At 44.8% G+C, this 252382-nt stretch overlaps 3 protein-coding genes and 1 pseudogene across 13 annotated transcripts; 3 read left to right on the top strand and 1 right to left on the bottom strand.

Annotated features, from left to right (window-relative positions):
- Positions 1–16739: 16739 nt before the first annotated feature.
- Positions 16740–135817, bottom strand: LOC129811448 (band 4.1-like protein 4). 3 transcript variants are annotated; one of them, XM_055862755.1, is made up of 24 exons: positions 135425–135817; positions 134959–135242; positions 98650–98754; positions 75240–75291; positions 74816–74894; positions 74262–74359; positions 73531–73651; positions 59453–59540; positions 58955–59043; positions 54274–54337; positions 46199–46290; positions 42246–42323; positions 40869–40984; positions 35807–35897; positions 35459–35545; positions 33783–33893; positions 28764–28820; positions 28306–28383; positions 25451–25570; positions 25164–25211; positions 21931–22002; positions 18616–18726; positions 18088–18166; positions 16740–17842 (listed from the first exon to the last, which is right to left on the bottom strand). In XM_055862755.1, exons 2-24 carry the CDS (start codon positions 135055–135057, stop codon positions 17729–17731), a joined length of 2049 nt encoding a protein of 682 aa, XP_055718730.1. In that variant the 5' UTR covers positions 135058–135242; positions 135425–135817; the 3' UTR covers positions 16740–17728. The 3 variants fall into 3 exon arrangements, with proteins under 3 accessions (XP_055718730.1, XP_055718739.1, XP_055718747.1); XM_055862764.1 differs by having other exon boundaries at positions 16740–17839; XM_055862772.1 differs by lacking the exon at positions 42246–42323.
- An 8592-nt stretch (positions 135818–144409) lies between these two features.
- On the top strand, positions 144410–189670 carry LOC129811394 (adenomatous polyposis coli protein-like). Of its 9 annotated transcripts, none has more exons than XM_055862683.1 (17): positions 152593–152781; positions 153836–153910; positions 159212–159364; positions 166690–166774; positions 166856–167051; positions 168055–168163; positions 168335–168451; positions 169225–169308; positions 174195–174275; positions 174915–175043; positions 175271–175432; positions 179193–179409; positions 179744–179839; positions 180174–180313; positions 180638–180832; positions 180981–181195; positions 182149–189670. In XM_055862683.1, the coding sequence occupies exons 3-17, from the start codon at positions 159230–159232 to the stop codon at positions 188591–188593; spliced, it is 8406 nt and encodes a 2801-aa protein (XP_055718658.1). In that variant the 5' UTR covers positions 152593–152781; positions 153836–153910; positions 159212–159229; the 3' UTR covers positions 188594–189670. The 9 variants fall into 9 exon arrangements, with proteins under 9 accessions (XP_055718674.1, XP_055718658.1, XP_055718705.1 ...); XM_055862692.1 differs by lacking the exon at positions 152593–152781 and adding an exon at positions 153324–153411; XM_055862677.1 differs by lacking the exon at positions 152593–152781 and adding an exon at positions 153371–153632.
- Positions 189671–189766: 96 nt separating this feature from the next.
- LOC129811443 (C3a anaphylatoxin chemotactic receptor) lies at positions 189767–219764 on the top strand. Its single transcript, XM_055862743.1, has 5 exons — positions 189767–190884; positions 207070–207145; positions 207362–207433; positions 209993–212664; positions 217520–219764. Exons 4-5 carry the CDS (start codon positions 212660–212662, stop codon positions 218586–218588), a joined length of 1074 nt encoding a protein of 357 aa, XP_055718718.1. The 5' UTR covers positions 189767–190884; positions 207070–207145; positions 207362–207433; positions 209993–212659; the 3' UTR covers positions 218589–219764.
- Positions 219765–224487: 4723 nt separating this feature from the next.
- LOC129833563 (C3a anaphylatoxin chemotactic receptor-like) lies at positions 224488–225539 on the top strand (annotated as a pseudogene).
- The last annotated feature ends 26843 nt before the right edge of the window (positions 225540–252382 follow it).

Genomic DNA, 252382 nt, shown 5'->3' with positions numbered 1-252382 from the left:
ACGACAATACGAAACAGAAATGACGTCTGAACTGCTAAGCCATCTCGGAATAACTGAATAAGGCCAAATTCAATATTTTATTTTTGTGTATATATATTTTTAATACCTGTAAGGGTCCTAAAATTCAAAATGTAATTGTTAAATGATCCATAGTATGACCATTTTAAAACAATTCCGTATGTCTGACTGCAGAGAAATGCTTGGGGAAATGTTCAGGAGGACCAGCGTGTGTGTGTTTTCAGGGGAAGGGGCTGGATCTGATCTTCATCACCTAAGACTTGACATTGGTTAATCAATTCTCACATTTTTGCTCAATCTTGCATGGTTTCTCAAACAGCTGTAGCTGTATATGCATTCATAAATCAGGTCCTTTCTTGAGTTGGGCTCTGGGATGTAACAACTGTTGAGCATCTGAGCTTATGGTTGATTGTGGGGGAAGGGGGTAGAGTATGTGTTTGTGTGTATGTATCCCACATCTATTGCTTGGGGGCAAGGATGTTAAGGACAATACAGGACGAATCACAATAATTGTTTGCTAAAATAATAATTGCTTAACAAAAATGTAATGTAATGCAATGGCAATCCTGGTTATAGGTAACAATCATTTGTATGAACTGCCAACATTATTACGCATATTAATTGTTAATGATGGAAATTAAGATACGCACGATTTTTGAATATATATTTTGAAAAGTTATATATAAAGCAAATTGAGATAAGAGCATTGGAAATACTTTTAAAGATTGATCTGCTTCTGTTCTGTGGGTGGAACTTTGTTCTCTTTTTTCGAAGGATAGGTCCTGGCCTCTCGGGGGCCTAGGGATCCGGGAGGACGGGGGTGGTCTGCCGGTCACTGGGATGACAACCCAACTTGGGATGGGGAGGGGATTTAGCGGGTGGAATAGTCGAGAACAATTGGAGGGTTACTTTGTAGCAATGCAAATATCATGGTACAGCTATATGGACACTCAAATACAATGGTTCATTTTAATGAAAAATTTACAAGCATACAGTACCAATAAAAAGTTTGGACACACCTACTCATTCCAATGTTTTTCTTTATTTGTACTATTTTCTACATTGTAGAATAATAGTGAAGACATCAGAACTATGAAATAACACATATGGAATCATGTAGTAACAAAAAAAAGTGTTAAACAAATATTTGAGATTCTTCAAAATAGCCACCTTTTGCCTTGATGACAACTTTGCACACTTTTGACATTCTCAACCAGCTCCATGTGGTAGTCACCTGGAATGCATTTCAAATAACAGGTGTGCCTTGTTATAAGTTAATTTGTGGAATTTCTTCCCTTAATGCGTTTGAGACAATCAGTTCTGTTGTGACAAGGCAGGGGTGGTATACAGAAGATAGCCCTCTTTGGTAAAAGACCCAGTCCATATTATGGCAAGAACAGCTCAAATAATCAAAGAGAAACCACAGTCCATCATTGCTTTAAGACATGAAGGTCAGTCAATGCGGAAAATGTCAAGAACTTTGAAAGTTTCTTCAAGTGCAGTCGCAAAAACCATCAAGAGCTATGATGAAACTGGCTCTCATGAGGACCGCCACAGGAAAGGAAGACCCAGAGTTACCTCTGCTGCAGAGGATAAGTTCAATAGAGTTACCAGCCTCAGAAATTGCAGCCCAAATAAATGCTTCACAGAGTTCAAGTAACAGACACAGCTCAACATCAACTGTTCAGAGGAGACTGTGAACCTGGCCTTCATGGTCGAATTACTGCAAAGAAACCACTACTAAAGGACACCAATAAGAAGAAGATACTTTCTTGGGCCAAGAAACATGGGCAATGGACATTAGACCGGTGGAAATCTGTCCTTTGGTCTGATGAGTCCAAATCTGAGATTGTTGGTTCCAACCGCTGTGTGTTTGTGAGACACAGAGTAGGTGAACAGATGACCTCTTGTAACGTCCTGACCAGAGTTCTTATGTGTTTTGCTTGTTTAGTGTTGGTCAGGACGTGAGCTGGGTGGGAATTCTATGTTGTGTGCCTAGTTCGTCTGTTTCTGTGTCCAGCCTAATATGGTTCTCAATCAGAGGCAGCTGTCAATCGTTGTCCCTGATTGAGAATCATATATAGGTGGCTTGTTTTGTGTTGGGGATTGTGGGTGGTTGTTTCCTGTCTTTGTGTTTTGTCTGCACCAGCTAGGACTGTGACGATTAGTTTGTTTTGTCATTTTGTATAGTGTCTTGTTTTGTGTTAATTAAATCATGGAAAATTTCCACGCTGCACATTGGTCCTCAGATCCTTCTCGCCTCTCCTCGTCTGAGGAGGACGACTTAGACTGCCGTTACAGAACCACCCACCTCACTCGGACCAAGCAGCGTGAGTACGAGCAGAAGTGGCCCACTACACAGGAATCCTGGACATTGGAGGAAATTCTGGAGGGTAAAGGACACTGGGCTCAAATTGGAGAATATCGCCGCTCTCGGGAAGAGATGGAGGCAGATAAAGCCCAGGAGCGGTGGTATGAGGAGGCAGCACAGAGGCGTGGCTGGAAGCCCGTGAAGAAACCCCAAAAATGTATTGGGGGGGGGGGCTAAAGGGTAGTGTGGCGAAGGTAGGTAGGAAACCTGCGCCCACTTCCCATGCTTACCGTGGAGAGCGGGAGTACGGGCAGACACCGTGTTATGCGGAAGAGCGCACGGTGTCTCCTGTACGTGTGCATAGCCCGGTGCGGGTTATTCCACCTTCCCGCACTGGCCGGGCTAGATTGAGCATTGAGCCAAGTGCCATGAAGCCGGCTCTACATATCTGGCCTCCAGTACGTCTCCTCGGGCCGGTGTACATGGCACCAACCTTACGCATGGTGTCCCCGGTTCGCCAACACAGCCCAGTGCGGGTTATTCCACCTCCCCGCACTGGACGGGCTACGGGGAGCATTCAACCAGGTAAGGTTGGGCAGGCTCGGTGCTCAAGGGAGCCAGTACGCCTGCACGGTCCGGTATATCCGGCGCCACCTTCCCGCCCCAGCCCAGTACCGCCAGTGCCTACACCACGCACCAGGCTTCTAGTGCGTCTCCAGAGCCCTGTTCCTCCTCCACGCACTCTCCCTGTGGTGCGTGTCTCCAGCCCAGTGCCTCCAGTTCCGGCACCACGCATCAAGCCTCGTGTGCGTCTCCAGAGCCCTGTATGCACTGTTCCTTCTCCCCGCACTCGCCCTGAGGTGCGTGCCCTCAGCCCGGTACCACCAGTGCCGGTACCACGCACCAGGCCTATAGTGCGCTTTCAGAGTCCAGTGTGCCCTGTTCCTGCGCCCCGCACTAGCCTTGAGGTGCGTGTCTCCAGTCCGGTACCACCAGTTCCGGCACCACGCACAAGGCCTACTGTGCGCCTCAGCAGGTCAGAGTCGGCCGTCTGCCCAACGCCGCCTGCACTGCTCATCTGCCGAGCGCCGTCTGAGCTGCCTGCACTGCTTGTCTGCCCAGCACCATCTGAGCCATCCGTCTGCCCAGCGCCATCTGAGCCATCCGTCTGGCCATCGCCATCTGAGCCATCCGTCTGCCCAGCGCCATCTGAGCCATCCGTCTGCCCAGCGCCATCTGAGCCATCCGTCTGCCCAGCGCCATCCGTCTGCCCAGCGCCATCTGAGCCATCCGTCTGACATGAGCCTTCAGAGCCGCCCGTCTGTCCCGAGCCATTAGAGCCGTCCGTCAGTCAGGAGCCGCTAGAGCCGTCCGTCAGTCAGGAGCCGCCAGAGCCGTCCGCCAGTCAGGAGCCGCCAGAGCCGCCAGCCAGTCAGGAGCCGCCAGAGCCGCCAGCCAGTCAGGAGCCGCCAGAGCCGCCAGCCAGTCAGGAGCCGCCAGCCAGTCAGGAGCTGCCAGAGCCGCCAGCCAGTCAGGAGCTGCCAGAGCCGCCAGCCAGTCAGGAGCTGCCAGAGCCGCCAGCCAGTCAGGAGCTGCCAGAGCCGCCAGCCAGTCAGGAGCTGCCAGAGCCGCCAGCCAGTCAGTAGCTGCCAGCCAGTCATGAGCTGCCCTCCAGTCATGAGCTGCCTTCCAGTCATGAGCTGCCCTCCAGTCATGATCTGCCCTCCAGTCATGAGCTGCCTTCCAGTCATGAGCTGCCCTACAGTCATGAGCTGCCCTACAGTCATGAGCTGCCTTACAGTCATGAGCTGCCTTACAGTCATGAGCTGCCCTACAGTCATGAGCTGCCCTACAGTCATGAGCTGCCCTACAGTCATGAGCTGCCACTCAGTCCGGAGCTGCCTCTCTGTCCTGAGCTACCTCTCTGTCCTGAGCTACCTCCTAAATCATGTGGGGGCCTTGGGGAGGATTCTTAGGCCAAGGTCGTGGGCGAGGGTCGCCACTCAAAGGACGCTAAGGAGGGGGACAAAGACAGTGGTGGAGTGGTGTCCTCGTCCTGCGCCGGAGCCGCCACCGCGGACAGATGCCCACCCAGACCCTCCTCTTGAGTTTTAGGGGTGCGTTCAGAGTCCGCACCTCAGGAGGGGGGTACTGTAACGTCCTGACCAGAGTTCTTATGTGTTTTGCTTGTTTAGTGTTGGTCAGGACGTGAGCTGGGTGGGAATTCTATGTTGTGTGTCTAGTTCATCTGTTTCTGTGTCCAGCCTAATATGGTTCTCAATCAGAGGCAGCTGTCAATCGTTGTCCCTCATTGAGAATCATATATAGGTGGCTTGTTTTGTGTTGGGGATCGTGGGTGGTTGTTTCCTGTCTTTGTGTTTTGTCTGCACCAGCTAGGACTGTGACGGTTAGTTTGTTTTGTCATTTTGTATAGTGTCTTGTTTTGTGTTAATTAAATCATGGAAAATTACCATGCTGCACATTGGTCCTCAGATCCTTCTCGCCTCTCCTCGTCTGAGGAGGAGGACGACTTAGACTGCCGTTACACCTCTGCCATGCTGGTTAAGTGTGCCTTGAATTCTAAATAATTATATAATAGTTCCCACCATGAAGCATGGAGGAGGTGGTGTGATTGTGTGGGGGTGCTTTGCTAGTGACACTGTCTGTGATTTATTTAGAATTCAAGGCACACTTAACCAGCATGGCTACCACAGCATTCTGCAGCAATACGCCATCCCATCTGGTTTGCGCTTGGGACTATCATTTGTTTTTCAACAGGACAATGACCCAACACACCTCCAGGCTGTGTAAGGGCTATTTGACCAAGAAGGAGAGTGATGGACTTGGCCTCCACAATCACCCAACCTCAACCAAATTGAGATGGTTTGGGATGAGTTGGACAGCAGAGTGAAGGAAAAGCAGCCAACAAGTCCTCAGCTTATGTGGGAACTCCTTCAAGACAGTTGGAAATGCAATCCAGTTGAAGCTGGTTGAGAGAATGCCAAGCGTGTGCAAAGCTGTTGTCAGGGGTTCACCTTGGGGTCATGATAGGGGCTGTACCAAATGTTTGATGTATTATAATAATTGATTATGCTTATGTTGTATTAATAGAAGGGGAGGGGTTATAAGACCTCTCCCTCCTTACATTTATAGGGTCCTAGACTACAGATTAACAATATATATATTGATTATAAAGGTTTAATATTGTTCCACAGTCTTTTATAATCTCTGCCTCTTATAAAGAAACTGTCTGAGAAATGTGTGACTGTGAGACAGAACTCTGCAGGGAGTGTAAGAGATAAGAGATTAGTCAGACATTCCACTATAAATCAACTTGGGGAGTGGACATTTACTGCTAAGCTTTTAGATAACACAAAAACTCTCTCTCACTAAGATATATGACTGTAGGAATAATAAAACAACTCGGACCCTTTTCTATTTTGCGGAACTTACTGGGAAACATGCGTGCTATGTTCCTGTTGTCAACTTCTGTCGGCAATTGCATTAATAAATAAATGAATGATTGATTTACTTAAAGATATTGTCTGAATGCTAATTTCACCAATGATTGACAAGGAACAAGGAACAACCCCCAACACTGTCATCAAGGCAAAGGGTGGCTACTTTGAAGAATCTCAAATATAAAATGTATTTTGATTTGTTTAACACTTTTTTGGTTACTACGTGATTCCATGTGTTATTTCATGGTTTTGATGTCTTCACTATTATTCTACAATGTAGAAAATAGTAAATAAAGATAAAACCTTGAGTGGGCGTGTCCAAATGAGTAGGTGTGTCCAAATGTTTGACTGGTACTGTATATACATATTTGCAAAATAGTATATGTGTAACAGTACTCTTCTTGCGTTGTGTACAATCAATCCTCGACACGAACTCCAACGTGTAGCACCAGTCATGGAGATTTATTCTGGTAGGAACAGCACAAAATTGCACGTCATGCAATGCACGGCTCACCATCCAACTCTGCACTCACGCACTGTACAAAATATATGAACCCCCCCCACCAGACACAGTAAGTTGCTAGCTAGTACTGGCGGGAATTCTTTACAACCAAAATGCACAACCAATATTCTCCAAAAAACACTGCATCTTATGTGTGATGTTCGAATAACATTTACAAACCGGTTGATATAAATTGTACATTTAAATCATCACTTGGGAGTATAAAAATCACTTTTGACGTACAGTGCTTTGCAACCAACAACTTACCGCTGGTTTGGTGCTTGTTCACTGGGACGATTCTAACTGAAACATCCTCCCTCGTAAGCAAGCTACGCAAACCAGCCAATAAGATGCCATGTTGAGTAGGTGAAGGCAAGACAAAACTAAAACCAAAAACCCATTGGCTTAACAATAAAGTGGCAAGGGGAATCACCAATAAAACCCTGTTACACTCCCCCCTACTGAATTCCACTTGCAAAGAAAAATAATAAAAAATACAAAACGGCACTGTGCAAACATACCAGATACAGAGACACTCAACATATGTACAGAATAACTCAGAAAAAAATTGATATATTTTTATACTACCTAATAGAGAAACTAAAAGGTAAAGCTGTGTATATCAAGGATGCAGACCCTGCTTTAAATCAGTCACTAAATATTCCAGTCATTAGACTATTCTCCTTGAGAATTAGAGTGAAAAGCGGTTGATCAATCCCCTTAGCCCTCATAGGTAAACATGCCTGTTACATGTTAAGTACACTCAGTGACTTTAAAACATCCAAGTAATAAAATAAACTACCATAAGAGAGTTGATCATATCCGTCACATTACCATCTTGTAACCTCTAATCATGGTCACAATGATGTAAAAGCAAAACAAATAAAAGATGCCAATACCATTGACCCTCTATTCACATATTAAACCTTCAAGAGCTAACTGTCTGCTGATTCATAATCTCAATCAGTCTTGACACTGGTTTAAATAGTCTTCCTGCCCTTGACCTAATACGACCCCGACTACCTTCAACTGCATAAGGGGTAACAGTGTTTTGTACTGTTGCAATAGTGGGTCTGTCAACACAGCCTGTCTGTAACTGATCAGGTAAGGAATGGTCCGAGTTTGGTAGGTCAGTACGGATATCGTAAGTGGACTGGTCAATTAGCTCACTCACTACACTGTTACGGTCTCGGTCAGATTCTTGAAGACTCTCTGACCGAGGCAGACCTTCCAGCTGCAGTATATCTCCCACCGAATCCAAAGGTGGAATATCCTGAGCATCCAAGGATCGCACATCACCCTCCAGGCTTGTGTCACCTGTTCCTTCAGAAGGCAATTCTGACACCAACACTCTTGTTCTGTACTCAGCATCATCATCCACTGCAGTGTCCATGGCAGCTGAGACCATAAGGCTGTCATTCATGCCCTCAGACTTTGTTAATCCAGACATGCCAGCAGCATACCACCCTGCATACCACTGCTGGCTTGCTTCTGAAGCTAAGCAGGGTTGGTCCTGGTCAGTCCCTGGATGGGAGACCAGATGCTGCTGGAAGTGGTGTTGGAGGGCCAGTAGGAGGCACTCTTTCCTCTGGTCTAAAAAATATCCCAATGCCCCAGGGCAGTGATTGGGGACATTGCCCTGTGTAGGGTGCCGTCTTTCGGATGGGACGTTAAACGGGTGTCCTGACTCTCTGAGGTCATTAAAGATCCCATGGCACTTATCGTAAGAGTAGGGGTGTTAACCCCGGTGTCCTGGCTAAATTCCCAATCTGACCCTCAAACCATCATGGTCCCCTAATAATCCCCAGTTTACAATTGGCGCATTCATCCCCCTCCTCTCCCCTGTAACTATTCCCCAGGTCGTTGCTGCAAATGAGAATGTGTTCTCAGTCAACTTACCTGGTAAAATAACGGTAAATAAATAAATAAATAAAAATGTCTGTTCCCTCATCAATGGCAGCATGGGGAAGAGGAAGGAAGTTGACTGGCATTATCAGGTTGCGATGTACCGTCTTCTCCCGTCCAGTGGAGCTGTTCTGAATCTTAAAAGTGTGGCTGTCAGCATTCAACCCAGTGACAAGGTAGACAGTATCCTCCCAACGGTCAGCGAGCTTCCGCTTTCCCCGCTCCCCCTTGTTAGCCAGCAACACTCGATCACCAATCTCCACTGGTGCTCCTTTGACTCTTCTGTCATAAAGGTCAGCATGCCTCTTCAACTGCTTCGCTGCAGATGCCTGTGCTGTATTCATGGCTTCTTTCAGATCTCTCCTCAAAGACTGAACAAACTGGTCATAGTCGACAACTTCTGGGTTCTCTATGACTGAGCCAAAGATTATGTCAACAGGCAGTCTTGGCGTCCTCCCAAACATTAGCAGGAAAGGGGCAAAGCCTGTGGTCTCGTGGATTGTACAATTGTATGCAAACGTGAGGGACTTCAGCGCCTGAGGCCATCTGTGCTTTGCTCTCTTTGGCAGGGCCCGGATCATGTTTCCCAACGTCCTATTCATCCTTTCGCAGGACCCGTTCCCCATCGGATGGTACGGCGTGGTGTGAGACTTCTGAACACCTGCAACACTCAACAGTTCGGCTATTAAAGCGCTCTCGAAGTTGGCTCCCTGGTCTGAATGTATACGGCGAGGCATCCCGTAGACACAGAAATAGTTGTTCCACAACTGATGAGCTACTGACTTAGCAGACTGGTTCGGACACAAAAAAGGCATGAGCCAATTTGGTAAAGTGGTCAGTAACAACGAGCACATCCAAGGACTTGTTTGAAGAATCTTCTGCAGACCAGAAGTCTATGCACACTAGTTCAAGAGGCTCAGTTGTTATTATGCTCTCAAGAGGAGCTCTTGCTTCCGGTTCAGGAGTCTTGCTCACGGCGCATCTCCTGCAGCACTTCACATATGCTTTTACCTCCCTCTCCAGGCCATGCCAGAAGAACCTCTGTCTTCTCAGGTAGACTGTTCTCTGTTGGCCCTGGTGACCAGCTTCATCATGGACACCCTTCAACACCATTGCTTTCATGGAGGCTGGAACCACATACAGATAAGTTTTCCTCTTTGTAACCACATTCCTTGAAACACGATACAGTACACCCATCTTCATGGTCAACTTGTCCCAACTTCTGAGAAGACACAAAACCTCAACAGTCTCATGGGAACGCTCTCTCCGGGATGGCCTTCTCCCCCTCTCCACAAAGAAGATCACTCTGCTGATCACGTTGTCATCACGCTGCTTACTCATCAGTCGGTCGTGTGGCAGAACATCGACATCGGTCTGCTCTGATGGCATAACAGCCTGTGGAAGCTGTGGCAACAGCAGTGCATGTGAGCCCACTTCATCCCCCCAGCACCTGTGTGAATGAAGAACAGCTGCAACTTCATGTCTTGATAAAGCACTCAATATGATGGCTAATGTGGACAATCAAACTACGTACCCAACGAGCCTCGAGGACTTGTCAGCAGTGCATCTGGAATATAAAAAAATAGACAGTATTAAAGTTTAGCCATAAGGATGCTGCAGCAAGCCCTCAAAGTGTTCGGTCGCAGTGCGTCCCCGCTGATCAAGTGGATGGAGAAGTGGGCTGAGAGCACAGCTGGCCTGAAGAAGACCGAGGCGGCGCACGGGATGAAAACCCTAAAGGAGATGCCGGGTCCCACCGTCGCCAAATTTGCCTGGGACCTCTTCGCCAAACGGGGACTGTCCCGCCTCCACGAGCTGCAGCTTGAGGGTGTGAAGCGCTACGGGCCAATGTGGAAGGCCAGCTTCGGTCCCATCCTGACAGTGCACGTGGCCGAACCAGCCCTGATAGAGCAGGTGCTGAGGCAGGAGGGCCAGACCCCCATCCGCTCTGACCTCTCCTCTTGGAAGGACTATAGGAAACAACGAGGCCACGGCTATGGACTGCTCACAGCTGAGGGGGAGGAGTGGCAGGCGGTGCGGAGTCTCCTGGGGAAGCACATGCTACGTCCGAAGGCGGTGGAGGCCTACGATGCGACTCTAAACGGCGTGGTAGATGACCTCATCACTAACATCATTCACACACGAACAGTCAAAGTCCTCTAGAGCCATGCAAGGAAAGACATCGGCTAGAGTGGCATTTCGTCTCAATGTCACGGTCTTCTGAGAAGGGTTTATCACTCTAACAGGGAGCCACCCATCCCCCCGCAATAGAGCTACTGTCCTCCCTACTAGTATTGACCTTGGTGTTGACCTTGAACGGCTGGGCTCAATGAGAACAGCACTGCCCGCTGATAGATTCTGAGTGTTTCGTAGTCTGCCCCAGACTAAGTGCTCCTGCATAGGCTCTAGAGTCACCCCCCCTTTTAGTCTCACAGTTCCAACTTTGTCAGGTACTTCACTGTCTCTCCATCTCTCCACATTAGCCATCATATTGATTAGCTTGCTCTCCTCACCCCCGTCACACCCAGGAGTATAAACCCTCTTCCAGAGATCTCCATCCGTCTTCAGGTGGCGAATCAAGTGCTTTAGGAGATTGCTGCCCAAGATGAGGTCATCACTCTGGCCTTCAACCACCAGTGTTGGCACGGCAACTCTACATCCGTACACCTCCATCTCCAGCTCACATACTCCCAAAGGCCTCGTCTTCAACCCACCACAACCAACCAAGACTACCTCTGTAGGACTCAATGATGGACTTTTCAACACTCCTGCACGCAACAGTTCAGGTAAGACCCTAGAGCTCAAGGTACAAGCCATGGATCCACTGTCAAGCATAGCTCTCATTTCCACTTCTCCTATTAACACCTTGGCATAAAATAAATCATCATGTGCGGAAAGCCTCTGTGTGTTCTGCATTATGATACTCTTCTCAGTCTCCATTTCGTCACAAACACTTTTATATACAGACTCCAAATCAACAGCTCTCACCGGTGGGGACTCTACAAAAGGCCCAACACTCTCCCCTTCTACATGCAGGCCTACTAGTTTTCCGGGAGCTGAGCAGTGGTTACTGTAGGGACTCCACCAGCTGTGCGCAGAGCTGCGGCCTTGGGGCACTGAGAGCGTGCGTGGCCAGCTACATGACAATGAAAGCAGAGGTGACTGGCCCTGCAGTGAAAGTAAGTATCATGTCCAGCATCCCCGCACACGTTACATGGCCCATTAGACTTCACTTTGCTCCTATTCCCTTTCTGGAATTTATGGTCAGACTGTTGTGGCCTCTGCTCCAGCACACGCTCCAGCATTGCAAGGATACGTTCCATCGGCTCAGCTGAGCCCTGAATAGTCTGGGCTGGGTAAGGCAACGTATTGGGTACTTCCATGTGGGGCCTCACAGCAGGCATGGTGATCGGCATGACAGCGCCAACTTCCTGCTTCATTGTTGTGATGGCTGGGGTCACCTTAGATAAGTGAGAGTACCTCTGCTCCCTCCTGTATTCATCCAACCTCTCATGAACATCTGCAGCAGTCCACTGCTGTAATGGCTTGCACTTAAAGATAAGGGACAGTTCAGCGTTAGGGCAGTGTCTGATGAACATGACTGTGAGCTCACGAGATGGGTCTTCAACCCTTTTTTTTCTGTCTCTTTAGACAATCTTCAGCAACCTCCATAGCCCTGTTCAGTCTGAGCCAATATTCAAATGGTTGTTCAGTCAGAGGTAATGTGGCATAAAAGTCAGCGAGGGGCTTGAAAAAGCAGTGTCACTAAAGTGTTGTTTCAGTATGTCAAAGATGGGACTCGGGCCTTTAGATAAATCAACGGAGGGATTGCTGCGTATGCCCACTTTAACAACATCGCAGGCCCTTCCCATAAGCCTACCCATAACCTCAACAGCTTGGTCCATCACAGATACATCCCTCTTATGCATGTAAACCATGACCATATCCTCCCACTCATGCACTGTGCACTTTTCAGAGCCATCCCCCCGAAAGTACACCGGTTCCCTGATATCAGACTTCAATACCAGGTTCAGGCCTGACACATCCAAACCCCTAGAGCTGCATGCATTCCCCATAACATTGTCCCCAACATGTCCAACAATTGCCTTTGACTCCAAACAGGAGGCAATGTTCTCCCCAATGGAATGACCAATCTGCTGTACTATGTCTGCTATGAAATCCATGGAGACCTCCCCACTCCCTGTATTTGGCAAAACTCTGTCATACACATCCTTGGGCGTTTCCATGGGTACACTATCATCAAAACTCCCAAAACCCTCCAGTTTAGGCATAGGTGTAGAAGCAACTGGAATTTTGCCTGAACCCCTACCAACAGATGGTGACAGATTAAATGTCAGGAAACCCCTACCCCTCCCAACACCTTCCATTTTAACAATGGGAAATCAACACACTAATAAAAATGTAACTAGCAAAAAAAAATGCATATATATTTCTTTCTTTAACCTCACGTCAAAATCTAACCTATATCTAGTACACTGGTAAAACTCACCCTACTTATATCAGATATACTTTAGAATTGCAAATAAACAAGTAACACAAAAGTTATATCGTTTATCTGTGAAGTGTCTCAGCCAGAGAAATCATCAATTTCGATAATAAAACGTTGGTGGCGCCCTCTTGTGGCGAAATGCGATATCGCCATAAACTGCACCAGCAACGTCTTATCTGATTCTTCAACGGCAACCACGGCGAAGTTCTGAGATGGAAATCCAGCGAAGGATGATCCGATCCAGAAGAACGGTCACGGCACCACTGTAACAGTACTCTTCTTGCGTTGTGTACAATCAATCCTCGACACGAACTCCAACGTGTAGCACCAGTCATGGAGATTTATTCTGGTAGGAACAGCACAAAATTGCACGTCATGCAATGCACGGCTCACCATCCAACTCTGCACTCACGCACGCTGGTTTGGTGCTTGTTCACTGGGCATGTAGTTACCAAAATAATACAATTACAATATAATATCTTTAACAATGTACCTGGTAGGAACAGCACAAAATTGCACGTCATGCAATGCACGGCTCACCATCCAACTCTGCACTCACGCACGCTGGTTTGGTGCTTGTTCACTGGGCATGTAGTTACCAAAATAATACAATTACAATATAATATCTTTAACAATGTACCTGGTAGGAACAGCACAAAATTGCACGTCATGCAATGCACGGCTCACCATCCAACTCTGCACTCACGCACTGTACAAAATATATGAACCCCCCCCCACCAGACACAGTAAGTTGCTAGCTAGTACTGGCGGGAATTCTTTACAACCAAAATGCACAACCAATATTCTCCAAAAAACACTGCATCTTATGTGTGATGTTCGAATAACATTTACAAACAAATGTATATAAATTGTACATTTAAATAATCACTTGGGAGTATAAAAATCACTTTTGATGTACAGTGCTTTGCAACCAACAACTTACCGCTGGTTTGGTGCTTGTTCACTGGGACGATTCTAACTGAAACATCCTCCCTCGTAAGCAAGCTACGCAAACCAGCCAATAAGATGCCATGTTGAGTAGGTGAAGGCAAGACAAAACTAACACCAAAAACCCATTGGCTTAACAATAAAGTGTCAAGGGGAATCACCAATAAAACCCTGTTACATATGGGTGATTGGAAGTGATGCAGACAATTACATTGATGGAAGCTACAATCTATCTGCAATATTAAAGCTGATCTACCCCTCCCCCCAAAATAAGCCCAAAACTAAATAACAATTCCATATGTCAGCTTAGAAGCCCCCTCCCCCCAACAGCTTAGACTTTTAATAATTAAATCCCTCTTTCAATTTCACAGAGAACAAGTTGAGAGATGGAGCATTTAAGAGTGTGGAGCATTTGGCTCGGATGGTTGACTGTATTACACTCTTGAGGAGTGGCATAAGATGACGTCAAAAGTTACCTCTTTGTTAGGCAAATTGCGTCTGGCTGTCCATCAGTCTTATTTACTGGATTAATTTCCATTGGCCTGCAGCAGACATGCCCCAGTAGGAACAGATGTCTGTGCACTGACTACACAACAACCTCGGTACTAGAGGTTTGTCTGTAGCAGAAGATTTCCACAAAGAGGACACTGTCCTCCCATGACAGTCTCTGGATCTGTTTAGGCATCAGACATGGAACAGGCCCTGAGGTCATGCAGATTTTATTGATGTAATGTAGCAATATCCCACTAGCAAGTACAGCTACTGTACTATATATCCCATCAAAATCTGGTATTTAAACTTGATGGGTAGTTTGCATTTACTACGGTAATATGTTTTAAGCCATAGCTATTTAGTACTGGTACTGTACTTCATTCAAATCTGATATTTATATGGGGACTTTCCATAGAAATGGCCTTAATACTGATACATCCTTGAGTCCCAGCTGTTTAATCTGGATAACACAGATGTCTTCACATTCACTGGATAAATAGGTTTGTCGTAAACCAGGAAGGAGGATGTTACAGTTTCCTGTTTACATCAAGTTGAGTGCTTCTGGCTGCTGGCTCTTGTCCTCTAGGAAAACAGGATGTTTAGAGGGCATAAGACATGGATAGGCCCATTATTATAATGTAGTCCCTTCAGGATTCAATTGGTTGGTTGAAGAACTTCAGTCTGCTACAACGGAGTGCTTCAGTATGCTAAGAAGAAGATGAAATTATTACACTATTTCTCTGTGTTTACATCATTGAAAAGGCTAAACAATTAAATATGTCTCTTGCAAATGAACATAAACCCTCTCACCTAATCCATGAAACATTCCAAAGTACAGGCGCACTCCGTTCATGCTTAGCACGGTATAATCTTCTAACACTGGGCCCTGCTCATATCCTTTCTTTGAAAGAGGTGAATGAGTGCATTTGGCACAGCCTGCTGGTATGCTGCCATAACACATTAAAATCGTGACTAGCTCCAGTGCAGATATGAGGAGATAAAGTGAGTCAGAGGAATGGGGAGGCAGGCTATATCAGATCAGTGGAAATGTATGTAAACAGTGAGAGAAAGTCATACCAAAAGGCTACATCTCAGACCATAGAAGGAGGAAAGACAGGAAATGTATGGATGGAAGAATGCTGGCAAAATAGTTGTATTGTTTCTACACTGAGTGTACAAAACACTAGGAACACCTGCTCTTTCCATGACAGACTGACCAGGTGAATCCAGGTGAAAGCTGTGATCACTTATTGATGTCACTTGTTAAATCCACTTCAATCAGTGTAAATGAAGGGGAGGAGACAGGTGAAAGAAGGATTTTTAAGCCTTGATAGTAGGTGCCAGGCACACCGGTTTGAGTGTGTCAAGAAGTGCAAAAAGGCTGGGTTTTTCACACAACGGTTTTCCGTATGTTTCAAGAATGGTCCACCACCCAAAGAATATCCAGCCAACTTGACACAACTGTGGGATGTTTTGGTGTCAGCATGGGCCAGAATCCCTGTGGAACGCTTTCGACACCTTGTAGTGTCCATGCCTTGACAGATTTAGGCTGTTCTGAGGGCTAAAGGGGTTGCAACTCAATAGTAGGAGGGTGTTCCCAATGTTTTTAATACTCAGTGTATATCATGTTTTACATTTGTGTGACTGTTCTTGTCTATCAGTGTTTTGTTACTTGTTGTGGTTTATGTTTTTGTGTGGACCCCAGAAAGAATAGTTGCTGCTTCTGCTAAAGTTAATGGGGATCCGAATAAACCAATAATCATATCAGGCTTTCTAGGACAAAGTCTGAGTCATTCAGTTGAGTTGAAGTCAGGACACAATCTGAGATCAACTGCCTTGCCATTCATCATGCAGTAGTCAACACACACTCAGTGCCAACTCAAATGGCTGAGCAGTTTGCTTGCTATAACAGTGAGTCATCGTTGTTGCTGTTGGCATATTTCACATGGGTGTATATAGAATAATTGTCAGCATTCGTTATTAATTGGCCATCCTAAAATATGTTCCTAATAGTTATCACTTTAATTTCTCCATTTGTCTCATTAACCCACTAAAAAGTTGCATACATGGATTTTACAAGGATTTTAGATTAGATTAGGGACTGTTGTGTTTCTACATCCAACGTTAGTAGTTTAGTTGGTGTCCCTGTATGAATATATTGTAGCAGCTGCTGAACTATTTCTTCCATTTCTGACTTTCTTGTCTTATCATTCCAGCAAGGCAGAGTGAGTCATCCCAGACACCATCACCATTACATAGACATTACATTTTGTTTTGGCTTTGTCTATCAGTGTTTCCACACTGATTCTCCAAAAAGAACAGGATCAAATAAGTAAGAATTTAATGATTTTAGACCAAATAAAAACCCAGAATAAATTAAATCCATTGGTATGTTATTACACATAGTCATCTTGTCCTTGAGTTTTACACCCTTCAGGTTACTGGTGTACAGTGCAGCCACCCAGTGTCCTCTTCTCTTACAACAAGCAACCATTAGAGAGCAAACCCTGGCCATCTGACTCCACTTGGTGGTGACAAGTGTTACTACAGAAACAATCAATATCAATATCATGAAACACACTAACACTAACATTTTAGACATATTGAATGTATTTATTGACAAGGATGAATTTCCAGTTCAACTACTGTACAGTGTGGGCTACTCATTATTCATTATTCTAATTGATGACAACTCCCCCCCGAAATATTCAGTTGTAATGTGCAACAAAAAAAAGGGGGTCCAGCAGCAAAGGTTCCTACAGTACAGAAGTGCTTACAGTAAACACACTTGACCTGACAATACAGTAACATAATAACCCAGGCTGCGTCACAAATGACACACTATCCCCAGTGTAATACTTTTGAACAGGGCCCATAAGGGTCTGTTTAAAAGTAGTGCACTATGCAGGGAAGTGTGCCATTTCAGATTTCAGACTCACATGTATGAGTGAAACACTATGTTTTAATACTGCATATTGTATAAAAATAACGCAAATCAATTTGGAGGCAAATGCATAGTAAAACATGATTGATCTAAGACCTCACTGTGCAGTGATCGCTACACAATCCGCTCTCATCCGGATTACAACAATTGAGTACAATTGTACTCAGTAGCTACAGTATATCTCGCCCACTCAGGAGTAGTGGGCCCAGATCTGTTTGTGCTGAATAGCCTATGGTCGTTGTGGAGTTGGCTATATAGAACAAATATATCTGGGACCAGGCTTACTCAAGCCTTAAAGCTTAAATGCTCTTGTTAAAATGAAGATACTGTACAGGATTACTGGTGTCGGTGTGGTCCAAAAGACAGCAGAGTACACTGGCACAAAAACTTTGAAAAGTGTCCTTTTTGTCCTCTTAAAGGGGTTTCCATGCATTATCTAACACATACGGTACATACACAACTCCAAGGTGGGGTTGGTTACTGGTGTAGAGCACAACCAGTGTACTCTACACAGCCCCTGCTGTTGTATTTCACAAGCACATTTTTTTTCTTTCCAGAAATCAGGTTTTTCTTTACATGTTTTCTGTTGGTGAGATTGTGGCATTGTTTCTGCGGTGGTGGTTGCGTTTCTGTCAGGTCACGTCTCGACCTTGGTCCGGGGAGTATGGACCGTCTTCACCACCTTGGCGCTGCTCCTTACGTCATGCTCTTCGATCTCTGACAGCAGCGTGTCTTTAGATCCGGGCTTCTTCTGGAAAACAATGCATAATTTCAATATCAATGCTGGGAGATTAATTAACCAGAGTTTGTGGTAATAAAAGCTGGTATTGTATTTAATACGTGTAGCACTGCCATTCAAATGAAATAATCACCCTACTATGCGCTCGCAAAGTATCACTTTTATTAATGGTGAACATTTCTGCCTCACAGCCTTTGTTTACAGCTTGTACGTGTGGCATTGACCAATAAGCGGCAGGAAAAAGGTTTGTGACTGACCTGAGAGGAGGTGGAGCTGGAACCTGGGATGTCTGCTGTGCGTGTCACAGGTAAGGGGGGAACAAGGTCTGTCCGGGTGCTGGGGAGAGGGTAGAGATGTGTTAGATGTTGGAAGACAAACGCAGGGTTATACTTTAATCATACTATACTATTTATGAAGCACACAGTCGCTTCCATTATCATGTCTCAAGGTGCTGAACAATACAGGAACGAACCATCAGCATCAAGCAACCGTACAATAACTAGACTAGAGCCGGGATTTAATTTGACAGACATTGCAGCGCCCTTGGCATTTAAAGGTAATATTCGATTGGGCAGACATTTGCTGAGTTTACCGTGAATGTGATCTCTGCGAACGTCAGGATCATTGCCTTTACACATCTACAACGCGCCTCAGATTGTATCCCGGTCTAGAGACATTAATAAGAGCTCCACCACACTACTGTCACCATTTAAATGTGACGTTTCAGGTGAGACTCTGAAGAGTGAAAAACCATAAGATCTGGCCTGAGACCAGTTTAGACTCACTTGACCTCAGAGAGCACGAACCTCTCCCCTTCGGAACACTGGGAGCGTCGGTACTGATGGAAACTCCGGGGGGAATGAGAGTGCCGGATTTTGATTGGGTCTCCTTGGGTTCTGGAAAGAAGGATGAACTTTATCTCATGTGTAGGAGAGTAGGCCTACCTCTCGTTTAGTCCAGTGGGATATAAGCCCACGCCACACTGAATCCATCAGCTTCAGAGGCGGTGAGATAGAATTAAATAGAGCATAATGTATCTCTACAGGGAGCAGTATGAAAAGACCAGACTCAATCTTTCAAGTTATGTGGGGGAAACACTTCAGTCTGGTGGGGAATCTGTTATCTTCTTATCCAAGTGCAGATCAACAGACCCTGGGTATCATATTATCATACCTACAGTTGAAGTCAGAAGTTTACATACACATTAAAACTCGTTTTTCCACCACTCCACAAATTTCTTGTTAACAAACTATAGTTTTGGCAAGTCCGTTAGGACATCTACTTTGTGCATGGCACAAGTAATTTTTCCAACAATTGTTTACAGACAGATTATTTCACTTAATTCACTGTATCACAATTCCAGTGGGTTAGAAGTTTGCATACACTAAGTTGACTGTGCCTTTAAACAGCTTGGAAAATTCCAGAAAATTATGCCATGGCTTTAGAAGCTTCTGATAGGCTAATTGACACCATTTGAGTCAATTGGAGGTGTACCTGTGGATGTATTTCAAGGCCTACCTTCAAACTCAGTGCCTCTTTGCTTGAGGCATGGAAAAATCTAAAGAAATCAGCCAAGACCAAGAAATAATTGTAGACCTCCACAAGTCTGGTTCATCCTTGGGAGCAATTTCCAAACGCCTGAAGGTACCTAGTTCATCTCTACAAACAATAATACCCAAGTTTAAACACCATGGGACTACGCAGCCGTCATATCGCTCAGGAAGGAGACGCGTTCTGTCTCCTAGAGATGAACGTACTTTGGTGCGAAAAGTGCAAATAAATCACAGAACAACAGCAAAGGACCTTGTGAAGATGCTGGAGGAAACAGGTACAAAAGTATCTATATCCACAGTAAAACGAGTCCTATATCGACATAACCTGAAAGGCCGCTCAGCAAGGAAGAAGCCACTGCTCCAAAACCACCATAAAAAGCCAGACTACGGTTTGCAACTGCACATGGGGACAAAGATCATACTTTTTTGAGAAATGTCCTCTGGTCTGATGAAACAAAAATATAACTGTTTGGCCCTAATGGCCATTGGCCTAATGGCCATCCTCATGTTTGGAGGAAAAAGGGGGATGCTTGCAAGCTGAAGAACACCATCCCAACCGGGAAGCACAGGGGTGGCAGCATCATGTTGTGGGGGTGGATTGCTGCAGGAGGGAGTGGTGCACTTCACAAAATAGATGGCATCATGAGGCAGGAAAATGATGTGTATATATTGAAGCAAAAGCTCAAGACATCAGTCAGGAAGTTAAAGCTTGGTCGCAAATGGGTCTTCCAAATGAACAATGACACCAAGCATACTTCCAAAGTTGTGGCAAAATGGCTTAAGGACAACAAAGTCAAGGTATTGGAGTGACCATCACAAAGCCCTGACCTCAATCCTATGAAAAATCTGTGGGCAGAACTGAAAAAGCACATGCGAGCAAGGAGGCCTACAAACCTGACTCATTTACACCAGCTCTGTCAGGAGAAATGGGCCAAAATTCACCCAATTTATTGTGGGAAGCTTGTGGAACGCTACCCAAAACGTTTGACCCAAGTTAAACAATTTAAAGGCAATGCTACCAAAAACTAATGTAAACCCACTGACCCACTGGGAATGTGATGAAAGAAATAAAAGCTGAAATAAATCATTCTCTCTACTATTATTCTGGCATTTCACATTCTTAAAATAAAGTGTTGATCCTACCTGACCTAAGACAGGGAAGTTTTACTATGATTAAATGGTGAAAAACTGAGTTTAAATGTATTTGGCTAAGGTGTATGTAAACTTCCGACTTCAACTGTCTCTGATTATCACATTATCATACCTGTCTGAGTGTCATATAGACCTGTCTGATTATTATATTGACCTGCCTGATTATCATAACTGTCTGATTATCATATTGACCTGTCTGATTGTCATATAGTCCTGTCTGATTATCATATTGACCAGTGTGAATATCATATAGACCGGTCTGATTATGATATAGACATGTCCGATTAGCATATTGACCGGTGTGATTATCATATAGACCTGTCTAATTAGCACATAGACCTGTCTGATTATCATATTGACCGGTGTGATTAGCATATATACCTGTCTGATTAGCATATAGACCTGTCTAATTATCATATTGACCTGCCTATTTATCTGTCTGATTATCGTATAGACCTGTCTGATTAGCATATAGACCTGTCTGATAATCATATATACCTGTCTGATTATCATAATATCATAACTGTCTGATTATGGGGCCCGCGGTTCGATCCCAGGCTGTGTTGCTGTCGACCCATGAGGTAGTGCACAATTGGCCCAGCGTTGTCCGGGTTAGGGGAGGGTTTGGTCGGCTGGCATGTCCTTGTCCCATCGCGTTCTAGCGACTCTTTGTGGCGGGCCAAGCGCATGCACGCTGACTTTGGTCGCCAGCTGGACGGTGTTTCCTCCGACACTTTGGTGCGGCTGGCTCCGGGTTATGCAAGCAGTGCGGCTTCGTAGGGTCATGTTTCGGAGGACACATGGCTCTCAACCTTCGCCTATCCTGAGTCCGTACGGGAGTTGCAGCAATGGCACAAGACTGTAACTACCAATTGGATATCACAAGATTGTGAAGAAAAAGGGGTAAAAATACAACAAAAACCTGTCTGGTTATCATATTATCATAACCGTCTGATTATCATATATACCTGTCTGATTATCATATAGATCTGTCTGATTATCATATATACCTGTCTGATTATCATATAGACCAGTCTGATTATCATATTGATCTGTCTGATTATCATATAGACCAGTCTGATTATCATATAGACCAGTCTGATTATCATATAGATCTGTCTGATTATCATATATACCTGTCTGATTATCATATAGACCAGTCTGCTTATCATATAGACCAGTCTGATTATCATATAGACCAGTCTGATTATCATATAGATCTGTCTGATTATCATATAGACCTGTCTGATTATGATATTATCTTAACTGTCAGATTATCATATTGACCTGTATGATTATCATATTGACCTGTCTGATTATCATATCGACAAGTTTTCATCCTAAAAAATGTACAGACTATCCAATCTAATGAGGAAGGGAGTAGCAGTCACTCACTCCACTTTCTTGTAGGGGATCTCCTTCAGCTGATCCTCTGTTAGATCAGGAGCAGGGTCCACCAGCTCCTTCCTGTAGGAACACAACCACCAGGGTATGTTACCATTCATGTTACCATTCATTGGAGAAAAGGCTGTGCACACTGGTTTCAATAACCTCTGAAGGTTGTGTTAGTACATACTGTTCAATAGTATATACTCTTTATGAATAGTTATCAACTATTAGTAATGGTTAGTCAAGTCATTATAGTGCTACACCTTTAACTTTTCATAACACAGGAAAAAAGGCCTATTGGTCATACTTTATTTGGATAGTCCATCTGTAGGTCACACTATCAACTACCTATCTGTTGATAAGCAACTGCTTGCTAGGGTTAGGGTAAAGTTTAGAATAAGGTTAAGTTAGGGTAAGGGTTAGGGCTAGGTTCAGGGTTAAGTTTAGGGTTAGGATTAACCATATTACATCTACATAAAAGACCTGGAAGTCTGGAACATACAGTCCAACCATGGAGCGGGTTGAGAACCTCAAGTTCCTCGGTGTCCACAACACTAAGGATTTAAAATGGTCCACAGACACATGCACAATCATGAAGGCCCGACAGCACCTCTTCCCCTTCAGGAGGTTGAAAAGGTTTGGCATGTGCCCTCAAATCCTCAAAAAGTTCAACAGCTGTACCAGCTGCATCACTGCTTGGCATGGCAATAGCACCGCCCTCAATCGCATGGCGCTACAGAGGATGGTGCGGACAGCCCAGTACATCACTGGGGCCGAGCTCCCTGCCATCCAGGACATCTATATCAGGCGGTTTGAAAGGAAGGCCTGAAAACAAATCACCCAAGCCATAGACTACTCTCTCCTCTTCCGCACGTCAGCCGGTACCAGTGCATAAAGTCTGACACCAACAGGCTCCTGAACAGCTTTTATCTCCAAACCATAAGACTGATAAATAGCTAACTAAATGGCTACACGGATTATCTGATTATTGTTTCTATGCGGATTATTGTCGCTATGCACACTCACAGGGCCATACACACTCACGCCAACACACACACACAAACACTCACTCCATGATTTGCTCACACACACATAATATGCACATACAGTGCACTTGGAAAGTATTTTGACCCCCTTTGACCTTTTCCACATTTTGTTAGGTTACAGCCTTATTCTAAAATGGATTAAAAAAGTGTTTTTTTTCTCATCAATCTACACACAATACCTCATAATGACAAAGCAAAAACTGTTTTTTAGAAATTTTAGAAAAAAATGAAATATCAAATTTACATAAGTATTCAGACCCTTTACTCAGTACTTTGTTGAAGCACCTTTGGCAGAGATTACACCCTTGAGTCTTCTTGGGTATGACGCTACAAGCTTGGCACACCTGTATTTGGGGAGTTTCTCCCATTCTTCTCTGAAAAGCCTCTCAAGCTCTGTCAGGTTTGGATGGTGAGCGTCGCTGCACAGCTATTTTCAGGTCTCTCCAGATGTTTGATCAAGTTCGAGCTCTGGCTGGACCACTCAAGGACATTAAGAGTCTTGTCCCGAAGCCACTCCTGCGTTGTCTTGGCTGTGTGCTTAAAGTCGTTGTCCTGTTGGAAGGTGAACCTTCGCCCCAGTCTGAGGTCCTGAGCGCTCTGGTTTTCATTAAGGATCTCTCTGTACTTTGCTCTGTTCATCTTTCCCTCGATGCTGACTAGTCTCCCAGTCTCTACCGCTGAAAAACATCCTCACAGCATTATGCTGCCACCACCATGCTTCACCGTAGGGATGGTGCCAGGTTTCCTCCAGACGTGACGCTTGGCAAAGATTTCAATCTTTGTTTCATCAGACCAGAGAATCTTGTTTCTCATGGTCTGAGAGTCCTTTAGGTGCCTTTTGGCAAACTCTAAGCGGGCTGTCATGTGCCTTTTACTGAGAAGTGGCTTCCATCTGGCCACTCTACCATAAAGGACTGATTGGTGGAGTGCTGCAGAGATGGTTGTCCTTCTGGAAGGTTCTCCCATCTCCACAGAGGAACTTTGGAGTTCTGTCATCGGGTTCTTGGTCACCTCCCTGACCAAGGCCCTTCTCCTCCGATTACTCAGTATGTCCGGGTGGCCAGCTCTAAGAAGAGTCTTGGTGGTTCCAAACTTCTTCCATTTAAGAATGATGGAGGCCACTGTGTTCTTGGGGACCTTCAAAGCTGCAGACATTTTTTGGTACCCTTCCCCAGATATGTGCCTCGACACAATCCTGTCTCAGAGCTCTACGGACAATTCCTTCGACCTCATGGCTTGGTTTTTGCTCTGACATGCACTGTCAACTGTGGGACTGTCACGCCCTGACCGTAGAGCCTTTTTATGTCTCTATTTGGTTTGGACAGGGGGTGATTTGGGTGGGCATTCTATGTTCTTTATTTCTATGATTTGTGCTTCTATGTTTTGGCCGGGTATGGTTCTCAATCAAGGACAGCTGTCTATCGTTGTCTCTGAATGGGAATCATACTTAGGCAGCCCTTTTTCCCACCTGTGGGTGTGGGTAGTTATCTTTGTTAGTGTCACTATCGCCCTGTAAGCTTCACGGTTGTTTCTTCGTTTCTTGTTTTGTTGGCGACATTTACTAAAAGAAAAGAAAATGTACGCTAACCACGCTGCACTTTGGTCCACTTCTTTCGACGGCCGTGACAGGGACCTTATATATACAGGTGTGTGCCTTTCCAAATCATGTCCAATCAATTGAATTTACCACAGGTGGACTCCAATCAAGTTGTAAAAATATCTCAAGGATGATCAATGGAAACAGGAGCTCAATTTGAAGTCTCATAGCAAAGAGTCTGAATACTTATGTAAAAAAGGTATTTCTGTTATTTATTTTTAATACATTTGCAAACATTTCTAAAACCTGTTTTCACTTTGTCATTATAGGTTATTGTGTGTAGACTGATGAGGAAAACATGTGATTGAAACCATTTTAGAATAAGGCTGTAATGTCACAAAATTATGAAAAAGTCAAGGGGTCTAAAAAACTTTCTGAATGCAGTTTACATTTATACTGACTCTTCACACCCACGCACCCACTCACCCACACACCCACGCACCCACTCACCCACGCACCCACGCACATACAATTATCATATATGCTGCTGCTACTCTGTTTATCATATATCCTGATGCCTAGTTACCCAAATAAAGTGGTACCAGCTTATTTCTAAAAGAGCACTGTTGAACCTCATAAATGGAGTCATTACTTACTGAATGTGCTTCCACAGCTGCTCTTTAGCCTGCACATCTGGACTCCGCCTGGAACACATCACAGAATTACAGGGGTTAATAGTTGAAGGGTTATTTATAAGACGGACCATCTGATAAGGAGAGTTATTGTAATGAATGGAAATTCTTCCCTCTGTGCATCTGGAAATTGAGGAGATGAAATTGACCGTAGTTTAAGGCATGGTTCCAGGTCAGGTCAGGGGTGGGGGACTTTAGCGCAGGGAGGAGAGGGAAGGAGGGTGTGTGTGACGTGTGTGTGGTTGTCTTACGATCGTGAACGGTGTCGTGAGCGACGATGGTTTGGGTCGTTCTGAGACCTCTCTTTTTGACGGCAGAGTACAGCTTCCCACTGAGGACCAGAGTCCACCATCTCATTCTCCTGACGGGACCTGGAATATAATATTATTTTAGTATTGTAATATCATATAGAAGTATTATATGCCAGTATATTATAAATATACAGCATAAACATATTACTTCTCCATAAAAGACCTGGAAGGCTGGAACATACAATCCAACCATGTTACATCTACACAGACATGTACAGAGATGACAGTATGGTTGCAACTGGCAACTAACTGACACATGATACATCCACATTCAAAGGACCTTGCGTTCTCAGAGCATGCGCAGAACACCTGTCAGGCATATTCACTGTCATTTTCAACCTCTCCTTGTCCCAGTCTGTAATCTCCACATGTTTTAAGCTGACCACCATCATTCGTGTTCCCAAGAACTCTAAGGCTTCATGCCACAATGACTACGGCCCTGTAGCACTCACATCTGTAATCATGAGGTGCTTTGAAAGGCTGGTAATGGCACACATCAACTCCATCATCCCAGACACCCTAGACCCACTCCGATTTACATACCGCCCCAACAGATCCATAGACGACACAATTTGAATTGCACTCCACACTGCTAGATAAGAGGAACACCTATGTGAGAATGCTTTTAATTGACTGCAGATCAGCGTTCAACAGCATGTTGCCTTCCAAGCTCATCACTAAGCTTTGGACCTTGGGACTGAACACCTCCCTCTGCAACTGGATCCTGGACTTCCTGACAGGCTGGCCCCAGGTGATGAGGGTCGGCAACATCCCTTCTGCCACGTTGACCCTCAACACGGGGGACCCACAGGGGTGCGTGCTTAGTCCCTTCCTGTAATCCCTGTTCACCCACAAGTGCGTGGCCACGTACGACTCCAACACCAAGTTTGCTGACGACAACAGTTTTAGACCTGATCACCAGTGACGATGAAACACTTCTCAAAAAGTTCTACAGCTGTACCATTAAGAGCATCTTGACTGGCTGCATCACTGCTTGGTATGACAGTAGCACCAGTACATCACTGGGGCCGAGCTCCCTGCCATCCAGGACCTCTATATTAGGCGGTGTGAAAGGAAGGCCTGAAAAATCGCTAAGACTATTCTCTCCTCTTCTGCACGGCAAGTGGTGTCGGTGCATCAAGTCTGACACCAACAGTCTCCTGAACAGCTTCTTTCCCCAAGCCATAGGACTGATAAATAGCTAACTAAATGGCTACACAGATCATCTGATTATTATTATCTGATTATTGTCTCTTAGCAGATTATTGTCTCTATGCACACTCACAGGGCCATACGCAAACTGTCACTCCATCATTTGCTCACACACACATAATATCCACATACAATTATACTGACTCTGCACACCCACTCACATACAATCATCATATACTGTACACTGCTGCTACTCTGTTTATCATATACCCTGATGCCTAGTCACCTTACCCCTATACATATCTACCTCTATGACTCCAGTATCCCTGTCACCTTACCCCTATACATATCTACCTCTATGACTCCAGTATCCCTGTCACCTTACCCCTATACATATCTACCTCTATGACTCCAGTATCCCTGCACATTGTAAATATGGTACTAGAACTGACTGACCCTGTACACTGAGTATACAAAACATTAAGACACCTGCTCTTTCCATGACAGACTGACCAGGTGAATCCAGGGGAAAGCTATGATCCCTTATTGATGTCACCTGTTAAATCCACTTCAATCGGTATAGATGAAGGGGAGGAGACAGGTTAAAGAAGGCTTTTTAAGCCTTGAAACAAGTGAGACATGGATTGTGTATGTGTACCACTGAGGGTGAATGGGCAAGACAAAAACTGTAAGTGCCTTTGAACGAGGTATGGTAATATGTGCCAGGCGCACTGGTTTATGTCAAGAACTGCAACGTTGCTGGGGTTTTCACACTTAACAGTTTCCCATGTGTATCAAGAATGGTCCACCACACATAGGACATCCAGCCAACTTGACACAACTGTGGGAAGCCTTGGAGTCCTTGTGGAACACTTTCAAAACCTTGTACAGTCCATGCCCTGATTAATTGAGGCTGTTCTGAAGGCAAAAGGGGTTCCTAATGTTTGGTATACTCAGTGTATATAGTATGCTTACTAACTTTCTTGTGTTCTTCTTATTTCTATTTATAATTTTTTTTTCTACCTTATGTTATTTTTATTATTAAATTGTTATTGATTACTGCAGTGTTGGGTTAAGAGCTGTCAAGAAAGGCATGTCACTGTACTTGTGCATGTCATATTAAAACTAGAAACTTGAAAAAACGATATTTTACATACAGTACATCACTATTTTTACTGTCACAACAGATAGGAACACAATTTCCATGAAATATACTCTCTCGTTTCCTTCCTAATTACTTTCGCTCCATCATGAGATATTCAGACACTTGAGGCTGTCTATAGTGTATCAAATATCGTATGACACAGCGAAGGAACCATTGTGGGTCTCAATAACATATAGTATCATTCAGATGACAATAGCAGCCTGATGATATGCTGTATTTCTTCAATACATACTTCCCTTACAGACACTGGCTTAGGGAAATAGTAGTCTTGGGAGCTATACCCCCATATGATACAGTTGTATTTTACTGTGGAATGGCTGTCACCTTTGAGAAATATTACTATATACTTTTAGTGGTACTACTATGTACAAAATAGGAGGTAGTAGTAGTGGTTTACTATATATCTTTATTCTGTATATTTAATGGCTATATGTACAGATATGTCTCCTTGTAGGGAAAGCAAAGTGGCATCACTCACCGGTTCCTCTTTTTACGATGCTCCCGGGTGGAGTTCTCGGACTCGCTGCCACTACTGGTGTTGCCACGGGAGCGTGACCTGCGGGTGGGCAGCGGTGAATAAAACGAGGTTAAAAGTTGACGAGGGGAAAATAAATGAGATGGAATGTTGTTTGTGTATGACCTGTCAGAGAGAGAGGACAAATGTTAACTTTTACTTTTAGAGAAATGACTCCAGAACTTGGCTAATGTAAAACACAACCACACGCTGACTAGACCGTTATCCCTGTAGAGCTCCAACGGTGGATTTGTGGTGCTGCCACATTACAACACAGCACATCAATGACAATCTTGGCAAGTCACTGGGTTGTCTAAGTCTGTGTGGAACGTAGGGACGTAAAGATGTGACCCTTTAGTTGCAGAGAGGACAAAGGTTCAGAATTGAAGAATTTAGCATGCGGTACTGTAAGCTAACTGTACCTCCTTTGCTGATCGTTCTGGTTCGGGGGATCTGTTGGATCACTGGCCTGGCCTTTCCTGAGGGATCATATCACAGAAGTTATTACTGTCATGTTATTATCAGAGAGTCACTGTCATGTTGTTACTATTAGACATCAGAGGAATGTCACTGTCATGTTACAACTACTATTAAACAGAGAGGGTTGATGAGTTTGACATGTTTTAATCATCAACATAAACATTCATGACTCTGACTTAAAAGTGAGAGCATCTGTCCCACTATGATGTATGATAATTGCTATCTATTCAAAGAGAATGCTTCATTGGCCACAAACCCTAGGGGTAATCTGATTTACGGTTTCTACCCAGAAATTCTGCATCTCTGCCCCACAACAGACACAGCCCAGACTAACCTTTATGACTCATTCATATTAAAATAACATGAAGTACAAATCTTGTATTTGATTACTAGAATGGTCTACTTCATACAAACATACTACTATGTGACCTTTGCAGTAGCTTCAGTACAGTATAGACACATTTATAAACAGGGGTGTCTTCACAATACATTTTTGGTAATTAACTGCTTGTATAGGAACAATTATCAGCTATTATAAGGCAAACATGTTTTGTTATACATGTACCCACAATATTGTGCGTAATGCTAATGAAGGAGCAAGAACTGTACAGGCTCTACAGTTAGTTCCACATTACACCACTAGAAGGCAACATTATCCCATATATGTACTTTTCAAAGGGGAAATTACTGAAGGAGCAACAGCAGTAGATGTATTATCCTGTCCCCTCCTCTCCTCTGCTCTGTCTCTTCTACCACTACCTGAGTCCTGTCCCCTCCTCTCCTATTCTGCCATTACCTGAGTCCTGTCCCCTCCTCTCCTCTTCTGCCACTACCTGAGTCCTGTCCCCTCCTCTCCTATTCTGCCATTACCTGAGTCCTGTCCCCTCCTCTGCTCTTCTGCCGCCTCCTGAGTCCAGTCCCCTTCTCTCCTCTTCTGCCACTACCTGAGTCCTGTCCCCTCCTCTCCTATTCTACCACTACCTGAGTCCTGTTCCCTCCTCTCCTCTTCTGCCACTACCTGAGTCCTGTTCCCTCCTCTCCTCTTCTGCCACTACCTGAGTCCTGTCCCCTCCTCTCCTATTCTACCACTACCTGAGTCCTGTCCCCTCCTCTGCTCTTCTGCCGCCTCCTGAGTCCAGTCCCCTTCTCTCCTCTTCTGCCACTACCTGAGTCCTGTCCCCTCCTCTCCTATTCTGCCACTACCCGAGTCCTGTCCCCTCTTCTCATATTCTGCCGCCTCCTGAGTCCAGTCCCCTTCTCTCCTCTTCTGCCACTACCTGAGTCCTGTCCCCTCCTCTCCTCTTCTGCCATTACCCGAGTCCTGTCCCCTCCTCTCCTCTTCTGCCACTATTTGAGTTCTTTCCCCTCCTCTCCTCTTCTGCCACTACCTGAGTCCTGTCCCCTCCTCTCCTCTCCTCTTCTGCCACTACCCGAGTCCTGTCCCCTCCTCTCCTATTCTGCCGCCTCCTGAGTCCAGTCCCCTTCTCTCCTCTTCTGCCACTACCTGAGTCCTGTCCCCTCCTCTCCTATTCTGCCACTACCTGAGTCCTGTCCCCTCCTCTCCTATTCTGCCACTACCCGAGTCCTGTCCCCTCCTCTCCTCTTCTGCCACTACTTGAGTTCTTTCCCCTCCTCTCCTCTTCTGCCACTACCCGAGTCCTGTCCCCTCCTCTCCTCTTCTGCCACTACCTGAGTCCTGTCCCCTCCTCTCCTCTTCTGCCACTACCTGAGTCCTGTCCCCTCCTATTCTGCCACTACCCGAGTCCTGTCCCCTCCTCTCCTCTTCTGCCACTACTTGAGTTCTTTCCCCTCCTCTCCTCTTCTGCCACTACCTGAGTCCTGTCCCCTGCTCTGTCTCTTCTACCACTACCTGAGTCCTGTCCCCTCCTCTGCTATTCTGCCACTACCTGAGTCCTGTCCCCTCCTCTCCTATTCTGCCGTCTCCTGAGTCCAGTCCCCTTCTCTCATCTTCTGCCACTACCTGAGTCCTGTCCCCTCCTCTCCTATTCTGCCACTACCTGAGTCCTGTCCCCTCCTCTCCTATTCTGCCACTACCCGAGTCCTGTCCCCTCCTCTCCTCTTCTGCCACTACTTGAGTTCTTTCCCCTCCTCTCCTCTTCTGCCACTACCTGAGTCCTGTCCCCTCCTCTCCTCTTCTGCCACTACCTGAGTCCTGTCCCCTCCTCTCCTATTCTGCCACTACCCGAGTCCTGTCCCCTCCTCTCCTCTTCTGCCACTATTTGAGTTCTTTCCCCTCCTCTCCTCTTCTGCCACTACCCGAGTCCTGTCCCCTCCTCTGCTCTTCTGCCGCCTCCTGAGTCCAGTCCCCTTCTCTCCTCTTCTGCCACTACCTGAGTCCTGTCCCCTCCTCTCCTATTCTGCCACTACCCGAGTCCTGTCCCCTCCTCTCCTATTCTGCCGCCTCCTGAGTCCAGTCCCCTTCTCTCCTCTTCTGCCACTACCTGAGTCCTGTCCCCTCCTCTCCTATTCTGCCACTACCTGAGTTCTTTCCCCTCCTCTCCTCTTCTGCCACTACCTGAGTCCTGTCCCCTCCTCTCCTCTTCTGCCACTACCTGAGTCCTGTCCCCTCCTATTCTGCCACTACCCGAGTCCTGTCCCCTCCTCTCCTCTTCTGCCACTACTTGAGTTCTTTCCCCTCCTCTCCTATTCTGCCACTACCCGAGTCCTGTCCCCTCTTCTCCTCTTCTGCCACTACTTGAGTTCTTTCCCCTCCTCTCCTCTTCTGCCACTACCTGAGTCCTGTCCTCTCCTCTCCTCTTCTGCCACTACCTGAGTCCTGTCCCCTCCTATTCTGCCACTACCCGAGTCCTGTCCCCTCCTCTCCTCTTCTGCCACTACTTGAGTTCTTTCCCCTCCTCTCCTCTTCTGCCACTACCTGAGTCCTGTCCCCTGCTCTGTCTCTTCTACCACTACCTGAGTCCTGTCCCCTCCTCTGCTATTCTGCCACTACCTGAGTCCTGTCCCCTCCTCTCCTATTCTGCCACTACCTGAGTCCTGTCCCCTCCTCTCCTATTCTGCCACTACCCGGGTCCTGTCCCCTCCTCTCCTCTTCTGCCACTACTTGAGTTCTTTCCCCTCCTCTCCTCTTCTGCCACTACCTGAGTCCTGTCCCCTCCTCTCCTCTTCTGCCACTGCCTGAGTCCTGTCCCCTCCTCTCCTATTCTGCCACTACCCGAGTCCTGTCCCCTCCTCTCCTCTTCTGCCACTATTTGAGTTCTTTCCCCTCTTCTCCTCTTCTGCCACTACCTGAGTCCTGTCCCCTCCTCTCCTCTTCTGCCACTGCCTGAGTCCTGTCCGCTTCTCGCCTATTCTGCCACTACCCGAGTCCTGTCCCCTCCTCTCCTCTTCTGCCACTACCCGAGTCCTGTCCCCTTCTCTCATCTTCTGCCACTACCCGAGTCCTGTCCCCTCCTCTGTCTCTTTAGCCACTACGTTAGTCCTGTCCCCTCCTCTCCTCTTCTGCCACTACCTGAGTTCTGTCCCCTCCTCTCCTCGTCTGCCACTACCTGAGTCCTGTCTCCTCCTCTCCTCTTCTGCCACTACCCGAGTCCTGTCCTGTCCTGTCCCCTCCTCTCCTCTTCTGCCACTACCCGAGTTCTGTCCCCTCCTTCCCACTTCTGCCACTACTTGAGTCTTGTCCCCCCCCTCTCCTCTTCTGCCACGAGTCCTGTCCCCTCTTCTCCTTTTCTGCCACTACCCAAGTCCTGTCCCCTGCTCTCCTCTTCTGCCACTACCTGAGTCCTGTCCTCTCCTTTTCTGCCACTACCCAAGTCCTGTCCCTTCCTCTCCTCTTCTGCCACTATCCGAGTCCTGTCCCCTCCTCTGTCTCTTTTGCCACTACCTGAGTCCTGTCCCCTCCTCTCCTCTTCTGCCACCACCCGAGTTCTGTCCCCTCCTCTCCTCTTCTGCCACTACTTAAGTCCTGTCCTGTCCTCTCCTCTTCTGCCACTACCCGAGTCCTATCCCCTTCTCTCCTCTTCTGCCACTAAACAAGTCCTGTCCCCTCCTCTCTTCTTCTGCCACCACCCGAGTTCTGTCCCCTCCTCTCCTCTTCTGCCACTACCTGAGCCCTATCCCCTTCTATCCTAATCTGCCACTACCTGAGTCCAGTCCCCTTCTCTCCTCTTCTGCCACTACTTGAGTCCTGTCCCCTCCTCTCCTATTCTGCCACTACCTGCGTCCCTGTCCCCTCCTCTGTCTCTTTAGCCACGACCCGAGTCCTGTCCCCTCCTCTCCTCTTCTGCCACGACCTGAGATTTGTCCTGTTGGTGTTTCTCTGTAATACTACTATCCACCTATCAATTTTATGAAGTTGGCTTTAGTTAACCTAGATAGGTTACCAATCTCCCAACCTGATAACTAGCTACCAAGAAGCCATTTCAGGCTATCAATCAAGTTAGAGTAGCTAGCTTGTCTAACTATCTAACTAGCTGGCATGCCTGCTGGCAAGGTTGGTAGACATTAGAAAAGCAAGTAATTACTAAATGTGCTGAATAAGACTCACATTCCTTTCAATATTTTATCCAGATTTTAGCAGAGATGCAGAGAAGCATATTTAGTTTCTTTAAAAGAATGACCACCAGTCAGGAGGCTACAGGCAGCTCAAGAGGTATGCTTAGATATGCAGGAAAATAAACATATTTTTTACATAGAAATAAGCATAATGATTATGGCTCTAGATTCTAGGAAAAAGCTGTTTCGGGTGTTTTGAAAATGCAAAAATCTCCAACTTCCGAAAGGGGGGGGCTACCCTCCGGACCAGCCCCCCAGGCATCCTCACATACTTTGGGCTCACTCTGATTTTTGAGATGCATGACGTCCCTGAGCATAGGGTACACCTGGACAGTTGATGGACAGTACATACTAGTGTCAGCTGAGCTATTGGGAGGAGAGGTGAGGTGGGTTGACATGTCATAGGTGAAAGATCATAGGCTACACACCAGCGTGGGTTCTGGGACGTTTCCTTCCCGCTGCCTCCTGAAGGGGTGCGACCACGTGCCTTGGGGAACTTGGGCGACTTGGTTCGCTGGTTTGCCGTGTTGTACAGCCCACTGGGGAGGAAAACAAGGAAACTTGATCAGAATTACCATCAGGACAGGCAGCTAGCTGGCAATAATACATACATTGATCTATATAGTGAATGGTCTGTTGGCAAAAACAAACTCCTAAGTATAGTCCTTAGTCATCATGCTGATACAAATGACAACATTCCTCTTCACCTAGCCATAACCACATTGACACAGATACGTCAGTAAATGGCAGGATGATGATGTCATAGTCTCAGAGGATACATCTAAATGCCAAGGCAACAGGTTACACCAATGGCTGCTGGTTAGTGACCCCCAGGCCTCACACACATCCTGTCTGTCTGCATTCATTAGCTTCAGATAAGGCCCCTCTGACACACAAACACGCACACACGTACACACACACACAAACACACGTACACACACTCACAGCCCCCTGAGAGGGAAAGAGGGAGCACATCGCAGCCCCAAGATAACACAAATCAATATGGAGAGGAAATAATGTTGAAACCAGCTTATTGATATGCAAATAGCCTTGGATAATACTAAATTATCATCAGAAGACAGTGGCTATGTCTGAAATGGCAACCTATTCCCTATGTAGTGCACTACTTTCCACCGGGGCTTTGGTCAAAAGTACTGCACTATGTAGGGAGTAGGGTGCAATTTCGTACGAAGACCGGCTCAACAAGATGAATATGAATGGGCAGTTCTGTTACATTTTTGTCATTTAGCAGAAGCTCTTATCCAGAGCGACTTCCAGTCGTATTTCTATATTTCTTAGTAGTGGTCGCCCGTGAGAATCAAACCCACAACCCTGGCGTTGGAAATGCCATGCTCTACCAACTGAGCCACACAGTCCCATCTCTAGATAGCTTGTGTGTATGCATTGATATGTAGGCTACGTGTGCTTTTTCATTTTTTTAATGTAGTTCTGTCCTTGAGTTGTTCTTGTCTATTGATGTTCTGTATTATGTCATTCTGTATTATGTTTCATGTTTTGTGTGGACCGCAGGAAGAGTGTTTTGCAACAGCTAATGGGGATCCTAATAAAATACCAAATACCAATACCAATCTCTTTGTGTCTGTCTCCATGCTACTGTACTAACACTATGAACTTAACCTGGTCTCAGATCTGTTTGTAATGTGTTGCCAACTCCTATGGTCATTGTTTGGCATGACAGTATTAACAGATCTGGGACCAGGCTACTGTGAACGAGGGAGACGTATAGACACAAACTGGCTGTCACTGTGCTCTCACACATACAGCTTCCAGCAGTGTATTTGATGAAGCCGCTGGGAGGGTGTTCTATGTTCAGCCTCCTACATTGATGAAATGTGTGCTTTGCTCTGTTCCTCAGTTGTTGTCGTGAGTGAGGCCAACAAGGAAATCTGCTTAACCCTAGCTGCAATCCCTCTCCTGCCTGTCTCACTATTTTCTCCAGATGTGCTTGTGTGTGTGCTGACGTTTAATCCACCAAATATTAATGACGTAACCAATGCAAACACATACCAGGAATAACTATTGTAATACGTACATGTCAGACATGACCAATACAATCCATCCTAGAGCAAAGACAGTACTGTACCATTGTGGGGCGTTCTCATCCCATGGTGCACTGGGCTTCCCTCGCTGTTCCTCTGGATCATCATTCTCTGTCTTGGTTACTATGGAGCTAAAGGTCAACAAACAAATAAACAACAGGTAAACAAATACAACCATGACTGTATTTGGTCTGGGCTAAGCAGTTGTAAGAGCTGTCAAGGATATTATCTGATATTTGAAAAGCTTTCTCTCGATCCATCTCAATTTATCCTTCTTTTATTCTTTCCTTCTGTCTTTGTCCCCTTTTCAATTTGTTTCAAACTGAACACCTCTCTAATTCATACACTATTTTCTACATTTTCCTCTGACATCACTTGCCCATGTCTGATACCTCTTCACAGCTGACTGTGCTGTAATCTTAGTCGTTCCCTCTTTTTCTGCATTCTCCGTCTTTGTGTTGGACCGATTCACATTGTTCAGTCCTATAAGGAAAAAATATGTTCTGTAAGGTTGAATGCTGAACCAACCTCCCTCTTTCTTTCCATCGTTTCAAATCCAATTTATTTGTCACATGCGCCGAATAAAACAAGTGTAGACTTTACTGTGAAATGCCTACTTAACCATTATAACCAACAGTGCAGTTCAAGAAGAAGATAATATTTACCAAGAAGACTAAACTAAAAAGTAATACAATAAGAATAAGAATAACGAGGCTTTATACAGGGGGCACCAGTATCGAGTCAGTGTGGAGGCTTTATACAGGGGGCACCGGTACTGAGTCAGTGTGGAGGCTTTATAAAGGGGGCACTGGTACTGAGCCAGTGTGGAGGCTATATACAGGGGACACCGGTACTGAGTCAGTGTGGAGGCTTTATACAGGGGGCACCGGTACTGAGTCAGTGTGGAGGCTTTATACAGGGGGCACTGGTACTGAGTCAGTGTGGAGGCTATATACAGGGGGCACCGGTACTGAGTCAGTGTGGAGGCTTTATACAGGGGGCACCGGTACTGAGTCAGTGTGGAGGTAATATACAAGGGGCACCGGTACCGAGTCAGTGTGGAGGCTATATACAGGGGGCACTGGTACTGAGTCAGTGTGGAAGCTATATACAGTGGGCACCGGTACCGAGTCAGTGTGGAGGCTATATACAGGGGGCACTGGTACTGAGTCAGTGTGGAAGCTATATACAGTGGGCACCGGTACCGAGTCAGTGTGGAGGCTATATACAGGGGGCACCGGTACCGAGTCAGTGTGGAAGCTATATACAGTGGGCACCGGTACCGAGTCAGTGTGGAGGCTATATACAGGGGGCACCGGTACCGAGTCAGTGTGGAGGCTATATACAGGGGCACCGGTACCGAGTCAGTGTGGAGGCTATATACAGGGGGCACCGGTACCGAGTCAGTGTGGAGGCTATATACAGGGGGCACCGGTACTGAGTCAGTGTGGAGGCTTTATACAGGGGGCACCGGTACCGAGTCAGTGTGGAGGCTATATACAGGGGGCACCGGTACCGAGTCAGTGTGGAGGCTATATACAGGGGGCACCGGTACTGAGTCAGTGTGGAGGCTTTATACAGGGGGCACCGGTACCAAGTTAGTGTGGAGGCTATATACAGGGGGCACCGGTACTGAGTCAGTGTGGAGGCTATATACAGGGGGCACCGGTACCAAGTCAGTGTGGAGGCTATATACAGGGGGCACCGGTACCGAGTCAGTGTGCCGGGGTACAGGCTAGTTGAGGTAATCTGTACATGTAGGTGGGGGCGAAGTGACTACGCATAGGTAACAAACAAACAGCGAGTGTACAAAAGGGAGGTGGTCAATGTAAATTGTCCGGTGGCGATTTTATGAATTGTTCAGCAGTCTTATGGCTTGGGGTAGAAGCTGTTGAGGAACCTTTTGGTCCTAGACTTGGCGCTCCGGTACCGCTTGCCGTGTGGTAGCAGAGAAAACAGTCTATAACTTGGGTGACTGGAGTCTCTGACAATTTTATGGGCCTTCCTCTGACACCGCCTATTATTTAGGTCCTGGATGGCAGGAAGCTTGGCCCTAGTGATGTATTGGGCTGTTCACACAACCCTCTGTAGCGCCTTACAGTCAGATGCCGAGCAGTTGCCATGCCAGGCGGTGATGCAACCGGTGAGGATGCTCTCAATAGTGCAGCTGTAGAACCTTTTGAGGATCTGGGGAACCATGCCAAATCTTTTCAGTCTCCTGAAGGGGGAAAAGGTTTTGTTGTGCCCTCTTCACGACTGTCTTGGTATGTTTGGACCATGATAGTTCGTTGGTGATGTGGATGCCAAGGAACTTGAAACTCTCGACCCGCTCCACTACAGCCCCGTCGATGTTAATGGGGGCCTGTTCGGTCTGCCTTTTCCTGTAGCCCACGATCAGCTCCTTAGTCTTGCTCACATTGAGGGAAAGGTTGTTGTCCTGGCACCACACTGCCAGTTCTCTGGCCTCCTCCCTATAGGCCGTGTCATCGCTGTCGGTGATCAGGCCTTCCACTGTTGTGTCGTCAGCAAACTTAATGATGATGTTGGAGTCGTGCCTGGCCATGCAGTCATGAGTGAACAGGGAGTACAGGAGGGGACTAAGTACACACCCTGGATCAGCGTGGCAGACGTGTTGTTGCCTACTCTTACCACCTGGGGGGCGGCCCGTCAGGAAGTCCAGGATCCAGTTGCAGAGGGAGGTGTTTAGTCCCAGAGTCCTTAGCTTAGTGATGAGCTTCGTGGGAACTATGATGTTGAATGCTGAGCTGTAGTCAATGAACAGCATTTTTACATTGGAATTCCTTTTATCTAGGTGGGTGAGGGCAGTGTGGAGTGCAATAGAAATTGCGTCATCTGTGGATCTGTTGGGGTGGTATGCGAATTGGAGTGAGTCTAGGGTGTCCGGGAGGATGCTGTTGATGTGAGCCATGACAAGCCTGTCAAAGCACTTCATGTCTACCGACGTGAGTGCCACGGGGCGGTAATCATTTAGGCAGGTTACCTTCGCTTCCTTGAGCACAGGGACTATGTTGGTCTGCTTGAAACATGAAGGTATTACAGACTTTGTCAGGGAAAGGTTGAAAATGTCAGCGAAGACACTTGACAGTTGGCACGCGCATGCTTTGAGTACACGTCCTGGCAATCCATCTGGCCCAGCAGCTTTGTGAATGTTGACCTGTTTAAAGGTTTTGTTCACATCGGCTACCGAGAGTGTTATCACACAGTCATCCAGAACAGCTGGTGCTCTCGTGCATGCTTCAGTGTTCCTTGCCTCGAAGCGAGCATAAAAGGCATTTAGCTCGTCTGGTAAGCTCGCGTCACTGGACAGCTCGCGTCTGGGTTTCCCTTTGTAGTCTGTAATAGTTTTCAAGCCCTGCCACATCCGACGAGCGTCATCGATGCACTTATTGATGAAGCCGATGACTGAGGTGGTGTATTCCTCAATGCCATTGGATGAATCCCGGAACATATTCCAATCTGTGCTAGGAAAACAGTCCTGTAGTGTAGCATCCGCGTCATCTGACCACTTCCATATTGAGCGAGTCCCTGGTACTTCCTGTTTTAGTTTTTGCTTGTAAGCAGGAATCAGGAGGATAGAATTATGGTCAGATTTGCCAAATGGAGGGCGGGGGAGAGCTTTGTGTGCATCTCTGTGTGTGGAGTAAAGGTGATCTAGGATTTTCTCCCCCCTGGTTGCACATGTGACATGCTGGTAAAAATTGGGTAAAAATGATTTAAGTTTGCCTGCATTAAAGTCCCCGGCCACTAGGAGCGCCGCTTCTGGGTGAGCGTTTTCTTCTTTGCTTATGGCCTTATGGAGTTGGTTGAGAGCGGTCTTAGTACAAGCTTTGTTTTGTGGTGGTAAATAAACGGCTATGAATAATACAGATGAGAACTCTCTTGGTAGATAGAGGACCTTATAATAAAATGTAGACCGCACTATCTCAGGCGAGCAATACCTTGAGACTTCTTTAAAATTAGACATCCAGCTGTTATTGACAAATAGACACACACCCCACCCCTCGTCTTACTAGAGGTAGCGTCTCTGTTCTTCGGTGCATGGAAAATCCCACCAGCTCTATGCTGTCTGTATCTTCGTTCAGCCACGTCTCGGTGAAATAGTTTTTAATGTCCCGTTGGTAGGATAATCTTAATCGTAGGTCATCCATTTTATTGTCCAATGATTGCAGGTTAGCGAAAAGAATGGGAGGCAGTGGGAGTTTACTCGCTCGCCTCTGGATTTTCAGAAGGATGCCCGATCTGCGGCCCCTTTTCCGGTGTCTTTTTCTCACACGAAAGGCGTGGATCTGGGCCTGTTCCAGTGAAGCAGGATATCCTTCTCGTCGGACTTGCCGGACTCGTTAAAGGAAAAAGTTTCTTCCAGTCCGCGGTGAGTAATCGCTTTTCTGATGTACAGATGTTATTTTTGGTCATAAGAGATGTTAGCAGCAACATTATGGACACAATAAGTTCAAAAATATGTTACACAAAACACAAAAAAAATAACAAAATAGCACAATTGGTTGGGAGATTGTAAAACGTCAGCCATGTTCTTCGGCACCATCTTCAAATAATCAGTTGACAGTTTCAATGGTAGAACAGTCTCTGCCAGTAACTAGGTGAGGAAATGTTAAGTATAATGGTGGCATTTAGAACCTAAAAGGGTTCTTCAGCTGACCATAGGAGAAACCTTTGAAAAAACATTCTTGGCTCCAGGTAGAAATGTCCCGGATTGTGTGGGACAGTCCCGCATTTTGGCCCTGTGTCCCACATCCCGCAATTGAACAATCATGCCCTGCATTTTATCAACAATTTCAAACATCACATTATTTTCAAAGGAAGGTTTATCTCCTATTTCAGTCAGGCATTTTGTACTTTTGACCAGATATTTCTCAGAACCATTTTGGTTTCAGGTAAAACCCTTTTGGGTTCCATGTAGAACCCTTTCCACAGAGGGTTCTACATGGAATCTAGAACCCTTTCCACAGAGGGTTCTACATGGAATCCAAAAGGGTTACCTGAAACCAAAAAGGGTTCTACATGGAACCAAAAAGGGTTCTCCTATGGGAACAGCCGAAGAACCCTTTCGGAACCCTTTAAAAAAAAGAGTGTACTGTATGTCTGTCAGTGTGAACTGTCGAAGTGAATATAATATGATTAGCTAATTGAAGCCCTGTGTTGTTCCTGATGGGGGTACAGGAGGAGGAAGTGAATACTAAACTTACTGAGACTCAACTAAGGTGCTTTACACCTGACAGTGTTGTCAATAGCAACCTGAGAGGTTCTACTGGGAAACAGTAGAGGTGAAAGGTGAGAATATGTTTTTGGATATGCATTAGTTACCATTGATACGTTACCCTTAGTGACATTGTGTTTGTCAGGTGTTGTGTAGTGTGTCTGTGGATGTTATGTAGGTCTTAGGTAGGCTTTAAGTATGCTGTATGTCCATCTGACCTGTGATCTGTGATGGTCTCTTGGGGTAGGTCTTGCTGCGGGTCCTGACCACCTGCAGGTCTGGTCGAGGCAGAGTGACAGACAGATCCCTGCCCATCTGCATAGCAGTCTTTCCACTGTAGGGAAAGAGAGACACATTCATGCACACACACTGTTTAATCATCTATCTTTTCAGGGTGTCCTGTCTGTCTAGAACAGGTACATTTCTAAGTATGCAACAGATCAAACATGTAATATAAGTGTAAGATACTATAAGCAGAAAGAGACAGTAAAATTCCACTAGAAGGGTTTCAGGGTCAGATGTTTCTGGTCTGTCAGTTTCTTATGAGATACAGAGATGATCTGATCTTGACCTTTCATATGTCAAAACCTTTTGTCACGCACACAGTGACAGTGATACACAGTGATAGTGACATGCATTGACAATGACATACATATGAAATACAGTACACATACATTGCTGTGCATCAGCGGGAAGCTAGTCTGATGCATCAACGAGGTGTTGAAGAGCAACATGAACATGGAAAACACAGCCACAGTTGTGACTGCAGTGACCCTACAAATAGCAGAGGTCACTAATGTATAAATTACGACAAAGGAGAGACGGATGTTGTGTGAACCCTGAATTATTCAGGTCTTCCTCTTCTCTGTGGTGCTGCACGCACGTACACTCGCTCTCACACACACACACGGTGTGTTTGTCTAACACTGAACCCCCTTTTAGCTCCTTTGTAAAACAGACTGCATTATTCACAAGGTTGTGGATTTCAGCATGAATACATGCTGGGAGACTTCCTCATGGATTGACCTTCTTTATCTCAGGACATGTGATAGTGTTAAGTTTCTACCTGAGGGGATGACAGAGAAGGGGATAAGATAATAGGCAGAGAATAATGCTATACTATTTCTATGTATTATGTATGGGGACTTCCATCTTACACACGATAGAAATGCATTATATTGTAAATATTCAACACAGTTTCTACAATATTGTTTTATACACATAACGACATTTAAAGCAAGAATCCTTAGTTGCTACATTTTTGGAGTTATAAATATACTATATATACACATTGATTCTTTAAGAATATAACTTATAAATGCCTCATGAGCTTAGTTTAACTCTTGTACCCCATCAGTACCTTAAAGTATTTTACTCCAATGTTTGTAAACAATGTAAATGTAAACAAACGCTGTATAGCCTCAAAATGTATATCATGGATGGTTATTCTTTGCATCCACGGCTCTCTATATGAATTTGAGACTGGTTAAATTTCTCCAGGCTTTTTACCAAAGTAGAGGCGGGCTGATTGTTTTGTTATTGTTTCAATTAAGGATGCTAGCTTTGAAGCGGATATAGAATGGAGGTTTACTCACCTGTACCGATGCTTAGATCCCAGGGAACCAAATGTGGATAGTTTTCTTGTCAGTGTGTTGCCATCATTTTCTGGCATTCTAAGAAATAGCAACAACCATGGAGAAAAGGCCTAGATGAAGATGTGAAAATACTGTACTTCCAATAAAGTCTCCTAGAATATTGTGGGGAAGTTTCTACAGTACATTATTGCACAAGTAGTAAATGCATTATTTTTCTCTTCATGAATTTCCAAAGTGACTAACTTATGTTAAGGAGGATTAAACGCTTAGGCTGAAATGAAAATATTGCATCTTTCACAAAGGTAACCGGCGATGCGTGTTTGAATGCTGAATCCACTTTGTAGTTTTTATTCTTTTATAAGGTGAGAAGAGAACTAAATTGCTTCCTTATTTCACTTCCTCTCCTGGCTACAGAGCAGCAGGTATCTTATTCTGATCTCTGCTTTAATGACAGAATTACTGCAGGAACACCACTAGGAGCTTCATTAAAATTCAAAGCTCTGAGTCTGAGAGAGTGCGAGACTGGCGTGTGTGTCAGTGTGTGTGAACAATAGAGAGAGAGTTATTATTTATTTCACTTTGAATTTAACTGAGAGAGAGAGACAGAGAGAGCAAATGTAAGTGTGTGAGTGTGAATGATAGAGCAAGAGACAGATAATTATTATTTGTAATTTTATTTAACCTTTATTTAACTAGGCAAGTCAGTTAAATTTTTATTTACAATGACGGCCTACCCCGGACAACGCTGGGCCAATTGTGCGCCGCCCTATGGGACTCCCAAACACGGCCGGATGTGATACAGCCTGGATTCAAACCAGGGACTGTAGTGATGCCTCTTGTACTGAGATGCAGTGCCTTAGACCGCTGCGCCACTCGGGAGCGAGAGAAAAAGAGAAAGAGAGAGAGTGTGAGTGTGTGTACTGAGTGTGTGTACTGATGGTACTAGCGGTACATTAGTCCATTACTGTAGAGAAGTGAAGTAGAAGCTCTGGCTGTTGCTCATTATTAAAGCCTCTAGCAGTCTCTCACCCAGCCATGTTTTATTAACACAACCAACACCACTAACACCACTACAGCGTTGAGCTAAGGCCTCTCTCAAAACCAACACCACTACTGCTAGGGCCTATCCCACAGGGCTCAGACACTGCAGAGAACTCAAATCACTGTTGAAAAACACCCGGATGGAAAGATAGATGGGGAAAAGGTAGTGTTGGTAAATGGATGTAGTTAGTACACACTACGAGGCTAAAACTGCCTCTTCTCGTTCTTTCTCCCGTTGTCTATAAGGACTTGTATAGTAGATCCACTCACCTAATATTTCCTAATTCCATTATTTACTCTTAGATTGTGTGTTGTTGTGAATTGTTAGATATTACTGCGCTGTTGGAGCTAGGAACACAAGCATTTCGCTACACCCGCAATAACATCTGATAAATATGTGAATGTGACCAATAACATTTGATTAGATTAAAGCTGCAGCATATACCTGCCTATTTCATCCAATGGATTATGCCCTCTTCACCCACCTCCATTCCATAGTCTCGTCACAGTATAAGTCTCTCCCATTCTCTCACCCAAACCACCGCCACACCCCACCCTTCCACCCCTCTCCCTCCCAGAGGCCTATAAGCCTGGGGTAGGTATAACCTGTCATGCCCCTCCTTTCTGCCTGCCTGCCAGCTCCAGGTCTGTCTGTGGTACAGGGACTGTCCACACTAAAGGGCTCACATGCTGATGAAACAGTGTAAATACAGCGTCACACGCATCACGCTGCCGCCCAGGCTCTTTAGACTGCTCTCATTAGGCCAACACACGGATGTACGCACAAATCAAATCAATTCAAGCTTTATTTCTACAGCACATGTCAGACATGAAATGCAACACAATGTGCTTTACAGGAAAACAAACTAATAAAAACAATGAAAATAAAAACTGAAATATTTACTACACAACAAACATAAGAGGGTGAAAAACAAGAATAACAATAAAAACCGAACGATTATAAAAGCACACTAAGGAAAAGCAAAGCTAAACATGTGTGTTTTAAGATCCCTTTTAAAAATGTCCAATGTTTCTGCCTTCCTCAGGCCTTCTGGCAGGCTATTCCAGAGACATGGGGCATAGTAACCAAAGGCTGTCTCTCCATGCCTCTTGGTCCTAGGCTTTGGGATAGTTAAAAGGCCCGTGCCAGGGGACCTGAGGGACCTACTGGGTACATAACTTAAAAGCATGTCTGACATGTATTGGGGTGCACAATCGTGGATTGATTTAAAAACAAATAGATGAAATGTATTCTAAAACTCACAGGCAGCCAGTGCAGAGACCTTAAAACCAGTGTAATGTGCTCTCTGTCTGGTCTTGGTCAGTACCCGTGCTGCAGCATTCTGTATGTTTTGCAGTTGACCAATGTCTTTCTTGGGTAGACCAGACAGGAGAGCATTACAGTAGTTAGACTGCTTGTAATAAAAGCATGGATGAGTCTCTCTGTACCAGCCTGAGAAAGAAACAGCAGCACCATGGCAATGGTCCTCAGGTGCTAAAAAGCTATTTTTGTCACCTTCCTAATGTATGATTTGAAATTGTGTTCAGAATGGAAAATAACACCAAGGTTTTTTACCTGCCGTTTTATCTTTATTGCATGTGAGTTAAAATGTGCGGCTAGATTCTCTCTCTGGGCATTAGCTCCAACAATAAGTCTTGATTTAGCTTGTTCACTTTGATTAAGGACTGAGGGACTCTGGAGGATTTGACTTGTAAGGAATTGAGCTTTTCTGTGATATTTATGTTAAGAGGTATGTGATAGTGTTACTACCTGAGGGGATGACAGAGTAGGGGATTGACAGAGTAGGGGATTGACAGAGTAGGGGATTGACAGAGTAGGGGATTGACAGAGTAGGGGATTGACAGAGTAGGGGACTGACAGAGTAGGGGATTGACAGAGTAGGGGATTGACAGAGTAGGGGATTGACAGAGTAGTGGATTGACAGAGGAGGGGATGACAGAGGAGGGGATGACAGAGGAGGGGTTGACAGAGGGGGGTTTACATAGGGGGGTTGACAGAGGGGGGTTTACATAGGGGGGTTGACAGAGGGGGGATGACAGAGGAGGGGATGACAGAGGGGGGGGTGACAGAGGATGGGATGACAGAGGGGGGTTGACAGAGGATGGGATGACAGAGGGGGATGACAGGGGGGGGGGGTGACAGAGAAGGGGATTGACAGAGTAGGGGATGACAGAGTAAAGGATGACAGAGTACAGGATGACACAGGAGAGGGTTGACAAAGGGGGGTTTACATAGGGGGGTTGACAGAGAAGGGGATGACAGAGGGGGGATGACAGAGGGGGGGTGACAGAGGGGGGGTGACAGAGGGGAGGGGGGGTGACAGAGGGGAGGGGGGGTGACAGAGGAAGGGATGACAGAGGAGGGGTTGACAGAGGAGGGGATGACAGAGGAGGGGATGACAGAGGGGAGGGGGGTGACAGAGGAGGGTTTACATAGGGGGGTTTACATAGGGGGGTGACAGAGGAGGGTTTACATAGGGGGGTTTACATAGGGGGGTGGACAGAGGAGGGGATGACAGAGTAAATGATGACACAGGAGAGGGTTGACAGAGGGGGGTTTACATAGGGGGTGGACAGAGGAGGGGATGACAGAGAAGGGCTTTGGTTGGAATAGTGTGGGTGATGGTGTTGTAGATAGGAGGGAGGATAATTTTCACTGAAAGTGAGATAGTTTGGGTTCTTACCTGTAGAAGATGGTAGAGATTCTAACTGAGAAGTTATAATAGTGTTGGTATAGTAGTATTTGCCAATGACAGTGTGTGGGTGTGGGTGTGGGTGTGGGTGTGGGTGTGTGTGTGAGTGTGAGTGTGGGTGTGGGTGGGGGTGTGGGTGTGGGTGTGGGTGTGGGTGTGGGTGTGGGTGTGTGTGTGTGTAAGTATGTCGTTTTTTACCTGAAGAAAGTGTGATGTTCTATGCAGCACTTCCACAGATGTTTACAGGCTGTCTTATTGGCTGCCTTGAAGAAGAACGACGTCTCTGTGGACTGTAAATAAACAACAACAATATCTTATACCAAAAACAAACACACAAACAAACAAATAATGCAAATCACATTCAGCAGCTAAATCAATAAGATACAGTGGCAAGAAAAAGTATGTGAACCCTTTGGAAATACCTGAATTCCTGCATAAATTGGTCATAAAATCTGATCTGATCTTCATCTTGGTCACAACAACAGACAAACAGAGTCTGCTTATACTAATAACACACAAACAATTATACGTTTTCATGTCTTTATTGAACACACCGTGTAAACATTCACAGTGCAGGGTGGGAAAAGTATGTGAACCCTTGGATTTAATAACTGGTTGACCCTCCTTTGGCTGCAATAACCTCAACCAAACGTTTTCTGTAGTTGCGGATCAGACCTGTACAACAGTCAGGAGGAATTTTGGACCATTCCTCTTTACAAAACTGTTTCAGTTCAGCAATGTTCTTGGGATGTCTAGTGTGAACTGCTCTCGTTGTCATGCCACAGCATCTCAATCGGGTTGAGGTCAGGACTAGGACTGGGCCACTCCAGAAGGCATATTTTCTTCTGTTGAAGCCATTCCGTTGTTGATTTACTTCTGTGTTTTGGGTCGTTGTCCTGATGCATCACCCAACTTCTGTTGAGCTTCAATTGGCGGACAGATAGCCTAACACTCTCCTGCAAAATGTCCTGATAAACTTGGGAATTCATTTTTCCATCGATGATATCAAGCTGTCCAGGCCCTGAGATAGCAAAGCAGACGCAAATCATGATGCTCCCTCCACCATACTTTATAGTTGGGATGAGGTTTTTATGTTGGTGTGTTGTGCCTTTTTTTCACCAACATAGTGTTGTGTGTTGGAATATTTTTTTTTAAAGCAATAAGGCCGAGGGGGTGTGGTATATGGCCAATATACCACAGCTAAGGGGTGTTCTTATGCACAACGCAACACGGAGTGCCTGGATACAGCCCTTAGCCGTGGTATATTGGCGATATACCACAAACCCCTGAGATGCCTTACTGCTATTATAAACCGGTTAGCAACATAAATATATAAAATATATACATAATTATAAACTGGTGGTTTGAGCCCTGAATTATGATTGGCTGAACGCCATGGTACAGTGCCATCGTAAAAGTATTCAGACCCCTTTACCTTTTCCACATTTTGTTGTTACAGGCTTATTCTAAAATGTATTAACTAACTGTTTTCCCTCATCAATCTACACACAATGCCCATAATGACAAAGTCAAAACAGGTTTTTGAAATTTTGACAAATTAGTGAAAAATAAAAAACAAATACTTTATTTACGTAAGTATTTAGACCCTTTGCTATGAGACTCGAAATTGAGCTCAGGTGCATCCTGTTTCCATTGATCATCCTTGAGATGTTTCTACAACTTGACTGGAGTCCACTTGTGGTAAATTCAATTGATTGCACATGATTTGGAAAGGCACACGCCATGAGGTCAAAGGAATTGTCCGTAGACCTCCGGGACAGGATTGTCAAGGCACAGATCCGGGGAAGGGTACCAAAATATTTCTGCCCAATTGAAGGTCCTCAAGAACACAGTGGCCTCCATCATTCTTAAATGGAAGAAGTTTGGAACCACCAAGACTCTTCCTAGAGCTGGCCGTCCGCCCAAACTGAGCAATCGAGGGAGAAGGGCCTTGGTCAGGGAGGTGACCAAGAACCCAATGGTCACTCTGATAGAGCTCCAGAGTTCATATGTGGAGATGGGAGAACCTTCCAGAAGGACAACCATCTCTGCAGCACTCCACCAATCAGGCCTTTATAGGAGAGTAGCCAAACAGAAGCCGCTCCTCAGTAAAAGGCACATGACAGCCCGCTTGGAGTTTGCCAAAAGGCACCTAAAGACTCTCAGACCATGAGAAACAAGATTCTCTGGTCTGATGAAACCAAGATTGAACTCTTTGGTCTGAATGCCAAGCATCACGTTTGGTGGAAACCTGGCACCATCCCTACGGTGAAGCATGGTGGTGGCAGCATCATGCTGTGGGGATGTTGTTCAGCGGCAGGGACTGGGAGACTAGTCAGGATCGAGGGAAAGATGATCGGAGAAAAGTACAGCAATATACTTGATGAAAACCTGCTCCAGAGCGCTCAGTACCTTAGACTGGGGCGAAGGTTCACCTTCCAACAGGACAACAACCCTAAGCACACAGCCAAGACAACGCAAGAGTGGCTTCCGGACAAGTCTCTGAATGTCCTTAAGTGGCCCAGCCAGACTTGAACCCGATCAAACATCTCTGGAGAGACCTGAAAATAGCTGTGCAGCAACGCTCCCCATCCAACCTGACAGAGCTTGAGAGGATCTGAAGAGAAGAATGTTAGGAACTCCCCAAATACAGTTGTGCCAAGCTTGTAGCGCCATACCCAAGAAGACTCCAGGCTGTAATCGCTGCCAAAGGTGCTTCAACAAAGTACTGATTTAAGGTTCTGAATAGTTATGTAAATGGGATATTTCAGGTTTTTTTGGTATACATTTGCAAACATTTCTAAAAACCTGTTTTTGCTTTGTCATGATAGGGTATTGTATGTAGATTGATGTTTTTAAAAAAAATCAATTTTAGAATAAGGCTGTAACCTAAAAAAATGTGGAAAAAGTCAAGGGGTCTGAATACTTTCCGAAGGCACTGTATATCAGACTGTACACCCCGGGTATGACCGAACATACATTTTTACTGCTCTAATTATGTTGGTAACCAGTTTATAATAGCGATATGGCACCTCTGGGGTTTGCGATACATGGCCAATATACCACAGCTAAGGGCTGTTCTTATGTATGTCGCAACGCGGAGGACCTTGATACACCCCTTAGCCGTGGTATATTGGCCATATATCACAAACCCCACAGGTATACATTTGATTTATTTATTTATTTATAGGGGACAATGCACATTAATCAACATCAACATTACAATAACGCAAAATCCATGTAAATGTGCTGGGGTTAGCCAAAAGCTAATTTGCACTCGTTGTGCCAGGGCAGCTAAGGACAATTACACAGTCACAATACACATACTCACTAAAACAATGCAAAATACAAATACATTACATCCAATAATATATCATTCTAACAACAACACCACCATCATCAACTGTCGTCTTACATATTAGGAACCACAGACAACTCATGTGTACAGGTTTGGATAGACTTGAGCCATGTTTCAATTCAAATGTAAAAGTACAATAATCAGTGCAGTTTCTCTAGTCCGTGGGCATTGCATTCTGTAACGGTGGTCCTCCTCCTCTTCAACCGAAAAGGAGGAGTATTGAGGGAACCAAAGCGCAGCGGGTTGTGAACACATAATATTTATTAAAGACAAGACGAAAACACGAACTTCACTATAAACTAACAAAACAACAAACGGAGTAGACAGACCTGAACGACGAACTTACATTAAACACGAGAACGCACGAACAGGGAAAATAGCCTACACATAAAATGACGATGTACAACACAAACCGAACAGTCCCGTATGGTGCGACAAACACTGACACAGGAGACAACCACCCACAACGAACACTGTGAAACAACCTACCTAAATATGACTCTTAATTAGAGGAACGCAAAACACCTGCCTCTAATTAAGAGCCATACCAGGCAACCCTAAACCAACATAGAAACACACAACATAGAATGCCCACCCAAACTCACGTCCTGACCAACTAACACATACAACAAACTAACAGAAATAGGTCAGGAACGTGACATAACCCCCCCCATAAGGTGCGAACTCCGGGCGCACCAGCACAAAGCCTAGGGGAAGGTCTGGGTGGGCATCTGACCACGGTGGTGGCTCAGGATCAGGGCGAGGTCCCCACCTCACCATAGTCAATCCCAGCTTCCCTCTCCCCCTACAAATGACCACCCTCATACTACACCCACTTAATCCTTTGGGTAACATCAATACAAGGGCCAGCCCCGGGATAGAGGGATAGCTCAGGACAGAGGGATAGCTCAGGACAGAGGGATAGCTCAGGACAGAGAGGTAGCTCAGGACAGAGAGGTAGCTCAGGACAGAGAGGTAGCTCAGGATAGAGAGGTAGCTCAGGATAGAGAGGTAGCTCAGGATAGAGGGGCAACTCAGGATAGAGGGGCAACTCCGGACTGAAAGGCAGCTCCGGACAGAGAGACAGCTCTGGACTGAGGGGCAGTTCTGGGTAAATAGCCGCTCTGGGCTAAGGGACAGCTCATGACTGGCTGACGACTCTGGACGCTCATGGCTGGCTGACGGCTCTGGACGCTCATGGCTGGCTGACGGCTCTGGACGCTCATGGCTGGCTGACGGCTCTGGACGCTCATGGCTGGCTGACGGCTCTGGACGCTCATGGCTCGCTGACGGCTCTGGACGCTCATGCCTCACTGACGGCTCTGGACGCTCATGGCTCACTGACAGCTCTGGACGCTCATGGCTCACTGACGGCTCTGGACGCTCATGGCTGGCTGACGGCTCTGGACGCTCATGGCTGGCTGACGGCTCTGGACGCTCATGGCTCACTGACGGCTCTGGCAGATCCTGTCTGGTTGGCGGCTCTGGCAGATCCTGTCTGGTTGGCGGCTCTGGCAGATCCTGTCTGGTTGGCGGCTCTGGCAGATCCTGTCTGGTTGGCGGCTCTGGCAGATCCTGTCTGGTTGGCGGCTCTGGCAGATCCTGTCTGGTTGGCGGCTCTGGCAGATCCTGACTGACGACTGGCTCTAGCGGCTCCTGACTGACTATCGGCTCTGACGGCTCGGGACAGACGGGCGGCTCTAATGGCTCGGGACAGACGGATGGCTCAGACGGCGCTGGGGAGACGGATGGCTCAGACGGCGCTGGGGAGACGGATGGCTCAGACGGCGCTGGGGAGACGGATGGCTCAGATGGCGCTGCGGAGACGGATGGCTCAGATGGCGCTGCGGAGACGGATGGCTCAGACTGCTCCTGTCTGGCGGAAGGCTCTGTAGGCTCATGGCAGACGGGCAGCTTTGCAGGCTCATGGCAGACAGGCAGTTCATGCGCCGTTGGGCAGACGGCAGACTCTGGCCGGCTGAGACGCACTGTAGGCCTGGTGCGTGGTGCCGGAACTGGAGGCACCGGACTGGGGACACGCACTTCAAGCCTAGTGCGGGGAGCAGGGACAGGGCACACTGGACTCTCAAAGCGTGCTATATTCCTGGTGCGTGGTACCGGCACTGGTGGCACCGGGCTGAGTGCACGCACATCAGGACGAGTACGGGGAGAAGGAACAGTGTGTACAGGGCTCTGGAGACGCACAGGTGGCTTAGTGCGTGGTGCCGGAACTGGAGGCACCGGGCTGGAGACACGCACCATAGAGAGAGTGCGTGGAGGAGGAACAGGGCTCTGGAAACGCACTGGAAGCCTGGTGCGTAGTGTAGGCACTGGGGTTACTGGGCTGGGGCGGGGAGGTAGTGCCGGAAATACCGGACCGTGCAGGCGTACTGACTCTCTTGAGCACCGAGCCTGCCCAACCTTACCTGGTTGAATGCTCCCCGTCGCCGACCAGTGCTGGGAGGTGGAATAACCCGCACCGGGCTATGTAGGCAAACCGGGGACACCATGCGTAAGGCTGGTGCCATGTAAGCCGGCCCAAGGAGACGTACTGGTGGCCAGATATGTAGGGCCGGCTTCATGACATTTGGCTCAATGCCCAATCTAGCCCTACCAGTGCGGGGAGGTGGAATAACCCGCACTGGGCTATGCACCCGTACAGGAGACACCGTGCGCTCTACTGCGTAACACGGCGTCTGCCCGTACTCCCGCTCTCCACGGTTAGCCTGGGAAGTGGGCGCAGGTCTCCTACCTGCCCTTGGCCCACTACCTCTTAGCCCCCCCCAAGAAATTTTGGGTGGTACTCACGGGCTTTTCGGGCTTCTGTGCTAGAGGAGTCCCCTCATAACTCCGGTTCCCTTCTCCGGTTGCCTCTGCTCTCCTCAGTGCCTCCAGCTGTTCCCATGGGAGGCGATCCCTTCCAGCCAGGATCTCCTCCCATGTGTAGCAACCTTTACCGTCCAATACATCTTCCCAAGTCCATTCCTCCTTCTTGCGCTGTCCCTTACTCCGTTTACACCGCTGCTTGATTCTGGATTGGTGGGTGGTTCTGTAATGGTGGTCCTCCTCCTCTTCAACCGAAAAGGAGGAGTATTGAGGGAACCAAAGCGCAGCGGGTTGTGAACACATAATATTTATTAAAGACAAGACGAAAACACGAACTTCACTATAAACTAACAAAACAACAAACAGAGTAGACAGACCTGAACGACGAACTTACATTAAACACGAGAACGCACGAACAGGGAAAATAGCCTACACATAAAATGACGATGTACAACACAAACCGAACAGTCCTGTATGGTGCGACAAACACTGACACAGGAGACAACCACCCACAACGAACACTGTGAAACAACCTACCTAAATATGACTCTTAATTAGAGGAACGCAAAACACCTGCCTCTAATTAAGAGCCATACCAGGCAACCCTAAACCAACATAGAAACACACAACATAGAATGCCCACCCAAACTCACGTCCTGACCAACTAACACATGCAACAAACTAACAGAAATAGGTCAGGAACGTGACACATTCCAGTGTATTGTAGCTCTAACAGAGAAGGCCAATAGACCGATTTTACTGTGTTGAAAAGGAATGCAATCGGGCCTTATTGCTTAAATATACTGTCTGATAGACACACGACTGGCCAATCAGCATCCAGAACCCAAACTACACGGTTTATAATTCTAACTTATACCATAACAAAGGACATTTGCTTCATCATTCATTGTGAAAACAACCGGCTACATAATTAGGTGGTGTTCTGTGGTGGTGGATAGGCCACTGCATCGCCCTCCTGACAAATGTACCATTACATGTACAGCAAATGAACAGGTAGTGTGTAATCTTTCACCCATATGGGATGTCTGTGTTTGGTCATTAAGATAATAGATATCAGACTTTAGAGAGAGGACGACTCACACTCTAACCTCTACAGCTAGTCTCAAAAGAGGAGGTAGCTACTGTTGATCCATGGCTCTCTATTTTATTTCAATTAAGCTCTGGTCTTCTGAGCTGCTCGGATAGTGTATTGTCAATAATGGGTCTCTGGCTGCTTGACTGCCTCGGCTTAATGAGACTCTCAGGTCGCTAGCTGGAGCACGCACGCACGCACACACATGCACGCACGCACGCACACACGCACATGCACACCAGTGAAAATGAATCGACTGAATAAACCAAATTCAATATTTCATTCAGCAAGACACACAGGTCTCAATGAGTCACACTATCTCAACAGAGAGAGGATAAAAGTTGTTCTGCTTCAGTGATATCTGAAGGTGTGGGCCCAGACACTTTTTCCATCACTTCCAAAATGATCAAGAAATCCTCCCCAAAAGCGTACGTTTGAAAATTCCCAGAAAACCCAAAGGTTCATCATTAAGCTGAAATGTTTTGAGGAAGTGACGTTTGTGGGAAGTGTCTCTCTTCCCATTTGCACCTGTGAAGTGAACATCAGTGAAAATGGGAGAGAGCTTCCAAGGCTGCACCCATGTCCCATAGTCCTGCTCTGTCATGTTCCTTTAATTTCTCTCATTAAACATTAGGCGGATCTCAAAATCTTTCAAGATCAAACACACGATTGACCTTTCAAGGTTTCACATGGGAGTACTGCAACTACTCCTTGGAACATTCAGTCAGTTTTATTTTATGCCTTGTTATGAAGTCTGAAATGGGGGGAAATTATAATGAGGTTTTCTACATCTGTGATATCCAAACAAATTGATTCTGATTCAGTTATACCAAGTTTGCTAGTGTGAATGATCTCAAATTATTGAGTTTAAGAAACATGTTCAAATAAACAGAATAATCACAAACAAACAAAGCCAAGGTTTAAAATTCAGTCCATAACTTCACAAAACATTCCTTATGTAGTTATAATACTGAAACATAATAACTGACAACTTACATCTTTTCCAACGACTTGAAGCTCAAACTGTGTTTCCTTAAAATGCACTTTTGTTATCCTTGGCCTAAAATGATTAAAAAAAAAAAAGATAATGAGATGTTTATTAACAGGTATGATAGCTTATCAGTAATACTGCATACATCTCATAAATACTGCAGCAAGTTATCTAACTAATATGAAGGGCTCTATTTTTGGCCGGTGTTAGTTTGCAATTTCGTCATGTAAAAACTGGCGCACAGGCATTTTTCCAGCCGTAACGCCAAGTTCGGCAACTTACCTGTCTTATATCAGCTTGTTTACGCTCAGATAGGCGCTACACAGGGTAGTGCGTATGGCCCAGTACATCACTGTGGCCAAGCTTGCTGCCATCCAGGATCTCTATACCAGGCCGTGACAGAGGAAGACCCTAAAAATGGTCAAAGACTCCAGCCACCCTAGTCATAGAGTGTTCTCTCCGCTCCTGCACTGCAAGCGGTACCGGAGCGCCAATTCTAGGTCCAAAAGGCTTCTTAACAGCTTATACCCCCAAGCCATAAGACTGCTGAACAGTTAATCACATGGCTACCCAGACTATTAGCATTGACCCCGTTTTCTATGCTGCTGCTACTCACTGTTTATAATCTATGCATAGTCACTTTACCTCTACCTACTTGTACATATTACCTCAATTATCTCGACTAACCTGTACCCCCACACCGGTACTCCATGTATATAGCCTTGTTATTGTTATTTTATTGTGTAACTTCTTTTAAATTCAGTTTATTTAGTAAATATATTCTTATTTTTCTTTACTGCTGGTTAATTAGGGATAGTCCCCTTTTTTCCAATTTTCACCTAAAATGACATACCCAAATTTAACTGCCTGTAGCTCAGGCTCTTAAGCAAGGATATGCATATTTTTGGTACCATTTGAAAGGAAACACTTTGAAGTCTGTGGAAATGTGAAATGAATGTAGGAGAATATTACACAATAGATCTGTTAGAAGAAAATACAAAGAAAAAAAGAACTTTTCCCCCCCTACCACTATCTTTGAAATGCAACAGAAAGGTCCCACATCTAGCCATCACTGTGGTTGTAATTCCGATGGTGTCCACAAGATGGCAGCAGTGTATGTGCAAAGTTTCAGACGGATAACTTGAAGTATGAGCAAACTACATGACATTTAGTGTAAAGTCACCCAGGTACATTTGGACAAATCGTGAAGGAGACATTTACATTCACATTACATTTTTCTGCAAGAATAATGTCAAATCTGTATACTGGGACTTTGATTTAGCTTTTCCAGTATTGTTTGCCATATTGTAAGTTCAACATTTGCAAAACAACCAGTTTTCATAACTTCCTAACTCTCCATATTCTTATCATTTTTGCCCAAAAGGAAAAGGCTTGCTGTCGCACAAGGTTAGCAGCTACATTTTGCGACAGATACGGGGTTACCGGATACTCCCGTAAAGCCCAGCTCATTGGCTATCTATCTAGCTTTGTTTGACCCCGATTGGTGCTTATTTGACAAAGTTACAGTCGATCAAGTGAAGACCGCCCGCATCATCGGCGTGCCATGAAGGCATCGCTCTCTGACCACAATTTGGTGTCCTATAGGATATACTACACCCCTAATGATATAGTGAAGTCTGGTTATGTTCTAGGATCTCTGAGGAATAAATATGAATGTGATTTGACTGGTTGAAACAACGTTTAGGGTTACATTTTCACAGATTCCTTTCTTTGCAAATTGAACGAGTGGAAATACAAAATCGATCGTGCATGCTATATGGAACTTTTTAGGATATGAAAAATGATTTTATCTAACAAAATGACACTTCTTGTTATCTCTGGGACCCTTTGGATGATAAATCAGAGCAAGATTTGAGAATAAAGTACACATGTCACCTTCAGAGGTGAATTTATCAAACCTATCGCGGTGAAAAAAGTGTTTTGTTGTTAGGAGCTCTCCTCAAACAATAGCATGGCATTTTTTCACAGTAATAGCTACTGTAAATTGGACACTGCAGTTATATTAATTGAATACAATATTACAATATGGCAAACAATACTGGAAAAGCTAAATCAAAGTCCAAGTATACAGATTTGACATTATTCTTGCAGAAAAATGTAATGTGAATGTAAATGTCTCCTTCACGATTTGTCCAAATGTCCCTGGGTGACTTTACACTAAATGTCATGTAGTTTGCTCATACTTCAAGTTATCCGTCTGAAACTTTGCACATACACTTCTGCCATCTTGTGGACACCATCGGAATTACAACCACAGTGATGGCTAGATGTGGGACCTTTCTGTTGCATTTCAAAGATGGTGGATAGAAGATAGAAACAAGAATTTACGCTTTCAGACGATATAAGACACTTATATGCACCGACATCTGTTGTTTCTCTAAAATCTGCGATCGTGACACAAGGAGCTGCATGATTTACAACTGTCCCGTTGACGGGACGCCTATCCCTAATTAAGGCGTAGTAACTTGTTGGTTAAGGGCTCGTAAGTAAGCATTTCACTGTAAGTTCTACACCTGTTGTATTCAGCGCATGTGACAAATAAAACTTGATTTGCTTTGATTTGGGTGGAAATATTTGAGGTGTGTCCTTAAAAAGATGATCCAAACTGCTAATTTCAGGCAGCGATGTTAGAGATATTTAAGACCAACCAAAAGCTATTTTTAGCGGTAATGCAGGTTGGTCATGCCATGAATTTAGACAGTGGAAACAGCCTATCGAGCTGTGACGCACAATACCCATATGTGCATGGAACAAGAGTAGCCTAATGTGCTTTGGTGCCTGTATACTTTGTATTTCGAAACATAAACATCCCTAATTAATTAAAAACCAAGCATAGCCTCCACTCCTCTCAATTAAGGTTTGTTTTCTGCTCAATGCAATCGCGAAGTAGTTAAGACTGGCTCCTGAGACCACTTGTAAATAAATCTTAATCACCAAAGATGTATTAAAATATAACGTTTGAGAGGATTAAAACAGTGACATTCCCTTTTTATCTATGCATTGTAGGCAGGCCCACATTATTTTAGCCATGCAGGTCCCGTTTTGGACGTGCGTAAAAACCCCTCCATGATGTAGGCTACATGTCCATGTCCATCCTGAAACGAGAGATGAGAACCTCTGAATACCAGGGCCATCCCAGCCAGCACCGGTGAACCTCGTATTTTGAAGTGATCTGTAACTTGTAAAAATGGCTTGTTTTCAGTTTCATTTGTTCAAAACTCAAGCAATCCTTTAGGCCTACTATAACAAAGGCTGGGCTGGTTCAACAGCAATGCCTTTCTTTTTTATCCTGGCGATTTCATGATATCATTACATTTCACATATATTTATTGTTATTGTTGTTTAAAAAAAAACTGATTGGTTGTTTTTCGTTACATTTTATTACAACCAAAGTTATTAGAATGATTTACCTTTCCTGGTTTAATGGTGGCAACGTCCGTGGCGCGCTTGCAATGTAGATGCTGGAGATGGGTGAATGTGATCTGATCTGTAAGATGGTTCCACATATATTCATATTTGGGAGCAGTATAACGGTGAGTGGACGTTCTCCCTTTCTCTTTATATTGGATTTTTGTCCAGCTACTGTGAAAAATTGGGATGTGAGTAAAACCCTCTATAGTCTGCGTTGTTTTAATATTATATGCCCACGGGGAGAAATTATGGTGCCTGTATGTGTATTTAGACATAGCCTATTTAAAACAAGTTGTCGCTTCATTTAGAATTTGAATCAAATTATTTGCTTTCTTTTTAGGCCTTATCAATCATTTATTGACAATGTTTGGCATGTCGATGCTCAGCCATAATACAATTTACAGTAGACCTAGCCCCTATATCAGTGTGAATGCTATTGAAGCCATGCAATTACTTAGAACAATGTGGACTGCAAATGGGTTCAAGGTAACGTATTTAGCAAAGATAGTCTACATTGTGTTATTTTGTTTCTGTAAGCCATTTAACAAACTATAAAGGACAAACATTGGAAATTGAGTTGATTGCAAGGCAATACATAAAAGACTGTAAATACACAACTTAAAGCAACCACTTATTTAGCCATGGAGCACATTCTGATTGGCCAAGCCTCGACACACCCACAACTTGTTAATTCATCAAAACCCAGCCCTTTCGCACCAACGCCAGCAAGTCCGTTGATAATTGTGATAGTGAAAATAGCACAAATATTTCTGACACACCCCTGAACCTATAGCACTAACGCTCCTGCGTTAGGTTTGTGTCACGCACTGACCTCAGAGAGCCTTTTTATTTCTCTATTTGGTTAGGTCAGGGTGTGATTAGGGTGGGCATTCTAGTTTTTGGTTTTCTATGTTGGCCTGGTATGGTTCCCAATCAGAGGCAGATGTCTATCGTTGTCTCTGATTGGGGATCATATTTAGGCAGCCTTTTCCCATCTGTTGTTTGTGGGATCTTGTTTTTGTGTAGCTGCCTGTGAGCAGCCCAGAACGTCACGGTTCGTTTCTTCTGTTTTGTTTGGTGAGTTTCATATTTATTAAACATGTGGAATTCTACGCACGCTGCGCCTTGGTCCAATCATTCAAACGAATGTGACAGTTTGTTAAAATAGAGTCCGAAGTGGGAGTTATAGGTCAAACTATCATATTCCTTATTTACTCCTACAATGTATACAAATCATCCAAAAACAATACCTACCAGAAATACTTCCCAACTTGTGTTTTGTTCTTGTAAACAACAACTCCAATAGGTGTTAACCCCAGGAAGTATTCAGATTGATTCTCGCCCTGAAACACACCACAATAATAGGTATTTTTACAAGCACAATTTACATACTATGTCCCAACCAGAAATAACACACAGTAAAGATATTAACGTATGTGTCAAAGGATAAGAAAATAGGAAAATAGTAATCTCTCCATATACAAAGAAACTAGGACAATAAGAAAGAACATTATCAAGGCAATGTGTTCGTGATAAACCACAGAATACAGCTCTAACAAGCATCTCATTGACTCTGTACCGGTACCCCCCTGTATATAGTCTCGCTATTGTCATTTACATTTTTTGTTACTTTTATTTCTTATTCTTATCTGTATTTTTTTTAAACGGCATTGTTGGTTAGGGGCTCGTAAGTAAGCATTTCACTGTAAGGTCTACCTACACCTGTTGTATTTGGCGCATGTGACTACTTACAAACACAGGGTGAAGATCGACTCCGTACATATCCAGTGTTTTGGCGATTCCTAAATAATTGAGTTCAGCCTTGGAGGGAACCTGGCCCCTGAAACACAAAGAGGTTATCTTGTTGGTGAAGCATCAGGAAAGGCTTTCAAGCCCATATACAAACACATAGAAGGAAATCTTATCTAGTGTGTATCTACAAGTATACATAGTGTGACATTATCGAGTACACATCTGCAATTACTGTATACAAGGTATAACATGAGCAAGTATACACCTACAAGTATACATACCATAGTGAAACATTATCAAGTATACATCTTACTGTATACAGTTGAAGTCGAATGTTTACATACACCTTAGCCAAAAACATTTAAACTCAGTTTTTCACAATTCCTGACATTTAATCCTAGTAAAAATTCCCTGTCTTGGGTCAGTTAGGATCACCACTTTATTTTAAGAATGTGAAATGTCAGAGAGAATGATTATTTCAGATTTGATTTATTTCATCACATTCCCAGTGGGTCGGAAGTTTACATACACTCAATTAGTATTTGGTAGCATTGCCTTTAAATTGTTTAACTTGGGTCAAACATTTCGGATAGCCTTCCACAAGCTTCCCACAATAAGTTGGGTGAATTTTGGCCCACTCCTCCTGACAGAGCTGGTGTAACTGAGTCAGGTTTGTAGGCCTCCTTGCTCGCACACACTTTTTCAGTTCTGCCCACAAATGTTTTATAGGATTGAGTTCAGGCCTTTGTGATGGCCACTCCAATACCTTGACTTTGTTGTCCTTAAGCCATTTTGCCACAACTTTGGAAGTATGCTTGGGGTCATTGTCCATTTGGAAGACCCATTTGCGACCAAGCTTTAACTTCCTGACTGATGTCTTGAGATGTTGCTTCAATATATCCACATAATTTTCCTACCTTATGAGGCCATCTATTTTGTTAAGTGCACCAGTCCCTCCTGCAGCAAAGCACCCCCACAACATGATGCTGCCACCCCCGTGCTTCACGGTTGGGATGGTGTTCTTCAGCTTGCAAGCCTCCCCCGTTTTCCTCCAAACATAACTATGGTCATTAGGGCCAAACAGTTCTATTTTTGTTTCATCAGACCAGAGGACATTTCTCCAAAAAGTACAATCTTTGTTTCCATGTGCAGTTGCAAACCGTAGTTTGGCTTTTTATAGCGGTTTTGGTGCAGGTTATGTCGATATAGGACTTGTTTTACTGTGGATATAGATAATTTTGTACCTGTTTCCTCCAGCATCTTCACAAGGTCCTTTGCTGTTGTTCTGGGATTGATTTGCACTTTTCGCACCAAAGTACGTTCATCTCTTGGAGACAGAACGCGTCTCCTTCCTGAGCGGTATGCCGGCTGCGTGGTCCCATGGTGTTTATACTTGCGTACTATTGTTTGTACAGATGAACTAGGTACCTGCAAGTGTTTGGAAATTGCTCCCAAGGATGAATCAGACTTGTCGAGGTCTACAATTATTTTTCTGAGTTTTTGGTTGATTTCTTTTGATTTTCCCACGATGTCAAGCAAAGAGGCACTGAGTTTGAAGGAAGGCCTTGCAATACATCCACAGGTACACCTCCAATTGACTCAAATAATGTCAATTAGCCTATCAGAAGGTCCTGAAGCCGTGACATCATTTTCTGGAATTTTCCAAGCTGTTTAAAGGCACAGTGAACTTAGTGTATGTAAACTTCTGACCCACTGGAATTGTGATACAGTGAATTATAATGAAATAATCTGTCTGTAAACAATTGTTGGAAAAATTACTTGTGTCATGCACAAAGTAGATGTCCTAACCGACATGCCAAAACTATAGTTGTTAACAAGAATTTTGTGGAGGTGTTGAAAAATGAGTTTTAATGACTCCAACCTCAGTGTATGTAAACTTCCGACTTCAACTGTACGTGGTGTAACATGAGCTCGTATACACCTACAAGTATACATACCGTAGTGTAACATTGTATTGTACAGACTACTTAGTACATCTAGATATCTTTATCTATTCTGAAGCTAAGAGTTTAGAAACATATAAAGCTAAGAGTTTATAAACATCTGAAGCTAAGAGTTTATAAACATATAAAGCTAAGAGTTTAGAAACATATAAAGCTAAGAGTTTATAAACATATAAAGCTAAGAGTTTAGAAACATATAAAGCTAAGAGTTTATAAACATATAAAGCTAAGAGTTTATAAACATATAAAGCTAAGAGTTTATAAACATCTAAAGCTAAGAGTTTAGAAACATATAAAGCTAAGAGTTTATAAACATATAAAGCTAAGAGTTTATAAACATCTAAAGCTAAGAGTTTATAAACATATAAAGCTAAGAGTTTAGAAACAGCCATGTAACAAATCACTAAGTGACTGTTGGGGGAATGCAGTGCAACAAGAGAACACCCCAAATACATGGAAAGTTGATATTTATTGTGTCGTACTTCCCCCCTGATGACAGTATTACAGCAGTGATGGAGAGTTGTTTAACTGTCATGAATCCCTGTAACGACGTTCCTCCTCCTCTCCATTTTCGGAGAAGGAGGAGTATTGAGGGAACCAAGGCGCAGCGGATTGTGAAGACATAATGATTTATTGAAGACACGACAAAATAACAAACACGACGTAGACAGAAAACGAACTATACTTGAATAAACTACAAAACAAATAAACGATGAAAACAGACCTGGACACGAACTTACATATAACTTGAAGAACGCACGAACAGGTACACGACTACAAACAAAACGCTACAGTCCCATGTGGCGTAACATCACACAGACACAAACACAGGAGACAACCACCCACAAACAAACAGTGTGAATGCCCTACCTAAATATGACTCTTGATTAGAGGAAAATGCAAACCACCTGCCTCTAATCAAGAGCCATACCAGGCAAACCAAAACCAACATAGAAACGAATAACATAGACTGCCCACCCAAAACACATGCCCTGACCATAAACACATAAAAACAACATAAAACAGGTCAGGACTGTTACAGTACCCCCCCCTCAAGATGCGCACGCCGGGCGCACAAGCACAAAGTCCAGGGGAGGGTCCGGGTGGGCAGTTGACCACGGTGGTGGTTCCGGCTCAGGACGCTGTCCCCTTACCACCTTAGTCACTCCCCTCTTCTGTCTACCCCTTCTAATGACCACCCTAAAACCACTTTCCCCTAAATAAACGGCCAACACCGGAACAAGGGGCAGCACCGGGACAAGGGGCAGCACCGGGACAAGGGGCAGCACCGGGACAAGGGGCAGCACCGGGACAAGGGGCAGCACCGGGACAAGGGGCAGCACCGGGACAAGGGGCAGCACCGGGACAAGGGGCAACACCGGGACAAGGGGCAGATCCCGGCTGAAGGACTCTGGCAGGTCCTGTTTGGACGGCTCTGGCAGGTCCATGCAGGCTGACGGCTCTCGACGCTCATGGCAGACTGACGGCTCTCGACGCTCATGGCAGGCTGACGGCTCTCGACGCTCATGGCAGGCTGACGGCTCTCGACGCTCATGGCGCTCTGACGGCTCTGGCTGCTCATGGCTCACTGACGGCTCTGGCTGCTCATGGCTCACTGACGGCTCTGGCTGCTCATGGCTCGCTGGCGGCTCTGGCAGATCCTGTCTGGTTGGCGGCTCTGGCAGATCCTGTCTGGTTGGCGGCTCTGGCAGATCCCGTCTGGTTGGCGGCTCTGGCAGATCCTGTCTGGTTGGCGGCTCTGGCAGATCCTGTCTGGCGGGCGGCTCTAGCGGCTCCTGTCTGGCTGACGGCTCTAGCGGCTCCTGTCTGGCCGACGGCTCTGTAGGCTCATGGCAGACGGGCGGCTTTGCAGGCTCATGGCAGACGGGCGGCTTTGCAGGCTCCTGGCAGACGGATGGCTCAGATGGCGCTGGGGAGACGGATGGCTCAGATGGCGCTGGGGAGACGGATGGCTCAGATGGCGCTGGGGAGACGGATGGCTCTGGCCGGATATGGCGCACTGTAGACCTGGTGCGTGGTGCCGGAACTGGAGGCACCGTGCTAATGACAAGCACCTTCCTACTAGTGCGGGGAGCAGGGACAGGGCACACTGTATTCTCAAAGCCTACTCTATCCCTGATGCGTGGTACCGGCACTGGTGACGCCGGGCTGAGGACAAGCACATCAGGATTAGTAGGGGGAGAATATACAGTGTGTACAGGGCTCTGGAGACGCACTGGTAGCTTAGTGCGTGGGCCCGGAACTGGAGGCACCGGGCTAAATACACGCACCACAGGGAGAGTGCGTGGAGGAGGAACAGGGCTCAGGATACGCACTGGTAGCCTAGTGCATAGTGTAGACACTGTAGGTACTAGGCTGGGGCGGGGAGGTGGTGCCGGAAATACCGGACCGTGGAGGCGTACTGGCACTCTTGAGCATTGAACCTGCCCAACCTTACCTGGTTGAATGCTCCCGGTTGCCCGACCAGTGCGGGGAGGTGGAATAACCCGCACCGGCCTATGTAGGCGAACCTGGGAAACCATGCGTAAGGCAGGTGCCATGTATGCCGGCCCGAGGAGACGCACTGGAGACCAGACGTGTTGAGCCGGCCTCATGACACCTGGCTCAATGCCCAATCTAGCCCTCCCAGTGCGGGGAGGTGGAATAACCCGCACTGGGCTATGCACTCGTACAGGAGACACCGTGCGCTCTACTGCGTAACACGGCGCCTGCCCGTACTCCCGCTCTCCACGGTAAGCCTGGGAAGTGGGCGCAGGTCTCCTACCTGCCCTTGGCCCACTACCCTTTAGCCCCCCCCCAAGAAATTTTTTGGGAGTTACTCACGGGCTTTTTCGGCTTCCGTGCCAGACGCGTTCCCTCATAGCTCCGGTTCCTCTCTCCGGTAGCCTCCGCTCTCCTCAGTGCCTCCAGCTGTTCCCATGGGAGGCGATCTCTACCAGCTAGGATCTCCTCCCATGTGTAGACACCCTTTCCATCCAGAACATCGTCCCATGTCCATTGCTCCTTCTTTTCCTGTCCCTTTCTCCTTTGACTCCGCTGCTTGGCTCTGGAGAGGTGGGTGGTTCTGTAACGACGTTCCTCCTCCTCTCCATTTTCGGAGAAGGAGGAGTATTGAGGGAACCAAGGCGCAGCGGATTGTGAAGACATAATGATTTATTGAAGACACGACAAAATAACAAACACGACGTAGACAGAAAACGAACTATACTTGAATAAACTACAAAACAAATAAACGATGAAAACAGACCTGGACACGAACTTACATATAACTTGAAGAACGCACGAACAGGTACACGACTACAAACAAAACGCTACAGTCCCATGTGGCGTAACATCACACAGACACAAACACAGGAGACAACCACCCACAAACAAACAGTGTGAATGCCCTACCTAAATATGACTCTTGATTAGAGGAAAATGCAAACCACCTGCCTCTAATCAAGAGCCATACCAGGCAAACCAAAACCAACATAGAAACGAATAACATAGACTGCCCACCCAAAACACATGCCCTGACCATAAACACATAAAAACAACATAAAACAGGTCAGGACTGTTACAATCCCCCAGTCTAATAAACAGTAAATCTAACATGATGATCTACCTGGTCAACAACAGAGGTAATATAGGTAGTGAGATTATAGCTAGAGTGTTTTAGAGTACTGTATGCAGTCTGGACAGATACAAGACAATGGATTCACTCTGAAGTGGCAACACTGAGATAAATATGCTACATATAATAATAATAATAATAATAATAATAATAATAATAATAATAAGGAGCTACAATACAAGTCATCTTACATGCCAGACTTAATATTCAGCGACAGACTTGTCTGGTCCCACGAGACTACAATAAAATATACTCAAATGAAACCAATACACTTTTCAAAAATGTACATAACATACTTTCACCCCTCCTCATCTAGTCAGTAATGCTTTTTCTACGTTCCTATTTCTTAATTAACATTCCATGTGAGATAATGTTCAACTAGGTTGTGGACTGGGTTATGTATCTCCTATTACTCATTAACTACAATATCATACAGAGAGAATCATGTTTAAAAACCAAACGCATGCAGTCTACGAGACCACAGGTATGGAGCAACTCCCTGTGCTTTGCTGAGTACATACAATATGTTTATCGAGAGTGAACCGTGTACCAACTGCCAACTGAGTCTACAATATGGTGAAAATATCTATGAATGTGGATAAAGGGTGATGGTATTACTGTATGTATCGTGCAGCCCATACTGTAATCTCTGGACTATAAGCAGTGTGTCTGCAGTGTAAACTCTGGCTTTGGTAAGCTTCATATACTGTGCCAACATCTCCCTCCTACTGTTAGAGGTGGACCCTCTCTCCCTCCTCCTCCTCCTCTCCCCTCTCCACTCTCGAGCCGTATCATTGATCTCCTGATCACACACATTAGTAACACAGAGACTCATTCAGCCTGCTCAAGTGTGACCCCTAGATCTCCTCACACCTCTCCTTCTCCTCCTCTTCTTCCACTCTTCCTCCTCCATCCATACCCTGAAGACAATCTGATCCTTCGCTCCCTCTTCTTTCCGAGTACATTTTGGATTCTGTTCACATGTTCTTTATAAGCGGCCGGGCCAGGGCTGAGATGATTGTTGGTATAAATGCGGTTAGGTGGTGAGTGGCTTGGAACGGGGAGTTATTAACGGACACTTCGGGGTGGGCAGGCTGAGGCAGGAGCTCCATGGAGCTGTGACAAAATGGGCGGGGAAAGGGACAGGGACACTCATCCCTCCGTTTGGCCCCCTGTCTGCCTGCCAGGCTGTGTGTGTGTGTGTGTGTCGTTAGTGTGTTTGGTTGGCCTCATGTCTTCCCGCTGCTGCCTGTCAGAATGAGGCCACCTGGACGGACGAGGCAGGAATAGGAAGTGGAAGAGAGTCGGAGAGCAGAACAGATATGTGACAAGGGGTGTGCTGCTGGGTGCTCACTCTACATAGCAGATCACAGAGAGATTGACATCCACAGGCTCTTGAGAAAACTACATCTGTCTCATTGTATCTACCTCTCCCTTCCCCCCTCCCTCCCTACCACTCCTTCTATCTCTCTTTTCCTCCCTCTGCCTCTCCTCTTTTCATATTGCAGTCGCTCTCTCCTTAATTTTGGGTCAGTCACAGTGGTCAGGTATTCTGCCACTGTGTACTCTGAAATTGCATTCTAGTTTTGTTAATTCTATCCAATGTGTTAAGTTATTCTCTTTTTGTTTCTCATGATTTGGTTGGGTCTAATTGCATTTCTGTCGTGGGGCTCTGTTGGATCTGTTTGTGTTTGTGAACAGAGCCCCAGAACCAGCTTGCTTAGGGGACTATTCTCCAGGTTAATCTCTCTGTAGATGATAGCTATGTTATGGAAGGTTTGGAAATCATTTCCTTTTAGGTGGTTGTAGAAATTAATGGCTCTTTTCTGGATTTTGATAATTAGCGGGTATCAGCCTAATTCTGCTCCACATGCATTATTTGGTGATTTACGTTATAAACAGAGGATATTTTTGCAGAATTCTGCATGCAGAGTTTCAATTTGGTGTTTGTCCCATTTTGTGAATTCTTGGTTGGTGAGCGGAGACCCCCGAATTTTATGTTCCTTTTGATGGCATAGAATGCCCTTCTTGCCTTGTCTCTCAGATCGTTCACAGCTTTGTGGAAGTTAACTGTGACGCTGATGTATAGGCCGGGGTATGTATAGTTTTTTGTGTGCACTAGGACAAAAGTGTCTAGATCGAATTTGTATTCGTGGTCCTGACAACTGGACCTTTTTTGTAACACCATTATTTTTGTCTTATTGAGATTTACTGTCAGGGCCCAGGTCTCTCTTTTTCTGAGTCCCGCTCCCTCTGTCTGTCTTCCTCTCTCTTCCTTCTCTCATCACTCTCTTTTCCCCTCTTCCTCTCTCTTTTCCCCTCTTCCTCTCCTCTGTCGGATACCACAGCCTCTCTCTGATCATCAGTCAGTCAGACAGACATCAGTGGGAAGAAAAGAGGATGCATGGTTGAACCCCCTAGTGACTGATGTCCAATCAGACCAGCATGCTCCACTCTCCTCTCTCCACAGGACACTTAGCTCACTGGGTAAATAATGACCCAAGCTCAAGCCTCATCAGCAGGCCACGGAGCTGAGGGCTGAGCATCCCCCTCCAGTGTTACAGTCTGTCACAGCAGCACTGACAGAGAGACAGAGACACAGAGAGAGAGAGAGAGAGAGACAGAGACAGAGAGAGAGAGAGAGAGAGAGAGAGACAGAGACAGAGACAGAGACAGAGACAGAGAGAGAGAGAGAGAGAGAGAGAGAGAGAGAGAGAGAGAGAGAGAGAGAGAGAGAGAGAGAGAGGAAAGCTGTCAGACAGAGACAGAGACAGAGACAGAGACAGAGAGAGAGAGAGAGACAGAGACAGAGACAGAGACAGAGAGACAGAGAGAGAGAGAGAGAGAGAGAGAGAGAGAGAGAGAGAGAGAGAGAGAGAGAGAGAGAGAGAGAGAGAGAGAGAGAGAGAGAGAGAGAGAGAGAGAGAGAGAGAGAGAGAGAGAGAGAGGAAAGCTGTCAGAGAGAGACAGAGACAGAGACAGAGACAGAGACAGAGACAGAGACAGAGACAGAGAGAGAGAGAGAGAGAGAGAGAGAGAGAGAGGAAAGCTGTCAGACAGAGACAGAGACAGAGACAGAGAGAGAGAGCGAGAGAGAGAGCGAGAGAGAGAGAGAGAGAGAGAGAGAGAGGGAGGGAGAGAGAGAGAAAGGGAAGCTAAGAAGCCCCGGGGGGAATAGCGCAAAATCAAATGATGATCACTGTCTCTTAGTCATTGATAGCTGCCTGACATATTGAATCGTTTCACTTCTTACGGAGGACAGTGTTGTCTTTCTCAGCAACATTAATGGGATTCATGGTCATAGACTAAGACCTTTCAGGACTTATGGGGTTGACACTGTAAGAAGAACTGTAATGAATATGATATGTAATAATAGGACTGTCTCAGTCTGAGAAGAGAAACCCTATAGGTTTCTTGATTTTTGATTTTTGATTTTAGTAAATCATTTTTACTTGTTTTTCTCCCCAATTTCGTGGTATCCAATTGGAAGTTACAGTCTTGTCCCATCGCTGCAACTCCCGTACGGACTGGGGAGAGGCGAAGGTAGAGAGCCATACGTCCTCCGAAACACGACACCGCAAAGCCGCACTGCTTCTTCACACACTGCTCGTTTAATCCGGAAGACAGCTACACCAATGTGTTGGAGGAAACACCGTACAGCTGGCAAACGAAGCCAGCGTGCATGTGCCCGGCTCGCCACAAGGAGTCGCTAGAGCGCGATGGGACAAGGACATCCCGGCAGGACAAACCCTCCTCTAACCAGGACTACGTGGGCCAATTGTGCGCCGCCTAATGGGTCTCCCAGTCGCGGCCGGCTGCGACACAGCCTGGGATCGAACCCAGGTCTGTAGTGACGCCTCTAGCACTGCGATGCATCCCTATATACCACTACAGCTCTGTTGGTCATCCCAATACCCCAACAGCCTTGTAGGTCATCCCTATACCACTACAGCTCTGTCGGTCATCCCTATACCCCTACAGCTCTGTTGGTCATCCCTATACCCCTAAACCTCTGTCAGTCATCCCTATACCCCTGCAGCTCTGTCAGTCATCCCTATACCCCTGCAGCTCTGTCAGTCATCCCTATACCCCTGCAGCTCTGTCAGTCATCCCTATACGCCTAAACCTCTGTCAGTCATCCCTCTACCCCTACAGCTCTGTAGGTCAATCTATACCCCTACAGCTCTGTTGGTCATCCCTATACCCCTAAAGCTCTGTCGTCGTCCCTCTACCCTAAAGCTCTGTCGTCATCCCTCTACCCCTACAGCTCTGTTGGTCAATCTATACCCCTACAGCTCTGTTGGTCATCCCTCTACCCCTACAGCTCTGTCAGTCAACTCTCTACCCCTACAGCTCTTTTAGTCAATCTATACCCCTATAGCTCTGTTGGTCAATCTATACCCCTACAGCTCTGTTGGTCATCCCTCTACCCCTACAGCTCTGTTGGTCATCCCTCTACCCCTACAGCTCTGTTGGTCAATCTATACCCGTATAGCTCTGTTGGTCAATCTATACCCCTACAGCTCTGTTGGTCATCCCTCTACCCCTACAGCTCTGTCGGTCATCCCAATACCCCTACAGCTCTGTTAGTCAATCTATACCCCTACAGCTCTGTTGGTCATCCCAATACCCCTACAGCTCTGTTAGTCAATCTATACCCCTACAGCTCTGTTAGTCAATCTATACCCCTACAGCTCTGTTGGTCATCCCAATACCCTTACAGCTCTGTTAGTCAATCTATACCCCTACAGCTCTGTTAGTCAATCTATACCCCTACAGCTCTGTTAGTCAATCTATACCCCTACAGCTCTGTCGGTCATCCCTCTACCCCTACAGCTCTGTTAGTCAATCTATACCCCTACAGCTCTGTTAGTCAATCTATACCCCTACAGCTCTGTTGGTCATCCCAATACCCCTACAGCTCTGTTAGTCAATCTATACCCCTACAGCTCTGTCAGTCATCCCTCTACCCCTACAGCTCTGTTGATCAATCTATACCCCTACAGCTCTGTTGGTCATCCCAATACCCCTACAGCTCTGTTAGTCAATCTATACCCCTACAGCTCTGTCAGTCATCCCTCTACCCCTACAGCTCTGTCAGTCATCCCTCTACCCCTACAGCTCTGTTGATCAATCTATACCCCTACAGCTCTGTTGGTCATCCCTATACCCTTACAGCTCTGTCGGTCATCCCTCTACCCCTACTAAGTTATTAATACACCACCAGAGACTGACTACGTTATTAATACACCACCCGAGACGGACTACGTTATTAATACACCATCAGAGACTGACTAAGATATTAATACAACACCAGAGACAGGCTACATTATTAATACACCACCAGACTGACTACGTTATTAATACACCACCAGACTGACTACGTTATTAATACACCACCAGAGACTGACTACGTTATTAATACACCACCAGAGACGGACTACATTATTAATACACCACCAGACTGACTACGTTATTAATACACCACCAGAGACTGACTACGTTATTAATACACCACCAGAGACGGACTACATTATTAATACACCACCAGAGACTGACTACGTTATTAATACACCTCCAGAGACCGACTACATTATTAATACACCACCAGAGACTGACTACGTTATTAATACACCATCAGACTGACTAAGTTATTAATACACCACCAGAGACTGACTACGTTATTAATACACCATCAGACTGACTACGTTATTAATACACCACCAGAGACTGACTACATTATTAATACACCACCAGACTGACTACGTTATTAATACACCATCAGACTGACTAAGTTATTAATACACCACCAGACTGACTAAGTTATTAATCACCACCAGACTAACTACATTATTAATACACCACCAGAGACTGACTACGTTATTAATACACCATCAGACTGACTAAGTTATTAATAGACCACCAGAGACGGACTACATTATTAATACACCACCAGACCGACTACATTATTAATACACCACCAGAGACTGACTACGTTATTAATACACCATCAGACTGACTAAGTTATTAATACACCACCAGAGACTGACTACGTTATTAATACACCACCAGAGACGGACTACGTTATTAATACACCACCAGAGACTGACTACGTTATTAATACACCACCAGAGACGGACTACATTATTAATACACCACCAGAGACTGACTACGTTATTAATACACCATCAGACTGACTAAGTTATTAATACAACACCAGAGACAGGCTACATTATTAATACACCACCAGACTGACTACATTATTAATACACCACCAGATTGACTACATTATTAATACACCACCAGAGACTGACTACGTTATTAATACACCATCAGACTGACTAAGTTATTAATACACTACCAGAGACTGACTACGTTATTAATACACCACCAGAGACGGACTACGTTATTAATACACCACCAGAGACGGACTACATTATTAATACACCACCAGAGACTGACTACGTTATTAATACACCTCCAGAGACTGACTACATTATTAATACACCACCAGAGACTGGCTAAGTTATTAATACACCACCAGACTGACTACATTATTAATACACCACCAGAGACTGACTACGTTATTAATACACCACCAGAGACTGGTACTAAATACACCACCAGACTGACTACATTATTAATACACCACCAGAGACTGACTAAGTTATTAATACACCACCAGAGACTGACTACGTTATTAATACACCTCCAGAGACTGACTACATTATTAATACACCACCAGAGACTGGCTAAGTTATTAATACACCACCAGACTGACTACATTATTAATACACCACCAGAGACTGACTACGTTATTAATACACCTCCAGAGACCGACTACATTATTAATACACCACCAGAGACTGACTACGTTATTAATACACCATCAGACTGACTAAGTTATTAATACACCACCAGAGACTGACTACGTTATTAATACACCATCAGACTGACTACGTTATTAATACACCACCAGAGACTGACTACATTATTAATACACCACCAGACTGACTACGTTATTAATACACCATCAGACTGACTAAGTTATTAATACACCACCAGACTGACTAAGTTATTAATCACCACCAGACTAACTACATTATTAATACACCACCAGAGACTGACTACGTTATTAATACACCATCAGGCTGACTAAGTTATTAATAGACCACCAGAGACGGACTACATTATTAATACACCACCAGACTGACTACATTATTAATACACCACCAGAGACTGACTACGTTATTAATACACCATCAGACTGACTAAGTTATTAATACACCACCAGAGACTGACTACGTTATTAATACACCACCAGAGACGGACTACATTATTAATACACCACCAGAGACTGACTACGTTATTAATACACCATCAGACTGACTAAGTTATTAATACAACACCAGAGACAGGCTACATTATTAATACACCACCAGACTGACTACATTATTAATACACCACCAGATTGACTACATTATTAATACACCACCAGAGACTGACTACGTTATTAATACACCATCAGACTGACTAAGTTATTAATACACCACCAGAGACTGACTACGTTATTAATACACCACCAGAGACGGACTACGTTATTAATACACCACCAGAGACGGACTACATTATTAATACACCACCAGAGACTGACTACGTTATTAATACACCTCCAGAGACTGACTACATTATTAATACACCACCAGAGACTGGCTAAGTTATTAATACACCACCAGACTGACTACATTATTAATACACCACCAGAGACTGACTACGTTATTAATACACCACCAGAGACTGGTACTAAATACACCACCAGACTGACTACATTATTAATACACCACCAGAGACTGACTAAGTTATTAATACACCACCAGAGACTGACTACGTTATTAATACACCTCCAGAGACTGACTACATTATTAATACACCACCAGAGACTGGCTAGGTTATTAATACACCACCAGACTGACTACATTATTAATACACCACCAGAGACTGACTACGTTATTAATACACCACCAGAGACTGGTACTAAATAAACCACCAAAGACTGACTAAGTATTTAATACACCACAGGGACTGACTGCACAACCCAGACACTGTAACACTGTTAAGACACTGTAACACTGTTAAGACACTGTAACACTGTTAAGACACTGTAACACTGTTAAGACACTGTAACACTGTTAAGACACTGTAACACTGTTAAGACACTGTAACACTGTTAAGACACTGTAACACTGTTAAGACACTGTAACACTGTACAGTATCAGTGTTACAGTGTCTGGGTTGTCCAACAGTTGGATTACATCTGACGTATAGTACAGTGGAGAGAGGGGAACCTGTTATGAGCGGATTAGACTGGGATTAGGGATTGGACTGGTTGTCAGAGAGGTCGCAGAGAGGTTGCAGAGAGGAAAGAAGGGGAGAAGAGAGGAGGAGAGGAGAGAGAAGAGAGGAGAGGGCTGCCTTACATTACAGTTTTGTGGATTGTCTCGATGGCGTGCTCCAGTTCATCTTTCTGGTCCGGGACAAAGCGGTACTCTGACACGTATCCCGACACATGTTTGTACGGGTCGTAGTCGCCAAGCTCGGCTGGAGAGAAATAGTGAAAGAAAGACACATGAGCACAGGCATACACACGCACACACACACATTTTGACTGTGAGAGATCACATAATACAAGGAACAGTGGCATCACATAATACTAATCTCTATTTTTATTAACTATTTATACCTCTTTCTCTCTCCTGTCTGTCTCTGTCTGTCTGTCTGTCTGTCTGTCTGTCTGTCTGTCTGTCTGTCTCTCACTCTTCTCTCTCGCCGTCTCTCTCGCCATCTCTCTCTCTGTCCCTCTCTCTTTGCGTCTCTATCTATCAGTGTGTCTCTCTCTCTGTGTGTCTCTCTCTCTCTGTGTCTCTCTCTCTCTCTGTGTGTCTCTCTCTCTGCCTCTGTCTCTCTGCCCCTCTCTCTCATCCTTTCTCTCTCTACCTCTCTCTCTCTGCCCCTCTCTCTCTCTGCCCCTCTCTCTCTCTGCCTCTCTCTCTCTCTCTCTCTCTGCCTCTGCCTCTCTCTCTGCCTCTCTCTCTCTCTGCCTCTCTCTCTCTGCCTCTCTCTCTCTCTCTCTCTCTCTCTCTCTCTCTCTGCCTCTCTCTCTCTGCCTCGCTCTTTCTGCCTCGCTCTTTCTGCCTCTGTGTGTACTCACACTGTATGGCCAGAGCAGCCAGCTGGGCGCTGATGTCGAGGGGACAGGGGATTCTGCCCTGTAGTACGTCCTGCTTCACCTGCAGGAAGAACTGATACCTACAGTACCCAGAGACACACACACACACACATCCATATAGCACATGAAACACAGTACAAGCTATTTCATATTGTCATAGATAAGGACATAACCTGTAGTCTGCATGTAATCTTTTATACTGTATGTGATGCTGTGAAGGCCAATTCAATAAAAAGTAGGGAGATGATAACACTGTTGTGTGACTGGATGATTGGTTAATGATATAATGTTTAGCAGGGGTAGGCAACCCTGGTCCTGCAGACACTTCATGTTTTTTTAATGGACCTGGAAGACCAGGTGTGTTGAATTTAGGCAATCACTGAACTGATCAATGAGCTCAGTTGGTCAGGTGTGGTGCCTAGTTGGAACAGAATCCTGCAGTACCTCCGGTACTCCAGGAACAGTGTTGACTACCTCTGATATATAGCATAGCACAATGATATTATCTGGAGAAATCTAGAAATCTAAATATATACCTTGTTATTTCTTCTTTTAGCTTGCAGGGATTTTCAGCATAAAATTTTACCCCAAAATAGAGTGTGTATGGAGGCCCTTCTGAGAGAGAGACAGAGAGAGAGAGAGAGAGAGAGAGAGAGAGAGAGAGAGAGAGAGAGAGAGAGAGAGAGAGAGAGAGAGAGAGAGAGAGAGAGAGAGAGAGAGAGAGAGAGAGAGAGAGAGAGAGAGAGAGAGAGAGAGAGAGAGAGAGAGAGAGGAGAGAGAGAGAGAGAGAGAGAGAGAGAGAGAGAGAGAGAGAGAGAGAGAGAGAGAGAGAGAGAGAGAGAGAAACAAAGATAGAGAGAGAAAGAGACAGAGAGATTTCAGCAGCAGCAAACTCTCTGTATCCAAACAGCTGAGAGGCTTTCAACTCAACTGAATGCAGAGAAAGGAAGAGATACTTACTTGTTATTAAATCTTTGTGTTCTGAAAGGGTTTTCGAGGGGTCTAGCCAATACTGCAAACAAAAAACACAGAAGACATTCAAATGACATACAAAAATGACAGCCATAATGATTATTTGTTTACATAAGTAGTATCATAATATAATATAATATCGTAATATACAATATGTAACTAGTAGCCTATGTGTACATGAACAAATACAGAATGTACTGTAACAAGCTATCTTGAGCATGAGTATTCAGTAATCTCGGTTAACCCAGAACTAAAGTATTGCGTAATGGGTCAGATGCTTGATTAAGTTCTGGGTCCATAAGAGTTAAGAGAAGAGGTCAAATGAGGATCAGAACTACAATGAAGCGATCCACCTTTTTTTTCTCTTTGCAAGTCTGTGTAACAAATGTCTCATCCCCTTCCAAAATTCGAAAGATGCTAATACCTGTGAAATCGTGATTTGTCCAAATAACCAGTGACAAAAAACACAAGCACAGGAACTAATGCTGCTGATCTCACACATCCCGTTGTATCATGACAGATATACCGTACCCTTTATGTTTACATAGTCTGTCCATGAGAGATTCAGTATTCAGTAATTGGCTGGAAGAAATGGAGAAATGTACTTTGTTATGTAAAGTCATGGCTGAGTGGTGTATGCAGTGTGTGCGTGTGTGTGTGTGTGTGCATGTAGTGTAGTGTAGTGTGCAGTCAGTGTATTGGACGGGGCTCAGGCAGCTCCAGAGCGGGACGTTTAGTCATGCTAACTCTGGCATAATACTGAAGCCGCATTAAAACCAACTTTAATAAATGGTCTCGTTAAAAAGGAGTGTGAGTCATTCAAATCTGCATCAGTAAAACATGGATTTTAAACAGGTCACAGCATGCTGCCACAGAGGCAAAAATCAAACACATGAAGCTTCTTCTTTATTGGCTTCTATTCATTATCTTATACTGTACTGGTATTTTGGAATTGCGATCTATTTTTTATTTCGTTGGACATCTGGCTCTCACGTCAATGAACATCTGATTTGGGAACATTCCTGCAAGACTGCCTGGGTTACTGTGCACAATTTCCTTATATCACGTTGATGATGGACATTAAATTATCATATATACAGTACCAGTCAAAAGTTTGAACACACCTACTCATCCCAAGGTTTTTCTTTATTTTGACTATTTGCTACAGTGTAGAATAATAGTGAATACATCAAAACTATGAAATAACACATACGGAATCACGTTTTAACCAAAAAAGTGTTAAACAAAATATATTTGAGAATCTTCAAAGTAGCCACCCTTTGCCTTGATGACAGCTGTGCACACTCTAGGTAAGTCAGTTAAGAACAAATTCTTATTTACAATGACGGCCAAACCCTAACCAGGCCAATTGTGCGCCGACCTATGGGACTCCCGATCACGACCGGTTGTGATACAGCCCGGGATCGACCCAGGGTCGGTAGCTGTGATACAATACCTTAGACCGCTGCGCCGCTCGGGAGCCCACAAAAGCTCTGAAGACATGTACATTACATTCAATGACCCTATGTGACAATAGACATAAACAGTGTGTAGGTCTCCATATTCATCTGTTTATCACTGGTTACAGCAGCTACTGCGCTGTGGAGTCTATTTGTGGGATGTTGTCGAGCTTCTTATGATCATGAATGCAAACTGCTATTTTTAAATCATTGTTGTGGAGGTCATTGTGAATGCGAACTGCAATTTTCTAAACATTGTTGTGGAGCTCGTTGTGAATGCTAACTGCTATTTTCAAATCTTTATTTGCAGTGTTGTCACAGTGACGCCTTGCTTTGCTGTGATATTGTATCAGAGCTCCCAAATGTCATTGCAGCTCATGCTTCTCCTGGGAGCCATCGGTACAGACAGATCGACAACAGTGTCATTGCAGCTCATGCTTCTCCTGGGAGCCATCGGTACAGACAGATCGACAACAGTGTCATTGCAGCTCATGCTTCTCCTGGGAGCCATCGGTACAGACAGATCGACAACAGTGTCATTGCAGCTCATGCTTCTCCTGGGAGCCATCGGTACAGACAGATCGGCAACAGTGTCATTGCAGCTCATGCTTCTCCTGGGAGCCATCGGTACAGACAGATCGACAACAGTGTCATTGCAGCTCATGCTTCTCCTGGGAGCCATCGGTACAGACAGATCGACAACAGTGTCATTGCAGCTCATGCTTCTCCTGGGAGCCATCGGTACAGACAGATCGACAACAGTGTCATTGCAGCTCATGCTTCTCCTGGGAGCCATCGGTACAGACAGATCGACAACAGTGTCATTGCAGCTCATGCTTCTCCTGGGAGCCATCGGTACAGACAGATCGACAACAGTGTCATTGCAGCTCATGCTTCTCCTGGGAGCCATCGGTACAGACAGATCGACAGCAGTGTCATTGCAGCTCATGCTTCTCCTGGGAGCCATCGGTACAGACAGATCGACAACAGTGTCATTGCAGCTCATGCTTCTCCTGGGAGCCATCATTACAGACAGATCGACAACAGTGTCATTGCAGCTCATGCTTCTCCTGGGAGCCATCGGTACAGACAGATCGACAGCAGTGTCATTGCAGCTCATGCTTCTCCTGGGAGCCATCGGTACAGACAGATCGACAACAATGTTTCTCTTCCTCTGTTTTTAACAACTTAACACGGTGAAAAAACACAGTGATAAACAACAGTCTGTTCACTTCACATCAGCATCAGACACCGGCAGCAAACATTCAAAACAAACGTGAGTGCCTTTGTTCACACAGTTCACACGAAACAGCATAAGGACTCAGCTCTTTTAAAATTGAGACTGAAATAAATATTATTATTCGCTCAATGTTTTATGCTTTAGCTTGACTGTAGGGCATGGTAGCTGATATCGCGTTACGGAACTGCTTACATTTCTACTATAAAGGAATAGCACCGCACCCCTTGCATGAAGAAACAGCTTCAAGTCCTGTTTTATGTGCATTCCATATATTTGTATATGAATGTCTGGTGATGGTGCTACTAGCCAAGCTGAACATGGAAATTGTTAGAGGAGGGGAAGAGTCTGTGGACTGAATCTTTGGATTTTGGGGCATGGAGATGAATAAATGTTAGCGTAATGAGGTAGGCCAGACTAGGATAACCTATTTCAGACTAAAGTAGGTCACTGAAAGATGCTGTGTGGTGCACCCTCGCCATTCCCTCCCACCTAAATCCTCACCCCACCACACTACAGATGGGCACCAGGGCCGTGTTCATTAGGGCTCATCATAGCAAAATGTATCAAAAAGTTTTTAATGGAAAATAGAAAACAAGTGTTTCTCATTGGACAAGTTCAAGTAGTCCCTCACTGTTTCAAAGCAATTCAAATGTTATTTGTCACATGCGACGAATACAACAGGTGTAGACCTTACAGTGAAATGCTTACTTACAAGCCTTTAACCAAAGCTGTTTTAAGAAAAATACCTAAAAAAATAAATAAATAAAAGTAACAAATTATTAAAGAGCAGCAGTAAAATAACAATAGCGAATAGGTTTTGTCGTGCCCTCTTCACGACTGTCTTGGGGTGCATGGACCATGTTAGTTTGTTGGTGATATGGACACCAAGGAACTTGGAAGTTCTCAACCTGCTCCACTACTGCCCCGTCGATGAGAATGGGGGTGTGCTAGGTCCTCCTTTTCCTATAGTCCACAATCCTTAGTCTTGATCATGTTGAGGGAGAGGTTGTTGTCCTGGCACCACACGGCAAGGTCTCTGACCTCCTCCCTATAGGCTGTCTCGTCGTTAACGGTGATCAGGCCTACCACTGTTGTGTCATCGGCAAACTTAATGATGATGTTGGAGTCGTGCCTGGCCATGCAGTCATGAGTGAACAGGGAGTACAGGAGGGGACTGAGCACTCACCCCTGAGGGGCTCCTGTGTTGAGGATCAGCATGGCGGATGTGTTGTTACCTACCCTTACCACCTTACCGCCTGTCAGGAAGTCCAGGATCTAGTTGCAAAGGGAGGTGTTTAGTCCAAGGGTCCTTAGCTTAGTGATGAGCCTTTAGTGCACTATGGTATTGAACGCTGAGCTGTAGTCAATGAATAGCATTCTCACAGAGGTGTTCCTTTTGTCCACGTGTGAAAGGGCAGTGTGGAGTGCAATAGAGATTGTATCATCTGTGGATCTGTTGGGGCGGTATGCAAATTGGAGTGGGTCAAGTGTTTCTGGGATAATGGTGTTGATGTGAGCCATGACCAGCCTTTCAAAGCACTTCATGGCTACAGATGTGAGTGCTACGGGTCGGTAGTAATTTAGGCAGGTTACCTTAGTGTTCTTGGGCACAGGGACTATGGTGGTCTGCTTGAAACATGTTGGTATAAGGACAGGGAGGGAGAGGGACATGGAGAGGTTGAAAATGTCAGTGAAGACACTTGCCAGTTGGTCAGCGCATGCTCGGAGTACACGTCCTGGTAATCAGTCTGGCCCTGCGGCCTGTTGACCTGTTTAAAGGTCTTACTCACATTGGCTACAAAAAACGTTATCACACAGTCGTCCGGAACAGCTGATGCTCTCATGAAGCCAGTGACTGATGTGGCGTACTCCTCAATGCCATTGGAAGAATCCCCGAACATATTCCAGTCTGTGCTAGCAAAACAGTCCTGTAGCTTAACATCTGCTTTATCTGACCACTTTTTTATTGATCGAGTCACTGGTGCTTCCTGCTTTAGTTTTTGCTTGTAAGCAGGAATCAGGAGGATAGAGTTATGGTCAGATTTGCCAAATGGTGGGTGAGGGAGAGCGTTGTACACGTCTCTGTGTGTGGAGTAAAGGTGGTCTAGATTTTTTCCCCTCTGGTTGCACATTTAACATGCTGGTAGAAATTGTATATTTTCTTTCGTTTTGTGCCTAATGAATACAACCCAGAACACACCGGAACGGATATTGGTGTCCAGGGAAACGTGATTAGAGCTATGTCTGTGTGATTGAATTAGAATAAGTTAATTGAATTGGTTAATCTTATCTAATTTGCAATAATAACATCAGTGCAGCTGTTGTGTTCCAGTGCATGCTAATTTATGCAAATGGGGGGGTTGAGGATTAGAAAAGTGGCTGACAGCGACAGGACGTCAGCCATCATCCATGGACAACCAGACAAAGACAGAGGGGTTCCACTCAGAAAGACAACCTGAGAAACAATCTACTTCTGATTTCTCTAACTGGTAGTCATCTTCCAATGAACAGCGACTGACTGGAGGAGAACAAAGTAAGAAAACCTTTGGTAACACATTACTTAGAAAATAACCTTACACTCTTAGAAAAAAAGGGTACTAAAAGGGTTCTGCGTATAGTAGACAGTTAATGGACTACATCTATGTGAATTCATGGCACCTGCACAAAGCCCCTGCAGATCTATTTACATTTTTATATCTGCAATACTTATTGAACACATCAAGGTGTTTATTTTTATTACATGGGATTAGAGTGTGTTCTATCTATCAGTATGAGAAAGGCATGTCTTTCTGCCCTCCAACACAGCTCAGTTGCCAAGTGACTAGAACTGATAAATTATAGAATGATAGATAATAAATTAAAAGGCTCTGTCATCATGAGGCAGACAGTTTGATTGACAGGTCGGACTGAGAGGCCCAGGCTCTGTTCTAATATCTCTATTAGTTCTAGAATGAAGATTGATCCACAAGAATGAACTAAACACTGTATTGGGAGTGCATTTTAATTACGGCTAGGGGTTCCGCTAGCGGAACGTTTCGACAACGTCCGGTGAAATTGCAGAGCGTGAAATTCAAAATAAATTATTAGAAATAACAAGTGCAATACACCAAAATGAAGCTTAACTTCTTGTTAATCCAGCCACCATGTCAGATTTCAAAAAGGCTTTACGGCGAAAGCAAACCATGCCATTATCTGAGGACAGCACCCCATCAAACAAACACATGACAGTCATATTTCAACCCACCAGGCGCAACACAAAACACAAAACTCGAAATAACGATATAATTCATGCCTTACCTTTGAAGATCTTCTTCTGTTGGCACTCCAATATGTCCCATAAACATCACAAATGGTCCTTTTGTTCGATTAATTCCGTCGTTATATCCCCAAAATGTCCATATATTTGGCGCGTTTGATTCAGAAAAACACCAGTTCCAACTTGCCCAACATGACTACACATTATCTAATAAGTTACCTGTAATCTTGGTCCAAACATTTCAAACAACTTACCTAATCCAACTTTAGGTATTTTTAAACGTAAATAATCGATCAAATTTAAGACGGGATACACTGCGTTCAATAGCGGATAAAATGAATGTGGAGTGAGCTTCAGGTCGCACGCCCCAAACAAAACAGTACACTTGGCTATACAACCAGAAAGGAAAGGGCTACTTCTTAATTTCTCAAAGGAAAAACATCAACCAATTTTTAAAGACTGTTGACATCTAGTGGAAGCGATAGGAACTGCAAGCAAGTGCCTTAGAAATCTATATCCACATAGAAATCCCATTGAAAACACAGTGAACTCAACAACAAAAAAATCCTGGATGATTTGTACTCGAGGTTTCGCCTGCCAAATAAGTTATGTTATACTCACAGACATTATTGTAACAGTTTTAGAAACTTTAGAGTGTTTTCTGTCCAATTATATGCATATCCTATCCATATATTATATGCATATCCTAGCTTCTGGGCCTGAGTAGCAGGCAGTTTACTTTGGTCACGCTTTTCATCCGGACGTGAAAATACTGCCCCCTATCCCAAACAGGCTAAGCGATGTGCTGGTGTAGATATTGGAGCATTCTGGAACCTCAGTCATCTTACTACAACTTCAGCCTCAATATTCTGGAGGGTTACACCAGGAGAGGGCATTGATATTGTAATGAAGGGTGTAGCTAGCAGGCAGGCAGGCAGCCCCATATAAATGACAGAGAAGTCTCTCTAAATGGATAGGTTTTGATTATGGGCCTGCTGCTCCATGCACACTACAAGCGTCACTGCTCTCTGACACACAGTAACAGTGTGTGTATCTATCAGTCCCGAAACAGCTCCAATATGTTGGTACATGTATGTCGTTTACGACCCCAGAGGGTAGGAATGATGTGGATGTGCATGCTGATCCTAGCACGCTCTTGGGTCTAATATTACCCAAGCACAGCGGGGATAACCTGCCATAAACAACATAGCTATGTGTATGATAGAATGATTCTATAAACTTTTATGCAAAAGTGTAAAGGCATTTCTTTTTAAATCTAATACGACTCTTTTCTCCAGAAGGATTCAGTAGCTTAGATGCATCCTCTGTGCTCATCTTCAAAAAAACAAGGTTGGCTAATCTTATAAATCACAACCCTCGGTCAAACATAGTTCAACATCAAACCAGTGTTACAGCTGTTGTCAGGCATGCCTACAGCATGGAGATGAACTGGAACAACACACCACTGAGAAAAACAAGAGTGAAGGTAGAAAAACATTCGCCATGGATACAGTTACTGTTCGAAGTTATAGCATTGGAATCATCGACAGCGAGAATGAATGGTGTTAATCAAGGAACAATTGAGGCCTGAACAAATATACTTGACTCTAAAGAATAATCTCAGCTAAAGCTAAACTTTCTTTGCTTTCAGCTCCATGGGGAAGGGTTTTCTCTGGCGGGGCAGTGGGGGGTGGTGGGTGACTGACGAGCAACCCTAGTTGGGGGTGGGAAATGGTTTCCGGGAGTGGGTGGTGGGGGCAGTGATGTAAAGTACTTAAGTAAAAATACTAGAAAGTATTTGTACTTTACTATTTATTGTGGCAGCCGGCAGGGAGGGGTGAGGGGACTGGCAATTGAGGAGAGATATCTTGCAGGTAGCTGGCTCCACCCCTAAACCTTATATGGACTTCCTGCCCCAACAAGGAAAGGCTGTGTGTCGTTAAGCCAGGGGGTGTTTGGGGATAAAGGAGCCTGCACAAAGGAGGTGAGAGACGAGATGTAGAAGAGATGTATGACGTGTGAGAGAAACGAGAGCAAAATCTGTGTGATTGCCCGTTGTGACCTGGACTGTCGGACTAGCCCCCCCGATCTGGCGGTCTCACTAAACACACATGCTTTGTAAGTAAATTATGTCTGAGTGCTGGAGTGTGCCCCTGGCTATCAGTCAATTTTAAAATCAAGAAAATGATGCCTTTGGTATGTTTAATATAAGGAATTTGAAATTATTTATACTTTGACTTTCAATACTTATGTAAGGATGTACGATGAGAGTCGGGAAGCAAGTTCAGGGAGTGAATACATTTAATAAATGAACAAAACACGAACAGCGCACCGACATGAAACAGATACAAGAACAATGACGACTTGGGAAGAAACCAAAGGGAATGACATATAAAGAGCAGGTAATCAAGGAGGTTGGGGTGGAAACATGGTGGCTGAGTGGGGTAGGGAGAACGGGATGAGGGGTTGGGGGTGGAGACATGGTGGCTGGGGGGGGGTTGGGGGAACGGGATGGGAGGTTGGGGGTGGAAACATGGTGGCTGGGTGGGGTTGGGGGAACGGGATGGGAGGTTGGGGGTGGAGACATGGTGGCTGGGTGGGGTTGGGGGAACGGGATGGGAGGTTGGGGGTGGAGACATGGTGGCTGGGTGGGGTTGGGAGAACGGGATGAGGGGTTGGGGGTGGAGACATGGTGGCTGGGTGGGGTTGGGGGAACGGGATGGGAGGTTGGGGGTGGAGACATGGTGGCTGGGTGGGGTTGGGGGAACGGGATGGGAGGTTGGGGGTGGAGACATGGTGGCTGGGTGGGGTTGGGAGAACGGGATGAGGGGTTGGGGGTGGAGACATGGTGGCTGGGTGGGGTTGGGGGAACGGGATGGGAGGTTGGGGGTGGAAACATGGTGGCTGGGTGGGGTTGGGGGAACGGGATGGGAGGTTGGGGGTGGAGACATGGTGGCTGGGTGGGGTAGCTGGAATGGGATGGGAGGTTGGGGGTGGAGACATGGTGGCTGGGTGGGGTTGGGGGAACGGGATAGGAGGTTGGGGGTGGAGACTTGGTGGTTGGGTGGGGTAGGTGGAATGGGATGGGAGGTTGGGGGTGGAGACATGGTGGCTGGGTGGGGTTGGGGGAACGGGATGGGAGGTTGGGGGTGGAGACATGGTGGCTGGGTGGGGTTGGGGGAACGGGATGAGAGGTTGGGGGTGGAGACATGGTGGCTGCGTGGGGTAGGTGGAACGGGATGAGAGGTTGGGGGTAGAGACATGGTGGCTGGGTGGGGTTGGGGGAACGGGATGAGAGGTTGGGGGTGGAGACATGGTGGCTGGGTGGGGTTGGGGGAACGGGATGGGAGGTTGGGGGTGGAGACATGGTGGCTGGGTGGGGTTGGGGGAACGGGATGGGAGGTTGGGGGTGGAGACATGGTGGCTGGGTGGGGTTGGGGGAACGGGATGGGAGGTTGGGGGTGGAGACATGGTGGCTGGGTGGGGTTGGGGGAACGGGATGGGAGGTTGGGGGTGGAGACATGGTGGCTGGGTGGGGTAGGTGGAATGGGATGGGAGGTTGGGGTTGGAGACATGGTGGCTGGGTGGAGTTGGGGGAACGGGATGGGAGGTTGGGGGTGGAGACATGGTGGCTGGGTGGGGTTGGGGGAACGGGATGGGAGGTTGGGGGTGGAGACATGGTGGCTGGGTGGGGTTGGGGGAACGGGATGGGAGGTTGGGGGTGGAGACATGGTGGCTGGGTGGGGTTGGGGGAACGGGATGGGAGGTTGGGGGTGGAGACATGGTGGCTGGGTGGGGTTGGGGGAACGGGATGGGAGGTTGGGGGTGGAGACATGGTGGCTGGGTGGGGTTGGGGGAACGGGATGGGAGGTTGGGGGTGGAGACATGGTGGCTGGGTGGGGTTGGGGGAACGGGATGGGAGGTTGGGGGTGGAGACATGGTGGCTGGGTGGGGTAGGTGGAACGGGATGGGAGGTTGGGGGTGGAGACATGGTGGCTGGGTGGGGTTGGGGGAACGGGATGGGAGGTTGGGGGTGGAGACTTGGTGGCTGGATGGGGTAGGTGGAACGGGATGGGAGGTTGGGGGTGGAGACATGGTGGCTGGGTGGGGTTGGGGGAACGGGATGGGAGGTTGGGGGTGGAGACATGGTGGCTGGGTGGGGTAGGTGGAACGGGATGGGAGGTTGGGGTTGGAGACATGGTGGCTGGGTGGAGTTGGGGGAACGGGATGGGAGGTTGGGGGTGGAGACATGGTGGCTGGGTGGGGTTGGGGGAACGGGATGGGAGGTTGGGGGTGGAGACATGGTGGCTGGGTGGGGTTGGGGGAACGGGATGGGAGGTTGGGGGTGGAGACATGGTGGCTGGGTGGGGTTGGGGGAACGGGATGGGAGGTTGGGGGTGGAGACATGGTGGCTGGGTGGGGTTGGGGGAACGGGATGGGAGGTTGGGGGTGGAGACATGGTGGCTGGGTGGGGTTGGGGGAACGGGATGGGAGGTTGGGGGTGGAGACATGGTGGCTGGGTGGGGTAGGTGGAATGGGATGGGAGGTTGGGGGTGGAGACATGGTGGCTGGGTGGGGTTGGGGGAACGGGATGGGAGGTTGGGGGTGGAGACTTGGTGGCTGGATGGGGTAGGTGGAATGGGATGGGAGGTTGGGGGTGGAGACATGGTGGCTGGGTGGGGTTGGGGGAACGGGATGGGAGGTTGGGGGTGGAGACATGGTGGCTGCGTGGGGTAGGTGGAACGGGATGAGAGGTTGGGGGTGGAGACATGGTGGCTGGGTGGGGTTGGGGGAACGGGATGAGAGGTTGGGGGTGGAGACATGGTGGCTGGGTGGGGTTGGGGGAACGGGATGGGAGGTTGGGGGTGGAGACATGGTGGCTGGGTGGGGTTGGGGGAACGGGATGGGAGGTTGGGGGTGGAGACATGGTGGCTGGGTGGGGTTGGGGGAACGGGATGGGAGGTTGGGGGTGGAGACATGGTGACTGGGTGGGGTTGGGGGAACGGGATGGGAGGTTGGGGGTGGAGACATGGTGGCTGGGTGGGGTAGGTGGAATGGGATGGGAGGTTGGGGTTGGAGACATGGTGGCTGGGTGGAGTTGGGGGAACGGGATGGGAGGTTGGGGGTGGAGACATGGTGGCTGGGTGGGGTTGGGGGAACGGGATGGGAGGTTGGGGGTGGAGACATGGTGGCTGGGTGGGGTTGGGGGAACGGGATGGGAGGTTGGGGGTGGAGACATGGTGGCTGGGTGGGGTTGGGGGAACGGGATGGGAGGTTGGGGGTGGAGACATGGTGGCTGGGTGGGGTTGGGGGAACGGGATGGGAGGTTGGGGGTGGAGACATGGTGGCTGGGTGGGGTTGGGGGAACGGGATGGGAGGTTGGGGGTGGAGACATGGTGGCTGGGTGGGGTAGGTGGAATGGGATGGGAGGTTGGGGGTGGAGACATGGTGGCTGGGTGGGGTTGGGGGAACGGGATGGGAGGTTGGGGGTGGAGACTTGGTGGCTGGATGGGGTAGGTGGAATGGGATGGGAGGTTGGGGGTGGAGACATGGTGGCTGGGTGGGGTTGGGGGAACGGGATGGGAGGTTGGGGGTGGAGACATGGTGGCTGGGTGGGGTAGGTGGAATGGGATGGGAGGTTGGGGTTGGAGACATGGTGGCTGGGTGGAGTTGGGGGAACGGGATGGGAGGTTGGGGGTGGAGACATGGTGGCTGGGTGGGGTTGGGGGAACGGGATGGGAGGTTGGGGGTGGAGACATGGTGGCTGGGTGGGGTTGGGGGAACGGGATGGGAGGTTGGGGGTGGAGACATGGTGGCTGGGTGGGGTTGGGGGAACGGGATGGGAGGTTGGGGGTGGAGACATGGTGGCTGGGTGGGGTTGGGGGAACGGGATGGGAGGTTGGGGGTGGAGACATGGTGGCTGGGTGGGGTTGGGGGAACGGGATGGGAGGTTGGGGGTGGAGACATGGTGGCTGGGTGGGGTAGGTGGAATGGGATGGGAGGTTGGGGGTGGAGACATGGTGGCTGGGTGGGGTTGGGGGAACGGGATGGGAGGTTGGGGGTGGAGACTTGGTGGCTGGATGGGGTAGGTGGAATGGGATGGGAGGTTGGGGGTGGAGACATGGTGGCTGGGTGGGGTTGGGGGAACGGGATGGGAGGTTGGGGGTGGAGACATGGTGGCTGGGTGGGATTGGGGGAACGGGATGAGAGGTTGGGAGTGGAGACATGGTGGCTGCGTGGGGTAGGTGGAACGGGATGAGAGGTTGGGGGTGGAGACATGGTGGCTGGGTGGGGTTGGGGGAACGGGATGGGAGGTTGGGGGTGGAGACATGGTGGCTGGGTGGGGTTGGGGGAACGGGATGGGAGGTTGGGGGTGGAGACATGGTGGCTGGGTGGGGTTGGGGGAACGGGATCGGAGGTTGGGGGTGGAGACATGGTGGCTTTGTGGGGTTGGGGGAACGGGATGGGAGGTTGGGGTGGAGACATGGTGGCTGGGTGGGGTTGGGGGAACGGGATGGGAGGTTGGGGGTGGAGACATGGTGGCTGGGTGGGGTTGGGGGAACGGGATGGGAGGTTGGGGGTGGAGACATGGTGGCTGGGTGGGGTTGGGGGAACAGGATGGGAGGTTGGGGGTGGAGACATGGTGGCTGGGTGGGGTTGGGGGAACGGGATGGGAGGTTGGGGGTGGAGACATGGTGGCTGGGTGGGGTTGGGGGAACGGGATGGGAGGTTGGGGGTGGAAACATGGTGGCTGGGTGGGGTTGGGGGAACGGGATGGGAGGTTGGGGGTGGAGACATGGTGGCTGGGCGGGGTTGGGGCAACGGGATGGGAGGTTGGGGGTGGAGACATGGTGGCTGGGCGGGGTTGGGGGAACGGGATGGGAGGTTGGGGGTGGAGACATGGTGGCTGGGTGGGGTTGGGGGAACGGGATGAGAGGTTGGGGGTGGAGACATGGTGGCTGGGTGGGGTAGGTGGAATGGGATGGGAGGTTGGGGGTGGAGACATGGTGGCTGGGTGGGGTTGGGGGAACGGGATGGGAGGTTGGGGGTGGAGACTTGGTGGCTGGATGGGGTAGGTGGAATGGGATGGGAGGTTGGGGGTGGAGACATGGTGGCTGGGTGGGGTTGGGGGAACGGGATGGGAGGTTGGGGGTGGAGACATGGTGGCTGGGTGGGGTAGGTGGAATGGGATGGGAGGTTGGGGGTGGAGACATGGTGGCTGGGTGGGGTTGGGGGAACGGGATGGGAGGTTGGGGGTGGAGACTTGGTGGATGGGTGGGGTAGGTGGAATGGGATGATAGGTTGGGGGTGGAAACATGGTGGCTGGGTGGGGTTGAGGGAATGGGATGGGAGTTTGGGGGTGGAGACATGATGGCTGGGTGGGGTTGGGGGAATGGGATGGGAGGTTGGGGGTGGAGATATGGTGGCTGGGTGGGGTTGAGGGAACGGGATGGGAGGTTGGGGGTGGAGACTTGGTGGCTGGGTGGGGTTGGGGGAACGGGATGGGAGGTTGGGGGTGGAGACATGGTGGCTGGGTGGGGTTGGGGGAACGGGATGGGAGGTTGGGGGTGGAGACATGGTGGCTGGGTGGGGTTGGGGGAACGGGATGGGAGGTTGGGGGTGGAGACATGGTGGCTGGGTGGGGTTGGGGGAACGGGATGGGAGGTTGGGGGTGGAGACATGGTGGCTGGGTGGGGTAGGTGGAATGGGATGGGAGGTTGGGGGTGGAGACTTGGTGGCTGGATGGGGTAGGTGGAATGGGATGGGAGGTTGGGGGTGGAGACATGGTGGCTGGGTGGGGTTGGGGGAACGGGATGGGAGGTTGGGGGTGGAGACATGGTGGCTGCGTGGGGTAGGTGGAACGGGATGAGAGGTTGGGGGTGGAGACATGGTGGCTGGGTGGGGTTGGGGGAACGGGATGAGAGGTTGGGGGTGGAGACATGGTGGCTGGGTGGGGTTGGGGGAACGGGATGGGAGGTTGGGGGTGGAGACATGGTGGCTGGGTGGGGTTGGGGGAACGGGATGGGAGGTTGGGGGTGGAGACATGGTGGCTGGGGGGGGTTGGGGGAACGGGATGGGAGGTTGGGGGTGGAGACATGGTGGCTGGGTGGGGTTGGGGGAACGGGATGGGAGGTTGGGGGTGGAGACATGGTGGCTGGGTGGGGTAGGTGGAATGGGATGGGAGGTTGGGGTTGGAGACATGGTGGCTGGGTGGAGTTGGGGGAACGGGATGGGAGGTTGGGGGTGGAGACATGGTGGCTGGGTGGGGTTGGGGGAACGGGATGGGAGGTTGGGGGTGGAGACATGGTGGCTGGGTGGGGTTGGGGGAACGGGATGGGAGGTTGGGGGTGGAGACATGGTGGCTGGGTGGGGTTGGGGGAACGGGATGGGAGGTTGGGGGTGGAGACATGGTGGCTGGGTGGGGTTGGGGGAACGGGATGGGAGGTTGGGGGTGGAGACATGGTGGCTGGGTGGGGTTGGGGGAACGGGATGGGAGGTTGGGGGTGGAGACATGGTGGCTGGGTGGGGTTGGGGGAACGGGATGGGAGGTTGGGGGTGGAGACATGGTGGCTGGGTGGGGTAGGTGGAATGGGATGGGAGGTTGGGGGTGGAGACATGGTGGCTGGGTGGGGTTGGGGGAACGGGATGGGAGGTTGGGGGTGGAGACTTGGTGGCTGGATGGGGTAGGTGGAATGGGATGGGAGGTTGGGGGTGGAGACATGGTGGCTGGGTGGGGTTGGGGGAACGGGATGGAAGGTTGGGGGTGGAGACATGGTGGCTGGGTGGGGTAGGTGGAATGGGATGGGAGGTTGGGGTTGGAGACATGGTGGCTGGGTGGAGTTGGGGGAACGGGATGGGAGGTTGGGGGTGGAGACATGGTGGCTGGGTGGGGTTGGGGGAACGGGATGGGAGGTTGGGGGTGGAGACATGGTGGCTGGGTGGGGTTGGGGGAACGGGATGGGAGGTTGGGGGTGGAGACATGGTGGCTGGGTGGGGTTGGGGGAACGGGATGGGAGGTTGGGGGTGGAGACATGGTGGCTGGGTGGGGTTGGGGGAACGGGATGGGAGGTTGGGGGTGGAGACATGGTGGCTGGGTGGGGTTGGGGGAACGGGATGGGAGGTTGGGGGTGGAGACATGGTGGCTGGGTGGGGTAGGTGGAATGGGATGGGAGGTTGGGGGTGGAGACATGGTGGCTGGGTGGGGTTGGGGGAACGGGATGGGAGGTTGGGGGTGGAGACTTGGTGGCTGGATGGGGTAGGTGGAATGGGATGGGAGGTTGGGGGTGGAGACATGGTGGCTGGGTGGGGTTGGGGGAACGGGATGGGAGGTTGGGGGTGGAGACATGGTGGCTGGGTGGGATTGGGGGAACGGGATGAGAGGTTGGGAGTGGAGACATGGTGGCTGCGTGGGGTAGGTGGAACGGGATGAGAGGTTGGGGGTGGAGACATGGTGGCTGGGTGGGGTTGGGGGAACGGGATGGGAGGTTGGGGGTGGAGACATGGTGGCTGGGTGGGGTTGGGGGAACGGGATGGGAGGTTGGGGGTGGAGACATGGTGGCTGGGTGGGGTTGGGGGAACGGGATCGGAGGTTGGGGGTGGAGACATGGTGGCTTTGTGGGGTTGGGGGAACGGGATGGGAGGTTGGGGTGGAGACATGGTGGCTGGGTGGGGTTGGGGGAACGGGATGGGAGGTTGGGGGTGGAGACATGGTGGCTGGGTGGGGTTGGGGGAACGGGATGGGAGGTTGGGGGTGGAGACATGGTGGCTGGGTGGGGTTGGGGGAACAGGATGGGAGGTTGGGGGTGGAGACATGGTGGCTGGGTGGGGTTGGGGGAACGGGATGGGAGGTTGGGGGTGGAGACATGGTGGCTGGGTGGGGTTGGGGGAACGGGATGGGAGGTTGGGGGTGGAAACATGGTGGCTGGGTGGGGTTGGGGGAACGGGATGGGAGGTTGGGGGTGGAGACATGGTGGCTGGGCGGGGTTGGGGCAACGGGATGGGAGGTTGGGGGTGGAGACATGGTGGCTGGGCGGGGTTGGGGGAACGGGATGGGAGGTTGGGGGTGGAGACATGGTGGCTGGGTGGGGTTGGGGGAACGGGATGAGAGGTTGGGGGTGGAGACATGGTGGCTGGGTGGGGTAGGTGGAATGGGATGGGAGGTTGGGGGTGGAGACATGGTGGCTGGGTGGGGTTGGGGGAACGGGATGGGAGGTTGGGGGTGGAGACTTGGTGGCTGGATGGGGTAGGTGGAATGGGATGGGAGGTTGGGGGTGGAGACATGGTGGCTGGGTGGGGTTGGGGGAACGGGATGGGAGGTTGGGGGTGGAGACATGGTGGCTGGGTGGGATTGGGGGAACGGGATGAGAGGTTGGGAGTGGAGACATGGTGGCTGCGTGGGGTAGGTGGAACGGGATGAGAGGTTGGGGGTGGAGACATGGTGGCTGGGTGGGGTTGGGGGAACGGGATGGGAGGTTGGGGGTGGAGACATGGTGGCTGGGTGGGGTTGGGGGAACGGGATGGGAGGTTGGGGGTGGAGACATGGTGGCTGGGTGGGGTTGGGGGAACGGGATCGGAGGTTGGGGGTGGAGACATGGTGGCTGGGTGGGGTTGGGGGAACGGGATGGGAGGTTGGGGTGGAGACATGGTGGCTGGGTGGGGTTGGGGGAACGGGATGGGAGGTTGGGGGTGGAGACATGGTGGCTGGGTGGGGTTGGGGGAACGGGATGGGAGGTTGGGGGTGGAGACATGGTGGCTGGGTGGGGTTGGGGGAACAGGATGGGAGGTTGGGGGTGGAGACATGGTGGCTGGGTGGGGTTGGGGGAACGGGATGGGAGGTTGGGGGTGGAGACATGGTGGCTGGGTGGGGTTGGGGGAACGGGATGGGAGGTTGGGGGTGGAAACATGGTGGCTGGGTGGGGTTGGGGGAACGGGATGGGAGGTTGGGGGTGGAGACATGGTGGCTGGGCGGGGTTGGGGCAACGGGATGGGAGGTTGGGGGTGGAGACATGGTGGCTGGGTGGGGTTGGGGGAACGGGATGGGAGGTTGGGGGTGGAGACATGGTGGCTGGGTGGGGTTGGGGGAACGGGATGAGAGGTTGGGGAAGGAGACTTGGTGGCTGGGTGGGGTAGGTGGAACGGGATGGGAGGTTGGGCGTGGAGACATGGTGGCTGGGTGGGGTAGGTGGAATGGGATGGGAGGTTGGGGGTGGAGACATGGTGGCTGGGTGGGGTTGGGGGAACGGGATGGGAGGTTGGGGGTGGAGACTTGGTGGATGGGTGGGGTAGGTGGAATGGGATGATAGGTTGGGGGTGGAAACATGGTGGCTGGGTGGGGTTGAGGGAATGGGATGGGAGTTTGGGGGTGGAGACATGATGGCTGGGTGGGGTTGGGGGAATGGGATGGGAGGTTGGGGGTGGAGATGTGGTGGCTGGGTGGGGTTGAGGGAACGGGATGGGAGGTTGGGGGTGGAGACTTGGTGGCTGGGTGGGGTTGGGGGAACGGGATGGGAGGTTGGGGGTGGAGACATGGTGGCTGGGTGGGGCAGGTGGAATGGGATGGGAGGTTGGGGGTGGAGACTTGGTGGCTGGGTGGGGTTGTGGGAACGGGATGGGAGGTTGGGGGTGGAGACTTGGTGGCTGGGTGGGGTAGGTGGAATGGGATGGGAGGTTGGGGGTTGAGACATGGTGGCTGGGTGGGGTTGGGTTGGGGGAACGGGATGGGAGGTTGGGGGTGGAGACATGGTGGCTGGGTGGGGTTGGGGGAACGGGATGGGAGGTTGGGGGTGGAGACATGGTGGCTGGGTGGGGTAGGTGGAACGGGATGAGAGGTTGGGGGTGGAGACATGGTGGCTGGGTGGGGTTGGTGGAATGGGATGGGAGGTTGGGGGTGGAGACATGGTGGCTGGGTGGGGTAGGTGGAACGGGATGGGGGGTTGGGGGTGGAGACATGGTGGCTGGGTGGGGTTGGGGGAATGGGATGGGAGGTTGGGGGTGGAGACATGGTGGCTGGGTGGGGTTGGGGGAACGGGATGGGAGGTTGGGGGTGGAGACTTGGTGGCTGGGTGGGGTAGGTGGAACGGGATGGGAGGTTGGGGGTGGAGACATGGTGGCTGGGTGGGGTAGGTGGAACGGGATGGGAGGCTCAGGGTGGAGCCCCTTTTTTCTTGTTTATATACAACTATGTTGTATTTCTTACTGATTGATTTGTTCTTTCATTTGAGTGGCAGCCTACAGGTACGAACCAAAAAGAACTAAACAAATAAACATTTGGTCCCCCCCAAAAAGTGGAAGTCAAATGCATTATTTGGGGGTTGAATGAATGAAAAAGAAAACACTCGTATCTTGATTAGATAAGAATTCACCCCCCTGAGTCAATACATGTTATAAACACCTTTGGCTGTAATGAGTACAGCTGTGAGTATTTTGGGGTAAGTCTCTAAGAGCTTTGCACACCTGGATTGTATAATATTTTCCCATTATTATTTTCCAAATTCTTCAAACTCTATCAAGTTGGTTGTTGATCAATACTAGACAGCCATTTTCAGAGTCTCGCCATATATTTTCAAAAAGATTTAAGTCAAAACTGTTACTAGGCCACTCAGGAACATTCAATGTCTTCTTGCTAAGCAACTCCAGTGTAGATTTGGCCTTGTGTTTTAGGTTATTGTCCTACTGAAAGGTGAATTTGTCTCTCAGTGTCAGACTGAAGCAGACTGAACCAGGTTTTTCCTCTAAGATTTTGCCTGTGCTTAGCTCCATTACGTTTCTTTCTATCCGGAAAATCTCCCCAGTTCTTGCAGATGACAAGCATACCCTATAACATGATGCAGCCATCACCATGCTTGAAAATACAAAAAGTGGTACTCAGTGATGTGTTGTGTTGGATTTGCCCCAAACATAACACTTCGTATTCAGGACAAAAAATTAATTCCTTTGTCACATTTTTTGCAGTAGTACTGTAGTGCCTTGTTGCAAACAGAATGCATGTTTTGGAATATTTTTAGTCAGTACCGGTTTGCTTTATTTCACTGTCATTTAGGTTAGTATTGGGGATTTACTACAATTTTGTTGATCCATAATCAGTTTTATTCTATCATAGCATCAAACTCCATAACTGTTTTAGAATTGTAATAAAATAACAAAAAAAATAAAGAGAGAGAGAGAGCCAGAGAGAGAGAAACAGGAATAGAGAGACAGAGATAGAGAGAGGGAGGTGGGGAGAGATGGAGAGAGGGAGGTGGGGAGAGATTAATAGATGGGAGACGGATAGAAAGACAGAGAGAGGGAGAGAGATGGATAGAAAGAGAGAGAGATGGATAGAAAGACAGAAAGAGGTGGATAGAAAGACAGAGAGAGAGAGATAGATGGATAGAAAGAGAGCGAGAGAGATGGATAGAAAGACAGAGAGAAAGAGAGATGGATAGAAAGACACAGAGAGAGAGAGAGAGATAGAGAGAGAGATGGATAGAAAGATGGATAGAAAGATGAAGAGAGAGAGATAAGATGGAGAGAGAGAGAGAGAGAGAGAGAGAGAGAGAGAGAGAGAGAGAGAGAGAGAGAGAGAGAGAGAGAGAGAGAGAGAGAGAGAGAGAGAGAGAGAGAGAGAGAGAGAGAGAGAGAGAGAGAGAGAGAGAGAGAGAGAGAGAGAGAGAGAGAGAGAAAAAGAAAAACAAATTGAGCTTTGAAGGTTAGAGGGACGTGAGTGAACAATGTAACATGCTGACCAGACCTGACACGTCGCGTGTGCGAGCATCACAAAATAAATGTAGAAATCCATGTTATTCAATTATTGCACCCACACTGCTCGCGCGCGCCAACGAGCGTCTGCGATGCCAAGGGCTAAAATAGAACTTTCTATTTCTGACGCAGATTGCACTGAAAGTCATGCCTCTCGCATCTCCCCATTGATTTATAGAAGCCGGTACCCACGTGCCATCTCCTCATTGGTTATACCCACGTGGGTGATTGAATGACGAACTGTTTTGCTGGTCGTTGTGGTAATACTATGAAAGTTTAGATGCCAATCACCATATAAGTTCAAAGATGAAAAAGCCTGGAAGGAGGACAGATGACTAGAAACGATTCGGTTGGCCGTTTTATGTGTGGATTAATTGTCGGAGTAGAGGATCTTGTACATTTCAGGTAAAATAACAACTCAATGTTTATATCCCAGGACAAATTAGCTAGCAACAGCAAGCTAGCTAAATAGGACAAATTAGCTAGCAAGTGCAAGCTAACTAGCTAAATTGCCGTACATGTTTAATGCTTTTCGACCTGTCCCCAAATTAATGTAATTGGCTCAGAGTTTTTTTATTTTATTTTAACCTGCGTGTCGTGATCGCGTTTGGTGTAGGGGACAAAATACATTTATGCACGATAGCGCACGATGGTGCACGCGCGTAGCCGGTTTGGGTTCCGTGTAAGAATCCTCTCTTGTTCAGGGTGTGTGATAATTAAGCAATAAGGCCCGAGGGGGTGTGGTATATGGCCAATATACCACGGCTAAGGACTGTTCTTAACCTGTTTGGGCTGCAGGGGCAGTATTGAGTAGCCGGATAAAAGGTGCCCATTTCAAACGGCCTCGTACTCAATTCTTGCTCGTACAATATGCATATTATTATAACTATTGGATAGAAAACACTCTCTAGTTTCTAAAACCGTTTGAATTATATCTGTGAGTAAAACAGAACTCATTTTGCAGCAAACTTCCTGACAGGAAGTGGAAAATCTGAAATCGATGCTCTTTTCTAGGGCCTGCCCATAAAGGTCCTTGATATTTATTAGAATACATGCACTTCATACGTCTTCCACTAGATGTCGACAGGCAGTGAGAGAAGAAATGGAGTGTATAACTTGATCTGGGGTCGAATAAAAGCTCTCGGCATGACGTGTCACCAGTTTCCTGTTTTCTGGAGAGCGTGTGAAGGGACCTGGTTTTGCCTTCTGATAAGCTGTCGTTATAGACGACTAATATCTCCGGCTTTGATTTTATTTGATACATGTGACAATATCATCGTAAAGTATGTTTTTTCAATATAGTTTTATTAGATTATTGAAATTTATTCGGGACGTTAGGCGTGTTGCGTTGTGTGCCTTTGTTCAGGAAGGAGAGCTTCGCGCTACTTTGCTAGCTTTCCGTGCTAATTGACTGGAGAAGAGGACATTCTAAATCCAAACAGCGATTGTTCCCGACAAAGGACCCCTTGTACAACATTCTGATGAAAGATCATCAAAAGTAGGACCCATTTTATGATGCTATTTCATATATCTGTCGAACATGTGAAATAGTCGTTTGCGCCCAGATTTTGGGTACTCTCTCGCTATACCTAAGCTGGATGTCGTAATGAAGTTATTTTTAGAATTCTAACACGGCGATTGCATTAAGAACTAGTGTATCTATCATTTCCTATACAACATGTATTTTTTTAGTAACGTTTATGTATAGTTATTTGGTCAGAATAGTTGAGTGCCATAAAAATATCCGCACATTCTGGGAAAAAGATGCTACGTTAGCACAATGTATAACCACTGATTTCAGCTCTAAATATGCACATTTTCGAACAAAACATAAGTGTATGTATAACCTGATGTTATAGGACTGTCATCTGATGAAGCTTATCAAGGTTAGTCAAAAATTATATATCTTTTGCTGGTTTATTCGCTATCGCTAACGTGCCTATTGCTATCGCTAACATGCCTTGATGAATGAATGCGGTAGTGTGGTAGGCTATTGTAGTAAGCTAATATAATGCTATATTGTGTTTTCGCTGTAAAACACTTAAAAAATCGGAAATATTGTCTGGATTCACAAGATGTTTCTCTTTAATTTGCTATACACTATCAATCTTTCAGAAATGTTTTCTGATGAGTATTTAGGTATTTGACGTTGGTGTCTGTAATTACTCTGGCTGCTTCGGTCCTATTTGTGACGGTAGCTGTGATGGTAGCTGCAATGTAAAACTGATTTATACCTCAAATATGCACATTTTTCGAACAAAACATAGATTTATTGTATAACATGTTATAAGACTGTCATCTGATGAAGTTGTTTCTTGGTTAGTTTGGTTGGTTCTTGGTTAGTTAGGTTGGCTTTGTGCATGCTACCTGTGCTGTGAAAAATGTCTGTCCTTTTTCGTATTTGGTGGTGAGCTAACATAAATATATGTGGTGTTTTCGCTGTAAAACATTTGAAAAATCGGACATGTTGGCTGGATTCACAAGATGTTTATCTTTCATATGCTGTATTGGACTTGATAATGTGTGAAAGTTAAATATTTCTAAAAAATATATTTTGAATTTCGCGCCCTGCACTTGAAGTGGCTGTTGTCATATTGTGCCCGGCTTCGGGCTTGCAGCCAGAAGAAGTTAACCACGACACAATGCGGAGTGCCTGGTTACAGCCCTTAGCCGTGAGATGCCTTATTGCTATTATAAACTGGTTACCAACGTAACTGGAGCAGTAAATACATGTTTTGTCATACCCGTGGTATACAGTCTGATATACCACAGCGGTCAGCCAATTAGCATTCAGGGCTCGAACCACCCAGTTTATAATAGTGCATAGTACATGTTAGGGCATAGGCTATATCCAACAAGTCAAACAGACAGTGATGCTGGCGTTCCAACATTTTCAGTCTCCTTTCACTATTTTTCTTTCATCCTATGCTGGTCTGACGATAAATCAGGGCTTGGCCGACAGCCCCCTGAAGGCATTGCACAGGATACCGCCCATCCATGTGAGAGAGAGATGGGGACGTTGGGAGAGTATGTTTGTGTCCTAAATGGCACACTATTCCCATAATAGTGCACTCCTTTTGACCAGAACCATTCCCTATGTAGTGCACTACATATACATAGGGAATAGGGTGCCATTTAGGACACAGATATCATCATGTTCTTTTATGGCTCTGTACTCTGACTAACTCTGAGTGTGTGTAGCCCTGGGGCCCAGCATGGGTTATTACTACTCCTCCCCAGCCCTACTCTACCCTATCATGGGCTGGGCCTGCGTGGGACGCTCTGTGATGGCACCTTCTGTAGGAATGACAGGACAGAGAATGACCCCCGGCCAATATTCAGAGCTGTTGTTGTCTTTATAGGATAATAATGCTTACTATTTTCACTTTGACTGGGGCAAGCTGAAGCTACGATCTTCAGATATCTAAGCCAGACATCTGACTTGAGGCGAAATAACCTTTCTAATCTCACCAGACCCTTTGATTAGTGTATATGAAGGAAGGAAATAATCGCTCCGGTGCCCCATTCATAATGTAATGTCATAAGCATGTCATAATGCATAAAGCCTTCCCTGGTCTACTGTGAGATTATCAGTGGTGTGCTGAGATACTGTCACTCACATGGACACACATTCATATACACATTCACTTATAAATGTATATATTATCTGTATAAATTTGTTTATAGAAATCACTGGTGACTCACCGTCTGGTGGCTGCGGTCACAGTAGCGCAGCCCGAAGAAGTCTGTCTCTACCAGCTTCACATGGTCCAACACAAAGTCCAGCACCACCGAACCCTTAGTAGACTTCTGTGGAACACAAAGTGTTTTGGAACTCAGTGTCTGAGTCACAGGCAAACGTGTTCCCATGCAAAGACATCAAGTTGATGTCAGTGTTTTTACTTATGGAATATAAACTGGATAGATTTCACATTATAGCTATTAATGCATTCTGAGGCAACAGGCAAAGTATTCTGAAATACCATGGTGGGCTTCTGTACTGACAGTCATGTTTTGAAGAATAAATAGCTTCAACGATATATGGCATATACAATATAGCTCTTATTTTATTCTGAGGAGAGATAGTCTCGCTGTCGGTGTCTGGATTCAGAAATGGCATAAAGAGACTCTGTAAGAGAGTAGACCTATGTCTTCAGGGAAATATCAATTATATATAAATGATTACTTTGCTAAGCAATGAAAACTGCCTTCCACTGCAATTTACACGCCTCATGGTGCCTCTCATTACCATTTCTGAGGCTTACAAAAGCAATCTGCTAAAAGAAACAATATTAGGACTTTGATTTTAGTATGAACCAGACAAACTCTGGTTCCAGGAGTATTTCCAGAACACCTACACCACTGTTGCAAGATAATCACATCTATTTCTCCTTTGTAGGGTGAAGAAACATCGCTGACCGTATCTTATCTGTCAGCACTTCAGCCTTCTCTTGTAGATACAGCATCAATCCAAATGCATCCACTGACAATATAACTATTTATTCCGATGGAAAACCAATTATGGATCACACCAACAATCCACATTTGCCTCAGCCTGGACCACAACCCAACCAAACCTTCCTCTCTCTCACCTACATTTAAAATGTTTCTTTAGATTTATCCTGAGTGCTATCTAATTGGCTACATCGATGCCCGTAATGAAAGATGGGGCTTTACTCACAGCTAACATCATCTCATGGTGAGGCTGAAACACAAACACAGACCACACTCACATTCCAAAACAACCCAGGGATTCCTACCCTCCTCTCTTTCCTTTCCATCTGAATGTCAACACACACATGGATACATGCTCATTTCCCTGGTGTATGATGGAGAGATCGTATCAGGTGGATCATTGACAGACCAGCGGAGTTTCTGCATTGGGGTTGTGTTCTTTAACAGGACACCAGCATCCGTTTTGGCTGGAGGACATCTCTCTCTTTACCTAATTATCTCTGTTTGCTCTTGACACAGAGAGGAGGAAACTGTGTGTGTGTGTGTGTGTGTGTGTGTGTGTTTCTCTCTGACTGCTCCTCTTAACCACAAAGCACATGTTTGATGAATCACAAGGTGTACACTGACAAAGTCAGTATGATTTATGCCATCAAAGCATGTGAACACAGACAAACAGACCACGCTCAGCTGGCTAGAGACCAAATGTGACTTCTTAGAGCAGACTATCCCATCTTTCAGCAGTAGAACAATAAGCAGCAGTGTGGGACACCTAGTGAATTTATATGTTGTCTCATGACAACTTACACTCCTATTAAGAATTCAAGAAGACCAAGGATATCAAGTTTAAGAAGACCAAAGAACCACATAGGATGAGTGGGTCCAAGTTAATTCCTATGGCACCTAAAGTAGTGCACTTCCTCATGTTAATGGTTCATTACTTCCTCCTGTGTGATTCAGAGCTCATCTGCATGTTTTCATGATCTACTCCAATCTGCAGGTGCACTCCAAGGGAATCACAAGTGGGCTGCCTGTGTCTGACACAGGAGACAGGCTCTCTCTCTGTCTCTCTTCTTCTTCTCTCTCTTTCTCTCTCCCTCTCTCCCCTTTCTCTTAAGGTACTCTCTATCTCCCTCGCTCACCCTCTCTCCCTCTGCTGTTGTCTCATCTCTGATTAAACCACATGATGCATATGCCTGTCACCTGCTAGACAGAAAGACAGCTGTTTCACAGTGGCTCTGTGCTTCCTTCTCTCTGAGTTCCTGTGGGGATATCCTCTACACTTCCTCCCTCTGTTACATCCTCACACCCTGCCATCCTCACACCCTGCAATCCTCAAGTCCTGACATCCTGACAACTTCACATCCTGACAACGTCACATCCTGACAACATCACATCCTGACATCCTCACATCCTGACAACTTCACATCCTGACAACGTCACATCCTGACATTCTGACAACTTCACATCCTGACATCCTCACATCCTGACATCCTCACATCCTGACAACCTCACATCCTGACATCCTCACATCCTGACAACTTCACATCCTGACAACCTCACATCCTCCCATCCTGACAACTTCACATCCTGACAACGTCACATCCTGACATCCTCACATCCTGACATCCTGACAACTTCACATCCTGACATCCTCACATCCTGACATCCTCACATCCTGACAACGTCACATCCTGACATCCTGACAACTTCACATCCTGACATCCTGACAACTTCACATCCTGACATCCTCACATCCTGACAACGTCACATCCTGACATCCTCACATCCTGACATCCTCACATCCTGACAACTTCACATCCTGACAACATCACACCCTGACAACCTCACATCCTGACATCCCCACATCCTGACAACTTCACATCCTGACAACCTCACATCCTGACATCCCCACATCCTGCCATCCTCACATCCTGACAACCTCCCATCCTGACATCCTCACATCCTGACAACCTCCGATCCTGACATCCTCCTATCCTGACATCCTCACATCCTGACATCCTGTAAACCTCACATCCTGACAACCTCCCATCCTGACATCCTCCCATCCTGACATCCTCACATCCTGCCATCCTCACATCTTGACATCCTGCCATCCTGACAACTTCCCATCCTGACAACATCACACCCTGACATCCTCACATCCTGACAACCTCCCATCCTGACATCCTCACATCCTGACATCCTCACATCCTGACAACCTCACATCCTGCCATCCTCACAACTTCACATCCTGACAACATCACACACTGACAACCTCACAACCTCACATCCTGACATCCCCACATCCTGACAACCTCACATGCTGACAACCTCACATCCTGACATCCTCACATCCTGACAACCTCACATCCTGACATCCTCACATCCTGACATCCTGACATCCTCACATCCTCACATCCTGACAACCTCACATCCTGACATCCTCACATCCTGACAACCTCACATCCTGCCATCCTCACATCCTGACATCCTGACAACTTCACATCCTGACAACCTCCCATCCTGACATCCTCCCATCCTGACATCCTGACATCCTGACAACCTCACATCCTGACATCCTCATGTCCTGCCATCCTGACAACTTCACATCCTGACAACATCACACCCTGACAACCTCACATCCTGACATCCCCACATCCTGACATCCTCACATCCTGACAACCTGACAACTTCACATCCTGACATCCTGACAACTTCACATCCTGACATCCTCACATTCTGACAACTTCACATCCTGACATCCTCACATCCTGACATCCTCACATCCTGACAACCTCACATCCTGACAACCTCACATCCTGACAACCTCACATCCTGACATCCCCACATCCTGACATCCTCACATCCTGACATCCTCACATCCTGACAACCTCACATCCTGACATCCCCACATCCTGACATCCTCACATCCTGACATCCTCACATTCTGACAACTTCACATCCTGACATCCTCACATCCTGACATCCTCACATCCTGACAACCTCACATCCTGACAACCTCACATCCTGACAACCTCACATCCTGACATCCTCACATCCTGACATCCTCACATCCTGACAACCTCACATCCTGACATCCCCACATCCTGACATCCTCACATCCGGACATCCTCACATCCTGACAACCTCACATCCTGACATCCTCACATCCTGACATCCTCACATCCTGACAACCTCACATCCTGACATCCCCACATCCTGACATCCTCACATCCTGACATCCTCACATCCTGACAACCTCACATCCTGACATCCCCACTTCCTGACATCCTCACATCCTGACATCCTCACATCCTGACAACCTCACATCCTGACATCCTCACATCCTGACATCCTCACATCCTGACAACCTCACATCCTGACAACCTCACATCCTGACAACCTCACATCCTGACATCCCCACATCCTGACATCCTCACATCCTGACATCCTCACATCCTGACAACCTCACATCCTGACATCCCCACATCCTGACATCCTCACATCCTGACAACCTCACATCCTGACAACCTCACATCCTGACATCCCCACATCCTGACATCCTCACATCCTGACATCCTCACATCCTGACATCCTCACATCCTGACCATCTCACATCCTGACATCCTCACATCCTGACAACATCACACCCTGACAACCTCACATCCTGACATCCCCACATCCTGCCATCCTCACATCCTGACAACTTCACATCCTGACAACATCACACCCTGACAACCTCACATCCTGACATCCTGACAACCTGCCATCCTGACATCCTGCCATCCTCACATCCTGACAACCTCCCATTCTGACATCCTCACATCCTGCCATCCTCACATCCTGACAACTTCACATCCTGACATCCTGACAACCTCCCATCCTGACATCCTGACAACCTCCCATCCTGACAACCTCCCATCCTGACATCCTCACGTCCTGACATCCTCACGTCCTGACATCCTCACGTCCTGACATCCTCACATCCTGACATCCCCACATCCTGACAACCTCACATCCTGCCATCCTCACGTCCTGACATCCTCACGTCCTGACATGTCCTGCCATCCTGAAATCCTCACATCATGACATCCTCACATCCTAACATCTTGACATCCTGACATACTCACATCCTAACATCTTGACATCCTCACATCCTGACATCTTGACATCCTCAACCTCACATCCGGAAATCCTGACTTACCCACATCCTGACAACCTCACATCCTGAAATCCTGACTTCCTGAAATCCTGACTTCCTCACATCCTGATATCCTGACTTCCTCACATCCTGACAACCTCACATCCTGAAATCCTGACTTCCTCACATCCTCACATCCTGACATCCTGAAATCCTGACAACCTCACATCCTGACATCCTGACATCCTCACATCCTGAAATCCTGACAACCTCACATCCTGACAACCTCACATCCTGACATCCTCACATCCTGACATCCTGACAAACCTTTAACAATACCATAAACAAGCAGTGAAATTGAAACTCCAACATAATATAAACTCCAACATCATATAAACTCCTGAGTGGTTAATTTCCACCTGTGAAGGCCTACTGTGTCTTTCCTGGTATTTACAGTTCTGCCAAGACTGAGTGACTGAAGTACAGTTCTGTTAATTATTCTCAAAGCATGAATACAACATTGTCTCATCATGTCCTCCTTCCTTCCATCCCTCCTTCTGTCACATGGAATGACGCTGGAGAGACGAAGAAGGTACGGGGAGTAAAACATTAAATAAAGAACGGACATGGAACGAGACAGTAACAGCGTCAGCAAACAGGTAACACAAACAAAGAACAGTCAATGCAGCAACAGGGAACAGAGCTGGGGAACTGACAAATTTAGGGGAGGAAATAAACAGGTGAGGAGTGAGTCCAGGTGAGTCCAATATCGCTGATGCACGTAACGAGGGAAAGCAGGTGTGCGTAATTGATGACAGGAGTGCGTGATGCAGGGCAGCCTGGCGCCCTCAAGCGCCAGGGGAGGGAAGAGCGGGAGCAGACGTGTCAGTACCCCCCCCCCCCCCCCCCCCCCCCCCCTCCTGGGCGAACCGGCTGAGACATGGGCGCTGGGCAAGCCGGTTGAGGCATGGGAGCCCAACGAACCGGCAGGAGCGTAAGATCCTGGCGAGCCAGCTGAGGCATGGGAGCCTAACATCTGGCTGAGGCAAGACGCCTGTCGATCCCACTGCAGAGAGGGAGCCTGAAGATCCGGTGGAGAGTGACGTGGGATGGGAAGCCGCCGAGCCAAACGAGGCAAGGAAACCTCTCGAGCCAGCCAGGGCTTAAAAGCCCGACGGGCTGGCTTAGGCACCCCCTGTTCCATCGGCAGCAGAATCCCCCCCGACGTCACCAACAAAACAAAAAACAAACAAAAAAAAACTCCTGGGTCGGCTGGGCGAACAAGAACCAACGATCCGGCTGAGGCCCGACGTGGGATGGGCACCATCCGATCCAACCGGGGCAAGGAAACCTCTTGAGCCAGCTAGGGTGTGGAAGCCCGACGAGCTGGCTAGGCCCCCCCGGTTACATCGGTGGCGACCCAGAGCCGATGCCACCATACCAACCGGAATGCCAGTACTCCCCAATGCATCGTGTGTTGGCTGATGCATTCTGTCACATGGAATGACGCTGGAAAGAGTCAAAGCAGGTACGGGGAGTAAAACGTTAAATAAAGATCGGACATGGAACGAGACAGTAACAGCGTCAGCAAACAGGTAACACAAACAAAGAACAGTCAATGCAGCAACAGGGAACAGAGCTGGGGAACTGACAAATGTAGGGGAGGAAATAAACAGGTGAGGAGTGAGTCCAGGTGAGTCCAATATCGCTGATGCGCGTGACGAGGGAAGGCAGGTGTGCGTAATTGATGACAGGAGTGCATGAACCAGGGCATCCTGGCGCCCTCAAGCGCCAGGGGAGGGAAGAGCGGGAGCAGACGTGACACGTTTCTTCATTCCTTCCTTCCTTCCTTCCATCCCTCATTCCTTCCTTCCTTGTTTTAATTTCAAAGACGCCACATGTCGATTTCACTTGTCTCTCCGCACCACATTTATCATGAGACATTATGAATACGGGTGCTGTGATTCGACATGAGTTCTGTGATTATGACTGCTTTTGACAACCTTCTCCCAGCACAACTCTCTGCTACGATGAATTATGAAGCAGAAGGAACAGCAGAGTAGCAACATTTCAAACCTACACTTATAATAATACAAAATACTCAGTCTGATTACTTTGGATGAGAGTAGACCTCAGTGTCTGTGTGAGAACAGTATCTCTAATGTACCCCATGTTGCTTATAGAGCATGCAGGATCGTGGCATGATCACAGCCACACATTTTTAGTGCTTATGCTCATTCACAGATTTACCATAACACACGCTAACATAGTTTTTGCACTCAGTTACCATTGCGTAGGGTTGCAAAGCTACCGTTAACTTACAAATGTTACCGGAATCTTCTGTAGTTTTGGTAATTAACAGGTAATCTATGGCAATCTGTGGTAACTTTGATAATTTATAATTGAATAATACGTTTTAATAAATATTCCTATATCATATCTGTTGTTAAATATCTGTGTCCATATTGTTCATGAGTTTCCAGTGGATAGACCATAATGGTTCAAGAGAAAATAGCTTATTTAATGAAAAAAACATCAAAGCAAGAATTTAATTATTTTAAATGAACTCTGCAACTGTTCAAACTATTGACATTTTTCACAACTGACACCAGCTTGGTGCCAAAACATTGACGACAAAGACATAGTAAAATAAAGGTTGATTTAAAAAAAAAGATAAAGGTATTTCATGCTAAAGCCCTAATATCAGCCCTCACTGCATCTCAGTGCTAGAGGTGTCACTACAGACCCAGGTTCGATTCCAGGCTGTATCACAACTGGCCGTGATTGGGAGTCCCATAGGGAGGTGCACAATTGTCCCAGCGTCGTCCGGGTCTGGCCCGGTGTAGGCAGTCATTGTAAATAATAATTTGTTCTTAACTGACTTGCCTAGTTAAATAAAGGTTAAATAAAAAATAAAACACCAATAGTATTGACTAAGTTGATAATTTATATTCGGATAATGTTTCACAGCTTTGACATACTTTTTGGGGTTATCATATTATTTGATATATTTTACATGTGATAAGGCCACACAGAGTGCCAGAAATAATTACAGACACCTGTGATAATCGGAATTACCCAAAAGGACCACTAGATGTCTAGTGATAGATTACATAAAATCCTTGAAAGTTACCAAAATTCTGTTAGTTTACTGGTCAACTTTGAAAGATTCCAGTACTAAACCCTCCCTTTGCAACCCTACTATTGCTTGAGTAGCTTTGAAGAAAAATGCATCCAACTCCTTTTCGGACTGGCCAGTCAAATAATTGAGATTGCTGCTGCTTTCTCTGTCCATGTGGACCCAAACGGAACAACCCACTGAGTGAGCTACACATTTATCATGTTTTATCTTCGATTCACATTTTACTTCCTGCTTTTTGACTTGTAACCTCTCTGACCGGTTTGGGAATCACATTGAAACATGCAACTCTGTTTTTCTGTGTTAGGCTAGACTAGGCAGCCCCCAGCTGTCAGCCCATATAAGGAGTCCCACTCCAGAATCACAAAGAATCTCATTTTCTGTTTTAAGACCAATGACTGGAAATAAGGAAGTTAGTGAGTGGCTGTTACAACTTACAACATATCTTTCCACGAGGAACATCTTAGTACATGGTCTCAGTGAATGTATGTACCCTATGTACATGGTCTCAGTACAATATGTACGGTTGGTGTCAGTGGGTCTCAGCACTTCAACCAGGCAGAGAATCCATGCTACTCTGTTACCGGTCACAGTGCCTCCCAGAGAAGAGGAACGGACATTATTGCAGAGCTCCTCCTGACTACAGTAACTAACAGTATGTCACGATCGTCTTCGGGAGAAAGAGAGGAGGACCAAGGCGTAGCGTGAAGTGAATACATTCTTCGATTTATTAAAGAAGAAACGAAGAACACTTGACAAACTTACAAAAGAACAAACGAACGTGACGCTGTACATAAACAGTGCAGACACAAGCAACTAACATATAGACAGTAACCCACAACCCACAATACAAAACAGGCTACCTAAATCTGGTTCCCAATCAGAGACAACGCAAAACACCTGTCTCTGATTGAGAACCATATCAGGCCAAACACATAGAAATAGACAAACCAGACATACAACATTGAATGCCCACTCAGATCACACCCTGACCAAACAAAACATAAAACATACAAAGCAAACTATGGTCAGGGCGTGACACAGTAACTGAAAACCATGACCCCCGGGCAGGAAAGAACTGAGGTGTGACTGACTATACTATGACATCATCCAGGGCCAACCGGACCAACACCCCCAGGGTCTGCAGAGGATCCAGGGCCAGGCGGCACTGTCATGTTTCCCATAGGGGCCCCTCCCTGCCAACCCTGCATCCCTCCCTCCCTTCCAACCCTGCATCCCTCCCTCCCTACCAACCCTGCATCCCTCCCTCCCTACCAACCCTGCATCCCTCCCTCCCTGCCAACCCTGCATCCCTCCCTCCCTCCCTACCAACCCTGCATCCCTCCCTCCCTGCCAACCCTGCATCCCTCCCTCCCTACCAACCCTGCATCCCTCCCTCCCTGCCAACCCTCCCTCCCTCCCTCCCTACCAACCCTGCATCCCTCCCTCCCTTCCAACCCTGCATCCCTCCCTCCCTACCAACCCTGCATCCCTCCCTCCCTCCCTACCAACCCTGCATCCCTCCCTCCCTCCCTACCAACCCTGCATCCCTCCCTCCCTCCCTACCAACCCTGCATCCCTCCCTCCCTTCCAACCCTGCATCCCTCCCTCCCTTCCAACCCTGCATCCCTCCCTCCCTTCCAACCCTGCATCCCTCCCTCCCTTCCAACCCTGCATCCCTCACTCCCTACCAACCCTGCATCCCTCCCTCCCTTCCAACCCTGCATCCCTCCCTCCCTACCAACCCTGCATCCCTCCCTCCCTCCCTACCAACCATACATCCCTCACTCACTCCCTCCCTACCAACCCTGCATCCCTCCCTCCCTCCCTCCTTCCCTACCAACCTTGCATCCCTCCCTCCTTCCCTACCAACCCTCCCTCCCTCCCTCCCTCCCTCCCTCCCTCCCTCCCTCCCTCCATCCCCTCCATCCCTCCCTCCCTCCCTACCAACCCTGCATCCCTCCCTCCCTCCCTCCCAACCCTGCATCCCTCCCTCCCCTCCCTACCAACTCTCTCATCCACACTCCCCTCCATCCCCTCCCTACCAACCCTGCATCCCTCCCTCCCTCCCTACCAACTCTCTCATTCATACTCCCCTCCATCCCCTCCCTACCAACCCTCCCATAAATCCTCTGTAGCCTCCATCCCTCCCGTGCCATACCGTCTCCCTGCCTGCATTCCTCCTCTACTGATAAGGTAGCTCTGGTAGTCAGGGTGGGATTGCTAAAATAACAATCTTAGAAAAAAGGGTTCCAAAAGGGTCCTCCGGCTGTCCCCATAGGAAAACCCTTTTTGGTTCCAGGTTGAACCATTTTGAGTTCCATGTAGAACCCTCTGTGGAAAGGGTTCTACATGGAGCCTAAAACGGTTCTACTTGGAACGAAAGGATTATCCTATGGGGACAGCCGAAAAACCCTTTTGGGTTCTAGATAGCACCTTTTTTTTCTAAGAGAGTAGACTAGTTTTGTTTTGGACAGAATCTTTGTCTCAGGGTTATCTTTGTATATTTGTATTTGTATTTATTATGGATCCCATTAGCTGCTGCCAAGGCAACAGCTACTCTTCCTGGGGTCCAGCAAAATTAAGGCAGTTTATACAATTTTAAATACATTACAATACATTCAGACTGTGTGCCCTCGGGCCCCTACTCCACCACTACCACATATTTACAGTACAAAATCCATTTGCACATGTGTAATAGTGTGTATGCTGTCGTGTGTGTATGCGCCTATGTTTGTGTTGCTTCACAGTCCCCGCTGTTTCATAAGGTGTTTATTTAATCTGTTTTTAAATCTAACTTTCACTGCTTGCATGAGTTACATGATGTGGAATAGAGTTCCATGTAGTCTTGGCTCTATTTAGTACTGTGTGCCTTCCACAGTCTGTTCTGGACTTGGGGACCTTGAAGAGACCTCTTGTGGCATGTCTTTGAGGGTATGCATGGGTGTGCTGTGCGCCAGTAGTTCAAACAGACAACTCGGTCCATTCAACCTCTCATAAATACAAGATGACATTAAAAGATCATCTTCTGTCATTTATTTATTTCCCTACTAACAAAGATCCAGCACCCAACCGTTTTTGAAGTATAACCTGAGTGCAGCACATTGTCTATTATTCTGTCCAGTTATGTCATTTAGATTTACATAAATATGAGGGAGGGGGGGGGGGGGCTTTTGACCAGATTTAAAGCTACAGGGAGGACATAAGCAATTACCAGTGTCATTTAACAGATCATTCTCAATCCAGACATCATTAGTTATATTGTGGTGTGTGTGTGTGTGTGTCTGTCAAACATTACAGACGGAGACAAAGAAGTATTGCAGGTGCCCCCATGACCTTCTGTGTAATGGAGTCCAATCAATGAGACAAATGGGCCACTTACACACACGCGCATGCACGCACAAACACACACAGTGTGCCTGAATGAAGGTTACACCCTTGGGAGAGAGAGACAGAGAGACAGAGACAGAGAGACAGAGAGACAGAGACAGAGAGAGAGAGGTGAAGGCTAAATATTGTTGATGCTGGAGGCTGTGTTTCAGATCAGGCCCATCAACAGAACACAGAATGATGGATTAGTCTCATTAAGTCTTTAAATGGCAGCACAAATATACTAATCATACTATACACCTGTCATATTAATGTTCAACTGGTATCTATTAAGACCACGGACAGGGGTATGATATAACTTGAAGCCCTTCAGAGGAGGAGGAAGTATTATATTAACAGGGCGAGAATTTTGTGTGTGTATATATATGTGTGTGCGCATACGTGCATTTCAAGTTAAGTTTTTATTGTCACGTGCACCAGTACTGTGAAATGCCTTTCTTGCTCTTTCCCAACAATGCAGTAATCAATATCAGTAGTACTATAATATTTTTTTAAAGTCAAATAGAACAAAAACAGAAGATAAATAGAAATAAGAAGAACATGAGAAAGTAAGTAAGCTTTATACAGGGTCAGTTCCAGGTTCAGTGCCAATATCATATTTAAAATGTGCAGGGATAATGGAGTGGTAGGGGTAGATATCTATAGAGGTAAGGTGACTAGGCATCAGGGTATATGATAAACAGAAGTAGCAGCAGAGTATATTATAATTGTATGTGATTGTGTGTGCGTGCATGTGTGTAAAATCAGTACAAATGTGTGTGCGTGCATGTGTGTGTCAGCAAACAAAGTGTGTGTGTATGTGAGGTGTGTGTAGAATGTGCATAAAGTGTGTGTGTTGAAGTGTCACTGTGAGTGTGTGTGTGTGTGCATAGAGACAGTGCAAAAAAAAATACAAATAAAATTGAAGGGTCAGTGCCAATAGTCCATGTAGCCATTTTGTTAGCTATTAGCAGTCTTATTGCTTGGGGATAGAAGCTGTTGGTGTCAGACTTGTAGCTCCGGTACGCTAGCAGTGCGTAAGCAGAGAGAACAGTCTATGGCTTGGGTGGCTGGAGTCTTTAACAATTTTCCGGGCCTTCCTTTCACACTGCCTGATATAGAGGACCTGGATGGCAGGGAGCTCGGCCCCGGTGATGTACTGGGCTGTCTGCACCACCCTCTGTAGTGCCATGCGATCGAGGGCGGTGCAGTTGCCATACCAAGCAGTGATGCAGCCAGTCAAGATGCTCTCAATGGTGCAGCTGTAGAACTTTTTGCGAACAATGAGTCGAGACTTCTACTGCGCTAGTCAGCACACTTTTTGCTGTTGATGAAGAGGAAAACCCCTCCCCCTCTCGCTCTCCCTGACTCCACCGTCCTGTCTGCTTGGTGAATGGAGAATTCATCCAGTTGGATAGCCATGGGGGTATCTTGTTCCAAAAGTCATGTTTCAGAAAAATGGAGATTATTGCAGTTATGAGTGCTACTGGTTATGGCAGTGCATATGGGGGGGGGGGGGTTAGATGAGGGCCACTCAATCCGTTCAGTCCAGGCACATCAACTCCATGGGGAGGGAGGGGTATAGGGAAGTCGTGAGCAGATGTTCCCTTCTCCCACTGGGACCTCCACAGAGCCTCTGTGGAACAGAATATTTGAGCGGTCAAAATCCCGCTCATGGCTCATGGAGCAGTGCTTCCTTTCCAACCACTCCAACCCCTCTGCGCTCACAGCAACAAACAAACAAAAACTGTGGCTCCAAATTTGCGCCCTTCATTAAAATCCCAATTTAACCAACGCTCATCTATTTTTGTGACTACCTGGACCCACCATTTAGTTTTGAAGTATTGAAACCAAACAGAATGATTTGAAAGAAAAGTATTTTAATAGACATGAAAAGGTGAATGTAAGAAATGCACATAATTTCAAATAGGCTACATGTCATATTAAACAGCATGTAAACACTCTGAATAGGTCAGGAGCCAGACAGGGAGACTAAGAAGGAATGAAAATGTATTATTTGAACTATATTATTTCAATTATTTCAAGGTTATAGCCTACAAAGAAATACATTGTGAAGCATTTGCGAGTGCGACACAATAGGCTGGAAAGGACATAAAACGCTCAGCATTTAATTAAACATTTTGTTGCATTAAATCATTATAGGCTGTTTCTTACTTATTCTATTATCTATAAAATAGGCCAAGGAAAATTTTCTATAGGTAGGCCATAAAAATGGAAAGCTCCTTGAAAGTGGGAATATGCCAGGCCTATTGGGCGAAAATCAATTATGGCCTTTTGTGTAGATAATAAAACAAAAATGAACAAAACTTTTAAAAGATCTGATTTTTAGTTCATAAATAATTTGCTACAATGACACACTTTGTTATCTACCCACCTCGTTCCTTTCTTTTAGCATGTGCATGTAGAAAGTGCACGTAGTAAGTACACCATCATGCTTTCGGGATACGTGTCTTTTCAGATTCCACAATGATTCTTTAGTTGTGGACACTACATCACCACACTCCCTCTCTTGCGCTTGGTCCTAATCTTTGTAAGTCACCTTGATTTTGAACCTGTGTGTTTTATCAGTTTCTTTATGAAAATATTTAGTGAACTCCATGACAGTAGCTAAAGCAAGGGGCTATAGCAGCACACAAGTAGACTACAAATGTATGCTGGGCCAGGCATGCCCTGAGCTCGTGAAGTGAGCACTACTGGAGTAAAATTGGAGCGGCGAGAGGGCCGATGCTCCAGCCTTAGGGAATCTCGCTCTGTCTTCCAGTAAAATTGGGCACGCTCCTCGCTCCGCACCTCGCTCTGCTCTGCTCACATACTCTGCTGTAGAACCACTTTCCCTCTCAATTCCCTGTTACTGAGAGGAGTGTGCTCACTGCTCTGGGTGGTGGAAGAAAGACAGAGAGAGAGCATATGGGTCTGTTAAAGCAAAACATATTGCTTAGCTAGAAGGGTGTCTCGGTCTCCACCCCTATAGCTGGCAGGGTGTCCCTGTCTCTACCCCTATAGCTGGCAGGGTGTCTCCTCTCTACCCCTATAGCTGGCAGGGTGTCTCCTCTCTACCCCTATAGCTGGCAGGGTGTCCCTGTCTCTACCCCTATAGCTGGCAGGGTGTCTCCTCTCTACCCCTATAGCTGGCAGGGTGTCCCTGTCTCTACCCCTATAGCTGGCAGGGTGTCCCTGTCTCTACCCCTATAGCTGGCAGGGTGTCCCTGTCTCTACCCCTATAGCTGGCAGGCTATCTCCTCTCGACCCCTATAGCTGGCAGGGTGTCTCCTCTCTACCCCTATAGCTGGCAGGGTGTCTCCTATCCACCCCTATAGCTGGCAGGGTGTCTCCTCTCCACCCCTATAGCTGGCAGTGTCTCCTCTCTACCCCTATAGCTGGCAGGCTGTCTCCTCTCGACTCCTATAGCTGGCAGGCTGTCTCCTCTCTACCCCTATAGCTGGCAGGGTGTCTCCTCTCGACCTCTATAGCTGGCAGGGTGTCTCCTCTCTACCCCTATAGCTGGCAGGCTGTCTCCTCTCTACCTCTATAGCTGGCAGGGTGTCTCCTCTCGACTCCTATAGCTGGCAGGCTGTCTCCTCTCTACCCCTATAGCTGGCAGGGTGTCTCCTCTCGACCTCTATAGCTGGCAGGGTGTCTCCTCTCTACCCCTATAGCTGGCAGGCTGTCTCCTCTCTACCTCTATAGCTGGCAGGGTGTCTCCTCTCGACTCCTATAGCTGGCAGGCTGTCTCCTCTCGACTCCTATAGCTGGCAGGGTGTCTCCTCTCTACCCCTATAGCTGGCAGGGTGACTCCTCTCGACCCCTATAGTTGGCAGGCGGTCTCCTATCCACCCCTATAGCTGGCAGGGTGTCTCCTATCCACCCCTATAGCTGGCAGGGTGTCTCCTATCCACCCCTATAGCTGGCAGGGTGTCTCCTCTCGACTCCTATAGTTGGCAGGCGGTCTCCTATCCACCCCTATAGCTGGCAGGGTGTCTCCTATCCACCCCTATAGCTGGCAGGGTGTCTCCTATCCACCCCTATAGCTGGCAGGGTGACTCCTCTCGACCCCTATAGTTGGCAGGCGGTCTCCTATCCACCCCTATAGCTGGCAGGGTGTCTCCTATCCACCCCTATAGCTGGCAGGGTGTCTCCTATCCACCCCTATAGCTGGCAGGGTGTCTCCTATCCACCCCTATAGCTGGCAGGGTGACTCCTCTCGACCCCTATAGTTGGCAGGCGGTCTCCTATCCACCCCTATAGCTGGCAGGGTGTCTCCTATCCACCCCTATAGCTGGCAGGGTGCCTCCTATCCACCCCTATAGCTGGCAGGGTGTCTCCTATCCACCCCTATAGCTGGCAGGGTGTCTCTGTCTCTACTCCAGGGACTGGAGCATGGTGGACAGCAACAGACTACTTACTCAACCATGTAAACATGTTTCATTGGCAGGGTGTCTCCTGTCTAGCTGTAGCTCTGGGACTGGAACAGTGGCCTACTGCCTGTAACTGCCTTGAAGCCACACAGTTAGTAGTTCCTCCTCCTCCTTCCTAGTTCCTATTCCTGTCCAGTTGCCATTGGAAACCCTCCAGTTGCCCATAGAGATCTTATTAAAATCGAATTCCTAATTCTATGCCTGTGCCATTCCATCGGTCAGATGCCAGAGCAGACCCGTCTCCATTGCCATGGCTACCCTGCAGTAAACACAAGCCGTTGTTGCCGTGGTATGAGTTGGTCACAGATTATACTGGTTTCTAGGTTCGGCATGTTTCTGTGAGACTGTTAAAGATATTACCAAAATATGTTTAGACAACAGCTTTGTGTGTTTTGTATGTTTGGGTCCAAGGTTCCGTTGTTCGTTAGGCTAGACGGTGTCTCTCTTTGTAACAGTCGAGTGGGTTTGTTTGTATATAAATTACTGTGCCACTCTTTGGTTGTCTTGAATATGCACACGGGACAGATTTGAATAGCTTTCTCTGATCTCCCAGTTTATCCTTCCCTTATCATTAACGGCCAAGAAAACCAAGGTAACCTGCCAAAATGACCATCGCCCCGTAGCACTCCCATCTGTAGCCATAAAATGCTTTGAAATTCTGGTCATGGCTCACATTAACACCATCATCCCAGACACCTTGGACCCACTCCAATTCGCATATGGCCCAACAGATCCACAGATGACGCAATCTCTATTGCACTCCACACTGCCCTCACCCACCTGGACAAAAGGAACACCTATGTGAAAATGCTATTCATTGACTACAGCTCAGCGTTCAACACCATAGTGCCCTCCGGGCTCATCACTAAGCTAAGGACCCAGGGACTAAACACCTCCCTCTACAACTCGATCCTGGACTTCCTGACGGGCCGCCCCCAGGTGGTAAGGGTAGGTAACAACACATCTGCCACCCTGATCCTCAACACAAGGGCCCCTCAGGGGTGCATGCTCAGTCCCCTTTTGTACTCCCTGTTCACCCATGAATGCATGGCCAGGCACGACTGCAACACCATCATTAATTTTGCCGACGACACAACAGTGGTAGGCCTGATCACCGACAACGATGAGACAGCCTATAGGGGGAGGTCAGAGACCTGGCCGTGTGGTGCCAGGATAACGACCTCTCTCAGTCCTACCACCGTCGTGTGATCAGCAAACTCAGTGATGGTGTTGGAGTCATGTGTGGCCACACAGTCGTGAGTAAACAGAGAGTGCAGGAGGGATCCACGTGGCAGATGTGTTGTTCACTACCCTCACTGCCTTGGGACGGCCTGTCAGGAAGTCCAGGATTCAGTTACAGAGAGAGGTGTTCAGTCCCTAGATCCTGAGGTTGGTGATGAGCTTGGAGGGGACCATTGTGTTGAATGCTGACCTGTAGTCAATGAAAAGCATTTTTAGGTATTCCTTTTATACATAGGTATTCCTTTGATCTAGGTGGGTGAGGGCAGTGTGGTGTTAAGCGTGTATGTGGGAGGTGAAGTCAAGTGCAGGAGAGCGGATTATAGTAAACAGGTGCACTTTAATACCGGTCAACAACGACAGCACATAAAACATACTAGTGCCAAAAACATGGTCTATAACAAAAGTGCAGCGCCTTACAAATATCCACGTAACAATAAACAATTACACACAAAGACATGATGAGGAACAGAGGACTAAATACATGTAGATTGATTGGGGAATGAAAACCAGGTGTGTATGGAACAAGACAAAACAAATGGACATATGAGAAAAGGAGCGGCGATGGATAGAAAGACGGTGACGTCGATCGCCGAACGCCGCCCGAACAAGGAGAGGAGCCGACTTCGGCGGAAGTCGTGACAGTTCCCCCCCCCCATTGACGCGCGGCTCCAGCGGCGCGCCGACACCAGCCTCAGGGACAACCCGGAGGGCAAGGCATAGGACGATCCGGCCGGCGACGGGGAAACTCCCACAGTAGTTCGGGGTCCAAAACATCCGCAACCGGGACCCAACACCTCTCCTCCGGACCGTAGCCCTCCCACTCCGCAAGGTACTGAAGGCCCGACGCCACGAATCCAGGATGGAACGAACGGAGTACGCCGGGGCCCCCTCGATGTCCAAAGGGGGTGGACCGCCCGCACTTCAGATTCCTGGAGCGGACCAGCCACCACCGGCCTGAGGAGAGACACATGGAACGAGAGGTTAATACGATAATCGGAGGGAAGCTGTAATCTGTAACACACCTCGTTCACCCTCCTCAGGACCTTGAAGGGCCTCACAAACCGTGGACCCAGCTTCCGGCAGGGCAGGCGGAGGGTCAGGATTCGGGTTGAGAGCCAAACCCGGTCCCCCGGTGCGAACACCGGGGTCTCACTGCGGTGACGGTCCGCGCTGGTTTTCTGGCGAAGCTCGGCTCGCTGGAGGTGAACATGGGAGGCCTCCCATGTCTCCTCCGCGCGCCTGAACCAGTCATCCACCGCAGGAGCCTCAGTCTGACTCTGATGCCACGGCGCCAGAACCGGCTGGACCCCAATACGCACTGAAAGGGGGAGAGGTTAGTGGTGGAGTGAGGAAGCGAATTCTGTGCCATCTCGGCCCAGGGCACAAATGCTGCCCACTCCCCCGGCCGGTCCTGGCAATAGGACCGCAGATACCTGCTCACATCCTGGTTGACTCTCTACATGCCCGTTACTCTCGGGGTGAAAACCTGAGGTAAGGCTAATCGAGACCCCCAGACGTTCCATGAACGCCTTCCAGACTCTCGACGTGAACTGGGGACCCCGATCAGACACTATATCCTCAAGTACCCCGTAGTGCCGGAAGACGTGAGTAAACAGGGCTTCCGCAGTCTGTAGGGCCGTAGGAAGATCGGGCAGAGGGAGGAGACGACAGGACTTAGAGAAACGATCCACAACGACCAGGATCGTAGTGTGTCCATGTGAAAGAGGTAGATCAGTTAAAAAATCCACAGACAGGTGTGACCAAGGTTGTTGTGGAACGGGTAAGGGGTGTAGCTTACCTCTGGGCAGGTGTCTCGGAGCCTTACACTGGGCACACACCGAGCAGGAGGAAACAAAGATCCTCACGTCCTTAGCCAAGGTGGGCCACCAGTACTTCCCAATCAGACAGTGCACCATCCGACTGATCCCCGGATGACCAGAGGAGGGTGACGTGTGGGCCCAATAGATCAACTGGTCACGGACAGCAGACGGAACGTACATACGCCCGACCGGACACTGGAGGGGAGCGGGCTCTGTACGCAATGCCGGCTCAATGTCCGCAACCAGCTCCCACGTGACCGGCGCTACCAGGCAAGAGGCCGGGAGTATGGGAGTCTGATCCATGGGCCGCTCCTCTATGTCATACAGCCGGGACAGTGCGTCTGCCTTCAAATTCTGGGAACCTGGTCGGTAGGGCAGGGTAAACACAAAACGGGTAAAGAACACAGCCCACATTGCCTGACGAGGACTCAGTCTCCTCGCTGCCCAGATGTACTCCAGGTTGCGGTGGTCAGTCCAGATGAGGAAAGGGTGTTTAGCCCCCTCAAGCCAATGTCTCCACGCCTTCAACGCTTTCACCACAGCCAACAGCTCCCGGTCTCCCACATCATAGTTACGCTCCGCTGGGCTGAGCTTCTTAGAGAAGAAAGCAAGGGGGCGGAGTTTTGGTGGCGTACCCGAGTGCTGTGAGAGCGCGGCTCCTATCCCAGCCTCGGACGCGTCCACCTCCACTATGAATGCCAAAGAGGGATCCGGATGGGCCAGCACGGGAGCCGAAGTAAACAGAGCTCTTAGCTGCCCAAAAGCCCTGTCCGCCTCAGCCGACCACTGCAACCTTACGGGACCCCCCTTCAGCAGGGAGGTAATGGGATCTGCCACCTGGCCAAAACCCCGGATAAATCTCCGGTAGTAATTGGCAAACCCTAAAAATCGCTGCACCGCCTTTACCGCGGTGTGAGTCGGCCAATTAAGCACGGCTGCAATGCGGTCACTCTCCATCTCCACCCCAGATGTGGAAATGCGATACCCTAGGAAGGAGACGGCCTGCTGAAAGAACAGGCATTTCTCAGCCTTGACGTACAGGTCATGCTCCAAAAGTCGTCCAAGTACCCTGCGTACCAAGGACACATGCTCGACGCGTGTAGCGGAGTATATCAGAATGTCATTGATATACACCACTACACCCTGCCCGTGCAGGTCCCTGAAAATGTTGTCTACAAAGGATTGGAAAACTGATGGAGCATTCATCAACCCGTACGGCATGACTAAGTACTCATAATGCCCTGAGGTGGTACTAAACGCTCTCTTCCACTCATCTCCCTCCCGGATACGCACCATCTTATACGAGATCCAGTTTTGTGAAGAGGCGCGCCCCATGCATTGACTCAATCGCCGTGGCGATAAGAGGTAGCGGGAAACTGTACCTCACCGTGATTTGATTGAGACCTCTATAGTCAATGCACGGGCGCAGACCTCCATCCTTCTTCTTCACAAAAAAGAAACTCGAGGAGGCGGGTGAAGTGGAGGACCGAATGTACCCCTGACGCAGGGATTCAGAGACATATGTCTCCATAGCCACCATCTCCGCTTGCGACAGGGGATACACGTGACTTCTGGGAAGCGCAGCTTCTGCCAGGAGATTTATCGCACAATCCCCCTGTCGATGAGGTGGTAATTGAGTCGCCTTCTTTTTACAGAAGGCACGAGCCAAATCTGCATATTCTGGGGGGATGTGCACGGTGGAGACCTGGTCTGGACTTTCCACCGTCATAGCACCAACGGAAACCCCTACACACCTCCCCGAGCACTCTCGTGGCCACCCCGTAAGAGCCCTTTGTTGCCAGGAAATAGTGGGGTTATGATGAGCTAACCAGGGAAGGCCTAGTACCACGGGAAACGCAGTACAGCCAACGAGGAAGAGACTGGTTTTCTCCTCGTGACCCCCCTGCGTCTCCATGGCCAGGGAGATGGTGGCTTCCCTGATTAGCCCGGACCCTAATGACCGACTATCCAGAGCGGGAACTGGGAAAGGTCTAACTACAGGAATAATGGGGATCCCTAAACTAAGGGCTAACGCTCTGTCAATAAAATTCCCAGCTGCGCCTGAATCGACAAGCGCCTAATGCTGGGAATCCGGGGAAAAATCAGGGAAACAAACAGGTACAAACAGGTGATCAACAGAGGACTCTGGATGAGTGTGGTGCAGACTAACCTGAGAGGCATGAGATGAGGGCAGACACTCTCTCATGCACTCCACTGTCACGACTTCCGCCAAAGTCGGCTCCTCTCCTTGTTTGGGCGGCGTTCAGCGATCGACGTCACCGGCTTTCTAGCCATCGCCGGTCCATTTCTCATATGTCCATTTGTTTTGTCTTGTTCCATACACACCTGGTTTTCATTCCCCAATCAATCTACATGTATTTAGTCCTCTGTTCCTCATCATGTCTTTGTGTGTAATTGTTTATTGTTACGTGGATATTTGTCAGGTGCTGCACTTTTGTTGCACAGTGGCCAGGTAAAGGTCCAGTTGTAATAGGAAGCCCTGGCACTGTGTGGCCGTCCCATCATACTCCCTGGGAAGGGAGAGACGTATCCCACTGGGACTGGCTCCGGACGGGGCGGGTAGAGGCAACCCCGGTTGCGCTGGTCGAGGCACTGGGGAGACTTCCGGTCTCTCCCAGCGGTCCATAGTCTGGACAACGCGATCCATCATGGCACCAAGATGATGTAACATGGCCGAATGTTCCTGGACACGCTCTTCGACTCCTCTAACCGGGGTACCTGCTCCTGCTGACTCCATAGTTGGGTGTGTAATTCTGTTAGGCGTGTTTGTGGGAGGCAAAGTCAAGTGCAGGAGAGCGGATTATAGTAAACAGGCACACTTTAATACCGGTCAACAACGACAGCACATAAAACATACTAGTGCCAAAAACACGGTCTATAACAAAAGTGCAGCGCCTTACAAATATCCACGAGATTGCGTAATCTGTGAACTCAGGGTAAGGATAAGGGAAGGATAAACTGAGAGATCAGAGAATAGCTATTCAAATCCGGCCTGGATGCATATTGAAGACAACCAAAGGGTAGCATAGTAATTTATATACAAACAAACTCAATTGACTGTTAGAAAGAGAGACACCGTCTAGCCTAAAGAACAACAGAATCTTGGACCCAAACATATGGAACACAACGCTATACACACTCGCAAATTACACAACAACAACAAGCAGAGGTTTGTGATCACAAGCCAAAACATTCACCAAAGCCAAGCGAGATAACTAAAATATCTGCCTACTGACTGCAGAGTAAAAAGCAAAGCACATATTCTGTTTAAGGTTCAGGGAAGATCCATAATGTTCCGGAACGGAACCATTATTTTAAAAGCATGGGAACTGGTTAATAACTATATTTTACCTACAGGGCATTTTTTTCCAATCCCACAAAGAAAAAGCGTCTCTACAAAGCCCTCTCTGTCACTCAGAAACTTATTCCAGTGCCTACCAGCCAGCTGGAAATCTTTACCTGTGTGTGTTTAAGCTACCTGCCCCTCCCCCTCTGAAGCATAGGCTACTGTACTGACGTTACAAGAGTTATTAAGAAATTAGGGAGAGGGATTTTTTATTAGAGAAGAATGGATCAACTTTTTCAATGCTAGTTAAGGATATAGCTATCACGTTTCACGTTGGATTTATTAACTTATAAAAGGGAAAATGTGTTTTATTTGAATTCTGGTGCCGCTCTGCACACACAAACTTGTTAACTAGCAGTCCAACTTTAAACCAACTCTTGGAAGTTCAAAGACATAAATTCCTTCATAGAAGATGCCCCTCTGTAGGTATAATTCTGTGGGCCTAATTCAGATAATGCAGCAATAACAAGATGTCCAGCGCTTCAAGGCAAGCCTCCTCCTCCAAATTTTCTGTGGCATCTTGTGCCCTACACCTGTCTGTCCAATGGATTTAAACAACTATAGCTTGCCCACTCCATAGCAAGCGGCTCTATCCACACTGATTGGAGAAGTAATTTAATGTTGAGCTAAATGTTAAAAATAATAACAATAATTCAGAGGTTTAAAAAAAGAACACAAAGGAAAGTTATATAAACCGGTACTTTTTTTCAGAACTTTATTTTGCTGGTCAGAACAGTGAAACGGAACGGGAAAAATGGTTTGGTTCAGAACGAAACGATTGGAATATCATTTTGGTTCCAACCCCTGATAAAGAGTGACCTTGGCTCGCTGAGATTTCAAATGTTCCAAAACACACACACACACACACACACACACACACACACACACACACACACACACACACACACACACACACACACACACACACACACACACACACACACACAAACACACAAACACACAAACACACAAACACACACACACACATACGGTCACATTGTGCCATATCCTAACTGCTGAGTCCTGCCTGGTCACCAAGGAGACTAAAGTCAAAGATAAAACTAGAGCTGAGGAAAACACAACATAATGGAGTATTAATGGATATAGGCTACATTATGAAGATGATAACAACTACTCTAATCACCAGGCAAGATAGTAAAGCTAAATACATGATAACAACTGTGACATTACCATTGTATGATCTGGGGAATACGTGTGTTAAGAAGTTAAATTGATAATTGAGATGCTTTAACAGCAATTACAGTATTGTAATGTGAATAGACATTACATGGCACAGTAGGACAGATAAGGAAACTGTTTAGCTCCAAAAACATCTCAGATGTGAGTATTTGGATCTGAAGCAACAAACATGAGACCTCACAGCCAGACTGTAAGTGAAAGTTTATCTGCAACCCTACAGGCAGAGAGAGAGAGAGAGAGAGAGAGATAGATAAAGAGACCGGGAGGGGGGGGAGGACGAGAGCGAGAGACTGAGCTATCTGACTGGGATGAAGTCTGCAGTGCAGAGGTTTAAAAATGTGATTTTCAAACAACAGTAATAATTCATGTTGAAAGTTCTTAAATAATGTTTCTGACACTAGTATTGCTTGTCGTTTTAATATCACATTCTGAAAATGTAAATCAGGTGAGAAATTAGGCAACTCTCAGTGCTCCCATTTGTAATACAGAGTATCTCAATCTCTGCCTAAGGAGAAGAAAGCACTTGCAGCAAGTGGCCAGTGTTGATGACATCAGCAGAGTTGGGTTAGAGCACAGTGTCGATGACTTCAGCAGAGTTGGGTTAGAGCACAGTGTTGATGACTTCACAGAGTTGGGTTAGAGCACAGTGTCGATGACTTCAGCTGAGTTGGGTTAGAGCACAGTGTTGATGACTTCACAGAGTTGGGTTAGAGCACAGTGTCGATGACTTCAGCAGAGTTGGGTTAGAGCACAGTGTCGATGACTTCAGCAGAGTTGGGTTAGAGCACAGTGTTGATGACATCAGCAGAGTTGCGTTAGAGCACAGTGACTTCAGCAGAGTTGGGTTAGAGCACAGTGTTGATGACTTCAGCAGAGTTGGGTTAGAGCACAGTGTCGATGACTTCAGCAGAGTTGGGTTAGAGCACAGTGTCGATGACATCAGCAGAGTTGGGTTAGAGCACAGTGTCGATGACATCAGCAGAGTTGGGTTAGAGCACAGTGTCGATGACATCAGCAGAGTTGGGTTAGGGCACAGTGTCGATGACTTCAGCAGAGTTGGGTTAGAGCACAGTGTTGATGACTTCACAGAGTTGGGTTAGAGCACAGTGTTGATGACTTCAGCAGAGTTGGGTTAGAGCACAGTGTTGATGACATCAGCAGAGTTGGGTTAGAGCACAGTGTCGATGACTTCAGCAGAGTTGGGTTAGAGCACAGTGACTTCAGCAGAGTTGGGTTAGAGCACAGTGTTGATGACTTCAGCAGTGTTGGGTTAGAGCACAGTGTTGATGACATCAGCAGAGTTGGGTTAGAGCACAGTGTTGATGACATCAGCAGAGTTGGGTTAGAGCACAGTGTTGATGACATCAGCAGAGCTGGGTTAGAGCACAGTGTTGATGACTTCACAGAGTTGGGTTAGAGCACAGTGTCGATGACATCAGCAGAGTTGGGTTAGCGCACAGTGTTGATGACATCAGCAGAGTTGGGTTAGAGCACAGTGTTGATGACTTCAGCAGAGTTGGGTTAGAGCACAGTGTCGATGACATCAGCAGAGTTGGGTTAGAGCACAGTGTCGATGACATCAGCAGAGTTGGGTTAGAGCACAGTGTCGATGACATCAGCAGAGTTGGGTTAGAGCACAGTGTCGATGACTTCAGCAGAGTTGGGTTAGAGCACAGTGTTGATGACTTCACAGAGTTGGGTTAGAGCACAGTGTTGATGACATCAGCAGAGTTGGGTTAGAGCACAGTGTTGATGACTTCAGCAGAGTTGGGTTAGAGCACAGTGTTGATGACATCAGCAGAGTTGGGTTAGAGCACAGTGTTGATGACTTCAGCAGAGTTGGGTTAGGGCACAGTGTCGATGACTTCAGCAGAGTTGGGTTAGAGCACAGTGTTGATGACTTCACAGAGTTGGGTTAGAGCACAGTGTTGATGACATCAGCAGAGTTGGGTTAGAGCACAGTGTTGATGACTTCAGCAGAGTTGGGTTAGAGCACAGTGTTGATGACATCAGCAGAGTTGGGTTAGAGCACAGTGTTGATGACTTCAGCAGAGTTGGGTTAGAGCACAGTGTTGATGACTTCACAGAGTTGGGTTAGAGCACAGTGTTGATGACTTCAGCAGTGTTGGGTTAGAGCACAGTGTCGATGACATCAGCAGAGTTGGGTTAGAGCACAGTGTTGATTACTTCACAGAGTTGGGTTAGAGCACAGTGTTGATGACTTCAGCAGTGTTGGGTTAGAGCACAGTGTCGATGACTTCACAGAGTTGGGTTAGAGCACAGTGTTGATTACTTCACAGAGTTGGGTTAGAGCACAGTGTTGATTACTTCACAGAGTTGGGTTAGAGCACAGTGTTGATTACTTCACAGAGTTGGGTTAGAGCACAGTGTCGATGACTTCAGCAGAGTTGGGTTAGAGCACAGTGTTGATGACATCAGCAGAGTTGCGTTAGAGCACAGTGACTTCAGCAGAGTTGGGTTAGAGCACAGTGTTGATGACTTCAGCAGAGTTGGGTTAGAGCACAGTGTCGATGACTTCAGCAGAGTTGGGTTAGAGCACAGTGTCGATGACATCAGCAGAGTTGGGTTAGAGCACAGTGTCGATGACATCAGCAGAGTTGGGTTAGAGCACAGTGTCGATGACATCAGCAGAGTTGGGTTAGGGCACAGTGTCGATGACTTCAGCAGAGTTGGGTTAGAGCACAGTGTTGATGACTTCACAGAGTTGGGTTAGAGCACAGTGTTGATGACTTCAGCAGAGTTGGGTTAGAGCACAGTGTTGATGACATCAGCAGAGTTGGGTTAGAGCACAGTGTCGATGACTTCAGCAGAGTTGGGTTAGAGCACAGTGACTTCAGCAGAGTTGGGTTAGAGCACAGTGTTGATGACTTCAGCAGTGTTGGGTTAGAGCACAGTGTTGATGACATCAGCAGAGTTGGGTTAGAGCACAGTGTTGATGACATCAGCAGAGTTGGGTTAGAGCACAGTGTTGATGACATCAGCAGAGCTGGGTTAGAGCACAGTGTTGATGACTTCACAGAGTTGGGTTAGAGCACAGTGTCGATGACATCAGCAGAGTTGGGTTAGCGCACAGTGTTGATGACATCAGCAGAGTTGGGTTAGAGCACAGTGTTGATGACTTCAGCAGAGTTGGGTTAGAGCACAGTGTCGATGACATCAGCAGAGTTGGGTTAGAGCACAGTGTCGATGACATCAGCAGAGTTGGGTTATAGCACAGTGTCGATGACATCAGCAGAGTTGGGTTAGGGCACAGTGTCGATGACTTCAGCAGAGTTGGGTTAGAGCACAGTGTTGATGACTTCACAGAGTTGGGTTAGAGCACAGTGTTGATGACATCAGCAGAGTTGGGTTAGAGCACAGTGTTGATGACTTCAGCAGAGTTGGGTTAGAGCACAGTGTTGATGACATCAGCAGAGTTGGGTTAGAGCACAGTGTTGATGACTTCAGCAGAGTTGGGTTAGAGCACAGTGTTGATGACTTCACAGAGTTGGGTTAGAGCACAGTGTTGATGACTTCAGCAGTGTTGGGTTAGAGCACAGTGTTGATGACATCAGCAGAGTTGGGTTAGAGCACAGTGTTGATGAATTCAGCAGAGTTGGGTTAGAGCACAGTGTTGATTACTTCACAGAGTTGGGTTAGAGCACAGTGTTGATGACTTCAGCAGTGTTGGGTTAGAGCACAGTGTCGATGACTTCACAGAGTTGGGTTAGAGCACAGTGTTGATTACTTCACAGAGTTGGGTTAGAGCACAGTGTTGATTACTTCACAGAGTTGGGTTAGAGCACAGTGTTGATTACTTCACAGGGTTGGGTTAGAGCACAGTGTTGATGACTTCAGCAGAGTTGGGTTAGAGCACAGTGTTGATGACATCAGCAGAGTTGGGTTAGAGCACAGTGTTGATGACTTCAGCAGAGTTGGGTTAGAGCACAGTGTTGATTACTTCACAGAGTTGGGTTAGAGCACAGTGTTGATGACTTCAGCAGTGTTGGGTTAGAGCACAGTGTCGATGACTTCACAGAGTTGGGTTAGAGCATAATTTTTCCTGTCAGTTGTGACCATAGGGATAGAGCACTCTTTCTTATGCCAGAAATTAGCATATGTCAGAGAGCTTGTGATGATTAAACTAAAGATGCAAGCGTGTGTGTGTGTGTGTGTGTGTGTGTGTGTGTGTGTGTGTGTGTGTGTGTGTGTGTGTGTGTGTGTGTGTGTGTGTGTGTGTGTGTGTGTGTGTGTGTGTGTGTGTGTGTGTGTGTGTGTGTGTGAGCGAGCGAGTGAGAGTTTGAACGGTATTTGCTGATCCATGCCTAAAAGGACAAGTGGTGCAGAAAACAACTTTAACAAGCATCATCTACATCCTCCTATTTTGCAAATTCACAAATATCACATTAAATACTTCTCAAAAACCCAAGGCTATAGTTCAATCAGAATGGAATTCCATTGTAAAGTTGAGTTAAAACCCTGTCATGTGTAGGTGTTTAAAGAAGGTATGTGAATGACAACAATTTAATCTGATTTAATCCCGAGCTGTCAGAAGAGAGATTACACTGCTCAGGGTGACTAAAGACAGGCAGCCATGCAGAGTTTACCGCACTCTTCTTCTCCAGTCCCCCTGAAATCCCACTAAATCTTCCCTCTCTCTTTCTCCCCTCAGCTCATACCCTCCTGTTTGGCGGATTGAGCAAGGACGTGCTCACTCACACCTCAGTACTTCTGGTTCTCCCCACTACAGCTCCCCTCCCCTGCCCTGTCGCTATCTGTTGCTCACACTTGTTTATCGACTGGTAACATATCAGGGTGAGAGATCAGATTACACCACTGTCTGCAGGTATCTGCTACTTAAAAATTTGAATTTGTATTTACCGCAATCATAATTTATCACAGCGTGCCGTTTATTCTCCTGTTATAATGAGAAAGGAATGGTTTATTCTCCTGTTATAATGAGAAAGGAATGGTTTATTCTCCTGTTATAATGAGAAAGGAATGGTTTATTCTCCTGTTATAATGAGAAAGGAATGGTTTATTATCCTGTTATAATGAGAAAGGAATGGTTTATTATCCTGTTATAATGAGAAAGGAATGGTTTATTCTCCTGTTATAATGAGAAAGGAATGGTTTATTCTCCTGTTATAATGAGAAAAGAATGGTTTGTTCTCCTGTTATAATGAGAAAGGAATGGTTTATTCTCCTGTTATAATGAGAAAGGAATGGTTTGTTCTCCTGTTATAATGAGAAAGGAATGGTTTGTTCTCCTGTTATAATGAGAAAGGAATGGTTTGTTCTCCTGTTATAATGAGAAAGGAATGGTTTGTTCTCCTGTTATAATGAGAAAGGAATGGTTTGTTCTCCTGTTATAATGAGAAAGGAATGGTTTATTCTCCTGTTATAATGAGAAAGGAATGGTTTGTTCTCCTGTTATAATGAGAAAGGAATGGTTTGTTCTCCTGTTATAATGAGAAAGGAATGGTTTGTTCTCCTGTTATAATGAGAAAGGAATGGTTTATTCTCCTGTTATAATGAGAAAGGAATGGTTTATTCTCCTGTTATAATGAGAAATGAATGGTTTATTCTCCTGTTATAATGAGAAAGGAATGGTTTATTCTCCTGTTATAATGATAAAGGAATGGTTTGTTCTCCTGTTATAATGAGAAAGGAATGGTTTATTCTCCTGTTATAATGAGAAAGGAATGGTTTGTTCTCCTGTTATAATGAGAAAGGAATGGTTTATTCTCCTGTTATAATGAGAAAGGAATGGTTTATTCTCCTGTTATAATGAGAAAGGAATGGTTTGTTCTCCTGTTATAATGAGAAAGGAATGGTTTATTCTCCTGTTATAATGAGAAAGGAATGGTTTATTCTCCTGTTATAATGAGAAAGGAATGGTTTGTTCTCCTGTTATAATGAGAAAGGAATGGTTTATTCTCCTGTTATAATGAGAAAGGAATGGTTTATTCTCCTGTTATAATGAGAAAGGAATGGTTTGTTCTCCTGTTATAATGAGAAAGGAATGGTTTATTCTCCTGTTATAATGAGAAAGGAATGGTTTATTCTCCTGTTATAATGAGAAAGGAATGGTTTGTTCTCCTGTTATAATGAGAAAGGAATGGTTTATTCTCCTGTTATAATGAGAAAGGAATGGTTTATTCTCCTGTTATAATGAGAAAGGAATGGTTTATTCTCCTGTTATAATGAGAAAGGAATGGTTTGTTCTCCTGTTATAATGAGAAAGGAATGGTTTATTCTCCTGTTATAATGAGAAAGGAATGGTTTGTTCTCCTGTTATAATGAGAAAGGAATGGTTTATTATCCTGTTATAATGAGAAAGGAATGGTTTGTTCTCCTGTTATAATGAGAAAGGAATGGTTTATTCTCCTGTTATAATGAGAAAGGAATGGTTTGCGATTGTGACAAGCAAGCCTTGCAAATCAAAAACTCAATTTAGTTTTTCTTTGTCTCCTTTCAAAAATAGAAATATCAGAGGGCTTGTTATAATTAAACTAAAGATACATGCGAATGTGTGTTTGCATGTGTGTGTTTGTATGTGTGAGTGTGGGCGCGCACACACAGATCTAATCATCCAGGGCCCAGAATCTACCATCGTTCATTATCCCTTTATACCTGTGCCGACAGCAGTTGAAGGTAAGTAGACACTGCGGCTGTTGCTAAGTAGTTATCATATCTAACACCGCCACACACTGTCAACCTCAAAGACTAACCTGGAAAGCTGTACCCTCACCCTGGCTTTTGAACATTCACATTCTTGAAATCTGTCTTCAAAGACTCCATTGAATGTTGTTGGGGGGGTTTTCCACGCCAACCGCTTAACATATCCTACTGAATCAATAAACAGATCACTTTCATTTATTAGATCCACACTTACATGCCAGTCCCAGAGATGAGAATCTGAGCATCCCAAATTAGACTATAATTGCTTGCTGCGCCATTAGCAGGAACATGTTAGTAAATAATTCACACCAGAGGCTGTGAGTGTGTGTGTGTTTAGTAACACCAGCATTAGGAGCTAATATGTGGATCAATACTCAGTCCCAATTACACAATGAGCTGCTACCTGGTCTGCCTGACCAACAGGTAGATACAGTATGAGGCAGGACAGGTTCTTTAAGAGAACTCAGGCTAATATACTGCTATAAAGTTTAATGTTCTCTCCTGGGACTTATGTCCTCTCTCCCTTACAGACACACAGTGTTTGATCTTGTCACAAACATATGTGTGTGTTTGTGAGTTTGTGTGCATGTGTTTACATACACCACAGATGTGGCGTGTTCGTCTGCCACTCCCTCTTTGATCCAGATGGAGTCCGTGTGTATTTAACTCCCCAGTGCTCTACCCTACTGAGAAGCCAAGCCCGGGGAAGTCTGTGTTTGTCTCCAAGAGAGAGAGAGAGCGAGAGAGAGAGAGTGCGCGCGAGAGAGACAGAGAGACAGACAGAGATATGGCACCAACACACATCCTTTTAGTGGTTTTCCAGTACTGTAGTGCCTCTGAGCATTTGTTGTTTGTTGTTGTGCGATGTCAGCTAACAGAGGAACAAGTTTTGGGCATTTTCCACACACCTGGTAGAGTAAATATACTGTATGTGATGGAACTGAGCTGTGTCATCTCAACCTTCTCAAGTTCTCCTATGTCACCTCGCTCCTCCGTACACTCCACTGGCTTCCAGTCGAAGCTTGAAGAACATGGTGCTTGACTTCGGAGCCCTACCTCTTAAAGAGTATCTTAAATAGGACATCTAAGTCTTATCTCCCCCCCAAATGAAATGTAAAAATAAATAATAATAACCTTGCACTAGTAGCACTGACTTTGCTGATAACTTCTATAGAGGGGATAAAAATATCACTACAACTGTGATATGAGGTTGTCTCATCTAGCTATCTAAAGATGAATGCACCAACTGTAACTGTCGCTCTGACTAACAGCATCTGCTAAATGACTAACATGTAAATGTGTTAGTTATCACTTACCTACCTAAAGATATACCGATTGTGTCTATGGAAAAAACAAACACAAATTTCACACAGTCTGGGGTAGAGTGCATCCACATCATGCAGAAATTCTTCACAGTTTCAAAGAGTGAAATGGGAATGTCTCTTCACCACACAAAAACAGCCCTGAGTCAAATTGGAGTAAAACAGAGCAAGCCAATAATGATTGAACAGGGAGGTATTCGTTTATTTGCCCTCTGGTGACGTGTCAGCAGCAGATCCCACATGATCCTCCAGTAGCCATCAGGTGCATTAGAAAGTAATGAGTTTCCATAGCAACCAGCTCTTGACTTTCACTTTCAGGAATTCACTTGAATTTACATATCAATCTAATGTCTGAGGATATTAAGGCGAGAAATGTCTTTTGAACACTGTCAAAAAAAATATTATTTTATGTCTAAATAGGTTAACGTGATTCAAATGGTATTTTGTTTAACTTCCCTAAGTCACAAATACCAATCTAGATCTCTAAAGACACAATGGAATTGACACATTCTGCACACGCAGGAATTTGTATGTATTCCTAATTACAAAATGTAAAAACTTTGCCTTAAGCCAAGCCTATGAATGTCTGTCCCACACATGCATCATTCTCCTGGTGTAGCAATCCGTCTCTCCTGTACAGGGCTTTACGGTGACCTTTTTTACAAGAAGCACAAGTTGAAAAATGTAGGAGCACAATTACAAATATTTGAAGCAATAAGCCGTTTTCTTTATATTAATGGTGAAACATGAATCTCATGAATCTGCGCTCAGTGTATTCTCCATGGCACTCAGGGCTGCAGTACAGTGAAGTAATCATTGCAACCATTATCATCTGGGTGATTTGTTTCTAGGCACACTGGTGCTCCTCAATTTTAATTCCAGGTCGCACAGCAAAATATTTAGACGCATATGTGAGTAAAATGGTCACACTGTAGAGCCCTGCTCTCCTGACACCAGCATGAAATGATGCCTATTTTTTTGTGACAGCCTTAGGAGGTGACCCGTCGTACAAAAAAGCACCATGCTCATTGTATTTAGTGGATGTTGGAAAACAAAGAAATTCTGAATGACGACAAGGAAGGAAGCAGCTGCGGCTAGCTTCTCCCAAAAAGCAGCATTGTTTTCGTTAATTATTATCCAGAAAGCTAAGAGGCCAGTGCCTCTCTATCCAAGGCCACAGAAAGCAGATGGGTCTTAAGGGTCAGCGGCCGGTGTCTTTGCGATTGTTCTGCACTGGTTTGATGTGGTAGCAACACGTGAGCAGTTCTGTACCTCACTAAATCGAACACAGCCCACGGGCCATAATCAATGGAGCCTTTGTGTAAGAGGCTCAGTGCTGCTCACTGTAATACAGCTACGGCACAGACTATGGGTTTATCTCAGCCCACCTCAGACTCTTACTGTATGTGTTCCCAGCAGCCAAGCATAAAAGCTTTGACAAACATAAGAAATAATGAATAATATCAATCTATGATTTCACAGCACCAGCAGTATATCAACGACCTAACTTCTGTTCATATTTTGAACCCTTTCAAGACTAAAATAAAATAAAAAGCATAAAATAAAAAGCATAGATGAAGGTCTCGAGGTGGGTGACAGGACACCAGCGTGAAAGCTGGAGTGGTGTTGCGCAACCCCGTGGGGACACGTGTGTGAAGGTCAACCCCTTGGGGACACGCGTGTGGTCAACACCTTGGGGACACGCGTGTGGTCAACACCTTGGGAACACGCGTGTGGAGGTCAACCCCTTGGGGACACGTGTGTGGTCAACACCTTTTGGGACATGCGTGTGGAGGTCAACACCTTTTGGGACACGCGTGTGGAGGTCAACACCTTTTGGGACACGCGTGTGGAGGTCAACACCTTTTGGGACATGCGTGTGGAGGTCAACACCTTGGGGACACGTGTGTGGAGGTCAACCCCCTGGGAACACGCGTGTGGAGGTCAACCCCTTGGGGACACGTGTGTGGTCAACACCTTTTGGGACATGCGTGTGGAGGTCAACACCTTTTGGGACACGCGTGTGGAGGTCAACACCTTTTGGGACACGCGTGTGGAGGTCAACACCTTTTGGGACACGCGTGTGGAGGTCAACACCTTTTGGGACACGTGTGTGGAGGTCAACACCTTGGGGACACGTGTGTGGAGGTCAACCCCTTGGGGACACGTGTGGAGGTCAACACCTTGGGGACACGTGTGTGGAGGTCAACACCTTGGGGACACGTGTGTGGAGGTCAACCCCCTGGGAACACGCGTGTGGAGGTCAACCCCTTGGGGACACGTGTGTGGTCAACACCTTTTGGGACATGCGTGTGGAGGTCAACACCTTGGGGACACGTGTGTGGAGGTCAACCCCTTGGGGACACGTGTGGAGGTCAACACCTTGGGGACACGTGTGTGGAGGTCAACACCTTGGGGACACGTGTGTGGAGGTCAACACCTTGGGGACACGTGTGTGGAGATCAACACCTTGGGGACACGTGTGTGGAGATCAACACCTTGGGGACACGTGTGTGGAGATCAACACCTTGGGGACACGTGTGTGGAGGTCAACACCTTGGGGACACGTGTATGGAGGTCAACACCTTGGGGACACGTGTGTGGAGGTCAACACCTTGGGGACACGTGTGTGGAGGTCAACACCTTGGGGACACGTGTATGGAGGTCAACACCTTGGGGACACGTGTGTGGAGGTCAACTAACCAGCTTGTTGGTTGTTTGATTGGTTAGTTAGTTAGTTGGGCTCGTTGTCTGAGAGGAAGACAAAAATAAGAAATCTGACTGACAGAACGAGTGCCTCACTCTGTGATCGACGCTCCGGGAAGAAAAATGTGTTACCCCAACGCACGCTTTGTTCAGCCCCGCATTCCATCTCTTTATTTTGGCCCAAAGCCTTTTAACTCAAACCCTTTCATTGTCTCTGTCTGGTCTATCATTCATGTGGTTTTCAGTAGCAGTAGTGTCACTAGATGCAGGGGCCAGGAAAATATGTCACGCCACACTGCTGAACGTTAAGCTAATTTTCGACAGCAACAGAGAGCAGTATCAATAGGATTAGATCCACTTTCACTTCAAGAGTCTGTCACTTGTTTATTACACATATTTGTGTGTAATAAAACAACGTTTGTGAGAACCAACTACAAACCCTCCCCAACAAACTCAAATGTTCTTATAAATTGTTATGCTGGGATCTGGTGAATCCTAGAGCCCAATACATTATTCTCTGAATGTAACTAGTAACATCCATGGGACCAACCCAGAGGTAAACTCCACTGCGGTGAGCTAGTGTTTTTAATCTAACCACTGACAAAACCAGGATTATAATCCTACTCTGCTCTCCTACTCTGCTCGAATGCATTCATTCGAAACCTCCCCACAACAACCTTACACCAGAGCCATACACAGAGAATATGCAGCCTATACATATTGCTCTGCCTTACATATAAGTGCATAATATACAGCTGATACTGTGTATTAGACCTGATACTGCACCATGGCTGCCAATGAGCCCACCTGCTCATGCTCAGCCTCTCACAATAACAATTAAAAGAGGATGAGTAACCTGATCTCTCCAATGGACTAGTGGAACACACACAGGGAGAGTAAAGACAAGAGAGTGTCAGAGGGCAAGGCGAGGCAAAGCAACCAGATGCTGTTGAGCCCTAGCAGTCATCATGCGTTACTACATCCCTCTCTGCCTCAGGCCTTCCGACATGCAGCCAGACTTGAGTTTCTTCTGAGAATATAGCCGACCCATAAACTAAACCCATATTCATAGCTTCTAATGAACTCCCAGTCAGGCCATGTGAGTTTGGGTTCTCTAGTCAAGAGACATAAAACCAATAGCAACATAACAGTCTTTGATTAGCAGTCATAGAGTGGTTCTGTTTGACGTTTAGAACCCTAGTAGAATGACAGACAGTTAGCTCTCCAAAAATACTTTAGTGAAACTGAAGTTAAGTTGCACCAGTATTGTCTCTATCATCATGAAGTCTGGGTTTACACTGAGCTCCAAGGTGAAGAAACCAGAGAACACTGACATTGATACATTTGTTTGTCTTTGTTTTCCACTTAGACAAAAAATGTAAGGCATGCTCTGGGTTTTTCTTTCTCGGTGCAGTATTTGACTGTGTGTGGTAGCAGACTTGTGGATTTAACATACCATCTGTTAATATAACATTCTGAGGATCAAAATGAGCATTAATGTACTGAGAAACTGTGGCCTGTACAGTAGGCTGCTATAAATCAAATACTGTACAGACACATGACCAAGTTAAACAAAAAAAAATGGCCCTGGTTGCTTCTCATCCAGTTTCAGGCATCCAATGATGTCCTTCTTATGCTTGTGTTTAGATGAAAATCACCTATAGTATCATTTAAGATGTAATTCACAACCAGAAATAAGTCATGGAGACTATCAAAGCCACTTCAATAGCCAATTCATGTTTCTTTACAGCCCTTGGGTCCTGTATTTTGTTTCACAGTCAGAGAGTTCACAGCAAATTACAGTAAGACTACAGGCTACTTTAATGGCTCCTGTAGGACGGTAAGGCTACCTTTCTTTCGTAATAATGTCGCCTCAAAAGACAACATACATAGCGTGTATGGTTGGCAACCTCTCTCGTTGGGCTTTCAAACGCCATCTCAAACGTTGAGTAGAAGAAGTGAGTCAAAAATACAGACTCCAACAACCGCACGCATCAGTCAAAGTAGCAGCACAGATTCTTGACAAGCCTCATCGCGCGCACGGTGATGACAGACCCCTCATTAAAGCATGGCTACCTGTCAACCGCCTCACCTGACAGACAGGTGAGGGCGTGTAAAGGGATCGTCTCTTACCTTTATTCCTTGTTGTTGAGTAGTTAACGTCAATTTGGTTTCATCCAACAGTAGAACTTCACAATAAAACTCCTCCTGAGCAGTGCAGAAGCAACTCATGTCTTTTCTTTTGAGGGGATACAAGGAGAGCACTGGTTTAGCTGACTTCTGACAGTTCAATGATAAACGAGTGTTTGTTCATAAGAAATGATGGACTAATGTTGGGAGTAAATAAAAGTCAAATTCATAACGGTGTTTTCTTCAATGGACCACTCCTTGCCAATCCTTTTGTGATTATCACTGATCTGCAAAAGAAAAGACACAACCATTGAAATTATTATTGTATTATCAGTAGACATTAAGCCATTGTAACGAAACGGCACCTGCTAAAACAAGGATTAAATAGGTTTTTATAAAATAGTCACAATACTATAAACAAATGCTTATAATAATATTGTAGTTGTAAGGGTCTCAATAGGCTACACACATTTATGCTCTCTCCCAAATATTCCCAAAACTTTTGTTTTGGATTGTAGGTCGGTCTTTCAACAAATCAGCCTTCTTTCAATTTTACTCCAAACCGCAGCGCTCCTTCCTTCCAATAACCACGTGGGTTCTGCGCTCTTCAGTGTCACACAGATCCAATGTTCAGGGATGTCCAAGAAAAATATGAATTCCTTTAAAAGTGATCCGCTTTTGATCTCCAAGTCTTTCGTTTTAATTTGTTTTATATCCAGCAATACTAAACGTGAAGGTAGAGGCGTAGCCTGCACTTGTCGGCTTAGAAAAATGAGCCAAAACCCCGCCACTCTTCAGCATTTCAGACAGCCAGTTGCTAAGGAGCGGTGACCATCTCTCAAGACAAAGCTACCCGACATAAATGACTCCACCCCTCTGGACTTCCCACCCATTGAAGCCATACAGCCAAAATGCATTCATAGATGATACAATTATGCCACCTGTCGGGGATTTGCAACGTGGTCGCTCTCTCGCTCTCTCCCTCTTTCTGTGTGTGCGTGGACATTGGTATGCCTGTACATCATTTCAAAATACCTATTTTAAAACCCACTGTAGGCTACAGTAGATAGGCTACAGGATATTTTCAGTTAATTTGTGCTCACATATTTTCAGAGCTAGAAGTGCTATCTTGCTCTTGCTTTGTACTAATATCTGGTGTTCGGTCTTTGCCAATGTCTCTCCAGGAAATAAACAGGTGGGAAACTAAAAAGTTATCATCCCTCTCCATTACAATAATCAATTCAGTTCAACCAATACTCAACTATTGTTCTTATGTTATGTTGGTCCGTGTGGAATGCACATGATGACCTTATTTCCTCTGTTTCTAGATAAGGGTAGCCTAATATATGTCTTAATGGACGTATGTATGTGAAGTCTACATCCGTGTGTTATAGCCTTTGAATACATAAATTAATAAGGTGTAATTGCCAGTTAAAGGTGGGATACTTATGTCTACTGTAGGAACAATGGGTCAGTGGGCTAATCAACCTTAGGCAACACACCTTTTCACATAGAAATAGGATTCTAGTTCTATGCTCCCCCCCCCCCCCCCCACACACACACACACACAGATATCAGATAGACAGGAAAAATTCAAACAACTTAAGCCTACAAATGACTGTCACTGAAGAAAGTGGGTCAGTAGGGTATAGGGCATAGGGTATGCAACCTCCCATAGAGTAGGCAGGTAGGCTACACACAGATAGAGGTTTGTTCCTATGTTCCTGGCTTTCTAGGGATTGCTTCCTAGCCACCACGCTTCTACATCTGCATTGCTTGCCGTTTGAAGTTTTAGGCTGGGTTTCTGTATAAGCACTCTGTGACATCTGCAGGTGTAAAAAGGGCCTTGTAAAAAAATGTTTTTTGATTGATTGACTGACAGAAACGTTTCAAACAGTGTTGAATCTGTTAAAAAAAAGTCACTCATATTTTGTTTTCTTTCTCTGTCCTTAATATTTGGAATCCTTAGGACGTCCAACTCTGACATCACCCCATTGAAGTAGACATTTAAAATAGCTAATGTTAGGGTGGCTGTAAGAAAGCCTGTCCCTTTAAGAACTCAGGGATGACATCATAGCTATCGCACACTTGCAAAATCTTCAGTTCGTGGATTGAGTAGGGGGAAAGAATGGATTGAGTAGGGGGAAAGAAAAACGAGTTACTTTTTTGCACTTGAAAAGAGAAACTACAAAAGAAAATCTATAACTGCACTCAAAATTAACGATGTTTTATGCATAGATCCCATTACAATATCATAATTTGTCAATTCCTTTTATGAAAACCTTTACGGCTCTCAATTTCAGGAAGATGGTTGTGAAAGCTACATTTGCCACATTCAGAATTATGTCCCTGTAATTGAGGATGATTTCCACTCAGTTTGCGATTCACCTGTGTCAATTGAAGAAATTAGAGAGGCTCTGAATTCAATGAAAAAATGGAAATCACCTGGCCCTGATGGCCTGTCAGTTGAATTCTATAGACAGTTTTGGGAGTTACTAGAAGACCCGATTTTTAATATGTTTCAAGATTGCATTAAAAATGGGGAAATGGTCTCCACTATGAAACAGGGCCTTATTTCATTGATTCCAAAGCCTGATAAAGACCCTTGTCTCATTGACAATTGGAGACCAATTACTCTATTAAATATTGATTACAAATTGTTTGCTCTGGTTTATGCCAAAAGATTAAATAAAGGTATAGATACCATTATAAACGAGACTCAAACAGGATTTATGAAGGGCCGTCACATAAGCTCTAACATTCGTTTAGTCTTGGACCTTATAGATTTTTCAGATGCAATTGACTCAGATGCGGTTGTCTTATTTTTGGACTTCTGTAAAGCCTTTGACACAATTGAACATTAATTTCTCTTTAGGTCTCTTAAACTTTTTGGATTCGGTGAACATTTTATCAAAGTAATTTGCATGTTTTACAAAGATATAAATAGTTCTGTGTTACTAAACCTTAATACATCCAAAAGATTCAGTATCAACAGAAGTGTACGACAGGGATGCCCAATTTCGCCATTTTGGGTGTGGAACTTTTCTCTAGATATTCTGAATAATGCAAATTTGTATGGTTTAACCATTTTTAACAAAGAAATCAAAATTTCCCAACAGACTGATGATACTACTCTTTTCTTAAGAGACAAAGACCAGGTTGCTGTCACGCCCTGACCATAGAGAGCTTTTTATTCTCTATGTTGGTTAGGTTGGGATGTGACTAGGGTGGGTGATCTAGGTGAATATATATATCTATGTTGGCCTGGTATGTTTCCCAATCAGAGGCATGTGTTTATCGTTGTCTCTGATTGGGGATCATATTTAGGCAGCCATTTCACCATTGTGCTTTGTGGGATCTTGTCTAGGTATAGTTTCCTGCGAGCACTACATTTGAGCGTCACGCTTTATTGTTTTTTCTTTGAGTTTCTCTTCCAAATAAAGAGGATGGAAACATACCACGCTGCATCTTGGTCTGCTCATTATAACAATCGTGACAATCGCCCATGCCCTTAATGCTATAACTGCATTTTCTATTGCATCAGGTTTAAATCTGAATGTTTCTAAATGTGAAATAATGTTTATTTGACTCTGATGATAAAGAAATAGAAAATATTCCTTAAAAGACTGTTAAATATTTAGGAATACATTTGTCCAAAAAACACTGTCAGACAACATTTGAATGTTGAAAATCCTAAAATTAAGAAAATCAAAAATATATTCAATAATTGGCTACAAAGAGATTTTCCTATACTTGGGAGAGTACTTCTGTCCAAGGCAGAGGGACTGTCTCGTTTTGTGTACCCCTCATTATCTTTATGTGTAAATCCTGCTACTTGTAAAGAGATCAATAGGTCCTTTCTTGATCTGGAAAATTAAGTCTCACAAACTAAAAAAGTCAGTCCTTTCAAATAAAAGAGTCGAAGGCGGTTGCCACGTTCGTTTGTAGACGGACCAAGGCGCAGCGTATGTTGAGTTCCACATAATATTTAATAGTCAAACTTAGCCAAACAAAACGTGATAACAGAGGTGCTACATACACTTACTCAAAACAATATCCCATAACCCACAGGTGGAAAAAATTCTACTTAAGTATGATCCCCAATTAGAGACAACGATAGCCAGCTGCCTCTAATTTGGAATCATACTAAAACACCAACATAGAAAAAATTAACTAGAACCCCACATAGAAAATATAAACTAGACTAACCCCTAGTCACGCCCTGAACTACTCTACCATAGAAAATAAAGGCTTTCTATTGTCAGGACTTGACAGCGGTCTAGAAGTGTTGGATTTTGTTGACATAAATAACACTTTCAAGATCAACTGGTTGAAAAGATGTTTGATCAATACTGATTCAATATGGTATTTCATTCCAAATAATGTATTTAATAATCAAAAAGAAAGGAGGACCAAGGCACTCTTCATAAATTAATTAAAATGCCTTTATTAGTATGGCATGTTCAATAGAAACAAAGTTGTTTAAAAACCGACGCGTTTCGGCTGCATGGCCTTCGTCAGGGAGTACAGAAAAAAGAGAATACAATGTCCTCTTTTGAAAGTCTTTTCCAATTAGCCCTAATTAGAAGAGGGAGTGGTTACCAAATTGGACACACCTAGTAAGCAATAATATACACATGAAAAGGTAAAATACTGTAGCTATGTTATCATGAGCATACAACTCCAAGCTAGAAGCATCAGAACACCCAGAGAGGCAGTTCCAACCCTAACCATGACTGGGAGAAGTGTCCAGAACAAGAAAGCAATATATTCCACAGATCAAAGCAAAACATGAACAACAGTCCAAACATAGCTAGAGGGCAATTGAGCAAAATGTCCACTAGATGACAGCAAATGGACCTATCACGACCCTACAGGAAGGGTGAGAAATCCATATCTTCATTTAAACCAGGGTACTTAGTGGCCTGTAGTTTGTAAATCCATATCTTCATTTAAACCAGGGTACTTAGTGGCCTGTAGTTTGTAAATCCATATCTTCATTTAAACCAGGGTACTTAGTGGCCTGTAGTTTGTAAATCCAGTATGGCATGTTCGATAGAAACAAAGTTGTTTAAAAACCGACGCGTTTCAGCTGTACAATATTAAGGAATTGAAGAATATAGGTACAGCTTCCTTTTTAGTCACCATGGATGTGGAGTCTCTATACACCACCATTGAGCATCAACAAGGTTTGGCAGCGATGCACCATTTCTTGAGTACCCGGCCTGAAACTGAGATGCCTCCTACAGAATTCATTGTATCACTGACTGAATGGACTCTTAACCATAACATCTTTATCTTCCAGGACCGTATTTTCAAACAGGTCAAAGGATGTGCCATGGGAGCTTGCTACAGCCCTTCCTACGCTGGTTTGTACTTGGGTAAATGGGAAAATGACTTCATTTTGGATCCTTCTAATAACCATTTCTTTGACCGGATTATATGGTGGGGACGATATATTGATGATGTTTGCCTGTTTTGGTCCGGCTCAGAAGATGAACTTATTTCCTTCCACCAATACCTCAACAGCATTAACCCTAACATCAAACTAACTATGGAATACAGCAAGGATAACATTCATTTTTTGGACCTCGATATTAGTAAAAATGACAAAGGTTGTTTGCACACATCAATCTTTAGGAAGCCTACAGATGGGAATACCATTCTGAGGGCAGACAGTTTTCACCCCAAAAGGCTAAAAGAGAATATTCCATATGGCCAATTCCAAAGAGTCCGTAGAATTTGCGATCAGGAAACAGACTACAGTGTCAAATCTGCAGAATTGGAGAATCGCTTTTTGGATCGGGGCTACAGCGTTCAGGTCCTGAAAGATGCAGGTATAAGGGCTGGATTACTTGACAGAGAGAACTTGTTACGAAGAGGAGTGCCCCGTGATACATCAGAGAGAGTGTATTTTGTTACAAAATACAGCACTGAAGCAGAGAACATTAAAAGAATCATTAAAAATAATTGGGGAATCATCCAAAGTGATACGCTACTACGCCAAGTCTTTCCTGAACCACCAGTCATAAGCTTTAAGAGATGTCCTACCCTAAATGACAAATTAGTCCACAGTTACCTTCCGGGTGACTCTCAAAAAACTTGGCTTGACCACAAACCCAAGGGCTCTTTTAAATGTTACCAGTGCAACCATTGCAGTAATATTGTACAGAAAAAGTATTTTGTTGACACAGCTTCTAAAATGGAGTATTACCTCAAGCATTTTATTAACTGCAAAACCACTCATGTCATCTATAGACTGGAATGTCCACAGTGCAAGGTGTTCTACATTGGACGGACAAAGAGACGCCTTCAAGATCGCTTGACGGAACACAAGTACGCCATACGGGTAGGCAATGAAGACTACCCCATGGCAAGGCACTACAAGTCCTTACACCATGGTAACCCTGCCTCCCTACAAGCTATGGGTATTGATCATGTTCCGGCCTCTATTAGAAAAGGGGACCGTCTTAAACAGTTAAACCAAAGGGAAAGTTTTTGGATTTACAAACTACAGGCCACTAAGTACCCTGGTTTAAATGAAGATATGGATTTCTCACCCTTCCTGTAGGGTCGTTATGGGTCCATTTGCTGTCATCTAGTGGACATTTTGCTCAATTGCCCTCTAGCTATGTTTGGACTGTTGTTCATGTTTTGCTGTGATCTGTGGAATATATTGCTTTCTTGTTCTGGACACTTCTCCCAGTCATGGTTAGGGTTGGAACTGCCTCTCTGGGTGTTCTGATGCTTCTAGCTTGGAGTTGTATGCTCATGATAACATAGCTACAGTATTTTACCTTTTCATGTGTATATTATTGCTTACTAGGTGTGTCCAATTTGGTAACCACTCCCTCTTCTAATTAGGGCTAATTGGAAAAGACTTTCAAAAGAGGACATTGTATTCTCTTTTTTCTGTACTCCCTGACGAAGGCCATGCAGCCGAAACGCGTCGGTTTTTAAACAACTTTGTTTCTATTGAACATGCCATACTAATAAAGGCATTTTAATTAATTTATGAAGAGTGCCTTGGTCCTCCTTTCTTTTTGATGACCAATTTACACCTTTTACCAAAGAGCACCTTCTATCTACCAAAATATACTATAGTGTACCTTAGTAGCGCTTCCCTTCCTCCTCTTTTTACAATGTATTTAATAAGTTGGGAGGTCTTCAATTTTTACTGAAATGTAATTATATTCCTGAAAGATTACCTGCTAAATTGGCTAGGTTTCACCAACAAGCTTTAATGGCCTGGAAAATATGTTTCCAACACATGTTTTCCCCACACAAAGCTCATTTGTGGAATAATTCAGACATAACTGTAAGGAATAAGTCATTGTTCTACCCCAGCTGGCATGAAAGGAATATTGACTTTGTTCTTGATGTTATCAAGGGTAATATTCTCACATATGAACAATTTATAACATTGAAAGAGTTTCCAATACCTTTCAGAGAGTTTATTTCTGTGATCAAAGCCGTTCCCAGTGGTCTAACTACACTAATGAAAACTCATCTTAGCTTTGGTAATGATTACAAAATTCATCCAGAACTCAGATTGGAAGGCGTGGGCTTACTTGAGAAATGTTGTTGTAATAAATATATAAGACAAATTCTTCATTCACAAAACCAACTTACACCGAGAGGAAAAATGTTCTGGAACATGCTTATTCCTGACATTGTCTGGAAAAATGCATGGTTAAGGCCTTACAAATATTGTATACCAAACAAAGTTAAGTGCACTTTAAAATTTTACGTAAAATATATCCATGTAATTCTATGATATCCAAATTTGTGGATATTGATGGTATCTGCGTTTTTTGTGAAAAAGAAGGTGAGAATCTGTCTCACTTGTTCTTTGAATGTAGATTTGTGTCAGAATTTTGGGAAAATCTTGCAAAATACTTATTTACCATTATGAACACTACTCATGTTTTTGACATGAAATATATAATATGTTACTATTGCAATGATAACAAGACCATTGAAATTATTGTGATTTAAAACAATTATTTTTGCCAAATACTTTACACACAAACAAAAATTCCAAAATTCTATACCAAAATCTTGTTAAGACATTATCCCTAGTAAATAACAACAAGAATAACATCTACCTGAATCATTATAATTCGATTTTTTGAATTCGAGTGAATTCAATTGCACTAAAATTGTATTTATTTAAATTGTTTTATTGATATTTTCTGTATGTTTGAGTATTTTCTTGTTAATACCTGTGTTTTGTTTTGTTATACATGTTTGATGTAGAAATGTAAGTTGATTTTTGTACTATGAATAACACAAAAATAAAATAAAAAAAGTTCAAAAAAATAATAATTAAAAAATATATATATTTTTTTTAAATCTTCAGTTCATTACCAATTGCAACTCGCCACCTACCGTCTGAAACACAAATCTCAGTTTTTGGACATTATTCCTTTCTAACCAATTTATGAATCACTGTGCGTAAATACTAAGTAAGGTATTTGTTTCCCCATGTTTTACTGACGAAGTTGTCAAAAGTTTAAGAATATTTCTGTCATTACAGTATTATGTATCTCGTTTTTTATGCTAGCTATCTAACATTGTTAGCTGGCTAGTTTGATGTTGCTAGCTACTTGTATTTTCGTTTCAGTTATTGGATTATTATAGATGAGAGCTGTATATCTTGGTTTGTTATTGCTAAATGAATGTGCCTTATTTTAGTATTGATGCCATTGTATTAATGTTTATTACTTCCAGACCACATTTACATTGTATATGGTAAATGGACAGTTAATTGTTTAATCATAGTAGAGTGACATGGCACAGAATTGCAAACATTGTTAATCTCTAATCAACATTAGAGAACCCTGAACTGAGGAACTGTCTTTCTCACAATCTCTCTAATAGGAGTACAATCTGCTCACTCAGTCAGTGTTTAAATTCCAGAGGCACCGCCCTGTACTTTGGTAGGGGGTTAAGGCAGTGTTTCCTAAATTCGTCCCTCTCACACTAAGGGGTGCACGTTTTGGTTTTTGCCCTAGCACTACACATCCGATTTAAATAATAAAGTAATCATCAAGCTTTGATTATTTGAATCAACTATGTAGTGTTAGGGGGGGAAAAATCGTCACGAGAACCGAGTTTGCGGAACTATGGTTTAGGGTTAGAATTGGGGCTCCCGAGTGGCGCAGTGGTTAAAGCACAGCATCTCAGTGCTAGAGGCACCACTACAGACCCTGGTTCGATTCCACCCGGGATAGGGAGTCCCACAGGGCGGCACACAATTGGCCCAGTGTGGGCCGTCATTGTAAATAAGAATTTGTTCTTAACTGACTTGCCTAGTTAAATCATTTTTTATAAAAAATAAAAGGGTAGGGACATCCCAAGGATCCCAGATAGCACAACCATTCTCTTCTCACGGCCTGAGGGCGGATACCCTTTGCGCATCATCATCAAGCATGCGCGCAAGCTGACAGTAGAGACAACATGGCGTAACGAAGGAAGCAAGAGTACAAAGAAAAAAAGCGGAGGGAGACACAATAGAAAAAAGTTTAGTTCGAGTCTTGAAGACTGTAACATTTCAAAGTATAGGAATGGACCCCCGTCTGAAGTTAGAGTCGAGGTTTTGATAGTGAATTTTCACCCTGGAATACACTATAAACTACTTGGTGCAAATAGGAGCGAATGTTGATAACGTTACAGGTAAGATAATTTACCTTAACTAAATGTTAGCTCGCGAGCTAGCTAACGTTAGCTTTTTAGCGAGCAATCTACTACACGTTAGCTACAAAGCAGCCTGTTTTGACTGGAAGAAAACACATTTATCTGGCAATGCAAGTACCTCCGGTAGACCTTTTCAACTGAGTAGGACACGAAGTCATGTCAACTATTTTGAGCATGGGTAAGGAAATGAGCTGGCATGAACTTCCTTTAGCTTGCGTGCTAGTTTCTGATAGGTAGCCTACAATTATCCCAGGCTACTGCTAGCTATCGGAAATGTAATAAAGAAGAGGACGACACTTTTTTGGGGGCAAGCTGCCAGCACTTTAAATAAACGTTATGTTAGTTACTTTCTTACACATAAATTATGGACGTCAAAGTTGTTTTAAGATAACCATGCAGCGTCCCGTGCAGTAAAGTAATTGAGCGTTTTCATGTATCACGAGCTTGTTACAAAGTTTACTAATGTACGAAGAACTTTCTAACTAAAATATTACAATCGCCACAGCTACTTTACGTTCCATCAAGTTTGGCTTGTTACTTTGTATCCAGTAGGTTGTATTGCATTGCTTAAACAAACCCTTTGTGTGACAAATTAGCCACGTACACTGTTATTGATCAGGCGCTAGGATATTGTGAAAGTATTTTTGTTTCATTAGGCAGCTGAACATTGGAGTTGTAAACAACTTTACATTACGGGCTACTCTACAGGAATATAACAACAAGTTACTGTTGTTTTTCTGCTCAGTTGTCTACAACATCATGCACTTGCTTGTCTAGCCTTCTGTAGCCCAGTGTTTCCCAACAGAGGTCTTTGGAAACCCCCAGCCAGCAAGCCCATTCAATTCCACCACCAGCACACCTGATTCCTTTTGACTAGTTGCATCAGGTGTGGTGGAAATGAACATATGTGTGGGGGGCCCAAAGACTGTGTTGCAGCCTTATGTGAGACAGCATTATATTCTACCGGTCCCTCCAATTTTGCAATTCTTTGCACCATCTGGTAACCTTTGTGGTTACCTCAAATACAGCCACACATTTTTTTATATTTTTTGTATTTAACCAGGCAAGTCAGTTAAGTGTTAACTGTTACAGACCTATATGCATCCTGCCCTGCCTTTCTTAAGTCTTTGAAAACCAAGTGAACAAACAGATCACTGACCATTTAGAATCCTACCGTACCTTCTCTGCTATGCAATTTGGTTTCGGAGCTGGGCACGGGTGCACCTCAGCCACGCTCAAGGTCCTAAACGATATCATAACCGCCATCGATAAAAGACAGTACTGTGCAGCAGTCTTTATCGACCTGGCCAAGGCTTTCGACTCTGTATCACCGTATTCTTATCGGCAGACTCAACAGCCTTGGTTTCTCTAATGACTGCCTCGCCTGGTTCACTAACTACTTCTTGGAGTTCAGTGTCAAATCGGAGGCCCTGTTGTCCAGACCTCTGGCAGTCTCTATGAAGGTGCCACAGGGTTCAATTCTCGGGCCAACTATTTTCTCTGTATATATCAATGATGTCTCTCTTGCTGCGGGTGATTCTTTGATCCCACCTCTATGCAGATGACACCATTCTGTATAATTCTGTCCCTTTGGACACTGTGTTAACAAACTTACAGACGAGCTTCAATGCCAAACAACACTCCTACCGCGGACTCCAACTGCTCTTAAATGCTAGTAAAATGAAATGCATGCTCTTCAACCGATTGCTGCCCGCACCCGCCTGCCCGTCTAGCATCACTACTCTGGACGGTTCTGACTTAGAATTTGTGGACAACTATAATACCTAGGTGTCTGGATAGACTGTAAACTCTATTTTGCAACAAAGCCTCCTTCACTCATGCTACCAAACATACCCTCGTAAAACTGACTCCTACCGATCCTTGACTTCGCTGATATCATTTACAAAATAGCCTCCAACACTCTACTCATCAAATTGGATGTAGTCTATCACAGTGCCATCCGTTTTGTCACCAAAGCCCCATATGCTACCCACCACTGCGACCTGTACGCTCTCGTTGGCTGGTCCTCTCTACGTATTTGACGCCAAACACACTGGCTCCAGGTCATCTATACGTTTTTGCTAGGTAAAGCTCAGCCTTATCTCAGCTCACTGGTCACCATAGCAACGCCCACCCGTAGCACTCACTCCAGCAGGTATATTTCACTGGTCATCCCCAAATCCAACACCTAATTTGGCACCTAACACCTAACTTTCCTTCCAGTTCTCTGCTGAGCCAATGACTGGAATGAATTACAAAAATCACTGAAGTTGGAGACATATCTCCCTCACTAACTTTAAGCATCAGCTGTCAGAGCAGCTTACCGATCGTTGCAGCTGTACACAGCCCATCTGTAAATAGCCCATCCAACCAACTACCTACCTCATCCCATATTTGTTTTTGTTTTTCTACTCTTTTGCACATCAGTATTTCTACTTGCACATCCTCATCTGCACATCTATCACTCCAGTGTTAATTGTTAAATTGTAATTACTTCGCCACTATTGGCCTATTTATTGCCTTACCTTCTTACTTCATTTGCATACACTGTATACAGATTTTTCTATTGTGTTATTGACTACGTTTGTTTATCCCACGTGTAACTGTGTTTGTGTCGCACTGCTTTGCTTTATCTTGGCCAGGTCGCAGTTTTAAATGAGAACTTGTTCTCAACTGACCTACCTGGTTAAATAAAGGTGAAATAAAAAAAGAACAAATTCTTATTTACAATGACGGCCTAGGAATAATGGGTTAATCTGCCTTGTTCAGGGGCAGAAAGACAGATTTTTACCTTGTCAGCTCAGGGATTCGATCTAGCAACCTTTCGTTACTAGTCCAATGCTCTAACCACTAGGCTACCTGCCGCCCCGCGTTCCCATGTTCTCCTGTCTCATCTTTTTTGGTGACCACAGACACCCACAAGTTATTCTGGGATAGTGTTTTTATTGCATTGCTCTTTCCATGTTGATAGAAAACTCATGTATATTACCATAACATGTGTTTGATGTATTACATTGACCCTTGTGGAAACCCTAACAGTGTTAGCAGTGTCAAGCCATAGGCCTATTATCTTGTCAAGTGGCTCCATTATTGAAATTACTGTTATTCCCGTTAGGTACCCCACTATTGCATTGACTGGGTTGGAGGACTGTCAGTGTTTGGTCTCTCTATGGTATATAGTTAGCTTGTTGCCTTGAATTGAGCTAAGTTGATGATAAAATGTTTCCCACACATAGGCGAATGAATGTGTGAGAATTATACTAAGGACAACACCAACAATGAGAGAGGGGACCAGGCCAGCCAACAAGACGGTGTCCCAAATGGCATTTTATTCACTACGGGGGCATTGTCTCTGGTCGAATTTAATGCACTATATAGGAACTAGGGTGCCATTTGGGACGCGGTCCAAGGGTACTTGGCTGCCAAGGTCTGGCTTTCCCTGGCTCTTTCACAGTCTTCATTTGCATGAAAAAAACCTGCATTTAGAAATACGTTTTTATTTTCCCGTCGTTCTCTGTTGCGTGGTGATACAGGGCAACCATTGAGAAGGAGAGAGATGAGTATGATTTAACACTAACAAGAAGCTCATTCAGATGTCTTATATTTGTCAGGTTTTTAATTGAGTAGGCAAATATAGTCAACAGTGGCGCTGTGAATCCAAGATGGAGGAGACAATTACTCTATCGTTCAAAAGTTCGGTCACTTAGAAATGTCCTTGTTTTTGAAAGAAAACAAATTCTTTGCCTTAAAATAACATAAAATTGATCAGAAATAGTGTAGACATTGTTAATGTTGTAAATGGCTATTGTAGCTGTAAACGGCTGATTTGTTATTGATATTTAAAAAAAAAAAATAGAATATCTACATAGGCGTACAGAGGCCCATTATCAGCAACCATCACTCCTGTGTTCCAATGTTGTGTTAGCTAATCCAAGTTGATCATTTTAAAATGCTAATTGATCATTATAAACCATTTTGCACTTATGTTAGCACAGCTGAAAACTGTTATGCTGATTTAAAGAAGCATTAAAACTGGCCTTTGGACTAGTTGAGGATCTGGAGCATCAGCATTTGTGGGTTCGATTTACAGGCTCAAAATGGTCAGAAACAAAGATCTTTCTTCTGAAACTCCACAGTCTATTCTTGTTCTGAGAAATGAAGGCTATTCCATGCCAGAAATTGACAATACATTGAAGATCTCGTAAGTTGAAAAATGTAGCCACACAATGAAAAACTTAGCAACACAATGGGAAAATATATTGTATTAAAGCTAGAATCTTTAATTTTTCTAGGCACACGGGTGTTGCAAAATAAACATGTCAGGTCACCCAGCTAAATATTTATGCGCATATGCGTGTAAAATGGTTGCACTGTAGAGCCCTGTAGAACATCTGGCTATAGCCCTAATCCTATAACAGCATCAGTCTATAGCCTAAACACTTTAGTACTATTTTCTGCTTTGTTGGCATATGAGCTCCTCCTGACAGGAAAAGACTCCTGAACCCAGGTCCTGCTGTGAAGGCCAGGACATCCAGTATTCTCTCTGTGCTCTTCCACTCACATGATGGGTATCTATTGAGCTGGGCATGGGGTTGCTATTGTTATGGAATTAGATCTCACAGGGGAATGTGTTTGACTTCCACGCTAGCTAGCGGGTTCCTTCCAGGCAGTCAGTCAATGCTTTCACTCTCTCACAACCAATTATGTAGGCCTATGCTATGTCAAGTATTTATTGGAAATGTATTTATTTACTCAGGTGTCAATTGACACTTTGCTAAGTCCTACCCCCCTTGGTTACCTCAGACAACATTTTCCTGGGAAGCCCTATTCCCCATTCAACCACCGGCAAAATCCCCCTCACAATGATCTCAAACTGTTTTTAATACACAATAAAATTAAACAGACTACCTGTTGCTAATCAGGAGACTCTCGGGTATGTTGTGGTGGACTGTCATTACAATTGCTTCAAGGGAACCTGGTAAAATGCTTGTAGTGTAGCTAGCACCTGGATGTCTAATCACTGTCAGCATGCAGCCAAAGTTATTAACCACTTTTGGAGCTAACTAGTGCTCTCATCGTATCCTGATGTCAACAGCAGATGAGTGTTATTCATAACATGGCTAACTTAGTTAGCTAACATTTCGGGGGGGGGAGAAGTTATATTAACTGGCTAGCTAGCAGTTAGGTGGTCAATAAGGAAAATGGGGGATACCTAGTCAGTTGTACAACTGAATGCTTTCAACGGAAATGTCTTTCACATTTATCCTCCCTCTGAATCAGAGAGGTGCGGGGCTGCCTTAATCGACATCCACGTCAATAAGACAGAGCTATCTATAACTGTGTGTTCTTTTAGTTCTTAGGCTGTTCTGTACGATTCAACTTTGCAGATGTTTTTATTTGTCTGATGTTGTCTTTGTCTGACAAAGTTTATGATGAGATCCTTTGTCTAACAGGCTGACTAAGCTAATACGCAAATCTCCTATTAGCGTAAGGTCACAGTTGTTCTCAACTGGCCTACCTGGTTAAATAAAGGTGAAATAAAAATAAGGGATGGTTAACCCAATTGTGCAGATTGTTATATCAGTGTTTGGTTTTGGTCCTGGGTGTTTGCACCATATTTGTGTTTGTCGCTATTGATTCTCTGGGGGTTAATTTTGTGTTGCTTTCAGGTGTGTGGTGCCCTCTTAACCTCCGCCCCCTGCAATCCGTTCAATGGTGTGACCTTCAGGGCTCTCGGATTTTCTCGAGCTTTCTCACGACATTCCTGGATTACTCATTTATATTAATAAAGTCCGATTTTAATCAACAAATATGATACAGTTGAAAAAAGTTAACGGTACAAGACAGCGTACATATCTGGCTGTGTTGGCAGAATCACTACATATCCCATGGGGCCAAGCGGGTGGGCATAGGCCCAGGCAATCAGAATGAGTTTTTCCCAACAAAAGGGCAATATTAGAGACAGAGTGCTCCTCAGCAACACCCCACCCCCCCCTCAGACGATCCTGCAGGTGAAGAAGCCGGATGTGTAGGTCCTGGGCTGGCGTGGTTACACGTGTTGTGAGGCCGGTTGGACGTACTACCAAACTCTCTAAAAATGAAGTTGCAGGCAGCTTATGGAAGAGAAATTAATATTACATTTTATGGCAACAGCTCTGGTGGACATTATTGCAGTCAGCATGCCAATTACACACTCCCTCAACATCTGTGGCATTGTGCTGTGTGACACAACTGCACATTTTAAAGTGGCCTGTTATTGTCCCCAGTACAAGGTGCACCTGTGTAATGACCATGCTGTTTTATCAGCTTCTTGATATGCCACACCTGTTAGGTGGATTGATTATCTTGGCAAAGGAAAAAATGCTCACTAACAGGGATGTAAACACATTTATGCACAACATTTTAGATAATTAAGCTTTGTGTGTGGAAAATTAGTTTTTTTTAGCTCATGTTGCATTTGTAGTTTTAACATAACAAAGCGACCCTAGAATAATTAGCCTAAACAATAAATAAAGCGTTCCATGTCAGCAATTGCATTCAACTGTTTTTAGTCTTTGCTGTAATAAAGGCTTTACAAAAAACATTTTTATAACACTGGTATGCTTATCATTTATTTGGTATTTACATTCATTGTTTACATTCTTTGATCGCCAGTAGGTTCCACAACTAATATTTTTTTTTTTACACACACTTTATTTCACTTTCCGCCCTGAGCAACCAGTAAACATTCCCCTGTTTCAAGTTTATTTGTCACGTCCTCTGCATCCATTATGCTGTTAGTGTTCTGAGTTTGTTGTAACCAATTTGATGTGATTATGATTGACTAAGTCAGGCCCCATTGGTCACGTGCATGGATTGCGATGCATACATGTGCCGCGTAAAGAGAGCAAGGGTTGAGGGAATAGGGAATGTTTTCTTTCCCTAAACAAATGAGAGATTTCGATAACAGAACTTTTCAGTCAGAAATGGCTGTAATTATGTTACAGCTTCAGCAACACGGACAGCGCGATAAACACTTGATGTTCTGTGGTGGTCGCTGCAGCAGAGAGGAGAGAAAGACAACGGGTGCTAGTCACACAGGCACTTTTTAACATAGTGCAACAAGTCTGAGCCCCGTCTGACACAATCAAATCAATTGCGGTCATTTGTGTCTTAATTATTTAATCAAACAGTGCACTTAAAGCATCAGACAAGCTCAGTGCATACAGTTGATTTTATTAAAACACATAGGTCTATATATATGGGAAAAATACACATTTAAAAAAATGTGTACCAATCGTTTGGTCGAAAGATTTCGACCAAGATTTTTTTGTTGTTGGGGACAGCCCTAGTTAAGTAGCAATGATATCCTTTGCCACTGTCATCTTACAACAGATATCTCGAACCAGTAAAACTATTCAACCAAACAATAAATCAATACATTGTTTAAGTAAGTTTCTTTCCAGCAAATTTCTAAGTTACAGATTTATTGTATAACCAGCAAAGGAGTTTTGGAGCTGAGTCTCGAGTATTTATGAAGTTTGGTAATGAGGACGAAAACTAGCATAGTTCATCTAGCCAGCTAGTTTAGCCAGGGGAAAAGAGTTTGGGCCTAGTGCGCATGTGCACAAGCTGGGCGCACGTATGCGCACTAGGCTAATTCAGGAGACTGATTGTAGTTTTTATGCCCTGATATCAGGAGCCGGCAGGGGAAATATTTGATTTAAACAATTCAGAAACAAATAGAATACTTATATTTAAGGAGAGCAACTTGACATACTACCCTGAAATCAGATGTCATTTTCAACAGTAAAACAAAGCTTAAAATGATATTTGCTTGAACCTGAGTCCAGAAAATTGTGAATTCCCATCCGGACACGGTAGACTCCTCCTCACCGCTTTATAAGAGCCCTAATTGAGTCGGCTGGGAGAAGCAGCTGTGCCACAGAGCTGGAAGCCAGCCAGCATTGGTCACTGCAGAACCAGCCACGGAAACAGCAGAACAGGGCTGTCCCTGCCTGATCCTCGCTGCCAGGCAATTGGCTGTACCGAGTGGTCATGTGACCGGTTGCTGGCTGGATGTGCTTTCAGCATCGGACACATTTGAGAAGGAGATGGGATGGACACTGTCACTGCTATCGAAATGGGGTAAGGTTTTGCTTTGTCAATTATTGAAAAGACCCCCACTTCTCCTTTCTACAACGGACAAAAATTGAGACGTTTTTTAAAAATTCTGTCTGTTAATGGGGATTAGGGGCAGGCAGGGAGCTCCTGGGGGAATAATGGTGTGTTTGTGTGAATAGCGAGGCGTAGCCGCTAAGCGTTTTGGAGGGAGAGAGGGAGAGACTTCTGATTAGCCTAGCTACCGGTTATGCTCCAACAAAGCAGATGTGTCATTGTGACTGTGCGACGCTGTCTTTCTTTGGACACTGTAGGGTTGCTATATGGGGTCAGTCTGACAGTGGCTGTGTCGTCTGTTGAAGTCGTCATTGGTTAATCCCTGGTTGTATTGTGCTGTGAAGGGCTGGGTTAGTTGGGTTGTGTATGTGTGTGTGAGCTCACACCACTGTCTGCCTACTTTTTCTTTGTGGTGTCAAGGGAAGGGCATTTGTCGCTCAGCAGCTGACTGCTGGGGTTTTTCTGGTTTAGCTATCTGCTGAGGGGGGGGGGGGGTCTCCATCCCTAGTGTGTCTCTCTCTCTCTCACACACACCCTTTCACAGATTCACAAAAAGCATCATCCATCCAGTGCAGTGCTACGTTCACTGCCAGACGTAAGGTAAATGTGAGCGCCTGCCTGGTTGTTTTATCGTGTCAAGATGGAATCCTCATTTTCGAGAGAGGAAGATGTTAATTTAGAGAATTGGACACAAGGAGGATTTGTCATTTTCATGATACATGTTAATGCACCAGGAAGCATCAACCTGCAAAATGGATACTCAGAATTAGACAATTTAAGGGGAGGATGTATTTTGAGAACATTGATGCAATATTCATGAGGTAGAAAAAGGATGCAGTCCTCTTCTTTCTCAGCCCCTGCTCTGTTGTTCTTTTCATTCATTTGTTCATTCCCCCTTCGTGTTTCTTCTCGCTCGCGCCCCCTTCAAACCCTTTTGTAGGCAATATTTGACAGGTTTAGCCTATATGGTGCCAGTAGCGGTTTGCTTTGTTCAATGTTGTGTTGCTTTGTTTTCTCTATCTAGAGATATTACTGACTGATTTTTAGTGGGCTGAGTTCTGTGGGTGTATAGCTACATGATGCAGAGGGAGAGGACATGGTAAGATTCTAGATTATTTTTAACATTTTTTTTTACCTGCAAGCTTTGTGTGTATTGTACAGTTACAGCCTACACATTGTATTGTACAGTTACAGCCTACACATTGTATCAGTTGAATTTATTTGTACTAAAAAAACATTTTGTTTTCATCCATGACCTATTCTGCGTTTATTGCACACTAGTGAATGACCGAGGAAGAGCGATCAATGTTGTCTACTAGTCTAATTAAAATAACAGCGCATTAGTATAATATCTGGAGGAAATTCATTTAGTGAAATATAGGTTAAAACTGTACAGTAAGGGGCAGGAGACGTAGCCTAATACGGAAATGGTGTGGTGATGACAGGGAGCTCATGCAGATGGGTCTAACTGATAATACGATTATGAACTGATGTGGATGTTGACGTAATTGATAATGCAATTATGAAACTGATATAGGCCTACGGGCTTGTGTAATTTTTAATACAATTTGTGTAACTGTATTCTACCTTCCTGCCAGATATCTATAACAGCCATATTTTACTATAATACTATAGAATTTATGTTGATATTACACTGGGGCACAGTACAATGATCATTGTAGCATTGCAACCTCATTCTGTATCCCATCACTCTTCATAGTCAGCAGTTGTAGACGCTGGCTGTTAAATGATGGTGATGATAAGCTCTCTCTTTTATGGCGTAGGCTAGAATTGAATCTCCAAAATGGCTGCCAATTGAAGTACTTCAGTCTGCATCTGCCAACAGGGGCTTGTCTTTTGGCTCACCTTCTGCAGTTCTCCACTGTAATGTAAATGCATTAAGTGGCAGTGTATCCATAAAATAACCTTTAAAAAAAAATACACATCCCCGATCCAATTTTGGTTATCCCTTTGCATCAATAGATGTAGAACCCTGATATATTATGTGTTCATTAGACAGTGCATTGACAGAAGTCACAGGGTGGTTCTGGAATGCTGCGAGTGTTCTTCTCTACCCATCCTGTGTATAGGATCCAGCCTAGTGAGGGCAGTATTGACATTTTGGGACAGACTCACTGCCCAATCAACCCAGCCTAATTGACTCACTGAATTCGATTGGCGCTTCATTGAATCTTTGGCAAACAAATGTTACTCTAGTCTAGGGAACCAGGACATTGTGTCAAACAAACCAATATCATGGTTCTGAATTACTAATATTGCACTGTGAAGTTAATCGATTAGTCAATGTCGACCAGGGGGTAATATAAGCCACTGTTAAGGTTAGTTAGGTCTGTATGCTCGTGCCGGAGTCTGCTATAGTGGTAGCATTGCTAAAGAGTTCCAAAGAGTAAGCCTTCATGCCAAGGCCTTTGCTGATATTTAACATGTCACTCACTGATCATTTGGTAACCAAAGAGTGATACATTTTCCACCTCTGTGATCCAGTTACTATCATCCCCGTTTGCTTGCCACCTACCCTCTCCATGATGGATGATCTAAAAATAAAAACTTTTCCTCAGCAAGACGAACGAGTGTCCCTCTGTCATGTAGAGTTGTCTTCACAGGGCTGTAGGGGGCTCTGTGTTGCGTGAGTAATGGTGTTCCCTTAGCTGGTTGACTACATTTCTGTCTTCTAGATCCTCTCTTCTCAGCTGCTCTCAGAGAAACCCAAGTTAACACATTAGTAAACCACGGCCTGCCCTACTCATAGTATATGCAATGCACAGTCTCTGTGGTATGGTCCTTGCAAATGTTGGTTGCAGTAGATAGCATAGATTTTTAGTTGTATTAACAAGGAGTATAGTGTAAACCGTGCCCATTTTGGCCTAGGCTTAAATTGTACAGATGTGGTCAGTGAACATGATATGGATTATCAGTGTTGTAGGATGTGGTTAATATTGAAAATATAAGGTTAAAATCTATTGGATTTTGTGGTGTTTAGACAATGCCATGTGCATTGAAATTTCAGTGGAGGGATATCAGTGGTAGTTGGCCATGAACCATTTGACAGGTGGTATGGCAAGAGATGGTATGGCACCGTTGTGCTCTGGCTGTAGCTTCACAGTGGTGGACTGGGCTTCCATGTCAGCTGGAGATTGGAAAAATTGGACCTTGCATTTAATCCTCTTTTTGTTCTTGCATCTAAACAAAATGAATGTTTCTCTATATTTTTTGCTAAAATGTAGGCTAATAACTATGCTATTATTGAACTGTTATTGTAATTACGATGATCCACTTCTTCCAACAACCGTTTGTCTGATCAAAGTCCTTGTTAAAAAAAATCTATGCAGTAAAGCAGTCCAACCACTGACACGGCTTGTAAAATCTGCCCAGGCGTGAATTATTCACAAGCCTAATGTTTTTAAAACCTGTGTGTGAATTGATCTTAACATAAAGCCATGTAAGACATTTACAACTCTTATTCTCCAGATCTAATTCTCAACCGTTTTTCATAAAATCTTGTGTGCTGCTTTTTGTTTTAATGTGACTTGCTTTGGCCCTTGAGCAACTGGCCTCATCTTAAGTCCTGCCTCTCTGATTGAAAAAGGTTTTAATTCTTATAACCATTGCTGAACTGTAATTTGCCAATGTGATGGAAAAGGAAATGGTGCTATGAATGTATCAAGGCTTTTTAAAGCCCATTTTCTATGAAGAGCTGGATACTAATTGACATTGTGTTATGGACACTTTCACCACTGACCATAATGTAGCCTAGCTTAAAAACTTCTTATGGCTGCAAGCCCGACGTCGGTACACTTATGACAACAGCCAGCTCAAGTGCAGGGCGCGAAATTCAAAATATATATATTTTTAAATATTTAACTTTCACACATTAACAAGTCCAATACAGCAAATGAAAGGTACACATCTTGTGAATCCAGCCAAAATGTCCGATTTTTAAAAGGTTTTACAGCGAAAACAGCACGTATATTTATGTTAGCTCACCACCAAATACAAAAAAAGGACAGACATTTTTCACAGCACAGGTAGCATGCACAAAGCCAACCTAACTAACCAAGAACCAGCCAAACTAACCAACAAACAAACAACTTCATCAGATGACAGTCTTATAACATGTTATACAATAAATCTATGTTTTGTTAGAAAAATGTGCATATTTCAGGTATAAATCATAGTTTACATTGCAGCTACAATCAGAAATTGCACCGAAAGCAGACAGAATAATTACAGATACCAACGTCAAATACCTAATTACTCATCATAAAACATTTCTGAAAAATACATAGTGTACAGCAAATGAAAGACAGGCGTCTTGTGATTCCAGCCAATATTTACGATTTCTTAAGTGTTTTACAGCGAAAACACAATATAGCGTTATATTAGCTTACCACAATAGCCAGAAAGACAAGCCATTTCCCAGTAGCAAAAGTTAGCGATCGTAACAAACCAGTAAAATATATATATTTTTTGACTAATCTTGATATTCTTCATCAGATGACAGTCCTATAACATCAGGTTATACATACACTTATGTTTTGTTCGAAAATGTACATATTTAGAGCTGAAATCAGTGGTTACACATTGTGCTAACTTAGCTACTTTTTCCACAACGTATAAACAGCAACGATATTTTTCTGACACGTTTTCTGACACACATATTCTGACCAAATAGCTATTCATAAACATAACTAAAAAATACATGTTGTATAGGAAATGATAGATCCATTAGTTCTTAATGGATCGCAGTGTTAGAATTCTAAAAAATAACTTCATTGCGACATCCAGCTTCGGTATAGCTGAGTACCCCAAAGTTGGGCGCCGGCGACTAGTTCACATGCACGACAGATATATGAAATAGCATCATAAAATGTTTCTTACTTTTGGTGATCTTCCATCAGAATGTTGGACAAGGTGTCTCTTTGTCAAGAACAATCGTTGTTTGGATTTAGAACGTTCATTTTCCCTCTCGATTTAGCAAGCGCACTTGCCAAGTGGCACAAAGCTCTCCATGTCAACAAACGGAAGAGAACGGAACACGGCAAAACTCCCGAAAAATGTTCAATCATCTGATGAAACTATATTGAAAAAACATACTTTACGATGATATGGTCACATGTATCAAATAAAATCAAAGCCGGAGATATTAGTCGCCTATAACGGCTGCTAAACAGAAGGCAAATCCATGTCCCCTTCCGCGCTATCCAGAAAACAGGAAATGGGTGGACACGTCATACAAAGAGCTTGTATTCCACTTCAGACCAAGATAAACACGAAATTTCTTCTCTCACCGCCTCTTGACATCCAGGGGAAGGTGTATGAAGTGCACGTATACTAATACGTATCATGCCCATGTATAGGCAGGAAGTAGAACAGAGCATCGATTTCAGACTTTCCACTTCCTGGTCAGGAAGTTTGTGCCAAATGAGTTCTCTTTGACTTACAGATATAATTCAAACGGTTTTAGAAACTAGAGAGTGTTTTCTATCCAATAGTAATAATAATATGCATATTGTACGAGCAAGAATTGAGTACGAGGCCGTTTGAAATGGGCACCTTTAATCAGAGCTACTCAATACTGCCCCTGCAGCCATAAAAAGTTAATTACCGTAATTGTGGGACTATTAAGCGCACCTGAATATAAGCCGTACCCACTGAATTTTTTTACAAATATGTATTTTGTACATAAATAAACCGCACATGTCTATAAGCCGCAAGTGCCTACCGGTACATTGAAACAAATGAACTTTACACAGCCTTTAAACGAAACACGGCTTGTAACAAAAATAAATAGGCTTTTAAACGAAACACGGCTTGTAACAAAAATAAATAGCAGTAAACAGTAGCCTACCAAGAAAGTCAAACTTCATTGCGGTGGCGATTGTTTTGGCTTTCAGTCGGATCTGCACAGTTCCAACGTCTTATCATCGACTCATTAAGGCCAAGCTCCCGTGCAGCAGCTCTATTTCCTTTTCCAACAGCCAGATCGATCGCCTTCAACTTGAAAGCTGCATCACATGCATTTCTCCGTTTCTTTGCCATGATGAGGGTGACAAAATGACTACGGTAATCAGAATGATGGCAAGTTTGAGCGTGCTCGATTTACGTCACATTATGTGACGGTGCTCAGTTTTTTTGGCGGCATGATTCTTGTGAAAAAAAACAACATAAATTAGCACAGTTGTATAAACCGCGAGGTTCATAGCGTGGGAAAAAAGTAGCAGCTTATAGTCCGGAAATTACGGTATATCCATCAATCAAATGTAGGCTTCCAGATTTAATTGTGATTGAGGCGGTCTGTCTGTTTTTATGGGAAATTTTCCAGTGCTAGTAGGAGTTGATTCAACCTTATTAACCGTTGTTAATGTGTCCTTGTCCTTAGGTCAAGAGGTAGTCCAAGATGGCTGCAGCGTCTTATGATCAGCTGCTGAAGCAAGTGGAGGCACTGAAGATGGAGAACTCCAACCTTCGACAAGAGCTTGAGGACAACTCCAACCACTTGACCAAACTGGAGACGGAAGCCTCCAATATGAAGGTAATCAGACCTCTTCTATGGTACACTAAGAACCCTGGGTCGAAGGTCGTGTTCATTATGGCACATTGGGTCAAAGGTCGTGTTAATTATGGTACATGTAGCAAAACATTTAGCTATGTGACTTTTCTTATTGGAGAAGTACAGACAAAGCGTTTCTGTTTCATGTCTACTGAACACAAGCCAGCTTTTCCTCTTCACTCAAATGCTTGTACCAACTCAGTGTCCTTAGTGTCCACCCTGAGACTGGAAGGGTGTGATTTCAATCCCTGGCTGAGTCATACCAAAGACTGTAAAAATGGGCACTCCGCATTAAGGAGAGAGATCTGGGGTAAGGCGTCCTGTCCATGGGGTGTACTTGTACATCAAGCTGCCTCACGCTACAGTCGTTGCTGTGTTTGTCCCAGTTATTGCTTCACTCAGTAGGCTACATCAAGCACAGCAGTGGGATATTTCCTTAGGCAAGATCTTAGAACATAGTCTGTCTTCCAGCTTTGAACAACCAATATGCATGAAGTAAGGTGTTAGGGTTGAGTGCTCTGCTGAAGTTTAGAAAGAATTTAGACTCTAATCCGCCCCCTCTCAATATAGGCCTAGCTACCGAGGAAGACCCCATGATGTAGCATGGATAGATAATGTTAACTAGTATCCAAGACAGAAATAAATATATCCTCCTCATCCTGTCGACAGTCTCACAAAACCCCTTCACAGGCCTCTCGCTCTCCCGACACATTCCCCTGTATTGTCACTCGAATTAGCCCCTCAGCTTCAATCTCCCTATCTGCAGCCCAGAGTCGGTCTGTCTCTGAAAACGTTATTAGCTGTCGTCCTCGTTTTCTCAATTCCTCTCAAATCTTATAGGAAAATGGGGGGGTTGAGGGAGGCCCCTTGGATCTTCTCCTCCAATGCATTTTCATAGGAATTTAGGAAACAAGGACTGAGGAAGGAGCGATTTGGCAGTTAGTGACATTTTCAGACACGGTCTTGGACTCTGTTCATGAGAAGAGCTGCTAGGCTGCGGAATCTCACGCACACGCGCACACGCGCACACACGCACACACGCACACGCACACACACACACACACACACACACACACACACACACACACACACACACACACACACACGCACACACAGAGGGGTTGAATGTACCAGCCTGCTAGGTGCCGTTGCTTTAATTGGATGATGTGACCTGGCAGGTTGAGGCTTCGGGAGGTGATTTAAACTCCTAGGGCTTTTCTGTTCTCACAGGAACATTTGGGTTCTCAACTATCTCTGTCAATGTCTTCTACTCCACAATGCACCCCTGGGTAGTGAGTGGTGCCACCTCACATTAGGGAGCACTACTTTCTTAAATGTACGAGTGAATGTAGTGGACTACTCATTATCCCAGGAACTAAGGACAAGAGACCGCAAATCCGTCTCTCAATCACAAATCAACCCCTAGCCTACCCTTTGTGTAGATCTGACAGGATGGTAATAGGCTGGTAGCTCCATCTAGATGTCTGATAGACCAGGTGGAATTGTTGCCATACTGCTTACACCTATCCAATGTAATCCTGTCGGATCTATTAATATGCCTAGGGGATATGGGGTAGGGGTTGATACTCTGATCTATTAAAATGCCTAGTTGCTTTTGTAGAGTGTTTCCTGGTAATGAGGGAATGAGTGTCACCGTGGAAGGACTCACAGCGTGTTGGGACTGGGTGAGGTAATGTTTGGTGCAGGCTTAGTCAGTATTAGTAATTTCTGGGGAGAGTCTTAATGTGAGTAACACTGACACATTAAGACTGTTCATATTCCAGTAGCATTGGAGCTGGTTGAGGTTTTTCTCTCACTTTTGGGGCATTTTAAATGAGGGGGTCTGCTCTGCCCTTGTCTGAGGAGAGTCCTACTATGTGAGTAGCCTAACACTGATTATGCATCCTTTATCTCAGTAGGTTTGGAGCTGGGTTTGAGGTTTGCCTCAGTCTCACTTTTGGGTGTGTGGGGGCGGTGGGGTCTGCTGGTTCTACCCTTAGACTGGCACATTCAGCACTGCTGCTAAGCTATCTATTAACAATACAGCCCATCAGCTCTGCTCTGCCTCTGCATCCGCTCTGGCTCAAATGGAAAACCTGCCAACTCAGTCAGTTTAGTAAGCCTAGGGCTAGGCTACCTGCTACTCTGCAGTCTGATATTTCATGCTGGAGGGAGGTGGCTGTTGCACACCCCTTTGTGCTGCTGCAGATACAGAACAAGCCTGGGTTTGGCTTAGGGATTTCTCTGGCATTAGCTTAACTCTTTAAGGAGAGAGAATGATTTAAAAAATATATTCAAGTATAATTTCTGCCTTTGGTGCAACGACGCCATCCATTGTGTTGACCTGTATTGTTGAGAAATTCTTCCTGGACTGTGAACTATAGTGTTGGAGGTTAGGTTCCTGCATCCTGCAATGGTTACTAAATAGAGTTTAGCTTAATGCTTATCGTAAGTGGGCTGTTTTGTTGGTTAATGGTAGCCTAAGTAAGAATAAACTCTAAAGTACTGTAATGCAATGTTTCTATGTAGTCTAAATAGGGGGAAGGTTTATCATTTGCAACCAAGTGAGAATTATTAGGCCTATCTTGTAGAAATATGGCCTGTTAGTATTCCTTACAGGGGAGAACTGATTATGTTGAGATCATAAAAGATTAATCATAAATAATGAGATTATTTAGGGGGTGAATAATGATATTGTTTATGACTAATGGATGAGATTTAAAGACAGTCCGCCTTTTCCCTTTGTGCTAATCAATCTCATATTCATCAGAAACCATATCTCCCTCTGGCACGTTTAGATCGACGTAGGCTGCTCGCTCACACACACGCACGCACGCACGCACGCACGCACGCACACACACACACACACACACACACACACTGCTCGCTCTGAGACGCTCCCTTCCCTCTGCACGTCGGGAAAAGCTGTCTTTTTTTAGCGTCTCTCTCCCTTCCTCTCATTGTATCTGATGAATGCGCCTCTCTCAGTTCCGACATCCAGACATTTCCTCTCTCCTCGGGGCTCAGGGTCTGCGTCCCAAATGGCACAATGTTTCCCTTTTATAGTGCACTACTTTTGACCAGGGCCCATAGGGCGAACTATATAGGGAATGGGGTGCCATTTGGGACGCATAAAGGCTGTCACATGCTCACAGCTGCAGGGAGACCAGAGGAGAGCATGAACAACAGCATCTCCGTCAATGAGCACTGAACAGGCTTCCTCTCTCCTACACACCAAGCCAATTACACACAGCACAACAAGAGCTCCATTTCAGTTCATTAATGATGTTTACGAGCTCGTGCGCTCACACACGCACGAAGACACATCGAATTGTACTTGCATCTTATGTAACCCAGTTCTAACATAAACCCTACAGCTTTAGATGAGCACTAAACCTCTATAAATCCTCAGTCATCCCATCCTGTATGTGGAAAGGGATGCTGTAAAGTGACATTTTTGCATTTTATATCTCAAGTTTCTGGCAAAGTTTCTAGTAAGAAGTTACTAGGGAAATTGAAATGGCCTTTTGTGGGATCCATACTAGTGGCTCATTCCACAACATAATAGTGTAATACTGCCACTGGGAGTGTTGAAACAGACTTAGTTCTCAGATCAGACAGGTTATGATTTAAGCTTTCTACCTAACGCATATCTTGGAACTTTATATTATTGTGAAAAGTTCAGACCTGGCTACTTACATAAGTGTAAAATATTTGGGGCCCTGAATTTCCTCAGTTTTTTATGAATCCACTTTGTTTAGCAGAAAAGTTTAATCAAGGAGTTTCAGACATGGAAATTAAGGGTTTCCAATCAATGAATAGCTTTTGAACAAAACAGAACACCCCTTTTTCCTATATTTCTACCGTGCTTTTTTCTATTTTGATAACTCTTATTTCTGGTGGACTATCATACTAAAACTACCCAACAGGAATCTGTGGTGTTCTGGGTCTCTCGTTAAGCACAGCCTAGTTAGTAAGGTTACTTCACACATTGGTGTTCTAATTTAAACCCTCCAGGCCTGCCTTCCCTTGACATCAATGCTTATTTTTTTCCTTATTACACACCACATGCATAACAACAACAAAGATATTGCATTCTCAAGGACAGTCTATCTTTTTCCAGTCAGGGTGCAGTACAAAAGCCGGACATAGCATGGTTCACCCCCCCCCCCCCCCCCCCCCCCCCCAACCGGGCTCACAGGCCAACCAACAAACAAACTCCAGGGCCTCATGGGAGCCCAGCTCAGATGAAACCGGAGCCTGATGAGAATGAGAGACCCTGGCATGCTGGGTGGGTTTTGGCTCTGCAGATGAGTACTTTTACAGCATTGATTTGAGTTACTAGGAGTATTGGATGACATTTTAAAGCCTGTCTGAAGTGTGTGTGTGTGTGAAGGGTATGCAGGACACTCAAACACTGCAGCAAAACACTGGTATTCTAGCCGGTCTCTCTGTTGGATTTGTTTATTGGGGAAGAGTGTGTCCATTTTCCCATTTCGGATTGAACAAACAGATCCAGAATTCTGAGACTTGGACAGCAGTTGACTAAAAATATAATTTAACGAGAGTTGACAACTTGACTTGGTATGGATGTGGCAGCTTCAAGGTTAACTTTCCTTTTTTATTTGGTTATCCAACTAATTGAAGTTCAGACTTGATTTGTATTGTTTTGTACTTTCCTACATTTACTCTCAATGACCCCATGGTTATTTGTTTTATAGGTCTTTTTATAGTCCAGATCAATCTATATGGATTCTCCTCTTGGTCTTGAATTTACGGTCAGCTAGTAGTCTACGTTATAAATGAGCTGTATTCTATTCACGTTAGCAACAACATGTCCGTCACCCCCGATGGTTGAATAGAGGAGTGGTTTTGCCTGGAACTGCTGTGAATAGAATGAGGGGCTCTTTATCATATGATCCCAGCCTGATAATGCAGCCGTTGTGTGGTGTGTCTAGACGTCACACATGCTTTACAGAGCGAGGGAGAGAGAGCGCATCACACAGTCAGGGCTGTGTGTTTTTGTTTCCTGCCGTCCAGCCCTCCCGTCTGACCCCCTTTCAGCCTGCTCATCGATGCATGGGCCAGGGTCAGAGGTCACAGTGTAGAGGTTGGCAGACACTGTGACCGTTCGGGTCATGCGTTGGTTACGTTGTGAGTAACCCTTCAATCTAAGGGGAAGCAGCTGCATGGACGTAGCCTCTTGATGGCCCCTGGTCTCTGACTGACTGAGACGGGACAGGCAGGGTGGAAGGAAAACCCTGTTCTGTTTTCTGAGCGGGAGCCGTGTTGTCGCCGGATATTGTGTCGTCGGACATTGCTCTGATGCTTCGCTCTCCTCTCGGACTCACTGGAGGACAGGAGACTACTCTTTCTATTCCACTTGAAAAATAACATAAGCTAACGAACTGTTCAACCTGGTAATACCTTTTAACTAACTTTTGATTTAATGACCCACAGTACAAATTTGCAGTTAATATAAAGTCCAGATTGGTTGAAGGATTCTGCCTGCTGTGGAGACTACCACTGCTGCTACAGCGGTAGTACTGTACTCTGGGATTCCTGAGCTATATGGACATGATCGTATCCAGCCTCTCGTTCGCTATGCTGTATCCTTCCGATTATAGGCCTAGTTTTAACGCTGGATTTATTATTCTCCTCCGGAAGTATGCCTTTCCACCCTTCACTCTGTCACCGTTGTAGGTTCATTGTGGTAAGTATTAGTCCTCCTGCAACAAGCCAGTTTCAATAGGCTAATCAAGTTCATGAACTTCTTCCAGTCATGTTTTGTAGAGCTGAGCGGTTAACTGATTATGGACAGGACACGTAGTTAAACAAACCGTAGAGGGAGCAAGATCTGTAAGATCTTCATAATGTGTTGTATATTAGTTCAAGTGGGTTCAGAGTTCCATTTTGAGACTGATCATTTTAATGGTGTAATGTCCTAACTAGGCTGCTTTTCCCACTATATACCAAGTTATTTTTTTGCATTTGTGGATGTAGGCCTACAGCTAACAATGTATTGCTACTGTATGTCTTTGGGTTGGTTGCCTGTGAAAAGGCTAAAGATTAAGATGTGTATATGACTATGTAGAGAGCTTATCTGAAAGGATGGGAGATGATGTCCATAGGAGGAGAAAAAGTGCTCAAGGATAGCAATGTCATTGGTTGACTGAAGAGTAGAGTACACTGAGAACAATATCAAGTCTAAAGAAAGCGTCTCTCCCTTCAGGGCAAAGTCACTGATGTCCTCAAGGGGTCAGTTCTTAGAAAGCCATTAGTGGCATGCTCTTTAGGAACAGAGAGACTTAGGGTCCAACCTACAATACAGTACTGGATAAAAAAATAAAAAAAAGTAAGCTTTCTCCCCAATTTCATGGTATCCATTTGGTAGTTACAGTTTTGTCCCATTGCTGAAACTCCCGTACGGACTCGGGAGAGGTGAAGGTCGAGAGCCGTGCGTCCTACGAAACACGACTCAGCCAAGCTGCACTGCTTCTTGACACAATGCCCGCTGAACCCGAAAGCCAGCCGCACCAATGTGTCAGAGAAAACATTGTACACCTGGCGACCTTGTCACCGTGCATGCGCCCGGCCCGGCACCATGAGTCGCTAGAGCGTGATGTGACAAGGACATCCCGGCCTGCCAAACCCTCCCCTAACCCGGACGACGCTGGGCCAATTGTGCGCTGCCCCATGGGTCTCCCGGTCACGCCCGGCTGCGACAGCGCCTGGACTCGAACCAGGATCCCTAGTGGCACAGCTAGCACTGTGATGTGCCTTAGACCACTGCGCCACTCGGGAGGCCTATAGCTCCATTCTTGTGTATTTTATTCCTCTTGCGTTACCATTTTTTTAAATGATGGTTTTTAAACTGCATCGTTGTGAAGGGCTCATAAGCAAGCATTTCACGGTAAACTCTGAACCAGTTGTATTCGGCTCATGTGACAAATTTAATTTGATTTGGTTTTTGATGGTACATCAAAGCCGGTGGCTGGATGTTTTTCCTCTCACTGTTCCACCTTGTCCATCAGGCAGCATGACAAACCACCGGTTCCTTGTCTCTGGAATGGGATGGTGGGGGGGGGGGGGGTCAGTAGGTTTGGCTTGACTTTTTTCAGGTGTGAATGGACTTTAACTTTGTTTTTGTGGCTTAAATGTTTTTTTTTTTTCTAAACTAAAAGAACAATGCTGTTCTTTCCTTTGGAAGTGTGTGTGTGTGCACCTAGATGTTGTTCAGTGCTCTTATTCGCGGTTGTGTGTTTTCAAACAATACATTAAAACCGATTGTTTTTCCTGTATTTCAGGAGGTGCTGAAACACATACAGGGAAGCATTGAAGAAGACTCTACCGATTCATCCGGACAAATCGATCTCCTAGAAAGACTGAAAGGTAGGCATCACACATGGGGTGACAGAATTAGCTGATTGAAATGCGTTCTATTAAATAACCTGATATTCCTTCCTCCGGTAGAAATTAGCCTGGATCCTAACACTTACCCAGGGGTGAAGCTGAGACCTCAGCCGTCTTCCATGCAGGGTTCAGGCTCTGGGCGTTCAGAGGACAGCAGCCCCAGCCCCATGGGTTCCTTGGGGTCCCTCCCCAAGAGAGGGCTGTCCAATGGGGGCAGAGATAGCGCTGGCTACCTGGAGGAGCTGGAGAAGGAGAGGTGAGCTCCTGCTTGAATTATTTTGTATTTTCACATTAGTTTGTCTTTGAGTAATGCAGGCTATACTTAGTCTCCATCCCAAAGGACACCCTATTCCCTACATAGTGCAGTACCAGAGCCCTTTCAGGCTATATAGCAAATAGGGTACCATGTGGGATGCATCCACTGTGATTTACTGCTTCAATATTATATTGTCAGCAGCATACCACCCTGCATACCACTGCTGGCTTGCTTCTGAAGCTAAGCAGGGTTGGTCCTGGTCAGTCCCTGGATGGGAGACCAGATGCTGCTGGAAGTGGTGTTGGAGGGCCAGTAGGAGGCACTCTTTCCTCTGGTCTAAAAAAAAATATCCCAATGCCCCACTGCAGTGATTGGGGACACTGCCCTGTGTAGGGTGCCGTCTTTCGGATGGGACGTTAAACGGGTGTCCTGACTCTCTGAGGTCATTAAAGATCCCATGGCACTTATCGTAAGAGTAGGGGTGTTAACCCCGGTGTCCTGGCAAAATTCCCAATCTGGCCCTCAAACCATCATGGTCACCTAATAATCCCCAGTTTACAATTGGCTCATTCATCCCCCTCCTCTCCCCTGTAACTATTCCCCAGGTCGTTGCTGCAAATGAGAACGTGTTCTCAGTCAACTTACCTGGTAAAATAACGGTAAAATAAAAAAATTAAATTAATTGATGAGTGGTTTGCCTTTCCCGGCCAAATCACATTATGAGTGCAATGGTGCAGTGTGAGGGCTTCCAGCACACAGTACATCATGCTAACATTGTTAGTTTGCAAAGTGTATTCCTGGCATTAGTCACAGACAGGATGCATTAGGCGGTCGTATTCAGGACACCTACCCTGTTTTATTCTGGTATGCTGTATATGTGTTTTTGTCTTAGGTCTTTGATTATAGTTTATTTGGTCTGACTTCGGGCAGTTTTTTTTGTTTTTTTAAAATATTTTGTTTTTTACTTTTGGACTCTGATTGGTGCGATTGTCTGTCCTGTCAGGTTCTTATTGATGGCGGAGCTGGAGAAAGAGGAGAAGAAGAAGGACCAGTATTACGCACAGCTGCAGAACCTCACCAAGAGGATCGACAGCCTACCACTGACTGAGAATGTAAGTGTTTATTTGTCGTTCATCATTATGCCGTGTGTTGGGATGGAGTATAGTGACTTATAGATACTCCCAATATACCATAACTGACAATATGCAGTTATCTTCTCTGCATTATTAAATATTCAACGTTTCACCAATCCTGATGTCTGTTGATCCTGTTTGCGGTTGCAGCAGTTCTCCCTGCAGACGGATATGACCCGTAGGCAACTGGAGTTTGAGGCGAGGCAGATCAGAGCCGCCATGGAGAAACAGCTGGGAACCTGCCAGGATATGGAGAAGAGGGCACAGGTCAGGGATGAGATGAATTTGGGGCGGCAGGTAGCCTAGTGGTTAGAGCGTTGGGCCAGTAACCGAAAGGTTGCTGGATCGAATCCCTGAGCTGACAAGGTAAAAATCTGTCGTTCTGCCACTGTATAAGGCAGTTAACTAACCCACTAGTTCCCCGGTAGGCCGTCATTGTAAATAATACTTTTTTCTTAACTGACTTGCCTAGTTAAATAAAGGTTCAAATAAAAAAAAATATGAATGCATACAGTGAAATGAAAGGGAGAGCAGGTAGAGAAATGACATGTATAGGATGAGTCATTGATTAGGAAACATACACACAGGAAGAACAGAATGGTCAGTAAGGATACTGATTAAGTAGGATGATATGTAGGCAGTTGAGGTAGAACATTTAGTAAATTGACTTAGAATGACAAAATTCTACAACATTGGTCTGCATCTACGAATGCTTTAATTCAGTCAGTGTTACATCCAACAGCATGTCCAGTCTCCTCAACTAACTGGTGACCCCACACATTGACTCTGTACCGGTAACCCCTGTATATAGTCTCGCTATTGTTTTACTGCTGTTATTTAACTACTTGTTACTTTCATCTCTTGTCCGTATTTTTTTAAACTGCGTTGTTGGTTTGGGGCTCGTAAGTAGGCATTTCACTGTAAGGTCTACACCTGTTGTATTCGGCACATGTGACTAATAACATTTGATTTGGTAATTGTAATATCCGGTTATCGTCCTCTGAGTGATTGCTTCCTGTAAATGTCCTGCTGTGTTTCAGGTGAGGGTGACTCGTATTCAGCAGATAGAGAAGGACATACTGAAGATCCAACAGCATGTCCAGTCTCCACCTGCAGAACCAGAGGTATGTGATACTCACCCCAGCCTCAGATGTAATACACTAGAATGTACCTACCGGAAACAATAGAGGTACAGAATATCTCACTGTAAATATATTTAGGGCTGGTTTCCCGGACACATTATTCCTGTTCAAAATGACTACAATGCCCTTTGATTTGTCTGGTACTAAGCATAATCTGTGTCTGGGAAATCAGCCCTAAATGTATTTACAGTGATTTTCTGGCAATATTTTCTCTGTATTCTGGCTAATGCCTGGCCTGTGTGGACATCTCCATTTCAACAGGCATTCTGTGGGAACAGTTTGTTGGCTTTTAGTCATGTAAAGAACCAAAAGCTGCTTACATCTGAGTGTCGTGCAATGTCAGTCAGCCATCCCATTTGCTGATATCCATTTAATCCTCCATGTTGTACTGGGTGCGCTAACTGCACCATTCCCCTTTCTATGCAGTGGGGATTGATGCGTAGCCTCCATCCCTGCATTACAGAGAAATGTCACATGGACAAGTGTACAATAATGCTTTGTTACTGATCCAATATGGTGATTTATCTGAACACACTGTCCTCTCTCATTCAATCATGTTGCAGTGTTCTGCTCCTCTAAACAAGAGCATCATTTATTTACAGCGGCTCCTAAGAACACTAGAATGCTGGAAACAACTCTTGTTCCTTCCAGGTTTATAACTTCTGACCCTGATTCTGGGGGGTGAAATCAACCATAGGCGTTCTCCTGTGCTCTCTCCTTGTTTTAAATATTAAAAAGAGAGCTATTGAATGAATGACGAATGACATTTTATTTTCGTGTGCAATCGCCAGTTGGCAACCCATCCCTTATGGGATTAATTGACACACATTACAATAGTTCACTGATAATTTAGTGATAATTCTTCCGGTGTTCTCTGCAGTGCGCATCGCATAAAGAGGGCAAAAAATATATCAATACATAATAGTAAATAATATAATCAAAACTAATTATATCCCTAGAGCAGTAAACGCATACATACAGTCGTGGCCAAAAGTTTTGAGAATGACACAAATATAAATTTTCACAGTCTGCTGCCTCAGTTTGTATGGTGGCAATTTGCATATACTCCAGAATGTTAGAAAGAGTGATCAGATGTATTGCAATTAATTGCAAATTCCCTCTTTGCCATGCAAATGAACTGAATCCCCCAAAAAACATATCCACTGCATTTCAGCCCTGTCACAAAAGGACCAGCTGACATCATGTCCGTGATTCTCTCGTTAACTTCTCTGGGATATGTGGGACGCTACTGTCCCATTTGGCCAAAAGCCAGTAAAAATGCAGAGCGCCAAATTCAAATATATTATGTGGGGGGTGACTTATGAAGGTAATTGGTTGCCCCAGATCTTATTTAGGGGCTTCATAGCAAAGTGGGTGAATTCATATGCACACACCACTTTTCTGTTTTAAATATATATATATATTTTTTAACAAGTAATTTTTTTTCATTTCACTTCACCAATTTGGACTATTTTGTCCATTTACATGAAATCCAAATAAAAAATAAATTTAAATTACAGGTTGTAATGCAACAAATTAGGCAAATGTCAAGGGGGATTAATACTTTTGCATGGCACTGTGCATACATACATGCATACATGCATGTACAGAAGGCATTTGAACACAGTCTGGCACAAAGAAAAGAGACGGTGTGAGACAGACCTGCACACAATCTATATACTCGTTTTATTTTCCATCCAATTTTAATTGAATGAAGGGGGACCTGTTCGACTGCAGCACTAGACACATTAGCTGACCTGATGACTGAGCATGTGTGCAGTCAGTCAACCAGTGACCTACCTTCTGCTCCTGTTGGATGCACAGCTGAGAAGCCATAAGGCCTTGGTGTGTGTGTTCATGCGTCAGTGTGCATGAATACTGTATTCAAGCCAGTGCACTCATGCCTGCATCATGTGAGATGTGTTTGTTTGGTGGCCCATACAGTATGCGTGCTCGTGTGTTTTTGTCTGTTGGTAATTGTGTGTACACTACTAGTCTCATGCCCTGCATGTGTGCTGGCTCGCATACTTTTCCCCCTCCTACATGAGTGGATAAATCATTGGACACATTTAATACCCCCCTCTTCGACTGTCATCCTGCAGGCTGAGCTACAGCTTATGTAGGTCAGGGATGAGGAAGCCTGATGCTCATGCAGCTGCCCTAGCTAGCCTAGTGACTGAATGCTATATCCATCTCTATCGCCATTAGGGTTGCACATTTTGGGGAATATTCGGAGGTGGAAACTTTCTGTGGGAATTAACAGAAATATATGAATATTAATACCATTTAAATGTAGATATTTTTTGTATTGGATATATTTACCATATCATATGGAGACAGAAATATAAGCATTTTACCTTATCATAAGTAGACAGAATTGCAAATGATTAAATCCTTCTAATAGAAATAACAAAAATAGAAATAACAAAAAACAATTTAGTTACGTTAATTAAATGAGTTGACTCTTCACATGGGATGATTTCACTGAACAACAAAAGAAAGGTAATGATCCCCAATGATCATCGCGTCTCCCCAAAATGTTTTCAACATACATCTGTAAAATGATAGTCTAGAAACTAAAGCTTTGGTTGTCTTCCTCTCAGGCCTCCATGTCCTCTCCCTTGACCTCCTCAATGTCCACCTCTTGAACATCAGACTCTGAGACCTCATCTTCACTGTCACTTTCCAACCTTGTTGAGGATGGCTCGTTGTCAGGCTCAAAAAGCCTCACATTTGCCAAATACAATTTTTCAACCCTTGTATTGGTCAGCCTGTTGGTGGGATTTGGAGGCAACGGGGGAAAGAGCCTCAGATCCACCAAGTCCCTTCCACCAGGTGGCTGATGAGATGTTGGCACGACTGCCATATTGCATCTCCATCTCAAAGCCCTTGCTTGGAACTGTACTTCGCCAGACTGCCAAGAACCTTGCCCTCATCTAGGCCAAGGTGGCGAGACACGGTAATGATGACACCATAGGCCTTTTTGCTCTCTACAACAGACAGGATGCACTTGCCAGCATACTTGGGGTCCTACATGTACGCTGCGGTGTGTTTGGGCTTCAGGCAGAAGTCTTTTTGATGCATTTCAGAACTGCAGTTCTCTGCTTGGAGCATTAGTAAAGTGGGCAGGGCAGTATGGATTTTTTTCTCTTACATCTGCAAGCAGAGTCTGAACATCAGACAGGATGGCATTGTCTCCCTCAATCCGTGCAATGCCTACTGCTATAGGTTTCAGGCTGCGTACCACTCTTTCCCAAAATACATCATGCAGGAGGATCCTCTTGATAGGGCTGTCCATATCGGTAGACTTTGATATAGCCATTTCTTCGAGAGACTCTTTCCCGTCCAAGAGACTCGAACGTGATGAGAACACCACCCCAACGGGTGTTGCTGGGCAGCTTCAATGTGATGCTCTTATTCTTCTCACTTTGCTTGGTGAGGTAGATTGCTGCTATAACTTGACCTTTCATAGCTAACCATTTCCTTGGTTCTCTTGTAGAGTGTATCCATTGTTTTCAGTGCCATGATGTCCTTGAGGAGTATATTCAATGCATGAGCAGCACAGCCAATGGGTGTGATGTGAGGGTAGGACTCCACTTTAGACCAAGCAGCCTTCATGTTCGCAGCATTGTCTGTCACCAGTGCAAATACCTTCTGTGGTCCAAGGTCATTGATGACTGTCTTCAGCTCATCTGCAATGTAGAGACCAGTGTGTCTGTGCTCTTGTAGAATACTGGTTGAGGGGTGGGGAGATGGTTAATTGTTCATTACAGTTTGCTTTCTCTATGATTTGCTTGACCTTCACTTAAACTCTGCATCCAGCAAATTAGTAGATAAAGCATGTCTGGTGGGAGGGGGTGTATGCTGGGCGAAGAACATTCAGAAATCTCTTCCAATACACATTGCTCTGTGAGCATCATAGGTGAACCAGTTGCATACACAGCTCAAGCATGACATTCATCAGCATTGCTCTGACTACGTTCCTCCATTGAGTCAAAAAAAACTATTGATTCCAGGAGGACGATGAGCTTTGTCTAATTCATCACTTTCACCACAAATGGAAGTAGAGGGACTTTGGTCAGAGGTCGCTTGTTGTGAGTGCTGAGGGAACTTTAAGCACTTGACCAGATGATTCTGCATCTTTGTTGCATTCATCGCATATGATTTGGCACAGTATTAGCAAATGTACACAGCTTTAACTTCTACATTCGCTGCAGTGAAATGCCTCCACACGTCAGATAGTGCATGTGGCATTTTCCTGTAAAGATTAAAAAAAAATCTCAAATGCATTTCCATGTACAGATAATCTAAGCAGTTAGATTAAACAACTCCTTTGTAAGATACATGTTTTAAAATGAAACGTATGGAAACAGGTGAATTAACACTCCTCAGTTAGCAGGCTCATGCAAGCTAAAACCCACATGGTAGCAAAAACTAACTAGCAGAAATGGTTAACAAGTTACACTTTGCTGTAGGCTATTTACTAGTTTACCTTTTTTGTTTGTGTCATATAAAATATATTCACCCCACCCAGTACTGTAATAAAAACATATCATAAAAGTTTCTCACGCCTACTCTCGATCTCTCTATTGCCATCACTCCCTGTCTCCCTCGCCCACTCTCTCTCACTCCCCTTCATTCTGTCTTGCACTTTCTCGCTTTCCTTCCTTCCAGTCTCTCCGCCTGCTGTTTTCTATTTCCTCTTTTTGAACGGAATCTGCCTCTTCTTCCCTTCCTTTCAGGTGACTGGTTCTGCTTCCTGTCTCTTTCTGTTGACTCATTCCTCATCTCTCATTTAGCCTGCTACATGAATGGTTCGCTCCTCTGGAGGTCTGACCCTTCTTTCCCTCTTTCTTTCCCTCGTGCAGAGCAAGCATGACCCGGCTGCCCAGGATGAGGGAGGCCAGGCTTCAGGGGACAGTGGTGGGCCTAGTGCTGGGTGTTCTCAGGTAAGACTCGCCTTCCATACCTGATCCAAGACAATTGGCGTGTTTGAAGGGATCATTATTAAATCATTATGAGTAGCATATTGGAATGTGATTTGTAGACTGTGATTCTGCATAGTTTGACTGCAATGTAGTCCATCTTAAACTAACACAGTGCTTGCACCCCCAGAGATTCTTAGTTAACGTTTGACAGATTCATTTTCTTCCTTTGGTCCTATAATGCTCCAGAAAATATCTTCCGCCATTGGACTGACTGGTAATGTTGGTTAGGAGAGTTTGGCTGAGCTGTCGTGAGCTGCCTTTTTTGCCGTGCTTTGTGCCTTAACTTTCCATTTAATGCTAATGATTCGTGTCTTACTCCAGAGTATGTTTTATCCCTGAAGCTTGCGATTAAACCGTTGGATTCATATTTTAATGACTTTTAAAATGTAATGTAGTCTCACTTCCCTCGATTCTTAGCAGAATGAATGAGGTTGCTGGGAATGTTCTATGGAAAAAACTGTCACACTGTAACACACTAATGGCTTTTATGAGAAAGGCAATGATGTTATACTGTAGGAAATTGCGAGCAAGCAATATGAATACATTTTAATTTAAAAAAAGCTTTTAAAAAGTTTAACAAAATAAATGTTTCTCATCTAGGGTTCCAACTCTCGCCTTGATCAGGACTCTGCCACTGAAATGAGTTTGGGTGGGGGTAGTTACTCTGTGCCCCGCAGACTGACCAGTCACTTGGGCACCAAGGTATCCAGAGATTCTACTAACACTCAGGTTGAGTGCTGTCTGTATGCCCAAACCAAAAATGTGAAATGTTATCTAGTTTAAACATTTTATAGAAATAGCTTTTTAAAACAGAGGGTAGCTCACATAAATTAGATTGCATCCTAAGTGAGACAATTTGATCCATTTCGATATAAATAACCTATAAATTGACCTATGTATCATCAGGGCGTGTCTTCAAACTAGTTTTTCTCACGGTCGGCCCTCTAACCCTATAGGTGGAGATGGTCTACTCCCTTCTCTCCATGCTGGGGACCCATGATAAAGATGACATGTCTCGCACTCTGCTGGCCATGTCCAGCTCCCAGGACAGCTGCATCGCCATGCGCCAGTCAGGCTGTCTTCCCTTACTCATCCAACTCCTCCATGGCAACGACAAGGTTTGTAATGTTTTTGTTTGGTAACTTTGTCTTATTCTTTGTCAATGGTATAGGTGTTATTTATTTTGTCGAGGACCACTTTGGAAAGGAGTTTTTTAATTAATACTTTGAAGTGATAAACTTTCGCCGTATTTGTAACTTAGTTTGTACATAATGTTTCTGCCACCGTATCTTACTGCAAACAAGAGCTTCTGGGCAGCGATCACTCACGTCGGATTAGACAAAGATTTTTTTCTTCAACAAGCAGGACGCACAGGATGTACTTCGAACACCCGACAAGGTCAACATCCCCGTCATTGGCAAGAGAAAGAGACGCAGGTACAGAGGACACAGAGCGGGGTGCCTCGTAAGGACCCATAGACGGCGAGTCTATGGGCAAGATAGAACAGCACACTCCTCGATAAGACGAGGGGGTCTGTGCATATTTGTAAACAGCTTGTGCACGAAATATAAGGAAGTCTCTAGATTTTGCTTGTCTGAAGTAGAGTTTTTGCCAAGAGCTTTCATCCATACTTTTCATGGCTGTTTAGTTACCACCACAGACAGATGCTGGCACTAAGACTGCACCCAGTCAGCTGTATTAGGAAATAAGCAAACAGGAAATTGCTCACCCAGAGGCAGCGCTCCTAGTGGCCGGGGATTTTAATGCATGGAAACTTAAATCAGTTTTACCTAATTTCTATCAACATGTTAAATGTGCAACCAGAGGGGAAAAAATTCTACATCACCTGTACTCTACACACAGAGACGCATACAAAGCTCGCCCTCCATTTGGTAAATCTGACCACAATTCTATCCTCCTGATTCCTGCTTACAAGCAAAAATTAAAGCAGGAAGCAACAGTGACTCGGACTCTAAAAAAGTGGTCAAAAGAAGCAGATGCTAAACTACAGGACTGTTTTGCTAGCACAGACTGGAACATGTTCCTGGGATTCTTCCGATGGCATGGAGGAGTACACCACATCAGTCACTGGATATATATCAATAAGTGCATCAAGGACGTCGTCCCCACAGTGACTGTACGTACATACTAGAGGTCGACCAATTATGATTTTTCAACGCCGATACCGATTATTGGAGGACCAAAAAAGCCGATACCGATTAATCGGCCCTTTTTTCAAATTTATATTTTAATTTATTTTTAAAATATATATATTTTTTGTTTGTAATAATGACAATTACAACAATACTGAATGGACAATGAACACTTTTTATTTTAAATGAATACCTAAATAAAATCTAGTCTCAAATAAATAATGAAACATGCTCAATTTGGTTTAAATAATGCAAAAACAGTGTTGGAGAAGAAAGGAAAAGTGCAATATGTGCCATGTAAAAAAGCTAACGTTTAAGTTCCTTGCTCAGAACAGATGAAAGCTGGTGGTTCAATATTCCCAGTTAAGAAGTTTTAGGTTGTAGTTATTATAGAAATTTACGCGTCGACTATTTATCTCTATACCATTTATATTTCATATACCTTTGACTATTGGATGTTCTAATAGGCACTTTAGTATTGCCAGCCTAATCTCAGGAGTTGATAGGCTTGAAGTCATAAACAACGCTGTGAAGCAAGCATTGCTAAGAGCTGCTGGCAAATGCAGTAAAGTTTGAATGAATGCTTACGAGCCTGCTGCCGCCTACCACCACACAGTCAGACTGGTCTATCAAATCATAGACTTAATTATAATAACCACAGAAATACGAGCCGTTGGTCATTAATATAGTCAAATCCCGGAAACTATAATTTCGAAAACGAAACATTTACTCTTTCAGTGAAATACGTAACCGTTCCATATTTTATCGAACAGGCGGCAACCCTAAGTTTAAATTTTACGTTTACATTGCACAACCTTCAATGTTATGTTGTAATTATGTAAAATTCTGGCGAGGTAGTTCAACTAGCCAGGCGGCCCAAACTGTTGCATATACCCTGACTCTGTGTGCAATGAACGCAAGAGAAGTGACATAATTTCCCTAGTTAATATTGCCTGCTAACATGAATTTATTTTAACTAAATATGCAGGTATAAAAAAAAAAAAACTTTGTTGTATTGATCTTAAGAAAGGCATTGATGTTTATGGTTAGGTACAACGATTGTGTTTTTTTCAGGAATGCGCTTTTGTTAAATCATCCCACATTTGGCGAAGTAGGCTGTGATTCGATGATAAATTAACTTGTTTGGGATAGGGGGCAGCATGTTCACGTTTGGATGAAAAGCGGGCCCAGAGTAAACTGCCTGCTACTCAGTCCTAGTTGCTAATATATGCATATTTGTAGATTTGGATAGAAAACACTCTGAAGTTTCTAAAACTGTTTGAATGATGTCTGTGAGTATAACAGAACTCATATGGCAGGCGAAAACCTGAGAAAAATCCAACCCGGAAGTGGGAAATCTGAGGTTTGTAGTTTTTCAACTCTTGGCCTATCGAATACACAGTGTTTATGGGGTCATATTGCACTTCCTAAGGCTTCCACTAGATGTCAACAGTCTTTAGAACCTTGTTTGATGCTTCTACTGTGAAATGGGGGCGAATGAGAGGGGATTGAGTAAGGTCTCTCCCAGATTGCCACAAGCTGACCATGCACGTTCATGTGAGAGTTAGCTTGAGTTCCATTGCATTTCTGAAGTGAAAGGAATTCTCCGGTTGGAACATTATTGAAGATTTATGTTAAAAACATCCTAAAGATTGATTCTATACTTCGTTTGACATTTTTCTACGGACTGTAACGGAACTTTTTTACTTTTCGTCTGCTCCTAGTGATCGTGTGTCATGAATGTGGAATACTGGGCTGAACGCGCTAACAAAAAGGTGTTTGGACATAAATGATTAACTTTATCGAACAAATCAAACATTTATTGTGGAACTGGGATTCCTGGGAGTGCATTCTGATGAAGATCATCAAAAGTAAGTGAATATTTATAATTATAATGCTTTTCTGACTTCTGTTGACTCCAAAACATGGCGGATATCTTTATGGCTTATTTGGGCTCTGAGCGCCGTACTCAGATTATAGCATGGTGTGCTTTTTCCGCAAAGTTTTTTTGAAATCTGACACAGCGGTTGCATTAAGGAGAAGTATATCTTTAATTCTGTGAATAACACTTGTATCTTTTATCAATGTTTATTATGAGTATTTCTGTAAATTGATGTGGCTCTGTGCAAATTCACACGATGTTTTGGAGGCAAAGCCAGTTTTTGGATATAAATATGAACTTGATCGAACAGAACATACATGTATTGTGTAACATGTTGTCCTGGGAGTGTCATCTGATAAAGAATATCAAAGGTTAGTGATTCATTTGATCTCTTTCTGCTTTTTGTGACCCCTCTCTTTGGTTGGAAAATCGCTGTATGCTTTCTGTGACTAGTTGCTGACCTAACATAATGATATGTTCTGCTAAATTTTATCTTTAAAATGGTGTCTAATACTTGTATGTTTAAGAAATTTGTATTATGAGATTTCTGTTGATTGAATTTGGTGCCCTGCAATTTCATTGGCTGTTTTTTATTTCTTATTTATTGTTCACCTAATACCTATTTTTTTTTACTTAATCGTACTGTTGGTTAGGGCCTGTGAGTAAGCATTTCACTGTAAGGTCTACACTTGTTGTATTCGGCGCACGTGACAAACTTTGATTTGATCATTAGGCTAGGTGTTATTTATTCCGTCGAGGACCACTTTGGAAAGGAGTGTTTTTATGACTACTTTCAAGTGATAAACAGATTTTTTTATTTGATAAAATTCTATTCAATTCAAGGACTCAGTGCTGCTGGGGAACTCTCGAGGCAGCAAGGAGGCCCGGGCGAGAGCCAGCGCCGCCCTCCATAACATTATCCACTCCCAGCCTGACGATAAGAGAGGGCGCAGAGAGATCAGAGTGCTGCACCTCCTGGAGCAGATCAGGGTTTACTGCGAGACCTGCTGGGAGTGGCAGGAGAACCATGAGAGGGGAGTGGACCAGGATAAAAACCCCAGTAAGGCCTGCTCACATGTATTGTATGCTTTGGTTAGGGTATGGTTATTTGGATGAGTGATGTAGGACAAAAACCCAGTAAGGACTAAAGCGACGGTTGTAATGAATTGTTGGTTTTGTTTTTCATTGTGTATTTGGAGGGGTAAACCCCCAGTACCTCCTGCTCGGATCACTTGTACTTGATTTGTTTAATGTATTAAATTGATAATTGGATGGGTAATGCAGGACAACTTGAGTAAGGCCTACTTATTTCAGATGGATGAACTGTTTTAGTTAGGGTATGGATATTTGGAGGGGGAATCTGTTTTTATTAGAATGGATTGTGTTCGTCCCAGTGCCCTCTCCCGTGGAGCATCAGATCTGCCCAGCGGTGTGTGTTCTAATGAAGCTGTCCTTTGATGAAGAGCACAGGCACGCTATGAATGAGCTCGGTAAGCATTCACTCAAACTGTTGTTCTGACCAAATGCAATTTTTTATTTAGGCTATTTAACCAGGATAGTCCACTTGGCAACACTTGCCACTGCTTTCCAGGCAGTTATCTTAAAAGAGAAATGATGAAACAAAATCTTTATTTGATCGGTTAAATGTTTCATTACCCAAGAAACCAAAACAGAAAAGAGCTAGGTTAATGCATGTATTCATCCCTGTAAAGATGTAGGCTCTTATGCAATGTCTTGCATAGGACATCATATAGTAGAACATTCATGGGGCAGACTCATTCAATGATTGATTGACATTTCTCCTGCTGTGCTGTGGGTTCCCAGGGGGGCTGCAGGCTATAGGGGAGCTCCTCCAAGTGGACTGTGAAATATACGGCCTCACCAGCGACCACTACAGCGTCACTCTGAGGAGATACGCTGGCATGGCCCTTACCAACCTCACCTTCGGGGATGTGGCCAATAAGGTTAGCTTCTGGTTCTGGATGATTTAACCTTAGATGTAGTTGATGTGTGTGGAATTCTGACCTAATATTTTGCAAATGTTCTGCCTTAGGATTGGTTTCCTAGACCCAAATTAAGCTTATTCCTGTATTTAAAAGCTCTTTCAATCTCAATTAAGCACGCTTTGTAGTCCAGGAGTAGGCTGGATCTGGGAAACCGGCCAATATGTGTAAACACACTTGAAAGTAAAGGCAATAGTGTCTTCGAGAATAAGCAATCTCTGTGCTTGTTCATAAAGCATGGCTTCAAATGAATAGTAAGCATCTTTCTGTATCTTCCATCCTCAGGCCACTCTATGTTCCATGAAGGGATGCATGAGGGCCATGGTGGCTCAGCTGAAGTCTGAGAGTGAGGATCTACAGCAGGTGATTGCCAGTGTGTTGAGGAACCTGTCCTGGCGTGCAGATGTGAACAGTAAGAAGACCCTCCGTGAGGTGGGCAGTGTCAGGGCTCTGATGGAGTGTGCCTTGGAGGTACAGAAGGTGAGACATCACCACTCACTTTGATACAAATACATAAGGAGCACCTCATGTATAAATATGTGAATGAAATGTACAATAGGAATTCGATAAAGATTTGCCTAAACATGTATTCACTGGCTGATAAATATGTCCTCTTCTCTCTTCACAGGAGTCTACTCTGAAGAGTGTCCTCAGTGCCCTGTGGAACCTGTCAGCTCACTGCACTGAAAACAAAGCTGATATCTGTGCTGTAGAGGGTGCTTTGGCCTTCCTGGTTAGCACTTTGATGTACCGAAGCCAAACCAACACCCTCGCCATCATTGAAAGTGGAGGAGGCATCTTGCGCAATGTGTCTAGTCTCATCGCTACAAATGAAGATCACAGGTATGTCTATTCGATTTTTAAAAAAATCATTCATTATTAGGGATGCACGATATATCGGTGAATATATCGGAATCAGCCGATGTTTGTTAAAAATGCCAACAACTGTATCGGCCCGATGTCTAGTTTAACGCCAATGTTAAAAACCGATGTCAAAGCTGACGTGCATACCTATACAATGTAGGTACAGGATGTAATGACGCCACGTAAAATGTTGCGCTACACGTGCAACACACCTGACCAAGCCCACAATGTCTGCTGTGTGGATCGAGCAGTCAACAAGTCGAGCAGGCATTTGAAAGAGTAAGAACATTTCAGCGAGACAACTCAAAGGCGAAATCCATTAAAGCCAAGATAATGGAATTCATGGAATTCTTACCATAGTAATCCTGGTTGAGAATGAAACAAATGAACAGCACGTTAGTCAAAGAAATAGGTTTTGATTGTTTTACTGGTAATGGGGACATACGTAAATGCCAACAAAATAACTTTTTTTGTCTGTTTGTGTGACCTTTATTTAACTAGGCAAGTCAGTTAAGAACAAATTCTAATTTAAAATGACGGCCCGGATGCCGCTGGGCTAATTGTGCGCCGCCCTATGGGACTCCCAATCACGGCCGGATGTGATACAGCCTGGATTCGAACCAGGGACTGTAGTGACGCTTCTTGAACTGAGATGCAGTGCCTTAGACCGCTATGTCCATGTGTGTGTTAACTATTTAACTGTATTAGAATGCTTAAAAGGCCTCTAAAATTAAGTATCGCTATCCGTATCGTTTTTTTTGGGGGCAAGGAAATTATCGGCCAAAAATGGCATCGGTGCATCGCTATTCATTATAGTGTTGTGCTGTTAAATATTTGATGTTATTATACTGACTCCTCTGTAATAATGTTTAATGTTCTTACACTTGAAAGCTTATAAGATCGTGTGTTGCTTTTTTTTTTCTTCTCTGTAGACAAATCCTGAGAGAGAACAGCTGTCTTCAGACACTCCTGCAGCACCTGAAGTCTCACAGCCTTACTATCGTGAGCAACGCGTGTGGCACGCTGTGGAACCTCTCGGCCCGCAATGCAAAGGACCAGGAGGCCTTGTGGGAAATGGGTGCTGTGAGCATGCTGAAGAACCTCATCCACTCCAAGCACAAGATGATCGCTATGGGCAGTGCCGCAGCACTGAGGAACCTCATGGCCAACAGGCCCGCCAAATACAAGGATGCCAACATCATGTCTCCTGGATCTAGCCTGCCCTCTCTTCACGTCAGGAAACAGAAAGCCCTGATCGAGGAACTGGACTCTCAGCACCTCTCGGAGACGTTCGACAATATTGACAATTTAAGCCCCAAGGCGTCTCACAGGGGTAAACAAAGCAGGCACAAGCAGAATGTCTACAGTGATTACGATGGTGTCTCTAGATCAGACGGGTTTAGCCCCAACAGTGTGCCTGTGCGCTCACCTTATGTGAACACACCAGTTCTGTCGAGCCCGTCACCCAGAGACAACCCAAGGGGGAACATAGACAGTGTTAGGGCCGAGAGGGATCGGGGCCAGGACAGAGACAGACAGAGAGGTGCACCCAGTGGTTTCCACCCAGATCATGACTCTAAGAGAATGCAAATGCCCGCCACAACAGCTGCTCAGATTGCCATGGTGATGGAGGAAGTGAACAGCATTCACTTACTGACTGGCCTGGATGACCGGTCCCCGGAGACCCCAAATCAAGACCCTCACTGTACAACTGCAGCACATGGTCATTCAAATGTATATCCCTATAATAAACCCGATCATTCGGGCAGACCATGTCCAATGCCCAAGTTGGAATACAAGGCATCCAACGACAGTCTCAACAGCGTTAACAGCACTGACGGCTATGGCAAAAGAGGACAGATGAAGCCATCTGTGGACTCATACTCTGAGGATGATGAGGGGAAGTGTTGTGTCTATAGAAAATATCCTGCAGACCTTGCTCATAAGATCCACAATGCCAACCACATGGAAGATGATGACGGAGAAGTTGACACACCTATCAACTACAGCCTAAAGTATTCTGACGAGCAGCTGAACTCTGGTCGGCAAAGTCCAAGCCAAAATGAGAGATGGGCGAGGCCTAAGCACATGGAGGAGATGAAACAGACAGATCAGAGGTCTGTGCGATCTCAAAGCCCAGGCTACCCCATGTACACGGAGGGCAACAGTGAGGGGGAGGAGAAATTGAAGTACAAGCCCAGGTTTGTGCAAACAGAAATGCAACAAGGATTCAGATCAAGGAACACCAACCAACACCAACAAGATCAAAGCAATGCTGGTCCCACTCAAGGAATGAACAAAAAGATGAACAACCAGACTATGTGCCAGTCTGTGGATGATTACGGTGATGACAAACCAACCAATTACAGTGAGCGATACTCAGAGGAAGAACAACAGGATGACCAGCCGACCAATTACAGTATGAAATACAACAAGGGGCCTCATACGGAACAACCAATTGATTACAGTCTGAAGTACTCTGACACCTCCTCCCAAAAATCCATGTTTAGTCATTCAAAGTCATCCTCCACTCAGAGCTCAGTGAAAGACCATCTAAGCCAAGATGGTTCAACATCATCCGTGACATCCAAAAAGAATGCAGGGAGACAAATGCAGCTACATCCATCCTCGGCTCAAACGAGGTCAGGGCCAACTCGACCAGGCCAGAAGAACACAACATGCAAACCTCCTACCGTCAATCAAGAGACCCTACAGACGTACTGTGTTGAGGACACACCCATCTGTTTCTCAAGGGGTAGCTCTCTGTCATCCTTGTCCTCAGATGAGGACGAAATGGAAGGCTGCAAGAGGAATGTGAATGCTGCTAGCAACTACCCAACTCTTCCCATCTCTGAGAAAGAGTCCACTGGCAGTCACGCCCAAGAACAAGGCACAACCGAGGGCCAGTCGTCTGTGCAGTATGTCCGAATAAAGCCTCCAAGGACTAGTCAAGTTCATGGAGACGGATCCAGACATCACAAAGCCGTTGAGTTTTCATCAGGAGCTAAATCACCATCCAAAAGTGGTGCCCAGACTCCCAAAAGCCCCCCAGAACACTATGTGCAGGAGACGCCCCTCATGTTCAGCAGATGCACATCTGTAAGCTCCCTGGACAGCTTTGAGAGCAACTCCATCGCTAGCTCTATACAGAGTGAATTGTGCAGCGGGATGCCCAGTGGAATCATCAGCCCAAGTGATCTGCCCGACAGCCCTGGTCAGACCATGCCTCCGAGCCGAAGCAAAACGCCACCACCACCCCCACAACATCAACATCCACCACCAATGAAACACAAAAAGGTGCCTCCTCCGCCGCCGCCGAGGGCGGATTTGGCTCCAAGGCATGCTGCTGTACACGCTGCTGTCCAGAGAGTCCAGGTGCTTCCGGATAATGACACCCTCCTACACTTTGCGACAGAGAGTACCCCAGATGGATTCTCTTGTGCATCCAGCCTCAGTGCTTTAAGCTTAGATGAACCTTACATTCAGAAAGATAATGAGCTCAAGATCATGTCTCCTGTTCACGAAGATGACCAGGGAAATGAGGCTGAGCATGAGCATGATGACACTACAGAATCCCCAAGCCAAGAGAAGCATTCATCTGGTGAGGTGGAAAAAGACATTTTGGATGATTCAGATGATGACGATATAGAAATACTGGAGGCTTGCATAAACTCAGCCATGCCAACAAAGTCATCGAGAAAACCCAAAAAGCAATCGCCTTCCAACACTACTTCTAGAATACCACCACCTACTGCCCATAAACCAAGCCAACTTCCTGTGTACAAGTTACTCCCTTCACAAACCCGAGGACAACAGAAGACTGTTGGCTTCACCCATGGAGAGGACATGCCTAGGATTTACTGCATAGAGGGAACCCCTATAAATTTCTCAACAGCTACATCTCTCAGCGACCTCACCATTGATTCACCCCCAAATGAGCTGGCCAATGCTGAAAGCTGTGCTCCTCCTTGTGCAGAAGTATCCTCCAGTCAAATAAGGGATACTATTCCAGAAGGGGAAAGTACAGATGAAAAAGATGGAGGTGTTACTTCCTCCTTCACACAAGCTGCCACTGTAGAAAATGAAGGGGATGACATCTTAGCAGAGTGTATCAGTTCAGCCATGCCAAAAGGTAAAATCCACAAGCCCTTTAGAGTACAGAAAATGAATGATCAACCACAGCACCCTTCATCAGCTTTTCCTGTTAGTCTAGTCAAACAGGAGGTTGAAAAGAAGAAGCCCACATCCCCTGTTAAACCAATGCCACAGAGTAGTGAGTACAGAGCTAGGATGATTAAAAAGCCCCAGCCCCCTTTCAACTTTGCTTCATACCCTGATAAAAACAAAGAAACCCAAATGCTTGAGCCAAACATGGCCTCCAGAAATTTCCCAGATAAGCCACCAAATGCAGATGAGAGGCCACGGCCAGGGTTTGCTTTTGACTCGCCACAGAATTACACACCAATAGAGGGTACACCCTATTGCTTTTCACGCAATGACTCCCTGAGTTCCTTGGATTTTGAGGATGATGAACCTGATCTCTCAAAGGAAAAGGCACAACTTAGAAAAGACAAAGACCAGAGAAAAGTGTCAACGAAAAACCGTGGAGAGCCATCCGCAAGAACAAACAGGACAAATGTACCACTGACTGCTCCAACAAAACCTCTGCAGCAGAAGCAGGCAGTCTTTCCACAACCATCCAAAGAAAATGCGGGGCCAGTGCCAGATGAGAAGCAGAAGTTTTCCATTGAGGACACACCAATGTGTTTCTCTAGAAACTCATCTCTCAGCTCGTTAAGTGACATTGACCAAGAGAACAACAACAAAGACCTCCAGCCAAAAGAAGTGGAGGATGTAACTCAGGTAGAAGCTACTTCTAAACCCCAAGCCTCTGGTTACGCACCAAAAGCCTTTCATGTAGAAGACACCCCTGTGTGTTTCTCAAGAAACAGTTCTCTCAGCTCACTAAGCATTGATTCAGAAGATGACCTTCTACAAGAGTGCATCAGTTCAGCCATGCCAAAAAAGAAGAAACAGACAGCCAGAAATAAGGGGGTAAATGACCAAGGAGATGCCACTGAGGAGAAAAGTATGGAGGAGCCTGATCTCACATTGGATCTCACTGATACGCATAGTCCAGTTTCTGAACAAGCCTTATCTCCAGACTCTGAATCTTTTGATTGGAAGGCCATCCAAGAGGGTGCCAATTCCATCGTCAGCAGTTTGCACCAGGCAGCTGCTAGCCTCTCTAGACAAGGCTCATCTGACTCTGACTCAATCCTCTCCCTCAAATCTGGAATATCCCTTGGCTCCCCTTTTCACCTGCCCGTAAATTCAGAGGATAATAAATCTGCGTCCGACAAAGGACGCCCACGGATATTAAAGCCTGGTGAAAAGAGCACTTTAGAAGCCCAAAAAAAAGAAAAGGAAGAGGAGGCAGCAAAAGCTCTTAAAGGGGGTAAGAAAGTCTACAAAAGTCTCATAACAGGAAAACCACGTGCCAGCACTGAGACCCCAGCTTCATTACAGCAGAGGCCGACTGCCCCTAGTGTTCCCATGATTTCTCGTGGGAGGACAATGATCCAGGTCCCTGGCGTTAGAAGCAGTTCTCCAAGCACTAGCCCAGTCCAAAAGAAGCCTCCACCACGTGGTCCCGCCTCTGTCTCAAAAACTCCCCCCACTCAAGGGCAGAATTCCAGTAACTCACCCAGAAGCATCAAACCACCTGCTAAATCTGATCCTAGTCCAGCCAGGGATCAGCCTGGATCTCAATCGGGATCAAGTAAAGCTTCATCACGATCTGGATCCAGAGACTCCACACCATCCAGACCAGCTCAGCAGTCCTTGACCACCAGACCCATGCAGTCACCTGGTCGCACCTCTGTGTCACCTGGAAGAAATGGTCTCGGCCCTTCAAACAAATTATCCCAAGTGCCTCGCACTGCTTCTCCAAGCACATTGTCAACTAAGTCTTCTGGTTCTGGCAGGATGGCCTACACCTCCCCTGGGAGACCGGTGGGTCAGCAAACGCCACCCAAGCAGACTGGATTGACGAGAAGCACTAGCGGAATCCCTAGGAGTGAATCTGCCTCAAAGAGTCTGAACCAGTGTGGAGTTGCTGGCCCTTCTAAGAAGCAAGATTTGTCCAGGATGTCGTCCACAAAGTCTAGTGGAAGTGAGTCAGACCGGTCGGAGAAACCTGCCCTAGTTCGCCAGTCAACGTTCATCAAAGAGGCCCCTAGTCCAACACTGAAGAGGAAATTGGAAGAGTCTGCTTCGTTCGAGTCTCTGTCCCCCTCCTCTACCAGCCAGTCTCAAACGCCTGTGTCGAGTCCATCTTTGCCAGATATGTCGCTATCTTTGCCCTGTCAAGGAAGCAACTGGAAAAAGTCCCCTCCAATTCCAAATTCCTCCGAAAATCTGGATGAGAAGCCTCAAAAAGGAGGGAAGCATGACATCTCCAGGTCCCATTCAGAAAGCCCCTCTAGGCTCCCTAATCTTAACAGGAAAGGGACATGGAAGAGGGAGAACAGCAAACACTCCTCCTCTCTCCCAAGGGTTGGAACCTGGAAGAGAACCGGCAGCTCCTCTTCCATCCTCTCTGCCTCCTCTGAGTCAAGTGAAAAAGGCAAAAGTGAGGATGAACGACAACCACTGAGTCCAGCCCAAAGGTCCCCACACGGCAAAGATGGAAACCCTTTAAAAGGAACATGGAGGAAGATAAAGGATAGTGAAATGTCTCAGTCAGAAGGCCGTGATTCTTCCTCCATAGAGTCCATGGACACCATGGCCATGGGGTACCAAATGAGCCCTGTAGTGTCCAAGACTGAGGATGTGTGGGTGAGGATTGAGGACTGTCCCATTAACAACCCAAGGTCTGGAAAATCCCCAACAGCAAACACCCCTCCAGTAATTGACAGTGTTATAGTCAAAATGCCCTCTGTTGATCTCTTGACAAGTGAAACCCATCCCAAACAGTCCACAAATGAAAGTGTAAATGCTCTTAGGCTAGGTTCAGAGACTAATTTAAACTTGTTTAGGAGCAGTGAGAGTATTGATAAGAAAGTGCCAGACCTCAAGAATGCTCAGAGTAACCCAAGCATCATCCCAGAGGCCAATGAACTGTCTCTTGCTGAACGCACCCCTTTTAGCTCCTCCACCTCTAGCAAACACAGCTCACCGAGTGGGGCTGTGGCTGCCAGGGTCAGCCCTTTCAACTACACCCCTAGTTCCAGGAAGAGCAGTGCTGACAGTGCCACACCACCACGACCCTCACAGATACCCACGCCTGTCAGTGTAACCAACAGTGCAAAAAAGAGAGACTCTAAAGGAGAAAGTGCTGGTGAAAGTGGGTCCTACATTGTAACCTCAGTTTAAGTCACTTGAGGCTAGACTACACACACAGATGATCTAGGGGAAATGTCTTGAACATACCTAGTGATCTCTGTTGTAAATAATTATTTACAACAAACACAATCAAAGCAAAGAACAGATTCATCACAATTTTTGGTGTAAAAAATAAACATGTAAATAGTGAGTCACTAGACTGTTATTGTAGTTAATGCCTAATTGATGGACCCTGTTTTTTTGCTGGTAGGAATGTGGCTGGGACACTGGTTATCAGAGGGAGAGAGGGAGACCTCTGAAGGATAATGTATGTGAATTTGTACTGTACAGATTTTAATTATGTATTTAATTTAAACCCCTGTCAAGATCCTGAATCTTGTCCGACTTGACAAAGATAATCACTTAAAGTTGCATATTTGGGATGTTAAAACACTTGAAGATCGACTTTAATACTACTCCATTCGATAAAAAAAATACAATTATATGCCTGTATTTAGGTCAGAAATAAAAGTAATTCTAATTTTTACTAATGCAAATGTATTATAAGCTTCCCATCCTTGCATGTAAACTGCCCAGATGGTAAAGATGAACATTTATGTGGTCACATGACATGTCGGTAGCTGTAGTGTAAAATTTGACACTATTTCATGTGTGCTCTGAAAGTAAAGGAATTAACCGCAAGTTAACCTTGACAACTTTTTCTAATGAGAAATATTTTCATTGGAAAATAGATTATATGAGAGTAGACCGATACATGGCTCTGCTGTTTGTTGTTTAATTGTTATCAGGTGAGTTAGTTGCTTTTTAACTAAGACTCTGAAGGACTGTATGAACACAAATATTACTAGGGTTTTGGTGTTGGTTTATCTTTTTTTTTTTTTTTTTTTTTTTAAAGGTAGTTTTAGTTTCCCCTGTAATCACTGTAATGCTAAAGCACATAATCAGAGGAGATTATGTACTATTTTGTTCTACCCAAAAATTACACTGTCTGAAATACTTTTTTTCCCTCCCCCATGCAATACATTTGTGGTCGGATATTCAAAGGAAAAAAGTCACATTCCAAATTGTAAATCAACATAATAAATAATGTTAAAATGGGGTGAAAAACTGGTGTCCAGTGTTACTGAACAGTGCAAGTGTTTAATTATCATCTGCCTTGAAGATATTTTGGTAGTGAATGGAACTTAAGGTCTGCTTACAGTGAATGATGAACTCGTGTCCTTAGTGCAGCTATGTTTTGATATACAAGCCAAGGGGATATAGCTATAGGCATGAATTCATTACACAACTACATACACATTTATTGTGTTGTACGAGTGCAGTAACATGAAAGGGCAATCCGCATTTGAAATGATGAAGTGGTCTCCTCACCACTGTTTTGGTAAAAAGCTGTGGAATGGGGCTGGAGAAATGTAACCGCTTAAATTAGAACTATGTATGCAAGGTCTGTGACCATTGTTAAAGATTGATGATATTTACTAGAAGAGAGAGACCAAGTTGAGACGCTAGACCAGGTGGATAAGGTATGATATTTAAGGCAGTTTAATAAGTTGCAAAGATATCTGACAACACGTGCACGGGCTCGTCCATTTAGCTCAGAGGGAGCTAGCAGGAGGAGCCCCGACTCATATTCTGCAATACATTTTATACAGTGAAATGACGTAGTTAGATTCTAGTAGTTCTGCTCTCCTGACTGGTCGCTGTGAGTGGAGGGCGGTCCCCTTCAGGCTGATATCAATGTTCCATTGGTTCTCAGTAGTGTTCTTTGTCCTTGGAACTCCCGCCTGAAACAGGGGTTTGTGTGTGTGTGTGTGTGTGTATATGCATGCGCATGCTCGTTGAGTGCCATGCCGGTCTGGGTTGTCTCTTGTATTGACAAGATGTTGAAGCAGACACCAGCAACTGGCGCCTGAGGTCAGAGCGCCCCCCTGCCTTATCAGTGCTCATAAATGGTTTGTGTCAGCCATCTCTCTCTGTGTGTGTGTGGGAGTAAGGTTAGTATCTGGCACAGGCAGAACTGGTTCATCTGTGGGGTGCAGCAAAGTGTTACAACCACGTCTGCTTTAATAATGAAGGCATTATAACAATATTATAGCTAACACCATCCATTATATCAAAATTATAGTTTTGACCATGTTTTGAGGCTATACAGTTTATTTACATGTATGTTTACAAAAATTGAAGATAATCTATGGGGAAATCGTTTTTGCAACCTTCCGGTTACTAGTCCAACGCTCAAACCACCTGCCTTACATTGCACTCCACGAGGAGCCTGCGTGGCAGGCTGACTACCTGTTACGCGAGGGCAGCAAGAAGCCAAGGTAAGTTGCTAGCTAGCATTAAACTTATCTTAAAAACAATCAATCTTAACATAATCACTAGTTAACTACACATGGTTGATGATATTACTAGTTTATCTAGCGTGTCCTGTGTTGCATATAATGTTAATTTCTCATTGAATCATAGCCTACTTTGACAAACGGGTGATAATTCAACAAGCGCATTTGCGAAAAAAGCACCAATGTACCTACCATAAACATCAATGCCTTTAAAATCAATACACAAGTATGTGTGTGTATATATATATATAATTATTTTTTTATTTTTTTAATTGTTTAATTTTTTTACCCCCCTTTTTCTCCCCAATTTTGTGGAATCCAATTGTTAGTAGTTACTATCTTGTCTCATCGCTACAACTCCCGTACGGGCTCGGGTGAGACGAAGGTTGAAAGCCATGCGTCCTCCGAAACACAACCCAACCAAGCCGCACTGCTTCTTAACACAGCGCGCATCCAACCCGGAAGCCAGCCACACCAATGTGTCGGAGGAAACACCGTGCACCTGGCGACCTTGTTTAGTGTGCACTGCACCCGGCCCGCCACAGGAGTTGCTTGTGTACGATGAGACAAGGATATCCCTACCGTAAACAACTACCTGTTTACAACCACGGACCTCCCGGTCGCGGCCGGCTGCGACAGAGCCTGGCCGCGAACCCAGAGTCTCTGGTGGCACATCTAACGCTGCGATGCAGTGCCTTAGACCACTGCGCCACCCGGGAGGCCTAGTATATATTTTTTAACCTGCATATTTAGTTAATTTTGCCTGCTAACATGAATTTCTTATAACTAGGGAAATTGTGTCACTTCTCTTGCGTTCCGTGCAAACAGTCAGGGTATATGCAGCAGTTTGGGCCGCCTGGCTCATTGCGAACTTGTGAAGTCCATTTATTCCTAACAAAGGCCGTAATTAATTTGCCAGAATTGTACATAATTATGACATAACATTGAAGATTGTGCAATGTAACAGCAATATTTAGACTTAGGGATGCCACCCGTTAGATAAAATACGTAACGGTTCCGTATTTCACTGAAAAAATAAACGGTTTGTTTTCGAAATGATAGTTTCCAGATTCGACCAAATTAATGACCAAAGGCTCGTATTTCTGTGTGTTATGTTCTAATTAAGTCTATGATTTGATAGAGCAGTCTGACTGAGCGATGGTAGGCAGCAGCAGGCTCGTAAGCATTCATTCAAACAGCACTTTCGTGCGTTTGCCAGCAGCTCTTCGCAATTCTTCAATTATTGCGCTGTTTATTACCTCAAGCCTATTAACTCCCGAGATTAGGCTGGTGTAACCGATGTGAAATGACTAGCTCGTTAGTGGGGTGCTCGCTAATAGCGTTTCAAACGTCACTCGCTCTGAGACTTGGCGTGGTTGTTCCCCTTGCTCTGCATGGGTAACGCTGCTTCGATGGTGGCTGTTGTCGTTGTGTTGCTGGTTCGAGCCCAGGGAGGAGCGAGGAGAGGGACGGAAGCTATACTGTTACACTGGCAATACTAAAGTGCCTATAAGAACATCCAATAGTCAAAGGTATATGAAATACAAATCGTATAGAGAGAAATAGTCCTATAATTCCTATAATAACTACAACCTAAAACTTCTTACCTGGGAATATTGAAGACTCATGTTTAAAGGAACCACCAGCTTTCATATGTTCTCATGTTCTGAGCAAGGAACTTAAACGTTAGCTTTTTTACATGGCACATATTGCACTTTTACTTTCTTCTCCAACACTTTGTTTTTGCATTATTTAAACCAAATTGAACGTGTTTCATTATTTATGAGCCTAAATTGATATTATTGATGTATTACATTAAGTTAAAATAAGTGTTCATTCAGTATTGTTGTAATTGTCATTATTACAATACTTTTTTTTTTTATAAATTGTCCGATTAATCGATATCGGCTTATTTGGTCCTCCAATAATCAGTATCGGCGTTGAAAAATCATAATCGGTCAACCTCTAATCCACAGGTACAGCTCCAATTAACTCAAATTGTCACTTAGCCTATCAGAAGCTTCTAAAGCCATGACATAATTTTCTGGAATTTTCCAAGCTTTTTAAAGGCACAGTCAACTTAGTGTATGTAAACTTCTGACCCACTGGAATTGTGATGCAGTGAATAATAAGTGAAATAGTCTGTCTGTAAACAATTATTGGAAAAATTACTTGTCATGCACAAAGTAGATGTGCTAACCGACATGCCAAAACTGTAGTTTGTTAACAATAAATTTGTGGAGCGGTTGAAAAACGAGTTTTAATGACTCCAACCTCAGTGTATGTAAACTTCCGACTTCAACTGTACAATGTGGAGAATATTAGGCTGTAGAGAACTTTTCTACATCTCAGCTAAAGTGGAGTGGGAAATACTCAATCGGGTCTCTAACCAAATATGTGTAGTTTTGGAGGTGGACTGTGTCCTACATACCCAGCAGCACTTCTCTGCCCCCTCTATAGAGCCCAATGGCATATACTGTAATAGACTGTGTATGGGATAAATATGGGCTTGAAGATGTCTTTAGACAGGTAGAAAAGTTATGAAAACGTAAAATAGATTTTGTTATTAGTTTAAGCACACTGTCTATTGTTGTGACTTAGATGAAGATCAAATACCATTTTATGACCAATTTATGCAGAAATCCAGGTAATTCCAAAGTGTTTACATATTTTTTCTTGTCACTATATATATGTAGCAGGATATATTCAAGCTATTGTGTAAACAGCTCTCTGCTAGTGTGTCTACCTTCACAAGTAATGACTTTGGAGCATGGATGACATTAGAGCTTGACTGCTAAAAGTTATAACAGTATTACATGTTTTACAAATCTTGTTTTCTTGGGATGCTTGCAGTGAAAGGAATTATTTGATGTCTCTTTATGAAATATGATATGGTATTGTTTTTTAAATAAAATCTTCAGGTAGTGTTTCCTTCACAGAAGATTCTATGTCGCATATCGCTGTTTTGAAGCCTCTGTTGAAGAAATGGTTACGTAGTCTGTCTGGTTTTCACTGCATCCAACTGTGAAATTACTTTTCTGAATTGCTGATTTGGACACTTACTGTTTGCTTTAAGTAATCTTTTGTGACTTTCTTTTGACGGTGGACATTTTCTTCAGAAATGTCAAAACAGAAAGAACTTTACCATCAAGATAATTGGGGAAATGTTTGAATAACATCTGACTCACAAGACTGTACTTGTTCACTGATATCAGAGATTCTGTAAAGGCCCTCATTACATTCTTCATAAAAATATATAACTCCTTTCCTCAATGTTTGTAGATTCTATAGAGATATGATGGTCATCAGCCTTAATCTTAAGAGAGTCAAATATAAGCTGTGCCCAGTAGGGTCCTTTTTTGGTGTTTATCACTGAATGACTGATTTTACTGAGCTCAATCTGTAGGTCAAAGTCTCATTGCCAACTGCTGGAAGGCCAATAAAGGGAAATGGGGATATAGGGTTTTACATTAGTGGTGACCTTTGACCATACATGAGAAACAAGTACAAGAATGTGCTGGTCCAAATTGTTTGTCTACTTAGTACTGCTGCACACTTACTGCATGTGCGTGGTGCTTTTCCCTTTGTAATCATTTGCTTGAAAAGAATGTCAAGCGCGCCTTTTATGTTTGAATGTGGAACGCTCTAAAGTGAAGTTTGGGTCATTCTGGATACTGTCTGTTTGACAAGTTTCACAGCTATCGTCATGCTTCGCCTTCGCCACAGATTTTATCCCTAGCATATCTAAGCAAGAGAAGGGGGTCGATGAAACCAAGTGGATATTTTTGTTTATTTGGATACAAATAATTTCCGTCTTTGTATCTCACCTAAAACACGATTCAAATCTTCAGGAAGATAAGTGCTCCCTGGATGCAGCACTGCTGTCTGTAAGAAATTAGCAAGGTTATCTATTCTGCGAGTACACTTTGACGGAGTGTGGGTCTATATTTCTGAAAGTATTTTTAACAACCTGAAGATGCATCAAAGATTAGTGTTGAATTTAGCAAATCGTTCTGATTTCAATGAGAATTTACATATGGTTGGTAGCATGCTACCATGACAATGTTGCTCAGGTCTGGTATCAAGAATGAGTTCTGCCATAATACTCTAACTTATTCAGAGAGAACATATTTTAGAATTGATCAGGAGGAATTTGAAAGGACCTGCTGAGATGTTTTGGTACTTTTTCCCCCAGGCTGTGGGTTAATGTGTTGTATTTTCCTCTTTTTGATAGCCTACCAAAGAGACATGTCAAAATTTCTACGTACAAAGTATATGCATTTTAACGATACATTCATTAACCCGTTTGTTTTTTTATCACTTAAATACAAATGAGAGATGGCTTTTTCTTTGCAACTTTGCCTAGAAGGCCAGCATCCCGGAGTCGCCTCTTCACTAATGTTGAGACTGGTGTTTTGCTGGTGCTATTTAATGAAGCTGCCAGTTGAGGACTTGAGAGGCATCTGTTTCTCAAACTAGACACTTTAATGTACTTGTCCTCTTGCTCAGTTGTACACCGGGGCCTCCCACTCCTCTTTCTATTCTGGTTAGAGCCAGTTTGCGCTGTTCTGTGAAGGAGTAGTACACAGCATTGTATGAGATATTCAGTTTCTTGGCAATTTCTGGCATGGAATAGCCTTCATTTCTCAGAACAAAAATAGACTGTGTTTCAGAAGAAAGATCTTTGTTTCTAGCCATTTTGAGCCTGTAATCGAACTGACAAATGCTGATGCTCCAGATACTCAACTAGTCTAAAGAAGGCAAGTTTTATTACTTCTTTAATCAGACCAACAGTTTTCAGCTGTGCTAAAATAATTGCAAAAGGGTTTTCTAATGATCAATTAGGCTTTTAAAATGATAAACTTGGATTCGCAAACACAACGTGCCATTGGAACACAGGAGTGATGGTTGCTGAAATGGGCCTCTGTACGCCTATGTAGATATTCCATAAAAAATCTGCCGGTTCCAGCTACACGAGAGCTTGTATGTTACCACAGTTGGCATTCCAAAGGCAACTAAGCCACTTGACACTACTTGACGTTGCATCTTTTCTAGCATTTGGCCATTGCAGAATTTGGACTTCCACCCTAAATGGAGATTTGTTTCTTTTATTATGCGTCATCACTGACTGTATTGCCGTTGAAATAGCCTGATAAAATATTCTCCTCTTTCTGGTGTTCCCCAACATCATGGCCACCCCCATTTCAATTTTGGTTGGTTCAACAGCATTATTGTGACAATCCTCTGTTGGCATATATCAGAATAAATTGACATGTACATTTGAAGTCAGAAGTTTACATACACTTAGGTTGGAGTCATTAAAACTCGTTTTTCAACAACTCCACAAATTTCTTGTTAACAAACTATAGTTTTGGCATGTCTGTTAGGACATCTACTTTGCATGACACAAGTCATTTTTCCAACAATTGTTTACAGACAATTGTTTACAGACGACTGTATCACAACTCCAGTAGGTCAGAAGTTTACATATACTAAGTTGACTGTGCCTTTAAACAGCTTGGAAAATTCCAGAAAATGTCATTGCTTTAGCCTATCAGAAGCTTCTAACTGACATCATTTGAGTCAATTGGAGGTGTACCTGTGGATGTATTTCAAGGCCTAGCTTCAAACTCAGTGCCTCTTTGCTTGACATCATGGGAAAATCCAAAAGAATTCAGCCAAGACCTCAGAAAAAAATTGTAGACAAGTCTGGCTCATCCTTGGGAGCAATTTCCAAACGCCTGAAGGTACCATGTTCATCTGTACAAACAATAGTATGCAAGTATAAACACCATGGGACCACGCAGCTGTCATACCGCTTTGGAATGAGACTCGTTCTGTCTCCTAGAGATGAACATACTTTGGTGCGAAAAGTGCAAATCAATCCCAGAACAGCAGCAAAGGACCTTGTGAAGATGCTGGAGGAAACGGGTACAAAAGTATCTATATCCACAGTAAAACGAGTCCTATATCGACATAACCTGAAAGGCCGCTCAGTAAGGGAGAAGCCACTGCTCCAAAACCGCCATTTAAAAAAAGCCAGACTACGGTTTGCAACTGCACATGGGGACAAAGATTGTACTTTTTGGAGAAATGTCCTCTGGTCTAATGAAACAAAATATAACTTTTTTTGCCATAATGACCGTTGTCATGTTTGGAGGAAAAAGGGAGTGGCTTGCAAGCCAAAGAACACCATCCCAACTATGAAGCACGGGGGTGGCAGCATCATGTTGTGGGGGTGCTTTGCTGCAGGAGGGACTGGTGCACTTCACAAAATAGATGGCATCCTGAAGAAGGAAAATTATGTGGATATATTGAAGCAACATCTGAAGACATCAGTCAGGAAGTTAAAGCTTGGTCGCAAATGTGTCTTCCAAATGGACAATGACCCCAAGCATACTTCCAAAGTTGTGGCAAAATGGCTTAAGGACAACAAAGTCAAGCTATTGGAGGGGTCATTACAAAGCCCTGACCTCAATCCTATAGAAAATGTGTGTGAACAAGGAGGCCTACAAACCTGACTCAGTTACACCAGCTCCGTCAGGAGGAATGTGCCAAAATTCTCCCATCTTATTGTGGGAAGCTTGTGGAAGGCTACCCAAAACGTTTGACCCAAGTTAAACAATTTAAAGGCAATGCTACCAAAAAACGAATTGAGTGTATGTAAACTTCTGACCCACTGGGAATGTGATGAAAGAAATATAAGCTAAAATCACTCTACTGTTATTCTGACATTTCACATTCTTAAAATAAAGTGGTGATCCTAACTGACCTAAGACAGGGAATTTTTACTTGGATTATAATGTTAGGAATTGTGAAACTGAGTTTAAATGTATTTGGCTAAGGTGTAAGTAAACATCTGACTTCAACTGTATTTATCAGTATGGTCAACTCCTACTAAAGCACTAGGTTCACCCGATTTAACAGCAGTGTCCTGCACAGATTCCATCCCTGTACATAGTTCTTGCCTCACCACCTTACATCCCTGCCTACTCCTTCCTTTAGCTGCATAACACGATCGCCTAGGCCGATATGCAGCTTTTAAAGAAATGTGGATACTATTTCTGTCAAGGACAACAGTAAATAACATGCATACCCTCCGGATCACCTGAAAGTACTTTTTTGCACGCCAGCGTGGCACAAAAAAACATCATTCCTCAATGGCTAAACTGATGGAGAAGGTGTAGGAACAAGTGGGTCAGCAGGTGAAGCTGCAGGCAGGGGTTTTGCTGGGGGTCCAGTAGAATTGGTGGCCTTAAGTCTTAGCTTAGCTACTGATTGAGAAGCCACAGCTGTTAGGGGTTCATCAGTGGTGCCATTGGTCTAGCCAACCTTGCCTCTGTCCCCATCCTGAAATCGTTGTGATGCATTAGACACCTTATTTGTGGACTGGACTTTGCATAAATGCAGAGAAACTAAGTAGAAAAAAATTACACAATTTAACATTTAAAAAAATAAGATTTCTTACACTTTGGATCCCAGCAGAAGTAGGCCTAGTTGCACCCATGTACCCCTCAGTCCCTCGAACAAAGTGTCTTTGATCAGTATGACCAAAATTGGCATCCCATAATTATCACTCCGGTGTACTTTATTGTGGGAGCAGAAGCACTTTTGGGAAGGCATTGGAAGAAGCCCTTCTGTAAGTCACACCTACAGTATATCACAAAAGTGAGTACACCCCTCACATTTTTGTAAATATTTGAGTATATCTTTTCATGTGAAAACACTGAAGAAATGACACTTTGCTACAATGTAAAGTAGTGAGTGTACAGCTTGTATACAGCGTAAATTTGTAAACAGCGTAAATTTGCTATCCCCTCAAAATAACTCAACACAGCCATTAATGTCTAAACCGCTGGCAACAAAAGTGAGTAGACCCCTAAGTGAAAATGTCCAAATTGGGCCCAAAGCGTCAATATTTTGTGTGACCACCATCATTTTCCAGCACTGCCTTAACCCTCTTGGGCATGGAGTTCACCAGGGCTTCACAGGTTGCCACTGGAGTCCTCTTCCACTCCTCCATGACGACATCACGGAGCTGGTGGATGTTAGAGACCTTGCACTCCTCCACCTTCCGTTTGAGGATGCCCCACAGATGCTCAATAGGGTTTAGGCCTGGAGACATGCTTGGCCAGTCCATCACCTTTACCCTCAGTTTCTTTAGCAAGGCAGTGGTCGTCTTGGAGGTGTATTTGGGGTCGTTATCATGTTGGAATACTGCCCTGCGGCCCAGTCTCCGAAGGGAGGGGATCATGCTCTGCTTTAGTATGTCACAGTACATGTTGGCATTCATGTTTCCCTCAATGAACTGTAGCTCCCCAGTGCCGGCAGCACTCATGCAGCCCCAGACCATGACACTCCCACCACCATGCTTGACTAGGCAAGACATACTTGTCTTTGTACTCCTCACCTGGTTGCCGCCACACACGCTTGACACCATCTGAACCAAATAAGTTTATCTTGGTCTCATCAGACCACAGGACATGGTTCCAGTAATCCATGTCCTTAGTCTGCTTGTCTTCAGCAAACTGTTTGCGGGCTTTCTTGTGCATCATCTTGAAGAGGCTTCCTTCTGGGACGACAGCCATGCAGACCAATTTGATGCAGTGTACGGCGTATGGTCTGAGCACTGACAGGCTGACCCCCCAACCCTTCAACCTCTGCAGCAATGCTGGCAGCACTCATAGGTCTATTTCCCAAAGACAACCTCTGGATATGACGCTGAGCATGTGCACTCAACTTCTTTGGTCGACCATGGCGAGGCCTGTTCTGAGTGGAACCTGTCCAGTTAAACCACTATGTAGAGCAACAATTCTTTTTTTCAGATCCTCAGAGTTCTTTGCCATGAGGTGCCATGTTGAACTTCCAGTGACCAGTAAGTATGAGGGAGTGTGAGCGATGACACCAAATTTAACACACCTACTCTCCATTCACACCTGAGACCTTGTAATACTAACGAGTCACATGACACCGGGGAGGGAAAATGGCTAATTGGGCCCAATTTGGACATTTTCACTTAGGGGTGTACTCACTTTTGTTGCCAGCGGTTTAGACATTAATGGCTGTGTTGAGTTATTTTGAGGGGATAGCAAATGTACACTGTTATACAAGCTGTACACTCACTACTTCACATTGTAGCAAAGTGTAATTTCTTCAGTGTTGTCACATGAAAAGATATACTCAAATATTTACAAAATTTTGAGGGGTGTACTCACTTTTGTGATATACTGTAGCTCCCATGCTTGGCTTTTATACTCCAATTCCAGCTGCTCTTGGTATTGTAGGCCATTTTTACGATCTCTGCCACGTGGGAAGTCAAGGACAAAGATCTGAAAATGATTACCAGAAGCATTGCAGAGTTTTAGTAATTTGCAAAACATTGTCTTGGAAATTGTGAATTTCACTTATGTTATGTGTTTGGAACTAGTAATGGTAATTAACCGAGTCCACTTCAACAGAGCAACACGGAGTAGTTCTTTAAAACTCTATTCCTGCCTGGTCGATGGATGGACGGTCTATAAGGTTGTTACTAGGAGCTAATAGACAATGTCCGGGGCAAGGCCTTGTGGTAACACAGTCCACAAACATCGGTCTCCAGGAGTGGACATGAAGCCAAAAGCCACGGAGGGTAGCAAGACCTGTGAGACCAGCTCGGTTTTGCATGTGCACAATGCACCAAAGCCCCATATACTACCCACCACTGCGACCTGTACACTCTCGTTGGCTGGCCCTCGCTTCATACTCGTCGTCAAACCCACTGGCTCCAGGTCATCTACAAGACCCTGCTAGGTAAAGTCCCCCCTTATCTCAGCTCGCTGGTCACCATAGCAGCACCTACCTGTAGCACGCGCTCCAGCAGGTATATCTCTCTGGTCACCCCCAAAACCAATTCTTCCTTTGGCCGCCTCTCCTTCCAGTTCTCTGCTGCCAATGACTGGAACGAACTACAAAAATCTCTGAAACTGGAAACACTTATCTCCCTTACTAGCTTTAAGCACCAGCTGTCAGAGCAGCTCATAGATTACTGCACCTGTACATAGCCCATCTATAATTTAGCCCAAACAACTACCTCTTTACCTACTGTATTTATTTATTTTGCTCCTTTGCACCCCATTATTTCTATCTCTACTTTTTTCTATCTCTACTATCTCTACTTTTTTTTACTTGCTATATTGTATTTACTTCGCCACCATGGCCTTTTTATATTTTTATTTATTTATATATATATATATTTTGTTTGCCTTCACCTCCCTTATCTCACCTCACTTGCTCATATTGTATATAGACTTATTTTTCACTGTATTATTGACTGTATGTTTGTTTTACTCCATGTGTAACTATGTGTTGTTGTATGTGTCGAACTGCTTTGCTTTATCTTGGCCAGGTCGCAATTGTAAATGAGAACGTGTTCTCAATTTGCCTACCTGGTTAAATAAAGGTGAAATAAATAAAATAAATAAAAAATATCATCCACTAAGGCACGAAGATTAGAATCACCCACCACCAGGACAAACCTAAGGAAAGAGTGTTTTTGTAACACTAATTCATTTTAGTTTTGTTTTGGAAATAATGTCCATATACTAAAATAATCATGGTAAATGAAGACTGGACTGTAGGTGTTACTGTAAAATGAATAATAAGGGGAAATAAAACTAAACTTGTAAACCAGAGAAGATGCAATACAAAATAGTTATTTTTAGTGTTTATACAGTTATGCAAATTAACCACTCCTCACCTCTCTACCCGAGATCTGTCTCAGCCAGCGGGTTTTGTGGCGCTTGGGGCCAGTTGATAGCACTGTAACCATACACGTACAGAAAGTCTTGCATGACTGAACGATGAAATGTCATTACTATGATTTGATAGGTGACTAGTGAGGGGGATTCCTTACTAAACTCAGCAAAAATAGAAACATTCTCTCACTGTCAACTGCGTTTATTTTCAGCAAAATTTACGTGTAAATATTTGTATGTCGATAAGATTCAAATACTGAGACAAACTGAACAAGTTCCACAGACATGTGACTAACATAAATTGAATGTGTCCCTGAACAAAGGGGGGGTCAAAATCAAAAGTAACAGTCAGTATCTGGTTTGGCCACCAGCTGCATTAAGTACTGCAGTGCATTTCCTCCTCATGGACTGTACCAGATTTGCCATTTATTGCTGTGAGATGTTACCCCACTCTTCCACCAAGGCACCTGCAAGTTCCCAGGCATATCTGGGGGGAATGGCCTAGCCCTTACCCTCTGATCCAACAGGAACCAGACATGCTCAATGGGATTGAGATCCGGGCTCAGCGCTGGCCATGGCAGAACACTGACATTCCTGTCTTGCAGGAAATCACACACAGAACGAGCAGTATGGCTGGTGGCATTGTCATGCTGGAGGGTCATGTCAGGATGAGCCTGCAGGAAGGGTACCACATGAGGGTGGAGGATGTCTTCCCTGTAACACACAGTGTTGAGATTGCCTGCAATGACAACAAGCTCAGTCCGATGATGCTGTGACACAGCGCCCCAGACCATGACAGACCCTCCACATCCAAATCGATCCCGCTCCAGGATACAGGCCTCGGTGTAACTCATTCCTTTGACGATAAACATGAATCCGACCATCACCCCTGGTGAGAAAAAACGACGACTCATCAGTGAAGAGCACTTTTTGACAGTCCTGTCTGGTCCAGCGACGGTGGTTTTGTGCCCATGGGTGGTGCTGTTGCCGGTGAGGACCTGCCTTACAACAGGCCTACAAGCCCTCAGTCCAGCCTCTCTCAGCCTATTGCGGACAGTCTGAGCACTGATGGAGGGATTTTGCGTTCCTGGTGTAACTCGGGCAGTTGTTGTTGCCATCTTGTACCTGTCCCACAGGTGTGATTTTCACATGTACCGATCCTATGCAGGTGTTACACATAGTCTGCCACTGCGAGGATGATCAGCTGGCAATTTATTGCCCTGGCAACAGCTGCAGTCCTCATGCCTCCTTGCATCATGCCTAAGGCACGTTCACGCAGATGAACAGGGACCCTGGGCATCTTTCTTTTGTTGTTTTTCAGAGTCCGTAGAAAGGCCTCCTTTAGTGTCCCATGTTTTCATAACTGTGGCCTTAAATGCCTACCGTCTGTAAGCTGTTAGTGTCTTAACGACCGTTCCACAGGTGCATGTTCATTAATTGTTTATGGTTCATTGACTAAGCATGGGAAACAGTGTTTAACCTCTCTGGTACCAGTGGGACGGTAGCGTCCCACCTCGACAACAGCAAGTGAAATTGCAGGGCGCCAAATTCAAAACAACAGAAATCCCATAATTAAAATTCCTTAAACATACAAGTATTATACACCATTTTAAAGAAACTTCTTGTAAATCCAACCACAGTGTCCGATTTCAAAAAGGCTTTACGGCGATAACACATCGCGATGATGTTAGGTCAGCGCCTAGTCACAGAAAACCATACAGCCAATTTCCAGCCAAGGAGAGGGCTCACAAGTCAGAAATAGCGATTTAAATTAATCACTAACCTTTGATCTTCATCAGATGGCACTCACAGGACTTCATGTTAGACAATAAATGTGTATTTTGTTCGATAAAGTTAATCTTTGTCCAAAAACCTCAGTTGAAATTGGCGCGTTATGTACAGTAATCATTGTCTCCAAACAACAAATATCCGGTGAAATTTCAGAGAGCTACATCAAATTACAGAAATACTCATCATAAACATTGGTGGCACTCCCAGGTCTCCATGTTAGACAAATGTTTGTTTTGTTCGATAATGTCCCTCTTTATGACCCAAAACATCAGTGCGTTTAGTACAGTAATCCAAAGGCACAATGCGCACTCTCAACATCCAGACAAAGTTAAAAAAAATAAAAAGTACAATAAAGTTTGTAGAAACATGTCAAACGATGTTTAAAGTCAATCCTCAGGTTGTTTTTGTCATAAATAATCAATAATATTTCAACCGGACAAAAGTTTTGTCAATAGAAAAGGAGAAACAAGAAAGGCGCTTTCCCGATAATTTTCACTGTCCACTCATTGAAAGTGCTGTATCTCCCTCATTTTTCAGAGTAAGCCTGAAACAATGCCTAAAGACTGGCCACATGTAGAAGAAGCCATAGAGACCGTGAACTGGGTCCTAAGTCTTTGTATGGTGGATAGGCTTTCAATGGAAAAACTGCCTTTCAAAATAATAGTACTTCCTGGATGGATTTTCCCCAGGTTTTCGCCTGCCATATCAGTTCTGTTATACTCGGACATTATTTTAACAGTTTTGGAAACTTTAGAGTTTTCTATCAATCTACTAATTCTATGCATATCCTAGCTTCTGGGCCTGAGTAGCAGGCAGTTTAATTTGGGCACATTTTTCATTCCGAATGCTGCCCCCTACCCTAGTGAAGTTAAACCCTTTACAATGAAGATCTGTGACGTTATTTGGATTTTTACAAATGTACTAATTCTTTGAAAGACATGGTCCTGAAAAGGGAGTTTAGAACAAAACAGGACCATGATTTGTATGTATTTTTACGCAATGTAGGCCTATACACTTTGAATATTCAAATGACAAAGAAACAAACTATTTAACTATCTACTTGAAAACGGAGTAAAACACTAAATTAAAGTGACTTGGATAGCCTTTGGAACAGTAATGCAGTGGGATCCTCATCTCATTGAGTGTTGGATTTAGGGTTGGGGTCAGTTTGTATTGAATGCAATCAATTCAGGAATATAAATGATATTCCAATGCAATAATTGAAAAGCGGTAGGATAAAGCAACGAGGATTTTCTCTGAATGGATCAAGTTGAAGGTTGATTCTCCAAGCTGAGTTAACAAGGTGTGTGTAAATGTCCATTGGCTCATTTCTCTGGTTGAGGGGATATGACACCACTCCTTTTACTGGTAGGCCTATTGGATGAGAGCATTCTGTAGGAAATGCTACTCAGCCATTGGAAGGGAGGTTGAAAGGAGCACAAGTTAAAAACAACCATTATTTTATAAAGTATAAAACTGATCAAGTGTATTTCATCCTCATTGTGCTTTCTTACGCCTTCTAGTAAGACAACGGGCAAATAATAATCACTTGTAAAAAAATAAATAAAAAAAAATAAAAAATAAAATCTTGTCACAAAAAATAAAATCTGTTTTTTTTGTCAGGCCAAGCGATTTACCTGCTGCTTTTTTTGAGAATGTCAAGGCTGGCCTTGGGCTGATTTTAAATGTGTAACGGTGTATCAATTACCATCACCATTAGGTTAATCTAGGTCGTCAACAGGTATGCCAGTCGATCATTGTTTATTTTGTCTTTGTTTACATTTTATTTCACACTGGAAGCAAACAGGGTAAGCAACAAAAAAAAATCAAATCAAGTTTATTTTACACTGCTCAAAAAAATAAAGGGAACACTTAAACAACACAATGTAACTCCAAGTCAATCACACTTCTGTGAAATCAAACTGTCCACTTAGGAAGCAACACTGATTGACAATAAATTTCACATGCTGTTGTGCAAATGGAATAGACAAAAGGTGGAAATTATAGGCAATTAGCAAGACACCCCCAAAAAAGGAGTGATTCTGCAGGTGGTGATCACAGACCACTTCTCAGTTCCTATGCTTCCTGGCTGATGTTTTGGTCACTTGAATGCTGGTGGTGCTCTCACTCTAGTGGTAGCATGAGACGGAGTCTACAACCCACACAAGTGGCTCAGGTAGTGCAGTTCATCCAGGATGGCACATCAATGCGAGCTGTGGCAAAAAGGTTTGCTGTGTCTGTCAGCGTAGTGTCCAGAGCATGGAGGCGCTACCAGGAGACAGGCCAGTACATCAGGAGACGTGGAGGAGGCTGTAGGAGGGCAACAACCCAGCAGCAGGACCGCTACCTCCGCCTTTGTGCAAGGAGGAGCACTACCAGCGCCCTGCAAAATGACCTCCAGCAGGCTACAAATGTGCATGTGTCAGCATATGGTCTCACAAGGGGTCTGAGGATCTCATCTCGTTACCTATTGGCAGTCAGGCTACCTCTGGCGAGCACATGGAGGGCTGTGCGGCCCCACAAAGAAATGCCACCCCACACCATGACTGACCCATCGCCATACCGGTCATGCTGGAGGATGTTGCAGGCAGCAGAACGTTCTCCACGGCGTCTCCAGACTCTGTCACGTCTGTCACATGTGCTCAGTGTGAACCTGCTTTCATCTGTGAAGAGCACAGGGCGCCAGTGGCGAATTTGCCAATCTTGGTGTTCTCTGGCAAATTCGCCAAATGTCCTGCACAGTGTTGGGCTTTAAGCACAACCCCCACCTGTGGACGTCGGGCCCTCATGGACCCTCATGGAGTGTGTTTCTGACCGTTTGAGCAGACACATGCACATTTGTGGCCTGCTGGAGGTCATTTTGCAGGGCGCTGGCAGTGCACCTCCTTGCACAAAGGCGGAGGTAGCGGTCCTGCTGTTCTCTACCAGCCAATAAGTGTCCCATATACGTGTATTTACATTTACATTTTAGTCATTTAGCAGACGCTCTTATCCAGAGCGACTTACAGTAGAGTGCATACATTTTACATACTGAGACAAGGATATCCCTACCGGCCAAACCCTCCCTAACCCGGACGACGCTATGCCAATTGTGCGTCGCCCCACGGACCTCCCGGTTGCGGCCGGATGCGACAGAGCCTGGGCGTGAACCCAGCCCAGCCTGGGCGCGAACCCAGAGACTCTGGTGGCGCAGCTAGCACTGCGATGCAGTGCCCTAGACCACTGCGCCACCCGGGAGACATATTGTATTGTATTGTATGTCGTATTGTATGGTGTGTACCACTGCGCCACCCGGGAGGCCACATAGTTGTATTTTATTAAAATTATATTTCTTTAAATATAGCCTACACAATAGCTTTCAACATACCAGTATTTGTATAAACTTTCAAAATAATTGGTGGTTTAAAAAATAAAATGCGTACAACTATCTTTTTATTTATTTTTTCCCCCCAGAGGTGGTAGCAATGCTGTGAAAGACCGTTGTACTGCACCAGAGTGCAAAACAAAAAATGGATATTCACAAAGTGAACATGTCTTTGCAGGAGGACTCTTATTTTGGAGGAAATAAATCTGTGATCATGCTGCCAGCATAATATCCTGCTGCTAGGAGAAAGGTAATCATTTTCTCATCTTTCTTTTGCAGGTTTATCTGCATATACCCTTCCTATGTAAACAGTAAGAAGACCCTAGCAGAGGGGAGACGGATACCCGCTGAAAAGGTAAACCAAACCTGCAAAATTATTTTTATTTGTTTGGTTCAATACATGGTCGACCACTTGCTTTTGCAGATCTATCCTGGTGAATGTGTACACACACCCACCACTGGTCTACCACAAACTCTTTCAGAAACAGATTTTTTGTTGTTGTAGTTTGTCAACACGAGTGTTGAGGGACATGTCTGACATCTTGGTTTTCATCTCTGTCTCCCCAACCAGGCAGTGGAGAACCCTACTTGTGCTGAGATCCGTCATGTGTTGACAGTAGGGGGGGCAAATGTTCTTATGGAGGTAATGGAAGATATTACATCCAATAATGAATTGCATACGTTGAAGTGCTTTTACATGCTTTAAATAAGAGGGTAACTCGCCTCATTCACTACCATTTGTGTAGCAGTAGCTCCCACCTAGGTGAATCCACAATAGCCATTTTCCATTGTCAAACATTTTTAACATTTAGTTATTTAGCAGATGCTCTTATCCAGAGCGACTTACAGTAGTGAGTGCATATATTTTCGTACTGGTCCCCAGTGGGAATCGAACCCACAACCCTGGCCTTGCAAGCGCCATGCTCTACCAACTGAACTACACAGGACCAAATGTAATCATAGTAGGTTATGGTATGGCATTGCACAATTTAAAAGTCTCTGTTATTTTACTTATCATCACAGAACGAGATGTACTCTAGAGAGTGGAATAGGGATGTGACGTTCAGAGGAAGAGTGTGTGTACAGCTGAAGCAGGAGGATGGAACTCTCTGCTCAGACAAGTTCGCGTCACATGAGTGCTTGTTTGTGAAGGGGAGAAGCAATGACCTATGGCTGAAGTTAGAAAAACGGGAAGCAATGCAGTTAGTTTTTTACCATCAATCATTTACCATCATTGCCTGCATCCGTAATGGGTCAGCGGTCAAACGACCTCCACTCATCACTGTCAAACGCTCCCTGAATCACTTCAGCGAGCAGGCCTTTCTAATCGACCTGGCCCGGGTATCCTAGAAGGATATTGACCTCATCCCGTCAGTAGAGGTTGCCTGGTTATTTTTTTTAAATGCCTTCCTCACCATCTTAAATAAGCATGCCCCATTCAAGAAATTTAGAACCAGGAACAGATATATCCCTTGGTTCTCTCCAGACCTGACTGCCCTTAACCAACACAAAAACATCCTATGGCGTTCTGCATTAGCATTGAACAGCCCCCGGGCCAAGGCTTTCGACTCTGTCAATCACCACATCCTCATCGGCAGACTCGATAGCCTTGGTTTCTCAAATGATTGCCTCGCCTGGTTCACCAACTTCTTCTCTGATAGAGTTCAGTGTGTCAAATCGGAGGGCCTGTTGTCCGGGCCTCTGGCAGTCTCTATGGGGGTGCCACAGGGTTCAATTCTCGGGCCGACTCTCTTTTCTGTATACATCAATGATGTCGCTCTTGCTGCTGGTGGTGAGTCTCTGATCCACCTCTACGCAGACGACACCATTCTGTATACTTCTGGCCCTTCTTTGGACACTGTGTTAACAACCCTCCAGACAAGCTTCAATGCCATACAACTATCCTTCTGTGGCCTCCAACTGCTCTTAAATACAAGTAAAACTAAATGCATGCTATTCAACCGATCGCTACCTGCACCTGCCCGCCTGTCCAGCATCACTACTCTGGATGGTTCTGACTTAGAATATATGGACTACTACAAATACCTAGGTGTCTGGTTAGACTGTAAACTCTTCTTCCAGACTCACATCAAACATCTCCAATCCAAAGTTAAATCTAGAATTGGCTTCCTATTTCGCAACAAAGCATCCTTCACTCATGCTGCCAAACATAACCTCGTAAAACTGACCATCCTACCGATCCTCGACTTCGGCGATGTCATTTACAAAATAGCCTCCAATACTCTACTCAATAAATTGGATGCAGTCTATCACAGTGCCATCCATTTTGTCATCAAAGCCCCACATACTACCCACCACTGTGACCTGTACGCTCTCATTGGCTGGCCCTCGCTTCATACTCGTCGCCAAACACACTGGCTCCAGGTCATCTACAAGACCCTGCTATGTAAAGTCCCCCCTTATCTCAGCTCGCAGGTCACCATAGCAGCACCCACTCGTAGCACGCGCTCCAGCAGGTATATCTCTCTGGTCATCTCTGGCCGCCTCTCCTTCCAGTTCTCTGCTGCCAATGACTGGAACGAATTACAAAAATCTCTAAAACTGGAAACACTTATCTCCCTCACTAGTTTTAAGCACCACCTGTCAGAGCAGCTCACAGATTACTGCACCTGTACATAGCCCATCTATAATTTAGCCCAAACAACTCCCTCTTCCCCTACTGTATTTATTTATTTTGCTCATTTGCACCCCATTATTTCTATTTCTACTTTGCACATTCTTCCACTGCAAATCTACCATTCCAGTGTTTTACTTGCTATATTGAATTTACTTTGCCACCATGGCCTTTTTTTGCCTTTACCTCCCTTATCTCATCTCATTTGCTCACATTGTATACAGACTTATTTTTCTACTGTATTATTGACTATGTTTTTAGTCCATGTGTAACTCTGTGTTGTATGTGTCGAACTGCTTTGCTTTATCTTGACCAGGTAGCAATTGTAAATGAGAACTTGTTCTCAACTTGCCTACCTGGTTAAATAAAGGTGAAATAAAAAATCAACTGCCTTGGGTTATTTAAAATGATTCTTCTTTCTGATCCATGTTTGAAAGTTCTGCACTATGGTCCTTCTCTAACAATGCCCTCCTACATGTTACACATTCCAGTTTGTGGATGCAACACAGTTGTGTAAAACACACTTTAGTACTACAGCTTTATTATCCTGTCTGAATGTCCCCGAAGGTAAAGACGTGATGATCTACTGTGCTGAGATGATCCCCAAACTGAAGACCCAGACCGGTGCGGTGGCAGACTCTGGCTCCCAGCAAGGGGAGGGCAGCAGGAAAAGCAAGAAAGAGGAAGTAGCCACACAAAGTCCCCCATGTTGCTGTGCGAAACCAACAAAGAAAGGAAGTATTTCGCAAGGAACTTGTACAATGGCAGAAAGAATGAAAGAAGACTCATTTATGTGATGTCATTATCTATTATAGGCCTACTTGTGATGTTTATGCCATCAGTCACATGTAATTGTAAAAATACATATTTTGGGGATACGTTGCATTCGTAAAGTATTCAGAACCCTTGACTTTACAGCCTTATTCTAAATGTTTTTTTAAAAATCCCTCATCAATGAACACACAATACCCCTAAATGACAATGCAAAAACATTTTTGCAAATGTATAAAAAAAAAAACATAAACCTTTTCCTTAAGTATTCAGACCCTTTACTCAGTACTTTGTTGAAGCATCTTTGGCATGACACTACAATCTTGGCACACCTGTATTTGTGGAGTTTCTCCCATTCTTCTCTGCAGATCCGCTCAACCTCGTTCAGGTTGGATGGGGAACGTCGCTGCACAACTATTTTCAGGTCTCTCCAGAGATGTTTGATCAGCTTCAAGTCCGGGCTCTGGCAGTGCCACTCAAGGACATTCATAGACTTCTTCTGAAGGCACTCCTGTGATGTTTTGGCTGTGTGCTTAGGGTCGTTGTCCTGTTGGAAGGTAAACCTTCGCCCCCAGTTAGAGGTCCTGAGCGCTCTGGAGCAGGTTTTCATCAAAGATCTCTCTGTACTTTGCTCCGTTCATTTTTGCCTCGATCCTGACTAGTCTCCCAGTCCCTGCCGCTGAAAAACATCCCCACATCATGATGCTGCCACCACCATGCTTCACCGTAGTGATGGTGCCAGGTTTCCTCCAGATGTGACGCTTGGCATTCAGGCCAAGGAGTTCAATCTTGGTTTCATCAGACCAGAGAATCTTGTTTCTGGTCTGAGTGGAAAACTCCAAGCGGGCTGTCATGTGCCTTTTACTGAGGAGTGGCTTCCGTTTGGCTACTCTACCAGAAAGGCCTGATTGGTGGAGTGCTACAGAGATGGTTGTCCTTCTGGAAGGTTCTCCCATCTCCACAGAGGAACTGGAGCTCACCTCCCTGACCAAAGCCCCTCTACCTCGATTGCTTAGTTTGGTCGGGCCGCCAGCTTTAAGAAGTGTCTTGGTGGTTCCAAACCTCTTCAATTTAAGAATGATGGAGGCCACTGTGTTCTTAGGGACCTTCAATTTTGCAGACATTTTTTGGTACCCTTGCCCATATCTGTGCCTCAACACAATCCTGTCTCGGAGCTCTGCGGACAATTCCTTCGACCTCATGGCTTGGTTTTTGCTCTGACATGCACTGTCAACTGTGGGACCTTATATAGACAGGTGTGTGCCTTTCTAAATCATGTCCAATCAACTGAATTTACCACAGGTGTACTCCAGTCAAGTAGTAGAGACATCTCAAGGATGATCAATAGAAACAGGATGCAACTGGGAAGTATGAGTATTTGTAGATGAAAAATGCATATTTGGCATACATTAATGTCATAAATAGACAAGATATTGAGTTTCTTAAACAGGTGCAGACGGAACCGGGCAATTAGAGGTGGCTTGTCTTGCAAATGTATTTTGTATGATGAGTAATTTGTGTAGGTAGGAGGCGTATGTACCGGCCCAGACAATATTACAGTAATCGAGATATGGCTAAATTAAACTATAGTATGGAGTAAGCAAGCTTGATTAACCAAACCAGTAATATTTCTGATGATACCAACAGATTTCTTCACTTTGCTACAGACAAATTGAATATGATCTTTCCAGGATAGCTTTTCATTAATTAGAACTCAGAGGAATCAAATGGATGTGACTTGTTTCATTTCATTCCCACCGATTTTAAGATTCTGGCACTTTTTATATATTTCTTACAATATTTCTTATTCTTACTTGTGAATACTATAAAGTTAGATTATATTATTTTTACATTTTAAAAATAATTTGTTTCTCTGGAACCATTCAGAACATTTGGCTTCATTAATTAGTGCATCAAAATTCTTGTGTAATAAAATCAAATTGGTATCATCAGCAAAGAGAATGGGAAGTATGGAACACACAGCAGCATGGACCTTGATATAGATTAGGAATAACAAAGTTCCAATTATCAAACCCTGTGGCACTCCACAGGATATCTTGGCCCTGGTAGATGCACAGCCGTTTGCACAAACAAATTGCTCTCTGTCATAAACATGACTAGAAACCAATTATATGTGTAATCATGAACCTTAATGCAATTTAGAAAGTAATATTTAATGATCAACCGTGTCAAATGCTTTGGATGTACTGTAGGTCTGTAAGTCTACGCCTAGCCATCGTTTCAGCTTTCATTTGATGACAGCAGAGTTTATTCCAATAATGTGCAAGAGATGTATCTGGTTAGAAGGGGGGGAAATTGCTTTAGTAAGGATTTGCCTACTGTATATTTCGGATGTTGTTGGATATAGATGCTATCAACAGCTGCTGATGTAGTTTCCTATGGGTTTGCCTCAGTTCTCTCTTGTGGTTAAAACTGAAACCATTTAGAAAGGAAAGCTCAAAGATGGGGTAAGTTTGATTCGTATTTTCAGTAGAATTGTAGGTGAGCTTTTGTGTAGCACCTGTTTAAGTTATTTACTTGTGGATGGAAGATACTGTGATAGACAATAGTTTAGCAGTAAATTGTAAAGGCCTTTTCCAGCAGTTTTGTGGTGTTGTGAGGAGACATTTACCCTTCAGTTCCTAATTATGCAAACTAACAAACAACGTTCTGACTGTATTGTAGTCACCAGCCTAGTTTCAGAACATTTTGTATTATTCTGTACGTAAATCCGAGACACTCCATTTAGTATGGTTGCATAAGACAGATGGTTACTTAAGGCAAAATCAAAAGTAGGGTGGATGGGTGGGCGTATAACACGAAAAGCTTTATCATTTTAGTTAAGTAGCAACTTTTCAGCTACTGGCTACACTACATTTTGTATTTATTATGTATCCCCATTTAGTCACCCAGCCTAGACTCAGAGCATTTTGTATTATTCTGTACGTAAATCCTTGGGTCCCGCAAAATTAAGGCAGTTTATAAAATGTTTAAAACATTACAATACATTCACAACACACTGTGTGCCTTCATGCCCCTACTCCACCACTACCACATATCTACATTACTAAATATATGTGTGTGTGTGTAGTACATGTTATCGTGTGTGTTTGGTAATGTCTGTGCCTATGTTTGTGTTGTTTCACAGTCCCTGCTTTTCCATAAGGTGTTTTTTTAAAATCTAATTTTACTGCTGGCATCAGTTACTTGATGTGGAATAGATTTCCATGTAGTACGCTGCGCCTCCCAGAGTCTGTTCTGGACTTGGGGACTGTGAAGACACCTCTTGTGGCATGTCTTGTGGGGTATGCATGGGTGTCCGAGCTGTGTGACAGTAGTTTAGACAGACAGCTCGGTGCATTCAACATGTCAATACCTCTCATAAATACAAGTAGTGGTGAAGTCAATCTCTCCTTCCACTTTGAGCCAGATGATATTGACATGCATATTATTAATATTAGCTCTCTGTGTAGATCCAAGGGCCAGCCGTGCTGCCTTGTTCTGAGCCAATTGCAATTTTCCTAAGTCCTTTTTTGTGGCACCACACTTCTCCCCATCTTAGCTACTACTGTATCAATATGTTTTGACCATGACCGTTTACAATCTAGGGTTTCTCCAAGCAGTTTAGTCATCTCAACTTGCTCAATTTCCACATGATTTATTACAAGATTTAGTTGAGGTTTAGTGAATGTTTTGTTCCAAATACAATGCTTTTAGTTTTAGAAATACTTAGGGCTAACTTATTCCTTGCCACCAACTCTGAAACTAACTGCAGCTCTTTGTTAAGTGTTGCAGTCATTCAGCTGCTGTAGTAGCTGATGTGTATAGTGTTGAGTCATCTGCATACATAGACACTCCGGCTTTACTCAGTGGCGTGTCGTTAGTAAAAAATTTAAAAACAGCTAAACTGGGGAATTCCTGATTATACCTGGATTATGTTTGAGAGGCTTCCATTAAAGAACACCCTCTGTGTTCTGTTAGACAAGTAACTCTTCATCCACAATATAGCAGGGGGTGTAAAGCCATAACACATACGTTTTTCCAGCAGCAGACTATGATCGATAATGTCAAAAGCTGCACTGAAGTCTAACAAAACAGCCCCCAATCATTTTATCATCAATTTCTCTCAGCCAATCATCAGTCATTAGTGTAAGTGCTGTGCTTGTTGAGTGCTGAAAGTCTGTTTACTGTGAAATAGCATTATATCTGTTCAAACACCAATTTTTTTCCAGAAGTTTACTAAAGTTTGGTTACAGGCTGATTGGTCGGCTATTTGAGCTAGTAAAGGGGGCTTTACTATTCTTGGGTAGCGGAAGGACTTTAGCTTCCCTCCAGGCCTGAATTGAAGATGTGGCAATATCATCCCCTATTATCCTCAGTAATTTTCCATCCAGATTCAGACCCCGGTGACTTGTCATTGTTGATAGACAGCATTTTTTTCACCGCTTCCACACTGACTTTACGGAATTCGAAAGTACAATTCTTGGTTTGGTCCGATATACTTGGATGTGTAGTGTCAGCGTTTGTTGCTGGCATGTCATCCCTAAGTATGCTTATCTTGCCAATGAAAAAGTAATTAAAGTAGTTGGCAATATCAGTCGGCTTTGATCAATGAGCCATCTGATTCAATGAATGATGGAGCCAAATTGGCTTGTAATTTATTTTATTTTATAATGTAATTTAAGGTGCCCCCAACATTTTTACTATTGTTCTTTATATAATTGACCTTTTGTTTCATAGTATAGTTTATTTTAGTTTTGTCACATGATTTCTTAATTTGCGGTACGTTTGCCGATCAGTTGGGCTGCCAGACTTATTTGCCATAACTTTTACATTTACATTACATTTTAGTCATTTAGCAGACGCTCTTATCCAGAGCGACTTACAGTAGAGTGCATACATTTTTATTACATTTTACATACTGAGACAAGGATATCCCTACCGGCCAAACCCTCCCTAACCCGGACGACGCTATGCCAATTGTGCGTCGCCCCACGGACCTCCCGGTTGCGGCCGGCTGCGACAGAGCCTGGGCGCGAACCCAGAGACTTTTACTTCATCCCTCTCAACCATACAATTGTTCAATTCCGCATCAATCCAAGGGGATTTACTAGTTGTTAGTCATTTTCTTAAACAATGCATGCTTATTAGCAACTGGAATAAGCAATTTCCTAAATGTGTCAAGTGCAGCTTCTGGTTGCTCCACATTCACACACCACAGACCAGCAACTATTCTTCACATCATCAACATATGAATCACTGCTACATGTCCAAAAGTAAGTGGACTCATGCTCGTCGAACATCTCATTCCAAAATCATGGGCATTAATTTGGAGTTGGTCCACCCTTTTGCTGCTATAACAGCCTCCGCTCTTCTGGGAAGGCTATTCACTAGATGTTGAAACGTTGCTACAGGGACTTGCTTCCATTCAGCCATGAGCATTAGTGAGGTTGTGCACTGATGTTGGGGTGATTAGGCCTGGCTCGCAGTCAGCGTTCCAATTAGTCCCAAAGGTATTCGACGTGGTTGAGGTCAGGGCTCTGTGCAGGCCAGTCAAGTTCTTCCACACCGATCTCAACAAACCATTTCTGTATGGACCTTGCTTTGTGCTCTGGGGAATGCTGTAACAGGAAAGGGCCTTGCCCGAACTGTTGCCATGAAGTTGGAAGCCCAGAATCATCTAGAATGGCATTGTATGCTGTAGCATTAAGATTTCCCTTCACTGGAACTAAGGGGCTAGCCTGAACCATGAAAAATAGCCCCAGACCGTTATTAAGTCACCACCCAACTTTACAGTTGGCACTATGCATTGGGGCAGGGTAGCATTCTCCTGGCATCTGCCTAAGCCAAATTTGTCCGTCGGACTGCCATATGGTGAAGCACGATTCAACACTCCAGAGAACGCATTTCCACTGCTCCACAGTTCAATGGTGGTGAGCTTTACACCACTTCATCCGACACCTTGCATTGCGCATGGTGATCTTTGGCTTTCATGAAGCTCCCGACGAACAGTTCTTATGCTGAATTTGCTTCCTGAAGCAGTTTGGAACTCTAGTGAGTGTTGTAACCAGGACAGATGATTTTTACGCGCTTGAGCACTCGGCGCTCCCGTTCTGTGGGCTTGTGTGGCTGTACACGAGGGGGCTGAGTACACACCCTTGTAGGGCCCCTATGTTAAGGATCGGGGATGTGGAGGTGTTGTTTCCTACCTTCACCACCTGAGGGGGCGGCCTGTCAGGAAGTCCAGGACCCAGTTGCACAGGACGGGGTTCAGACCCATGGCCCCAAGCTTAAAGATGAGTTTGGAGCGTACTATGGTGTTGAAGGCTGAGCTATAGTCAATGAATGCCATTATTACGTAGGTATTCCTCTTGTCCAGATGGGAAAGGGCAGTGTGGAGTGTAATGGTGACTGTATCATCTGTGGATCTATTGGGGTGGTAAGAAAATTGAAGTGGGTCTTCTAGGGTGTAAGGTAGAGGTGATGTGATATGATCCTTAGCTAGCCTTTTCAAAGCACTTCATGACGACAGATGTGAGTGCTATGGGGCGATAGTCATTTAGTTCAGTTACCTTTGCTTTCTTACAGGAACAATGGTGGACATCTTGAAGTAAGTGGGGACAACAGACTGGGATAGGAAGAGATTGAATATGTCTGTAAACACTCTAGCCAGCTGGTCTGTGAATGCTCTGAGGATACTGCTAGGGATGCCGTCTAGGCCGGTAGCCTTGCGAGGTGTTAACACGCTTAAATGTCTTACTCACGTCGGCCCCAGAGAACGAGAGCCCTATGTCCTTGGGAGACGGCCACGTTGGTGGCACTGTTTTTATCCTCAAAGCGGGCGAAAAATGTGTTAAGTTAAAACTGTTTTATCTAATCCTTCCCTTTAGCCTAACATTAAACCTTTAACCTAAGTCCTAACCTTAACCCTAACCCCTAGCTAATGTTAGCGAGCTAGCTAAAGTTAGCCACCTAGCTAGAATTCGTAACATATCATACTATTGCAAATTTGTAACATTGTACATTTAGCAAATTCGTAACATATAATGCAAATTGTAGTTGGAACATAAAATGGATGATGGACATGCATACTATTCGTAACATATCATACTAAATGGATTGTACAGATTTACTTACAGAAAAATACTAAATGCTCTGATAGCAGGATGTAGTTACACATGCCATATAGACAGTTTTCATCAATCATGAATTAACGACGTCAATCACAATCCTCAATGCCATGAAACATTAAATTAGAACATAGATTGTGTTTTAATGATTAAGTCAGAATATGAGTGACATTCTGTGTCAATTTCTCCATAGGGACAACATGGATTTCTCAGAGCATTATGTCACAGAAGATCATGGGGAGTTTGACTTGTATTATGACCCGTTAAATGAAATCTCTGTGTCAGAACAAGGGCATCGATCCATATCAGTGGTGTCCATAGTTCTCTGCAGCATTGCCTGTGTCCTTGGTATCCCAGGCAATGCCTTTGTCATCTGGATAGCTGGAGTGAAGATGAAGAGGACAGTCAACACTGTCTGGTTTGTAAACCTGGCTGTAGCAGACCTCCTCTGCTGTGTCTCCATACCCTTCTCCATAGCTGACATCATACTGAACCCTCACTGGCCTTATGGAGATGCTATGTGTAAGATTCTTCCGTCGATGGTCGTCCTCAACATGTTCGCCAGTGTTTTCACACTGGTTCTAATCAGCCTGGACCGCTTTGCTCTGGTCATCCTGCCTGTCTGGGCCCAGAACCACCGGAGCATCACCCTGGCCTGGCTGCTCTGTGGTCTGGCCTGGGTCCTGGCCCTGCTCCTCAGCCTCCCCTCTATGATGTACAGAGAAATAGAAGTCCATGATGATATGAACATAACACTGTGCATCTATAACCACCTACAAGACAAAACTGAGGGCAACCAGTCGGCTATCAAAGCCACCCACGTCACCAGGCTTATACTCGGCTTCCTCATCCCCCTACTGGTCATCGCTGTCTGCTACCTGCTGATCGGTAGGAGGGTGAGCAGCGGCCGTTTTAAATCCCAGAGGGCCTTCCAGATAATTTTGGTTGTGGTGACAGCGTTCTTTGTGTGTTGGCTGCCTTATCACGTCATTGGACTGATGATCGAGTATGGCGAGGAAGCCTCCCAGGACATGGCCAGGGCTCTAGACCCCCTGGCCATCTCTCTGGCTTATGTCAACAGCTGTCTCAACCCTGTCCTGTATGTGTTCATGGGTCAGGACTTCAAGGAGAGGGTCAGGGTTTCTCTACGTAAAATATTTGAGAAGGTCTTCAGCGAGGATGTGACTCTGCGTTCCTCTGTGTACTCCAAGGGACAGTCACAGCTCTCACGTGCCACCAACTCGTCTGAGGCTCAAGTCTGAGTCAGAAATGTCTGACCTAAAATGAGTATAATCTGATATATAAAACATTTTACAAGCAATTAAGAAATTAGACTTTGACAATAACAAAAGAGGGTTTAAAGTTCAGTCCATGCCTTATTTGAAATGTTGCATGCATGGCTTTTTGTATAAAGCTGTTGGGTTTTTGTTTGCAATTTGTCCTAAAAACTCTTCTGTTACACTTGTGTTTCTTATCAGTGGGGTGTGGAGGAAGGAAGTAACAACACTGTAGATTACTCTGATGAAGACATACCAAATGAAAAAAGTTTGTCACCCACCAATCTTACACTTTTCATGTAGCACTGCATCTATCATTTAAAAGAACAAACCAAGAAATATCAACTGGTGCTGGTTGGTGTAGTTGGTCTCCCGAGTGGCGCAGTGTTCTAAGGCACTGCATCTCAGTGCAAGAGGTGTCATTACAGACTGGTTCGAATCTAGGCTGTATCACATCCGGCCGTGATTGGGAGTCCCATAGGGCGCAATTGGCCCAGCATCTTCTAGGTTTGGCCGGGGTAAGCTGTCATTGTAAATAAGAATTTGTTCTTAACTGACTTACCTAGTTAAAGGTTAAATAAAATGTCTCTAGATAACCACATTGTGGTGCTTCGAGAAGCACCATAATTAAACTTGACTAACCCCATATGCTGCCAGTGAAGTTGTCCCTGGAAATGAATAGATTGAAATGTTAATTTTCATGTGTCAGAACAATCAGAATACCCTTTTGCTGACAGGCCTACTCAGAGCTATCTCCTGTATGTGATGACTCATTGGCTGGGCTGGAGTTTAATTGGAACAGGAGGAAGTCAACTTTTAGCTAATCCTCTGCTCGAAAACAAACTTACATTTCACCCTGAGTTCCCTTGTTATCTTCCCTGTGTTACATTCCTCCTAATGGATGTAAGAGCCATATAAATAGGATGACTAGACTGGACAAATCCCCTCAGACCACAACAATGTGAAAGTACACTTAAGGGAATGTCCGTTCCAGTAATTATCTTTCTGTATTTAAACTTGGAATCTGCCTTCTATGTCCTGTATGACTATCATTGGCCGGTCCATGCTGTAGTGTATTGATGTGGACAATAATTACACTTAAATGTTATACCATCCAATCTCAGTTGCATATTTTATCAAATAAATCAATTATTTTGATCAGTAGCTGTGTCCTTGGTCATTGATAATCACATAGTCACATGCTGTATACCAGAGATAATGTCTATTCTTATTCAGTCATTTTTTCATCACATCTAACTGAAAGGAAGAAAACAGCATTAATCCCTTGCATAGCACATCAATGGAGAAAAAAACACCTTAAATCCAATGACATTGTGGTCTTTCAAAGTACACTTCTAAAACAGTACAAAGGAATCCTGATTCACCCAAATAATGAACCTTTCAATACGGAAAAACACATTTCTTAAGGCATCGAAATCATCTATTGTAACACCAATATATAAATCACCAGACCAATATGACATGAGCAACTACAGACCAATCAGTATCCTCCCTGTCATCTCCAAGGTTGCAGAGAAAGTGGTCATGGAACAGCTAACAGTCCACTTGAATGTGGGTAGTTTACCCCTTCACCCTATGCAGTTTGGGTTTAGGTCACTCTACAGACTCTACAGAAAACATATGTTGCAATCTCCTAAAGATGATGAAGGCCAAGCTGGACAAACGGGGTGTTGTAGGTGCAGTTCTCCTCCACAGAAAAGCCTTTGATACTGTTAACCACAACATCCTCTCCAAGCTATCCAACTTCAACATCTCAAGTACTTTGATTTTAAAAAAGCATGCACTTCTCCACAAAACTAAATGAACAGGCTTACCCGGACACTCATCCACAGACAAAAAAATCTAAACAGACAAAGTTTAAATATCTGGGCATTATCCTATACTTTAAACTTTTAAAAAACACATTAAAAATATGTCCACAGAATCAGATATATTCTCTGAAATGTAACTCACTCTCTACACAGGCAGCCAAGATGTATTTACATGCAATGATCTTCTCTCACCTGTCCTATTGTATCACCAGCTGGTCAACAACACCATAGTACCCTCTGTTCGATTCGACATTTTGAACATTGAGATATTAAAGACATGATAGATCAGATGCATAGTATATTTAAGGAGTGAGATCTGTAGAAAGACAGAGTGGCTGTGGAATGTGCTGGGTGGATGGGTGGAGATCAAAGGATTGCTATAGGGAAGGCAGATGGACATCTGTGGACTAGGCAAATGAGGGGTTGAGGTTACGAGGTGAGGTCAGATCCACTGAAGGGAGTAATATAGGTTTACTACCCTCTTCCTGTGGAACCATAAGATGTAAGGATTGGAGAGAAGGAGTGTCTTAAGTGGGATATATATCTGTGATGGGAGAAATGTTGGGTTGTCTGAATTACAGCTGTACAGAACCTTTGGGAAGAATTAAACTTGGTTAAAACTTCTCTAGTGTCCGTGAGTTATTTACTCTGAAAAATAAGAACCTAACAGATGGCGGCGTCGGCAGGATTCACGATGATTTGTAGTCAAACCAAAGAGTCCAGATCAGTGGAGCAGAGCTGGCAACAGACAAGGAAGGCTAGTTCCTATATCTGTTTCCACTCATGTTGACATCTTGAGGAGATGAGAATCGTTGGCTGAACTAATTATGGGATACGGACCTGGAGAGCCTAAGTTTAATTCTATAGGCCCATTGTGTAACGACCGGTCATAGCTTTATTATAACTGGTAAGGCCCGGAAGTTAAACTCATACAGGCTGGTACCTGTAGGGTAAGTCCTAGGGGTTAAATCCCTAGTAGGTTGGTTCCTGCTAGTACTATAAAGTCAATAGTAAACCCCAGTGGGTTAATACCTGTGATTACTATAAATATAGGGTGAGTCCCGGAAGGTAAACTCGAGCAGGCTAGTACCTGTGTGGTAAGTCCTAGGGGGTAAATTCTGGTTGGGATAGTTCATGTGACTACTATAAGAATAGGGTGAGTCTCGGAAGGTAAGCCCGCGTAGGCTGGAACCTGCGAAGGGTGAGTCCTAGGGGGTCAAATCCAGCGGGGTTGGTTCCCTGCATAACCTATAACAGAGCGAGAGCCTAGTTGTAGTAGCCATAAAAGTGTGTGTGTGTGAATGGGAGGTTAGTTGTGTGCCCTGTTGGGATACTGAACCATGGCAGATTATGTGGAAATAGGAAGACAAGTGTGAATAATTTTGGTGATGTGTGTTATCAATAATAGGGATATTGGAGGAGATACGACACAAAGCCATTAAGAAATCGTATTCTCCAGTAATAAATTCGCAGATACTATGGTATCGGTTCTAATAGAAGGTATGAAGTGCCATGACCAATTAATTATTATCCGGGGAAGTGTGTAGTGCTATCTTAGAACATAGTTAATAAAAGGTGTGTATTATAGACGGGAGTGAAGAAATCTAAAATACCTTGAACTCCATCGGGAGTGTTTAGGGAATAATTTAAAAAAAGTTATTTTACCTTTATTTATATAGGTTTTTTCTCATTAGGATAATATCTCTTTTCCAAGAGAAACCTGGTCCAATAGCAGCAGGGGGAACAACGTTTCAGACAAAACAACTTACATGCACTAACACAACATTAAACAAAACTATAAACACACAAAGTACAACAATTATATATTACATTAAAAACACAAACATCTTGACTAAAAACAGCTGGCCTAAAAACAATTACACTCTTCTATGATATATACATCGATCAAGTGTTTAAACTCCACCAATGAAACTAGATCACATTTTAAAATGTTCAGGAGAGAATTCCAGGACCATGGTGCTAAGTAACAAACTATTTCTACCTTGACCTGTTCTAATTTTTGGTACTGTTAGAAGCAAATCAGAATGGACCGTAATTTATATTTATTTACTGACCTGACTAAAAAAGAACAGAGATAAAATGGCATTTTACCCAATATGGCCTTATAAATCAGTGTATACCAGTGTTTAAGCTTACGCAAGGTCAATGACGACCAGCCAACAGCGCTGTAGAGATCACAATGATGTGTTAGACGTTTCTGATTTGTAATGAACCTGAGGGCTGCATGATATACTGAATCAAGTGATCTCAGGGTAGTGGCTGAGGCCTGCATATATATAATATCACTCAAATCTAAAACCGACAGTAATGTACATCGTACCAGCTCCTTCCTGGCCTCAAAATAAAAACAAGCCTTATGCCGGTAATAAAATCCTATTTTCAGCTTGAGCTTCCTTATCAAGTTCTCTACATGCACAGTGAAGCTCAGCTTATCATCAACCCACACACCCAAATATTTGTACACTTTAACTTGCTCTATAGTATGTCCAGCCAATGTAGCAATGACATGATTTGTAACATGCCTGGCATTTGAAAATACCATGCATTTTGTTTTATCCGAATTTAGAATCAGCTTTAAATCATACATATTCTGTTGTATGATGTTAAATGCTCTTTGTTCATTTTCAAAAGATAAAGATAAACTACTACCACTTGAATAAGGAACAGAATCATCTGCATAAAAATGAACATCCGCTGTTTCAATAAGATCCCCAATGTTGTTGATATACAAAATGAACAACAGTGGGCCCAAAATAGAACCTTGCAGAACACCTGTGCACACCTCTATGGACTCAGATTTACAACCATCCGCCATTACACATTGTGTACGATTTGATAGGTAATTTATAAACCAATCTAGAGCATGACCAGTAATTCCACAATTAACCTTTGCACTAACACAGCATGTTCCACGGTGTCAAAAGCCTTCGACAAATCAATGAAAACAGACACAAAATGTAACTTCTTATCAAGAGCACAGTAGATGTCATTTAAAACCTTCAATGTTGCTGAAACAGTGTTGTGGCCAGACCTAAAACCTGATTGCATTCCATTTAAGATGTTGTTTTCTTGGAAGTAGGTCTTTAGCTGCCTACTAACTAAGGACTCCAGTACCTTTGATAGTACAGACAATTTTGATATGGGTCGATAGTTGTCAAGTAGCGAAGGATCTCCACCTTTCAGGAGAGGCAGTACAAAAGCAGATTTCCATAACTTGGGGATTTCCTTAACATCAAGCGTGAGGTTAAAAATACTTGTTAAGGGGGAGCAATAATGTCTGTGGCTAGGTGTAGGAGGCGGGGGTCTAGTTCATCAGGGCCAGGGGATTTTTTAAAATCAATTTCTTTCAGGGCTTTACACACTTCTGAAACAGAGAAGGATGAAAAGCAGAACCTGGTGAAGGAGTGCACAGGGGTGTCAGGCAAATTTATAGGAGGCTCAATTATACCTTTGACCTTTTCAAATAAACTGCCTGCGTCTAACTAAAAAATGCTGGTTCAAGGCTTTCAGAATAACTATTGATATGGTGACAAACGGACCCGTTACTCCCTGTAATATAGAGCTAGCAGAGTTTAATAAAGCCATAGAGGCGCTGAAAGAAGCGCCCGAGAATTCTACCAATTCAGCTGGATTATGGGATAAATTTAGCAAATTAGATAAAATTGGACAACATTTTCCTGCTGACGGAGAATTCAAATCTAATAAAGAATTCAGGGAGGCAATTATGACTTGGCATAAAAACATAAAACCAGAATCAAAAGCTCAATATACCAGCGTTTTGATGTCAGCATTCTATCAACAAAAAAATGCATCACGATAAACCCAGAATGAGTACCAGTATGCTGCCACAGAAAGACTGGGAACGGGAGTGTATTGATAGAATTTGCACTTCTGCTTTGATGGCAGGTTTGAACCCTGTGATCCAAACGATAATTGCAGGGTTAGTGAATTTAATTCAAGACAATGTTTTGAGAGTGGAATATAATTAATAATTAATAGGGCCATAGAGAAAATCACTACCGATAGTTTCAATGGCCAAGGTAAGACTAAGGAACGTAGCGAAAAAACGTCAAAGCGTAAGGGGATAGCTCCCTGTTTTAGATGTGGGACTATCGGGCATTGGAAAAATGAGTGTAAGGTGATACTGGAACCTACTGCATTAGCAGGAAATGCCGCTATACAGGAGTTTGCATCTTTTTCAAAAGAGCAACAACTAATCATTTTGAATGGTTACAAGAATGAACTCACTGAGAATCCTCAGTTTTATGCTCAGTTAAGACGAAACATAAAATGATAAAATTGTGTAAGACATTGTGTGTGAAACAATTCCTCCCCTAGGGACAACATAAATGGGAGTTATTCAGAGAGGACCATGACTACAGTATGTCTACCTAGTATGACATGTTCAATGAAACTGATCAATCAGAGTAGCTAAATCAGTCCATACGGGTGGTGTCCATGGTCAAATACAGCATCACTTGTGTCCTCGGTATCCCAGGCAACGGCTCTGTCATCTGGATAGCTGGAGTGAAGATGAAGAGGACAGTCAACACTGTCTGGTTTGTAAACCTGGCTGTAGCAGACCTCCTCTGCTGTGTCTCCATACCTTTCTCATTGGTTGAAATCATACTGAACCAACACTGGCCATTCGGAGGGTATGTGTAAGATTCTCCCCTCTGCCATGTATCTCAATATGTTCTCCAGCGTCTTCACCCTGGTTCTCATCAGCCTGGACCGCTTTGTCCTCATCATCCTGCCTATCTGGGCTCAGAACCACCGGAGCATCGCCCTGGCCTGGTTGCTGTGTGGTCTGGCCTGGGTACTGGCCTTGCTCCTCAGCCTCCCCACCATGATTCATAATGGGACCACCATTGGGTATGGCAGGTTTGCCTCGGCAGGTGAAGCCTAGAATTGGTACCCCCTGGCCATCTCTCTGGCATACGTCAACAGCTGCCTCAACCCTGTCCTGTATGTGTTCATTGGCCAGGACTTCAAGGATAGGGTCAGGGTCTCTCTCCATAAAGTGTTTGAGAACGTCTTCAGCGAGGATGTCACAACACACTCATCTGTGGCTCAGGTCTAAGTCAGAAATGTCTTGGGTCGTATTCATAAACAGCATGTTTAACATTATACTCCCCTTCGTATTTATTTGGACACTTATGAGGGAAAAATTGATGATATCCTCTTAAGTTTATGTACCTATACAAAGTATTGAAGAACCTCTAAGGGTTTTATAAGTTTGTTGTATTGGAACATTCGTGTGTGTGTGTGTGTGTCATCATGAATGCATCGTGAATAATTATGAGTATAAAAGTTGCAGAGGAAAAAATATTATACCCCCAAGACATGCTAACCTCTCAACATTACAATAACAGGGGAATCACTTTTCGGTGGGGGGGGATATGATATTTACCCAATAGGGTTTTACCTGGAACCAAAAAGGGTGCTCCTATAGGGATAGCCGAAGAACCCTTTTTTTCTAGGAGTGTACCCTTAATTTCTATTGGGCACTAAATAATCTGAAGCACAACCAAAACAGCAAATGCATCCAACACATTTGTAGAGTCGCAAGCTTGATGTTGTCAATGCGTGCTAGGAATATGGGACCAAATACTAAACTTTTGACTACTTTAACACACATATAAGTGAATTTGTCCCAATACCTTCGGTCACCTAAAATGGGGGGACTATGTACAAAAGTCTTATTATTTCTAAACTGTTCACCCGATATGGATGAAAATACCATCCAATTAAAGCTGATAGTCTGCACATTGACCTCGGTCATTGTATCATTTCAAATACAAAGTGCTGGAGTATAGAGCCAAAACAACAACAAATGTGTCACTGTCCCAATGCTTTTGGAGCTCACTGTATATGATACTGTACATGTGCTTATGGCACATACAGTTAAAAATTACCTGTGATTTGACAGTAACTTACCAGCTACAGTAAAAATACAGAACCAACTTACATCCTATTTTTAACAGCTGAACTGTGTTCTTACAGTTGAATTAAGGTGTCATTGTTGTAAAATGACAATATGCTGCTGTATTCTGATTACAGTACACTCTTGTACATTATAATATCTACTGTATTTTTACTATAACTCAGGTATGTTACTTACTACCCTCTCCACTACTGTCCCGTCGATGTGGATAGGGGGGTGATCCCTCTGCTGTTTCCTGAAGTCCACAATCATCTCCTTTGTTTTGTTGACGTTGAGTGTGAGGTTATTTTCCTGACACCACACTCTGAGGGCCCTCACCTCCTCCTTGTAGGCCGTCTCGTCGTTGTTGGTAATCAAGCCTACCACTGTAGTGTCGTCCGCAAACTTGATGATTGAGTTGGAGGCGTGCATGGCCACGCAGTCGTAGGTGAACAGGGAGTACAGGAGAGGGCTCAGGACACACCCTTGTGGGGCCCCAATGTTGAGGATCAGCGGGGTGCAGATGTTGTTACCTACCCTCACCACCTGGGGGCGGCCCGTCAGGAAGTCCAGTACCCAGTTGCACAGGGTGGGGTCGAAACCCAGGGTCCCGAGATTGATGACGAGTTTGGAGGGTACTATGATGTTAAATGCTGAGCTGTAGTCGACGAACAGCATTCTCACATAGGTATTCCTCTTGTCCAGATGGGTTAGGGCAGTGTGCAGTGTGGTTGCGATTGCGTCGTCTGTGGACCTATTGGGTCGGTAAGCAAATTGGACTGGGTCTAGGGTGTCAGATAGGGTGGAGGTGATATGGTCCTTGACTAGTCTCTCAAAGCACTTCATGATGACGGAAGTGAGTGCTACGGGGCGGTAGTCGTTTAGCTCAGTTACCTTAGCTTTCTTGGGAACAGGAACAATGGTGGCCCTCTTGAAGCATGTGGGAACAGCAGACTGGGATAAGGATTGATTGAATATGTCCGTAAACACACCAGCCAGCTGGTCTGCGCATGCTCTGAGGACGCGGCTGGGAATGCAGTCTGGGCCTGCAGCCTTGCGAGGGTTAACACGCTTAAATGTTTTACTCACCTTGGCTGCAGTGAAGGAGAGCCCGCAGGTTTTGGTAGCGGGCCGTGTCAGTGGCACTGTATTGTCCTCAAAGCGAGCAAAAAGTGATTTAGTCTGTCTGGGAGCAAGACATCCTGGTCCGCGACGGGGCTGGTTTTCTTTTTATAATCCGTGATTGACTGTAGACCCTGCCACATACCTCTTGTGTCTGAGCTGTTGAATTGCGACTCTACTTTGTCTCTATACTGGCACTTAGCTTGTTTGATTGCCTTGCGGAGAGAATAGCTACACTGTTTGTATTCGGGCATGTTTCCGGTCACCTTGGCCTGGTTAAAAGCAGTGGTTCGCGCTTTCAGTTTTGCGCGAATGCTGCCATCAATCCACGGTTTCTGGTTTGGGAATGTTTTAATCTTTGCTGTGGGTATTACGTTGCTGATGCACTTTCTAATGAACTCGCTTACCGAATCAGCGTATTTGTCAATGTTGTTGTTGGACGCAATGCGGAACATATCCCAATCCACGTGGTTGAAGCAGTCTTGAAGCGTGGAATCAGATTGGTCGGACCAGCATTGAACAGACCTGAGCGCGGGAACTTCTTGTTTTAGTTTCTGTTTGTAGGCTGGAAGCAACAAAATTGAGTTGTGGTCAGCTTTTCCGAAAGGAGGGCGGGGGAGGGCCTTATATGCGTCGCGGAAGTTAGAATCACAATGATCTAGGGTTTTACCAGCCCTGGTAGCACAATCGATATGCTGATAGAATTTAGGGAGTTTTGTTTTCAGATTAGCCTTGTTAAAATCCCCAGCTACGATGAATGCAGCCTCAGGGTGTGTGGTTTCCAGTTTACATAGAGTCAGATAAAGTTCGTTCAGGGCCATCGATGTGTCTGCTTGGGGGGGAATATATACGGCTGTGATTATAATCGAAGATAATTCCCTTGGTAGATAATGCGGTCGACATTTGATTGTGAGGAATTCTAAGTCAGGTGAACAGAATGACCTGAGTTCCTGTATGTTGTTATGAGCACACCACGTCTCATTAATCATAAGGCATACCCCCCCGCCCTCTTCTTACCAGAAAGATGTTTGTTTCTGTCGGCGCGATGCGTGAAGAAACCAGCTGGCTGCACCGACTCCGTTAGCGTCTCTCGAGTGAGCCATGTGTCCGTGAAGCAAATAACGTTACAGTCTCTGATGTCTCTCTGGAATGCTACCCTTGCTCGGATTTCATCAACCTTGTTGTCAGAGACTGGACATTGGCGAGTAGTATGCTAGGGAGTGGAGCGCGATATGCCCGTCTCCGAAGCCTGACCAGGAGACCGCTTCGTTTGCCCCTTTTACGGCGTCGTTGTTTAGGGTCGCCAGCTGGGATCCGATCCATTGTACTGGGTGGAAGGCAAAACACAGGATCCGCTTCGGGAGAGTCATATTCCTGGTCGTAATGATAGTGAGTTGACGTTGCTCTTATATTCAGTAGTTCCTCCCGACTGTATGTAATGAAACCTAAGATTACCTGGGGTACCTATGTAAGAAATAACACATAAAAAAACAAAATACTGCATATTTTCCTAGTAACGCGAAGCGAGGCGGCCATCTCTGTCGGCGCCGGAAGTACTGTAGCAATGAGGTCTGTGCAGTAAGGTATAGGCACAATACATTATCACAATACATTATCACTGCTAGTTGGCTTTGCTTGAAATGCCCTGCCAATGCATTGTTGTTCGGGCCTGTTTTGTGTGCTGTTTGTTCTATACAAGACCAAGATAATGTTGATTAGAAAGTATTTACTTAAGCATCACTTGGTAGCATGCATACAGCTCCATTCAGTGCATAGTAAGTAATGCCTAACTTGGCTCACTAGTACTATATAGCATCACACTCAGATATAAATAACAGCAACGCTATCTATTACCTTGGCGACATCTTGTAACAGAGCCTAAAATATTTAAAGTGTATGGCCGAGGTTTCCATGCTGCTCTGGATATTGGAGATGTTTCATGGACTGGTAGATAATCTGTTTTCTTGTATCAGTTTCTCTGTCTGTTCTTTTATCTATCATATCACTTACATATTCACAACACACCTAAATCCTCAAAATTTGAGGTAGGCTATAAGATCACACAGGTAATAGATCCGTTATTATATTACTTGTGAGGCACAGGTGAGTGAGCATACATTTACTTAATTTGCTTTTTATTTTTATTTTACTGGGCTGATGGTGCCTGCGTCTGATGGTCCGTCTCAGTGGAAGGAGAGAGCAGCAGACTGAGTGTCCGCCTTTCAACATCCCTCCACTCTCTCTTTCCTTCACTGACACTGACCAAAAAGGGACACTGTCTTCCAGCTGATGGTGAAACTCGAGTTGCATCGCATTATTTATGCCTCATGCACAAATTCATGTTGTTCCTCCTATGAATAGAGAAAGTAAAATGTTCCTTGATATTCAACAAGAATAATGCACATTTGTACAGTTGTACAACTGAATGCATTCAACTGAAAAGTGTCTTCCGTATTTAACCCAATCCCTCTGAATCAGACAGGTGTGGGGCGCTGCCATAATCGACATCCACGTCTTCGGCGCCCGGGGAACAGTGGGTTAACTGCCTTATGGCTTATAAAAGGGTTGATTACAAAAAAGGGTTGACAGTGCTGAGTAAGAATTTAAACATGAACTCACTCATAAAAACAACAGTTCTTTGCTGTATTGGTTGACAGTTTATGTATAGTCATGCTTTTAAACGTTTCGAAATCTCACAGTATCAACTTTGCTGTAGCTTTCTTTTATGCCTGCTAAATTACTGCAGACTTGGTCATCTGAGCCATCCGATTAGCCAGCGGTAGGCCTATGGTTCAACATGGCAACAGTTCGCCTACCCGCTGAATTGGGTACACCTACCGCCAACAGCCCGAGACTAATAAAATAAAAATAGAAACTAGACATTTTTGGCGATCGACCGGTCGATCGCGATCCACCGGTTGGTGACCACTGTTCTATAATGTTGAGTGAAGTTCAATCTCCTGCTTCTCTCTGTGGGCTGATATTTCTTCTGCAGCAGTCCCGGGGCGCCCACATAGCAGTTTAGAGGGAACATTCCTGGTCAGTACCTTAAAGGATACATGTATGCATAATCTAGTATAATGGTAAATGTTTCTTCCAAATATATATTGTTAACTATGCAATTTACAATAACTTAAAGGCAGCTGGTTGCCAAGAAGTTCATTTAAAATTTTCGATAACATACTGTCAGCTACTTGCAAGTGAGTTATTGTACATTTTGCAGTAACTTACTGTGGCAGATCTCTGTCACGCTCACTGACCTGATGGTGTGGTAGGAAGGTCAGTTTACTGCCAACCAAGACTTTTCGGCCCCGTGAGGCTAATATTATCGGTTATTTTGCCATCAGAAAAGTTCAGTGAAGGTACAGTAAGTTACTGACAGCTGGTTGCAAGTAAGTTACTTTGAATTTTACAATAACTTACTTACAGCTGACTGCCAATTAAATAATGCAAAATGAACAGCAATTTACTTGTAACTAACTGCCATTAAGTTACTGGGGAATGGACAGTAATATCTTTACAATGCAGCTCTTAGTGTCACATGCTCTTACAGTGATTGCAGAACTGACAGTGTCAGATAAGGTGCTCAACGTTAATTACATAACCACTTAAACTGATACAACACTTCCTCCGCGGCTGGCGCAAATACACACACATTAGATCAGGGGTGTCAAACTCAAATACCCAGTGGGCCAAAATGTAAAACCTGAACAAAGTCGCGGGCCAACATTGAACAAATGAACCTTTTAATATGGACCCAAACAAGTTTTGCTTTAACATTGAATATGGAACAAGCATCGCTTATTACCATACAATATATAATTTAATAGTGGAGACATGCAAAATCGAATTTCAAATGAAAAAACACATCAATGGCATTCATTTATTAAATAAATAAAAATCGTATGCCTCTTTTCTATTTGCAGCCTTCTGATTTAAATACCAAAATAAACTTTTTCCACTGGCTAATAATTTTACAAATAAAATGATAATAAATCAATCAACCATTCAAGCCCATGCCTTGTAGCAAGAAAAAGTGCACAAATAAAACGTTAATTATTGCACACTGATCTAATCTGATGTGCCCAAGCCAGATACCTGGCATCTCTTCTTGGGTGCTAGTACATCAATGTCTGGGCTCAGGCTCTGAGCTGAAGAAATCCTCAGTATCGAGCGAAGGTGTTCATCAGTCAGACGTCTCCTGTGAGTTGTTTTGGTCATCTTCATCGAGGAGAAAAGTTGCTCGCATAGATAAGTGCTGCCGAACATGGAGAGCATCTGAGCAGCTTGGGTGCGGAGCTGAGGCATTGTGTCAGGGATGAACCGTGGAAACTGTGCGACGTCCACAGCATCATACTTTGACTTCAGCGTGTCGTTGCATTGGAGTTCAATCAGCTCCATTTGGATGTTGGTTGGTGCATTTTCCACATCAACTGCAAAGGGATTACTAAGCAGTTCAAACCTACATTTCTGGACATCGAAGTCGGCAAATCGCCGGCTAAACTCAGCGGCGAGAACACTGAGTTTTTCAGCAAACTGTGCGCATGGGAACACGGCGGTAGAGATTCATCATGCACTTTTTCACGAACTCTCCCTCATTAAAGGGCCGGGCTGATTTTGCGATCTCTGCTGCCACTATATAACTAGCCTTTACAGCAGCCTCACTTTGTGATGTGGCTTTTTTGAACATATTCTTTTGTGAAACCAAACTTCTTTTCATCTCCTCTACTTTCTGGCTCCTTTGAGTCATGTCCAGGTCCTTGTATTTGTCAAGGTGTTTCGTTTCATAGTGTCGTCTAATGTTGTACTCCTTACTTACAGCCACGTTGACTCCACAAACAAGACAAACAGGTTTGTCTTTTACATATGTAAACAGATATTCTGCCTCCCACTTGTCCAGAAAGCTCCTGTTTTCTGCCTTTCTTTTCGCCAGTTTTGGGAAGGGATAGCGCGCTGACAGTGGTAGCGTCTGTGTTGCTATGACTACTGTCACAGAGGAGAGGGCGTTTCTGGGTCCTGTCCTGATTGGCGCGCAAAAACAACAGCAGAGCATTATGGGATTCGTAGTATTAGCGGTGAATGCGCTGTATAATACCGGCGGGCCAGCTCTAGTAGTAATTTGGTATTGTCTCAACCGCAGTCCCTGGGCAGGTTATTAAAAACAATTACAATATAGACAATAGCAACATAGAACAAGACATAGCATACAGACATAGCAACATAGGACAAGCAAGACGTAGCATACAGGCAGAGCAACATAGAACAAAAAGCAGCAAGACAAAATTCATAAAAGCAACAAAGTGTTTCCACACCTCACAAGTTACAGACAACAGACATGGAAAGCGGCAACACACAGCTAGGGACCATGTTCACAAATCTGATTGACCTTTAGCCATGTCTTCAAGCATTTTGTGAAAGTGTGATATGTGGTGCAGTTATGTGTGTCTGATGGCAGTGTATTCCAGACATGGGAAGCTCTCACAGAAAAAGTGGATTTACTAAAGGTGCTTTTCCTTAGGGGAACTACACAGTCACCTCTCATGGCAGACCTTGTGGATCTGCTGCCATATGTTTGGGTTTTCTGTTTAACAAAAATACTGAGTGGAGGGGGAGCCAAGCCATTTAGAATCTTGAATACAAGACATGCATCAGTGTATTGCACAAGATTTTCCCAACTCAGGAGCTCATGCTTTCTGAGGATGTGACAGTGATGATGGCTATTGGGCTTCCTATCAAGCACTTTGAGAGCCTGTTTGTAGACAGACTGAATAGGTCTTACTGTTGTACAGCAAGCTTGGGCCCAACTAGTCAAGCAGTATGTTAAGTGGGGGAGTATCATAGATTTGAAGTACAGTTTTGCTACCTCTGTAGTCAAACAATTTCGTATAAATCGGAAATTAGCTAGGTTGAATTTGGTTATTTGAATTACCTTTTTCACATGCTTTTTAAAAGAGAGGTTGGAATCAAGTATGATGCCAAGGTACTTAAAATCAGATACCACCTGGAGCTTCTCCCCTGACACATAAACATCTGGCTCAGTAGCATCTGTTGCCCTCTTTGTGAAGAACATGCAAACAGTTTTTTTCACATTGACCTGGACCATTACAGTAGTGAGTTCTTGTGTAGCTTGTTGTTTGCTCTTTGCATGTGTAACAGTATAACTTTACGGCGTCCCCTCACCCCGACACAGGCGCGAACCTGGGACCCTCTGCACACATCAACAACGGTCCCCCACGAAGCACGGTCGTTACCCATCGCTCCACAAAGGCCGCGGCCCTTGCAAAGCAAGGGGCAACCCTACTTAAAGTCTCAGAGCAAGTGACGTAACTGATTGAAATGCTACTAGCGCGTACCCGCTAACTAGCTAGCCATTTCACATCCGTTACACATGCACATATATCACTGTATCATCTGCATACATTTGAAGTTCAGACCCAGTACAGACAGAAGGCAGATCATTAGTGTACATGCTGAACAGGAGGGGCCCCAGTATTGACCCTTGGGGCACACCCACATCATAGCTAAGAGTGGGCGACAGCTCATTGCTCACTCTGACACACTGAGTTCTGCCTTCAAGGTATGATTTCATCCATCTCAAGGCATCGGGGGAAAAGTTGAACTTGGACAATTTTGTGATGAGAATCTCATGGTTAACAGTATCAAAAGCCTTCCTTAGGTCCAGAAACACAGCCCCAACAACGCCCCCTTTGTCCATCTTGGACTTCACATTTTCCAGAAGAAAGCAGTTGGCCGTTTCTGTGGAGTGTTTCGCTCTGAAGACAAACTGCATGGAATGTAATGTGAAGGGGCTGTTGTTGAGGTGGGCAATCAGTTGTTCTGCTACACACTTTTCAACAACCTTTGACACCACAGGTAGTATACTAATGGGCCTGTAGTTACTCACGTCAGCAGGGTCACCCGATTTAAAGATGGCCGTTATTATGGCCGACTTCCATACCCTTGGAAACACCCCGAGACCAATAGATGTGTTGGTGACCTTAGTAATGGGGCCAATGAGTGACGCTTTGTAGTTTTTAAGAAAGGTAGAGTCCATCCCAAACACATCTTTGGCTTTAGAGTTCTTTAGTGAGCTAATCACCTTGTCCACCTTTGACTCAGAAAACTCCCTTATGATGAAGACAGGTTGAGCATCATTTACTAGCACTGAGCCCAAGAAACCAGTGGAGGGGTTCTGTGTCAGTACCCTGACAGAGTCAATAAAGTAGGAATTGAAGGCTATTGCTATTTCGACTGCATCCTGTGTTAGATTGTTATTCACCATGATTTCTAGTCTTTTTGTAGTGTTACTATGGTCTTTCCCTGTTAACTTTTTTAGATTCTCCCAGATCAGTTTAGAATTTCCCTTTGCTTCACCAATTATGTTAATAAAAAAGTTTGCCTTGGCCTGTCTGATTTCTTTCATCACCTTATTTCTCAACATGGTAAACCTACGTCGGTCATGCTCTAATTTGGATCTTAGGGCTATTTTTAGATAATAATCTCGTTCTTTCATCAATTTCCAGATTTCTCCATTTAGCCAAGGAAGAGTGCTCTTTTGGCCAGGTTTGGATTTGATTTTCTTTAGGAAACCCTTTAATGTAGTCTGGATTGTGGATAGAAAAACTTGACTATCAGCTTCCACGTCTGCATAGGACAAGAGATCATTCCAGTTAATTCCCTTAATTGCGTTTTCAAAATAGCTTAATTCACTCTTAGGTATTCTTAGTTGATCAGGCTTTCTAACAGTAGAGAGGTTAAACCTGCTCTTAGACAGCTTTCTGGCTATAAGTGTCAGATTATGATCAGATAGCCCAGTAACCATATTGAATGATTTAGTCACTCTCTCTGGTTTATTACTGAACACCAAATCAATCTGTGTTTTAGAGCAACAAGTCACCCTGGTTGGCCCTTTAACTAGCTGTGTAAGGTCAAAGGTATTAGTGATCCGTTTGAGGGTTTTCCTACAACACTTGTCTTCATAATTAATGTTAAAATCTCCCATTAAGATGACCTCTTTCCCAAAATCACATTCCCTAAGCATGTTATTAAACTGATCAAAAAACACACTTTTGGTGGAAGGTGGCCTATACATTCCAATGAGGGTAAAAGACATTTGGGGAGACAGTGTAATGTTCAGGCCAATACATTCTAGTTCATTATCACATGACCACTCAATTTGTTTACATCGGATATGTTCTTTAATGTAAATCATCACACCCCCTCCTCTTCCTTCAGTCCTGTCTCTCCTGAAAACATTGTAGCCAGGCACAATCAAAGCAGCAGATGGAGAGTTTTTATGGAGCCATGTCTCTGAGAGGCAGAGAAAGTCAAGGTTGGAGTCTGTGAGTAGATGTTGAATTTGATCACTTTTTGGAATGACACTACGAATGTTCAAGTGCCCCCCTAGTAGTCCCTTGGGCTTAGCTCGTGGGTCCCAGATGACTTGAGAGTGATTGACACATTGAAAAAAGTTTAATTTTCGGTGTTTTCTGACGGCTGGGTTTAGGCCGTTTTGTTTCGTTTTGATTAGGGGCAGTTCGGTAGCGCAATTAACAATCCCTCCCGCCTGCACTGGATGCGGGGAACTAATTAAAACAGCTTGCGTACCAGAAGCAGAGTCAGGGATCGCATATAGCGACTTTGGTATGTTTGAAGAGTCAAAAGTTTAAAAGTTTCCGATAAATGTTGGACTTGTGTTTGTTGCGCCTAAGCGGTTCAGTAGAATAAGGAGCGAGGTAGACTTGGCCATTATTCAGAACCTTATGGTATGCTGTGTACTGTCCGCTCCCGTGGAGCGGTGAACCAATGTGTTTGGTGTTAATATTCTCCGGTAGTAGACTGATTGTGTCATCCCAGCAAGGACGCACTGAGATTATCAGTAGAGCAGCTACATAACTGACAATCATGGCAGAGTACTGGAGATAAAACACATAATTGCGCTTTAACTCTTTGCATGAGTTACTTAGCGGGGGTCGGCGTACACCTGATGGTTTAGATAAAATTACAGCATTCGAATGAGAAGCGGCACCTGCCGCACCACCCTGTCTTCCGTCCACCCTGTCCTCCGTCCGCGTGGTCCCATGGTGTTTATACTTGCGTACTATTGTTTGTAGAGATGAACGTGGTACCTTCAGGCGTTTGGAAATTGCTCCCAAGGATGAACCAGACTTGTGGAGGCCTACAATTTCTTTCCTGAGGTCTTGGCTGATGTCTTTTGATTTTCCCATGATGTCAAGCAAAGAGCTTGAGTCAATACATGTTAAAATTTCAGATGTGAGTCTTTCTGGGTAAGTCTCTAAGAGCGTTGCACAGCTGTACTGTGCGATATTTGTACATTTTAGTTAAAACAATTATTTCAACTGTCAAGTTAGTTGATGATCATTGCTAGATAGTCATTTTCAAGTCTTTCCATAGATTTTCAAGCCAATTTAAGTCAAAACTGTAACTAGGCCACTCAGGAACATTCAATGTCACCTTAGTAAGCAACTCCAGTGTATATTTGGTTTTGTCTTTTAAGTTATTGTCCTCCTGAAAGGTGAATTTGACCCCCAGTGTCTGTTGGAAAGCAGACTGAACCAGGTTTTCCTCTAGGATTTTGCCTGTGCTTAGCTCTATTCTACTTATTTGTATCTTAAAAACCTCCCTAGTCCTTGGCGATGACAAGAATACCCATAACATGATGCAGCCACCACCATGCTTGAAAATGTGAAGAGGGGTACTCAGTGATGTGTTGTGTTGGATTTTCCGCAAACATAACACTTTGTATTCAGGATATACAGTGCCTTGCAAAAGTATTCACCCCCCTTGGCGTTTTTCCTATTTTGATACATTACAACCTGTACTTTAAATAGATTTTGGGGGGGATTTCATGTAATGAACATACACAAAATAGTCCAAATTGGTGAAATTAAATGAAAAAAATAACTTGTTGAAATTTTTTTTTACTGAAAAGTGGTGGGTGCATATGTATTCACCCCTTTGCTATGAAGCCCCTAAATAAGATCTGGTGCAACTAATTACCTTCAGAAGTCACATAATTAGTTAAATAAAGTCCACTTGTGTGCAATCTAAGTGTCACATGATCTGTCTAATGATCTCAGTATATATACAACTGTTCTGAAAGGCCCCAGAGTCTGCAACACGGCTAAGCAAGAGCACCATGAAGACCAAGAAGCTCTCCAAACAGGTCAGGGACAAAGTTGTGGAGAAGTACAGATCAGGGTTGGGTTATAAAAAAACATCCCAAACTGTGAACATCCCACGGAGCACCATTAAATCCATTCTTAAAAAATTTAAAGAATCTGGCATCACAACAAATCTGCCAAGAGAGAACCGCACACCAAACTTACGGACCAGGCAAGGAGGGCGGTAATCAGAGAGGAATGGGAATGAGATGGCTACTTACACCGTGTTGGAAATGGATCACAGCAGTGATTGAATGAGGGTGTGGGACACGAGTTGAGGTGTTCATAGGCTTGAATAGTGCAGGACAGGATTTGATTGGGAAGACAAAAAACTATAAGACAGCACATTACACAGTTAGACAAAAGAGCTAAGAATGAGTTAGTCCAAGCAAGGAGTAAAATCATTGTTGTGTTATAATGTGATTGTGTATGAGATTGACTCTACATACAGTAATGAGAGAAAATGGATAGGGGTACTCACAGTGGATGGAGGGGAAACATTCAATGTGCCAGTGGATGAGAGGGCACATGAGACGTCGTGGCTTCAGTTCATGTCAGGAGAAAGTTGACAATGTTAGTGGAGTGGAGTAGTCGTCACCTCTTAATCAGGGAACAGGAGGGGACTTGGCTGTAAATACAAATAGCAGATACATTCCATTACAGCTGCGCCATCGTAGGTTAGAACAATGAGCTTCTCTATGAAGTTAAACTCAGACACCTCAAAATTCATAAAGTCAAACACAGACTGCGCATCTCGCCCACTTGACACATCAAAGTAGCCCAAGAAATGTTCCTGAATAAAGGTCTGATCATCCACATTTTTTTATTTTATTTCACCTTTATTTAACCAGGTAGGCTAGTTGAGAACAAGTTCTCATTTACAACTGCGACCTGGCCAAGATAAAGCATAGCAGTGTGAACAGACAACAACACAGAGTTACACATGGAGTAAACAATAAACAAGTCAATAACACAGTAGGAAAAAAATAAAATAAAAAATTTGTCTATATACATTGTGTGCAAAAGGCATGAGGAGGGAGGCAATAAATAGGCCATAGGAGCGAATAATTACAATTTAGCAGATTAACACTGGAGTGATAAATCATCAGATGATCATGTGCAAGTAGAGATACTAGTGTGCAAAAGAGCAGAAAGTAAATAAATAAAAAAAGTAAGGGGATGAGGTAGGTCAATTGGGTGGGCTGTTTACAGATGGACTATGTACAGCTGCAGCGATCGGTTAGCTGCTCAGATAGTAGACGTTTAAAGTTGGTGAGGGAAATAAAAGTCTCCAACTTCGGCCAAATGAGGTGTTGGCTTTTGGGATGATCAGTGAGATATACCTGCTGGAGCGCGTGCTTCGGGTGGGTGTTGTTATCATGACCAGTGAACTGAGATAAGGTGGAGCTTTACCTAGCATGGACTTATAGATGACCTGGAGCCAGTGGGTCTGGCGACGAATATGTAGCGAGGGCCAGCCGACTAGACCATACAGGTCGCAGTGGTGGGTGGTATAAGGGGCTTTGGTAACAAAACAGATGGCACTGTGATAAACTGCATCCATTTTGCTGAGTAGAGTATTGGAAGCAATTTTGTAGATGACATCGTCAAAGTCGAGGATCAGTAGGATAGTCAGTTTTACTAGGGTAAGTTTGGCGGCGTGAGTGAAGGAGGCTTTGTTGCGAAATAGAAAGCCGATTCTTGATTTGATTTTGGATTGGAGATGTTTAATATGAGTCTGGAAGGAGAGTTTACAGTCCAGCCAGAGACCTAAGTATTTATAGATGTCCACATATTCTAGGTCGGAACCGTCCAGGGTGGTGATGCTAGTCGGGTGGGCGGGTGCAGGCAGCGAAAGGTTGAAAAGCATGCATTTGGTTTTACTCGTGTTTAAGAGCAGTTGGAGGCCACGGAAGGAGTGTTGTATGGCATTGAAGCTCGTTTGGAGGTTAGATAGCACAGTGTCCAAGGAAGGGCCAGAAGTATACAGAATGGTGTCGTCTGCGTAGAGGTGGATCAGGGAATCGCCCGCTCATACCTGACAATAACTGATGACTGCAAGCAGACTGGTGGTACCATGTCCCAGAGCGGTGGGGTAATTTTTAACAGTTGATCAGACTGAAAAATCTTCTCGCTTTCATCCGATACAGGATGTCAGATTTCTAATGTTTAGGTATAGCCTAGGCTGCTGCAACATTTATGTCATGAGTTTTTGCTTGTGTCTGTCTGGAGTGATTGTGTTATCATCTTTGCTAAATAAATACCGTAGGAAAGTGGAAAGCCTACCTGAGTGCACGTGAAAAAATTAGCTGTCAACCTCTCTCTTTAATATAACTTTTAATGGATGATGCGATGGAAGCTATCAAATCATTCTGAATTGTTTTTTGACATCCCGAAAAGACAGTCGAAAGTTCGATATGTTCAGCCAGTAAAGCATCGTAACGTGCAATTACCTCTGTAACGGAACTTTCCCTCTCGTTGTGTCCTCTAAAAGAGCTGGCAGCATGCTGATAGGTCTGCTGTTAGAACCATTAAAGACCGCTTTACCACTCTTGGGTAATGGAATGACTTTGGCTTCCCTCCAGGCCTGAGGACAAAGACTTTCCTCTAGACTCAGATTAAAGATATGACAGATAGGAGTAGCTATAGAGTCAGCTACCATCCTCAGTAGCTTTTCATCTAAGTTGTCAATGCCAGGAGGTTTTGTCATTACTGATCGATAACAATAATTTTTCCACCTCACCCACACTAACTTTACAAAATTCAAACTTACAATGCTTTTCCTTCATTGTTTGTTTTCTTTATGCATGAGTACGATGGCTCATTGTTCTTATTGGCATTTCCTGCATTAGTTTGCCCACTTTGCCAATGAAGTAATCGGTAGAATAATTGGCAACATTAAATGGTTTTGTGATAAATAATAAATCTGATTCGATGAAAGATGGAGTTCAATTTGTCTTTCTGTCCATAATTTCATTTTTCCATCATTCTTTTTATCATTGATCTTGGTTTCATAATTCAGTTCCTTCTTCTTTTTGTTGAGTTTAATCACATAATTTCTCAATTTGCAGTATGTCAGCCAGTCAGATGTGCCACCAGACCCATTAGCCACTCCTTTTGCCCCATCTCTTTGTTCAATTCTTTATCAATCCATAAAGGATTAACAGTTCGAATAGCCAGTTTCTTAACAGGTGCATGTTTATCAATAATTGGAAGATGCAATTTCATATATTCATCAAGTGCAGCGTCTGGATGCTCCTTTTAATCACATCAGACCAACAAATGTTTTTAACATCATCCACAGAAGAGACTTAGCAAAATCTTTTGTATAATCTCTAAAAGAGATGAGATGATGCCAGCGACCCTCATATTTAGAAACATTTCAGTTATTTTACTGTAACAGTTGTTTGTTTTTCATTTCAGTTGATTAAAAACCAAGATCTCAGTAGGCTACCCTTACCATGCTTCATTCCGCAACGAGCTTCCGTAGCCTGTCGTCCTTGATCAACCAAATGTAAACTATTTCAACAAATAAAATTGCCAGTCAACAGAGGCATATCCAATATCCCTTGAAAGAATACTTACAATTCGACATGTTGATTGTGTCCTACACTGTCAAATAAGCGCTTAAAACACATTTTTATTCAGGGTCTCCCATTTTCAGCCTGTAGAAGTGGGAGTTTACATTGTAGCTTACTCTTGCGTGACTGCGTGGTCTAGAATTGACTACAATGGCAGCCCACAGGCGGAAAACAAAACCCAGGCCTTTCCCACCAACTCCATCTATTGTGCTCATAATTCCTGCTGTGAAAATAGCTAAAATACACCAACGATAAGATCTACCATTGCATTTGTTCAAATAGAGCCCATAGTATAAAATCATGTGAGCTGGTACTACTCTTTTTGCAATTTCTGGTGCTCTGGCGGATCCTGGCTGGACGGCTCTGGCGGGTCCTGGCTGGACGGCTCTGGCGGGTCCTGGCTGGACGGCTCTGGCGGGTCCTGGCTGGACGGCTCTGGCGGGTCCTGGCTGGACGGCTCTGGCTGGTCCTGGCTGGACGGCTCTGGCTGGTCCTGGCTGGACGGCTCTGGCTGGTCCTGGCTGGACGGCTCATAACAGTCCGACAGCACTGGGCAGGCAGGCAGTTCAAACAGCGCTGGGCAGGCAGGCAGCTCAGACAGCGCTGGGCAGACGGCAGACTCTGGCCGGCTGAGACGCACTGTAGACCTGGTGCGTGGGGTAGGCACTGGCTGCGCTGGAGAGGAGGAAGGCTCTGACAGCGCTGGACAGGTGGGAGCAGCTGGAGAGAGAACCCGGAGAGACAGCCTGGTGCGGGGGGCTACCACCGGTGGACTGGTACGTGGAGGTGGCACCGGGTATACCGGACCGTGAAGGAGGACACGCGCTCTTGAGCACCGAGCCTCCCCAACCCTACCAGGTTGAATGGTCCCCGTAGCCTTGCCAGTGCGGCGAGGTGGAATAGCCCGCACTGGGCTATGCTGGCGAACCGGAGACACCCTCTGTAAGGCTGGTGCCATGTATGCCGGCCCGAGGAGACGCACTGGAGGCCAGATGCGTTGGGCCGGTTTCATGACATCCGGCTCGATGCCCAACTTAGCCCTACCAGTGAGGTGAGGTGGAATAGCCCGCACTGGGCTAAGCACGCGTACTGGGGACACCGTGCGCTTTACCGCATAACACGGTGTCTGACCAGTACGACGCCCTCTCACTTCACGGTAAGCACGGGGAGTTGGCTCAGGTATACTACCCGGCTTTGCCACACTCCTCCAAATTTTTGGGTTTGACTCTCGGGCTCCCAACCGCGTCGCCGCGCTGCCTCCTCATACAAGCGCCTCTCTGCCTTCGCTGCCTCCAGCTCCGCCTTGGGACGGCGATATTCCCCTGGCTGAGCCCAGGGTCCTTTGCCGTCCAGGATCTCCTCCCAAGTCCAGGAGTCCTGGGTTTTTTCCCACTGCTGTCGCCTCCCTTCTCCACTCCGCTTGGTCCTAGATTGGTGGGTGGTTCTGTAACGATCGTCGTAATCCTCCTCCTCGGACGAGAAGGAGAGGCGAGAAGGATCAGACCAATATGCGGAGTGGTTAGTGTTCATGATTATTTAATGAATACAGACTGACCACTTAACATACGAAAACAACATACGTGACAAACCGCAACAGTCCCGTGTGGTGCTAACACAGACACGCGATACAACCACCCACAGCCACCACGTGAATCACAGGCTGCCTAAGTATGATTCTCAATCAGGGACAACGATTGACAGCTGTCTCTGATTGAGAATCATACCCGGCCGAACACAATCAACCCAACAAGAAAACACACCTCGACAACCCACCCCAACTCACGCCCTGACCAACTAAATAAACACAAGAAAAAGGAAAAACAGGTCAGGAACGTGACAGTGTGTCAGAAGGGGGGAAGGATAACAGTAGTTGAATGTCATCCGAATAGCAATGATAGGAGAGACGATGTGAGGATATGACAGAGCCAAATTACTTGGTGTTTAGAGAGAAGAGGATAGGGCCTAGAACCGAGCCCTGGGGGACACCGGTAGTGAGAGTACATGGTGCAGACACAGATCCTCTCCATGTTACCTGGTAGTAGCGGCCTGTCAGGTAGGAGATTGATGTCATAAGGTGAATGCACCAATTTGTAAGTCGCTCTGGATAAGAGCGTCTGCTAAATGACTTAAATGTAAATGTGAGATAATTCAAGAGTGTGCCGAGCCTGAAACGCCCAGCCCTGAGAGGGTGGAGAAGAGGATCTGGTGGTTCACGGTGTCAAAGGCAGCGATAGATCTAGGAGGATGAGAACAGAGGAGAGAGAGAGACAGCTTTGGCAGTGCGGAGAGCCTCCGTGACACAGAGAAGAGCAGTCTCGGTTGAGTGACCTGTGTTGAAGCCTGACTGGTTTGTTCTGAGAGAGATAATGAGAGAGTTGATCACAGACAGCACACTCAAGTGTTTTGGAAAGAAACGAAAGTAGGGATACAGGTCTGTAGTTTTTGACGTCAGATGAGTCGAGTGTTGGTTTCTTGAGGAGGGGAGTGACTTGGGCCATTTTGAAGTCAAAGCGGACGCAGCTAGTGGTCAGGGATGAGTTGATGAGGCAAGTGAGGAATGGGAGAAGTTCTCTGGAGATGGGAGAAAAATCATCTTGATAGAGGGGAGAAAGAGGTCAAGGCGTAGGGTAGTTCTGTGTGAGTGGGATCAGTGTACTAAATAGGCTGAGTGAATGAGGAGTCGATGTTGTCAACCTTCTTTTCAAAGTGGTTGATAAAGTCGTCCGCAGAGAGGGAGGAGAGAGGGAGAGGGGCTGGAGGATTAAGGAGGGAGGAGAAGAAGGAAAATAGTTCCCTAGAGTTTGCGGAGGAAGCTTGAAATGTAGAGGGATGGAAAGTGGCTATAGTAGCAGATACAGAAGCAGAGAAGGTAGAGAGGAGGGAGTGAAAGGATAATAGGTCCTCCAGATGTTTAGTTTTCCTGAATTTTCGCTCAGCTGCCCGCAGCCCTGTTCTGTAAGCTCGTAATGAGTCACTCAACCAGGGAGCAGGAGGGGAGGTCTGAGCACGCAGGGAGGAAAGGGGACAGTGCAAGTCATAGGATGCAGACAGGGAGGAGAGTAGGGTCGAATAGGCAGAATCAGGAGACAAGAGGGAGAAGGATTTAGAAAAAGGGCGAGATTATAGGATAGAAGAGGATAGAATAGTGGGTGAGAGAGAGCGAAGATTGCGATGGCGCATGATCACCTGAGTAAGGGCTGAGTGGGTAGGGTTGGAAAGGGAGACAGAAAAGGAAAAAAGTAGTGATCAGAGAACTGGAGGGGGGTTGCAGTGAGATTAGTTGGCGAACAGCCTCTAGTAAAGATGAGGCCAAGCGTATTACTTGCCTTGTGAGTTGGAGGGGATTGCGAAAAGTGAGGTCAAATGAGGCAAGGAGGGGAAAGAGAGAGTTGGAAAGAAATTAATTGAAGGCAGACGACTGTCTACACACACCATTGTTACTTGTTTACTTTAGTTAATAAATATATTTTTGTTATTCCTTGATCTCCACGTTGTCTCTTTTGTTACGGGCTATGAGCCGGTTCGTGACAAGTGGGGGCTCATCCGGGATCTGAACCCGGGATCTGAACCTCTCGCAAGTAACAATGGCAGACGTGACGAACCTCCCACTCTGTCTGTCGAATTCTTTCTCTTTCCTCTTGTTTTCCTTAATAGAATGTCTGTGGGCAGAGCCGGGAGGGTCGTCAGCGAAATGGTACACAGTTGGGCTCAGGTGTGTCCTGGGGATAATACAGCTTTCCCCAATTCATTGTGTAGACTCTCTCCATGCAGACACACTGTTGGATTTTGGTTGGGGCATTTTTGTGGCTGTTTGTTTGTTTGCTTTGGCACCTCTCAACACCCCTCATTATTACATCTATGCACGCATCCACTCACTGACTACTGACTACTGACACCATTGTTACTTGTTTATAGTTTCATTTTGTTAATAAATCATTTTTTGTTATTCCTTTATCTCCACGTTGTCTCCCTTTTTATTACGGGCTACGGGATAGTTCGTGACAGGAGGTTGAAGTCACCAAGTACGAAGAGTGGCGAGCCATCGTCAGGAAATTAACTTATCGAGGTGTCAAGCTCATTGACATCAGTCTCCAAGGGCAACTGATGGGCAATAGATGACAACAATGTTAAGCTTGAGTGGACAAATGACAGTGACAGCATGGAATTCAAATGAAGAGATGGACAGGTGAGAGAGGGTGAAAATAGAACATCTCCAGTTAGGAGTAATGAGTAGCCCTGTGCCACCACATGCACAGTGTTCTCTGGGGTGATCCATGTCAAAGTCAGGGTCTAAAGATCAAGGGACTGAAGTGCAGCATAGGCTAAGATGAACTTGGCATTCTTGACCACAGATCGGCAGTTCCAAACGCTGCCAGAGACCCGGAATACCACATGAGTTGTGCGTGCAGGGTATACTAAATTAGAAGGGTTGCAGCCAAGGGGTGTGGAACGTCTATAAAGCCTACACAACATATACAGTTCCTTCAGAAATTATTTACACCTGTTGACTTTTTACACATTTTGTTGTGTTACAAAGTGGGATTAAAATGCATTTAATTGTCATTTTTTTTGTCAACAATCTACACAAAATACTTGACTGTCAAAGTGGGAGAAAAATTCGAACATTTGTAAAAGTTAAAAATAAAACAATAATACAGCGCATTCGGAAAGTATTCAGACCCTTTGACTTTTCCACATTTTGTTACTTTCTGTCCTTGGTCATTGATAATGTATGATTTTACAACTCAGAAAGAGTCACATGAGGATGCTGTATACCAGAGATTATGTTTATTCTAATTCAGTAATTTTTTCATCACATCTAACTGAAAGGAAGTGTAAAAAGTTGATAACATTTCATTACTGAAATTCCATCATATTAGTATTACATGGCTGAGTGACCATGTTTAGATGCCGCCATTCGCACAAATGAACCTTGAACACTGTTCTCTTGCCTAGCTTCTTCTAAAAAAAACTGCAAAAACAGACTCCCTAAATGCATTGACATTCTGTCAATTCCAAACACACTTCATGGGGGATCACGTGACCCTTGAATGAGATGGCCGCATGAACTAAGAGCTCCGCACAAGTAGTTTCCAATTCCTAATCTTACCTCCACTTCAAGTTTAAACTCCTTTAGCTTTAGTCAAAAAGTCATGGCGGCTACAAAAGGCGACATTACAGGTGACATTTTTACCCGGATTTGAGCATTAGCGACGGAAAAAGCCTCCAAGAAGGAGCTAGCTTCAGAAAAAGCTAGCGCCATTAGCCAGGAGCAAGAGGACCCGTTCCCCCCTGAGGCCCAACGAATGGCAACCTCGCACTCTGTCGAAGACATCCTTTCTGAGTTGAGATCCCAACGTACAGAACTCAACATTAAATTAGATGCCATTAACTCTCAGCTCAGTGCGATAGGGGGCAAGGTGACAATCCTGGAAAATGTTTTGCCTGACATCAACAACAAAATAACCATAAACACGCGGCGCCTGGACGAGGCAGAGGGGCGAATCGTATCCATGGAAAACTTATTGACAGACGCCATGGAAACAATAGCATATGCTAAAAAGAAAATAGAGCATCTGGAAAAGAAAACAAAGGACCTGGAAAACAGGGGGCTAAGGAATAATTGTGTTCTATTAAATCTGGGCGAAAAAGAAGAGGGAAACATGCCACTGATCCGCTACCTGCAAGACAAACTTCCCGAGTGGCTCCACCTGTCCACCAACAGGCCCATAGAACTGGAGAGAGCTCACCGAGCACTGAGGCCCCCACCAGCAGCCAGACAACCACCGCGCCCAATCACCATACGTTTCCTGAGATTCACCGACAAGGAACGAATCCTACAGGCGGCGAAAATCAACACCATTACAGTGGGAAACGCCAAACTCACTTTACACCAGGAACTGTCAGCTGGAATACGCCGAAAGCTCCGAGAGTTTGACGAGGTGAAGAAATAGTCCATTAACCGAGGCCTCTTTAGGGGATTCAAATACCCAAACGAGCTCAGGATTCTTCACCAAGGCAAAACGTTTTTTGAAAGACAATCCTGGTCAATGAGAAATAGACCAATGACTAAATGCGATTACTGTTATTACTAAAGGAGGTAAGACAACATATAGCCAACATCCAAAGACCCACCCGCCCTGCTAAATGTCATTATAGCCGTCTAATCTATATGTATTTTCCTTTAGCTGAGAGGGATAGGCTCTATAGCCTAACCTAGGCCGACTAACGCTTCAGCCTACGTTTAGTTCCCTTTTTTTGTTGATATTATTACTTGTGGTTCCCTATGTCTCTTGGGGGGGGGGGGGTATATATGTAAGCTGGGCTATTGATTTTATTTTCTACCAGTTTTAATGTGGTCTGGACGGGGGCTACATTGTCATTTACTCAATGCGGGGCAAAGAGAGAGAGGATGAGGCATTTCTTTGGTGGGGAGCGGGAGACGTTGTGCGTTGAACCGCCCTTGCTGTCTCTCCAGGGCCGGTTCCCCTCTCTCCACTGGGATTCTCTGCCTCTAACCCTGTTACTGGGGCTGAGTCACTGGCTTGCTGGTGCTCTTTCATGCCGTCCCTAGGAGGGGTGCGTCACTTGAGTGGGTTGAGTTACTGACGTGAACTTCCTGTCTGGGTTGGCGCCCCCCCTTGGTTGTGCTGTGGTGGAGACCTTTGTGGGCTATACTCGGCCTTGTCTCAGGATTGTAAGTTGGTGGTTGAGGATATCCCTCTAGTGGTGTGGGGGCTGTGCTTTGGCAGAGTGGGTGGGGTTATATCCTTCCTGTTTGGCCCTGTCCGGGGGTTTCTTCGGATGGGGCCACAGTGTCTCCTGACCGCTCCTGTCTCAGCCTCCAGTATTTATGCTGCAGTAGTTTATGTGTCGGGGGGCTAGGGTCAGTTGGTTATACCTGGAGTACTTCTCCTGTCTTATCCAGTGTCCTGTGTGAATTTAAGTATGCTCTCTCTAATTCTCTCGTTCTCTCTTTCTCTCTGAGAACCTGAGCCCTAGGACCATACGTCAGGACTACCGGGCATGCTGACACCTTGCTGTCCCCAGTCCGCCCGGCCTTGCTGCTATTCCAGTTTCAACTGTTTCTGCCTGCGGTTACGAAACCCCTACCTGTCCCAGACCTGCTGTTTTCAAATCTTAATGATCGGCTATGAAAAGCCAACTGAGATTTATTCCTGATTATTATTTGACCATGCTTGTCATTTATGAACATTTTGAAAATCTTGGCTCTCTCTAATTTTCTCCTTCTCTCTTTCTCTCGGAGGACCTGAGCCCTAGGACCATACGTCGGGACTACCGGCCGTGGTGACTCCTTGCTGCCCCCAGTCCGCCTGGCCTTGCTGCTATTCCAGTTTCAACTCTTCTGTCTGCGGTTATGGAACCCCTACCTGTCCCAGACCTGCTGTTTTCAACTCTTAATGATCGGCTATGAAAAGCCAACTGAGATTTATTCCTGATTATTATTTGACCATGCTTGTCATTTATGAACATTTTGAAAATCTTGGCTCTCTCTAATTTTCTCCTTCTCTCTTTCTTTCTCTCGGAGGACCTGGGCCCTAGGACCATGCGTCGGGACTGCCGCCCGTGGTGACTCCTTGCTGTCCCCAGTCCGCCTGGCCTTGCTGCTATTCCAGTTTCAGCTGTTCTGCCTGCGGTTATGGAACCGCCACCTGTCCCAGACCTGTTGTTTTTCAACTCTTAATGATCAGCTATGAAAAGCCAACTGAAAATTATTCATGATTATTATTTGACATTGCTTGTCACTTATGAACATTTTTGAACATCTTGGCATAGTTCTTTTATAATCTCCACCCGCACAGCCAGAAGAGGACTGGCCACCCCTCATAGCCTGGTTCCTCTCTAGGTTTCTTCCTAGGTTTTGGCCTTACTAGGGAGTTTTTCCTAGCCACCGTGCTTCTACACCTGCATTCTAGCTGTTTGGGGTTTTAGGCTGGGTTTCTGTACAGCACTTCGAGATATTATCTGATGCACGAAGGGCTATATAAAATAAAATTGATTGATTGATTGATTGGTTGCTAACTGTTCTCGTTTTTTGTTTTTTTTCGGAACACAGAATTTAGACTGAGCGGGGGGGTAATAGATCCAACGGGATATGTCGAGTTGTTTGGGAACTCGGCTGGGGTGTTCAGAGATTGTTATTTTATGTACACCATTTATTTTCCTTTTATGTGAACGCAGCTGTAACTATTATCCACCTTTACCCAGAGATGACTTACACTAAAGTTTGATTACTGTTCGATGACGATGAATAGTACCTTAAATCTATTGACATGGAACTGCCATGGTCTAGGTCATGCAATAAAACGGAAAAAGATACTATGTGCTCTAAAAAAGGAAAAAGCAGATATCACGCTATTACAAGAGACACACCTCTGTGATGCTGAACATGCCAAACTCCGCAGAGCTTGGGTGGGACAGGTGTATTTCTCATCTTTCAAATCCAACAGTAGAGGTACAGCAATACTTATCCATAAGAATGTTCCATTTATAATTGACAAAAACATCTGATCCGGAGGGGAGATTTATTTTGATAACTGGGTCACTGTATGGGCAACCAATTACTATCTTAAACATATACGCCCCTAACACAGATACTCCTGCTTTCATGTCAAAAATGATAACCCTGTTCAATGAGAATTGTGTTTCCTTTGGCGTGGTGGCCGGAGATTTTAATTGTACCCTTAACCCAACCCTGGACAAATCATGTCAATTCCCCACCACAAATCCTAGATCTGCAAAGATGTTGAACTCTCTTACTAAAGAGGTGGGAATGATATATATCTGGAGAGAGACTAATAGCTCATCTATGGACTATACATACTACTCTAATGTCCATAACACCTACTCCTGTATAGATAACATTTTTATCCTAAAGAGGTTCATAAATTCAGCCACGTGTACAAATGGACCCATAGCACTTTCAGATCACACCTTTGTCCACCTCTGCTTTGACCTCTGAAAAAACATCCCGAGGTCAAAGAGCTGGAAATTCAACACCTCCATGTTATCAAATGAAGCATTACATACATTGGTAACTACATGGGTAGACAACTACACACAAGACAACAAAGATTCTCCTGTTTCTCCAGCCACAATGTGGGACGCTGCCAAAGCCACACTAAGAGGTCATCTAATTGCATAAGCTTCCTCTAAGAAAAAAGCTATGGAAGCACACAGGCTAGATCTTGAGAGGGAGCTGGAACGCTGTGAAAAAGTACATAAACAATCCCCAGACAGCACCTCCTGGAGTCAACTTAAAGCAGCCAAAGCCAAACTGAATTTGGACTATACTCGGGAGATAAAAAAAAGAAGTTTTCTTTACTAAACAGAAATACCATGAGTATAGTAATAGGCCGAGTAGATTGCTTGCTTACCAATTTAAAAAAGAGCAGTCAGAGCGTACAATCATGCCTATCCGAACAGCAGAGGACGAGGTCACATATGACCCAAAAAATATAAATTTAACTTTTCATGATTTTTACTGCAAACTACACAGCTCCGAATTATATCAGTTTATGTCAGTATATTGCGATTTTCGGGTATTTATTTTCTTGGCGCTGTCGGAATTTGGGTATCTCTCTCTTTCGTGCTAATGTTTACTGCTAATTGCAACTCTGAAGAGGATGTTCTCCAACCTATTAACGATTCTTTTTGACAAAGGACACCTTTCCCAAGATTCTGATGAGAGTTCATCGAAAAGTAAGAACTATTTATGCTGATAATTCATTGTTCTGTTGAAAAATGTCAAATGCATGAAACGCCATTGCTTGCAGTGTAGCATTGTGTTATCGCAGCCTGTATTGCGCAGTAAGGTTAACTTCTTGCCACTAGGGGGGTGCCATTTCGACAGTACAAATTCGTTTCCAAATTAAACTGCCTCGTACTCAATTCTTGCTTGTACAATATGCATATTATTATTACTATTGGATAGAAAACACTCTCTAGTTTCTAATACCGTTTGAATTATGTCTGTAAGTGAAACAGAACTAGACTTAGAGCAATTCTCCTATGAGGATTTGAAAATGCTGAAATCTGCTTGCTGTTCCCAGACCTGTGGATAACTCTGACTGTCTTCTATTGGTTGAGATGCACTGCATACGCCTTCCCCTGGTTGTTAGCGAATAGGGAGTCTTGAAATGGCGTCTCTACGTAGTTCCCAAAGTTTATAAATTGATTGGGAACGAGGTGGCTCATTCTTTTCACCTTCGCTCGGGCGCATTGAGGACCTGGGGACGTTCTTTTGGAACCATCGGTTATAGATCTCAGACATTTCCGGCTGTGTTTTTATTCGATATAGGTGTTGAAGACATCGTAATGTTGTTATTTTGAACCGAATTATATCAGTTTATGTCAGTATATTGCGATTTTCGGGTATTTATTTCCTTGGCGCTGTAGGAATGTGGGTATCTCTCTCTTTCGTGCTAATGTTTACTGCTAATTGCAACTCTGAAGAGGACGTTCTCCAACCTATCAACAATTCTTTTTGACAAAGGTCACCTTTCCCAAGATTCTGATGAGAGTTCATCGAAAAGTAAGAACTATTTATGCTGATAATTCATTGTTCTGTTGAAAAATGTCAAATGCATGAAACGCCATTGCTTGCAGTGTAGCATTGTGTTATCGCAGCCTGTATTGCACAGTAAGGTTAAAACCTGTTATGGCTGCAAGGGGCAGTATTGAGTAGCCTGATAAAATGTGTCCATTTCAAACGGCCTCGTACTCAATTCTTGCTCGTACAATATGCATATTATTATTACTATTGGATAGAAAACACTCTCTAGTTTCTAAAACCGTTTGAATTATTTCTCTGAGTGAAACAGAACTCATTCTGAGGCACTTTTCCTGACCCGGAAGTTCAAAGTCTGAAATCGATGCTCTCTTCCTCTTCCTGCCTATAAATGGGCACAAGAGCTATTAGTATACATGCACGTCATACACCTTCCTCTGGGTGTCAAGAAGGCTGTGAGAGAAGAAATGAGGTGATTATCTCGATCTGGGATGGAATAAATCCTCTTGGAATGACGTGTACCCCATTTCCGGTACTCTGAAGAACGCGATTTGGACAGTGGGGTTGCCTTTTGTTTTGCTG

Source organism: Salvelinus fontinalis, chromosome 2 (assembly GCF_029448725.1).
Source record: "Salvelinus fontinalis isolate EN_2023a chromosome 2, ASM2944872v1, whole genome shotgun sequence".
NCBI classification, from domain to species: Eukaryota; Metazoa; Chordata; class Actinopteri; order Salmoniformes; family Salmonidae; genus Salvelinus; species Salvelinus fontinalis.
This window is presented reverse-complemented; position numbering and strand designations above follow the sequence as displayed.

Excerpts from the sequence above, each read along its gene's own strand:
- LOC129811394 (XM_055862699.1), top strand. The coding sequence starts at position 159,230 with ATGGCTGCAGCGTCTTATGATCAGCTGCTGAAGCAAGTGGAGGCACTG. Across the intron at positions 179,410-179,743 it reads GGACCAGGATAAAAACCCCA|TGCCCTCTCCCGTGGAGCAT; the intron begins GTAAGGCCTGCT and ends TGTTCGTCCCAG. Across the intron at positions 180,833-180,980 it reads GTGCCTTGGAGGTACAGAAG|GAGTCTACTCTGAAGAGTGT; the intron begins GTGAGACATCAC and ends CTCTCTTCACAG.
- LOC129811448 (XM_055862755.1), bottom strand. The coding sequence starts at position 135,057 with ATGAGTTGCTTCTGCACTGCTCAGGAGGAGTTTTATTGTGAAGTTCTA. Across the intron at positions 28,384-28,763 it reads CAGAACGATCAGCAAAGGAG|GTCACGCTCCCGTGGCAACA; the intron begins GTACAGTTAGCT and ends GCCCACCCGCAG. Across the intron at positions 25,212-25,450 it reads TCACGACACCGTTCACGATC|GCGGAGTCCAGATGTGCAGG; the intron begins GTAAGACAACCA and ends GATGTGTTCCAG.